Source organism: Impatiens glandulifera, chromosome 1, assembly GCF_907164915.1.
Source record: "Impatiens glandulifera chromosome 1, dImpGla2.1, whole genome shotgun sequence".
In the NCBI taxonomy this organism is placed as follows: domain Eukaryota; kingdom Viridiplantae; phylum Streptophyta; class Magnoliopsida; order Ericales; family Balsaminaceae; genus Impatiens; species Impatiens glandulifera.
This window is the reverse complement of record NC_061862.1, coordinates 125,204,232-125,492,589: the sequence shown is the minus strand read 5'-3', so window position 1 is coordinate 125,492,589 and position 288,358 is coordinate 125,204,232. Positions and strand designations below refer to the sequence as shown.

General features: G+C 32.0%; 19 protein-coding genes, 1 long non-coding RNA gene, 3 other non-coding genes and 1 pseudogene across 27 annotated transcripts in view; 15 read left to right on the top strand and 9 right to left on the bottom strand.

The window, feature by feature from the left end:
* Nucleotides 1–2,461, bottom strand: part of LOC124925662 (pre-rRNA-processing protein TSR1 homolog) — a 2,554-nt gene extending 93 nt beyond the window's left edge. Inside the window, exons 1-4 of the mRNA XM_047465735.1 lie at nt 1,566–2,461; nt 723–1,491; nt 678–685; nt 1–642 (exon numbers count right to left, since the gene is read on the bottom strand). The exon at nt 1–642 is cut by the window's left edge and continues 93 nt beyond it. Coding sequence (XP_047321691.1) covers nt 1–642; nt 678–685; nt 723–1,491; nt 1,566–2,453 — 2,307 coding nt within the window. The 5' untranslated portion in view covers nt 2,454–2,461. The remainder of the gene's footprint in view (nt 643–677; nt 686–722; nt 1,492–1,565) is intronic.
* Nucleotides 2,462–24,374: 21,913 nt separating this feature from the next.
* LOC124925592 (NADH dehydrogenase [ubiquinone] 1 alpha subcomplex subunit 6) lies at nt 24,375–27,137 on the top strand. Its single transcript, XM_047465640.1, has 2 exons — nt 24,375–24,656; nt 26,662–27,137. The coding sequence occupies exons 1-2, from the start codon at nt 24,444–24,446 to the stop codon at nt 26,845–26,847; spliced, it is 399 nt and encodes a 132-aa protein (XP_047321596.1). The 5' UTR covers nt 24,375–24,443; the 3' UTR covers nt 26,848–27,137.
* Nucleotides 27,138–29,129: 1,992 nt separating this feature from the next.
* LOC124919730 (peptidyl-prolyl cis-trans isomerase CYP22) lies at nt 29,130–35,437 on the bottom strand. The gene is made up of 7 exons (XM_047460053.1): nt 35,252–35,437; nt 34,652–34,675; nt 33,543–33,630; nt 31,566–31,658; nt 30,220–30,252; nt 29,863–29,919; nt 29,130–29,383 (listed from the first exon to the last, which is right to left on the bottom strand). Exons 1-7 carry the CDS (start codon nt 35,413–35,415, stop codon nt 29,273–29,275), a joined length of 570 nt encoding a protein of 189 aa, XP_047316009.1. The 5' UTR covers nt 35,416–35,437; the 3' UTR covers nt 29,130–29,272.
* A 27,705-nt stretch (nt 35,438–63,142) lies between these two features.
* Nucleotides 63,143–64,361, top strand: LOC124925554 (myosin-binding protein 7-like). Its single transcript, XM_047465592.1, has 2 exons — nt 63,143–63,213; nt 63,342–64,361. The coding sequence occupies exon 2, from the start codon at nt 63,394–63,396 to the stop codon at nt 64,222–64,224; it is 831 nt and encodes a 276-aa protein (XP_047321548.1). The 5' UTR covers nt 63,143–63,213; nt 63,342–63,393; the 3' UTR covers nt 64,225–64,361.
* Nucleotides 64,362–97,841: 33,480 nt separating this feature from the next.
* Nucleotides 97,842–123,105, bottom strand: LOC124919729 (protein unc-13 homolog). The gene is made up of 27 exons (XM_047460052.1): nt 122,807–123,105; nt 122,597–122,653; nt 122,335–122,510; nt 122,172–122,236; nt 121,548–121,899; nt 120,240–120,306; nt 119,349–119,499; nt 116,925–117,092; nt 116,595–116,705; nt 115,426–115,635; nt 115,138–115,239; nt 113,933–114,163; nt 112,513–112,590; nt 112,278–112,358; nt 111,926–112,111; nt 111,665–111,820; nt 109,203–109,295; nt 108,061–108,132; nt 107,062–107,179; nt 104,919–105,097; nt 102,098–102,179; nt 101,433–101,537; nt 101,245–101,351; nt 100,731–100,808; nt 100,547–100,642; nt 99,372–99,467; nt 97,842–98,294 (listed from the first exon to the last, which is right to left on the bottom strand). The coding sequence occupies exons 2-27, from the start codon at nt 122,602–122,604 to the stop codon at nt 98,121–98,123; spliced, it is 3,342 nt and encodes a 1,113-aa protein (XP_047316008.1). The 5' UTR covers nt 122,605–122,653; nt 122,807–123,105; the 3' UTR covers nt 97,842–98,120.
* A 3,351-nt stretch (nt 123,106–126,456) lies between these two features.
* On the top strand, nt 126,457–127,220 carry LOC124925504. Its single transcript, XR_007098313.1, has 3 exons — nt 126,457–126,478; nt 126,723–126,821; nt 126,929–127,220. It is a non-coding gene; the product is annotated as an uncharacterized LOC124925504 (long non-coding RNA).
* Nucleotides 127,221–134,878: 7,658 nt separating this feature from the next.
* On the top strand, nt 134,879–136,273 carry LOC124942358. The gene is made up of 4 exons (XM_047482848.1): nt 134,879–134,912; nt 135,020–135,093; nt 135,627–135,910; nt 136,030–136,273. The coding sequence occupies exons 1-4, from the start codon at nt 134,879–134,881 to the stop codon at nt 136,271–136,273; spliced, it is 636 nt and encodes a 211-aa protein (XP_047338804.1).
* A 2,954-nt stretch (nt 136,274–139,227) lies between these two features.
* On the bottom strand, nt 139,228–140,446 carry LOC124942356 (coiled-coil domain-containing protein 1-like). The gene is made up of 8 exons (XM_047482837.1): nt 140,369–140,446; nt 140,238–140,297; nt 140,006–140,092; nt 139,867–139,920; nt 139,770–139,832; nt 139,652–139,717; nt 139,495–139,599; nt 139,228–139,422 (listed from the first exon to the last, which is right to left on the bottom strand). Exons 1-8 carry the CDS (start codon nt 140,444–140,446, stop codon nt 139,228–139,230), a joined length of 708 nt encoding a protein of 235 aa, XP_047338793.1.
* A 4,533-nt stretch (nt 140,447–144,979) lies between these two features.
* On the top strand, nt 144,980–149,704 carry LOC124919727 (DNA polymerase epsilon subunit B). Its single transcript, XM_047460049.1, has 13 exons — nt 144,980–145,191; nt 145,270–145,459; nt 145,538–145,691; nt 145,776–145,907; nt 146,503–146,580; nt 147,383–147,487; nt 147,570–147,650; nt 147,735–147,865; nt 147,959–148,053; nt 148,140–148,239; nt 148,713–148,827; nt 148,919–149,029; nt 149,383–149,704. Exons 1-13 carry the CDS (start codon nt 145,026–145,028, stop codon nt 149,521–149,523), a joined length of 1,599 nt encoding a protein of 532 aa, XP_047316005.1. The 5' UTR covers nt 144,980–145,025; the 3' UTR covers nt 149,524–149,704.
* A 939-nt stretch (nt 149,705–150,643) lies between these two features.
* On the top strand, nt 150,644–155,650 carry LOC124925444. Its single transcript, XM_047465447.1, has 8 exons — nt 150,644–151,134; nt 151,222–151,309; nt 151,376–151,461; nt 151,569–151,647; nt 151,916–151,975; nt 154,357–154,478; nt 154,580–154,651; nt 155,240–155,650. Exons 1-8 carry the CDS (start codon nt 150,812–150,814, stop codon nt 155,340–155,342), a joined length of 933 nt encoding a protein of 310 aa, XP_047321403.1. The 5' UTR covers nt 150,644–150,811; the 3' UTR covers nt 155,343–155,650.
* Nucleotides 152,925–152,996, top strand: TRNAH-GUG. Its single transcript has one exon. It is a non-coding gene; the product is annotated as a tRNA-His (tRNA).
* Nucleotides 155,651–158,303: 2,653 nt separating the features above from the next.
* LOC124925434 (pathogenesis-related protein PR-4-like) lies at nt 158,304–159,154 on the bottom strand. Its single transcript, XM_047465435.1, has 2 exons — nt 158,830–159,154; nt 158,304–158,642 (listed from the first exon to the last, which is right to left on the bottom strand). The coding sequence occupies exons 1-2, from the start codon at nt 159,091–159,093 to the stop codon at nt 158,478–158,480; spliced, it is 429 nt and encodes a 142-aa protein (XP_047321391.1). The 5' UTR covers nt 159,094–159,154; the 3' UTR covers nt 158,304–158,477.
* Nucleotides 159,155–172,944: 13,790 nt separating this feature from the next.
* On the top strand, nt 172,945–173,017 carry TRNAA-UGC. Its single transcript has one exon. It is a non-coding gene; the product is annotated as a tRNA-Ala (tRNA).
* A 536-nt stretch (nt 173,018–173,553) lies between these two features.
* On the top strand, nt 173,554–173,626 carry TRNAA-UGC. The gene has a single exon. It is a non-coding gene; the product is annotated as a tRNA-Ala (tRNA).
* Nucleotides 173,627–186,185: 12,559 nt separating this feature from the next.
* On the top strand, nt 186,186–195,869 carry LOC124919726 (probable serine/threonine-protein kinase clkA). The gene is made up of 8 exons (XM_047460048.1): nt 186,186–186,491; nt 186,589–187,727; nt 189,551–190,631; nt 191,064–191,343; nt 192,562–192,669; nt 192,763–193,041; nt 193,675–193,818; nt 195,275–195,869. Exons 2-8 carry the CDS (start codon nt 186,647–186,649, stop codon nt 195,461–195,463), a joined length of 3,162 nt encoding a protein of 1,053 aa, XP_047316004.1. The 5' UTR covers nt 186,186–186,491; nt 186,589–186,646; the 3' UTR covers nt 195,464–195,869.
* A 15,883-nt stretch (nt 195,870–211,752) lies between these two features.
* Nucleotides 211,753–212,529, top strand: LOC124942347 (photosystem I subunit O-like). The gene is made up of 2 exons (XM_047482831.1): nt 211,753–211,832; nt 212,280–212,529. Exons 1-2 carry the CDS (start codon nt 211,753–211,755, stop codon nt 212,527–212,529), a joined length of 330 nt encoding a protein of 109 aa, XP_047338787.1.
* Nucleotides 212,530–213,821: 1,292 nt separating this feature from the next.
* LOC124942336 lies at nt 213,822–215,753 on the bottom strand (annotated as a pseudogene).
* A 6,142-nt stretch (nt 215,754–221,895) lies between these two features.
* LOC124942328 (extra-large guanine nucleotide-binding protein 3-like) lies at nt 221,896–222,841 on the top strand. Its single transcript, XM_047482811.1, has one exon. It carries the CDS (start codon nt 221,896–221,898, stop codon nt 222,766–222,768), a length of 873 nt encoding a protein of 290 aa, XP_047338767.1. The 3' UTR covers nt 222,769–222,841.
* A 1-nt stretch (nt 222,842) lies between these two features.
* On the top strand, nt 222,843–224,905 carry LOC124942317 (extra-large guanine nucleotide-binding protein 3-like). The gene is given in 6 exon segments (XM_047482799.1): nt 222,843–222,962; nt 223,068–223,172; nt 223,253–223,405; nt 223,578–223,743; nt 223,827–224,086; nt 224,177–224,905. Coding segments are annotated over 6 exon segments (1,533 nt in total).
* Nucleotides 224,876–225,658, bottom strand: LOC124925387. The gene is made up of 4 exons (XM_047465381.1): nt 225,453–225,658; nt 225,300–225,382; nt 225,173–225,228; nt 224,876–225,077 (listed from the first exon to the last, which is right to left on the bottom strand). The coding sequence occupies exons 1-4, from the start codon at nt 225,622–225,624 to the stop codon at nt 224,999–225,001; spliced, it is 390 nt and encodes a 129-aa protein (XP_047321337.1). The 5' UTR covers nt 225,625–225,658; the 3' UTR covers nt 224,876–224,998.
* Nucleotides 225,659–233,791: 8,133 nt separating this feature from the next.
* LOC124919725 (mitogen-activated protein kinase kinase 9-like) lies at nt 233,792–234,972 on the top strand. The gene has a single exon (XM_047460047.1). The coding sequence runs from the start codon at nt 233,817–233,819 to the stop codon at nt 234,750–234,752; it is 936 nt and encodes a 311-aa protein (XP_047316003.1). The 5' UTR covers nt 233,792–233,816; the 3' UTR covers nt 234,753–234,972.
* A 2,961-nt stretch (nt 234,973–237,933) lies between these two features.
* On the top strand, nt 237,934–242,238 carry LOC124919724. 2 transcript variants are annotated; one of them, XM_047460046.1, is made up of 4 exons: nt 237,934–238,000; nt 238,793–241,668; nt 241,807–241,882; nt 241,978–242,238. In XM_047460046.1, the coding sequence occupies exon 2, from the start codon at nt 238,817–238,819 to the stop codon at nt 241,526–241,528; it is 2,712 nt and encodes a 903-aa protein (XP_047316002.1). In that variant the 5' UTR covers nt 237,934–238,000; nt 238,793–238,816; the 3' UTR covers nt 241,529–241,668; nt 241,807–241,882; nt 241,978–242,238. The 2 variants fall into 2 exon arrangements, with proteins under 2 accessions (XP_047316002.1, XP_047316001.1); XM_047460045.1 differs by having other exon boundaries at nt 238,793–241,673.
* A 4,023-nt stretch (nt 242,239–246,261) lies between these two features.
* LOC124919722 (protein transport protein Sec24-like At4g32640) lies at nt 246,262–266,192 on the bottom strand. Of its 4 annotated transcripts, none has more exons than XM_047460042.1 (26): nt 266,052–266,192; nt 265,756–265,889; nt 264,712–265,626; nt 263,796–264,026; nt 263,460–263,534; nt 263,225–263,323; nt 262,710–262,821; nt 262,371–262,498; nt 261,340–261,459; nt 259,836–259,916; nt 259,304–259,381; nt 259,029–259,121; nt 257,495–257,549; nt 256,087–256,163; nt 253,014–253,085; nt 252,836–252,919; nt 251,906–252,025; nt 251,698–251,766; nt 250,441–250,518; nt 249,868–250,006; nt 249,367–249,531; nt 248,851–248,996; nt 248,587–248,766; nt 247,391–247,479; nt 247,256–247,287; nt 246,262–246,840 (listed from the first exon to the last, which is right to left on the bottom strand). In XM_047460042.1, the coding sequence occupies exons 3-26, from the start codon at nt 265,543–265,545 to the stop codon at nt 246,734–246,736; spliced, it is 3,264 nt and encodes a 1,087-aa protein (XP_047315998.1). In that variant the 5' UTR covers nt 265,546–265,626; nt 265,756–265,889; nt 266,052–266,192; the 3' UTR covers nt 246,262–246,733. The 4 variants fall into 4 exon arrangements, with proteins under 4 accessions (XP_047315998.1, XP_047315997.1, XP_047315999.1 ...); XM_047460041.1 differs by having other exon boundaries at nt 265,984–266,176; XM_047460043.1 differs by having other exon boundaries at nt 264,712–265,621; nt 265,984–266,176.
* A 15,142-nt stretch (nt 266,193–281,334) lies between these two features.
* Nucleotides 281,335–283,877, bottom strand: LOC124942307 (ATP synthase subunit a). Its single transcript, XM_047482787.1, has 3 exons — nt 283,870–283,877; nt 282,517–282,856; nt 281,335–282,455 (listed from the first exon to the last, which is right to left on the bottom strand). Exons 1-3 carry the CDS (start codon nt 283,875–283,877, stop codon nt 281,667–281,669), a joined length of 1,137 nt encoding a protein of 378 aa, XP_047338743.1. The 3' UTR covers nt 281,335–281,666.
* Between the last annotated feature and the right edge of the window lie 4,481 nt (nt 283,878–288,358).

Below are 288,358 nucleotides of genomic sequence, written 5' to 3'. Positions count from 1 at the left end.
AAGAACACCATTGAACACACATTTCATAGCACCATGTGTACCAACAGGCTCCTTCACCCGACCACGACGACCCTTTTTTGACCATACTTCAACAGGCTTGAACCATTTGACATCTTCTGGGTTGTGAAACATATATCTTATAGAGGATTTCAATTTGGAAACTCGCTGAGGATAACCAGTCAAAATAATTTTCTTCAAGATAACTTTGTCTGGATCAACACTTCTCAATGATCCAAATGCAGCTACAGTTAATGTGGAATCATCACCCCTTCTCTTCAATGCAACCAGTGGAAGAGAAGGAAACGAAAGTGGAGCATATATAGATGCTATAGAAAACTGTCCAGGATGAAGAAACCTCTCCATCTTGTTTTTGTCCCCAGTTATATTATCAACAGAAAATATTGGCCTACATACAACTTGGCGAAAACCAACATGAAATATCAATTCTTCTTTCGATTTTATAGGTGCCTCATAACTTTCATTCTTCTTTATGCTAAAATGGAGGATAGACATTTTAGACTCCTCTTCCATTAGGCCACTTGCTATTATGGGCATCTTATTTGAAAGATTGCACAACTTGTACGCAACAGTCTTTGCTACTTTACTGATATAAATCCTCAAATACGTGCCTGAGGGCACACACTCTCCACTGTTTTCTTTATCCATAGCAGGCACACACTCTCCACTGCTTTCTTTATCCATAGAAGGCACACATTCTCCACTGCTTTTTTTATCCATAGCCAAAGCCTTTGCAAGTGCATGTTTTTGTGTCCTTGCAAAATTTTCAATTTCAAATGCTCTGTAATAATCTGCAGGCTTGGTGTCCCATGAAGAGGTCCTAAAGGACTTGAGACCTCTATATTTGGCAAAGCGTTTACGGGCAGGAACATCAAATGGGGTATCTACTTCATCTGGAAACTCTTCATCTGCAGCTTGGGCTTCTTTAATTTTTTTAATCTCTTCCTCTATCTGTTCCCTTGTTAGATTTTCACCTTCCACCATGACAGTATCAACTTCAGTTTCTTCATCTGATTCTCTTGCAGTGAATTGCAGAGAAGCCTGGTCATCATCAAGTTCCAAATTTTTATTGTCCTCGTGCCCAGTTAAAGAAGCCGTGTATTCATCCAATACCATCCCATCACTATCTATAATTGAATCATCGGAATCAGAGTCATCCACTATCCACGCAGCCTGATAATCAGAGGTGCCCACTGGCAATTTCCTTTTTTTCCGCTTCTTCTCCCGATGGTTTCTGTCAGCTTCAGCCATTTCAGCTTCTGTTGGCCATGTTTGCTCTCCAACCGGGTGTTTAGGTTTATTTTCAACCGGCAGAGATTCTTTATGCTTTGCAATCAAGGTACTGATGACCTGAAAGTCAAATGCCTCCTCTGCATCCATGAGATCCCTTTCTATCCTTATATTCAAAGGGCATGGATCTTTTAGAACTTCAATTTTGCTTACCTGATAATCACCTGCACCTGATACATGGACCTGAAACAATGAACAGAATAAAAAAGTAAAGAAACAAATAAATGAAAGCAAATCATTAAATATCACTCGACTACCGGCTGATATAAGGAGAGACTGCGAGAACGCAAGTAACCACTAAGAAGTAGAGTGCATTCTTCTGTGCTGTTATCATCATCTACAATGTCAACCTTCTGTGCCATGAGATATGGCCGTTGGGTTCTCCAATGTGGTACAGTTAGCCTTTGATCCCTAAAGAGCCACATGAACTTGTGTAACTCATCTTTTGTATCAGCTGGATAAAATCTACAATCTTCTGGGAATTCAGAAACAAGGCTCGACGTGCATATCTTTTTTGCAGCATGTCTCTTTTTTGGATCATCAGGTAGATCACGAATCAATACTGTTGTGCTTGGAAGACCAATAGCTCTGAACACGGAAAGGAATTGAGATCCAAGATTATCAATATAAGATCCAGTGGAACCCTCTTTATGCGTGTGAGCGGAGACAACAAAAACAAGAAGATCTGCAACCTTGGCCATCTCCATGCATGACAATAAGTCTCCATGGGGTGCTTGCATCACCGTTGCTCTAAGCTTGTATTCCGAAGAAGCAACTGTTGTATTTGTATTTGTATTTGTATTTGCATTGGTTGCTTCATTCGTGGTTAACAAAGTGAGAAGATCCCTTTCAAGTGAATCTAAATCAACTGTTTGAGAAAGACCATAAAGAACAATGACACGGGGAGAGCTCGCTGATCCAGTGGAAAGAGCCCTTTTTTCCTTTAAAACAGCTGCACGTTTCTTCTCCATTGCCATCTTATTGCGTTGCAATCTAGCTTCACGAGCAGTACCTTTTCCAACATTGCGATCAGATTTAGCAGCCTTTCTCTTATCTTGAAGAGACACTTTGTGTACATTGCGGGTCGACTTCGAAGCAAAGCGGGTCTTATGAGGCTTATTGACCTGAACTTTTGCGCCGGCCATTGAAGAAACTTGAAGAAGATTATCGATCAAATTGAAGAAGATTATCGAAGAAGAAGGTGATAGCTTTTGTTAATAACTCAAAAACCCTAGGAAGCGTCTTTATGCATGTGGAGAGAAGGCGGCGGGCTAGGAAATTTATTATAAAATATATAATTTTTAATTTTAATATTTAGAATATAATTTATTTTCAAATAATATGGGTTTAATATATTATTAATTATCACAACATTAATTCCAAATAATGTAGAACATTTATTAAATTATTATTTTCCTTTTAAACCTTAATTAATTTATTATAATACTTAATCATAATTAATTATTTAGTTGAATTTTTGATGATAATTAATTATTTTAATTTTATTTATTTAAAAATAAATTAAAATAATTATTTTAATATATATAAATATAAAATAAAAATATTGAGTAAAAAGATACATAAGGGGGCGAATTAGACCGAATTAGACCGCGAAATTTATGTGAATAAAGGAGTCTAATCATAGAATATTCTTTCTAATGATCTCATTAATTAATTTGTCTCTTTTCTCTCACGGATTAATTTATAATTTATATTGATTAGTTTATTCTTTCGCCTAAATTTATCCACTATCTTTAGTATATATATATATATATATATTTTGAAAAAATATATATTTATATAAAATATATTTTATTATATTTAAATTTTTGTAAGTATATAATTATGAATAGGATTATATATATATAATATATATATATATATATATAATATATATATATAAATGTTATATATGGATAAATAAATGAGGAGAGAATATTAATTTAAATGTTATATTTTGAAAAAAAATTGAAAAGATAAATTATTTTTTAATAAATTTATATTATATATTGTGAAATAAATGATGATAAAGTTTTTTTAAATTAAGGTAAAGATATAATATTTTTATATATATAAATACATAATATTGTATAAAGTATCGTAATTATATATACAGTGTAATATATATAAATATATTTATATATATATATATATATGATATTATATAAATAATAATAAAATTTATATCTTTTTTCATATATATATATATATTATTTTATTTTTAGATTTTATAGATTTATATCTATGATAAGGGTTAATATTTATATATAAAAAATATATTATTAATGAATATATTTACAGTAATCAATAATTTCGGTTTCGATATCATAAGTTATCTTTATTAATTATCCCAACATTAATTCCAAATAATGTAGAACATTTATTAAAAAAAAAAATTCTTTTAACCCTGAATTAATTTATTATAATACCTAATTCTAATTAATTATTTAATTGAATTTTTTTAACGATAATTAATTGTTTTGATTTTATTTATTTAAAAATAAATTAAAATAATTATTTTAATATATATAAATATGAAATAAAAATATTGAGTAAAAAGATATATAAAGGGGACAAATTTGGAATTAAAAAATATTCGGTATAATCATAGAATATTCTCCTGATTATCTCATTAATTAATTTGTCTATTTTCTCTCACTGATTAATTTATAATTTATACTAATTGATTTATTTTTTTGCCTAAATTTATCCACTATCTTTATTATATATATATATATATATATATATATATATATATATATATATTTAAAAAAATATATATTTATATAAAATATATTTTATTATATTTAAATTTCTAGGTATATAATTATGAAGAGGATTATATATAATATATATATATATATATATATAAATAAATGTTATATATGAATAAATAAATGAGGAGAGAATATTAATTTAAATAATATATTTCGAAAAAAAAAAATTAAAAAGATAAATTATTTTTTAATAAATTTATATTATACATTTTGAAATAAATGGTGATAAAGTTTTTTTAAATTAAGGTAAAGATATAATATTTTTTTATATATAAATACATATTATTGTATAAAGTATCTAATTATATATACAGTGTAATATATATATATATATATATTTATTTATTTATGTGAAAAAGAATATAATTATGTAAAGATATAAATTTTATTATTATATATAATGTCATATATATATATATACATATTTATTTATTTTTAAATTTTATAGATATTTAATTATGATAAGAGTTAATATTTATATATAAAAAATATATTATTAAGGAATATATTTACCGTAATAATAATTTCGGTATCGGTATCATACCTTACCTTTTTTCTTTTTTCGGTATACCTTAAAAATTGATATTTTCGATATATCTTTAATATCTGTATTTTTTTTCGCTCTTATATTTAAAAAAATGTTTATGTATATAAATATAGAAAAAAAAATTAATTAAGGAATATAAAAAATTAATTATAATATATATATATATAATGAGAAAGAAAATATTAAAAAAAAAAAATAGATATTGGTATTTATAAAAAATTAGCCTTGAATCTGTTCAAATGCACGGATAAAAATATATATAAAATATTATTTATTTATAAATATTTTAGATAAAAAAAATAATATTATTCAAATTTAATTAATTTAAAATTAATTTTAATTTTTAAAAATATTATTGATCTATAAATATTTTAGATAAAATTAGTAAAATTAAGTTTAATCTTAAACTTAATAATAACATATATTTTATCCCATCGACACTCACTTAACCCCTTAATTGATTTATAATCCCTCAATTGACCTATAATTTTGTGACTCACACTTTTTCATATGCATTTAATCCTCGATAAACCCCTCACTAATCTTAGTCAACCTCTCTTTTACTCTCACTTCAATAAATCAACAACCAATCCTAATTGATCACAAACCTCTCGAATGTCAAACCAACCACTAACCACCACCCGACATTTATCTCGTGACCTCACACTTTCAAATGTTCGTTAAACCAACTATTAATTATAACCTCACACTCGAGAAATCACCACCACCCGACCTTCATTTTATAACCTCACACTTTCAAATGCATGGATAAGAATATAAATAAAATATTATTTATCTATAAATATTTTAGAAAAAATTAATATTATTCAAATTTAATTAATTTAAAATTAATTTTAGTTTTTAAAAATATTATTTATCTACAAATATTTTAGATAAAATTAATATTACAAAATCTAATTAATTTTAGTTTGTAAAAATTAAGTTTAATCTTAAACTTAATATTAACATATATTTTATCCCATCAAACACTCACTTAGCCCCTCAATTACCCATAATCATGTAACTCACACTTTTTTATATGAATACATTTTTTATTTCTTCGGCAGACTACCCACCAATCTTAGTTAATCTCAATTGATGACACACCTCTTATATTTCGTCAAACACAATCACTAACCCTTTAATTGACCCTCATCTTGTGACTCACACTTTTTCATATGTCTTTTTATCCCTCGGCAAACCACACATTGACCTTAATATTGTGACTCACGCTTTTTCATATGTATTTATCACTCGACAAACCACTCACTAATCTTAGTCAACCTCTCTTTTACTCTCACTTCAATAAATCAACAACCAATCCTAATTGATCACAGACCTCTTATTCAACGTCAAACCAACCACCACCCGACATTCATTTCGTGACCTCACACTTTCAAATGTTCGTCAAACCAACCATTAATTATAACCTCACACTCAATAAACCACCCAACACCCGACCTCCATCTCGAGATCTCACACTTTTAAATGCTCGCCAACCAATCACTAATTCCGACCTCACACTCGACAAACCACCCACCACCCGACCTCCATCATATGATCTCACACTTTCAAATGTTCGTCATACTAACCACTAATTTCGACCTCACACTCGACAAATCACCCACCACCCGACCTCCATCTCGTGACCTCACACTTTCAAATGCTCGTCAAACTAACCACTAATTTCGACCTCACACTTTTAGATGCCTATCATTTGTTTAAAAGTTGTCCCACCATATATTATAGTCAAAAATAGATTCTTGAAAATATAAATTTGCATGTTTGGAGATTAGAACCCTAGTCTTAATCATGAAATGTGAACACTTAAACATAAACATCTAGACCACTTATAATTGTTGAAATAATTTTATTATTTTATGTATGTATATATATTTTGTAATTAATATTTATTACTAATTATTTAATTTTTATATTAACATAAAAATTATTTATACTTATAAATAAAATATTATATATATATATATGAGAGAAAAAATGTATGATAAAAGATCAAATATATTTATATTATGGGTGAGAAAATTACCGATATTATAGGTATATAGAAAATATCTATAATACCAAAATAGTATTTATAAATTAAAATATATATAATATTTATAAGGAAATTATTAAATAGATTTGATATTAATTTAATTATAGAAATATAATTTTTGAATAATATCAAAATATAATTATACGGAAATATTATTCAATATTTGCAATCTCTCTCTTTATACTTATACTATATCGAAATTAAGTTATACCGAAATCAAGGTAAGGTAAATTAATGAATTTTTTGTATACCGAAATTAAGATATACCGAAATCAAGGTAAAGTAAATGTATGATTTTTTTGTATACAAAATTTTTCGGTAAGGTTTAAGGTATTGATAAAACATTAATGTATACTTTACAGATTCACCCTATTTATATAAAATTAATAATGAAAAATAATATAATATATATATATATATAATAATAAATAAATATAAAATTAGGTAGATGCATTTATAACAAAAAAAAATTATTTATATATATATATATAAAATAAATATAAAAATTATGTAAATGTATTTATAATAATAAAAAATTTGTTTATATATTGAATTAATATTAATACAGATAATTGTTTAGATGATATATTGTAATATATATATATATATATATATATATATATATAATATATATATGGAAACAAAATTAATTAAGAAAGAGAGAGTAGGAGAGTACAGAAATGAGAGAGAAGACGTTGATTATATACCTTGTGATTGTGACGTGGATTAATGTGGTGCTCATTAATTTTAAACATTATTATATATATGGCAAATTATTTGGGCGACTATCTAATTATTCCGATTTCTTACTTTTAGCCCTTAAATTCATTTTTAAAACAAATTGTCCCTTCAACTTTTAAAAATGTTGCCGATGACCATTCCATTAACTTTTTGGTTAAATATAACTATTAAAAGCTTAAAATATTATTTTTTATATATTATCTTTAAACATTATTTTTTTATATTTATATATAATTATTAAATCTCTTATATATATATATTTAATATTTATATACTATTATATACATTATTTTTAATTTTATTTTATATAGATAAAAATAAATAATATATACATTTTATCTATATATAAAAGAGATTTAAAAAATATAAAATATAAAAATAAATTTTAAAAAAATATATATATATAATATTATATAAATATATAAGAGATTTAATAATTATATATATATAAATATAAAAAAATAATGAAAGATAATATATATAAAATAATATTTTAAGTTTAAACTGTTATATTTAATCAAAGAGTTGATAGAATGGTCATTTGTGACATTTCTTAAAGTTGAAGGGACAATTTATTATAAAAATTATTTTAAGGATTAAAAATAAGCTATCGAAATAATTAGAGGGTCGCCTATGTAATTTGTCCATATATATAAAGAAATGATAGAGAGCGAAAAGGTATTACATTAATATGTAAGGAAATGATGTGTCATATTTTTTTGATTGAAAATGTAATAAGAGAGAGAATTTTAATTTTTTCAATCTAATTACAATCTTTTCCTTACATATTTATGTCAATACTTACCCGTAGGGATGTAAATGAGCTGAGCCGAACAGTATCATGCTCGAGCTCGGCTCGTCTAGTATATATTCGGGCTCGAGCTCGGCTCGAGCTCGTTTCGAACTTTTACAATCGAGCTCGAGCTCGGCACATATGGATTTATTTGAGCTCACGAGCCGCTCGTGCTCGGCTCGTTTAAAGCTCGTTTAGAAAGCTCGTTTAGAAAGCTCGTTAAAAACTCGTTTAAAGCTCGTTTAGAAAGCTCGTTAAGAAAAAATTCTATTTATTAACCCTAAGTTTAATTATAGCTTTATAGGTTATTATTATATTAATATAAATATAATAATGTAATAATATTAATTATTATAATATATATTTATATATTACTATTTTTTTAATAATTTATAAATTATATTTAAACAATATTATAATCGAACGTGTTCTTGAGCCTATAAACGATCTTGTTCCCGAGCTTATAAGCGAGCCTATAAATATGTTCGTGAGCTTACGAGCCGAATATTGAGAAATTCAAGCTTGACTCGTTTAAATTTTCGAACTTTTAAACGAGATTGAGCTCGGCTCGTTAAGACTAAAGAACGAGCTCGAACGAGCTTTTTGTCGAGCCGAGATTCGAATAGCTCGGGAGTAGCTCGGTTCATTTACATTCCTTCTTACCCGCTCTACCATTTCCCATATATATAGATATATATTTTAAAATAATTATTCATTTCTCTCTCCTAATTATGTTTTTATTATTTTTTTATTTTCTCTCTCCTATAATATATATAATAATATATTACTTTTTATATTTTATCTCTCATTATTTATATTTATATTTATATTTATATTTATATTTATATATATATAATTTTTATTTCTCTTAAATATATTTTATCTTTTAATAATAAAAGAGAATATATATAATGATATAAAAAAAATTAATTAAGAGATATAAAAAATTATATATATATATATAAAATGAAAGATAAAATATTTATATAAATTAAAAAAAAAATTATCATTATTAATTTTATAAGTGAAGTATATTTATAAAAACTTTATATATATATATATATATATATATATATATATATATATATATATATATATATATATAGTCTTATTATATTTATATATAAAAATAAATAAATATATAATATTATATATTTAAAGTTTTTATAAATGATAAATAATAATAACTAAATTCTATTTTTTAATTATTTACCTTCTTAGTGTAATTATATAAATTTATATAATTTTTTTATCACTAATTATATAAAAATATATATTTTTAAATTAATAATTTTTATATTTATATATATTACATATATATTTATATATATATATATATATATATATATATATATATATATATATATATATATAAAATAACACTATATAAAAAAAAATATAAAAAATATTCTTATAAATAATGAAATTACAATATATATATATATATATTATATTATTTTTCATCATTAATTTTATATAAATACATTTTATCTTGTATTATATATAGTATTTGATAAAAATATAAACATTGGTTAGTTAAAATAAAAATTAACTAATTAATAATTAATAATAAATATTAAATATATATATATATATATAATTATAAAATTATTTTTAAAATATCAAGGGGTATAGTGATTAAAATGTTCACATTTCATACTTAAAATTAAGGTTTGAATTCCAAAAAATGTGAATTTAAAAACGAGTATTATAAATATTTTAGAGATTGTGACACACTTTTTTAATAGTGGATAAGAGGTGAGTCACAAGATGAGGACCGATGGTTGGTTTGGCGAGGTGTGTGAGATCAGGAGATGAGATTCGATCGGGTGATTTATTAGTCGAGGGATAAAGAGACATATGAAAAAATGTGAGTAACAACATGGGGATTGGTGATTGGTTTGACGAGGTGTGTGAGATCAGGAATGAGATTCAATCTGGTGGTTTGTCGATCGAGGGATAAAAGACATATAAAAAATTGTGAGTCACAAGAGATCGACTAAGATTGGTAGGTGGTTTGCCAAGGGAATAAAAGAGGCATATAAAAATGTGTGAGTCACAATATGAGGATTGATGGCTGGTTTGATGAGCGATAAGAGGTGTGTGAGTGTGTGTGAGGTCATGAGATGAGATTCGATTGAGATGTAGTGTGGGTGGTTTGCCTCATGAAATGAGATTCGATTGAAATTTAGTGGGTGGTTTGCCAAAGTGAGAGTAAATATAAAAGATCTTTAACAAATTAGATAATAGTGGTTAAAAATATATGAATGAGATGTTGATTGACCGAGTATATGAATTAAATGTTAATCAGGAGATGATATTTGATCGGATGGTTTGTCAGTCGAGGGATAAAGAGACATAAAAAAAGTGAGTCACAATAGACCGACTAAGATTGATAGGTGGTTTGTCGATGGGATGAAAAAAGCATATGAAAACCTATGAGTCACAAGATGAGGATTGATGGTTGGTTTGATGAGAGATAAGTGTGTAAAAGTGTGTGAGGTCATGAGATGAGATTCAATTGAGATTTAGTGGGTGATTTGTAGAAGTGAGAGTAAATATAAAAGGTCTGTAACAAATTAGATATTATTGGTTAAAAATATATGAATGAGATGTTGATTGATCGAGTATATGAATTATATGTTGATTGACCGAGATTGTCGATTGAGATTGGTTGTTGATTTATTGAAGTAGGGTAAGAGGTCGACTAAGATTCATGAGTGGTTTGCTGACAAGATAAAGAGTCATATGAAAAAGTGTGAGTCACAAGATGTCTCAATAAGATTAGTGAGTGATTTCCCGAGGGATAAAAAAAACATATAAAAAAGTGTGAGTCACAAAAATATGGTCGATTGGGGGATTGGTGGTTGGTTTGATGGGATAAAACGTGTGTGATAATGTGTGATGTCACGAGATGAAATGTGATTGAGATTTGGTGGTTTGTTTGTCAAAGTGAGAGTAAATATAATAGTGTAAATTACATCTAGTATTACTTTAGATAAGAAAAAAAATGTATGACACAACTTTAATTAAAATCTCCGGATCGATTTATTGTAACTATACAGATAAATTGTGTAATTGGCTTGATTCTTACTCTTAGAAAAAAATTACACTTCTTTTAATTATTTTTCAATCTCATAAATTAATTTATAATTTTTTAGATATTTGTTAAATTTTAAAAAAAAATGTTAACATTAAAATTTTGAGTTAAACTTAATTTTTACAAATTAAATTTAATTTTAAATTAATTATATTTGAATAATATTAATTTTATTTAAAAAATTTATAAATAAATAATATTTTATTTATATTATTACTAGTATAAATGTGCATGATTAATGTTAGTTATTATCTATTATCCTAGTACCTATAATCACAATTTGATACAATTTATTTATTTATCGTACAAAATTATTAAAGTAAAATTATTATAACCTTATAATTTAAATTTAACATTACTTACTTCTCTGTCCAAACTAGTTTTAGTATTTGTTGTAACCACACCAAATTACTTATGTAATCTTACTATACTTTTATAAATAAGTGGAACAAGACTTTGAGGACATGATTTTTTACATTTTATGTCTGACTTATAAGTCTTCACCTAACATTAAAATTGTAATAATTTGTTTTTGTACAATACAAATAGTATATTATATTAAAATTAATTTATAAAATGAAAATTGAATCATCATTCAACTAATTAAAATTAGGGGTGTTCAATATTTGGTCTGAACCGAATATCCGACCGAATTCGAATTCACCGAATTCGAATAAACCGAATTCGAATTTCATTTTCGGTTTTCGAATCGAATTTTAAACCAATTCGAATTCAAATACGGTTTTCGAATTGGTTTTCGAGTTTAGGTTTCAACTCGAAAACTAAACCGAAAACCGAATTCAATTTTTATTATTTATTCTTTCAAACTTAACTTAAGAATAAGTTCAAAATAATCAAACTAGAATATTTTGAATTAAGATTTATAATAAAAGAAAAAAATAAAACAAAAACACTAGTGGTTTAGTGGTAGAATAGTACACTACCATGGTATAGATCTCGGGTTCAATTCTTGGTTGATACATTTTATTTTGAGTTTAAAATAAAAGAAAATTGAATTCGGTTTGAATTCGAATTATTCGAAGTTCAAACCGAATATAAAATTCGAATTCGGTTCGGTTTAATTAGAATTTATTCGAATTCGGTTCGGTTTTCGAATTGACGAAAAAAAACAAAAAATTCGAAGAAACCGAATTATGGAACTCGAATAACCCGAAACCGAACCGATGAACACCCCTAATTAAAATACTAATACAGTGAATTAGTAGGTAAGCATAAGAAAATATTTAAGAAAGGGAAAGGCCAAATATGTAAAATGATAGCAACAACAAGGGATAAAAACGTAATCTAACCCAGCATCAAATATACAATAAAGAGGCCTGGGCACATCCGTAAGGAATTAGGGTTAGGAAAGATTGAGGCTTTTAACAAAGGGATGGGGGAGTTTCTGAGGGTGGTTGCCTCCCTTTGCCGTTAACTTTCCGGTCATCGGAGCCGGTGATTTCTTTCACATCAACAGCCCTCTGCAATTGTGTGTGCGTGCGTCATTCTCTCTCTATCTCTATATTTCTGGGTATCATTTCGTCAAATTTCCCTATATACTGAATCAGCAATTGTATGATTCTTTCAGTTAAGAGCTTGTTTGATTTGGGTTTTTTATTTTGGCTGTGATGATGTTTTTCTCTAATCTGAGTTCTGGAGACAGAGAAGGGTAACACCCGTTTTCATGGAGAGGCAACTCGGAAGGTCGGCCCGCCGAGTGGACTCGGTATATCTGCTCGGCATGCAACCGCCGGTTGCAGCCATGTTTTGGGAAGGAAGACAAACCTTTCTCTCTTTTCCGACTCAAAACTCATATCTGAGCCTTTCCCAGATCTTCAATTTAAGATTGTATTTATGGCTGATAATCCAATTTTAAAATTGAGTGGTTTAGATTCTAGCAAATTTTTGACTAAAAGGAGTCTGTTTATAGATGTCATGAGAGTTTGTTTATTTTGTCACAAACCTGCTGCAATTTTCTTAGATTTGAAGATACTCTTTGTAAAGGAATTCAACTTGCAAAGAAATTTAGAGATGGTAATTTGAAGTTGTGTGCTAATTATTAGCTTAGACAAGTTGTTAATGGGTTTTCAATGACAATGGTGAATGATGAAAATCAAAAGTTTGAACATTTTGTAGTAAGTTATGTTTGTGTTTGATTATTGGAATTGCTTATATTCTTGGTAATTGATAAGATTTTATTTGGCAATGACAAGATACTTTGTTTGATATCTTTTATTTGGTTCTTAAAGATAATACAAATACTCTACATTTGTTATTATGTTTCTTACTATTATAGACCTCCCACTAGGTCTGGATATAACTTAAATTTGGTGAGTTAAATTATAATTTAAACATAGGAAATTGAAAATTGAAACGAAACTTACATTTTTTATTATGTTCAATTTCAGTTAACTGTTTCTCTTCTTTGATAACACTGTAATTAAACTCATAATGAACAAGAATGATATATTGGGAAAGATCACTAAAATTTCAGGAAACTTGATAATGGAAATATTTGGGCCTACTTGTTATCAAGGGTAAAAATGGGATTTGAGTAAAAATTGAAATGCTCAAAATTCAATTTCACAGTCAAATTGGTACATTTGCTGCAAAAGAAAACTAAAATTTCGATCAATCTCGAGCCGAACAAATAAAAAACGAGTCGAGTTGAGCCGAACTTGAGCTAGGTTTAGTTCGGGCTCGGATCGTTTACACCCTTAGCTTAGTTTAATGTGTAAAAATGTTGATTTTGTTTTGGAAATGTTTCTAATGTGAAATATGATTTTATTCTTTTTTTTAATTCTTTTTTAAATACCCCTAGTGTAAACTAAGATTTTATTTGTTTTTTTTTATTTCTTTTTGTTTTTGAAATGCTACTAGTGTATACTAGAATTGTTTTTCGTTTTTTTAATGGTTTAGAATAAGTTAGTTGTGATAGACAAATTATATTTTGTGTTCATTGCTTTTTTTTTGGTTTAAAGATGGCTTACAACTTATTATCGAGAATATACGTCTTACATCACATCTTTTCATTTATTTCTAATTTATATGACTTAGAATGCGTTATAGATGATAGATGTCTTACATTGCGTTGAATTAGAAGTAATTTGCATCTAAGAGACAATATTTTATTCTTGTTGTTCTTCTCTTTCAGGAGGGATGCATCTGAATATTTTGTATTTGTCAATCTAGTTTGTTGGGCAAATAATGTTATCTTTTAGTGTAATACTTGAGTAGTCTTAGACTCCTGCTAGGGTTTGAGAATTCTATATTGTGCTATCATGGATAGTGACTTACATTTCTTATTTTCTATGTTTTATTATTATTATCTTCTTTAGATATATTACAAAGCGCTATCGAGTTATGTCTTATATCGCATCAATATTTAGTTTTTATTTGGATGGTTTACAATGCTGTTTTATGCAATATCGTGCTTGAATAGTAAGATGACCACTCTCTTCTATTTTTGTCTTTATCGGTTTTGGAGGACTGCATCTGATGATTTTACATCTTCCAATTTAGTTGGTCGTGTTAATTTTGTCATCTCTTATTACAAGATAATTTTGTCATCTCTTATTACAAGATTTGGACTTGCAGTCCTTTTCACTTGGTTTTCCAAATCTAAGAATTTTTCAAAAATGTCTTGAACTAACGTTGTTGCTAAGTTAATGTCTTGAGTGTTGTCGCACCCTTTTGACTATTCGATTGCATTTAAACATAGTTGAAGCTAAAGAGCCTCTTGTAGGGGTGTAAATAAGTTGAGCCGCTCGTGAGTGGCTCGGTCAAAGTTTGATTAGAGTTCGGTCAAAATCGAATTTAAGTCGAGTTCGAGCCAGCTCGTTTAAAATTCAATTCGAATTCGAGCTTATGTAAGACTCGCTTGATGGCTGGTCGAGTTTTTTTTAGCCTAAATATATATATATTTTTATTATATATTACTTTTTAATCAAAATTTGAAATATACCCATAAAATTATCTATATACTTATTGCTTATGAGCCTTTATAAGGTAATAATAGATTTGATATTAATTTAATTATAAAAACATAAATTTTAGAAATTAAATCAAAATATAATTATATTGTAATATTATTTGATATATCCAATATCAATTTATTATATTTTATAAGATATAAAACTATTTTTATTTCACTATAAAATATTTATCAAGATATATTAAAATAATATTTATAAATTAAAAAATAAATATTTTATAAAATTTATAAGTTATAAGGAAATAAATAAATTTAATATTAATTTAATTATAAAAACATAATTTTTAAAAATCAAATTAAAATATAATTATACTGTAATATTATTTAATATATATAATCTCAATATTTTATATTTTATAATATATATATTTTTTTTCAATATAAAGTGTTTTATTTTTTAAAATAAACATAATAGAGTTTAATATATTTTCAAATTTATCTCAAATACAATACACGGCTTGAAAATATTTTTCTCAAACTTGTTGGAACATGAATAACTCTTTAAGATCTTCTACGTGTATTTAGGAGTGGGAAAAATTACTTTAAATGTATATCGAAAATATCGTACCGTAATATATCGAAAATATCGACTTTTAAGGTATACCGAAAAAAAGGTAAGGTATGATACCGATACTGTAATTATTGGTACGGTAAAGGTATGAGAGTTTTAAAATTTTGATATATCAAGATATACCGAAATACCGAAATAGTATTTATAAGTTAATATATATATATATATATATATATATATATATATATATAATACTTATAAGGAAATAATTAAATAGATTTGAAATTTATTTAATTATAGAAATATAATTTTTGAAAAATATCAAAATATAATTATACTGAAATATTATTCCATATATGCAATCTCTACCTTATCGATGGGATTATTTTTTTTTAAATTAATATATTTTTTAGGTATCAAAGGTATAATACCGATATCGTACCGAAAATAAGGTATACCGAAATTAAGGTAAGGTAAATATATGAATTTTTTTATACCAAAATTAAGGTATTTCGAAACAAGGTATACCGAAATCAATGTGAGGTAAATGTATGCATTTTTTGCATACTAAAATTTTAGGTAAGGTATAAGGTATGAATAAAATATTAAGGTATACCGTACCGACCATACCCTTACGTGTATTCTTACGCAAACTAATACGTCCATTCTAATGTGAACCAAGTCCTGGATAAGGTTACGGGGTGTAAAACAAAAAATTACGCGGAAGATTGTATGGTCCGATTAATTGACTCACAACTTCTATTATGCTTTTTAATATAAAAAATTAATATATAAATATATTTAAATTCGAGCTTTTCGAGCCTTTCGAGTTGAACTCGAGCCTATGATTATATGATTGAGCTGAGTTCGAACTTAATACTGAAAACTCTATCGAGCTCGAGTTAAGCCGAATTAATAAAAAACGAGTCGTGTCGAACGCGAGCCATGGTTAGTTTGGACTCAGCTCGTTAACACCCCTAGCCTCTTGTGAAAACTTCTTATTTGGAGAAAAAGATGAGAGCAATTTTTTTTTGTGTATAGAAACTTTCTGTATACGGACTATAAGTTATTTGTCCAATGAAAAATCTAAGGGGTGATTAAAATGTAAGAGAAGTTTTGATCTCAACCCAATGATGAATCTATGTAGAGGCTTGGGTGGGCTTAAGCCCACCCAAAAAAATAAAAGATTTTTTTTTACGGTAGAAATATGAAATTACCCTTAATTTCTTAAAAAATTTAATATAATTCATTGTTTTTTATCTAATTATTAAAAAATGGTAAAACTTTACTTTTATATACTTATTTTTTTCAAAATTTTATCGTTATTATTTTAAGCCACCATAAATTTTTTTCAAGCCTACCCCAGTTCGAAATTCTGGGTCCGTCCCTGTCTCAACCCAATCTTTCTTAGTTGTTGTCCTTTTTGTTTTTTATTTTAGGGAATAGATCTTTTATTAAAAATTTTCAAAACTACCCCAAGTTTTAACAGAATGATTTTTTTATGTTTAATTGTCTTCCTCCTTTCTCAACATTTTTTGATTTTGAAAAATATTTCGAAACCAAAGCATATTAAATTGAATTTGGTACAACACACAACCAATAATTTTATTAAACAAAAGAGAGTTTAATACAAAAAAAACATTACATACTTATTTTCCAACAATAACAAAGAAAGATAGCTTGAGATGTTACTCGTTTTTATTTTTTTTTTGCCAAGAGGTTGTGGATTTTGCAAGACCAAAAGTTCTCTTGATTCTTTCAGACCTTCGCTTTTATTCTGTCATTAGGGAGTTTCGCTTTTGTTCGGTCATTAGGGAGTCTTGGGTTGTATGGATGAACCTTACTTCTTCGACATTGGGATGTGATGCTTACAAATGATCTCGTACATCTTGGTTTTGAGCTTAAAACACCTACCAGTGAGATGTCCCCATATTTGATGATATTCGCAAAAATGATTCTCGTTTTTCTTAGGAACTGTTTATTATCCTTTCACGGTTCTAATTCTTTGATCAAACCCTTTTCCTTTAGTATGATCATCATGTAACTTAGGGGCATCCCAAACTTATCTCTTCTTTGTGGTCTGTGAATCTAGTCAACTAGTTCTCATGGTTTCCTTTTTTTCTCAAGTTTTTCATATTCATCCTAGCATCATTGTCCCTTTTAAATTTATCCTTATGGAATGTAGTGATAGTGGAGAATGTCATGAGTGTTTGATATTGAGGCTATCCAAGATTATGAAAATCCCAAGATCTTCCTTTAACGAATCATTTATGATCGAAACCAAACGAATTATAAAACACTGAAAGTTCTCTTCGGTTCCTTGTTTCAAGTTTTCAGCTCTTCACTCCCTGAACAATCATTGAGGAAGTAGTACACCGTTAAGGTGAGATTATCAACTTATTGTTGAAGTTGTAGAACCATCATATGTAATTCTGCCATTTCTAAGCGGATTGCCTCGTCACGTTAAGTGTTCTCATTAGCCATGTTTCAACAATGTTAACTTCTCTAACCAAGGTTCACAAGCTCTTAACTTGTACATACAAATGTTAGTGATAGAATGAAGGCCAATGTGAATGCGAATGGATACACATGTCTATGCGAGTGCAAATGTGAATGTGATCCTATGAAGGGTCACTAATTTATAAATTCTTCATTCATGGTAGTTTTGGATGTCCAATGGTAGCATAATTCAAGTATGTCAAACCACCTCCACTCATCTTGATGAGAGTTCATGACCTCTTTTGTATGTTTGACTTGTTTGACTTGAATGTCTAATAAGGTCTCTTTTCTTAGAGATCATTTTCTAATGCAAAGTTTAATTGAGATCTTGTTACTTGGAGTCATGATTCATGATCGAGTGGTCAAATCTCAAACTCGAATGTCAATGAATTGGGTACGTCGTTTAGGGATTTCAGGTTGTTTCCACTTTTTGTCTCATATTTGAGTGGCTATTGAGGTATCATCATTTGCTAATAGAGAACACGATTGAAGATTTTTGAGAAAATGACATAATATCATTAAATAAAAGACCCGAAAAGGGTAAATAATTACAAGAGTTCTGTATTCAGGCAGAATAAACATTTGCCAAAAAATGAATGAACCAACAAAATGAAAATAGAAAAAAAACTAGAATGAAAACAAAAGTGAAGGACACAAACAACGAATCTTAGAGCGCCTTGAAATCAAAAGTAAGAGTGACTTTCTCATATGTAATGCTCCATATTTGACAAATTAATTTTTTTTCACAAGTTAGAATTCGCCTCCACGTTCGAATGAGTGAGTTTCCATCAAAGATAATTTTATTTTAAACAAACTCCACATCATTTCGAACCCTTAAAAATATTTTTGCGTTCCTCTCAATCTAAATAAGATAAAACAATGTTTACAAAAAAGCACTTGAATAAATTTGAACTAAAGTCATTACCCTTTGTTTTGTTGATTGTCATTTCCTTGATATTAGTCCATTATTTTGGAAAGCTAATGAGACTCATTGATGTAGAGAACTTACCCCAAAGCAATGAAGAAAATGGGTGGTCTCCAAAGAGATGGTCAATGGTCTCCTCATTTCCCATACAAAAAATGCTGCTGGGATCTGGGATATTCATATACTTTTTAATTATATCGCGCGTGTTAAGTCTTTCACGGAATTCTAACCATAAAATGAATTAGTGTCTAGAAATAACTTTCGTGGACCACACTAAATGAGACCATGGAACCACCTCTCCTCTATCGCGAACAATATTCCATGTTAATTCCGAGTCAAACCTACCTTCATTTTTAACACTTCAAACTTGAGAATCCTCATAATTATTAAAGTGATAAGAAGACAAAGTATTGAGGATCCTTATACCTTCTCGAATTCCCCTCAGAAAGTTATTCCATCCATAATTTTGACTTGTTGGACAATAGCCAATTGATATTCTCTTTTATTCGAATAAGAGAGAAGCCGTTATTATAAATAATAAAGTGATCCTTGAACCAGTGATCATGCCAAAACAGAGTTTTATTCCCATTCCCAATCTGAAGTTTGATCATCTTATTCAAACTATCTTTGAGCTTCAATTTTTTTTAAGGGACCATGCCATTACTATCTTGATCTTGCACGTCTAGATATTGATTTCCTTTCTAATGAACCTCGAATGAATCCACCTGACCCATAACGAGTCTTATTTTCTCCAATGCCCAAAAATTCCGATAGGTGAGAGTTTTTTTTGGGGAAAAACAATTTAACATAATTTCATTAAAAACCCAAAAAGTGGTAGGGTCAAGAATCAAAACTAGACAAACCCTAACATTGATTATAAGATGACAAACAAACGACCCTAGAGTTTCTGAATGATATCAATAAAAAAATAGTACAAACAAAGATTATAATTAACATTCCCAATCTTTCATGTTATTTCCATATTCGACTTGTAGGCCTTGTTGCTTTCTTTCACGTCCCCTTCCTCGTTCTTACTTCACAAAAAGTGATTGAATTGGAATTAAAGACCACGTTACTTGGAATAAAACTCTCACCTATCAAACTTTTTAGTTGTCCTTCTTGTTCAGACAAATTACAAGATTCTTCAAGAGGACATGATAAGAACATTTCAAGTATTTGTTCAACACGTTGGTGTGTAAGGCTTTGAGGAAACATATTCATTCTCATCTACGTGTTCCTTCTAATCATGTCATGGGTCAATGATTGTTTTTATCTTGACGATGTGAATCTCGTAATCCCAAAGCAAAAAGAATAAATTGTCACGAATGCATATTCCGAGGTGACGACCCTTCAATGCCTAATACACAACTTGACATGAGTGATGCCCATCGGTTTAGCAAGATTGGAATCTTGTTTTTGGTTCGTCGCATGGGACTTAGAGAATCAATAAAGGGGTGAAGAAAGATATTATATGGATCAAATGACAAACCTTATTATCATTATGTACATATGTGTTCTTAAATATAATAAATGCTCATTTTCTGACTCGTCATTTTATCAGAAGACATGTAAAACAAACATCAAATACAAACAAACCTTGTAGATTTTTTTAAGAAAAATTGAGTGTATAAGTGAGCATTCATCTTAACTATAATGCATACACATAATACATACATATAGTATTCACAAAATGAACCGAAGGCTTCTAATGTGGTTTCATTGTTTGAGAACGATAAGTCAACATGGCTGGTAGAAATGGTGTATGGATTTTTGTTTTATTGCTTCCATGGAGTAAGATAGAGTTGTCCACCCACAAAAATAGTCCGAGGACTATCGATATAAGGAGGTTTCTTAATTAGGTGTACCTCTACCGCCAATCATAGATCCCTCATTTTCAAAGTAGGGGATCCATTGAATGGAAGCAATAGTTAACCCATGATTTTTCCTACGTTCATACTCATCAAACAAATCACACAAAATACCTCAAATATGAATGGAGATTGTCATTCCTCATCGAAAATCTTAGCACATAACAATAGATGTATAGACTTCGTCCAACGATGTAAACCTTATATTATCTTCACATTAGAGCCTTAAAACTAATGCATATTAGAAAAACAAAATCTTTTGTTGGAGAAGAACATTAATGTGTAAATATATTTCTAAAATTAGCCAAAATTGTGTTTCAAGTTAAGCATTAAATATCCTTAGTAGAGTCGTCATAAAACTGTACACGATAGTAACTGTTAAGTTTGAATCTAGATCTTACACCGTTTCAACTACTAATTTATTTATTTTTACACAGGGAATTTATTTTTTAAGTGATATAGAAAAAGTAAAGTAATGAAAACTATGTTTTATATTCAACTCCATAACTAACCCTTCCGTTGAATCTCATCTGAAATTAAGAATTTAATGAAAGTTAGATATATGTCTTCTTTTTAAAAAAAAAAATCGATTAAGAATAAACCTTACGACTATAGAGTCGCCACATAATTTTTAAATTAGGAAAATAATTTAACCGTATGCATGCCATAATTAGAGATTCTTTATGAATTCGGTGTTTATGAATTCAGTGATGAGTTATGTGTAGAAAATGGCTAAAAGTGATATGTCCCACAACACTTTGAATGTCTCCACTACAACAATTTTGGCCTTTTAAAAATTTGGTTTTACATTTTATAATTTAGTTTTATCATTTTTCTTGTTTAACCTAGTGCTAAGGGTTATTGACCACGTTTGTGTGGATCTTTTGATTTTTGTTCAAAAAAAAGTAATATAAGCATACATACAAATAATAAAATCAAAATTACACACACAACATACAAACAAATGGGAATAATTCGTTCGAGTTCTCGATTGGTGGGAAAATCTTTGTCGCATGCTTGCCTCCACGGTCGATCTCGATTGAAAGGTTCTAGCCAAAACACCAAAACACAATAAAAGACTTAAACTTTCTCTTAATCGAAATCTAATTGCATAGAAACATCCCCAAAAATAAATCAAGACCAAAAATTTATCATTTAATAAAAAACAATCAAATTATATATATAATGATGCTTAAAGTCAACGAACACCAAATTTATCCATATCATTATCAGATATAATTTACATCGTCATCAGGTATTGTTTCTCTTTTCTTTCATACTCTCTCTTTCTTACATAAATTATTTTTCTCTTATTCTCTCTATATTATATATATATTTCCTTACCATATTTCATCTAAAAAATTATCTATATTAATATTAATTTAAAATATAAACAATTTTTTATTATAATTATAAATAAATATACCTTCATAATTTTTATATTTATTTTATATATTATCTTATCAATAATTATATATATAATAACACTATATATATATATATATATATATAAAGTTATTATAAACGGTAAATAATAACTAACTTTTCTTTTCAAATTATTTTTTCTGTTATTAATTAATTAATTATATATATATTATATTATATTATATTATATTATATTATATTATAGATGTAGTTACCTCTTATATATATATATATATATATAATATTTTAATCATTAACTTTATATAAATATATTTTTTCTCTCATCAAATTTAAATATATATATATATATATATTCTTTATAAATATAAATAATTTTATAATTAATATAAAATTAACTAATTACTAATAAAATACAAAATATATACATATACAAAATAATAAAATTATTTCAAAAATCTCAAGTGCTCTAACAGTTAAAGTGTTCATATTTCATTTTTATCACCAAAGTTCGAATTTCAAAACATGCAAATTTTTAAGAATACATTCTTAACTATAAATATTTTTTATCTTATATTTTTGGGTTTAAGTGTTTACATTTCATGCTTAGGATCAGGGTTCAAATCCCAAAACATTCAAATTTATATTTTCAAAATGCATTCTTGACTATAATATATTAAAGTGTGAGGTCACGAGATTGTGTAAGGTCGGAATTAGTAGTTGGTTTGATGAGCATTTAAAAGTGTGAGGTCACGAGATTGAGGTCGGAATTAGTGGTTTGTATGACGAGCATTTGAAAGTGTGAGGTCACGAGATTGTGTAAGGTCGAAATTAGTAGTTCGTTTGAAGAACATTTGAAAGTGTGAGGTCACGAGATGGAGGTCGCGTGTGGTTTGTCGAGTGTGAGGTTGAAATTAATGGTTGGTTTGACGAGTATTTGAAAGTGTGAGGTCACAAGATGAATGTTGGGTGGTGGTTAATGGTTGGTTTGACATTGGATAAGAGGTCTGTGATCAATTTAGATTGGTTGTTGATTTGTTGAAGTGGAAGTAAAAGAAATGTTGACTAATATTGATGAGTGATTTGTCGAGGGATAAAGGAGCATATGAAAAAGTGTGAGCCACAAGATTAAGGTAAGTGGGTGGTTTGCCGAGGGATAAAGAGGCATATGAAAAAATATGAGTTATAAGATGAGGGTCATAAATTGGAGGATTAGTGATTGAGTTTGACGAAATATAAGAGGTGTGTCATCAATTGAGGTCGACTAAGATCTGTGGGTGACTTGCCAAGGGGATAAAAATGCATATGAAAAATTGTAAGTCACAAGATGAGGGTCAATTGAGAATTAAGTAGATGCAAAAGAATAAAATATATGTTAATATTAAGTTTAAAATTAAACTTAAATTTTACAAATTAAAACAAATTTTAAATTAATTAAATTTTGAATAATATTAATTTTATTTAAAATATTTATAAATAAATAATATTTTATATATACTTTTATTATTTGTACATAATTCATGCTATATAGAGGTGCAAAATCCATACTATATAGAGTTAATAGAATAAATAATTATAAAAACTTAAGAGTAACTAATTTACATTTTAAAATTATTTATTAAAAAAAATAAAAAAATATTTGATGCCAAAATAGAAAAAATAAAAAAATTGTTGCCAATTAAAAATATTTCACCTTTCTAATAACTCATAATCAATAACATTATTTATGAATAACTCAAATGTTAAGTACTTAAGTTTCTATTTATTAACAGAAACAATAACTAAAGGACTAATTATAACATTTCACTAAAGCTTAAGGATCAAAATACGGTTTCTGTCTAAACAAATTGCCCCCTTCTTCTTTCCCTTCTCAAGCTTCATTTTCATCCGTCCGAAACCTCCATTCTGTCTATAGAGAGAGAGAGAGAGAGAGAGAGAGCGATGGCGTTTACGCTGAGAGGACTAAAGGTGCCGCCGAACTCAGCAAGCCTGGAAGAGGCAAGAACTCGTGTGTTCGAATTCTTCAGGTCCGCCTGCAGATCGATCCCATCTGTAATGGAAATTTACAACCTTGAAGATGTCGCTTCCCCTTCCCATCTCCGATCTGCTATCGTTTCCGAAATTCGCAAGAACTCTCACATCAAGAACCCTAAGGTTTATCATCCCCTTCTTCTATTTTTTCATTAATTTTTGTTATTTATTTTTTAGGCTGAAACTTTTGTTATCGATTGTTGACCACATCTTAAACACGGGTTGAAATTAGCATCAGAATGATAACTGGTGATATGGGTTAAACTGGAAGCTGTTAAATTTGTAAATTTTGAATGCTTAACAATACTCTTTTAAGGCTTTACTACTTATCATAGCTAGGTTCAAGTTGGTTTAATTTCAGTTTTTGGTCCTAGAGTTATTGGGTACATTCAGTGTATTATAACAAATACCCATTTCAAAAAGTTGGTGATTTTGATGGAGACAAAATCTTTAATGTTTATCAGATTTTTGCCTTTGCAAAACAAAGTTGGTGATATTTGTGATTATTGGTGGTTCTCTAAGATTAATTAAACATCCAGAAAGGATTATTTTATGCCCCACCAAAAATCAGTACTTTTAACAGCCTATTATGGATGCAATAAAGTGAGTGAAGTTTGTACATTTCCATGAAAATATATGAGCTCCCAATTCATGGTTGTGTTTTGAAATCTCTAACCCATCTGGGGCCTGATCATGATGAATTAGTGCAGTTGTTGCTTTGCCCATTTCTTTATTATTTTGGTTTTCAAGAAAAGTTCCTTGACCTTAATGCGGCAATTAGTTTTATTTACTGCTTTCTTGCTTTGAGAAACAACTGTTTTTCAATTGGTAGTTTGTTTTCTATTTCATTCAGCATTGTCAAGTAAAAGAATGCTAGGCCATCAAGTTAGACATAGTCTGTTTCACTATGAGAATATGGTTTGCTCAACTTTTACTGGAAGACAATAAGACTGCACTAGTATGTAATGCCTTTTAACTATAGTTTCTTTTCACATTTACTTTCTTCAATACTCTATATTTTTAATGTTACCTTCTAAACAAAAAATATATCTGGAGAGAAAACATCCATTTTGCCTTAATTCTCCTCTATTTAAGCTCTCTTCAAAACTTAAAATGACATTTTTCTGGGGATTAATTTTGCTTGATTGGATCAGCAGGAAAATTTAGAAAAAAGGTCTTGTTTGTTTCAACTCACACTGTCAAATAAAAGAAGAGATGTTCCATCTTTTGACCTGTTACACTTAAACTTAAAAGTGTAGACCAGGTGCATTTTTTTTTTAAAACCTATGGGTTGTAGCTCGTAGAAAATATGCAAATTACCATAGTTAAACTATATTCTTGTTTAATCTTTTCTAGTTAAGCGGTGTTATATAACAACTTACCATTTAATCTGTAAAGTGCTTATTTGAAATAAGTCCATTCGCTAAGTGTTACTTAAAACCACTCATTCTTTAGATTCAGTTCAAATTAAGCTAGAAATTAGAGTACCTAGTTTAATTCGGTAAGTTATGAGTGATTTATCTCGGTAGTATAGTATCAGCATATAAAAGACAAGTTTAACCATTGAAAATTAATTAAATTAGTCACTATAAGTTTTATATAGTCTTTAAACACTTTTCAGACATTAGTTTCACATTTTATTCAACCAACTTGCATACCCAAGTACTTAAAATTCAGTTATTTTCATTTCGTTATTCTAACATTTATATTTGAGACACTTATCTAATTCTGCACTATCCAACATTCAACGCTTAATAATCTTTTTTTGTTTTTCTTGAATTAGTCCCTTGTCTCCCTGTTTATGAACACTTTTGTTTGTGGATCTAGAACTGACAGACTGCCAATGGATTTAAGAATTTGCATCAAACTGAGTTCATATACATCTCATTTTCCGAATGTGTTCCTATATGGATCCACATCAATGCGAAATCTAAATCACAAACAGTTTTTTTTTAATATAGGAAGCTAGCACTACCCCGAAGTAATGACCTCCACTTCAACTTAAGACATTCTAAGTGGGAATCTATTCCGAAATCTAAAACATAAAGAGTGTTTCCAGATTTATGCAATTTTTTCAATCAACAGTGGCATAATATACTTACCCAAACTGTAATTGGAAAATCTGCAGGTGATCGACATGTTGCTCTTCAATGCTATGGAAGAGCTGGGCAACATCACAGAGCACGCGAAGCAGAGACATCATCTCATTGGTCAATACGTGGTAGGTCATTCTGCACATGTTAAGGACTTAGGGGCCAAGGATACTGGTGGCTCTGAATTTCTTAAAAGTTTCTACAGCAGCAATTATTCTTGAAGATTTTAGGCTTCTTCTGCAACAACATACTGCCAGAATGAAGCTATCTTGTTTTATTTTATTTTTGGTAATAATAATGCCTGGGTATAACTGCACCATCTTTTCATGTGTTTAATTTTTATTGTTCCTAAGAACTTCTTGCTATTGCTTTGCAAAACATTTACAATCGCTAGTGGGTGCTTTTGATGAACCATCACTAGATTTTGTATTATTGTATGTGTTTGTTCAACAATTAAGTGGTATTATGCTTTGGGATAATCTGAAAATACATATTGAAGAATCTATTTAGGGGAGTTTTGTTTATGTTTTGTTTCATCCTATGTAGCACGGATATTCCAAATTTTTTCTTTTCGGAGTAACGGATACGATACGGGTATCGGATACGGCAAAAGAAGTGTCGTTGACTTTTTATGGAGTTGACCAATCTGATACGGCTTGAAGTAAAAATTTTAGGAGGACTGAAATATTTAAAACAAAACTAACTCTAAACTAACCTTTCCTCTTCTTGACTTAAGATTCACATCAAGTTATAACTAACTATTAATATTTTTTAATTTTTTTTATTATTATTTTATATATATAGTTTTTAATAATATGGTTAATTTGGATATATGTGAGAGTAAATGGATATTTGAGTCGGATTGTGGGTTGACCCGCCCATAAACTTAAAACGGTTAAAAATAAAATTAAAAATGTTATAGTTATGATTCGAACTTGCAACTTAACAAAACAAGTACAACCTTTTAACCAACTAGGCTAATAAAACTTTATATTTTAAATTCAACCTAAAATTTGATAAACGCGTGACATTTTAACAATATAAGTTCAACTTTTTAACTAACTAATCTATATATATATAATGATGCAGAGCTGTGGTTAATTTGGATATATGTGAGAGTAAATGAATACTTGGGTCGGATTGTGGGTTGACCCGTCCATAAAATTTTTACCGTAATATTTTTTCACGGTTTTTTATATTATTACTCGTGCAAATGCACGGGAAACATGTTAGTTTTTAATAATATGCGTATCCTAAACGTATCGTATCCTATATTTTCAAAATTTACTGTGTCGCTGTATCCGTATCGAATTTGATACGATACTCGTATCCGTATCCGTATCCGTGCAACATAGGTTTCATCATTTGTTTCTAATGCCCATATTGATTCTTGAATATTGCTACCATTTAATAGAGAGATTATTTCATTTTTTAATTTTTTCTTTGCAATCTTTTTCTTTCCAAAATAATTGGCCTTTGTTTTTATTTTTGAAACTTTTCAAAATGGTGAGCTTCACTAGCAGGGTCGAGCATTGCTCGCGATTCGACTGGAACTAAGGACCTGAATGGCCTAGTCTATATCCATAGCTGACGTGACTCCATACCGATGCCTTTCCCTTTGTAGACAGCTAAAACTTGCCTTGAGTTGGCTCCGTTCACTACTCCTCGAGGCCAAGGACGGGGTCGAACTGTCATTCAAAAAGATGAAGGGGAAACGCGCCGGATTTAGAATAGAATAAAAAAAGCTTCCCCAGTCTGGCCAAGACAAGCTATGCTAACGATCTCAACTATCCATAATCCTTGATCCGGGATAATAACATAATATGCGTTAACCAGAAGTAAACAAGATCTTATTTATTAACAGTCTTAACAATTTTAAGTTCATTCAAAAACAAGATTAATAGTCTCAAACGTTTAACAAAAACATAACTTTATTGACTCATTTGTTTGCACGCCTTCTCGGTTTTGTTTAGTTTGTAATGATTTTATTTATTTAACAGTCTTGACATTATTTATCTATATAATGTATTTTTTATCCCTTTTTTTATATGATGTTTATGTGAATTTGCTATTCATAAAAGAACTTCTGGAATGGCAAAAGATTAAAGCATAGAAAACAATTAGAGATTCAAAAACAAGATACACTTGTTTGATAAAATGGTTGTTAAGACCCTATAGAGAATGATTGTGAATCTATAAGATTAGGTTTTAGATCCGATTTATAATTTCCTTGAAAGATTTAAGAAAAACTTATAAATCTTGCTTCAAGATTTTGTGTCAAATTTGGAGTGTGAAGATAAAAAGTGAGAAATGCGTTATAATGAATCCAGATAGATTTCCAACCGTTTTAAACTGGTGAAAGTTGGTTTTAAAAGCTTTGTGAGGAGGGCGACATAGAGATAAACATGGAGACTAGGGTTCATAAAGCAGAGTAAATTCGTTCGATTTAACATCCACTTTAACTCCTTTTAACTAATCATAAACGAAGCAAGAACAAGTAACATTGAAAAATAAGGCTACTGCACACTCATTTTGATCAGAATGACAATTAGTTACCAAGTTAAAAACATTGGTCTATTTATAATGTTATTCATCCCAAGTTTACAAAACCCTTAAAAAGATTTTAACTAGCAGTTATTTTCCTCGTCACATTTCACCACACTCGGCGATAGTGCAGTTTAGTTTTGGCCGGTTATTGGGTCCAGTCCCCACATTCTCAATCTTCCTCAACACCAGTAGCCCATCTCCAATCACTCTCTGCCAAACAACAATTACAAAATAAATCAATGGTATTCAAATACGAAATCTTCATATACATATACAAAAATCAATTATGTCTTAGAAAATCAATCAATAATCTTCGATTTTATAATATTCAGGAGTTAAAGTTGTCTTTTGGACAACTTTATTAGATTAACTAGTTAAGCTAGATGAATCTAAATAATGAATTCATTTTAAATAATAATTATAAAAGAAATTAGTTAAACACTTAATTATTTAGAATAAGTTATAAATGTGTTATCAAACACAAACTAAATAAGAAATCGGCAAATCTATAGTTGTACTATAATTTTTTGTTTGCTAAAAAGTTGCAGTTGGACCCCAATTTTGTGAGAAACGGATATATTTTTGTTTGGTGAAAAAGTGTAATTGAATCTTAATTGAATCACAAACTGGATTTAGACTGCAAAATTATTGGACTTCACATTGATTTAAGAATAACAAGTAGTACATACCCCAAACACAACATGCTTATTGTCGAGCCAATCACACTTCGCACACGTGATGAAGAACTGCATATGGAGCATTTGTTTATATCAATCAGATACAGAAATCATAAATGAAATTAGGGTTATTTAGAAAAAAAATGCTTATAATGAGAAAGTGGATTATTTGGATAAAATGTCCAAAATATTCTTAAGAATTAATATTTTAAAATGTTCCAAAAAGAGTAAAGTAAATATATTTTGGTTGATGTGATTGGAGAAGTGATGGTCGATTGGCCAGGGAATTATTTAGAAATAATCCGAAATAACCCAGGCCATAATGTTAAAATCAGTGCTACAAAATGAGGCAAAGAGGAGTAATTTTACCTGACAACCATTGGTGTTTTGCCCACTATTGGCCTGCAGAATTGAGAAGGACAAATTAAAATAACAAATGATTAAAAATCAGAAAGATCTCACTTTTCACTTTCTTTATTTAGAGGTTTAGTGGTGGTTTAGAATCCATTGACATAAGCTAGTGAAACATAGGAGATAATGTATTTTATTATTTGGATGCAGGAATCGCATAGTTCTCTGAAAAAAGTTATGTTGGTTAAATAACAAGAATAAGAAATTGCACTAAAAATAGCCAATAAGTTGAAGACAATATGCTTTAGACACTCAGACAGAAGATAAGAATTTGCAGTAACATCTAAAGTAGATCCTCTGTTTTGAAAGACTCTTTGTTTATGATCTAGATGCAGATGAGAAATCGTGTCATGTGTACATCGAGGGTGTACGGGTAGAGCATAGACTAGCATGTAGACGATTATACCTTTAGGTTATTATATACTATATCAAGTCATAGTATCCTAGGGTAGTGGCATGATATGAATGAAACAGAAGAACGTTTGTATTCTCATCTTCCCTTCTCTAAGGTTTCACCTCCCTTTCTGTTATATCTCATCCACTTCTACAAGTGTAAACCCTAGTCTCTATTCTCCCATTAAAGTACAATATTACTAGTTACAAACAGCTAATAAAAAATTGAGGGGAAAGGGTCAGGGCTAATGCCCTATGGATGGAGTAGCGGTTAGTGGGAGTTACAAATAAAATGGTATAAATAAATTAGTAGCTGTTATGTTGTGATTAAGAAATGAATTAGTTGAAAACTCTTGTAGAGTTTCTATCTCTCATCTCCCAATTGTAATATCCCTAACATCTAGAATTATATCTTCCCCCATTAATTATTCTCTTCTCATCTCAATAAAATTCTTCTCTTTATTCAATGTATCGTTTCATCAATTATACTCTTCGATTCTAGATATTAAACCTAATTCTAGTTCAAGGTATATCACATTCATGAACCAAATTATAGTGTAATTATATGATGATGCAAATTATAAGGTAACTTTTTATTTCATTAGGTATAGAGACTTTTTTCTAGATCATGAAACAAGTTATTTTTAGCAAGCTCTAACCAAAGTAAGATAAACTTATGGATCGTGAAACAAATTGTTTCATGTGGTATTTGACTGGACGAACATGAAAAATTGGTAGACCAAAAGAACCATTGTGTAGCTCATTATGCTCATTGTTGTAATGCTTGCAAGCCCTTATCTAACCAGAGTAAGATAAACTTACGGATCTACATGAAGGACCTTTCTCATTACTAATCAGCTTTTATTCAATTCTAAAGATATCCAACAATCTATTGGGCAATAAGAATTTACCATTGACAGTAAACCTGGACCTGTGTGCTTGGCAATAAAATTTTCATCTTCAAATTTACTTCCATATATAGATACACACCCGCTTCCATCACCCTGTACAAAAGAAAATAATATTTATGGATATGGAACTTGATTGCAATAAGAAAATACATGTACTTTAGGTTCTATATAAATGAAGCATATAAAAAAGCATAAAACAAGTCAAATCCTCATTATAAAATCAATACCACAGTTTTAGACTATTATGTTATTGAGTCTGTAACGTTTTCTCTGAAATCCAAGTGAACATCTCAAACAACTAGGGCCAAATAACCCCTTACCCCATCATCATCAAAATATCAAATTGCCCTTATTTGATTTTTTATAACAATTTAAATAAAAAAATGAATTTAGGAAGTTAGTATGACCCTCACAGTCATGACCCTCACTTCAACTTAAGCTATTCTATGTGGGAATCGAACCTGTAACCTATGGTCTCTTAGACACTGACTCTTGCCACTTGAACAACCCTAGTGGGTTTACAACATTTGAAATATTAATACAAAAGATATTGTAGTCATTTAACCCAGACTATTTCCAACTTAACATTATGTCAAACAAGTTCCAGGGTTTACTACAAACATTGACATCCCTCGCAACAGGGGACAAATAAATGTAAAGACTGACAGATGGAAAATAAATGGAAGAAGCATCCATGAACATTGAAAATACACAACTTTGCCCGTGATTAACCATCATTGACTACAAATTCGTGTAAAACAAGGAAACTGGATTGAAGAAGATGCTGGTAAACAGCAACAGAAGTTGTACTAAGCCAACAAAACCGAAAGTAGGACAATTAGTAAGACAAACAAGTATCCCTTATATTAGACATAGGTCATACACAAAAAGGCTGCAAAGGAAGATAATTGTAACGAAAGCAGTTTCTTTAAGATTATGAAGCTCAAATTCTTCAAAATAATTGCAGAAAAATATGCAAAATAAAAACTTGAACTTCATCCAGGTATGAAGCGAAAAATATTGAACTCATTTTCAAATTAGTTATCAACCATATGGGTATTTCTATTTCTAATCAAACATGCAAGGAAAACTAGCTCAGAAATAATTTGGATTCTACATCCTATAAAAAACCAAAATAATACAATAGGAAAATGTCAGCCAGGTATATTTAAAGATTTTAGATATTTTAAGGAGAGAAAAGGGTATGAGGTGGCATCAAAGAACGGATCGTGTGAAGGATTCTGTAGTGGCGGCCCACATACACTAACACTAAGGGTAAATTGATTTTCAATAAACATCGGGGAAAAGGTTGTGTCATTTAATCTTTTTTATAACTTAGAAATAAGTTGCTAGAGGAGGTGCAGAAAGTTCCTTAAACAATGATCTACATAATCAAAGTGAAGATATGTGTATTGAAATTTGAATGTCTCCGACACTGCAAGATTATAACCATAATTCACATATTCCAAACTAAGGTTGCCTGGTTGTTCCTCCTTGGTATATCAAGCACTTGTTTGATATTACTATTTTCAAATAATCTATGTGCCATCAAACATCACCTTTCAATTCCATAGTTCAAATCATCAACTAAAATACCATTAATTTATTTTTTAAAATATTAAATACTAAGGATAATACGGTCATTTACTCAAACAATCCAAATAAACCACTTCTACATCAAACAAGTTTTTTTTTTTCCAAATAATGATAGATTAAACAAGCAGCAAGACCTATAGTTTCATATATGATTTTACACATCAGCAGAATACTATAGTACTCAACCAAATTTAATATGGGAATTCTTGGGGTTCTTGGGACTTTGACAAAGATCCCCCTTAATTGCAGTGAATTTCTTTCTCGTGAATGAGGGAAGTAAACCACCTCTGAGAATGAGCTGATTAGAAAGGTACAGGAAGCATAGACAAGTTGAAAACACCACCACCAAAATTGAAAAGACTATAGGCAGGGAACAACTACCTTCAGAAAATCACCAGCTTGAATCATGAAGTCTTTAATTACCCTATGGAACTGGCAGCCCTTGTAACCAATAGGTAAACCAGCTTTTCTATCATCCCAAAGAAAAAGGGGATAAACAAATAAGAGCTTGGTAGAGCAAATGGACATAAAATAGCCTTAAGAAAAAGTCAGAAATATATCATTCAATAATATCTAAGGGAAACAATGTAACAAAAGATAATGAAACCCTGTACAATGCTAAAAAAAAAAACATAAGAGGGAACAACCAGCTACCACTATGCAATATTCAGTGTAATTCCAAATAGTAAGGACTGGATACTTTTTTTCTTTTTAAATGTTAAACTTTGTATTAAAGACTGCATAATTTTTTATGTTTATTGAAGTCCATATACATTCAATTCCCTAAGTACACCACTGATGTAGTACAAAAAAAGGAAGGAAAATAATCAAGGAAATTTTGAAATACATTCTCGAGGAAGAAACTGTAAAAACCATTATGGGATTTTCTTTTCATTGTGTTGGATGTTACCTCATTGATTAATAAAAAAATCATTACTCAAGAGGGATGGGAGATGTCATAAGAAAGTCATATTACTAGAAACAATATGTTTAAATCAAGTTTTATACATAAAAGAAGATTATAAGAATGGGAACTGAAAAATCTTGACTAGACAAGAAGAAAGATTATCAGTACATTTGAAAATAAGTTAGTTATCAGTAAAAATGCTTTTTTTAACATATTAAATGGCATTCCTACCCCAACCATAAGCATGTTCACAGGAAAATCAAACCATAATTAGAAGCATTAAAATTTCACGCAAATATGCTTAGTCATGTTTTCGCATCCAAATAAATGGACTAGGAATTTCACCCATATAGGGTTGCATGTTTGAAGATTAACCATTCCAAAACTTTGAACTTAGTACCACTTTCATATGAACATCTTCATTAGTCTTCACCAATTGTAAACAAGATTTTGATGTATGCTCTAAATACAAAGTAGACTTATCAAAGGCAGCTAGAGGTGAAGCTCAAAAACATTTATTTTTTAAATATCATCTTTTAAACGCAAGTTAGGTGAAGCTCAAAACCTGAAAGTGGCAACTCACCTATATTCACCTGTGCAGAATTGCCTGAGAAATTCAAAAGAAAATAAAACCAAAGTTAGCAGCATTCCAGTTTGTAAAAGAAAATTATACTTACATATTTCTGTAAAGCATCAGAAGTATGCATACATCATATTTACAAATAACCTAATAATTCATATAGTAGGCTGACTAAGATGATGAACTCATCACTAGATCATTATATGCTTACAATGCATAGGTTGAGAAACTGATGTTTGCAGTTTGCCTCTACAAAATTCTAATATTTTTACTCTATGCTTAAAGTGTTTCATCTGCAAAGACAAATCCTATGCATTTAATGTAGAGAGCTTACAGTGATTGCATATTATAATTGTTCAGGGACTAAACATAGCAAGTCATCTTTCACCAAGTAAACAATTTATAGCTAATGATATCTGTCGTAAACAATAAAATAAAACACTATGATCTCGTCCTAGTTTGTTCATTAAATATAACTGAGAACCCTACATTGAAGTAGCAGTTCAGTAGCACTATAAAGACGACTCAGCAAAGCATCAGTATGAAAGTGGAAATCCTATCAAACCTACGCCACTTAAACTAATCAGAAGAGAACGGTCTCACCTGAAATTTTCTGCACTTTTGGGAGCGATGTCAGCGAAGAGCTCCATCTTGATTCTACCGGCAGGAATATTACCGATTGTGACATCGAAGAAGACAACAGGATTTTTAGGATTTGGTGGCCTCTGATGCCACTCTACTCCAGTATTTCCACCTCCGGAAGCCATTGTTGTAGAGCTCAATGGAGGCGTCAGATTACGGGCCGCGTTTGCAATAAGGGTTCGTTTCAAATTTTATTAATATATAAAAAAACTCAAAACTTATGTATAATAATCTCTAAGTTAAAATATCTATCGGCGAAGATTATTTATTGGGATTTAACTAGGGCTGCAAATGAGCCAAGCCGAGCTCAAACATGTTGAAGTTCGAGCTCGACTCAATTAAGTATTTATTAGCTCGACTCGAACTCAAACTCGAACGAGCTTATAAATTTGAGTTCGACTTGACTATATTACCTACAAGCTCGGCTCGACTCGAAAGTTTGAACAAAAATTTAATTTTTAAGCTCAAACTCGAGCTCGAATTCAAACTCGATTCGAGCTCGAACTCGAACCAAATTTATTTATAAAATTAAATATCAAACTTTCGTACATATTAATAATTTAAAACATGATATTTTAAAATTAAAATATGAAACAATCATAACTATTCAAAATTTTAAAACATAATAATCCGAAACATTAAATCACCATTACTAATCAAAATTCTAAAACATAAAATACAAAACTAAAAAAATTGTTTGAACATTCAATATGTTAATCTTTTTAACTCATGTTCTTCAATCATAACACACACGTACAACTACCTGCATTCAATAATATGAAATGTTTAATCTTAAAAATAATTAATATAAAAAATAAATATTAAAACAAATAACTAAAATTTAACTTACTTTAAGAGGTAGATACCGGCAACAAAATTTCTTGATATGTCTCCTCTTTTTGAAAAAGTGAAAAATTAATTAAATAGGTGATAAAATTCAATATATAACATAAGAATTATTTGGGTGCAAGTGTAACAAGATTCAAACATTATTAGGAAGAATCTAACTTATAACAACAATTTATTATTTTTTTTATATATTATTAATCTTATAAATTATTTTTTTTCTCTAAACATATTATATATAATATATATATCTTTTTTCTCTATATATTATATATAATAAATATATTAACTTTTTTTTCATTTTAAATATTATATTTATTATACTTTTATTATATAAAATATATTAACATTTTTTTATCTCTTTCAATATTATATATAATAAACATTTATTATATATAATATATTAACTATTTTTATCCGTAATATATTATATATTATAATATAATAATTATTATATCCATAATATTTATTTTTATTATATATAATATATTAGTCTTTTTTTTATCTCTTTTAAATATAAAGTATAATATACTTTTATTATAAATAAAATATTAACTATTTTTATTTCTTTTTATACTAAACTAATTATTATATGTTAATATTATTTTTATTATATATAATATATTAACCTTTTTTATCTCTTTCAATAACCTTTTTATTATATATAATAATCTAACTTTTTTTTATTTCGTCTTTTTTTATAACCATTCTTTTTTTATAACCAGTCAGTGTTATTCTATATATTCATCCAACCTATGTAATAGAATAATAGAAGTCTAAGTTTATCCTAATACATGAAAAAAAAGGATATATAAGCAAAAATTTCTTTTAATACATGAAAAAAAGATAGATGAACAAGACTTACCTTACCACTGAGCTCACAAATAAAATAGTTTTTTACTTTCTTTGTTGCTGGATTTCCTTGTAAAAAAAATCAAAGTTAAATAAAAAGCAAAAACAATATATATCATAAAAGTGAAAATAAATTTAATTACTTGTAAGTGAATGAGATCTACGTGAAGACAAAAAAAGAAAAGAAAATGAATAGATGAGATGAAGAGTGAAAAATAAAGAAGAAAATGAATAGATGAAGAGTGAAAAATATGTAAAGACTAATGAATAAGAGATTAAGAGCTAAAGAAATGGTGTAGAACGAATGAAGAAAAAAAATGGTTATGTTAAATGGAAGAGAAAATGAAGGAAGAATGAAAGAAGAGGCAATTAGATGAAGAAGAGAAAATGCAATTATGAAGAAGATTAAGTTAGATGAAGAGTCGTAGATATGTTAGAAAATAGGGTTTTACTTATGGATTGTGGGCTTTGATATGGGCTTTGAAAAGAAAGAGAGGAAAAAATATATTATTTGAGTTTTAATATTAAATAAATAAATATATATTATATATTTAGGCTCGAAAAAGCTCGACAAGCCATCGGGCAAGCATTATATGAGTTAGAGCTCGACTCGAATTTTAAACGAGCCGACTCGAGCTCGGTTAAAGTCAAGCTCAAGCCGAGCTTTGACCGAGCGGCTCGCGAGTGGCTCACGAGTAGCTTGACTCATTTGCAGCCCTAGATTTAACATCAAATAATTACAAAGGGTTAGATACAAAATTCAATCATAATTATTCGCATTTAAATTTAAATAACATATAAAAATAAGACAAATAATTTGGAGATGGAATGATGTGGTGTGATTAGCCAAAAAAATAACAAAATTTCTCTCTCTTTTCATAAATATATTTTTGAGGAGTGATAGGGAGAGAGAATTCGAGGGAAGGAATGATGTATCATTACAGTTAAAAAATGATAAAAGGTGAGGAGAGAGAAAAGAGAGAGAAATTTTGTTATTTTTTTGGCTAATCAAATTGCGCCACATCATTCTCCCTCAAATTCCCTCTCCCAATCATTTCTCTATATTTTTAATATATATTTACAACATGTCAATAAACATAAGTGATAGGTGGTCAATAATCCTTTATTTATTGATTTTAATTTAAAATAATGTAAGGTCTTGTTATACCTTTGCAATATAAGTTTATATATTTTTAAGAAGGTAAATATTATATATATATATATATAATTAATATAAAATAGGTCAATCTTAAATTATATATATATATAACAAATATTTTTAAAAATATATCAATTTTATACCAAAATTGTATTAGAATTCTTTTCGATTTGTCTAGACTAATTTTTGACTTTATGAGTCGTCACTCGATTTTATTCCGTGAGAAACCGGGAAAATATATTTTGCGTGTTAAAACACATTTTAGAGATTTTGTTTTGGTCTGGTGGTAGGTTATACGTGAGAAAATGCATGAACTCTAGGTCCATGTTGGGTTTGAACTAATGGTCAAGGTGCAATCAAGGGTTTAGACTAGGGTCCGTGTGGTTAAACTTAGGTTTGAGCAGGTTGTGGCTAGAGTTCGTGGTTTATGCAAGGGTTCGACTTGAGGAGTGAAGGGCTGCAACTAGGATCGAACTGGGGCTAACCTGCATGGGGTCGTCTTATTCGTTGTGTTCGTCTTCTTCATTGCGTCCATGGCCCGATTAGTAGTGAAGAAAGGAACCAGCCGACGAAATGACTTCTTCAAACAAGAACTCACGCTACATTACATCAAATCCCATGAATGACTACTAAAATCTTCACAACGAGTTGTCATTTGTTATTGATGGGGCTAGAAACCATCAGAAGTTCGATGAATGATGGAGGTTACAACTAGTTATAACTGAGACTTCAATTGGAGAGAAGTCTAGATACGATTCAACCTTGTGCACGTATGAGTTACCAAAATGACGGCATCGACATCAGCTTCAAGATAGAGGCAGCCATGAGCCGTCATTCAATGTCTGTCATCCCATAAACGCGTTGTAAGTCCAACTGCCCGCGAGTGCAACTACTATTCTTTCAACAGCCAAGAACTTGAGCTACGCTACACCGCGCAACACGAGCCACATACTAAAATCATCACACGAAGCATAGTTAGGCAATAGTGCCAACCGCTACTCGCCATTCACCGTGTTTGAGCCAAGCATTGCCGATTAGTAACAAATGTAACTTTCTGTTATCCCGGTCACGGATAATTCGAATCCCAAGAATTTGACGTGTTGGTCACAAATCTTTCATGGCAAACGACTTACTTAAATTCTCTTTTAGGTCACTGATTTTAGAAATATTTATTCTAACAATTAGCATATCATCTACATAGAGCAAAAGAATAATAAAATCATTAGTAGAGAATTTTCGCACAATGAACGATCTTGTTCATCTTGTACCCATGTTCAATCATAACTGAACTGAACTTTCAATACCATTGTCGTGGTGCTTGTTTCAAACCGTAAAGACTTTTCACTAACTTGCAAACATAGTCTTATTTCAGTTTGTCTTGAAAACCCTCTATTTGCTCCATATAAATCTCTTCTTCTAAATTTCCATGAAGAAAGATTGTTTTCACATCCATTTGTTAAACCTCTAGATTAAGACTAGCGACTAAACCAAGAACCACATGAATAGATTGCATTTTCACGAGCAAAGATCTCACCAAAGTCAATACATTTTCTTTGTGAGAAACCTTTTACAACCAACCGAGCCTTTTAGGATGTGAAGTATGCTCATTTTGCTTCAATCGATAAACCATTGATTTTTCTAAACCTTCTTACCCTTAGGCAGCTTTGTTAGCTCAAAAGTGTTATTCACACGAAGAGATTGCATCTCATCCTCCATGGCATCCATCCATTCATTTTTATTTTCATTTTTGAAAACTCTCGGGTTCTTCAGCATCAGTGAAAAATACATATTCATTTGTTTGGTATCTGACTGAAGAATGTCTCTATCGAGTAGACCGACTTGGTTCATCATAAGGTATGAAATCCTCAACATTTCCATTCCCTTGCTCATTTTTATTTCCAGTACTAGATTCACTGTTAGAGTCAACATCAACAATCATTAGTATTTAAAGGATTACTAGAATATAAAATTATACCTTGATTTTTAGTTTGATCGTTGTTGGTGTTTATCAAGTTATGAGCAAATGGAATTGGATTCATTTCAACCATCTCCTCATTTACTTGAGTGGGAACAACCTCGTCTACCTTGTCAATATTTTTAATGGTATAATCTTCCATAAATACATCATCGCCACTACGAATAAGCTTCTTATTAATCGGATCAAAGAACCGATATCCAAACTCATTCGGTCTATAGCCGACAAACACTCACTTCTTGGTTATGTCTTCCAACTTTGACCTCTCACCTTGGGAACATGTACATAAGCCATACACCTAAATACTCGAAGATGATCATAAAAGACATTTTTACCACTCCAAACATAGTTTGACACATCAAAGTTCAAAGGAACACATGGTGTGAGATTTAACACATGTATCCACTATACTCAATGCTTCACCTAAAAGTATTTTTGACAACTTTTCTTGTGAAAGAACACATCTCATCCTTTCCACAAGTGTCCTATTCATTCTTTCAGCCAACCCATTTAATTGTGGTGTTTTTGGAGACGATTTTTGGATAAATACCCTACTATCGACAATACTCATCAAAAGGTTCAATGTACTCTCCCTCGTTATTTGTTCGAATACATTTCACCTTTTTTCCAATTTCCCTCTCAATTGATGCTTGAAACACTTTTGACGTGTTTAGCACTTGATATTTCATTTTCAATATATAGGCCCAAACCTTTAAAGAAAGTCATCAATGAAGGTTAAAAAGTAGTATGCACCACCAAGTGATCTTGACTGCATTGGCCACATACATCAGAATGCATCAAGTCTAGTAATTTTGACTTTTTTTCGATTTAGATGATCTAAATGACACTCGTCTTTGTTTTCCAGTCAAACAATCTGAACATCTCTTCAAGTGCACACTTGAAACCCCACATAACACATTCTTCTTAGCCAATATAGTTAAGCCTTTCTCGCTAATATGAGCCAAACGTTTATGCCACAACTCAAAATAATAATCAGTTTCACAAGGGTTGATGTAATATTTAGATATTCTAAAACAAATAATATACAAATTCGAAAGTCTCTTACCTTTAGAAACAACCATTGATCCCCTTTTAAACTTTCATTCACCACTAGAAAAAGAATTATAAAAGTCTTCATCATCCAATCTTCCAGCCGATAAAAGATTGAAGCGAACATCAGAAATATGCTTAACATGTTTTAGAATAAGAGTATTGTCATTGTCCATCTCAACACAAACTTTACCAATTCCAATCATATGAGCAATACCAAAATCACCAGCCTCATATGTTGAGAAAAAATCTCATTGTGATGTAGCATAAGTAGAAGCACCACTATCCACAATTCAATCCATCTCATCACAAGACACATTAACATTCTCAACATCACTATAACAAATAGTAAGGAAATCATCAACAATAGCAACATCATCATGATTTTTACCTTCTCTATGGTTAGAAGTAGTGTTTGTTATGAGTTTTTTCTTCTTATTCTCATTCTTCAATTTAAAATATTTTTTCTTGATATGGCCCTTCAGGGCACAATGATGACACTTAGCATTTGCCCATTTATTAGAAGTTCTACAAGATTTACTACGATTACTTATATCTTGTCATTTACTTCTCTCTCTGGATTCTATAACCAATACTTCGGATTATAAAGAATAGTCTTGTGTCTTTTGTCTCGTCTCTTCATTCAACACACTACTTTTTACTAAATTTATTGAGAGAACACTATCTAGAACATAATTAGACATAATTGTTCTAAAAGTCTCCCATGAATTAGGTAGAGTACTAAGTAAACATAAGCTTTGTATCTTGTCATCAAAGTTGAGTTTCATCACCTCCAATTGATTAATAATTCCCACAAAAGTATTCAAGTGACCAGTCATCGGAGAACCAACTTGATACCTTAAGGACATCAATTGTTTTATCAAAAACAGTTTGTTATTACCTGTTTTTCTCTCATATAATTCTTCAAATTTAGTCCAAAGAGTATGAGCATCAGCAATCGAAATCACATGGTTCAGAATATTATCATCAACCCATTGACGAATATAACCACATACTTGTCTGTGCAAACATTCAATCATCTACAATTTTTTCTATAGGCTTAACTGAAGATAACATTAGCAAATAAAAACTTTTCACATATATCAAATCTTCCATTTTATCCTCCAGATATTATAATTAGAACCATTCAAGCTCACCATTCTGGATGTGTTAGTCGCCATCCTTATACTCAAATAAAACCAAACTCTAATACCACTTTGATGGGAAAGTATATATTCTTCAAAACTGAACGTTTTCCCAATTAACTGAGTATAAAAGATGAACAAAACAGAATAAAATCAAAATGACAATGCAAGACAAGTTTTAGCGTGGAAAATCTCAGACTTCAAATTGAGGGTAAAACCACGGGACCAGTCAGACTACTTAACAATTCACTATCATTAACAATGTTACAAACAAGGGTTCACTCTAGATATAAACTAGAGTTACTAATCAATTGCATCAAGATCACACAATAATTTTAGAAAATAACAACAAATATCAAAAAGAGTTAGATCAACCAATCTTATCAATTCTGTAATTTTGGTTTCACTTCAACTGACTTAGAAGACCTAGAAAACAGATCTTCACATTTAGAACGTAACCCTAAATATAACCAACAAGTTGTCAACGTTTGAAATCGATCAAACGGTGCAAACTCCGGCAAACAAATTTTTTTTCCAGCCGCTACCTTAAACCCTTGAATCTGTTTTTGTTCTGATATCTCTCATTGTTCTCAAAACTTAGTTATCTAAATGAAACACAATGTCACTTTACATTATATACTTTGGTCCTAAATAAAGCTCACATAAAGTTGAGTCTCTCTAACTAGGAGGATAAAACCCAACATAGAGTTGGTAAATTATATATTATAATATATATAGAGAGTGAGGATAGGGGGAGCGAAATATTTGTAGCGAAAGGATAACAAATGATTGATGTGGAGTACTAATTAGACTTATTAACTAAATATATATATTTATTTTTCTCTTCTATCTCAATTAATAATTTCTTTCTTTTTACTATATACATTTTCTCTCTATTAAGTACTCTAAAATAGGATGCATTTAATAATTTTTTTTACAATTTTTATTATTAAGAAACATTTAATAATTTCTCTTTAATTTTTTATTATTATAAATATTCATTTTTTAAACTATAAAGTCATTTTCATTATTTCTCTCTAAATAGTTTATTCTATTTTATTTATTAAAAAAAATCAATAGTGATGTTAGGATAAAATGACAACTCTACCAAAAGTTTGTTTTATATATTTTTTTATTTATTAATTTGTAACTATATATTTATATATTTGAATTAATTAATTAATTTGTATATTTTTAAGAGTAATAATTAAAAAAATTAATAAATTAATAAATATACATATAAGAGAGAATAAGAAGTTAAATATAAAAATTATTAAATAATAATAAGGAAAATGAATAAATGAAATTAATAATATATATATATATATATATATATATATATATATATTACTAAATTGTTATTTTTTTTAAGTTCTCCATCTTATTTATCTTTAAAAGTCTCTTATATTTTTATTATTTCAACTTCTTATAAAATTTATTAAAAATTTAATTCAACTAGCACATAATATTAGAACATGTATAATAGTAATTTGAGTTCTATTTGATTAATTTATAGTTTAAGTTAAATAATTTATCTTTAAATGATACGTATCCTATTTCTATGGTGATATGTGACACATCATTCATTGTTCAATTCGCTACAAAATTTTTACTCTCTATCATTACTCTCATATATATATATTCAAAATTTGCATTTAGTCAAATACATTAAATGGTTGATAGTCAAATACATTAAATGGTTGATTGGAGATTTCTTAATCACGTGATTTTATAATAATAGTGATAGATAATAATAGAAAATATAATAATGGAGTTTTAAATAATTTATTGAATTAGATTTTTCTCTAACGTAAAATTCTATCTTTCTAAAGCTAGAGCTATCTTTTATTAAATGTTGTTTAGAAAAAAAAAAATTCTTTTGATCTCATTTCATTCCTTTGATAAATAATCTGAATAATATGACGTCTATATTTTATTAAACGTTTTTAGAAAGTAATTTATAGTTTTATATAAGTACATCAACATTAAGAGACGTTAAAAACTAAATTGGTGAACTAGAATACAAAGGGTCATTTGAGTCTTGATCATCAAGTGTTAGTAGTATTCTTAAAAAAAAAAATCAAACACTTCTTAAGAAGATTATAAAAGAGTAAGGATTATGGTCTTTTTCGTAACCTTGAAAAGTTAACGAGGACGATAATCTATAAACACATGGATGTTATAAATAAGTTATGAGATAGACAGGAAAATTTGTTAGGATTAATATAAGCATAAATTATAATTTTCATACTATTATATATATATATATATATATATAAAATCTCAATAGGTGTAACTGAATTTGCTAACGGTGAAGTCTTTGTTTGTGCTAACGACAAATGGGCATATTGTGTTAGGGATAACGGCCTAGACGTTGTCTAGTGAAAACACGTATACAATGTCTCGATAAAAATGACGAGTGAAATCGATATAAACAAAGTTGAAAGTAAGGAAATATGAATGGAGTGGGTAGATACTAATTCTTTACCACCAATTCATAATATTTAAAAATCTTAAGTCTCAAAATTATTTACAAAAGACTTATTCCACGAGATTAATAATTAATTTAAAATCAAGGTTGTATCAATAGGGTATCCCAAATTAATTAATCACTTGTGGTAAGGTCCGAAAATTTCCTTTCCCGAAAAGTTAGGGTTTTATTTGTCTCAATTTCTGTGATGGAAATATTTTATTTAAAATATTTATAAAAAAAAGTATTTTGATATTTCAAAATTAATTATAGAAATAATTTATTTTTATGATTAAATTTAAAAAATCTTTAAGTTTAAAATAATCGAATTAAAATTTGATTAAGAGAAATATTTATTTTAAATTAATTAAAAATAATTAATTAAAAAAATTATTTATTTGAATAGAGTCGTCAATTGATTTTAATTTCAAAATCAATAACATATTTATATGTGTGTATAAACATATTTTATCAAAGATTCTATTAAGTTCGATTATTGATGACATTCGAAAAAGAGGTTTCGCACTATATCCAAGTGCCCGTTAAAGAACGATGTTTACTTCATAAAATTTTGGCTATTTCTTTAAAAATTTAATTTTATTATGTTTTATTTAAATAATTATTTTTCAAATTTTAGCTATGTATTGATTTTTCTTGTATTTAAAATTATAAAATAATATTTAATTAATAGTACTTGCGATTGATGTCGAGATTTAGAATTAAAAACAAAATTCAAACAGGCCTTTGTTAATATATTATTTTATGAAAATATGCTAAAATTAATTTAAAATCATTTTTTATTTTTTGAATTTTTTAAAGATAGTTTAGGGCTTCTAATGGTTAAAAGCAATTAAAATTAAAAGCCCCAAACAAACAAGCCTTTAGACATGTGTCTAGTCGCGAAGTGGGTCGGACGTGTGGGTTGGTCTGGATTTAGGGTTTAGAGTCAACGAGCTTGAGCGCTTGGTCAACACGGAGGTTGAATCATCGGTCATGCTCGAGAATCTTCGGATGAGAGTAGGATTCGTTAGTCGGATTCTAGGATTTCTCGATCGGACGCTAGATTTCTTGGTCGCTCATGATGTTCATCGATCGGATGCTAGAATTTTTCGGTCGAGGTCAAGATTTCTCGGTCAATAGTCCATTTTCTCGGTCAGACGCTAAGAACACTTGTCACAGGTTTTGAAATTTCTCCACACTCCTCCATTCTTCGATCCAAGGGCATGAGAATATTTGTTTCTTCATGTAGAACACAATTATCATCGTCTCGAAGCATCATTCGATTGGGAAAGGGTCGAATCGATATGAACAATTTTTGGGTAAAAAATTGGATTTTTTATTTTAAGGTTCTAATTCAATGTTATGAGCTTACCAATAGCTTCCTTATACATATTAGAATCAGATAATACCAAAACATGAATACTGACTATTGATTTTAACCAATTCAAAACTAAATTTTTGGAGATTTCGGTTTTTATATAAACATACTTCAAACTGTCTGGAATTGATCCATAACTATTCCTAACATTATTTAAAAGATGTTAGGAAGCTTTAAGATTGAATTCTTAGGTTATAACTCGGAAATATAAATTCAATTTTATGAAATTTCAAAATCAAATTTGGGTATTTTCGATTAAGCTTGATTCGTTTAAATTGATTTACGTAAAAAAATTTAAAATGATCTTAAGATCAAAATAAAATCAAGAAAACAGATAATCAAGAAATATGTTGGCAATCAATCACATCTTGTAGAATCGATCAATATTAAATTATTTGAAAATCCTCAATTTCAAATTCAAGAAAATATTTAAAATGAGGTTTGAATCTTTAGAGTGTTCTTTGTTTGAATTAGTCATAATTGATTAATATATACAGTAATAGAGTAATCTGGTTTAATGTTGTAAGCAAATAAAAATTTACACATTAATTTATAAAAATTAAAATAATTATTTTGATTTATTTTTGAATAAATAAAATCAAAATATTAACCACTTAACCCCATGGCCAAAAACCTAATTAAAACAATTAATTAGACAAATTATTATGATAATTAAAGCCTAATTAATTAAAGAAAATGGTCAAAATAAAGAATAAAATTAATTGGGATAAATGTTGTACTCATTTATCTTAAAAATAATTTTAGAAAAAAGTAAGGGATTAAAATAAATAATTTAGGAAGAAAGAGGTACCAATTTCATCCTCCAAAATTGTTTATTTATCCCTTAAATATGCAAAACAAATTAAAATAAATTGGCAAAATATTTGCCATACTTATTTTAATATTTTATGTATTTACAAAGATCAAAATTAAAGCTAAAAGGGTAAAATAAAAATTAATTTCAAACAATCCCTTAAGGTTTTACCTTATTTAAAGTCATTATGTGTAAAGGGTACATCACCCTCTTCTTACTTGTAAAGAATTACACGACTGGGATCAGTACAACTACACCTATGTGCAAAGATTATCAATAAAGAATGACAACTTGTTACAAATTGAATGATATTGCGAGAGGAAAAACTAGAATGCACGGGATCAACCCCACCCTTTAGAAATGAGTCGTCCGATAGGGCGTAGACATTATAGAGGTGGGATGGGGGGAAATTCCTTGGTTTATGGCGGCGATTTTACCCCCTCCACTGTTGGTGAATGATACTCTCTTATGATTCCCCTTAGAACAAAAAACCTGGTTACTATCACCAAGCTAATTATTTGTCGTGCATAGACAACCAAAACCTCGTCACTACAACCCTTTACGTGACTACTATATATGTATTATGTGTATGTATGTATAGTCTAAGTGAACACATAAAACATGTTCCTTCTTTTCAAAACAAACGCATGTTTGTAAATATTTTGAATTTCCAATCACAGACAATGTCCATGTTGACGGATGTCGCGCTGGTTCCATGGATTGATAACTTTCACGCAAATGAGTGGAACTATCGATCCTATGGTCTCATTCCAATCATGAGATTCATAAACTTTGAGGTAAAATCCATTTTCATGATGGAAATGCAACGAAGGTGGAACCTTATAAAACGAGCTTACTTCATGGAAGGAAGGTCTATGTGCCCAACCATAGAGGAGTTTCGAGCTATCCTTATGACAGACAACAAGAATGTTCTACATTTGAAGCCATTTGTAGAATCGATGTCCTTAAGGAAGCTCTTACAAAAGGAATACATATACTCTAAGGTAACATCCGATACTATCCTCCAAGGACATACATCGAAATCCAAACCTGGATGAATATGGAAATAAGGAATGGAGAAATTTATTTAAATCTAGGATCATCCATGATAACAATGACGATCCTACTAGATCGCTTCTAAAGGTGGCATACCATAAGAGAATGGGAAACAAAGACCCCTCAAGTGATATTCTAATAGAAACACTAATGGGTTTAAAAAACTCATGCCTATCTTCCACCATGAGCAAAAGGGGCTCACCCTTAATTCTCTACATATGGCTACTCGACAAACTCAAACGTTTGCCGCCAGTACTTCTTGATGTCATCGTGTCCCCTTCCCTTCAGTATCGAAGAATGAAGGAAGTTTTGCCTGGACCTCTTATACAAAGCAATGACAAAATTAGGGAAATATTACATTGGTACCCCATCAAGAAAATGACATTCATGATGGACGATAAGCCGATGATTATACTTCTTGGATTGGAATGGGATACTTATTATTACACCCATATAATGTTCATGAAATTCAGCTACAACTATATCAAATCCACCTTCTCTGTAGACCGGCCAATCGATCACATGACCTATGCAGGATACCTAAAAAAATGGCACGACGTCTTCCAAATAAATATCCTGCAAAGCGAAGGAAGTACCTGAATGTCATTCTCCAATAATATGAGCAGGTCTAGGAAATCGAAGAGGAATAAGTTGCTAGTGTGAAAACAAGCTACAACTTGACTTAAAGCCTATGACCTCCGTCAACACTTTTCCCTTAGTCTCTCTATAAAATATCAACAAGAGAGCTCTATCTGTAACAAACTAAGCGAATATATTTATATAACAAACTCTATGTTTTCTTATTGAATCACAAAGGAGTTGCTCACTCTCTAGGATTCATTTTATATGCATATGTATTGCATTTGTACTTTGTTACAACTACAAACTCTCACCTCTTTCTCTTCGCAACAATCCACGTTCGCGACAAGCCGACACACCTCCCAAAAAGAGAGACCCAAAACCCAGACATTTTATATGCCACCAGATGGATGAAGAACCCCCAATACCTGAAATGGTCTCTTTGACCAAATTCAAGGAAATGAAGGAATCTTTGCAACATGTAACGGAGCAACTCGCGTTGATAATAACTTCTTTAGCTAATCAACAAATTCCATCTATATCCTAAAACATACCTTCTTCTTCTCGATTACCTAAACAGGCTATCCCAGTTATGTTCACCCCCATAAACCCCGTTCTATTAGTCAATAAGCTCAAGAGGAAGTCTCTCTCTACGAAGACTCCGAAGAGGATATCGACTCAACCACACAGGTACAACATGAGGAGGTAATCAACCCCCTGGGATCACAGGTAAAACAAATTTTAGTGGCGGACCAACCACCGCTAACAGAATATGAACGCTAGATGGCTCAAGTTCAAGCCATGCATGAAGAAATGCAAGCCTAACTAAACAAGATATCTAAGGGAAAAGCACTAAGGAACACTATGACTGGAAAGACGCTATGAAAGTTGATGAACGAGTAGTTATACCTTTAGGTGTAAAACTTCCAGCTCTATCCAAGTACATCGAAAAAAGCGACCCGTCGGTCTTTTTCAAAATGTACACTTCCACAATGACCCCATTGCGACTTTAAGAACCGACTATTCTCCACTTATTTTCCTAGTACCTCGATGACGCTACTCTACACTAGTATCACCAGCAAAAGATAGTCTATCTATATAGTATAAAGGAAGTGGATGCAGCGTTCATAGAATACTTCTCAATGCATCTCAACCCGAACGACCAGAAAAGAGGTTGAAGAACATCAAACATGGAGAAAATGATAATTTCTTCATTTTTATCGAAAGATGGAAAGGTTTTTCTGAGGAAATCGATTCCTTCCCAAGCGAACAACATCAGATCAATATGATATTGGAGAGCATTAACGGACAATATTCTATTGGATTCATAGTTAAAACCTTCCAAAATATGAAGAAATTACTAAAAATTGACAATAATCTCGATGACAATATCGAGAAAGAAGAGAGAGGGAAAACTAGTCAAAGTTACCCCACCTCTAAGTCGTTTCTCGAGAAAGGAAAATATAGAAGTACACCAGGTAACCACTACTTGGCAGGATAAATCGCCTCAAAAGACAAGCCCAAGTAAGCCTCTACAGCCTAAGGTAGGTCAAATCACTCCTACCAAAACCATGCCTCCAAAGGTACTTAGACCTCCTAGAGTCTTTGACGACCTATGAATGCCTTTAAGTTAAGTGATGAAGCTTCTCTAGGAAAAGATTCTCATCAAACCCCTCTCCCTAAGAACATATAGGAAATTCTTCGGAAAATATGAGAATGATTAGTGTGACTACCACCAAGAAAAGTGCCACACTATTGATAGTTGTAGCGCTCTCAAACACCTGTTCCAGAACTTGATCGATCAACGTGATTGCCAAGCTGGAAATAGCAAAAAATTTGCTACCGGATCATCAAGTCAACATGCTCACAACTAACGAAGCATGCCTTGATACTAACACATTATTGAACCTAATTCATGACGCTAAACCATAGATCAACATGATTGATCCCTGGCCCAAAAATGAGTCTAAAACTTGTTCTGGTAAGACTTCTGAATGGTGGACGTCAAAACCGACTACTCACATCTATTCCCGGGTAGACATCACAATAACATGTGGAGGAATGAATTTTCAACCCAATTTCATGAAAACCACACCGGCCAATGTGTCATCCACCTCCCAACTTCCTATATGAATTAGAAGGGAAAATGAACCCAGAGCTCTTAACCCAAGAGACAGTCTCTTGAGTCAACTGAAAAGGACAAATACTAACATTTCCATTTTGGAAATTCTGATATACTCTATCGAGCACAATAAAGTAGTCATCAATGAGTTAAGTAAGACTAATTTCCCTGCTAACACCACACTTACAGAACTAGTAGGGATCATATCTACTAGTTCGCAACATAACATGATCGATTGTAAAGACAATGATCTTCCATCAGTCGAATCAAACTATGATAAAGCCCTCCATATTTCTGTACAAATGGAGGAAAAGACCATTCTAATGGTCTTAATAGACAATGGAACCACTCTCAACATATGTCCTTAGAGGACTCTTGAGAAGATTGGAGTATCCCGAGATAGTATCATATCGTCTAACCTGTGTGTTAGAGGTTTCAACAGCTCTCTTCGTGAGATAATGGGTTGCCTTAAGTGCACTGTCCAAGTTGATGACATACCCTTCCAAGTTGACTTTTGTGTCATCAACATGAAACCTTCTTATAACTTGATCTTAAAAAGACCATGGCTACATCAAGCCAAAGCTTTAGTCTCTACCCTACAACAAAAACTCAGGTTCATCGCCAACAGCCAAATTATCATAATCAACGGCACAACTAACACTGCATCAATCATTAAATTTACCCATATCGACACCTTTGAGGTTGAATTAAGCGGGTTCGAGATATGTCCAATCCTCTCAGAATGTATAGACTCATCCAAACACCCTGACTTCGGTATGTTTAGCCTCCCTTCCATCTGAATGATGCACATCATGGGATATTTTCATGGCATGGGTTTAGGCTCGAATGCTAATGTCATTCCTTCATTCCTGCAACCATGTTGCAACTTGATCGCCATGGTTTAGGATACATCCTTATAAGTAGGGATGGCAATGGGGCGGTTCGGGGCGGGGAATGCAATTACCATCCCCGCCTTGTTTTAATTTCAGGGATTTTTTAATACCATCCCTGCCCCGTTCAGTTTTTTTTCGGTTTTGGGGAATCCCGCGGGGCACCATTAATAATTTTTATTTAAAAAAATAAATATTATACAATAAAATTATATAAACCAATTTTTTAATATAATATATATTGTAATATATTAAAATTTTATATTATTATAAAGAAACAATTTTAATACTCTTATAAAATATAGTAAATAAATAAATATATTGGTGATTTAATATATTTAATTATGTTATGGTATTCGGGGCAAAATCGGGGTGAAAACGGGGTGAAATCGGGGTGGGTTGGGGCGGGGGACACAAATACCATCCCCGCCCCATCCTCGTTCGGTTTTGGGGAAAAACCGTCCCAAACGGGGCAATTCAGTTCGGTTTTCGCGGGGCGGTTTCAAATTTTCATCCTTACCTATAAGATTCAAAGAAATATGCAAGGAAAAGATGTCCAAACGATGCATAACTATTCCACCAACCTTGAATGGACAGTTAATTCGTAAGGGACAAAACACTCTATGCTTTAACTTCCCCCAACTAGCCCGTTAGGCAGCAAGTTCTGCGCCTGATTAAATGGTTAAGTGTGTTTGCGGGCTACATACTTAATTCGCTGTCTTATTTTTTAACTTCCCCGAATCCTTTACCAATCCAAATTTACGAAGACGTTTTCTAGGTCTCGAAATCTTTTTAGATTGTCCTCATAATTATAACCCTTCTATTTGCGTTATTAGAAAAAGAACAGAATATTGGCGCGACGCCCTGCAAAACTTGGCTCAGATTCCCAAGACAGCTGATCCAACTCAAGAATCTAGCCTTCTCAGTTCTCAAGAAACCAACTCCCTTTCATCCGACGATACCATGATCGACGAAAGTAGAACTATTTCTCCTCAAATGTGTGGAGAGATGTTAAATACGGTACACTATAAGAAATCTAAGAACAATGATCTTGTTAGATAATCTTTTCTTACATGTAATAAACTCCTTGATGTAACACAAGAAGTAGACTTTGAATCTATGAGTAAAAATGATCTTTTCTTTCACTCTAATTTAAATTTCGAAACCAAACACTTCTTAAAAACTGAGGATGAGATTGTCTCCACAGCGAAAAAGACAATAGAAATCAATTTAAACACGGCCAACGATCCTCAGATTGTACAAATCAGTCAATGTTTAAACCCACAAGTACGTCTAGAGATAGATAAGTTGTTGAAAGCCAACAAAGACGTCTTCGCCTGGTCATAAAGGACATGTCAGATATTGATCCAAATATCACATGCCATCATATTCCTATATATCTTGATGCTAAGCCAGTAAAGAAAAAGCTTAGACAAATGAAAGAGGAAGTTGTGAACAAAATCCAAGAAGAAGTCCGAAAGCAATTCCAAGATGGATTTCTCGAGGTAGTAAAATATCCTACCTGAATAACTAATGTAGTTCCTGTCTGAAGAAAGATGGGAAGTTATGTGTGTGCGTAGATTATCGGGATCTGAATATGGCCAGCCCTAAAGATCACTTCTAGCTATCATACATCAACATACTAGTCGACCATGCCGCATGTCATGAATTATTATCATTCATGGACGGATTTTTAGGATACAACCAAATCCTAATGACCCTGTAAGACAGAGAAAAAACCACATTTATAATAGAAGTAGGAACCTTCAGTTATAGGGTCATGCCTTTTAGTTTTAAGAACGCGAGAGCCACCTATTAAAGGACAAAAACCATGATCCTTCTTGACATGATCCACTAAGAGGTGGAATTATATGTTGACGACATGATTGTCAAATCGAAGGATCAAGAAGGACATGTCTTAAATCTCGAGAAATTCCTACAATGAATCAAGAAATATTAGCTACGACTCAACCCGAAGAAATGTACCTTCGTAGTCAAAAATAGTAAAATTCTAGGCTTCTTCATCACATAGAGGGGTATCGAAGCTGATTCATCTAAGATTGAAGCAAAAACGGCTATGCCGTTCCCTCGAAACGAAAGAGAGGTTTGCAAATTTTGGGTAAAATCCAATACATTAGCCGATTCATGAACAAGCTTACCATGATATGCAATCCGTTGTTTAAGCTACTGAAGAAAGACCAAACGTTTATATGGGTTGAAGACTATCAAAAAGCATTTGACCTAATCAAGGATTATCTAAAATCCCCTCTCATACTCAATGTCGCCCAAAGCCGACATTCCTCTCATTTTATACCTTAATGTAACAACACAACCATGGGAAGGAAACCGTTGGGATAAAAAAACAAGGACAAACTCTAAACGACTATGTACTACAATAGTAAAAGGATGACTAGGTGTGAACTTTACACTCCAGTTGAGAAAATCTGTTGGGCTTTGGAATGGGTCACCAAAAGGTTGAGACACTATATGCAAGTCGACCCCCATGAAGTTGGTATCAAGACTAGACCCGATCCATTTCTTGTTCCAATGAACTCTTCTATCAACAAGGCTACTAAGGGGATGATGATGTTATCCAAATACGATATACCTAGACGGTACAAAATTCTATCAAAGGAGGCGTTGTTGCAGACTTCCTTGCTGACCAACCCATAATTATTAAGTTAGAGGACGAACTCAAATTCCCCGACGAGGGAATTATGAGTATAACATCCGACACATGGAAACTGATGTTTGACGGAGCTTTCGGAAAGTAGGGATATGGAATTGGAATTTTGTTAGTTGAACCGAAAGGAACGTACAACCTATAATCGATAAAGCTCGAATATCTCGTCACCAATAACGAGGCCGAATACAAGACATGCCTCATGGGTCTCAAGTTGGCATATGAAAAAGGGGCAACTATGCTAGAAGTTATTGGAGACTGTAACTTGGTTATATCCAAAGCCAATGGCACATGGAAAATGAAAGGGGAAAACTTGAAACCCTGCCACACTCACTTGACCAAAATTATGAACAAATTCAATCAAGTATCATTTGTTCATGTTCCAAGAAGCCAAAACTACTTCGCGAATGTTTTAGCTACTTTGGAAACCATGACTAATATCCTTAGCGGAATCAAAGTCAAACCGTTGAAAATCCAACAAAAGCAACGACCTGCTTTTGAAATGGGAGAAATCACTTCCTGTGAGAATACTACTAAACCCTAGTACGATACTATTAGAAATACATTGAGTATGGAGAATATCCTTCTCATTTCTGAGCTAAGGAACAAAGGGCTTTACGCTAGTATTCCACCAACTACGTTTGGATTGTCAATAGACTTTATCGTCGATCTTTCGACGGTCAAAACATGCTCTAGATAGATAGTCCTGAATCCAAAAGAATCATGGAAGAAGTACATGCAGGGACATGCGGCCTACACATGAATGGAATGGCTTTAACTAAGAAAATACTCTGTTTGGGATATTATTGGCAAAATCTCGAACAAGAACGTGTAAACCATGTAAAGAACTCTCATTAGTGCCAAATCTATGGTAACATAAAGTATATGCCGACCTCACTCCTAAACAAGATGACATCCCTTTGGACCTTTTCCACATGGGGCATCAACGTTATCAGGAAAATCTATCCACACGCGTCAAATAGACACGAGTTCATACTCATCGCTATAGACTACTTCACTAGATGGGATGAAACAACCTCCTACTTCAATTGGCAATGTTCATCCGAACTAACATTATTTCCAGATATGGAATTCCTCATGCCCTGATTTCAGACAATGGTTAACACTTATAAGGAAAAGTGTTGTAATTGCTCGATGAGTTCAATATCAAGTAGCATAAGTCATCGCCATATATATCCTAAACCAATAATGCGGTCTAAGCAGAAAACAAAAACGTGATTAGGATTATCAAGAAGATGACCAACACGTATAAGGACTGACACGAGAAACTGCCATATGCCTTATGGAGATATCGTACGATCGCTCGAACTTCGACGACCGAAACTCCGTACTCTTTAGTTTACAGCATGGATGTTTTACAACCCATCGAAATCGATATTCTAACTAAAATCACGTCATAGAAGAAGACTAACTCAAATCTTGATATGACCAACTAACATTAATGGAGGATAAGAGGTTAAACGCTTTGTGTAAAACAAGCCTACCAAAAACGCAGAACAGATACCTTCAATAGGAAGGTATAACCTAGAAACCTCAAATGAAGTGATCTAGTCCTCAAACAAACCCGGGAACTCCTAGACTCTAGGGGCAAGTTTCGATCTCAATGGGAAGGACCCTTCCTACTTAAGAAAATTCTCGCTGGAGGAGTTATCTGCCTATCTAACATAGAAGGTGAAGAGTTCATTGCACCAAGAAATCTCGATGCACTTAAAAGATATTTTGTATAATATCAAACATGCGCAAAACAGTTTAAAGCTTGATCTTTAAAGAAGCTTATTTCAACAGAATCCAATCCTAATTTTTGTATAACTTGAAACATGGATAAAGAACTCATGTCTGAACTACATAGATCTTATTCTTTTCTGTGCAAAAAAATAAAGGAGAGAAGATACGTAGGCAACCTGCATGTTTATGGGCCCGGTCTCACTTACATAAACAAAACTCTTAGTTACTTCCTCAAGAGAGAAAGAAAATCTCTTGAAAAAGAAGAAAACCTTAATCTCATCCTAGAGCCAATGTGTTGGATTTTAGAAAACAAGTATGGGCAAAACTAAGAATATCACTTCCTTTTGAGTGATATTCTCAGAAAGAAAAACAAGGATTTCACAATGATCCCGATTTAAGAGATGACAATCATAAGGTCTTTTTTGTTTGTAGGCGATTATCCTGAGAGTAACCCTGCATCGAAGGTTTTTGAAGAAAAAAAACTAAATAAACCCCATAAAAGTAAGGCCCAAAACCCAAATTTAGAAATGACACCTCATCGTTACTTTTGTTCAAGAATAAGTGGTTTGAGACTCATGCTTAGAGAAGAAAAAAACAAAAAATGAAAATTCTAAAAAGAGAACCAGAATAAACCCCAAAATCTGTAAAAATAAAAATAAAAATGTTCCTGTGCGAGGTATTTAAATCACCATTTATGCTCACTCAGACTATAGTCATGATTGTTACATCAAGAGTAGAATGTACCGATTTTACCAGATATACCTCGGGAACAAAAAAAGAATACGACTCAAGTGGTTGAGGTATTGAAATCACCATCCACTACCTATCTAGACTCTAGTATTGATTGTTATGACAATGAAAATGATGTATCGATTCTATTAAATATACCCGCGAGCCAACAAAAGAAAAAAAAAATAGAAAATGGAAAAAGTAATAAAACCTCTCCAATTTTTTTTTGCATGAGTTGGAACTTCAAGAAATTTGGTTTAGGGCCGAGCAACCAAAAATAAGTTGCACTCTTTTTATCGAAATGTTAAAAGGTTGACCACCTTCCTTGAGGGTTATGATTATGGATAATCGATTATAAACGAGATCGAATTTATTGATGATATCTCGAAAGTTGGGAAAAAAGAAATCTTATTCTTTGATGAAAGAAAAATCATCACAATGGACGAAAAAGATATTCAAAACCTAAAACTTAATACGTTTCTGATCCAAAAATGTCATGATTCATTTAGAATGATCAAGGTTCATTCAAATCTCGAAAAAAGGAAGATAGGAACTAGGAACAAAAAAATGTTCTTTTGTCCAAAAATATAAGTCATCTGTCCATAAATAATGCTTGAAATCTCCAACTAACGAGTTTCAACTAGTTGCGAAGGACATTTTGGAAAAGAAAGGGAAACAAGGATTCTGTTGAAATATTTCCTTAAAAGGTAAAAGAAAATAAGTAAAATCGAGTCTTTAAACCCTATCTATTTATAGGTACGTGAGATTATTTGTACACGATCCCATCTAAACCCTAATTGTAATTAGGTTCCCAAAAATCTATTTGTTGATAGGTGCGATAAATCGTTTGTATACGATTCTAATAAAAACCCTAATTATAGTTAGGTATCTAAACCCTATCTATCGTTAGGTACGTGAGATCGTTCATACACGATCCCGTTTAAACCCTAATTGTTATTAGGTATCCAAAACCTTATCTATTGATAGATTGTTTATAGACAATTCCGCTAAAACCTTAATTGTAGTTATGTATCTAAACCCTATCTATCGATAATTACGTGAGATCGTTCGTACACAATCCTGTTTCAGCTCTAATTTTCATTAAGTATCCAAAACCCTATATGTTGATAGATGCATTAGATTGTTTGTATATAATTCCACTAAAAACCCTAATTGTAGTTAAATATCTAAATCCTATCTATTGATGGGTACGTGAGATCGTTCGTACACGATCCCATTTAAACCCTAATTATAATTAAGTTCCCAAAACTATATCTGTTGATTGGTGCGATAGATCGTTGGTATACGTTTCTGCTAAAAACTTAATTTAGTTAGGTATCTAAACTCTATATGTCGATAGGTACGTGAGATCGTTCGTACACGATCCCGTTTAAGCCATAATTGTAATTAGGTTCCCAAAAAATATTTGTTCATAGGTGTGATAGATCGTTTGTATACGATTTCGCTAAAAACCCTATTTGTTGATAGGTACGTGAGATTGTTCGTACACAATCCCGTTTAAATCCTAATTGTAATTAGGTTCCCAAAACCCTATCTATTAATGTGTGCGATAGAGCGTCTGTATACGATTTTGCTAAAAACCATAATTGTAATTAGGTTACTAAACTCTATTTGTCAATAAGTACGTGAGATCATTTGTACAAGATCCCATTTCAAACCCTAATCGTAGTTAGGTATCCCAAACCCTATTTATTGATAGATACACGAAATCATTTGTACATGATTCTATTGTAAGCCTTGTTTTTAACAAGCATAGAGATCAATTGTAAAATTATTTATTAGCTATTGTCTGTCAATAAGGACATGAGATCATATGTACATGATCCAGTAAAAATAGAGAAATGATTGGGGGAGTGAATTTGAGAGGGAATGACGTGGCGCAATCTGATTGGCTGAAAAAACAACAAATTTTCTCTCTCTTTTCTCTCTCCCCACCCTTTATACTTTTTCCAGCCAGTGATATGATAACACGTCATTCCCTCCCCCATTCTCTCTCCCAAATTCTCTCCCTTATCACTCCTCGTAAAAATATTATTTGTTAATAGGTCGAGACGTTGTTCGTACACGACCCCGTGACTAAATCATATTTGTTAAATAGATCGAGACGTCGTTCGTACATGACTTCATGACTAAATCATATTTGTTAATAGGTTGAGGCGTCGTTCGTACACGACTCCATGACTAAATCCTATTTGTTAATAGGTCGAGACGTCGGTTGTACACGACTCCGTGACTAAATCCTATTTGTTAATAGTTCGAGACGTCGTTCGTACTCGACTCCGTGACTAAATCATATTTGTTAATAGGTCGAGACATCGTTTGTATACGACTCCGGACTAAATCATATTTGTTAACATTGTTGGTTTCTTTGCCTAGAATATTCATTTTTGGGTGTTTGTCCCACATAGGAAGTGAGCAAGAAAAATGTCTTGACCTGGCCCTATAAATAAAAGGCTTGGGTGTTAGTTTTCTCTTGCACTATTGAGTATCTATAATCCGTGTTAACGATTATAGGGGAATATTTTTCAGTGGCTCTGCCTGTGGATTAGTCAGCACTTTTGCTGGATACCACGTTAAATCGGGTGTCGCTTTCATTCTGTCTTTTACTATTATTATTATTATCATTGTTCTCGCATCCGTTATAACAAATATGTCGAGACGTCATTCGTACACAGCTCCATGACTAAATCCTATTTTTTACTAGGTCGAGACATTGTTTGTACACAACTCCATGACAAAATCCTATTAAGGTCGAGACGTCGTTTGTACACGACTTTGTGACTAAATCCTATTTGTTAATAGGTCGAGACGTCATTCGTACACGACTCCGTGACTAAATCCTATCTGTTATTAGGTCAAGACGTCGTTCGTACACGACTCCGTGACTAAATCATATTTGTTAATAGGTCGAGACGTTGTTCGTACACAATTCTCTGACTAAATCATATTTGTTAGTAGGTCGAGACATTGTTTATATACGATTTCACTAAAACTCTATCTCTCGATAGGTATCACCTCTTGCAACATCACTACAACCAAATATCTCAAAACAAAAACTCTATCTCTTGATAGGTACTCCGGTCAGAATCATATTCATCAATAGGTATATTTCCCAATTCACAAAAATGTCAAGCCTTGTTTGTTAACAAGCACATTGATCATTCATACATAATCCGACCCAAAACCCTATCATTCAAACAGGTATATCAAAACTCTATCTCTTTATAGTATCAAAGCCTTGTTTGTCAACAAGTACAACGATCATTCATACATAATCCGACCTAAAACCTTGTCATTTGAACAGGTATTTCAAAATCCTATCTCTTGATAGTATTGAAGCCTTGTTTGTCAACAAGCACAACGATCGTTTGTATATGAACTTGCTCAGACCCTATCATCTGAATATGTAACCCCTATCATTCGAATAGGTATCAAAACCCTATCATTTGAATATGTATCTCAAAACTCTCTCCCTCAATAGGTATCCAAGCCTTGTTTGTCAACAAGCACAATGATCATTTGTACATTATCATGATAAAACTCTATCCCTCGATAGGTCCTTAAACAAAATCCTATCACTCAATAAATAACCAAACCATATCTCTTGATAAGGTACTCAAGAAAACCCTATCTCCTCTTGAGGTACTCTAATGAAATCATAAGTTTTCGATAGATCTTCTCTTATTAATCCACGTATACGTTCGGCTCATCTATAACTCTCTCCTCCGAGTCGGTGTTGCTTCCCCTTTGTCGAATACCGACTGTTATTTGCCTCGTATTCCCATCGATATGTTCGACACACATAAATGCAATAGAGGGGCTTGTAGACGATAGACTCTCTTCGCTCGATAAAGAAATACCAGGACCGACAATAATCGTGAACTCCATCTGTTGGGCATGGCACGTATGATTAGTCGGGCCTTCTACGTCCCATCAAAATTTACTTCTTTCCCTCCGATCGGGAAGATCCAAAGAACTCCATAATAAATAATATTAGAGGAGAGAAAGAGATTAGGATAATAGGAATAGGGTATATTTTTATTAAGTCTGTTTGATATTTTAGTAAGTAGTTGTTAGAAAACAAAAATAGCCACGTGATTGACAAAAACTTAACTCGACTTTGTTAATACCAATCATTTATAAAATATGAGATTTTTCAATGTTTAGCTGCTAGCATATGAGACCTCTTAGCATATAAACAACTCATTTTTATATCATGAATAAATTTGAGACTTAAAATTAACCTTATGTATAAATTTAGTATTTAATCTGTTTTAAATATATTAAATCTGGACATATAATTTTATAATTATTTTATCATATCAAAGTCAAAAGTAGAAAGCATAAACAAAAGTAGGTGCCCATTATGTCTATTAGGTCTTGTTTAGACTGTTTCTTTAATTGATAAGATTTTACATGATTCATTCAACAGGTGAAAACATTTTTATTAGTTGGAGAATAACACAAATATCTTAATTACTTCCCTTTTGAAACTTCAAAACCAACAAATAAAATAGTATCTTGAAACTTATTATATTATTTTAGAGTTATACATATCTTCTATAATTAGGCGACTAAACAACGATTTTTCATTTCATTAAAATCTCAAAAGTGGGAGAGTCATAAATTAAAGTTAGACAAAATCCTAGCTATAATTAAGAATAAGAATGACAATGAAAGACCTTAAAAAATCTGATGAGTAACATTTATATACTAGCATGTATTCCGTGCATTTGCACGAGTAATAATATAAAAAACCGTGAAAAAAAATATTACGGTAAAAATTTTATGAGCGGGTCAACACTTTAAAAATTAAGTATCGTTATATATATATATATATATATATATATATATATATATATATATATATATATATATATATATATATATATATATTAGTTAGTTAAAAAGTTGAACTTATATTGTTAAAATATCACACGTTTATCAAATTTTGGGTTGAATTTAAAATATAAAGTGTTATTAATTTAGTTGGTTAAAAGGTTGTACTTGTTTTGTTAGGTTGCAAGTTCGAATCATACCTATAACATTTTTAATTTTATTTTTAACCGTTTTAAGTTTATGGGCGGGTCAATCCACAATCCGACCCAAGTATCCATTTACTCTCACATATATCCAAATTAACCACAACTCTCGACCCGGCAATCCGGACACTTTAAAAATTAAGTATCATTATATATATATATAGATTCTAAAAAAAAAATGGTATTTCATATTACTATCTTTTTCCATATCTTTATAATTTTTGCAAACAAACACATCTTACCAAATAAAAATTGTTTTAAAGGCAATGGATAGCCGTTGGAATTCAATAACCTATTCAAAGGAATTTTTTGGGGTAATCTAATCATAACTTTTTCTTTTTCTAAAATCTAATCTTAATCTAATTTAAAGTCTATCCCTTTCTTGTAGCTAATTAAAATCAAGGGTTGAGACCCCACGTGTCATCATGACTTGTTATCTCATCATTCATTGAATACTTCTATTTCTCTTAATAAACAAACTAATAGATTAAAGTTGACACATCTTTCATTTTATCTTTTCAAGGAAAAGCTGATAAGTGACCATCACGAACAATTTGAATTTTTTTTCTTTAAAAAAACAACACTTTTTTAAATTAAGAATTAGTTTATTTGGATTATTATGTAAAATGATTTTAATATTTAGTTATTAATTATACAAAAGTTGACCATTAGATTAGTTTGGTTAGATTAGATCTATGGATTATTTGAATCAGTTATCAAATAACATTTTGGTTTCAAGTATAAAAATGGAATAGTTTGAGTGAAAAACATAATTAAAAATGTTTTAAAATTATTAAAATAAAATTTTCATTTAATTAATTATTTATAATATAAATTATTAATCCAAAATGAATATGACCAAAATAACTAACTTTAAACAAGTCCTAAAATAAATTCCAAAAAACAATAAAAAAAAAATCACAATTACTTAAAGCCAAAGATAAGTTTTTGTTTGAAAATTAATATTATCAAATCACAATCATAATTAATTTTTAAATATTGGTAAAGTAATAAATGATTGTAGATATAGTAATATTTAAAGTGTTATTATTATTAAATTTTTTTTAATATTATAAATTAATTAAAAAAATTATTATCAGCAGATTTTAAGTTGAATTTAAAACATAAAAATTTATAATTTAATCAAACATTGAATTGGATTGGTAATGGGAATCTATTTTCTATTCCATGCGTGAAAAGACAAAATAGAAAACCGTTTTAAATAATAAATAAATGCTTTGAATTAGTTATCAATCCATTCATCTAAAAGTTTTGTCATTTCTTCAGCCAAAACCTTGCTGGGTTTTTTCTTCGATCTCAAGCTTTCATCTGCCTTTTCGAGGAATTTTCTTCTGCCCCATTTCAGGTATTCATTTCTCATCACTTCCCACTTCATCATAACTTTTATTTCCCCCATATGGAGAAGAAAGATCAGATCTTGACTAGTTATTGTCTTATTGATACCTTCTCTTGATTGATCGATTTCCTGATCAGATATGGATGTAGAAATTTCTGTTTCTTATTGTTGAGAGACAGCAGTAGAACAATGGCAGAAATTAGCGTTAATTTATCAAGATCAGAAAGTGATTTAAGAGAAACACTCAATTCCCAACAAAATCTTCTCCAAAAGCTCTACAAAGAACTAGATGTGGAAAGAGAATCATCTGCTACTGCGGCGAGTGAGGCCCTGTCAATGATTCTTCGTTTACAGGGAGAAAAGGCTGCGGTGAAAATGGAAGCTGTTCAATACAAGAGATTAGCTGAAGAGAAAATGTGTCATACAGAGGAATCTCTTGCTAATTTTGAAGATCTTATTTATCAGAAGGAAATGGAGATTGTTTCATTGGAATATCAACTCCAAGCTTATCGTTACAAGCTTATAAGCATGGGTTGCAGCGATTTAGGCGTAAGTGAGACCAAGTTTCCTGAATATTTGCTGCAAAGAAATGAAAGTGTAACTTCTGTTGAGAATGGATTGAGAAGAAACTCCATGCCTTCGATTCCGTTTAAATTGTGCAATCAGAAGAAAGTACCGGATGATATGAGTTCTTATTTGGAACAGATAAGGAAACTAGATGAACGTTTGAAGGTAACAACAATAACAACTAATGGGGATGATGAAATAGAGAAAACCCTTGTTCTTGATGTGTTTGAAGTTCCAGAAAAAAGTGAAAATGAAAAGATGAAAGGTGAAGATAGAGGAATGAGTGTGGTGAAATCATGTCAAGATAAAGAGATGAATAAGATTTGGAAGGAGATGCAAGAAAAGCTAAACTCAATTGAGTTGGAGATAAGAAACATGAAAAAAGAAGCAGCAGCTGATGGATTCAATTGTTCATCTTTCTTGACTGGACTATTTAGTTTTAGAATGAATTGATGATGGTTATATTATTGCTGGTTTGATTTGGGGTTTGTTGTTGGTTTGGGTTTTATTTGGATGTCTTGTATAGGGAAAACATAGATGATTATTGATCGGTTGTTAATAATGCTTACCTTTGCAGCACATTGTTTGTTTGTTAAATTTGTGCCTTTCTAGGTTTGTTTTTTTGCCAAGTCTCAGTTATTTTGTTTCCCTCCTTAGCATTTTTGTTTGTGGGTTTTGTTCTTCTTCTTTTGCTAGATTTTTCTCTTTTGCAAACCATTTATTCTAAGAAGCAGAAGAACAAGCTTCAAGATCTATTGACAAAGATCATTATGGCTTTATGGATTTGGTATGATCTTAATTTCAACCAAATATATTATAATCTCGATAAGGCACAACAATTAAGGGCGGATCTATGTAGAGGTTGTACTGAACATAAACTAAATTTAAAAAAACTTAATACCTACTCAACATTTTTGTGTCTAATTCTTTTAAAACTTATAATGGAGTAGTAGTCTAACATATTAAGATAAAAGTGTAAATTCTACATTGAGTTTGATTCTCTAAATATACATTTAAAAAAAAAATTACATTAAGTTCAAATTACCTATACTTTTTCCTTACATTATTCAAACCTTTCTAATTCTAGCCGTCCCTACTCACAAGTCACAACAGTACAACTCAAACCATTTGCATGGCTCTTATAGGTTTGAACGAATGTATAAACATCAAAAATAATTTTGATAAATTCTCCTAAACAACCAAATTTTAAGCTGTCCACTGTTAGCATAGGGACACACCTGGTAACCCGACAAAGAACCGAGTCGAACAGGGCTTGTTCAACCCGGGGTCAACGCGATAAGGGTCAACAACTCCCAAGCCACGGTGAACCATCGTTGAGTTTCTGCATTTTTGTTCATATCTCATTTCATAACTCTTGCTAGTTTGATTGGATGATGTAGACATATTCCATATCATAGTTGCAATCTTTCTAACGATTTAAAAATCGCTTCATGCTTCATTCTTCTTAAATAAAATAATGCCTAAATCGGGTGAGAATATTCAAATGTTAAATCATTGGTCTTGAGCTTTAGTTCAAGAACAACTATTACCAAGCCTTCTATAAGTGTTTTAAAACTTGTCAAGACACCCATTAGATATTGAGACGGGTTTTAAAATATTTAACAAAAGTTCAAAAAAGATGTTCGGATTTTCATGCTCGCCTAGGGAGAGAATCACTTACCAAACTTGGAGATTTTTTTTTTATAAAATCTCTTATTTCTTAAAAGAAATTACAAGAGTTATTCTCTCTCAATTTTCTTATCTAATTGAGAGCAACATAAATTTTATTCATCATTAATGCAGATCTCCGTTTTCAACATTAATGCAGATATTCCGTTCATTTCTTTGTAACAGTTGTACCGGCCAGGAGTAATGCAACATTCCCCCTTAGTCCTGGCGTGGTTCGAGATCACGAACACCGATCAGGTGTCGCATCATCACCAGTTTTGATGCTGACAAAGCCTTCGTTAGTATGTCGGCCTTTTATTCATCCGTTCGAATAAACTCTAATTTGATTTTACTTCCTTCAACACATTCTCAAATGAAATGATATTTCGAGATGTTGTGTTTGCTACAACCATGAAAAACTTTTTTTTTCATGAGTACAAGTGCAAAATTGTTGTCGAAGTAGAGCTTCACTGCGTTAGGTTTCGAACCACTTAGTTCGAACAACAATGATTTCAACCAAAGTGATTGACACGTTGCCGCTGCTACAACCATGAACTCTGCTTCACATAAGGACAATGTCATTGTCTTCTATTTTTGAGAGTTCCATGAAACAAGACTATCATTAATGTAAAACGCCATGCCCCGTACTTTTTCGTTCATCTAAGTTGTCAGAGTAACCCACTATTTTCTCATCACCACCTCCTTTTCGAAATACTAGACCTAAGTGTATAGTGCCTTGAAGGTATTGAAGCACATGCTTCACTTCCTTGTGATGTATCTCAGTTGACATCTCCATGAATCTACTGACAACACCAACATCATAAGAAAAATCTTGTTTTATATGAAGGAGATAGCGCAACAACCAATGACTCTTCGATATTCAGTGACATCAATCGGTTGTCCTTCGGGATCCTTATAGAGTTGAGCTTTATGCTCCATTGGTGCCTTTGTTGAGTTACAATCAAGGCAATGAAGTAGGTGATTTGATACTTTCAAGACACTATACACTTAGGTTTAGTTTTTGAAAAGGAGGTGGTGACGAGGAAATACTGGGTTACTCTGACAGTGATCTCGCAGGTGACCTAAATGACTAGAAAAGTACGAGGGGCATGGCATTTTACATTAATGATAGTCTTATTTCGTGGAACTCCTAGGAGTAAAAGATAGTGACACTATCCTCATGAAGTAGAGTTCATGGCTGCAGCAGTAGCATTGTGTCAAACACTTTGGTTGAAATCATTGTTGTTCGAACTAAGTGGTTCGAAAACTAAGGCAATGAAGCTCTACGTCGACAACAAGTTCGCACAAAATAAGCACATCATGAACTTAGTTTTTCATGGTTGTAACAAGCACATCGACACAAAATATCATTTCATTCGAGAGTGTGTTGAAGGAAGTCAAATCAAAGTAGAGTTTGTTCGAACGGATGAACAGAAGGCCAGCATACTTACGAAGGCTTTGCCATCATCAAAAATAGTGATGATACGACACCTGATCGTTTTTCGTGATCTCGAACATGGTCAGGACTAGGGGGAGAATATTGCATTACTTCTGTCCATTACAACTGTTACAAAGAAATGAATGAAAGATATGAATTAATGTTGGAACTAAAGATCTGCATTAATGAGAAAAATGGAAGATTTGCAATAAATTTGATTAAATTAGAAAATTAAGAGTTTTTTCTTTGGAATATTTTCCATAGTTTTCATAAGTTCTACGACATACCCTAATTGATCGAAGATGTCCCTAGGGTTTTATTACGATCAAAATGAATGTGTTATTCACGCGAATTGAATCCTCGTTGTTTACTGAATCTTCGATTGACTGATGGAGAGAGAAATCCGCAATCACAGCACGTCGATATCGGCGAAGATCATTCGCTTATCCCGCCATGAACGATGCAGAAGAAATGTCAAATTTAGTTCTTTCAACGGTAATAGCTTCGCTCAGATACCAATTGTTGGACTAGGGAGAGAATCACTCACAAGAATTGAAGAAAATTTTCTATAAAATCTTTTATTTCTTATACACAATTACAAGAGTTACTCTCTCTCTGCTCTATTCTTATCTAATTGAGAGAAACATACATTTTATTTATACTAAATAGAAAAAACTTTTAATTTTCTAATTTAATCAAATTTATTGCAAATCTTTCGTTTTCCTCATTAATGCAATTCTTCTATTTCAACATTAATGCAGATTTTTCGTTCATTTCTTTGTAACAATTATAATGGCCATGAATAATGCAACATCGAATAGGAACTTTGAGTTTCTATATTTTGTTCATATGTCATTTCATACCTCTTGCTAGTTTTATTTGATGATGTAGACATATTCCATATCCTATTTGAAGGTTTTCTATCGGATTAAAATTGTTTCATTCTTCATAAGTAAAAATGCCTAAATCAGGTGAAAAAATTCAAATGTTAAATCGTTGTTCTTGAGCTCTTTTCTAATGAAGAATGAATCGCAGTCCTTCTGTTAGATAAAATAGTTAATCAATTCTTAGTATAAATAAGAACTAAATTATTCTAAATTAATATTGTACAGATTAAAGAAAATCGGAAAAGAAAGTTGTCCGGTAGTTGATCAAATCCGACATTTGATCAAACTTTAGTTTTATAAAAGAGGTGCTTCCGGTTTTATCTCCAAAATCGGTATTTTACAAACACGCGTCCGATAGTTTATCTTCGGTATTATATTGAAAGCACGCGTCCGGTATTTTATCTTCGGTATTATATTGAACGTAACCGGTAGTTTGTAAAATCGGTATTTTATAAACACGTATCTGGTAGTATATGCTTCTAGTAGTTTGTGAGTTCGACATTATATTGGAAGCACGCGTCCAGTATTTTATTTTCGGTATTATATTAGAAGCACGCATCTGGTATTTTATCTTTGGTATTATATTAGAAGCACGCGTCCGATTTTATAACTTCGGTATTATGTGAAAAGCGCGTCCGGTTTTACAATTTCGATTCTTTGCAAAGAAACACGTATCCGGTAGTTTACAATTTCGGTTTTATATTAAGGCGTATCCGGTATTATATGAAATCGGTATTTTGTGATTCCGATATTTTAAAGAGACGCGTCCAGTATTTTGTGAGCTTCCGGTAGTTTATCCAAATTGATTTTTAGATACTTTATCAATTCGGCATTATGTTAAACGTAACTGGTAATTCACCAATCCAGCCTTTTATTAAGCGTACCCGGCATGTTACTTTTTCGGTGATACAAGGCGCTTCCAAGTTTATCTTTCTGGATAAGCACATTATTGTTCCTAGTCAATCTTATTTCCCGACTAATCTTTCGTTATGCATAGTCTGACACCGAAGCAGAATCAGATTCATGCAAGACTACTATGAACCAAGTCAAGTCAAACCTTCTAAATTATACGTCTTCGTATATTGCAATCCCATTAATGAATTATTGGCTTACTATCATCCAAGTACAGACAAGATCAAAGAGGATCCTCTCCGATATACTCTCCTGGAATTCAACCAATCAAATAAGGATTGGCGTCATATGAAGCAATATATCCGTTATATGATCGTTGCAGTTTGACTATTTAAGAAGAAGGCAGAGGGCAAGTCTATATACGAGTTACATATATACACACAAGCTTTCACGTCTCTCTAAACGAACAACTGCTTTTACATTTCTATTCACAACTCTCTCAAGCTCTTAAAGTCCTAAAAGCTTTCAAGTTTGCTAGAGTGTTAAGATTGTATTACATACTGCATATTCTGTGTGAGTTAGTCAGCATTGTAAGTTGACAGAATTTGTTTCTGTTCAACAGAGTGAGTGTGCTAGGAGTTCGAAAACAGACATTAACTAAGTCCTGGTTGTTCGACTGGGTTTTTACAAGTGTTGTATTTAAACCAAATCTTCTAGTGAATATCCTTCTCAAGGTTGAGAAGAAGGGGTGACATATAAGCTTTTACTCCGAACATCCATAAAACTTCTTGCTCCGTGTGTTCCTTTCTTTCAATCTCATTCACGTATTACTTCAAGTCTAAACAAACTATTTTGCACTTGAACTTTGTTCAAGTGTTTGTGAAGGCTTGCGTAGAATAGAAACGAATATTAACTTCTAACAGAGTTACTATCAAACGAAGTGTGTGTAAGCGTTCTGTTGGGAAAAACCCTGACAGAAACACAAAAGAAGAAAACAAACTGAAAGAACACTAACAGAATTTGATAACGGAGTTCGGCCAAAATATTGCCTACGTCTCCGAGAACTAAGGCTATCAATTAATAAGGAATAAGAGATACAAATTTGGGTGCAATAAACCAAAGAGGGGAGAGTTTCTTTTATACACTAAGAAACTTCCTCAACTCCCATCATCTTCCGATGTGGGATTTATGCTAATTGTGAATATAGTTTCTTTTATATACTAAGAAACTTCTTTCACTCCCATTATCTTCCGATGTGGGATTCTAATTGTGCCAAAAAACAACAAATCTCCACCTTGGCACAATATCCAAATACTAATCTTCAATATTAAAAATAGTTTTTCAGTGCTTCCAATTGGCGCTCTTCAGCGCCGACTCAAATGCGGAAGATGTTTACCAAATCTAAACAATTAGATTTGGTTTTCCCCATGTCTTTCATCTCGAACTCTCTACCCAATTGAGCCTTCAATTTATTAACTTCATATTGGCTCTTTGATGCTATCAACATATCATCAACGTATAAGAGTAGATAGATGTAAGACTCATCTTGCCATTTGCGCAAATACACACATGAACTGAATCTGCTTCTGGTGTACTTGTGCTCCATCATAAACTTGTCAAGTCACTTGTACCATTGTCTCGACGATTGCTTCAACCTGTACAATGATATGTTCAACTTGCAAACCCAATTTTCTTTATCAGCAACTTTGAATCCATCTAGTTGATAAATGTAGATTTCCTCATTCAAATGACCGTGTATGTCTACGGTCTTCACATCTGGTTGAGCTAGCTCCAAATTCATCTGCGCTACCAAAGCCAACAAAATTCTAATGAAAGAGTGTTTAACAACAGAAGAAGTACCTCATTATAATCACCTCCTTCCTTCTGAGCGTAGTCTTTAACTACCAATTTTTCCTTGTAGCGAACATCAAATTTTTCAGGAAATCCTTCTTTCTTAGCAAAGATCCATTTACAACCAATAGCCTTCTTCTCTTTTCGTAGATGCTTCAACTTGCATGTCTCATTCTTCTGAATAGATTGCATTTCATCTTCCATAACACCTATCCTTTTTCCATTTTCAGTACTTCGACTGACATCTGAAAAAGTGGATGAAACATCATCTACGACTAGAAGTGCATAGGACGCCATGTCAACAAACCGACCTGGTTTTTGAATAACTCGTCTTGGCCTATTTACAGCAATTGATTCACGTTGTTCTGAAGGTTCTTGGGTCAGAACCTCTTCCTCATTTAACTCTTCGTCTGTCGTCGGAGAGTCACTTCTAGTTGGGCTTATCTTTATCTGCTCAAACTCCACCTGATGCGGAGTATAATCAATCTTGTCTGGTGTTACCTTATTCAACATTGAATAATCATCAAAAGTATCATCTCTTCTGATAATAGTTTTCTTTGTATCCAAACACCAGAGACGATATTCTTTAACTCTCGTATTAAATCCCATAAAAGAGCATTCTTTCCTCGTTGATCCAACATTGATTCAACTACATGATAATATGCAGTAGAACCAAAAATATGCAAAGAATCATAATCAGTTGCAGGTTTTCCAGACCATACCTCTAATAGAGTCTTGCCACCAAGTGCAGATGATGGTAGGCGATTTACCAAATGTTGAGCGTATGACACAGCTTCTGCCCAAAATTTCCTGTCTAACCCAGCATTAGACAACATACATCGAACTTTCTCCACCAATGTCTTGTTCATACGTTCCGATACTCCATTCTGCTGTGATGTTTTTCTGACTGTGAAGTGTCGAACTATGCCACACTCTTGGCATAACTTCTGGAATGGATCATTCTTGTATTCTCCACCGTTATCAGTTCGAAGAACTTTGATCTTTCTTCCTGTCTCGTCTTCAACTTGAGTTTTCCATTTAAGAAAAATCTCAAACACTTCATCTTTGTTCTTCATAGTAAACACCCAAACTCTTCTGGAAAAATCATCAATAAAAGTAACAAAATAATGTCTACCTCCAAGAGAAGGAGTCTTGGCAGGTCCCCAGACATCTGAGTGCACATAGTCAAAAATACCCTTGGTATTATGCATAGCAGTGCCAAATTTTACTCGCCTTTGTTTGCCCAGAATACAATGTTCACAAAAATCTAACTTACAAACATTTGTACCTTTCAACAATCCTTGCTTGACAAGAGTTTGCATAGATTTCTCACCAGCATGCCCCAATCGCATATGCCATAGCTTTGTTGCCTCTAACTCCTTACTGCTCCCGGAAGTTGATACACATGATGTCCCATTAACTGTACTACCTTGATAGTAATACAAATTATTACTCTTCCTGATAGCTTTCAACATCACTAGCGCTCCAGATATTACCCTAAGAACTCCATTTTTCAATTTCACATGTAGGCCTTTCGACTCCAAGGCCCCCAAAGAAATGAGATTCTTTTTCATATTCGGTATGTACCGAACATCTCTAATAATTATGGTGGATCCGTCATCATTCCTCAGCTTGATTGAACCTATCCCCTTTATTTTACATGTATTAGCATCTCCCATGTAAACAACTCCACCATCTAGCTCCTTAAAGTCAAAGAACCACTTTCGAACTGGTGTCATATGATAAGTGCAGACTGAGTCCAATATCCACGCATCAGGATGTGATGTTGTGTGTGACATCGATAAAGAGTATTCTGAATCTGCATCACCTTTGTTTTCTGCAACATTCGCATCTTCAGAATCTTTCTCTTTCTTCTTCAACTTTGGGCAGTTAATCTTCCAATGTCCTTTCTCACGACAGAAAGCACATTCATCTTTGGCAACTCTACTTTAAGATCTTCTTCCTTTCCTTTTTGATTTGCTCTGCTGACGGCCCATGACCATCAATGCTTCATCTGCTGTACCTACTTTGCTTATCATTTTATCCTGCTTTCTCAATTTATGACTATATAAAGCAGAACTTACAGCATCAAGAGAAACATTTCCCTTCCCATGAAGTAACGTTGTTTCTAAGTGTTCAAATTCATCAGGAAGGGACGATAGCAACATCAAAGCCAAATCTTCATCCTCAAACCTAACATCAAGGTTTAACAAATCCTCTACTAACTGATTAAACTTAGTTATATGCTCATTTATCGTAGTACCTGATTGATATTCAAACCGGAACAGTCGCTTCTTCAAAAGGAGCTTATTCTGACCACTCTTCTTCAGAAACTTGTCCTCCAATGCTTGCCACAGATTTTGTGCAGAAGTTTCATTCTTCACAGCATACTTCTGCTCTCTGGACAGGCACGACCGAATTGTTCTGCACGCCAACCGATTCATGATACTCCACTCTTTTTATTTTATACCATCTGGCTTTCCGATCTCAATAGCAACATCTAGACCCTGCTGAAAAAGACAATATATAACCTCACCTTGCCACATGCCAAAATGCCCAGTTCCATCAAAGATCTCCACTGCAAACTTCAAATTCGACATCGGTGTCCTCGTCCAGGATGACGAAGGAGTTGACGCCTCTTTTGAAGACTCCACCATGCCAAGGACGAACCTTCGGCTCTGATACCACTTATTGGGGAAAACTCTAACAGACACAAAAGAAGAAAACAAACTGAAAGAACACTAACAGAATTTGATAACGGAGTTCGGCCAAAATATTGCCTACGTCTCCGAGCACTAAGGCTATCAATTAATAAGGAAGAAGAGATACAAATTTGGGTGCAATAAACCAAAGAGGGGAGAGTTTCTTTTATACACTAAGAAACTTCCCCAACTCCCATCATCTTCCGATGTGGGATTTATGCTAATTGTGAATATAGTTTCTTTTATATACTAAGAAACTTCTTTCACTCCCATTATCTTTCGATGTGGGATTCTAATTGTCCCAAAAAACAACACGTTCAACATAGTCAGACCCTCATCTCTATCATTGTACCCGATCCTAACAAGTGGTATCAGAGCAGCCAGTTTCTATTCTCAAGAATTCAAATATCATCATGTCTTCATTCAACAAGCCCCCATGTTCCGAAGTGAAGATTTCATTGAATGGAAGCTACGTGTGCATGTGTGTCTGGCCTCGCTAGATGATGACATGTGGTATGTCATTACTGATGGTCCGATTAAGATTGAGAAGGAAATATGCGAGTGGACCAATAATGATAGAAGGAAAAACAACCTTGATAATTTGGCCAAAAATGTTATATACGGTACTCTAGATAAAAACACGTTTGTAAATATCAGAGCATGTACTACTGCCAAGGAAGTATGGGAGAAGATCATTCAACTCAATGAGGGCAACGAACAAACCAAAGAGAACAAAATCATGGTTGCTACTCAGAAGTTCGATAACATCAGAATTCGTCCCGGAGAAACGATGAACGAATTTGATAAACGTTTCACCAGCATTGTCAATGAACTTGCCATTTCGGGAAAGATCTATGGGTATAAAGAAATCATAGTCAAGGCGTTGGGGGCTCTTCCTAGTGCCTGGGAGGTTAAGACAACCGTGATGAGGGAGTCGAGAAACATCCACAAGATGCAACTGCATGACTTGTTCGATGATCTGAAAGTCTATGAGTTCGAGATGAATTCAAGGAATGAAGATGAACCATCATCCTCGAATGTAATTAGGGCGTTGGTGTCATCTGTGGAGCCAGCAGTCCCTGAACCCATCAAGTCAGCTGAGCAGTTCAGCGAAGATGCAATGACATTTCTTGTCAAGAAGCTTGGCAGATTCATGAGGAAGAATTAATCTAACTCATCTTTCCAAAACAACTACAACTCAAATGATTATAAGGCTAACATTCATTGTTTTAACTGTGACACTTTAGGTCATTACAAGTCGGAATGTCAGAAGCCAAGGAGAGACGACAAGAAGTCAACTAATTAGAAACAAAATGAGGATCATAAATCATCCAACTACAATAAGGATCAAAAAGCAATGGTGGCAAAAGAGAGAAAAAGCAAGTGGGCTCAAAGCGACTTTGACTCTAGTGATGATGAAGAAGTCAGATGCTTTATGGCCAATGATGAAGAGGTATTTGACTTTGCCTCTGAAGAGTTCACTCGAGACGACCTGGTTATTGCACTCAATGATATGGTCATTGAGTACAAAAAACTATCCGTCTTTGCTTCAACTTAACCAGATAACATGACTGGTAAAACAAATGAACTATCCTTTGAGAATGAGAAGCTCATGGAGACAGTTCAACTATTGACCAAGGAAAATGAGAGAACCTACTATGTGATTGCTGCATTGACTAAGTCTGGGGATGTAGTCAACCAGATAACGAGTCATCAAAGGCCTGCCAACTACAAGTTTGGACTAGGCTATGACAACAACAACCCAGACAAGTCATACAAGAGGTTGAAACCCAAGACAGACAAACTTCCTCAAATAATTTTTTTCAAGGGTACTTCAACTGACACTCAAGCAAATCCCAATGCAGATGAGTCAGTAACTAAAAAGGAACTAAAATATGTGGAGTCAACCGATAAGTCACGGTGGCTTAGTCTTGAGAGAAGGAAAGTCAGTCGGTCGGCTGGACATGAACATGACAAGCGTTCAAAGAGGTATTATCAAAACTCATCCTCAAAATATTATGACTCATCTGAAGACAGACAGAGAGATATCAAGCCTAATGTAAGCAGACTTATTAAGACTAACACGGGGAGATTCATCGAAATAACTCAAGTATGGATCCCCAAAGGACTGATCAACCGCGGACCCAATTAAATGTGGGTACCAAAAAGTGTAAATAGTTTTATTTTGTAGGGTAAACAGGTCAATTTCCTGGAGGATTCAGAATGATACTTAGATAGTGGATGCTCAAGGAATATGACCGGAAATAGCAAGCTTCTCACCAACATTGTGAAAGAATCTGGATCAAGAATTACATTCGGTGATATTTCCAAGGGTAAGACCGTGGGCAAGGTTAAGATTGTCCATGGTAACCTCGCCATAAACAATGTGCTACTTGTTGAAAATCTGTGTTATAACTTACTTAGTATAATTCAAATGTGCGATATAGGATATATTGTTGAATTTCATAAGCAAGCATGTTTAGTTAAGGATCCACAAGGAAGTACCTTATTGATAGGGCATAGAATAGGTAACATTTATAAAGTTAACTAGAAAAACAAGTCACCTAATCCTATTTGCATGATAGCTCAGAACGATCAAAAGTGGTTTTGGCACAAGAGACTTAACCATTTAAAACTTTAAGACTATTAACTCTATTTGTTCTAAAGAGATAGTTGAAGGTATTCCTAAATGAAAGTTTTCTAAAGACAAAGTTTGTTCTGTTTGCCAGATGGGAAAACAAATCAAGTCAACTTTCAAAAGTAAAGGTCACATTCAATCTGAAATATGCTTAAAGCTTTTGCATATGGATCTTTATGGTCTAATTAAAATAACCAGTTTAGGAGGCATGGAATATACCTTACTAATTATTAATGACTACTCTAGGTTTACTTGGGTTATCTTCTTAGCTTCTCAAGATCAAGCTACTCCTAATTTGATTAAAATGCTTAAAAAAGTGTAAAATGAGAAATCGGTAAGTGTTAATAAAATTAGAAGTGATAGGGGTACTGAGTTCACTAACAGAACTCTATCATGTTATCTTGAGGAATCTGGTATTAGACACGAGTTGTCTAGTGCTAGAACTCTACAAAAAACGGCTTAGCTGAAAGGAGAAACAGAACCCTTAAGGAAGCAGTCAGGTCTATGATAGTTGACTTTAGAGTGGTTCAAAAGCTTTGGGCAGAGGCTATCAACACAGCATGTCATACTCAAAATCGGTCAATGATTAATAAAAGATTTAACAAAATTCCCTATGAGTTCTGCAATTGACGTCACTCCTATATCTTCAAGAGGAAGGGGTCATGGACGTAACACCAGCGGTCGAGCTGGTAGCACTTTTATGGCCGGGCTACGAGAGGATATCGAAAAGAGAACTTTAAGGGAGGCCAACTGAGATACATCACAAGGAAGTGAAGCAGATGCTTTGATACCTTCAATGCACTATACATTTAGGTCTAGTGTTTCAAAAAAGAGGTGGTGATGAGGAAATAGTGAGTTATTCTGACAATGATCTCGAATGTGACCTAGATGCACTAGTAAAAAAAATTATTAAGGAGGGCAAAAACACTCGGAGAAAGGCCACATGCCTTCGGTGAAAGAATTCTCTGAGAGCGATTAATGATTTCGCAACGTCTCGATGAAAAAAAAGGTATTTGCGAGGGCATGTTAAGTTCTCGGAGATAAATTATAACCGAGAGCAATGAACGACTCTTGGCGATGGCTTTTAAATGTTACCAAGAGCGTTAGCACTGCTCTCAAAAATAATTATAAAATATTAACGAGAGCCTTTATGATGCTTTCTCCACAATCCTACAATCAGTCATTTGCTGTCTCAAACAAATAACACTCTTTCTTCTAATTAACTAGTTGAAGAAGCAGAAGAAGTCATCTTGCAACATCATATCATCGTTAAACATACAATTTTAACATGAAGATTTCAGTTCATAAAAAACAGATGATGATTATATATATATGGATTTTAGTTGAAGGCTGCTGTTGATTCAAAGATACAGGTTCTGAATTCTCGATTCTCGTATCTCCATTATAGAATAAAGCTATACAAAATATATATATATATATATATTGGTGAGAATGAAGGCGATTTACTTACACGTGAGATGAAGTGGAATCTAGGGCGGCGTCCATGCGGTTGTAAATATCAAAGAATCGTCCAGTTTTTAAAGGTCTTGGCTTTATAGCTTTATTCCGCAACCCAAAAATCTCTTGAACTAGAGGGACATGAACCAGTACAAGTTTCCAAACCAAATACCATCCTAAGAATAAAACCACATACCAGAATTAGACAGATTGATTATGTACAATGAATAGTAAAAGAAGAATTACCTAGAAGGATTAGTGAAAGAACAAATGAGATGGCAGATCTGTGGGCGGAATCAGATCTGTGGAGGAATCAGATCTGTGTGTGGAGGACGGGCGAAATCGGATCTATGTGCGGTGGACGGGCGTAATCGGATCTGGGGCGGAGGATAGACCAGAATCGGAGAAAGAAAGAAGAAAGAAAGAAAGAAAGAAAGAAAGAAAGAAAGAAAGAAAGGAAGCGTCTCGAGATAAATTAAAACTATTTCACCGAGGGCGTAATCGAGGGCCCTTGAAAATAATAAGTATCTACGAGGGAGAAGCGTTGCTCTCAATGGTTTAAGAAATATCAGCGAGGGAGGAGGGTTGCTCTCAGTGAGAGTCCTCGGTAATTATACATTTTCTACTAGTGATGACCGAAAAGTACGGGAACATGGCATTTTACATTAATGATAGTCTTGTTTCGTGAAACTCTCAGAAGTAGAAGACAATGTCACTGTCCTCAAGTGAAGTAGAGTTCATGGTTGCAACAACGGCATTGTGTCAAACACTTTGGTTGAAATCATTGTTGTTCGAACTAAGTGGTTCGAAAACTAAGACAGTGAAGTTTTACGTCGATAATAAGTCTGCACTTGCACTCAGTTTTTTCATGGTCGTAGAAAACACATCGACACGAAATAACATTTCATTCGAGAGTGTGTTGAAGGAAGTCAAATCAAAGTAGAGTTTGTTCGAACGGATGAACAGAAGGCGGACATACTTGTGAAGGCTTTGCCAGCATCAAAACTAGTGATGATACGACACCTGATTGGTGTTCGTGATCTCAAACCATGCCAGGAATAAGGAGTAGTATATTGCATTACTCCTGGCCGTTACAACTGTTACAAAGAAATGAATGGAAGATCTGCGTTAATGCTGGAAACAGAAGATCTCCATTAATTAGGAAAACCAAAGATTTGTAATAAATTTGATTAAATTAAAAAATTAAGAATTTTTTCTCTAGAATATTTTCCATAGTTTTCATAAGGTCTACGGCATACCCTAATAGGTCGAAGATGTCTTTAGGATTTTATTACGATAAAAATGAATGCGTGATTCATGCAAATTGAATCCTTGTTGTTTACTGAATCTTCGATTGACTGATGGAGAGAGAAATCTGCAATCGCAGCACGTCTTCGATTGACTGATGGAGAGAGAAATCTGCAATTGCAGCACGTCGATACCGGCGAAGATCCTTCGCCTATCCCGCCATGAACGATGCAGAAGAAATGTCAGATTTAGTTCTTCCAGTGGTAATAGCTTCGCTCTTATACAAATTGTTAGACTATGAGAGAATCACTCACAAAAACTTGAAAAAAAAAATCTATAAAATCTTTTATTTCTTAAAAGTAATTACAATAGTTACTTTCTCTCCTCTACTCTTATCTAATTGAGAGCAACATACATTTTATTTATACTGAAAAGGAAAAAAAAAATCGTGACTTAAGTCTCTTAATCCTTTAATATTTTGTCAAATTTAACATCTTCTAAAATTATTCTATATTATCTTTCAAAACTTGGTTATATTTACTAATTAATTTATTTTTAATATCAAATAACTGTACTATTTTTAGAATTTTTATCAAATGAAATAAAAATGTAATGTTTCCATTTTCTTTATCTACCTTCTTCCATTTCATTCTTCTTAAAGTCTTTAAGAGCCAAATCTGCTCTGAATCCATCTGCATTCACCATCAACATATTTCAAATCACTCAAATGACCTGATCCAAACAAGAAGCCAAACAATTTTTCATCCAAACAATAAGGCATAAATAAAGAAACATTTGAAAACACTTAATGATTAGAGTTGTTGACTCCCATCTCCATTTCCAACTCTAATAAATCAGTCAAAATTTTGGCAACAATCTTTACATTTATCATCATTATTTTAGTACTTTGCTGCATCCGAGCTAATTTCATGGTTTGGATCAGCCAGAGCATATATACCAGGATTACATAGTCAGATACTTTTTGGGTTGGTATGAAAAACTCCTCAAGTCCACCAGAAATGAGTTGCGAGGAAGGAACTTCAGCATATTTGATTTTTATTTAATCTTTGTTTGAAAGCTACAAATTCAAAACAAATATGTCTTATAAAAATTGATATTTAATTTTTTAATTAAAATATTATTTTAATAAACTATTATTTATGTATAATTTAAAAAATAAATAAAAACTATAAAATAGTATATCATTATAATGAATTGTAAATAAAAAAATGGTTTGCATATTTTTTTTATTTTCATAAATTTTATATACTCAATTTATTTTATTTATTAGACTAAATACTTTTTAAATTAAAATTTGTCATAATTTTATATCTACACAATATTTTATTTTGAAAAAAATGTGTATCAAAATTTTAATAATAATAATGGAAATAACAATATAAAAACGTACATATTTGTTAGAAAAATTAAGTAAGTTAATTTTAAACGGCCAGAGAACTAAATTAATCTCAACTTTCATGTGCAGAAACAGATCAAGCTACCGGCTAGAGACCGCATAAACCGGCTGGAGAATATACCAAAGTAATCCGGATCCAGATGATCAAGTCATGATCAAGAGGAACCAGCTTCAACATCTCAACCAGACCGGCTAGCAAGAAGGTTCTCAATCCCAGTCGGACCATATTACGAGAAGATCAACCGGAAATTTCAAAATACAAGATGACGTAATATGACGAAATAGATGCTTCGTGGGAAAATGCAAGAAGATAAGATCCGGATCAGAAGCATGCGATAAAAACAATGATGATCTTCTTATCCGAAGATCCGAATTAGACAGCCGGAATGTGTATGTTTGACATGTGTCCAAAACTGCAAGCCGCTCACGTCATCAATACCTGAACGGTATATGCATGCTTGCCAAGTTTCAGAAAGATGAAACGTGCACGCAACATCTCTGAACCGGCATGGCTTCAAACTGACCAATCTACGGAGAGAGAAGAAAATAACCGTTAGGACATTATTCACTATAAAAGGAAGACGAAGGGACTTCATTCAATACGGTTCTGAAACATTAAGAAAGAGAAAGAAATCTCACGCGCGATCCTAAATAATTGTTTCATTTACCGAAAGCATTGTTATCATATTGAGTTATTTGTATTACATTAAGAGTGAAGTGGTGTAACCGACGAGTAGCGAGTTAGGCTCATCCGGCAGTTGTGAGTGTTGTAACATTCAAATTTGTGGAGATCCTTCTCATAATCTGAGAAGAAGGGGTGACGTAGGAGAGTTTGCTCCGAACATGCATAAAAAATCTTATCTTGTGTCTTTTCTTTATTTCCTGCTTACCCACCCTAAAACCGAACTATTACTAACCGAAACATAATCCTTAATCAAAACCGGTTTATTCATATTCCTTAACCGATCCATTATAAACATCATCCAAACCGTTGGTTGTTGCTTCAAACTGAAATAGACATTTCCGCCCTTGAACCTGGTTCAAGAGTCTGTGACAATTTGCGTAGTGTTGAGAACGGTTGTAGTCTTTAACCGGACTATCACCAATCAGAGCGTGTGTTGTGTTGTGTAAGCAGTCATCCTAAAACCGGAACCCCGGTACCCCAAGAGCGACCCCAATCCTAACAAGAGAGAGAGAAAGATATTTCTGAATATGATTTTGCTGAAGAATGATGAAGTCCCTTTTATAGTGCATGCGGTTGGAATGCATTTAATGAGAATATTTTGAAAAATCAGACCGTTTATGTATGGTTATAAATGCTTATCAATTTTTAAGGGAATAATATGTTTGGGAATGATAGTCAGTAGGCTGTCTAGTCTATCCGGATTAGGCATGGTTTTTGGGAAGCGAATATTTCAGTTTTCAAGACTGATTTGATATTGTTTGATGTAGGACATTTAATGTTTTTATTTTCTCAAGATTTTTGACGGAAGAGGAAATAAAAGATTTTCATTAAGAAAAGTACCAAACCGGTAGTACAACAAACTTACCAGTTTGATAATAGAAAGATAAAGAAGAGTTTAGACATTGGATGATCCAGCGACTTGATTCTTCTTAGCTCTTGCCGCTTCCCACCGGTCGATCAGCTCCTGGATTCTCTCCTTCGTTAGCACATGCTTCGGGTGGAGAGTTACGAAGGGCCCGGAATGGATGTCTAGGCTTTCACAAAAACCGCTTATCTGAGGAGCGTAGCCGGTTTTGTTTGAGATGATCATCTTCTTCAGATTGCTGAAGATGATCCAAGACCAGTTTACCGGTGTCCCGACCGTGATGGCAATCATCATTTCGAAAATTCTCTGGGTATAGTAGTAGCTCTTTTCTCTATCCAGAACAGACTTTCCTAGAATCTTACTCAGAATATGGTACTTGTGAGAGAGTTGACTCTTAGCGCCCCATGGCTTAACCAGAATGTTGGAGTTTGAGAACCGATGACACAATTCTTCAATGGTCATTGGGGAGTAAGTGAGGTCGGTTACCCCATCAGTGGGTAAACCGCAATATTCAGCGAAATCCGTCTCGCTGAATAAGAATGATTGACCATAGACTCGTGCCACGATAATGTCTCGGTGCACTTCTTTTGCTGTTTCGAAGAACTCATCGACTACCAAGTAGTCGATGATAAATCTGTTCTTCAAAAACTTTCTTAGCCCACTTCTTTCAATGGCTAAGAAAATTTCTTTGATATCATGATCTTCATATTGATATATGGAGTTGAAATCAGCCAACAAGATCTTTTTAGCGAGTGGATCAGGGTTCATGTTCTTGTGATAGGTTTAGTTCAAGAGTTTTGTTAATAGTGAATTTGTGAAATGTTTTGAAGTATGAAGGGTTGTTTATATAGCCAGGGGTTCGGCTAAGTTAGTAGGTTAAGCATGCTTAGTGATGTTATCGGTTAATTAATAGGAGTTAACTTGTGTAAGTGTATAATGTTTATTTCCAATGCAAAAGTAATCATTGTTTATTAGGATCGGGGTCTCCCTTGGGGTACCGGGGTTCCGGTTTTAGGGTGACCGCTTACACAACACACGCTCTGATTGGTGATAGTCCGGTTAGAGACTACAACCGTTCTCAACACTACGCAAACTGTCACAGACTCTTGAACCGGGTTGAAGGGCGGAAATGTCTATTTCAGTTTGAAGCAACAAACAACGGTTTGGATGATGTTTATAATGGATCGGTTAAGGAATATGAATAGACCGGTTTTGATTAAGGATTATGTTTCGGTTAGTGATAGTTCAGTTTTAGGGTGGGTAAGTAGAAAATAAAGAAAAGAAACAAGATAAGATTTTTATGGATGTTCGGAGCAAACTCTCCTACGTCACATCTTCTTCTCAGATTATGAAAAGGATCTCCACTAATTTGAATGTTACAACACTCACAACTACCGGACGAGCCTAACTTGCTACTCGCCGGTTACACCACTTCACTCTTTATGTAATACAAATAACTCAATATGATAACAATGCTTTCGGTAAATGAAACAATTATTTAGGATCACGCGTGAGATTTCTTTCTCTCTCTTAATATTTCAGAACCGTATTGAATGAAGTCCCTTCGTCTTCCTTTTATAGTGAATAATTTCCTAACGGCCATTTTCTTCTCTCTCCGTAGATTGGTCAGTTTGAAGCCACGTCGGTTCAGAGATGTTGCATGCACGTTTCATCTTTCTGACACTTGGCAAGCATGCATATACTAGTCAGGTATTGATGACGTGAGCGGCTTGCAGTTTTGGACACATGTAAAACATGCACATTCTGGCTGTCTGATTCGGATCTTCGGATAAGTAGATCATCATTGTTTTTTCGCATTCTTCTGATCCGGATCTTATCTTCTTGTATTTTCCCAAGAAACATCTATTTCGTCATATTACGTCATCTTGTATTTTAAAATTTCCGGTTGATCTTCTCGTAATATGGTCCGGCTGGGATTGAGAACCTTCTTGCTAGCCGGTCTAGTTGAGATGTTGAAGTCGGTTCCTCTTGATCATGACTTGATCATCTGAAGCCGGATTATTTTGGTATATTCTCCAGTCGGTTTATGCGGTCTCCAGCCGGTAGCTTGATCTGTTTCTGCACATGAAAGTTGAGATTAATTTAGTTCTCTGGCCGTTTAAAATTAACTTACTTAATTTTTCTAACAATTTCTCCCTTTTTGATTATTTAGAAAAAATATTCAAAAATTTTAATGTGTGGCCGGTTTTGAAAAATGTGTTTAACAATAACAATTTGTCTCTTTTTGATGCTTTTCAAAGAAAAGTTTCAAAATAAGTTGGTTTTTCAAAAGATGTTTAGTATAACATAAATTTTGAGATCTTAAGAAAAATAACTGAGTTCTGAAACAAAACATTGATAGGTAACATAAATATGTTCATAAGAAAACAAGCTAAAGGTTGGATGATCCCCCCTTTTCCTTTTCCTTTTGCCTGGCCTCCTCTTCCCTCCATTCTCTTTCTCTTCTGTCCGCGTCTATGCACCATCCATTAAAAACACTTGATGTACCGGGATTGCGCTGGTTAAACTAGAAGACACCGCCCACTGGTCTAGGTGATCGGGATGATTGAGCAATTATCGGCCCATGGCTTGGTGATGCAATTGATGACTCAACTGCTTTCTTCTTCCTTCGGTTTAATTGTTCAACATCCTCCTCTTCTTCTTCATCAAGAGGTTCCTCGGACTGACCCACCGGTTGAAAGTCTTCAACGCCGCTTTGTTCCACCTGTTTCATCAAACTCGCAATTTTCTTTCGTTTGCCCCTTGTCCTTGTTACCATTGAGTGCGGAGCTTGTATTGGTGTGGATTCCAGTTGGGCTGCTTTTTCTTCCTTATCGATTTTCTTGGCCAACTTGAGGTAATTATCTTCTGTTTCCTTTCTTAGTCGTTCTCTGTCTTCCTCTTCGGTTTGGATTTGGCGAGCTGTTTCGGCATCCAATCAGATCTGTTCTTGTGTTCTAGTTGCTTGCAGCTTAGTCAGCTCCTCAATCTGGGCTGCCATAACTTGCATCGTCTCGAGTAGCGGGGCGGTTATCATTTCAACTGATCTTTCAACCGTTGTCTTCATGGATGTTTGAACCATTTCAACTATTTCAGCGTGTATGGATGCCCAAACTGTTTCGACTAGATCGGCTTGTGTGGATGAGATTCTGGCGTCCGTGGCTGTGCTAAATTCGTTAAGTGAGGAGGTGATGGTATCGGTAATGACTTCCTTAATCTGCTCAAGTCCCAAATTCTGAGCGGCCTGAGATGGAGATTTGTCCTGGGTATCCTCGTTTTCAATTTCTTGCGGCTGAGGTCCCTCTTTCCCGTTTTCTGCTGACTTGGAAGATTCACTAATTCTGAAGATCAGTCTACTTTGATATTCTTCGGGATGTATAAAAAGTGGTTTGCAAATTTCTTTCCAATCTGTCTCTAGTCGGTTAACATTTTTTATGAGGTCATCACGTACTTTTGGGAACCGCTTGATCATTATTGATTCCATTTGACTGAGTTCATGTCCATCTGCTTTCATCAATGCGTCGGATACCGCTCTTAACTTAGCGTATTCATCAATCAGCTCCGTTTTGAGGTATGTTGCTTGTATGAGTTCAGTGCCGGCAATTTGGAGAGCTTCCTGTTCTAATTTCAAAAGCTTCGGCCAATATTCATTTCCCGTGAAGTCGGGGATCATGTCGGAGAGCTTTGTTTCACTTCTGAGTCTGACCCATAGGTGGAACGGGCCGACTATTTCTTCGGCTTCCCCAAGCATATCACGGACGAACTGTTGGAACATTGCTTCTTCATCTTCCTTTGAAATAGGAACCTCAGCATCGAGTGTGATTTCAGGTGATCTGGGCCGATTATATTTCTTTGTAAGTCACTACCTCCTTGCGCCGGAGGGTCTTCGATCATTACCTCTTTTCCTTTTGAAACCTGAGATGGACCTTTAGGTGTGATAGATAGATTTGATGGCCCATCTTGGACCGTTTTAGAGTTTGATCCGGTTGGAACAGATTTGTCCTCAACCGAACCGGATGGTTGCCTTTCTTCGTTGTTTCCCTCCCGCGCCGGAGGGATGATGTTTTCAGAGTTGGCCGTTTCTTCGGCCGGTTTAACTGTAGTCTGACCGGTTGCTCCAACCTGATCAGTATTCAAGAGAAGACTTGTCACATCGTCTTCAGTTTTACGATTGACATTTTGGACCACGTTCTCTATTACCTCTGATGTTCTCAGTCCGATATCGTCGATTACATCGTCAATATTTTTAGTCGGAGACTTAGAGCTTTGAGAGTGAGTACGAACCTCTGTAGCCGGAGTCTCCTTTGACTTGGACAGTATGTCTTGGCTCCCCGAGGATTCGGTTTGCCTTGATGGAATTGGTCCGGCCAAGTTTGGATGAACTGTGTTTAGTGGGATTGGTTGAAGTAGCTGATCAGACGGCTTGGGTGATTTTCCCGAAGATAATGTTCTCTCGGAATCTTCCGGTTTCTTACTACTTTTCTTTACGGACTTCTTTACTCTCCCCTTTTTCTGCGGAACCTCGGTTTGTTTAGCCTTTCCCTTTGGATCGGCTTCTTTGGAGCTCTCACCAACCGGTGCAGCCGGTCCGGATTCCTTTGTTGTTTTAGCCCTTGTAGCTCTCGGCTTGGCCGGCTTAATCGTTCTCTTACTCATGTGTTCAGAAGTTAAAATGTTGGAGGAGGAAAGTGGTGCACCTTCGCCGATTTCGACGTGAAGTAAACGCAGAATCTTCCCAATCTGCATGGCATGGGATTGAACCCGACCGTTTGTTTTGGCCACCATCTCGCAAAATTGTTCGAACAGGACGCTTCCCCAGTCAATTTTGTCACCGCAGACAATTGCCATCAACATTTGCAGCTTCAACTTGGTCGGATTGTCAAAGTTTCCTCCTTTTCCTTGAAGAGGTCTGGATATGATGTCCACCAGCCATCTGAACTCTGGCTTGAACTTGTTCTTCTGACTGGAGTGAGATACAAGATCCGTGTCATCACTTGAGATAGCTAACCGGACTGCGTTAGATTCTTCTTCTGATAGACTTGTTTTGAAATCTTTCCCGGTGTTCGGCAAGCCGAGAGCTTCCGAAAATATTTCTTCAGTTATATCGACGACCTTGCCGCACACGGTGACGGGGATAGTTCTCTTCGTCAGAATCGCCGTTCTTAAGAACTCTTCAACTTCCGTCTGGTGGACGAAGAACGGACCAGAAATAAAGGTCTCCAGCCCAGAATCCTTCACGGATTGGAGCACTACTTTGTGTTCGTCTACAGCATATTCTTTGATATCGTTGAAATCGACCTGCAAGATTTATTTGAAGAGTGCTTTATCTGATTCCATGGTGAAATAATTTAATGAAGAAGATGAAGATCGTGAGGGGTTTGGGATACAGAAAACTGTATAGATTTTTAGAGAGAGAAAGCTTGAGTGAATTATGAGAGGATTCTGACGTATATAGGTGAGCGGTTTTTGACGGTTTAAGAAGTTGAACCGTCACTTCATTCTTTGTTTTGGCACCAATTTTCCCTCCAAAAGTTATTGTAGTAACTTTCGGCGGTAATTACGGAGATTAAATGTGGGCGGTAAAATTGGGCGGTAAACTGTGGGCGGTAAACCGTGAGCGGTAAACTTTGAATTTTCAGATGTGTTTTTGAGATTTATTTCCTTAACCGGAAATTTTGTTAACCGGATGCTTTGGTTAACCGGAAGTTTTTAATGTGACTAAGATAAGAACCAGAAGGAAATTTGTGTGATAAACTAGAAGATTAAAGATATGAAAATTTTTGTATTAAACCGAAAGATATAAGATCATAAATGGTTATCTGGTCGTACAACAAAATGACTAGAGTAACAGGAAACTACATTGATTTAAAGAAAATCAAACCACTCTCCCTCTCTCATCCTGTCAACCCATTCCTCCACGGTGTTGCCAGTCCGATTCTCAATTCTTCTTATTCATCTTTCTATCATGGATCGGGTCATGGTGTTGGCCAGTCCTACAGGAACCCCCAGTCCTACAGGAACCCCCGGTCCGAGATTGGGAAAGTGAGCTCGTAGGTATCGGCTGATCTAAGGAGCAATACCAATTCTTCCCCTTGGAGCTTGAATGAGTTTCTTCAAATTGTTGAAGAGATATGAGGCCTAGTTTATGGGAGAGGGTGTGACGATTGCGATCATGAGGTCGAAAGCCTCGCGGTTGTAGTTTTGGTTTGCCATTCGGCCCAGAATGGACTGCTGGATCAAGTCATGAAAGATTTGGTATTGAGGTGCGAGTTCATCTTTTTGACCGTAGTCATCAACCGGATGGATAGAGCCGGAGAAGATGAAAGCGTAGTGCTCTTTTGCTGGAAAGTGAGGTGTTGGGAAATCCGAAAATTCTTCGGATGGAAGTTGGAAAAAATTGGCAAATGACTCCTCGGTGAGCCGATGTAGTGAGTCGTCAATGATGGTCCTGATGCTTCCATCAGTGCTTACGTGCTCATTGTTGAAAAATTCATACACCTCCTCTTCGAGAATGGTGTTCGAACCCTCAAGAAATCCTTGCAGCCCAAATTCGACGATGGGTGAAAAGATGGTCTCTTCAAACCTAGAGTTTAACATTTCATAGAAGTCGACTATGACAGTGTTCCGGATTTCAGCATTCATTTTTCAAAAGATGGATTTAAAAAAGGATGAATAAGTTTTGAAGATTTAAGCTTAGAGAGAGAAAAATATTTCTGAAGTGTGATTTTGCTGAAGAAATATGAAGTCCTTTTTATAGTGCAGTCGGTTGGAGTGCATTTAATAAGAATATTTTGAAAAATCACACCGTTTATGTATGGTCATAAATGTTTATCAATTTTCAAGGGAATAATCTGTTTGGGAAGGATAGTCAGTAGGCTGTCTAGTCTATCCGGATTAGGCATGCTTTTTGGGAAGCGAATATTTCAGTTTTCAAGACTGATTTGATATTGTTTGATGTAGGACATTTAATGTTTTTATTTTCTCAAGATTTTTGACGGAAGAGGAAATAAAAGATTTTTATTAAGAAAAGTACCAAACCGGTAGTATAGTAAAATTACCGGTTTGATAATAGAAAGATAAAGAAGAGATTAGACATTGGATGATCCAGCGGTTTGATTCTTCTTAGCTCTTGGATTCTTTCCTTCGTTAGCACATGCTTCGGGTGGAGAGTTACGAAGGGGCCGGAATGGATGTCTAGGCTTTCACAAAAAACGCTTAGCTGAGGAGCGTAGCCGGTTTTGTTTGAGATGATCATCTTCTTTAGATTGCTGAAGATGATCTAGGACCAGTTTACCGGTGTCCCGATTGTGATGGAAATCATCATTTCGAAAATTCTCTGGGTATAATAGTAGCTCTTTTCTCTACCCAAAACAGACTTTCCCAGAATCTCACTTAGAATTTGGTACTTGTGAGAGAGTTGACTCTTAGCACCCTAGGGCTTAACCGGGATGTTGGAGTTTGAGAACCGATGACACATTTCTTCAATGGTCACTGGGGAATAAGTGAGGTCGGTTACCCTTTTAGTGGGTAAAGCGCAATATTCAGCGAAATTCGTCTCGCTGAATAGGAATGATTAACCATAGACTCGGGCCACGATAATGTCTCGGTGCACTTCTTTTGCTGTTTCGAAGAACTCATCGACTACCAAGTAGTCGATGATAAATCTGTTCTCCAAAAACTTTCTTAGCCCACTTCTTTCAATGGCTAAGAACATTTCTTTGATATCATGATCTTCATGTTGATATATGGAGTTGAAATCAGCCAACAAGATCTTTTTAGCGAGTGGATTAAAGTTCATGTTCTTGTGATAGGTTTAGTTCAAGAGTTTTGTGAATAGTGAATTTGTGAAATGTTTTGAAGTATGAAGGGTTGTTTATATAGCCAGGGGTTCGGCTAGGTTAGTAGGTTAAGCATGCTTAGTGATGTCATCGGTTAATTAATAGGAGTTAACTTGTGTAAGTGTATAATGTTTATTTCCCATGCAAAAGTAATCATTACTAAAGATTTTCATGATGATAATAAATATTTTGACAAGATGTTAGTCTCCCTCTCTTGATGATGGACATGTGTCGTCATCTCGATTGAGGTATACTATTTTATGATTCATAGGTTTCATTTCTCAAGGTGTGCATGAAAATGCGGTTAGCCATCCCAAGTTAACCGGAAAAGTTCAATTTACCAAAACCATGATGCATTGTTACTGATTGGTTTTCCATGACCGATTTTATTAAGATATCTTATTCCGATGTGAAGAAATATTGAATCATATCAACATTTGTTCAGCTTTGGACTAGGCTTATCCCTTTTACCAAGTCATTTGAGCTGCTTAGTATGTATACATGTGGTTTGATATTATGAATTTGTCAGGTATAACCGGAGACTTTCTCCCGGTTAGCATCCTTGAATATTTAATGTCCTATTAGGGTAAGGTTTGAGAAGTGAGAGCTTCTCCCTGAACACATACCCCGGTTTTTCATGATGATGTATTTTGAAAGCACGCATGGATAATTATGGCATAAGTTGCTTGATATCAGTAAGTCCTAAAATATTTCTGAAATGAGAGAACTTAGCTTCTTGTAGCGGTTTGGTGAAGATGTCAGCCACTTGCTTCTCAGTTAAGACGTATTCCAGTCGGATGTGTTTCTGTTGAACATGCTCCCGGATGAAATGATTTCTTATGTCAATGTGTTTTGTTCTTGAGTGCAACACCGGATTATATGTGATCGTTATTGCACTGGTGTTGTCACAAAATATTGGCGACTCTTCAGCAATCACGCCAAAATCCCTTAGTTGATGTTGGATCCAGAGGAGTTGTGCACAGCAGCTTCCAGCTGCTAGGTACTCTGCATCTGCGTTTGATGTTGCAACTGAAGTTTGCTTCTTGCTGTTCCATGAGACAAGCCGATCTCCCAGAAACTGGCATGTCCCACTTGTACTCTTTCGATCGATTTTACAGCCTGCATAGTCTGCGTCTGAGTAGCTGATGAGGTTGAAGCTTGAGTCTTTTGGGTATCAAAGTCCCACATCTTGAGTCCCTTTCAGATACTTTAATATCCTTTTAGCCACGGTATAATGTGATTGCTTTGGATTGACTTAAAATCTCCCACATACTCCGACCGTAAACAGGATGTCCGATCGACTAGTTGTTAGGTAAAGTAGTGACCCAATAATTCCTCGATATGCTGTGATGTCGACGGCTTGACCATCTTCATCTTTGTCTAGCTTTACGGAGGAACTCATAGGTGTAGCCGCTTCAACACATGTGTCCATTCCAAATTTGTTCTATAGTTCGGTTGTGTACTTTGGCTGGCTTATGAATGATCCGGTTTCGATCTGCTTAACCTGAAGCCCTAGGAAGAAGCTCAGTTCTCCCATCATACTCATTTGAAATTTGTCAGTCATCATTTTTGAGAATTTATCACATAGTTTTGGATCGATTGATCCGAAAATAATATCATCAACATAGATTTGAACAAGTAGTATGTGTTTCTTTTTCTCAAATTTTAAAAGAGTTTTATCGACTGAGCCTATTGTAAACTTGTGATCAAATAAGAATTGTGTTAATGTATCTTACCAGGCTCTCGGAGCCTGTTTTAAACTGTAAAGGGCTTTGTTTAGCCGGTAAACATGATTTTCGTGTTCTGGATTTTTGAAACCTGGAGGTTGATTAACATGCACCTCTTCATTTATTTTACCGTTTAGAAAAGCGCTTTTAACATCCATTTGAAAAACTTTGAAATTTTTGAAAGCTGCAAATGCTAGAAATATTCTAATGGCTTCAAGTCTACCTACAGGGGCAAATGATTCTTCAAAATCAATGCCTTCTTCCTGTTTATATCCTTGAGCCACTAATCGGGCCTTGTTCCTCGTATCTAAATCGTCTTCATTTAGTTTATTTCTGAATACCCATCGTGTTCTTATAACCGGTTTATTTTTCGGTCTAAGAACTAAGTACCCGACTTTATTTCTCTCAAACTCGTTTAGTTCCTCTTGCGTTGCTAATATCCAATCAGGATCTGACAACGCTTCATCCACCTTTTTCGGGTCAATTTGTGATATGAAAGCTGAGTTTTCATAGTGTTCCAAATTTTGTTGCCTAGTTCGGACGGGTGATGAGATGTTACCTATTACTAGTTCAAGAGGATGATTTTTATTCCTTCTGAGATTTATCCGAGACGTGTCTTCCAAGCGTTCGGTTGGCTGATCAAGGTTAGATTGATCAGTAGGCTGAACAGAGTCAGACCAACCGATTTCTTCAGTTGAGACTGAAGAGTCAACTTTCTGCGGTAAAGCAGCTTGATCAGGCTGAGGTTCAGCATCAACCGCTTGATCATTAATAAATCGTTTATAAACCGGAACCTCATCTTCATCATCAGAATATATATTGAAGTTTTCCATTCTCTTGTGAAGATCGAAAGGTAATGCAGTATTTCGTTCAACCGATTCATCAAAAACAACGTGAGATATTTTCTTCAACTGTTAAAGTTCTAGTGTTATAGATTCTATACGCTTTACTTACAGCTGAATATCCCAACATTATTCCTTCATCGGATTTAGCATCAAATGCGGTCAAGTAATTTTTGTCGTTGATGTGAACATAGCATTTACTACCAAAAATTCTAAAATACTGTATGTTTGGAATTCTGTCATAGTATTATCTCAAAAGGGGTTTTAGAAAATCGTTTAGTTACTAAAGACCGGTTTTGAGTATAACATGCGGTATTGATAGCCTCAGCCCAAAATTTTTGAGCAACACCCGAATCGGCTATCATTGACCTTGCGGCTTCCTTGAGAGTTCAATTTCTTCTCTCAGCTAGGCCGTTTTGTTGAGGAGTTCTGGCACTAGACAACTCGTGCCTAATACCGGAATCATCAAGAAAAGTAGTTAAATTGCTGTTTGTAAATTCGGTTCCTCTATCACTTCTGATTTTGTTTACCCGAATAGATTTTTCGTTTTGTATTCTCAAAATCAGTTTAATCAGGTTTGGTGTTGGTAGATTTTTGGAAGCTAAAAATGTTACCCACGTAAATTTAGAATAGTCATCAACAACTACCATAGTATATTGCATGCCTCCTATGCTTGTTACCATAACCGGACCAAATAGATCCATACGCAGGAGTTCTAAACATCGTTCGGATTGATGATTTCCTTTACTTTTAAAAGAGGACTTTATTTATTTACCCATTTGACATGCAGCACATACTTTATCTTTTGAAAACTTGACATTTGGAAAACCGTAAACTAATTCCCTAGAACATATAAAGTTTATTGTTTTGAAGTTCAAATGGTTTAGACGTTTGTGCCAGAGCCAGTTTGGATCATTTCCAGCTATCATGCTTACAGGGTTTTCAATCTTAGTTTTCCAATCAACTTTGTAAACGTTCCCTATCCGGTTTTCCGGTTAGTAAAATGTCATTTTGATGATATTTAACTAAGCATGCATTTTTATGAAACTCAACCTTGTATCTTACATCGCACATTTGACTAATGCTTAACAAGTTGAAATGCAAGTTTTCTACCAATAATACATTATTTATAGATAGGTTACCATGGACAATCTTACCCTTGCCCACAGTTCTACCTTTTGAGTTGTCACCAAATGTGATTACTGCTCCGGTTTCATAAGTAATGTCGGCTAGTAGTCCACGCGCGATCCTAAATAATTATTTCATTTACCGAAAGTATTGTTATCATATTGAGTTATTTGTATTACATCAATAGTGAAGTGGTGTAGCCGGCGAGTAGCGAGTTAGACTCGTCCAGCAGTTGTGAGTGTTGTAACATTCAAATTAGTGGAGATCCTTCTCATGATTTGAGAAGAAGGGTGACGTAGGAGAGTTTGCTCCGAACATTCATAAAAAATCTTGTCTTTTGTCTTTTTTTTATTTCCTGCTTACCCACCCTAAAACTGAACTATCACTAACCGAAACATAATCCTTAATCAAAACCGGTCTATTCATATTCCTTAACCGATCCAATATAAACATCATTCAAACCGTTGTTTGTTGCTTCAAAATGAAATAGACAGTTTCGCCCTTGAACCCGGTTCAAGAGTTTGTGACAGTTTGCGTAGTGTTGAGAACGGTTGTAGTCTCTAACCGGACTATCACCAATCAGAGCGTGTGTTGTGTTTTGTAAGCGGTCACCCTAAAACCGGAACCCCGGTACCCCAAGGGCGACCCCGATCCTAACAATATTAATATGACAAAAAGAATGTAGGTCTTTATTTAGTCGGGTTAAAATTAGTACAACTATTTTTATTTTGTTATGGGTATACACCTATTTTTATTTTGTTATGGGTATATTTTATTATTTTTTAGAACGTTGGTTTCATCTCTTATCTAGTGCTATTAATTATGCGGGTTAAGCACATTGTCCGTAAACACACTTAACCATTTGACCAGGCACATTCATGAAAATTTAACGAAATAACCATAATAATTACACTTTTTTGAAATATGACCAGTGCCTGATAAACTTTTGCAAAAATGACCATTTCAGACTCATTCGCGGCCCGCGAAGTTTTGTAGTGTCCGCGAAGGGATGTCCTTAATAATATATAAAAAAAAATTCATCATTTTTTTCCATTTTTTTCATTCTCGTTCTTTCTCTTCTCAGTATTCTCCCCTTCTCTTTAAATCTTAAGCGACGAGCGAACGGCGAACAACAACACACAACGACGAACACGACGGTGAACAAAACGACTTTGTACGAGAAGAAAAATTTCCCATATCTGGTGAGCTTCAACATGATATCATCGCGAAGCGTGGAAGACGAAGAGGTGGCAGCACGGTCGTAGCACAATCGCAGTACACGAAACGTGGAAGGCGAAGAGGCGACAGCACGATCGCTGCATACGAACGTAGATAGCGAAGAGCCAGCACAGTCGCGTCACGCGGCCGCGTAGAAGGCGAATAAGCGGCACGGTCGCGTCACGTGACCGTGTGAAGGCGAAGAGGCGGCACAGTCGCGTCACGCGACCGCATGGAAGGAGAAGATGCGACACGATCGCGTCACGCGACCGCGTGGAAGACAAAGAGGCGACGCGTGGAAGACGAAGAACGCGACCGCGTGGAAGACGAAGAGGCGGCACAGTGGTGTCACGCAGGAGTTTGTATTTTGTTCATGTGTACTTTGCTCATGTGTATTTTGTAAATATCTCTAAGTTTTTTTTATATGAGTGCAATAATATCTGGAAACTGAGATTATTTTATTTTGTAAACAACCTTTAAATTTCTTCATTATTTTGTACTTTTTTGTTTTGTTAAATCTTGAATTTTCAACTTTTTATTGTTGAATCTCTCTATATGAAGCTAGTCTCTCAAATTATGTTGTGCCAACATTTCTCACCTTTCCACACATAACATTCTTTTGTAAGAATAATGTATAACAATTACCAACATAGGCATTGATCTTGAAGCTGATATGATTATGAGACTGTCAATTATAGTGAACAATATTTCTATGAGTAGACAATAGTTATAGAAAGAGTTATATTTAAAATAGAGTGTGTACAAGTTGTTTGAAAAAAATTTGTATTGCATTTTATATAATCTTCAGTATGTTTCCAAAAAGATCAACAAAACTAATTATTCAATAGAAATTAACTGTAAACATATTCAAGGGAAATTACAAGAAAATTAAGAAACTAGCATATCTTAGTCGTGGTGGTGCCGCCTCTTCGCCTTCCACGCGGTCGCGTAACCGCGAGCGTGCCGTCTCTTCACCTTTCACGCGACCACCGTGCCGTCTCTTCGCCTTTCACGCGGTCGCGTAACGCGAGTGTGCATTTTCGCCTTCACGCGGTCGTGTAACGCGACTGTGCCGCATCTTTGTCTTCACGCGGTTGCGTGACACGATCGCGTGACGCGATCGTACCGCCTCTTCGCCTTCCACGCGGTCGCGCGACACGACTGTGCCGCATCTTTGCCTCTACGCGGTCGCGTGACGCGACGGTTCCACCTCTTTTCCTTCACGCGGTCGAGTGATGCGACCGTGCCGCCTCTTTGTCTTCACGCGGTTGGGTGACGCGATCGTGTCGCCTCTTCGCCTTCACGCGTGGTCGTGTGACGTGACCGCGTGCCACAATCGTGCCGCATTTTCACCTTCCACGCATTGCGAGACGCGACCAACCATCCCAACAACATACTATCACGCAACCGCATCCAACTTCTCTGCCTTTGAATCCATCCGCATACAATCTCATCATCATCATCTGCATTCAACACCAAATCCATCCGCATCTAATCTCGAATATGTTCAATTAAACACAAAAAAAATAAAACAAATATAATGTTCGTCGTTCGCCGTTGTGTTCTTCCGCCATTCGCAGTTGTGTTCATTGTTGGCCGTTTAGAGGTTTAGAGAGAATGCGGAAAAGACCGAGAAGAGAGAGAACGAGGAAGAAAATTTGGAATTTATAATAAATTCTGTCACGTCTCGCAAGGCTGCGTCGGGTGACGCGAAGGGGTAATTTCGTCTTTATACAAGCTGAAAGGGTCATTTTGTAGAGTTTATCAAGCACTAGTCATTTCGTCAAATTTCTCCATAACTTGTCGTCTGTCGGGCTCGAACCCAAAACTAAGGGAAGCTGATGATATTCACATATTGTTGTCGCTCGCTTAGGTATATTAAATAATAATAATAATAATAATAATAATAATAATAATAATAAACCATCACTTAAAAATAATAATATATATATATTTAAATTGAAATTTTATGTTTAAAAATATCTCTATTTCATCCAATTACACTTTTAATATCAAACTTTATCAAAAAAAAAAAAAAAATATTTAGAAATTATTTTTTAGTTTCTCAACAAACTCAAACCCAACTTCAAACTCAGATTTCTCACTAAACGTACATAATTACTCCATATAATTTTAAAAGTGTGAAAGCTTTTCAAACTAATTTCACACAAGCAAACATTTTTTTAATGGTTATTAAAATTATGATTTAGAGTGAAAATCAATGCCGTCAAAATCGAGAATTTGTGCAGAATCGTTAGTCATTTATAAACTCGTAAAATCTAGAGTTTACAGGAAATCGTAAGAGTTTAATTTGAAAAAAATGATAGTTATATATATTATATATAGTTATATATATATATATATATATATATATATATATATATATATATAAGTATTTTATACCTATCTAATTTTAAGAAATTATATATTTTAATATAAAATTAATTAAATATTAATAATGAGTAAATAACACTATAAAAAAAATTCTTATAAAATTAATTATATTAATTAATTTAAATAAATAATAACTTTATTTTTTAATTTTTAAATATAAATTTGTTTTTTAAAAGTAAAATAGTTTAGAATCGTAAAATCAAAATTATTTATAAAATCGTAATATCTTATTATCGTAAATTTAAAATCGTAAGAGTTTACATATTTAAGATTTTACTTAAAATTAGACTCGTTAACTTAATGTAAAACCGTAAAATCGTAAAATTTTATGAGTTAACTCGAGATTTTAAGTGAAAACACTTAATAAGTTTAAGGTGTTTGATAAAATTGACAATTAAAATCCAAATACTAAAGTTTAAGTATACTTACAATATTTGAATATATATAAAAAAAAATTAATTAACTAACATAAACAAGACCACATCTTATATAAGACTTGTTGAGCAATAAAAGATAAACTTTTTAGGACTTATGGTTTGTATACCAAAACCAAGGCTGTCAAAATCGAGAGTTTACGTAGAATCGTTAGCCGGTTGTAAACTCGTAAAATCTAGAGTTTACGTGAAATCGTAAGAGTTTAATTTGAAAAAATAATAGTTATATATTATTATTATTTTTATATATAATTAAATATTTTATACTTAACCAATTTTAAAAAATTATATACTTTCATATAAAATTAAATAAATAATAATAATAAATAAATAACACTATAAAAAATTATAATTACAAAATTAATTATATTAATTAATTAATTTAAATAACCAATAACTTTATTTTTTATTTTTTAAATATAAATTTGATTTTTTAAAGTAAAATCGTATAGAATAGTAAAATCGAAATTATTTATAAACTCGTAAACTCGTAAAATCTTATTATCGTAAATTTAAAATCGTAAGAGTTTACCTATTTAAGAGTTTACTTAAAATCAGACTCGTTAACCTAATGTGAAATCGTAAAATCGTAAGATTTTAAGAGTTAACTCGAGATTTTAACAGCCTTGACCATTTTTTCTTTGTTTGTTTTATCTGAAGAGCGAAAATACAGACTTTGGATGAGTATGAATCAAATAAGGCAAGGTTTCCGCTTCTGGAAGAGTATGTTCTGGCTTTGGTAAATTAGAAAATATGTTTATAAACAATAGATGATTTAGGTCAAAGATATTTGCATGCACACGAATTAATATTTAAAAGGGAAGATATCAATTTGTAGAATAAAAGAATTGAAATCAGATCTCCAAAACATAATACATATATGTTACATTACAAAATGAACAAAGAAAAAAATACAGATATACCCATCGAAATGCGAGTGTTCGAAAAATCCAATCAAGTCTCAACAACAGTGGAAAAGCAACAGTACTTTCAGCATCAACAACTGGAAATTAGTCACTCTTCAATGTGTTCTTATAGTCTTCTTAGCTCTTTATTGCACTAGGCAATGGATTTTGGAATCTTATATTGTTTCTTTAGAAACTGAGAAGCTTCTGAATCATTTCTATGACACAGTATTCTCAATAAGGTCTTGACATCTGCACCCAATCTGCTTTTACCACCATGCATTTCTAAACTGCTTCCAGATTTTAGATCATCAATCAGTTCCCTTGTCTGCAAATATAAGGAATTTAAATTTAATTAAATAAAAAAAAAAGGAAAGAAGTTGATAGCATATTAGATATACATTCTAGAATACATTGTTTGTATTATTAGAAATCGATTTATGACAACCATATTAATACACTTTAACTTAAAAAAATGACTAAATTGGCATTCACTAGATAGTTGAGATACAATGAATATATGCTAAAGAATTGGCTTTCACTGTAAAAAGTGTGGATTTGAACAATGCTATTACCCATACGAGTAGATGATTTCATGTTCACGTTCCATGTTCCTGTTTTCCTGGTTTGACTTTTGATTGGTAGCAAGCTAGACCATTTCAATGTCCTAGAATTGGCGATTGTTTATGTTTGAAAGGTTAAACACTATATCTTAGAGTAATCGGCATTCTACTTTTGATTAGGACAGTTTATAGATTTTTCTACTTTTTCTAGACCATGAGTGATTTTCTCTGGAGTAGACTAGCACAACATTCTAACCTTCCACACTTCAATCAAGGCGCTTCTTTCAGTGAGAAACGAGCATGACCATCACCTCTTAATGGGCAATATATGATTTGTACTACCCTTTAGTTTATTTTCGTTGAATCTCCTTTCATGTTGGGTGCTTTGTTGTAATTGCCACTAGACTCCATTTTTTCATTTTAAGGAACACATTGTGGTTTTAAAAAAAAAGAATTTATGTTAATGCTATCATGGGTAAAAGTATTTTTGCAAATATCATGGCCATTTGACATATCAAAAAGTGCATTATGTCATTATGAAGTTTTGAATGATGGATGTTCTAATTTTACAAGATTATTCCATGATCCATGCTTTTAATGCATGTTCTATTGTGCGAAGGTTAGGCTAAGAAGTGAGTAAAGTTTATGTGACCAGAAATATATTGGTTGGAATATAAGATATTGATGATAATTGCATCTACAACACATAAAAAGTGTGGGAATTCCTTTATCATATGCTGAACAACATTATTATAGTCAATAACCTTATTCCTTGATTTTTATATTTAAATGCAAGAAAATATAGTATTATCATCCCTATACTTATTTATTTCCATACTAACCTGGAGGCCGTGCAGATTGATTACTTGTCTAACACGTGCCACCTGATTTTCAACCACTCCACGGGGAAGACCATCACCCCCAGAAATGAAGAACTCCTGTGAGGCAACCCAAAATCATTTAAATTACAAACCACCTTATTTGAAGAGCTTCTCTTAAGCATTTAACTAAGAAAATAAGAAGCACAAATTCACAATAATTTTTAATAACTACAATATTAGATGTCTCCTTTACATGTTTAATATTCAAGTTGCAAATCTAGCAGTCAAAGTCATCATCTAAGTAGTATCATTATTTGGGAATTTCAAAGTTGAACTCCTGGTCTTCACTCTCAAATCCACTTGAAACAACACTACAATTTTCCATCCTACTACCCATTACTATGCGCTACCCTAAACCAAATTAGATTTTTTTTTCTTTCATGATCAGTGTGACCAAGCCAGCTTGAGCGTATCTTAACTAATTCCCAAGAAAGATTAGCACAATAACCCACAATCATATACCAAAAAAGTCTTAGGTTCAATTTCCACTAAGAATTTATGCTTTGTTGGAAGTGGGAGGCCATAGTTATAAGGTTCGGACTAGCTTCCTCCAAGGAATAAACCTTGCTTTTTTTCAAAACAAACAAAAAAGAGGAAAAAAGCAACTCACGGCCATAACCCCCTACTTTACTCTAGATATGAGAATGAACATCAAAGTTCAAGGTAGGATGCATTTGATAAAATTGAAAATTGAGTATTTGAATACTGAATTTTATGTGCAAAATTTGTTAAGATTTAATGAATAGCTGAATAAACCAAATAAAAATATCCAAGTTTTAAGTAAATGATATCCAAGGTTAATTTGATAAAATGTAGAACTAATGTCTGGAAATCATTAAATACTATTTTACCCTTATAATGATGTGATTTGATTAATTTTAAGAGTTAATGTTGTCTTTTTGACATTCTTTCCATTTACCGAGTTAATTCATCCATAGTTTACCGCATTAATAAGCCTGATTTTTAACTTAAATATAAGTTGAATCTAAAAAATTAAGTGATTTTAACTAATAATTATCAAATGAACATATTTCAAATAAACATTTAACCACTTAAGCATTTTGCCACTATGCTAGTGGGATGACCAAATAACACTATATTAACTAGAAGACTAGTGAGATAAGTGACATTTAAACCTTAAGTACTTCAAGATCTTCTTCCATGAGCCTTGCATCAGCTGGAGCAAAAACCCGCGATGAGCCTCCATCCAGTATGACTCTAAGTAAACCGTCCTGATAAAATGTTAAATTTGAAATTTCCTTAGATAAGTTTTGCTCTAACAAGAAATACCACTTCTGATGGATAAAGTTCTGAACTCACCAGTGATGCTTGAAGAAGAGCAGTTACAACACGATCCCTGAGTGGGTCCATAATAATATCACATAGTTGACTCAATGCCTGTACCAATAGCAACAAATCCTAGTCTCAGAATAATTCAACAGAAGTTTGAAAAGTAAATCCATTATCATCAAACAAAAGTGATTCCAGTATTTGATATTCTTCAAAGTGCCGCTCTACAAATTCACATACTACTCTCTACAATATCTTATCTAATCATGATTATGAAGAAATAAATATTAGCATGTTGTAAAGAAAATTAGATACTCCAACTTGAGCATGGAAGTGGCCCCATTTGAAAACACTTTTTCCGTTAGATCTCATTTGGATGTGGATTTATATGAGATCATGTTGTGAAACGGTACTTAGTAACACTTCAAAAATTATAGATGATATCTCATCTAGGTCTGGATCCGGATCCAGAAACATAAAATGTTTAAAAATGGATATTAACCAGAATTTACAGAGCACTACTTGTAAGTGAAGAGAACAATACCATATCTAATGGCTCTATAAGAGCTTCCATCCTAAATTGTGAAACATTGGGCCTGTAAAGGCTGTCAATAAATTGTTCTCTCAGATCCCAAAAGACAATCTTAGTGCCTGTACAGAAACATTAGAGGAATAAATAATTATGGGAACTGTGCATGATTAATGAATGATGCAGTGAAAGAAATTTCTGACCTGTAAACTCGCATATCCTATCAATGGCAGCGTTAATATCTTTTCTGCTACCATCAAATGTGTCTTTATGAAGGGAGCTTCTTGAGTTCTCCACCAAAGACCTCCCTGCAAAAGAGGTGATGAAAGAAATTAGAAGTTATTGTAAGTCCAAAGAAAGCTAGCCGTTGAGCATGTATATCTCCATGTCAATTTATAATAATCCTTTCGAAGATTGCCATATTTCAATTTATGCATGTTCTATAGGTCATATAAGCACTTTATTAATATAAAATAACAATTTTATCCATGGAAAATAATTATTGTATCCACATTATTATTACTCATTTTATAATTCAATTCAAGGGAAAATTAAAACATAAAAGTAAAGAACTCACATAAACTAAAAATGAAAGGAGTATACCACAGTAACAATAGAGCTTTAGAAGTTGGAAAACCCAAGATACATAAACTGTGAGTACAGGCAAATGCATCATATCATCATATGGCAAGGTTTGTAATCACACACTTTCTACATTGCAGCCCTAGGTCAAACATATGAAAAAAAAAACATCATCTAACATGGAGATTGATTTCAAATCATGACAAATTTATTCATGTAATTTGCTTTTGACTGAAATGAGTTAAAACTAGTATGAGAGTGAATGGAAAATAGTCAAGGAACATACTAGCTGGCTTATCATCTGGATTTTTCCTTGTCCACCGTTCCCAAATGCTGTCTTCCAACTTATTCAGTTGACTAATGGCATACTATCAGTAACAAGAAGATTCATGTCAGAAACAAATCATAGCACACCTCACAACATATCTGAGGAACACTTATATTCCCAAATAATAACATATTAATTATGCTATGAAGACATCAGTTGAGTAGCAACCACTTCAGGAACAGGATTCTCCCCAAAGCTAAAGATGATGGGAACATTTTATAATGGTGATAAGCATCTCCATGACACATGATCATATTGATGAAATACAAAGAAGGTTTATGGAGTGATCATAGTCTAAATTATTACCCCAAAATGAATGAGTTCCACACAAAAAATGGTTTCAAATTGATATAGGTTTTGATGCCAAGCGTAAGTTGAGAGAATATTAAAAAAGCATCATAAATGTTAATTTTAAAGTACATATTACATTCTGATAATAAGCTACTATGGACTAGGCTACATAACAACTACCTGCTAAATAGGTAGTCTAGTATCTACCTATAAAAAATATAACTAGAGATATACAACCAATTGTGTCCTTCTAAATATATGTTGAAGGCTTGGAGCTACTTCTACAATAATCAAAGTGATTGGGTTCGTTAATTCTCATCTCTTTCTCTTTGGATCTCAAACTCTAGATTAGGATTTATTATAAGAGAATAGCTAGGGTTAGGGTTACTAACTCTATAGTAAATGAGAAGTTGTGTAACAGAACTACTGAATCTCCAACAAGTAACTAGTGGGCCAGTGTAACCATTGGCAGGAAAAATAATAAGGCAATTGGAAGATATATAAGGAAAAACAGAAGGTAGGTCAGTTATGCCATAATTAAGAATTACTTGAATCTTAACAGGTTCTCTCTCTATCTCACCTCTCCAAATTATCTCTATCCTCACCTCTACAGTTCTAACCCCATCTTATCTGCACTTGTAGGATCATCTACTAATGTTGCTCTTATTCGTCCCCATCCCAATACTTTAGTTCTACTACGATACATTTCACGGCCTAATCAAGGTATTAATTGGTTGATCGAGCTAGGTTTTGCTCTATTTTAGTTAGTACTGTGAATTTGAAAATGAAAACATTTCTACCGTCCTGAAGTTGATTTAAAAATGAATTTTTCCAGGTTTGTTGGCAAATACGACGAAGATGTCGACTATTGGATTTACGAAGTAGAAAGGTTTTTTTTCGGATTCACGACGCGTTCGAAGAAGACGAGGTGCATCTTGCGACAACTCACCGGAGGGACAAGACACTACGATGGCTCAAGGAACACGTGGTAATGAAAATTCTAAGCAAAGAAGTGACGTGAGAGCTGAAACAACTATTGCGATGCGAGTTAGGATCATGTGCAATGGATGATCCACGACATAAACAAAAGAAAGTGAAGCCAGAATCATGGTGAATCGTTGATAAAATAAAAAGGCAGAAACCGAAGGTCGAAGCGAAATAACAGGGAAGGAATGTAAGGTCAGTTATCAAACTTGGACATTGAAATCCGATGACTTATTGGAAGTTGATGAACAACAACATTGTTGAAGATGTGGAACAAGCGGCACCTTTCCCATTGACACATTCGGCTCCAAACAAAGACAAAACCTCTTTTGACGACGGTTGTTCTAAAGTGGAAGACGAGCCTCTTGTCGACGACTTTTGTTACGAAGAAGTGGAGACTCCATGGACTCATGAGACAAAACACGACAATCTCAGTCTCAATGAAGAAATCTATGATAATTCAAGTTCTACAGTTATTCATTTGCAGGTCTCCTTAGTGTACACAATGACCCAGAGAATGTGAAGGCAATCTACGTTGACAAGGATGATCATTATCGGGTTGTCCCAGGAGGAGCCGAATTTGCAAGGATATTTGAAGATTTTGGGGGCTTTGAAGATAGAATCTTGGCATTTGATCCCATTTATCAAGCATACTTAGCACCAAATTCAAATGACGGTCAGTTTTTGTCGTTCGATGAACTATTAAAATGGTGGATCTTGCTAGCAAAATAATTATGGCATAAAACATGAGATGCAAGTACTAATTAAGGTTCAAAGAACTACCTGATGCGGAGTTTCATAGTTGTTTCTTATGGACTACACTGGGATATTTATTGGACTGTTTTTGTGGTTTGAAGAACCATCTAATAGTCTAAAGAAGTGATTCAGGAGATTCATATGGTTTGAGGAGCGCCACTGGAAGCTAAAGAGTTCCCGTTGAACCTTCGACCGATATCATTTGCGGTCAAACGAAGTGAAGAAGAGGGTACTGCTAGAAGAGAATAACTAGGGTTATGGCTACTAACCCTAGAATAAGATAGCGGATAATTCAGTTGGGCCAGCAAGTATTGGTGGGAAAAACAATAAGGCAGTTGGGAGGATATATAAGGAAAAACAGAAGGCGAATCAGTTATGCCACAATTGAGAATCACTTAAATCTTAACAGGTTCTTTCACTATCTCACCTCTCCATCTCATCTCTTACAATTCAATTTATCATCCCCTCTACAATTTTAACCCAATCCCATCTCATCTGCAATTGTAGGATCATCTACTATTGCCGGTCTTATTCTTCTACATCCTATACTCTAGTTATTCTACAATAAATTCCACGGCATAATCAAGGAATTAATTGGTTGATCGAGCTAGGTTTTGCTCTTATTCTAGTTAGTACTGTATCAGGATTCCCACATATTGTTTTTCCTGATCCACGTTGCAAACAAAGAAAATCCTAGCAATGGTTTTTTAAAATAATAAGAATTGAAGGTTGAAAGGATCAAGCTTACATGAAGTGTGTTTAACTGAATGCATAGAGTTGGTGTTGTCAGAACACTGATATCAGAGGACATTCTCACTTCAGGCGTCCTGGGATCAAGTATCTCCTTCTTTACAAAAGCCTTGATTCCAGTTTCTCTCTTGTATCGTGTAAGGATTGGTGCAGGTGGTATAAGATCATCCTTAGTAGCTGTATCACCACACATATATCAAAATTTGGCAAAAAATGCATTGTATCAGGACATTGTTTAAAACATGCTTTGAGGTAACAATATGCACATATATCATGTTCACACATATTAAAATAAAAGATTAAGGATACTCCTTATGCTCCATCTTATAGAATAACTTCTATTAATATTAGGGGTCAAAAGTCATGGTCCTAGACACTCAGCCTTACCTGTTAACACAAGCAGTTCAATAAAATATTGATTTTTCATGGATAAACAAAACTTACATAACACAATCCAGTTATAAAATAAAGGTCATAAACTTCAACAAGAGGTCAATATCTTATTTATTTATTAAGTGCAATTAGAATTCTGGAATGTTCAACCAACACTATTCATACAACCATATAACTGGTTAGATATAAAGTTTTAACATTAGTGTACTTGTTTCCTTGGTCAATCTAAGAAGAAATTCATATTTGTAACTAGAAAACCGAACTAAATGAGAGATGAATTCTCTTCAGCATATCATCAAACTCTATGGTATTATTCTTGAAGAGAAAGCCAACTAGCATTCTCAGAAAAGGAGGGGGGGAGGGATTCTACTTGATTTTCTCTTCAAGAGAGTATTCAATCTTACTAATGAGGATTGGGGATAACTTTTTACTGACAAAAATTAGTGACATTATTATGGAAAAGTGGAACGAGTTATTGAGTTCTCATGTGGGTAGAAAGTTTCTTCACATAAGTAGGACCTTCATTCAGATTCTTCACGGTTTCTACACAAAGTTATTGTTTGGCAGACCACGCATCACCGTTGATGACAAGAGATAATCTGAGGATGTCATGAATAACAACATCCTTTGTGTCCTTTAAGAAGATGTGAAATCATTCACATTTTTTTTGTTGCATCTCTAAAGCAAATTGGGATAAAGTACAAGGTGTGATGATTAAGCGAACCCCATCACGTTGGAATAATCTAAAAGATTGAATTATTCATATAACTGAGAAGGGGAACCAAATTTGTAAAGTGTGTGTTTGTTGCCTGATATACAAAGTGTAGCATACGAGAAACAATAAAGTGTTTTGAAACAATACAAGAGATGATGGCAAGTGTGGAAAATAATCGAGGTTGTGTTGTATTTCTAAGAGTCTATAAACAATTACTAACACTAACTCTTATGTAAGGAGTAGGGATTGGGTGTGAAGTTGTTCTTCTCAAGCAAAGCAAGGATGATGTCTTTTCAGTATTTTAAGGTTGATGTCTTTGGTTGGCCCGGGATTGTGGTTTGTTGTCGTGGTGATTGGTTGGACGGAGTTTGAGAATATATTGATTACAATGATTACGGATGGGGCGCACACTTCAGTTTGAGTTGGAAGTTTGAAAGTATCTTTTAGTACCTTAATTTGGCCTATTATGGTTGGTGCGTTTTTTGGCTTTTGAGTAGTAAGTATCGTTTTGTGATGCACCTCTTTTGATGCTGGGTGCATTGTTTGAAGTGTTATTGGGAAATTATATTATTTTAACTGGCTTCCAAAAAATTAGTAGAATCCCTCACATTCCACTAAGATTAAAAGGTGCATGCAGAAAAAGAAAAATTGGAAACAAGATTTCATTGTTTAACATGGTATAATCTAAAATAGCTGGATAGCACATTACTAAGTTATTGTCTGACCTGATCACAGTTATAATTTTTCATTTTCCAAAATCACTTTTACGAATAATTTGACATGATAATTGACTATCTAAAATCATCTCTTATCCAGATACTTGACTTTTTTCTAGTTTATTTTAATATTATATAATTACCTCAAGATCACCAAATCACTTAATATTATCCAAAATAAACAACCTCTATAAAAATTGAGAAAAGCAGAGAAGGCAAGGATGTTTCTTAGGTTCACACTAAAGTAAACATTATCATAGTGAGTATTCCAGTTCTTCTGGGGCAATAGAATTCATGTCAATTACATGATAATATACCTAAATTGTCAACAATACGGCTTGCATACATCTGAAAAGCGTTGTCAATGCCACGGAATAGACTATTTAACTCTGTCATCCTCATTGGAACTTTAAGATCAAAGAATTGATCAACTGTCTGCAGCAACAAACAAATATTACCATGTATTAGTATGGTTCCTATCATTGATATTATAATGCAATTTCAGAGTATTCTAAAAAAAGATGGAAATGTGTTGGAGATAACAAATGCAGCATTAGTATAACTGCCACAAAGGAAGAGCCAACACAACTTCAGAGTTCATGACTCATTGCTGACAATGGAAGTGAATGAAAAAATGTTTCCCCCTAAAATGATAAAAACACATCTAGGTCCCAGCAGATGTATGCCCCCAAACATCAAAACCCTGATTTATACCCTTGAAGTTTTGAGAATCTAATATTTTGACGGCTGTATGAACGATTATTTTCATTAAACCCTTTGCCATATGTAAGCCACATCATTATAATATGATGAACATCTTATTTTCAATTTTCTTGTTAAATTAGAAAACACCCTTAAAAATACTTTACCACCTGATTTGGGTTTTGTATGAATAGGGTAAAGTCTTTTATTATAAAATTTTGATCCAAGTCTTTCATGACTTTCTTAGGCTGCAAGAAATGTTGACACCAATAATTCTCAATACCAAAATTTACATTGGTGGCTAATTGAATTCTATGAGCACACTTACAAGCTTACATATGTTGGAACAGTTCAATTGATCACCAATGTCTTAATTTGGCATTATAACTATTCAGATCCTAACAGAAAAAATTACAACTATTTAGGTAGCAGCATTTTTTTTGTCTAAGGAAAGGACTTTGATCAAAATGTTAGAAATTTTGTGTTTAAAGTTACTTTTTATAAATCTTGCATTTCGTTAGACATTGTGCCTTCTATAACCAAGTTCAATTGGGGAGAGAGAGCCTAAAACATAGAAAATATAGCAATTATGAATATTTATAATAAGGTTGTACCTCTTCCACAATCCTATAAACTTCAACAATAGAACTTCCGTGCCGCTGCTGAAGTGATACTGGCTCCCAGTGCTGTACGAGCAATTTACCGATGAAAATTAATTATGAACCAATGAATGATTTGTAAAAGGAAATCCCATAATACCATTAACATTAAGGCTATAAGAAGAAAAAATCTAGCCATTGCACACATAGATTTAAGAAAGATGGAGCAATTTCAGCAATAGTATCAAGAAAAAATAATCAAACAAGTTAACAGTCAGTAAATAACATCGTAGAGTATAAATTTGTGAAGCAATTTACCCAATTGAAAGGAAACATGAATACAAAAAGAAACTCAATTCCAGTCCAAAACAGAATAAAAATGTGAAATGTAAGAAGAAACTGAAGTCGTATAAAAGCCCCATCTATTGCATTAAAATCTATGAAGGTAATAATAGTGTCTATTCGGACAAAATCCTGATGGAGCTCACCCTTTTTCCGGAAGAATGGGAGGTTGTGAGTGAGGGTCTCATCAAGGGTGTCAAGGAATTTTTCAAAATGGGAAAGATACTTAAACGATGGATTACAATGTTCTTTGCTTTCTAAGGTGAATAGACAGGAGACTATCAAGGACTTGACAGTTGACACCTATCTCTTCTAGCAACATGGTCTACAAAACTATTACAAAGATTATATCTATAAGTCTCGAAGAAGTGCTTCGTGAAATTAATTATTCACAGTCAAACTGCTTTTAATAATACTTTTCCTGTTGATAGCATTTAATTCATGTTGTAATCTTTCCATGTAGGTAGTGTGTATAAGCACACTAAATCTTAAAACTGCTTGTGATTGTGAGTAACAACATACCTGTCAGCATTTTCAAGATTTACATACACTAGTGAAGATGAGGTAGGTGTCAACAAGAATGTAAATTGAGATGTTTATAAATACATAGAACACAAGTTTTCCACTAGTAAATGAAAAGTTACATTTGGACATAAAGTTTTCTTCCTAATTTATTTCCCTTTACTATTAGGGAAAAGAACGTCATAAGAGAGATGCATAGGAAAGAAAAATACTACTAATGAACACTATAAAAGGAAGCAAATTCCAAAATATGAGGACATAGTCAAAAACAATATCCAGAACTAGTAAATCACCTCTTGAAGGATAGCTCGCTCAGCCCAGTTCATTATTCTTCCGAGCTGAGAATTCACCCAGCGCAAAACCAATGTTCCAGATACAGTTTCCACCTAAAAGGATGGAGGGAGGTATTTATGAAATTAATGACATGTGAAACCTACTCAAATGAATTCAACAACATCCAGGGGAAGAAGTTCAGTGCTGGAGTGTCCAGATAACCAAGAATAAACACATAACATCCCTCTGTGTATACATTGCATCTATGTAACCTCGTAAATAAGCCGGCTATTATATGTTTGAAAACAAAATATACTTGAATGATTAAGCAGCAAGGATACATTCAAGTAAAATAAAGGCTTTGTAGCTTTGTTATTGATTAAAAATAATTGTTTACATTTTATGATAAATGAACTGGAGAACAAGCATCTCAGACTTGAAGGTGCCATCAATACACATGTCTTTTAGATTTAACTAAAATTATAGAAATAAAGTTCAATTATGAAATTACAGACCAAGAGGAGAAAATACTCAATCTTGCAACTAAAGTACTAACATAAAGCAAGAGGTAAATTCACATTCAAATGGGAATAAGGGTGTATATGATTCTCCAAGTGAACATGAAGAGCCGAGGGAAGAATCTGGGTTGAATTTGGTGGTTTTCCAGGAATCATCATGTAAAGTTAAGTATGCTGCCTGGTTTGAAGACTTTGTTGCTAGTGATCCTGATGTTGCTTTAGAAGAAGAAAGAAATTGAAGAGGAAGAGTTCCTCTTTGAATGGAATAAAGAAATCCAAGAGCAAGCAAATCAAAATGAGGCCAAGATCATTGAAGATGCTACTGAGTTTGCCAATGTTCTTAAATAACTTCAAAACAAGGTAAACTGGTTTCATTTTGAGGAAATTGTTTCTTTCTTAGAAGGTTCAATATTTGAAAGCCAAGAAGATGCTGTCAAAATGTGTTGGATATGCTTCACAATAGCTCTGGAGACACAATTGAACGAGGGAAGGTCAAGAAATACCAAGGCTATTGAAGGTACTTTGATGGTCATAAGTTACCGTAGATGTCTTTAGGGTTCTTGGATGTAAATGTATAAACTTTCTATTGGGTGCATAAATAGATGGGATAGGCTTACATTCACATTACTCTCTTGGGATAGGGGTCATTGGACTCTTGGAGAGTTATACTATGTTAGGGCCATTTAGACTTAGAGAAGTCTCGGCTGTGAGATGTTCTTGGACAAGTCCCCTGTGTAGATAGTTTCCTTGTTGTTTGTGTGGAATAGGCATCTCTTGGGAGCACATTCTTGTAACACCTATGATTATTGGAAATTTATAGTTTAAACAATGGAAAAGTGGACGTAGGATATGTTGGATCCAAACCACTATAAATATTGGCATCATGTGTTCTTGTTCCTAGTTACTTTCATGCTTGATATAGAATTGTGAATTTATTTTGATTTCCACTTGTTTGTGCATTCGGTCGTAACAAAATGTGTAAGAATATCAAGAAACAAAAGGAGAAAAAAACTAAGATGGACACTGTAGTTAAGAAACTTGAATGTATTGTTGACTATGAGAGAAACATGAAAAAAGAAGAAGTAAAAGGAGAACTGAGATGCAAGAGAATTGAGATGCAAAAAATTGCTGATGAAGATAAATGTTGTGATTTATTGATTGAGAGTTTAGTAAGAGATTATCATGAAAGTTGGGAGAAAATTGGAAGCACAACATTCAAGATTTGATGGAGGTTTTTAATGACTCAAATGAAGTGGAGAAAAGATTTGAAGTACTTTGAGGTGATGGTGTCCATGCAAGGATTGATATGTGTTCAGTATTCGAAGAACAAAGGTGTTTAGTAGACATTGTGTCTCTCACAGAATTGAGAGATGCTTTGAGTTCCCATTTACTACTTTGGGTCACTTTCTTGATCAAGTTAGGGTTGTGGCCTCTTGAATTTAGGAAAAATGACAACGAATTATTTTGCAGATATGTGTTTTGGTTCAGAAATGTCTCATTGGAGCAACTGGAGTTTATGATGGAGATGAACCAACAAAGCGTGGAGATCAAGATGCAATTCAAAGGAATTATCTCAGTTTTCTTGATCTTAGTTCAATTGAGAATATTCCACTTCAATATTCATAATCAAACAATTGCACAATCAAAGGGAACCAAACAGTGTAGAACTTTGGAGTTTTATTAGTTTAACAGGCAGATGCCGAAGTTCGTGTACCTTGTCACAGGGAAAAGCTTATAGATTTTTTGCTACTAGCAGGTTTCATAGTTTTTCAGGGATATGCAGAATTGGTTGGGATGGATATCATACTGCAGAAATACAAGTGCCAAAATATGACTTAAATTTGTAATGTAAAACAAATACTGGGTTTTCTTTCTAGCTCTTTTCTTTCTCTCCAGCCTTTACACTGTCTGTAAGAAATTATAAGATAAATATATGATCCCAAGATATGAAATAGTCCCCCTACCTTATATGGGTTTAATTTTTTAATGTAGATCTCTCCAACTTGTTCTTCACAGCCAGACTTAATAACCTCCATTACATATTGCTCAAAGCTATCAGCCAATGGCAATACAGCCACAGCATCCTCAGTTAGATGTTCAATGCCTTCAGTGAAAGGTTTCTGAAACAATGAGGGTCAATGAAGATTCATGTTCAAAATCCAGTGAGCCTTATCAGAAATCAGGTAAAGCAACGTATCAAAGCAAACCAACAAGACAAAGCTTACCAACTTATAACCATAAAGTTTATGGAGAAGAGAAGCCGAAACAACAATGGCCTGTGGATGCCTCTTGGATAAGATATGTATGAACATGGTAGCATCTTTCTTCAAAAGTTTTTTTGCATGTTCTGCAAGCAATGCCAAGGGATGTTCATTTGTTGCATCAGCAAGTGTCTCGACTTCCAGCAAAGTCTGCATATGAAAATAACAACTCTTTTAGCTACATTCCTCAAGATCCTGATAGAAAGATAAATATATTACACTATGTCCGATATATGTAAAATCCTGATATAAAATAGGATTTCATAAAATTAACCTGCATGAGGAAGGAAAATAGAGGACTAGGAATATGACTCACCCTAGCAAATGCACACTTGATCGACAATGAGATGTATGATTCTATCTGATCTCTATCTGTGACAGATGAGGATTCCATCGCCTGCAGAGAAATAGATTAAGGATGATCTTCAGTCTAATACTGTAGGCAATTAGATTTATATTGTCATCAGAATAAAGATGTTTGGGATACACAAAAAAATGTGGTGTTGCGATAATTTCTCAGGATACATCTGGAAACCTAAATGTCGGCATACCATTTCATGTTCTTCTTCCAGAAGAAGCCTCCTAGAAAGCATTGCCACAGCCACTATATCTTCCATTAATAATAAGGCCTGCAAATAATTAATTGTTATTGCAACAATAAGAAGAATTTAACTCATAGAAGTAAGATCAAACTGAAGGTGCTGAACATGGATATACAATAACATCCTTTTTCATAGATTATAGTAACAATAATGAATAGAAATGAAGTATATATTTTCAGCAAAAATGCATGTATTTTCTGGAATTCTGATCTGAGAGTAAGTATTGTTTTGGAAGGTGGGGAGCAAGCAATAACATTAGTGACGATTGAAAGTCTATACCCCTCATCATGTGGTGGACAATTTGGAAAGAAAGGAATAGAACATTCCAAAAGAAAAGTTTTGAAGCTGAAAGAATCAAAGGCTTTATGCTCCATGTGTTTGCTTCTATTCGAAAAAGGGGATTTTGTACGTGTTGAATTTTTTTTTATCTTAATGCATTTAGCCTTCTTTTACTCCTTCTGTTCTTTTGTTTTTGTTTCTCTTCTCCCTTCCATCAGTAATTCTTTAACGCATCTTGCGTTTTCTTTTTAATGAAAAGTTTACATTTTTCAAAAAAAAACGATCAACCCTAAGATTCAGGATTATTTCTTTCTCAAGGTATCCCCCATCTTTCGGACAAGTTTTATCTATCACTCATCCTTAAAGGGTACTCCCTCAAGGTACCCCTTGAAAGAAGTGTGGAATTCCAAGACTCCCTCGAAGAAATCCTTTGCGTGGGAGTTCATAAACGGGGAAGTCCATAAATCTGGAAAAGGAAAAGTTTCAATCTGGCTAGGATGTTGCCTTGGCAAATGTAAGGAGGAGTCGAACAACCACATTCTGATCCATTTGTCACTTGACATTTAGTTCTTCTCCAAAGTATTCTCAACTTCCATCAGGGCAATTCCTTGATCTGTTGCCAACTTCTGGGATCAATGGATTGATTGGTGCTCAGAGAAGACCATCAATCCCAATTGGAAATGTGCCTTGCTTATCATGTAGTAGGAGAGGAATAAGAAGGACGTTTCAAGGGAAACCACTGCGAAAGAGAGCATATATTCTTCCTCCACATGTTTGCCTCCATCAGGAAACAGGGAATTTGCACGGGATGGGACTTCTTTCATTTGATAGGAATCTAACCCATGTATATTGTTTTCTCATGTTTGTCTGTCTTTTCTTGCCCCTCTCTTGTAAAAAAATTATGAACGCTCCTCGTAATCACTTTCGTTTCTAATAAAATGTTGATCCTCTTTCAAAATATAAAAGATATTAAACCACATAACTCAGAGGACATAAATTGGATAAAAAGTGATGCAAAAATATATACTGAAGCATAGTATTCACAAACAATTAATTAAAAGAAAAATTGGTGTAAAGAATAAAATGTAACCTCGTTGAAATGGAGATGATAGTCAGATAATCTCTTATCAGCCCATTTTTGAATAGGTGAGAGGAATGATTGTAAGAAAGTAGACTCTCCAACTCCCCCATCCTTTTCAAGTTTAGAAAGCAAACTCTTTAAGTGTAACCTCTCTTGTGGTCCCCTTTGCTCCTTCAATGGAATCTTCTTCAGCTGCTCAATGGCATGCCGCAACATCCCTCGCTCTCTTGTGATAACAAACTGCTCGTATAAAAATAGGAGAAAATACAAGGAGCAATTGAGTATTATCAAGAAATTTAAGCAAAAGTGTATTTAATTAAATGTGAACCAATGAACTAAGAAGAGAAAAAAAAATTATAAATCAAATTAGCACCAATCTCGCATAAAGAGATAATATAAACTTTTAGGAGAAAGATCCGTTCCCAGTATGGAAAATGAGATTGATCAAATTGCTCCTAGGGTACAACATAAACTTTTATGACGTTCTAAATGCCTTCAACACAAAATAGAACTTAAATCTTTCTACACTTTTATTCCTTTGAAAATTTGATCTTCCATTTATGTATGGCTGGCTATAACTTGAAATAGCTTATAGATAAACTGTTATATGCCCTCCATACATTTCAAACAAAAAAGCCTGGAAATATTCAGAATTTATACATGAGAAAATAATAGAATTCGAGCAATTGATTTACAAGTTAACTTCTAAGTCATAAACATATGAAAAGGAAACAAAATTAAGGAGAAGGGGTAGAACAGGATGCATATTAAATCTAAGAATAAAATCTTAAAATGTGACAGATTGGTAGCAGTTACAAATAGAAACAGTTTGTTAAACAAGGGAATAAAACTAATGATAAAAACTGATTGAAGTAAAGTAGAGATGAACTAAACTAGGCAAGCCTTCAAGTTGATTGTATCCTTTTCTATTTTAAACTCACTCCTATAGTTTTGGCACAACAGTTGAAATCCATACCTACATCTTTCTAAGATAAGTTGATCACATGGAATTTCCATCAATAAGAAATTTCTTAGGGACAAGGATCTACATCATACATAACCCACAATAAAGGAAAATTAAGTCATGCACTTCAAACGTAGACTTTGTATATACTGCATTAACTCATGTTTTCGATCACCATGCTAGAGATGTATATAACCAAGAAATGGCTCCAGTGTGACAAAGACTGCTTCAGCTACTCGAGTGTAATCACCTGATGAAATAACACCCATGCATAGCAGGCATAGTGGATGGTCTCTGTTATTCCCAAAATGCGCCAAGTTGATTTCAATAGCTCCAGAATTTCTTCCACTTCCTACACAAGAGAAGACCTTTAAGAGGTATTTTATTTAGCTCACGGTATCATTGATACGCAATGCAGATGAGGAGTTCATCTTCTGTTAACTATTTTATCGTCGGCTAAGACTATGAAGAACAAGAATGTAGAAAGCACATATGCATGAAAATGAATGACCATGCTGGGAATACTACAGTCACTAACCTCTGTCAATGTACCCTCATCAAGGACATCAAACACACTTAACAGTAATTTCTCATACAGTCTGACATTCAAGTGATACCCATCAGCCCAATGGCATACTTCACCAGTTAAGTCACCACGAGCTGGCCTCTCTGCAAGTGGAATAGCAGTCTCTTTTAGTGATCTCAAACATTCTGTGCGCTGGACTTCCCCTGTAGATGATGGAAGGGACTGATGGAAAAAGAAAATGTAAAGACATTCAGAAAAGGGGACTAAATGAAAGCACAAAGTGTCCCAGTAAATGATAAATACCCAAGTAAAGGTATGCTAGATATCTAGTATATCATGATAATAATTACTCAGCAGATAATAGATAGTTTTAATTAAATTTACCAAGAAAGGAACCATAATGTTGTTCTCCTTTCACTTGAAAGAAAATGGAGTTTCTGGAAACTAGAGGATAAAAGTATTGTGATATGATCTCAAGAACTAGGGTTAAGGTTTGATAGTCTTGATGAGAAGAGAGAATTGGGATGAAATTTCCAAGACTTATAACTTGGTCACATTCAAATTCTTCACTCACTCAGCATATCATATTCTTTCACTAACTCCTTCAAAGATACTGTCAAAGAAAGCACAAATAAAGAACCCTCGTATGGTTTCACTAACTCCTTCATTTTCCTGTCAAGTTCATCCTCCGGATGTGCCACTAGTCTTTTTCCTACTAGGTTCTTTTATCATCTAGATATCATCTCCTTATTCTTGTACAATTTGCCTTTCCTTTCTAAGTTGTTGGATGAGCTATTACTGCTCAATTGCCCTTCTATGCTACCATTTTTTCCATGCAAGAAATTATAACAAACCAAATCTACATCCATATCAGGGAGAGGAAAAGGAAAAACAAACACACAAAAACAAAATGGAGTATAAAGAGGGCATCATTCTATGAACCCATGAACATCCTCTACCACCTTTAGCTGGTGCAAAAAGACTAACATTGCATAACATCTGGAGAAGAAACATATAGAATAATCCATAAATTAAGGAGAAACAACATACACCCATGAACCTTATTCCTTAAGTAGAGAGAGGTATAACTTAGTACTTTGAACCCAAAAAAGGGGCAGAATCAGCTTAATGCTTGTCAACTATTATCTAAAAAAGTAAAACTATCCTTGAACTGAAAGTACCTCCGATTCCTCTATTTTTGCAAGCAGATTCCTCAATTCACCTGCCTTACGTCCAGATTCACCAAACCCCACAGCTGGATGGTTTATAAGCCCCTCCTCCAGCATGTTTAACTGAACTGACACAAGATCATACAATTGTTATGGCACTAACATAAAAAAAAGGCTCAGGTTTAAACTGCGTTGGCATATTAATATTACTCATGCTAAACTAAGCACACATGGAAACCATTCAACATAAAGTTAAACAAGATCAGTGACTAAGGAAAAGATGAGAAATAAAAAGATAGAATATCAAGACAACAGATAGAACAAATGAGGAGGAAAAGTTACTTGTCTCTTTTGCCACCGTATGTAGGCTTTCTTGTCAGGAAATTCATTTCGTGAAATGCAGCATAGTAATTCCAGAGGAACTAAAAGAGTGTCCATTCTTTTGCCTATTTTCCCAGCCATTGCATTAAGCAGTCCTTGCCTTGTCCTAATGTCCATTCCTTCTGAAATCTGGAGTGGAACAAAGCATATCAATCAGGCATTATGAACACCCTGAAATGAACTCGTCGAATACCACCATATGGCCATCTTCATCCAGATCATAGAAACTAAGATACATTAACTAATATTATGGTACATTGACCTCAAAAACTCTGATAAATTGTACTATTGAATAGATTCACAAACACCAAGTATGCCTGTAAAGCATGGGAAATATAGTTCAATCAAGTTGATGGTGTATTAAAAGCACGAGTTTTCACTGGAAAAGCAACCAATATATAGAAGTATAGGTATGGAGATGTACATTTCAGTTTTCCAAGACACAAACAAAAGCCCACATGAATTGAAGGGAAAAGCTGGTCTGAGCAGCAACCAGGGAAAAGGAAAATGAGAAATGTGAAGAGTTCCCATCAAGAATTATATTATACTACTTTATAAACAAATCTTGTTTCTTTATCAATGTGTCAAGCATACTGTATCCACCACATATGCTGCTTTTAGAGATGTTATAGAAGAGTCCTAATCATTTTTCTTTTCAGAACAAAATGCCCATCTAGACATATGAGACTTACAAAATAACTACAGAAAAGTCTAAAGAATTCATCTTTCATGGCTTTAAAATCTCATTTAGACAAAGAGCCTTTTTTATTTTTGAAAAAGACAGCCTATTTTAAAATGTTGTTTTTAATAAACTTGTAGATGTGGTTGGATCACCATGAAACTGCAATTTTAGTTAAAGGAATGGGTGTACTTTCATCTGGTATAAGAGTGTGGTGGTTATGTGGTTGTTGAGGTGATTTGATGGGGTTACACCAGCATAACAAATGAAAAAAAAATGAAGCTAGAAACATATCCAGCTCATAAATCAGTATACTACAGCTCACTGTCTTAAATATGTTTAGCATGTTGTTATGTACAAAAGCACACTATAGGGTCTAAGGAGAGAGAGCGGGATGCAAGGAGGAGAAGGGACATGAGAGAGAACTGAGTTTTCATTAAATTCCAGCCTATCATACAAGTCTCAATACATCTATTTATATGCCTCACTTCTTAATTAAAAAAATTCCATTTACAAATATGTCACTAACTGTATCCCTAACAGTCTCCTATGCATGATCAAATAATTACAAACCCATACAAAAGCATCAGCAACAAACAGCACACCAGATTTGTTCTTTAAACTTTAATACTTTTGTTCGATATATTTGATTTATACATCCAGATCAACAATAGAAGATTATTAATCAGGTACCAACAAGGAAGCGCCCAAAATCGCAGGTAGCAGAGAAATACATTTTTTAGCATAATAAGAAAGGAGCTTTTAGGGATCGTGCCTCATCATCTAGAATCTAGCCACTTCGTATTACTATTAGCTTTAAGTACGTAACATCTAAAAGTTGGGGACTGTAGCTAGACAACATCAAGCAAACAGAATGTAAAAATATAGAGAAAATATGAAATGATAGCTAGTATACAAGATTGTATGGATGTTACGGGGGGAGATTGTATGAAACTCTAACAATATCCCCAAACACTAGTCCTTGAGCATCTTATATCTTATTGTAGGTTCTCAACGGTTATCTAGAGAGATATGAAGAAGTGCCTAAGGTGCCAAGGGTTCCTAGTACATGGAATGGTATTACGAGTGGATGGGACATGAAGCATTAGGAGATAATTTATTCTCAAGTATCCTTAGGTATTCATTTTTAATGGTGTATGAGGTATAAACAACAAAACTTTTGGAATCATTAAAAGGGAAGAAAATCAAATATTGACTAATTTGATCCTCTACAATAAGATTAAAAGTAAAAGTTGGGGTAAATTCACATACAATTACCTTGAAAGAACTTTGTACAGAATGAAATTTGGATGGTGGCTTAATTCTTGCTACATTTTAGGTTGGGACTTCGTGTATTTCAAAGTAACTTGAAAGTGATTTTGCACACATTTCGGGTTCTTTGTTTCTAGCTATTTTGTTACTCCAGTTTTGCATGTCCAGTGTATAGGTCATTTTGCATGCAGTTGCCTTTTGCAATGTATTTTTGCTCCTTGTAAGTGTTATTTGGTGATTTTATTAACATTGGATATTGTACCTTTCCAAAATAAATGATAACAACAAAATTCACATTCAGATTATAGCTTAGAAATAACATTATGGTATTACAATTTTTTATTACTCCCTATTTGTTATACATGGAAGAGCTATATGAAATAAACTTGGCCCTCTCAAAACCAATTAAATACAAAGGCAAAATAGTTGTATACCTCCATGTGAACACGAATTGTCTCCAATAAACGAACTAATCCAGTACCGGGATGTGATTGGCTCACTTGATCACTTTTACTCAGTCCAAGCTTCTTTATAAATCTAGACCGTCTTTCTTTCTTTTTCTCTTTCACTGGTATGATGAGACCCCTGAACAATATAGATAACTCTGTCAGAAACAAAGGTTCAAAAGCTGCAGAATATAATAAAATAAACTACTTATGAATGCAAGCTGCTCAACTCACCAAAACTTCTTGCAGATTAATAATTTATATACACGATAATCAGAGTTTACTTGGATGTAGAAGTGTAGAAATAATATCAATAAGAAAGTAAGCCTACACTGGTTTTCAAGAAACAAAATAGTACACTTAAACTAGAACCCCTAGCTATCTGTCACGCCTTAACTATAAGAGTACTAGAAAACCACAGTATTTGGTTGGAGAGTATTTCTTTTATAAATGTTTTCATTCCAAAAGGTCAGCTGGCCACTGTCTGCTTTTCCTTTAATTTCTCTTTTATTTGTCTCTGGGATAAATTTTGTGGGGACGTTATAAGCCTTTCATTCAAAAAGTTAATCACTTATTCAAATTGGGGAAGAAACAAAAGAAACAATTGTATGACTCCGTTCATTTTGAGAAAGTAGTAGAATAAATTTCTAACATAGAGAGAAATTCAGTTGACATGTGATATTAGGGAGCAGTTGACTCCTTTTTAAGTTTGTTTTTCCTGAAAGAGGACAACTTTTCATTAAAAAAATGGAACGCAAGGAGCGTTCAAGCATTACAAAAAGGGGGGACTGGGGAGGGAAAATCAGAAAACAGAATTACTCATTTTTAAGTTGACATAATGGGAACACAAAACATAAGTCAGTGGATAAGGTACTCTACCCTGCAGCCCCAGCAGCAGACAAGAGAATTTCATAGGCAGTTTCGCGGAGGTCATCATCAGTAATACCTGGAGAACAAGGAACCAAGTTCAAATCGGCAAAACCCATTCATCAACATGATACTGACATTTTGATACAATTCATAAAGGAAAAGGAAAAGGAAAAAGGAAACAGATATACATTATATTTTTGGAAACTATGTTATGTTATCACAATACTTTTGATATGCCAGTTTTTTTTTATTCATCGCACTAACTGTTAGTTCTAAGTACTTAAAATTATATATGTCTGTCTAAATACTCTTACTACTTGGATAGGATGAAAACATTAGAAGTCCTCTTGTGTATATTTGTGACTTTGCTACAAGCACCATTTGATCTGATATGTTTGTTAAGTTGTTTTTTAGAAATATCAGAAAATGTCATTGTCACTCGTGCATGCATGCAAGTTGCAATACAAGGGATTGTAAACATTAGAATGGGAAGATAGTATTAGATGTCTATGTCAGTGCTATAGGTAAGGAGATTCATATTTAATTGGGGTATAAGCTACACAAAAATTATATAGTTGGAAATGCAGGACATTCTCACAGGGGCATAGTAGCATCTCTAAAGTTGGGACATTAGTAAGGAACCAGGAAGAAGCTTGCAACTTATTAAAAAAACAAAGAAAAAAACTGAGCAAGTTTTGATTACCTACACAAGAACTAAGGGTTGTTTGGTAAGAGTAAGAGGAGGTGGTGAATTGTGTCGATATAAAGTGGTTTTGTTATGTTAAACTATAAAACAATATAAGAAAAAATAAGTATATGACAATACAAAATTTGGAATAACAATTGAGTTGATATTATTCCATGGATAGTACAAGTTTACATGAGTTTCCTAGATAACTCTAAGCCTTGTATACATTCTAATAATTAGGCAATTGAGTTGATCTATACCTCTTTGCTATTTAAAATTAACTATATATCATTTCTAATAGTTAGGATATCATTTTAAAGATCAGTATCTATCTAATTATTGAGAATATTCTCTATAGTTACCAAATATGAGTATTCTAATAAAAGGAAAAATGTGTCCACAAAACAACTAGCATATATTTCTTCCCATCTATGAGCATAAATAACATTAAGCAACAAATTTTATATAGACAAGAAACGAAATAGACACATTATCCACAGGCATGTTATCCACATCAGAAATAAAATGTCAATGTGTATGGGTATGATTGGTAATGCAAATAATTTAAGATATTTATTACCAATCTCATACTAAATCGCATATATTAATATCATAAGAAAATTCAATACCAGTTGCAAATGGGGGCAATCCCAACACGAGATCAAAAGCGTCAGATGAAACGCGTCTAGATGCTCTACGGCTTTGAACTTCCTCCAAATCATCCTCATCCTCAAAATCATCTATATCATCCACTGTTAATTCCCGTTCCTTCTTCGGTATAAATTCTTGGGTGTGTGTGAGATCAGGGGACTCTTCAAGATCTCCCACATCATTGGAGTTAAAAGAAACTGATTTTGAGAGAGAAGTTATAATGGGTACTGGTGTAAATGATGGAACAGTTGGGGGTGGCCGTTTGGGTGGTGAGCCTGATAATTCAGGTCTGGTCACCAAAAAAAACTCATCCATAGCACCTGAATTGTTCTGAAAAAATGCAAAGATGAAAAAAAGATGGCCTACATGACAAGAAATAATATTGTGCTTAGATTCAAATGAAATTTTATAGACTTATGAGATCACATTTCGGAGCATGCAAAGGAAAATAGATGAATGTCTTCAAAACGCACTCAAATTAAGACTACACAACTAGTATAACATGCAAGATGAATTAAGCAAGCAATAAGGAAGTTTGTAACTTCTAAAGATAGTGATAAGTTGCGGAACATGAAAGGTAAGCAAATCAAATGTAAACATACCATATTCGGGAACATACTGTTATCATGGTAGTCTCTAATAGCTTCAGAGAGTTCAAGCATTCCACCTATATCAACAACAGTACGTATTGAGCATAAGGATTTGCGCAGAATCACAAAAAACTAAAGACACGTGTCAATATTTGCAACTATCTCAAGAAATTACCTTTCTTTGCACAACTGAGCACATAGTCCACACTCACTTCATTCAGATCCACATCGTCCAATGAAACTGCACCAGGAGGCATTACTACTTTCTTGATTAAGCTTCCAGAAAGTATAAAATCAAGCAGTATACGCCTGTCCCGTCTGTATCGTTGTAGAAGCTCAACCCCATCTTCCCTAAATTCATAAGAAATTAGTTAAACAATAGGAGAATCATTAGGTATCGAGATTGAAATGAAAATGTGAGCCTCAGATATACATACTCTTCCATGGAAATCAAAGTCTATAGAGAACAGTAAGAGTTAGTCCTTCTTGACTTCCTGAAACAAGGGTCATCCCCAGTTTTATCAATTGCTCAAAACAGACATGAAAAATTGAAAAGACGACATGAATTCAAGACAAATTTGTCATTTCATCAAATATATAAACACGAAAAAGAATTGAATGTACATCAAATTCAATAATTTACATACGGAAGCTACTGAAAATTTGGGTGAAATGCGATCGGAATCCAAATCGAATCTGAACAGTCCGATTAGGGTACAACACCACCACCGGTATGATTGATCGCAGTCTTCGCAGAGCTAGAGAGAGAAGCACAGAATCGTTGAAGCATAGGAAATGAGTAACTGGGGAAATCGAACTAGACCGATATCTTGAAACCAGTTGAATTGAAGCAAATGGGTGTGAAATCTTGAACCAGATTTTGTTGATGCGGAAGCAAGTTCTTAGTCTACTCTGTGCGTTAGAGAGAGAGAGGGGACTGGTTTCTCACTGTTTTTTTTTTCTTTAATAAATTTATTAATATGTTTATACTAATATTAGATTTATTTCTAATAAATTCATTTTTGTTAGATTTTTTATTTCAGACCATCACTCTTACAAAAAAAAAAAAAAAAAATGTAGTTTAAATTGGTCGGTTCATATTTAAATTCAAATACTCTTAAATTTGCTTTTCTAGCTATAGTTAATTTTAAAAAATTAAAAGCTCAAAAGATAGAAGAGATGAAATATCAACATTAGCTGAATGTACTGAAATTTGATCATGTTTAGATTAAATAAAATTGTGAATAGTATATTTATGGGTTCGATTTTCGGGTTATTTGAATTTAATGGTTCGGATTTTTTGAAAAAAAATAGTTCGAAATGAATTCAATTTATTTTCGGTTTGAACCAAATTCAATTTTTTTTAATAAATTATATTTAATTATATGTAATAAATTATATAATATATAATTAAAATAAATAATAATAAATTAATTTAATTTTCGGTTTGGTTTCAAGAAATCTCAACTTAAATATCAAATCAAAAACATATTTAAATTCGAACTCGATTCAAAAACCGAAAATAAAATTCAAATTTGATTGGATATTCAATTTACACTAAATATTGAGTCAATGCTAAAATAAGTTAGCATACGGAAATAGAGGTTCTAATTAGTCTACCATTAAATCTAAGAAGGTCTCAGTTAATGAATGTTTGGAAATCATGAAGTAAATTTGTGGGTTTTGAAATATGATGAGAAAATTGTAATATTATCGATATATCAAAAATATCGTATTGCAAAATATTAAAAATATTAACTTTTTAATATTTTAAAAAAAATGTAAGATATAGTAAAAATTCTAAAATTATTGGTAATATAAAATTTTCAAAATTTCGAAATTTTGGTTATATTTATAAATTATTTGAAATTCACGTAGGCATTAAATTTTAGCAATATCAAACATTATTAACGAATTAAACTTAAATTTATTTTAAAACATAATTTTTGAAATCAATTCAAAATATAATTATATTTTAATATTATTTAATATATATAATTCTTAGGCATTTTTATCAACTTATTAATGAGTCTCTTTTATTTAGGTAAAATATGGCTGAAAATGAATAGAAAAGTTCAGTCAACGCTCGACTCGAACTCGGTCAAGCTCAAGTTCGAGCATGCTCGAGCTCGTTTTGTTATATAATCGAGTCAAGTTGGAGTAGTTATATAACTCACTCGAGTACACGTATTGATATAACGATCGAGCTCGATTATATAACGAGTCGAGCTCGAGCATGTTCGAATTTGACCGAGTTCGAGTCGAGCATTGACCGAGCTACTCTATTCATTTTTAGCCTTAGTTTTGAAGTTGCGTCACGTTTGAGGGCTTTAAGCCAAAATCGACTTGAGAAATTTTGTAGAGCACTCTTCTAACTTTTTTAAAACATCCAAGATCATCCAAATCCATCTAGAATTGAGGTCTGGACAAAATGAATTTTCTTATAGTTGAGAGTTACGAAATTAAGAACATTTTAATGAGTTTATTCAAATTTAACGAAATTAAGAACATTTTGTCAAATAGTAGTATTATACCCAAAATTAATGATTTTTCGAACCGATCAATCTGAAGGTATCGGTTTCATCCAAATTTTGAGTATTTACAAAAATTGGCATTTGGACCAAGTTTAAAAGGGCAACATGGGTTAGTTTCAAAATGGTTTTCATGTTTTTCCAGTAACCAAGTTTGATCATCATACTAGACCGAACATATTTATTTTAATTGTTGGAGTGTAAAAAGGAGTGTTTACAATAATCTAAAACTTACTCTCACCCACTTGTCTCGCCATACGATCATGAGATGCTTTTGGGAGGATTCCAACTTCATTCGCCATCTCAATTTGTAACGTTGCAGAATAAGATATTTTCCTATATGATCTAAGGACTTTTGAGATAATGATCATGCTCTCTCATAAATTATATCACACATAAGAATCATCATTTTATCTTGGCAATCAAACCGTGTTTTAGCGCGTTTGTTTTTTCACATAAATATCATAGACATTTATTTTTCCTTTTCCTTGCGCACTACAACATAACATTCTATCCAACATTTTACCTTATTTATTAAAATGACATTTTGAATTTTCTTATACCAAATCTAACCATTTCTCGCATATGTTAAATAAATTTGATAGTCATCTTTTCAACTTTCAAATTCCTGACCTATACATGGTAGTAAGTCTTCTGTTATAGGTGCAACAATTTTCTTCAAATGTTTATAAAATTAATAAAATAATATAGTCAAATGCAACTCAACAATGCTAAAATATTATAAAAAATAATTTAAAATAATATAATTTTAATCTCCATATTCTAACACTCATCAATAACTTCCACGTCGTCATCCCGATAGTCTTCATTTGTTTCAAAATTCAACCGATCGGCGACAACTCGTAAATTCACCCTCAATTTGGAAAGAATACAAAATTTTAATTAATTTTTCAAATTGGCCTATAAAAGACACAATTGTGAATCTAACCATTATTAGCCCGTTTTTACTCTAAATAATCTAAAATAGTGCCGAGTATGATCAGATGGTGTTGGTAGAGGTATATTTTAATTTCTTTTTCTAACCACGTTATTCAGAGATAGATAAAGTGTTTTCTAGTCTTTTAGGTCGTAAAAGAATAAAATCTATAATCATAGGTGGACAAAAAACTAATCGACGAAGACGATGTTGAGGTGTTCCTTGCCATTGTGGGCGGGTTTTAAATTCCGGGTAAACGGGTCAGGGTTTTCTGTTATGAAAATGGGTTAAAGTATAAATACTTTTCTTTTAGTATTTTTCTCATAACATAGTAAGGTTGAGAGAGAGTGAACAAATCTAGGGTTTTTTACTTTTCTTCTTATTCTTTGGCTGATCCAAAGAGAAAGATTGAGAGAGTTTTTGATTGTGGAGTATTTCACTCATTCTTAGTGTAATCACTTCTCTCATTTGAGAGCTCGTCGTGTTTGATTTCTAAAAAGATCCGTAGTTTTCCCCCATTGAAATTAGATTTGACACGCTTTGCTGTTGCAAAACCCAACAAACAAATGTTGAAGAAAACACCTTAGCCTTTCAGGTTGAGAAAGTAGAAACGTAAAGAAAATGATTTTGTAGACGAAGATAACGATGGTTGAGATTTTTCAAAACCCTAACTTGGAGCTTCGCTTCTAGTGTAAATGTATTCTTTTGTTCAAGGAATTTTGTGGAATTATTTTAGATGGAGATAAAGAGAGAGGGTAGAGCAACAATAATCTTTTTATTTTTATAAAATAAGCTTATTAAATGTCCTCGTTTAAAACAACCTAGATTTAGGAGATGTTCAATTTTTGCAGGTCTACTTGCTTATATATCAACTTCCAATCTACCTACCAAATTTGCAAGGCAAGTAGGATGTATGATGAATCAATTGTTAAGTTAGTCAAAAGAAATGATTGATTAAACTCTATTTTGGATCAGATTCTTCTATATAAGCTAGGATGATTTAGTTAAATGTGTTAATAATTGGGTTGATAAGTTAGGTTTTTGTAGTGCACATTTAATTTCTCTAGTTTCTCTTACTGTTTGTTCTTTTTACAGGAAGCACTGTAGAGATTGGGTTTTTATTCAAGTGAAGAAGATGTAGAATAATACTCAAACTTCTCAAGTGGGACAGAACTTGCAGTTAAAACTTGGCAAGTATGTTTTGGATTTCCTTACCATGTGGAGGATAAATATATATTATCGATATCAAGAACTAAAACTTTTTGCTGGCTTATTGTTCTCAATACAAATTTGGCTTGTAGGCTTCAGTTGGTATCCCTGAAGAGGGAATTATGACTTCTAAGCTTCAAGAGAGACTATTTGCACCACAACAAGTAGAAACAGATCTAAAAATGAATAATTTAATCCCTTGAAGAAGGTTTGTGCAGTTGTTCTTCTAGATAGTAAATGTTTCCTGTCAATGTCCCCTTTCTACACTAATATTGCTATCTATCTGATTCTGAAGCCATTTGACTTGTTCCGATTTCCAAACTGTAGCCAATCTCATCTGGCTTGTCCCGCCTATTCATATACTGGAACACTCCCAAAAGTGAGTTAAGGTTATTCCCACTAAAATATGTTTATCATGATGCTGTCTTTAAGTGTTTTCTTGAGCTTCTCACTAATAATTAATTTCTTTGAGTTAGCGTCCTCACTAGTAGATAAATATTCTAATTACAAAAGTTTCTCTTCATTCTTGAGTTCTATCGATTGCTTGTTTATCTTAGGTTATTTGTTTATTTCCAAATAATTTTTCATCACATCACATATAATTCAACAATTAAATCACTCATTTTATCAATTAAAAATTTAAAATAACAAAATACTAAATAATATAAACATATAATGAATAGATTTTTCAAAAAGCTCACACAAACAACATTAGCTAGTCAAGGTGAAACATTTTAGCTTGACCTTATCATGTGTTAGAACCTCATTACAAAACCTTGTCATTTGATGACTCCATAAATATGTGCCACTAGGTAGTAACAAAGAAAGGAATTTGTAATGGATACACTCTTGGTTCTGTAACATAATATTTACTTTTCTTAGGTTCTATAGTCAAGGATTATCCTCTATTACAGCCTCCACAACAACTATGATGATGGAAGAAATTTAATAATCAAAACAAAATAAATGAAAGAAAGATTTTACATGGATAGAGATAACTAACCCATTTAGAACTAGTTTTTTTCCAGAAAATTTGGAGTTGTATCTCAATCCTAATTAGAAATGCCAAATTTCTAGCTATATTGAATTTTCTTCTTTACTTGGCAAAGAAAGGTAGTTGTACTAGAACATGATCTCAAGTTTTGAGAAGCACATACTTCTGTTTGGTAAAAGAAGTGTAGTGAATCACAAGTTTAATTTTAGGCTGGCTGGAAAACAAAATTTGAGTAGAATGGGATCAAATATAAAAAATGGGCAATAAAACCTGCCTCCATTTGAAAACACTTTATATTTATGTTTCTCTTTAGATACAGATACCCTTTAAAACTAAACTAAGTATATTCTTTAATATCTTTGTACCCAAAATAACCAACATTTCAATAACTTACATCAAACAGGATTATTTTGAAATAACCTACTAGTTATTTAAAATACTCAGGATTAAACAAACAAGGTCCATATAATTTACCAAACAATAACTTAGATAATCTATTAGTGAATCTGGATCACTTTGAAAACTATTAAAAGAATCACAATGATCTAATTTTTCCTCTTAACTTGTTACTTTCTAATATTTCTTATTGCATCATGACAAGTTTCCTACTCAAATTGTCAAATTTCATTATTATTTTTTAGAGTTCCTTTGGTTTGATTTCTTAATTATTTTATGCAAATACAGTTTTTTCAGTGTGTACTCTGTATTGACATTGTAGTGAAGCCTCTTCTTCCAGCAATGTCGTACTATGATTCTCGTAACCTATGCTTCTTCACCCGAATCTTCACTCAATTCTTCGGTAACCTTCTTTCTCTCTTTCTCTGTTCTGGCTAGTTTTTACAATTAAACCTGAACTAGATTAGATTAGCGATAGTGATTTACTGACACTAGGTTTGAAGACCCCTTTTTTAGTAATTTTCTGACACTAGGTTTGGCTGTGAGCCTGTGACTAACCTTCTTGTTGGGCTTGTATGGCTGTCTATCTAACCTAAAACAATATCAATGTGAGCCGTCAATTATAAAAATTGAATTCTCTCAACTGATCTAGGTCATTTAGGATCTCATTTTTGTAAAACTTTGAATGATATGTTTCAGGTTTATCCCGAAGGTATGGTTTGCCAAATGATAAGTAATCATTTTCCTCTTCTTGTTGTTTCAGAGCTATTATGGTATGTCTTCTATTTTTTTTTTTAATTTACTGTGTTATTTTTCCAACTCAAAAAATTGATCCAATGAGTTATTATGGTGGCCTTGGAGTGTTTTTTTTTTTTTTTTGTAGAAATGAGCTTATTGATAGTTTGATATAGATAAAGTTTCAAAGTATGTATGTTTACTTTTATGAATTTTGGGGTTTTATATAACTCTTAGGGACTAAAGGTACTATAATTTTCCTTGGTTGGACATAAAACATAGACAAGACTAGACTAGATAGTTATTTTCCAATTTGATCTTGAAGAAGGGAAGGTGAAACATTTTAAGGATGCTATTGAGAGTAGCTTTTGGTTTGAATTCTTAATAGGTAAGTTGTATTCTAGACTTTACAGGCTTCTCCTTCTCTATTAATCAATATCATGAAGCTGAAAAGAGCTAAGCAAACAGAAAATTAACGAAACAAGAGGTTGACTTGGTTTTCTTCTCCATTACACTAATGGGAGAGGATCTAAAAATATCAACTATCTTTCAATTCTAAGCCAAGTAGGTGCATTCATCCATTTTTTTTCTTTGAAGTAAACTCACTTTGATTCACAGAAACACAGGAACACAAACTCTTACCTTTCTACATAATTCCAAATTAGAGTTGATCTTTATGTGTCAATTCTTGTTTTTATTTCATACAGTTTTGATTCGATCGTTTAACATGATTTTACAGTAGAAGATATTCATGTTCTAGGTTCATACTCATAGGATTTGTGTATATGTCTGATACAAGATTTATACAGGGGTCATGTTATAATTAGTTCATTATGGTGAATGGATTAGATTGTCACATTAGGTGGTAAGACTAAGATATTCGTCGTTCATACATTGAAGGGAGAATTTGAGGATAAGTTGAGTTTAAGTCTAAAAAAAGAAGTGAGAGGTACCAATTTTGTTTCAAAATTCATATTCGACTCTAGTGACCATCTCCTTCAACAAACATGTTGGTCACAAACCGAACGAACATGACCTTGCCTAATATATTATTCTTTGCGTCTTGAACAAATATGAAACAATTATCTTTGTCACGGAGTAATGACAAAATCTTCTTTTTCTTGGAGTAATGGTTGGTTATATCTTTTATGGAGTTTATTTTAGTATAAAAATTTGTCTTTTGTTTTAATTAATTTTTAAATCATTTGAATTATTAAAAGTTTGTAATATATTAGTTAATGTTGATTTTATGAAATAATATTGTTAAGAGTATTTATGTTTCTATAATAATAATAATAATTATTATTATTAATTAAAATCAATAATGAGTAGAAAATGATTCTAAATGTCTTTCTTAATGATGAGTTAAATAAAAAAAATTAAGAAATTGTAAAAGAAAAATTAAAAAATATATAAAAAACAATTTTTTTAAAAATTAAAAAGACTTTTGGCGATGCTTAAATCAAATTTACCGGCGCTTAAATAAGCTCCGTTGAAACTTGCGCCGACCCTGCTTCTGGCGATGCTTAGATAAGGGTCGGTAATATTTTTAGCGACGCTTTTAAGGGTGACAGAAGTTATTTTAAGCGTCGCTGAATGTCTTTTTTGTCGTAGTGGAACAACCTATCCAGTCCTGTAATGTCTAGCCAATAATGATTTTATTTGTAATGTCTAGCCAATAATGATTTTATTTTCGTTTGTATGTTTCTTATGGTGTGCCCATTTTTAAGACGATTTTGTGTAGACATATGTAGATTGCATATGAAACATTTTTTATTTATAAGAAATTACTTCTTATTTAATTCAATTGGGAATTACATAAATAATTAATTAGTTGGAAGCGAGGTTTACAAAATAAAATCTACAAAATCAATACAAATAATTAATGATCTAGATATTAAATTATATGAACAATTTACAAAATTAAAATTGTCAATAAAAAAAATCAAATAATCTTATTGTTTACAACTTGTTAATGGTCACTTCATTGACGAACTCATTTAAGTGCTTAAATGATGAGTGTTCAAGTAGAGTAAGTCGATCAAACTAATAAAACAGTGTCGAATTTTTTTTACCAAATATTATAAACGACAGCTGAAATTATCTTTAGTCGAGAATTGGTAAGTAACGTCAGAAAATATTGTCAAATATTAATTAATCATTTATATATATGGCCAAAATAGTAAAAAAGAACACGTATAAATTATGGGATGATACATTTAAGAGGGTCTACATATGAAAGATCAAATCAAATAACTCATTATTTTGAAAATATGAAAAATAAATTGTGATCCGATAATTTCTTCTATTTTACTTCTAAGAAGGGACAAAGACACGGACTCTAAAAATGATCGAGTATGAACAACAAACAATCCGCCGACGGTTTGAAGTATTATTCGGATCACAAAAGTGATAGAATGTTTATCATTATCCTAATCATGAATATAGACTATAATTATAACGCAGCGGAAGCGTATCTAAAGATGATCCCATTGTAGATCCGGATTGATCTGTTCTTGAAAGGAACGACTAGGTCTTCCAAGACTAAGTATTATCCGTTCTTCTCTGATATTGACGGGGGAAATCAAATGACAAGAAAACGGAGGAGAGTTGAGAGAGAGAAGGCGTGAGAGTTATTCTTTGAATCTCCCTCTCCTGTTTCTTAAATAATACTGGTCTCAGGGACCTAACCCTAGTTGAAGCCCATATATTGTTAAAGCCCACAATATAAGAAGGCCCACCATATTATTAATACTTGTTTTTGTCACGTCACCAAATAAACAAATACTAAACGGGTATCTACAATTATTCATTTCATAATCATTAAGCCCATCACTTTAATATAATAATATGTTCTACATATATATTTAAATTCAAAATCCAAAGAAGAAATGTCTTTCTAATTTTTTAAAAACTTTTTTAGAATCAGAAAATGGAAGAAATTAAATGGTTTTTTAGATTAGTTTTTGGCACAAATATAGATATTTGTGCTTTTTAATTTTGTTTCTTGGATATAAAGATTACATAACTAAGCTAGTTTTGTCTTCACCAAGTTATCTTATTAATATTGTTTATATATAAATTTGTAAATAAAAAAAATACTTAGTGATTACTATTAATATTTAATTAAATATAAAATTTATGTAAACAATAATAATAAACAAATGACATTCAAAAGAGGTATGATGAAAAATTAATTATATAAGTTTATTTATTTAACCTAAACCAATCAATTATAATATGCATTGTTTAAGTAAGTGACAAATATCTTTAATAAAAAACAAAATCATAATTTTCTTTACATCTCTTTATCTATCCTAAATTAGAGTTTAATTAAAAAAATTGAAATAAATATTTCATCTTCCCTCTTCTTCTCCAAAGTTTTTTTTTATAAATCTAACGGTTAAGAATGAAGAAAATGTAATACTTCGACAATTCAAAATAAATATTGAAAAGTATTTGTTTGTCATTTAAAAATTAATTTGAAGATTTTGTACATCTCTACTGAAAATTTTTCGTCCCAATCAAAGCGGGAAATTGACATATAATAAAAATCTTAGTTACATGGATCACATTTGTTTAAAAAAATATTATTTATTATTATTATGATTATGATTTTAAGTTAACAATCAATCATTCTCATATAGGGGCTACACAAATGAGTAAATGAGTAAATCAGAGCTCAAGTCAGCTTGAGATCGAGCTCGACTCGACTAATTACCTACAAGCTCGAGAGAAATTTGACGAAATGGCCCTGATAATGGGTGTAATTCCAAAAATGGACTACGCCTGATAAACCTTCCAAAAAAGGACTTTTCGCCCTGCAAAATATCCGTATTGTCCCTCTCGCACCCACTTATCTCTCATTAACGCGAATTACCACTATCGCATTTTCATCTAAAACGTGTTTATGAACTCACGCGTTTTAGATGAAACGCGATAGTGGTAAATTGCGTATTCTCATTAACGTGAATTATCACTATTGCGTTTTCATCTAAAACGCGTTTATGAACTCACGCGTTTTAGATGAAACGTGATAGTGGTAAATTGTGTATTTTCATTAACGCGATTTCTACTATCGCGTTTCATCTAAAACGTGTTTATGAACTCACGCGTTTTAGATGAAACACGATAGTGATAAATCGTGTCTTTCATCGTATATAAACTTAATTGCCTTAATTTAAAAAAAAAACTTTTCATTCACGACTTTTGACTCTCTCTACACAATCCACGACGACTCTACTCTCAAACCCACGAACCTTATTCCTTCCTCCCTCCCACTCCCTTTGACACGACCACGACCACGACCTCTCTGTTTGAAGACCCACGACTCTTCGTTCTCAAATGAGTATGTTTATTTTATGTTATTTGATTTGATGATTTCTTAGTTAGTGATTATGAACACTAGGTTGGTTATAGTATATCTATGTTATATTTTTAGTTATTGATTCGATAACTCCTAAATGTGAATGAATACTATGTTATATGAACAAAGACAGACGTGACTCATGCGTATTTTCCTCACTCACACGTATTGTTTCTCATTCATGTGTAATACTCACTAAGGACGAGTTTGCTACTAAGTTTCATGGAAATACAATGTGCCAAGAATTACCCACAAGTTTGCTTCAATGGACCTATTGAATAGGGGGATCATATCCATTAGATCAATTGCAACAAACTTCTGGGAAAGTTGTTGTATTGGATTTCCATGAAACTCTAGCAGCAAACTCCTCCTCGGTTATAGTTCACGCCATCTTCAAAAAGAAACAACCAAAGTAAGTAAAAATCGTAAGTGAAGCAACAACAAAACATTACATTACGCGTATATTTATTGTTGAACTATTTTCAATTGCAGCTCAAGTAATTCTTTACTTTGATGGAGAGTGGAAAATTACTGATGGTGTTACTCATTTTGTTCCAAAGTCAAACAGATGTTTGAATGTTCCTCGAAATTTTACATATGCCCAATTAGTTGATATAATTTATTCTGTTACTAATATTGATAAATCTAGATATGATTTATTGCTTCAAACCAAGTATAATACTCTAGGCATGGATGTCAAAATTTTCTTATATAACTATTATCAAACAAGATGTGATGTGGACTTCTTTTTACATGAAGCAATGTTAGTCCACAATCGCACTCCACTGTGTGTACCTTTAATAGAGAATTCACTACCTAGAAACCCAACAAACCCAACTCAAGAAAGTGTAGTGGTTCTAGAAATTGTTGATCTTGACGTATTCCCGATGTTTCAGCAGTAGGAGGTTGTCTTTGAAACTCAAAATGACATTGAAGAAGAACCATGTTTGCGTCTAAATGAGGGGGTTGATGATTGAGTTCTTATTACCCAACCAAGTAGTGTTTGGGTTGTTAGTACCAATCCAAGCAGTGATTGGGTTTCTAGTACCAATCTGTTTCCTAGGACCTGACCAAGCTGCAATGATTGGGTTACTAGTAACATACCAAGTAGTGAAAATCCGATATTTGAGGCATTAACTTACAAAATCGAAGTCAGTTCGTTGTTTGAGAATAAAAAAGAACTTCAACTAAGGTTACATACATATGCGACGACTGATCATTTTGAATTCAAAGTGGAGAAGTCAAAAACACATATTTGGTATGTGAAATGTTTAGATCAGAATTGTTAGTGCAGATTGTGTGCTGTGAAAGGAAAATCCTCAGAAATGTTTGAGATTCATAAATTTGTAAAAGATCATAAATGTTCAATTGTGACGAGGCAAGAGAATAAAAGACAAGCACTATCATGGGTTATTGAGGAATGAATGAAGAGCAAGTACATGGACCATCAACATGACCACATGCCTAAGAAAATAATCGAAGACATATAGAGAAGTTATGGAATAAAGATGAGTTATAAAAAGGCTTGGAGGTCTAAGGAAAAAGGCCCCAATGGCGGTGCGAGAAACTGTAGAAGATTTATATGGTAAATTGTCATCATACATGTATATGATGGAGATGAATAATTTGGGTACCATAACAGACATCCAGACGGATGAGCACAACTATTTTAGATATATGTTCATGTCTTAGGCCTCTCAATTAGGGGTTTTAGAACCGGTTACCGTTTTGTATTGTGCGTCGATGCCAGTTTTCTTAAGCACAAGGTTGGAGGTTAATTACTGGTGGATATTGTATTAGATGCAAATGAACAACTATATCCTGTTGTTTTTGGCGTCGTTGATTTAAAGAATAATAACTCTTAGACATATTTCATGCAACAACTAAGAGTGACAATTAGACCAGTCCCGGATCTCATCTTCGTATCCAATAGACATCCAAGTATTGTCAATGCATTGTGCTCAGTTTTTCTAGAAGAATATCGCGATGCATGCACATACCACATCAAGATGAATATTATGGTCAAATTTAAAACTGATCACTTTCACGCAGAGTTTGAATTGGCTTCTCGTGCATACACCGTCTCAATTTTTAATCGGTATTTTGACAAGATCAAGATTAAAGACCCTCTATCTATTTGGAAGATATTGGGATGAAGAGATGGAGTCGTGCCTTTTTCTCAGGTAAACGATACAATCAAATGACAAGCAATTATGTCGAGAGCTTTAATAGTTAGATCATGGAAGCTAGAAAGTATCCCATAACAACCTTAACTGACTATTTAAGATTCACAATACAGGAATGGTTTCATAATACAAGAGAAAAAGCAGACAATCACAAAGTACGTTTATCTCAATATTATGAAAAGTTTTTACGTGAGCAAATTGAGAAGACGAGACTGTATAACGTCAATCCACTTAACCGATTCGAGTTTTATGTGCATAACGGTGAATCTCATTTTAAAGTTAACTTACACGGAATGACTTGTAGTTGTAGGTTATTTGATGTATCTGGTCTTCTTTGTACCCATGCCCTAGTTGTTGCCCGTACCCGAAAATTGGATCCCTATGACTTCTGCTCAAGGTAACAATTGCTCACATGTTTAATCATTATCTTTAATCTATCTAGCCAATTGTTCACATGTTTAATCGTTATATTTTTCAAGTATTACTCAATTGAAATGTGATTGAATGCATATGTAGAGACATGTTATCCAGTTTGTCATCAAAACGATTGGATATTCCTGAAAATATCAAGCAACGAGTGTGCCTAAAACCACCTGTTAAGGTGAAGAAAAGACGGCCAACAACAAATTGTAGGTCATCCCAAGATGAGCCTCATAAGGTCCAAAGACGATGCAGCTCATGTGGTGGTCAAGGTCATAACAAAGCAACATGCAAATCAGTTATGCCTGCACCATCTACTGCAAGAGCATCATCTCAGTAGTAGCATCAACCATCATCTCAACAGCATGTTGAATAATTCTATTTTCATGTGTGGAATTTCCCTAAGAAAATGTTGTATGAATAATTGTATTGTATGAAACATAATGTTCTAAGTTTACTCTTAGTTTGGTGAAAGCCTTTCCGTGGATGATAAGCATATTACAGTGTTCTTATTTTTATTGGTAAAGAGATCATCTTTTCTTGATAAAAAGTGACTCACGAATATTGTAATATCCGTGAGTTATGTTGTAATATGTGTATCTACAACTCACGCATATTACAACAAAACTCACGAATATTGTAATATTCGTGAGTTATGTTGTAAATTGTGTATCATCAACTCATCATATTACAACATAACTCACGAATATTGTAATATTCATGAGTTATGTTGTAATATCATCAACTCAGCATATTACAACTTAACTCACGAATATTGTAATATTTGTTAGTTATGTTGTAAATTGTGTATCAACAACTTAACATATTACAACTTAATTCACGAATATTATAATATTCGTGAGTTAAGTTGTAATATGTGTATCACCTAAGACTGCTAAAATCGAGAGTTTACGTAAAATCGTTAGATGTTTGTAAACTTATTAATCAAAATCGAATCGTAAAATCTTAAGATTTTACTCTAAAAATATATTAATTATTAAATTATTTATATATTAAAAAAAGTAATTTGAAAAAAAAGCAACATATAATAATATAATAATATTATATATTTATATTAATACAAAATAAAATATAACTAACTAACTTATTTTCTAATATATATATATATAACTTTCTATTCCTAATTACAATATTATTTAATATAAATATATAATATAAATACTAAGAAACCATAACTAATACTCACATTCCCCATCTTCATCCGCGGCCGCATCTTCTCTTTCTACTTCTCTCTAAATCTCTATTTCCCTTCTTTTCTCTCAATCTTCTATCCATTTTAATCTATTATTGAAGAAAAAAAAATGTTAAACAAAGAGAGAGAAGGGACAACGGTAGAAAAATAACTCAGCTTCCTTCCCTTCATCAGCACGGTATGATTTTTCCGATTTCAGTCGATTTTAGTGAGTGAATCGATTCAACACGCAAGTGAATACCAATTTTACACTCTAACGAGTTATTACAACTCGTGACTCGTTTTCTTTGAGTTGAATTGTAAACTCGAACGAGTTGACTCAAGAGTTTGACAACATTGGTATCACTAACTCACGAATATTACAATTTAATTCACGAATATTATAATATTCGTGAGTTATGTGTATCATCAACTCACGAATATTACAACATAGCTCACGAATATTGTAATATTCGTGAGTTATGTTGTAAATTGTGTATCATCAACTCACGAATATTACAACTTAATTCACGAATATTGTAATATGTGTATCATCAACTCACGAATATTATAACATAACTCACGAATATTGTAATATTCGTGAGTTATGTTGTAAATTATGTATCATCAACTCACGAATATTACAACATAACTCACGAATATTGTAATATTCGTGAGTTATGTTGTAAATTATGTATCATCAACTCACAAATATTGTTCTTATTTTTATTGGTAAAGAGATATAGTGTTCAACATATTACAACATATTACAACAATAATGATAAAAGTCTTAATGATAAAAGTCTTATAGATGTGAATATAGTGTTCAACGTATTACAACAATAATTTGAATATACTGTTTCAACATATTATAATAATATTACAACTATCACATACAAGAATAAAACTTCATGGCTCTAAAATTTGGTGAAACAACATGACTTCCCACTTTTATCTAAAAAAAAATCATGTTATCAGATAAAAATTTTTCTATACTAAGTTTAGCAGTCAGGTACTCTATATACAGTAATACAAAAACGCCACAGTTTCCACTTGTTTTTTTTTTGGTACTTTTGAGTGTGGGATTCTGCGAAATGTTAAAGTGTCCCTTGTCATCTTAGGATACTTGGAAATTTTAACTTTAGAAATTGCTTTATGAAGAAAGTGCGGCATCATTTCACACATGGGTATCATGAATTATGCAAAAAAATTGTCCTTGAAAATTGATTGATCGCAATCATAAACATCAATTATCCAATCTTTAAGTTGCATAACACACAGTATCTAGTGTAGAACTTCGAGGTTGAGGGGCACGTAAATATCATCAACTGTGCTCCACATCAGCATATGTCTTTCCTCCTTATCCTAGTAGTACTCAAAAAAGGAATAATAAAAAAACAAATACTTTTGGAACATCAACATCAGCAACAACAAATTTTTCATAGTGTGATGAAAACAAAGGGGCGAGATGACAATTTGCGATTGTGAAATCCTCCGTGTAAGTCTTAGGGTGCGTGATTATTCTTTTTCTTAGCATAACACATCCGACATTGATCTCCTGCACAATACTCATGAATTATACAATAAGCATGATGCCACAATACACGTAAATTATACAAAATGCGTGAATTGTAAGAATACCTCATCAGTGAGCCACTTGGCTGTCCTCAACATTGTATCGAAGAATTTATAGCCTGCAGAGCTAGTACTGAGCTCTAACTTTTTACATTTACTTTTTTTCCCAACTCTTTCATTAACTCTTTCAATAGTTCCAGATCAAAATTCACCATAGGATTGACCTTGATTGGATCTTTGACCTTTATTTTTTTCAGTAGGGTTCCAACAGGGTCGGTGTAGGGACTAAGAAGTATTCTCGACCTCGACCTTTTTCTCTTAAATTAGAAATGGATTGGATCGTTCATTTCCACCACGTCCTCCTCCACCCTCTACTTATCCTTCTTCTCCACAAATACATCATCATTCACATTCTTCTTCTACACCACCACATCCACCTTATTCTTCTTCACATTATCTTCCTTCTTCTCCACATACACATCATCCTCCACCTTTTTCTTTTGCACTACCACATCCACCTTCTTCTTTTACACCTTGTCTTCATTCTTCTTCATAAACACATCATCCTCCACCTTCTTCTTCTGCACCTTGTCTTCCTTATTCTCCACAAACACATCATCCTCCACCTTCTTCTTCTCCACCTTGTCTTCCTTCTTGTCAACCTTCTTCACAAACACATCATCCTCCACCTTCTGCTTCTCTTCCTTCTTCTCCTCCACCTTCTACAAATTCTGTATAAACACATCATCCTCCACCTTCTGCTTGTCTTCCTTGTCTTTATCATTCACACCCACCTTCTCATTCACCACATCTTCTTTGTCTTTATCATTCACACCCACCTTCTCATTCACCACATCTTCCTTGTCTTTATCATTCACATCCAACTTCTCATTCACATCCTTGAATTAGACCAAATGCTTAAATTAGACCAAATGCTTGAATTATACATACCTCATTCTTCTGCACCATATCCTCCTCCACCACATCATTTAACTTCTCCACATCATCAATCTCATCCTTGAATTAGACCAAATGCTTAAATTATACAAAATGCTTGAATTATGCATACCTCATTCTTCTGCACATCTTCATCCACCACATCATTTAACTTCTCCACATCATTAATCTCATCCTTGAATTATACAAAATGCTTGAATTATACATACCTCATTCTTTTGTTTGTCTTCCTTCTTCTCTACCACATCCTCATTCACATTCACCTTCTCATTCACATCATTGAATTAAATAAAATGCTTGAATTAGATCAAATGTTTGAATTATACAAAATGCTTGAATTATACATACCTCATTCTTCTGTATATCCTCCTCCACCACATCCTCCACCACATCCTCCACCACATCATTTAACTTCTCCACGTCATCAATTTCATACTTGAATTAGACCAAATGCTTGAATTATACAAAATGCTTGAATTATACCTACCTCATTCTTCTAATTGTCTTCCTTCTTCTCCACCACATCTTCATTCACATACACCTTCTCATTCACATCCTTAACATAATACTTGAATTATACCTCATTCTTCAGCTCCACAAGCTCATCTTTGTCTTTATCATTCAACTTATCCACCACATCCTAAAAAAAAGACAAAATGCATGAATTAGATATAATGCTTGAATTAGACAAAATGCTTGAATTGTACATGCCTCAATATTCTCACCATTCATCACATCTTGCTTCTCCACCATCTCATTCACCAGATCCTCAATCAACACATTCACCATCTCCAAATCTTACTCATTCACCTTCTTTTTCTCCTCCACATTCTCATCATTGTCTTCCTCATTCACCTTCTTTTTCTCTACAAGCACATCCACATATTCCTCCTTCAATCCTCTCCTACTATGTTCCTCCCTTAGTGTGGCTGATAATATGCCAAACTGTTCTTGTAGTTGGTTTAATATCTCTTTTATGAGATTTATTTCAGTTCTCATTTCAGTTTTTAGTTCATTTAGCTCCTTCGTTAGTTGATCCAATCTACATTCATCATGAGGAGTTGTTGTTGTTGGAGTCATTTGAGGGCCATCATCATTATGGGGATCTATTGATGCTGGAGTCATTTAAGAGGCATCACCATCTTCTTGGGTGGAGCTCTTGATCGAATAAGAGCTGATAGGGATGCGAGTTCCTCTCCTTGTAGAAGGTTTAGCAAGAATAGAATGAGAGGTTCTGGGGTGAGTAATTTGTCTTTTCTTCCTTATGTCAGGTTTAGGAGGAACTACATCTTGAATATCTCCAAATTTCCTCCTCCCTAAATCAAGTTCAAATAAACAATCATACAAATTACCTCCTATATCTTCAAACTACTCCCTAGTATATAAGATCTTCTCCTCTTCAAACAATTCCATCTTCTTTACAATATTGCTTTATAAGGCAATGTGAAGATCAGAGGTGGTTCTCTTCCTACTGGATTTGTACTGTATTATCCTTGGGCAGACAAGCTCATGCGCTTGAAGCATCGTATTCCTAGCAAGTTTAGGGACAAACGTTTTGATAACATCATAGGTCCACACTTGTAAGGCTAGTGCGTCCCATATACAGAGAAACATTGACATTCATGTCTTTGTTCTTCTTCCCCGTGACTTTCTACTTGTCTATATATATCGACCTGAAGTGTTCCAGGTCCCTATTCAAACCCTTCAGGGTTGCTCTAAAGGACACTTTTCCCCATGGAAATTGGAGGAAAGTGTCGATGTTCTCGACGATACTGAGGAGTTTGATATTTATTATCCTCATTGGGTCAAGGGCGAAGAGATAATGACAAACCAGGTATATCAGCCCCAACTTACATGCATCTTCCTTATCAGAGCAGGACACAATTCTTGAGTGAAGGTCTCATGTTCTAACAATCATATTACTTTGAAAATATTTAACAATTAAATGTGGACATTCTTAAACTTCATTGAAAATGGTTTACACCGCAGGGAATCTCCCAAAATTGAGGTCAGTGACCAAGGCAAGCTCCTTCATCCCGAAGCACAACTCTTCTCCATTCACGAGGAACTTCATCTACATATAATTTGAGTTGTTCTTCTTCAGGAGCATTTGATGTATTATCGTTTCCGAGAACCGCAGTAACGTGGATCCTTTGAATAAAAATCGGAATTTGGTTTGCTCTACCCTTTCAATTAGATTTAGTGCAGCGAACTTGGTGACAATGTTTGAGATATTGGTTTTCCATGAGACCCTACAAAAAAAGGAACATTTGAGTAAGCATAACAGCTCAATCTCTTTTAAAGAAAGAACATTATAATTACTTAAACTATAGAACATTATAAAACCCTAAACTATAAAACATTATAATTACCTAAACTATAGAACATTATAATTACCTAAACTATAGAACATAACAACTCAAGTTAGCAACATCAAAGAATACGAGAAAATTGGATAAAACATTAACAAACAATTCAAATAAAGTACAAACGTACAATACATATAGGTACAGTGCTCATGAAATAGCAATACACGGTTATTATAAACCCTAAACCATGCATGCATGCAAAATAAGAACATTACAATATACCAATATAATACTCGTGAGTGAAGAACATTGGATAAACAACATTGTTAGGATCGGTTACGACAACAGAAGGGGGGGATGAATGTTGTTGAGTTAAACTTGACTTTCAATTCGGTTTTAATCCTATTAGGGACTTAAAACTTGTTTCTATTCTACACAAATTTTCATAATCACTTGAACGGTTTCAAGGGAAGAAATGCTTGCTAGATTTGAAGCTACAGATGTAAGAAAGGAAGATGCGGAAAGTAAATGACACGAGAGTTATGGATGTTCAGAGATAAAACTCCTATGTCACCCATTCTTCTATTTCCATAAGGATTCCACTAGAAGACTTTGGTTTATATAGAGCCTATACAAACCCAGTCAGAAACCCATGACTTAATAAATGTTTGTTCTGAACTCCTAGCATTTAATTTGTTGAACATACAACTTCTGTTCAACTTACAATATAGAATATACTCTCAACCTATACAATGTATATTTTTTTACAATTAGAAAGAGAGTACGAGAATGAAGAACTTTCAGAGTTTCTTGAACTTGTGTAAATCAATGTGTGAACCAAGGTGTGTCGCCGTTGTACTCTAAATCTCTTTTATAGAGAAGTGTAGCAACGATCGACTTCTGAATCTTGGATTGTGAAATAATCGTGAAAGATTCGTCGTACCTCAAATCCGAAAATTCGGGGATCCGCCGTACTGGAAATACAAGGGTCTGCCGTTCATAAGTTCAGGGATTTGACGTTGTACTTTGATGTTGAGATGTAGGCAATGGTCGACTCTGATTCGTAGATACGTGTTGACCTTCTAATGGTTGAGCACTTGATGCTAGTTGTAATAAGCTAACTAGACAGTCTGCTTATAACCAACTCTACTGTCCACGGTGCTGGTGAGCTATGCAGATAAGCAGAGCACTTCTTCAGACGACTGTAGAAGCAATGCGTCTGCTCGCGCTTCTTCAGACTGCTGTTGAAGCAAGGCGCCTGCTCGCGCTTCTTCAGACTACTGCTGAAGCAAGGCGCCTGCTCGCGCTTCTTCAGACTACTGCTGAAGCAAGGCGTTTGCTCACGCTTCTTTAGACTACACCGTATGTTGAAGAAAGACGTTTACTCACGTTTCTTTAGACCACACCGTCTGTTGAAGCGAGACGTCTACTCGCACGTTTTTTGGACCACACCGTCTGTTGAAGCGAGACATCTACTCGTTCTGAAACGTCTACTTGCGCCATGAGCTGTACATGCGCATAGACGTTTGCACAACTTAGTTTTATTCACTTATTCATTATCAAAACTATGTCGTATAATATTAAACTTAGCTTTAAGTTTATTTTAATTAATTAAAAACATTTAATCTTAATTAATTCTTTATTTAATTAATTCTTTCTTTTTCTTCATTTAAGAATGATAATCTTTATCCTAAAAGCTAAAATTACACATTACATCTAAACCTTAAACTCACCTGAATATAGGAACGAAGAGACGGAGAACGAACACGGATGAGAATTGATCGATGATGATGTTGAACTGATTTGAACGAAGTTAGAAGTTGGAGAGTCGTGGGTTGTAGAGAGAGTCGAGAGTCGTGAAATGTTTTTTTTAAAGAGGGGTAAATTAAGTTTTTACACGATGAAAGACGTGATTTACCACTATCGCGTTTTCTTGTAAAACGCTAGAGTTCATAAACACATTTTATATAAAACACGATAGTTGTAAATCTGGTATTTTCATTATCGCGATTTACCACAATTGCGTTTTCTTATAAAACGCTAGAGTTCATAAATGCGTGTTATATAAAAACACGATAGTTGTAAATCTCGTATTTTAATTATCGTGATTTACCACTATCGCGTTTCATCTAAAATGCGTGAGTTCATAAACGCGTTTTAAATGAAAACGCAACAATGATAAATCACGTTAATGAGCAGTAAATGATCGCGAGAGGAGTAAGACGAACATTTCGCAGGGTGAAAATGCCCTTTTTACAAGATTTATCAGGCGTATGTCTTTTTTAGAATTACACCCATTATTAAGGCCATTTTATCGAATTTTCCAAGCTCAACTTGATTTGAAAAACTTGAATAAAATTAAAATTTTAAATATTTGTGTAAAAAAAATATTTATTTTAAATTTTAAGTTTAATATTAAAATAAAAAAATTTATATGAACTCGAATATTAAACTAACAAAGCTCTCCACTCGAATTTGAATTTTGACTAAGCCCTATAAACTTGGACTCATTTCCAGCCTTATTCTTATCATCAATCAAATTTGCATTAAAAAAACACAATCTAAGCTTTCCTAAATTCAAATACAAATTTTCAAAGCCAACTCAAAAACATTATTTTCATCCTCTATTATCTTTAAGTATGATATTTTATGTTCATGAAATTCATAGTATCACACTTTTCATCATCATTAGTATTCTATACTTAATCAATGTCACCAATATAATGTAAGAACACAGTCTTCTCAATCAGGAATTTTGACCTAATTTCCTTTTTTCTGCCGGCGTGAGAGAAGAAAGTGGAGCAGTAGCCGTTGAGTTTTTTTCATTTTTCCAAGGTTCTCTCTCCCTCCGACAGTGAATCAGCCGTGGAGATCAATAGGGCTCCGATTTCATTACTCCTCTCTGCTTGGTTAGTATTCTCTCTATTTCGTGCAAGTGTTTGAACCCTAATAACATACTTACTAATATATCACTCTATTTACTTAACCCTAAACCATTCTTCTTCTAGAATCATTTATGCTATTGTTCATCACAATCTCTGACTTTGAGTGAGACCAAGATGAGTAGTGCAATGATCCGAAAGAAGATACAGAGGAAGTTCAAGATGGGTGGATACACCCTTAAAGTGGAAGCCTTGAACGAGGTTCTTGCATTTTTGAGCCGCTTCCAGGACGCTGAAGACGAAGCCATTGACCTTCTTCTCGACGAACTTCAAAATGAATCCTGTATGCATTTTTGTTTTTCTCTTCTCTTTATAGATTATTACTATGTGAAATTCCAACCTTGAATGTTGATAATAACAGTGAAATCGTCTATTTTGGACAAAGAGGCTGTGCAAAGAGTAGTGAATCTTCTTCTTGAAGCGGAGGCAGCTGTTGAGGAAAATCCAAGCTGCAGCAGCTCTGTTGCCGGTAGTAAATCAGCTCTAAGGATTGTTGACGCCTTCCTGATCCCCAAATTCCACTATGATTCCGTCAAAAAGACATTCTACGAGTATGTTAATTCAAGATTCCTCTTGCTGTTCCAACAGCTCTCCCGTTAAAAGCTGTAACTTAGTTTGTGAACTTTTAGGCACACAGGAAAGCTTCCAATTCATGGCAATGCTCCTGCAAAAGCCAGTTTATACAGGGAGAGATTCTTCTTGCTGTCCCAACAGCTCTCCCGTAATCCACTTTTTACAAAACCTGCATTTGATATGGAAAGTTCCAAGTTTGGAAGTTGTGAGGTAAGTTTTTCTCGGTCCTTCTCATTTCTTTGTCATGGAAGCTAATTGTGCAAGGAAAAACTGATGTACTCGTGTCTTTGGCAGATATCCCCAATCCAGTGTCTTATTGGACAAACAGGCAAAAGATGGATCATGGGATTAATATCACAATTAGAGGATGGCCACTTCTACTTAGAAGATCTAACTGCAGCAGTTGAAATCAATTTGTCAAATGCTATATCCTTGCACGTCCCTGTTTGTTCAAGATGGATTATCTTAAAAGTTTGGTTGGATCGCTTTATGATTTTCCAGGCTAAGATACTATAATCTTGCAAATAGATAATACCTTTCATTTCTCAACACATCAAATTATTTAAATATTTATGATATCATCGCTTTATGTATGGTAATGCTTCTGTTATATATTGCTTTGCTGATTGACATCTTCCCTTCTGTTTTTCCTTGGAATTTGCTTCATCATATATACAGTTTGTCCCACTCAATTCCATATCATTGCACTTGCCTGATTTATATGAATATTAGCCCATATTGAACTTTGACACGCCTTATCCCTAATCTGAGCTATAAGCTGCCTTACACCCTTAGTTGCATATGTAAATCTATTCCCAGGACACTCTTTTGTTTTCCTCTAGCCTATGAAAATTCTACGATATGGAGCATAGATCATGAACATGCTCACAGCTCATTTCCATTGCTTATCCTGCAAATTCATTTTCAACACTATGCAACATTATTTTTATGAAGCAATTGCATATGTATTTCCTTTGGAATTTTAAAGGAAAATATATTGTTCTCCTTAACTTGCACTTACAAAATAACTACAGGATTTTTCTCTGAAAATACTATTGTCTTAGCTGAAGGTGAGATGCTTGTGGAAGGTATCTTTCAGGCAAGTATTTATTTTTCTGTTAAGTCTTATTTTGTATTATTATTATTATTATATATTTTTTTCTAGACTACCTTGATTATCTGTTGGTTTTGTAGTTTTGTGTTGCAATATTGTTTTCATGGTTTTGGTATATGATATATGATAAAGAATCTCAATCACAAATCTAATAGAGTACTGCTTTTGAATAGATTTTCTTAGTCAATTTCTAACCAATACAATTATTGGGATTATCCCATGTTCTTCTACCTCTTAAGTGGTTTCTTTTGTAGTCTTTGTCATGGAATCTTCCTTCATAATGTGGATCCACAATCATTATAATCTGGTTAAAACTGTAGTTCTTGGAAAACCACTTTGTAACTGTTTATATCTAGCTTCCTTTCTCTACTAACACTAGTTATAACTTATAATACTTACCTTAAAACTATAAACTACTATATCCCTATAGTATACCCTGATACATAACAAGGTGTCATGTTACCCATCCATAGTAGCTCAAGTGGACAGAGTTTTGAACTTGAGAGGTGAGGTCTCATGTTCGATTCTCATTGAAAGTACAATGATTGGAGTGGGAGGGTCATGATGGTGGGCTATTGTGTTCGCCTCTACCGTGGAATAATGTCATTTTCCACTGAAGAGGAAAAACAATGTGTCATTTGTTTTTTCATTCAGAGTTAGTATATCACATACTCATTTTATATTTGCTATTAATCAATGTAGGCTTGTACCTTTCAGTTTTTATTCTATTTTAGATGCATACACATGTTGAAATACCAGCTTACCTTGACCTTTTTCTTTTGCACAGGTGAAAACATGTGGATTTCCTCCTTTGGAAGACAGAGATAAGGCACAAGCAATGTTTTCTGGACTTGACTTTTTTGGTGCTGGAATGCTGACAAAAGAAGAAACTGTATGTATCTATTTTAGTCAGAGTTTATCTATATTTAGTTGTAGCCATAATCTGAAAGGTTCTTGTCAATATTTTGCGACAGTTGAGACTCAGAGATATGGAAATGAAAGCAACTAATGACATGATCGTTATACTTTCTGATATTTGGCTAGACAATGCGGAGGTAGTATGCCCTTATTCCATCTGCATATTTCTTTGTTCCATTTCTTCCGTTTGACTTATGGTGTTTATTCTTCTTCCCTTAAAGACCATGAAAAATCTTGCAACTATGTTGGATGGTTATGAAAACTTGGAGGTGGTTCCTTGTTTATTTGTTTTCATGGGAAACTTCTGTTCACGACCATGTAATCTATCATTCAGTTCTTACTCAAGTCTGAGGTAAGTAAAGGCTTTCAGTTTATGCTGCCTTTTTGTCAAGATGTTTTCTGTAGGATAGTTAAAAACTAAAAAATACACAACTGTGGGATGCAGATCACAATTTGGAAGATTCGGACAGTTGATTGAATCCCATCCACGTCTTAAAGAGCAAAGTAGATTCCTTTTCATTCCAGGTCCTGATGATGTGGGTATGTTAATTTTAATGATGCAAGCTTATAAATTTCATGTTGGGTATAAAATTATTTTGCTCTTATATAGTAATTTGTGTATTCAGGACCTTCAAATGTTCTACCCAGATGTGGTTTGCCAAATTCTATAACTGAAGAGTTCCAAAAATATGTTCCCAATTCGGTGTTTTCCAGCAATCCTTGCAGGTAATCAACACAAACCCAAGAGCTTGTTTGATGTATTTTTCTTTGGAAAAAACCCTTGAAAAGTGGAATTACTTAGGTTAAATGACTAAATTATTTCTGTATTTAATATTTTTAAATTTTCTAAAAGATAAAGTAAGGTATCTTAGTATTTTAGTTGTTGATTTGATTAATGATGCAAAAAAAAAACAAAAATAAAAGGCATTTACTTAGGCCTTGTTTGAAATAACCCTTCATCGAACAAGGACTAATTAATTGTCTATTTTTGTTTTGTTTCCTTTTTACATTTTAGGATTTCTTTTTCTGAATATTATTTTTGTATTAATAAAGTTTGCGCGGATGCAACTTCTAACAATACATACAATCAATGCCTACAACAACTCAATCAATGTTGAATATGTGTTTTTATAGGAATTTCTCCTTTGATAAAGGTTTCTTGTTAATGTTTGACTTTTTTGGTGTATGTTGGCATTCAGGATTAAGTATTACACGCAAGAAATTGTATTTTTCCGGCAGGATATGCTTTATAGGATGCGGAGGTCATGTTTGGTTCCCCCTTCAACAGAAGAGAGTAGCGAACCATTTGAGCATGTAAGAAATTTATCGGCACTTCAAAACTGCGATAAATAGCTCTTGAACCGAAGCTATGCTAACTTAATTTGATTTTCAATATCTATTGCAGCTAGTTGCTACCATAGCACACCAAAGCCATCTTTGCCCATTGCCGCTAAGTGTACTACCGGTTATCTGGAATTATGATCATTGCCTTCATCTTTATCCTGTGCCACATACGGTACTCTTTTTATTTTGTCATTGAAACACAAATTAAGTTTATATTATTTTATTTTTAGATATATTAGAATTAATTATTAAGGTATTTGATTAAATATGCATATAACTTAACTTATTATGAGAAGAAAAAGAACCCTTCAAAAGTCTCCACCAAGCCTCCTAACATGAGTCATTTATGCCTTATTTTGTTAATTGGGCACATTCTGAACAAGCCAAATTTGAGTCTCAATTTGGATCGAAATCAACAGGCAAATCAGTTTTAGACGGAATTATTAACAATTGAAAGTGCAAAAACTACGACTTCGCCCCTTTTCAACACATCTTTTTAATTTTTGTTTGACCTTATTAATGCAGGTAGTGTTGGGGGACAAAAGTGAGCAAAAGGAATTCAGTTATGCTGGGACCAAATACTTCAATCCTGGCTCATTCTCAAATGATAGCACTTTTGTAGCATATCGACCTTGTAGTAATGAAGTCGATTTATGTTCCTTGTAGTAATGAGGTCGAGTTTCGCTTCATTAGGACTAAACATTTATTTAGTTTTTAGTAATCGGTTGCTTGCTTGATTGATGTAGTTAGCAGTTACTTAATGTCTTGTATTTTACTCATGAATGATAATATGTTAAAATTGTAAGTTTATATTTGCTGCAGTTGTGCTTACAAAGCCTTTAACATTTTACAATAATCCAATAATTGAATCAATAGTATGTTCATTTTAAGATCTTGAATTGATAAACCATTTTTAAAGAAAAAGTTAAATAATAAAATATTCTTCAAGGTGAAAAGAGTTTGTGAGTCCTGAAAGTTTTATTTTTATTTTTTTTATTTTTAGTACTTTTGACAAGGGTTAAAGACTAATAAATTAAAAGTTATTGTTTTAAGAAGTTTAAGATTTTAAATTGATTGATTGTTCAAGGCCAAATGAATTACTTGAGTAGAGAGTTTGTGACACACGTGCGTTAAATCTTAGTTTATATTTGAATGGATTTAAAGTGAAATTAAGAATATATGACTTTTAATAAATTTTTATAAAAAGAGACTTAACTTAAAAGGATTATTTGAACAATTATTTAATTAAATTTTTATAGAACCTTTTTCAATTTCAATGAGACACCAACCAAAGTTGTAGACTTATGGGTAAAAAGAGTCTAGTAAACTCTACTAACAAAATTGTAAACGATTTTAAATTAATTTCTCTCGTTATGTGGTGGAAAATCTGAAAAAAAAAATAAATAGAAGAGTTTTAGAAAAAAAAAGTTATGAATACGAAAGTTTCAAATAATTTATGTTGTACGCATTCATTCCAATCTAAAAAAAGTATAGTACATGATAATTTTATTTTATTTTATTAATATTTAAAATTTTTACATTATTTTTTTCCTTTTAGAATGTTTAATCGCATTTGGTACCATTTTTATAAAATTTATTCAATCATTTTCTTAATATGTATAAAAATGACTCAAGGTTAAATTTCATCGAATAACATAAAATCGATGTCGTTTATAAATGAGATCGAACCCGTGATATTTTGATATTGTAATTCGGTATCTTTAATAATTAGTTAAGAAAAAAAAAGAATGGAACTCTCAATTTCTAACCCTTTCTTTTATCCCCTTTCCATTCACAAAGTAGTAGTAGAGAGCATAAGAGACTCTTTCTCACCTCACCACTGGCCCCTGTAAAGGACCGACGACAACGATTCAGGTCCGACGGCGACGGCGACTCTGTTCTTGGGGATAGCAGTGCTAATCAATTTCATTGTTCCATAGAGAGATAGAGAGAGATGCATTGTTCTAGCTATTATACTCGGCCACATTTCACTTTCCATCAATCTCACTCTTCATCAAATTCATATTCATCTTCTTTATTATCAACGGAGCTTCTTAAACAATCATCCAGACTATGTTTCTCAACTCACGCAAAAATCAGTGCCTGCCAACGGAGAATTCATAACGACGATTTCCTGGTTGACACAGATATACTGACTGGCAAAGCCGCCGCAAAAGGTTCCGGGACGACGGCAAGAGGTCGAAGATTGCTGAAGATTAGGGAGGACAAGAGGAAGCGTGACTATGACCGCCTTCACAATTATCCTGCTTGGGCCAAGTTTCTCTCCTTCTTTTCTCATTCGACCTGAGGCAATAGATGGAATTGCTTTTCGTTATAACCGGTTTGTTTTGTATGAATGGACAGGGTGCTGGAAGATGCTTGTAAAAATGATGAAGAGCTCCGAGCTGTTCTTGGGGATAGCATTGGGAATCCTGAGCTAATGAGGAAAAAGGTATATCATTTTCTCTTCATTGGCTGAACTTTTGATATCTTTGATCCTTGTTTTATCTTCTTTTAGGTTGAAGAAAGGGTAAGAACGAGAGGTCCCAATTTTAACAAGTCTAAAACTGGTTCAGTGTTGTCTTTCAAAGTTAGCTTCAGAGAGTAATCCACTCCTCTTTATCATCTTCCCCATTGATTATCAACTCAATAGCATGGTTGGTTCTGATATTTTATAAAATATTGTTGGATGTTTTATTGTCTATTTACAGCTTCAATCTTATCGATTCTTACATATGGTTTGAGTTGTATGGATCACCATCTGATCGGGAGGTTGACCTTATTGGTAGTGTATGTAGAGCTATCTATCCTTTCTTTATCTTTCGAGTATCATCTCAGGGCTTGTTTGATGAAGTTCCAAATAACCCTTTTATCCCATCATCAACTAAAATGTAAAGTATATTTAGTCATTTAACCAAATAATCCACGTTTTCAACCAACAAGATTTTTTTTTTCAAAAAAACTATACATCAAACAAGCTCTTAGTTTCATGCCAAGTGCTATCCAGGACATGAATTATTGATGATCCTTTTTCCTTTGTCTTGATCATGTCTACCAGGTTATTCAGTCATGGTATGTCATGGGTCGCTTGGGTGCGTTCAATTCATCTAATCTACAGGTTCGGATTAATTTATTGTTTTTCCAGTAATTGCTCTCCAAATATCTGATTAATGTCAAAAAACTCATTTATATGCCTAGTTATGTTCCACTAATTTGAAATTGCTTATGTATGTCTTATGGTCCTTTTACTTCTTTGTTTAAATACATGTAAAAATTTGCCTGGAACCTGAATCATTCTGTTTGGATTTATGAAACTTTATGTATGTGTTATCTGCATATATGATAAAACACAATGAGAACCGTCACTTTCTTCCAAATTGCCTCTTGGGCCAGGGGATGCAAAGAAGAATCATAAGAACTTTACAGAGAATGTTATTTATACAATTCCTCTTGCAAGGCTTGACAATAAAAAGAAGAGTCTGTTGGGTTAGTCTGTTGTGGCCACGAGGGTGTTATCATGGGGGACTCATGAGAGAACATAGTTCGGGATTATTGCAAAATTTATAGTTTAAAACTTAAAGTCTGAGAAGATGATAGAATTATCGGCCCCTGTCATGAAATAACTATTGTCTAAGTTCTATTTGTCTAAGAATGTTCAAATGTGTGCAAGTGTCATGAGATTGGAATGATTAGTAACTAACTATTATCCAAATATTAGGAGCTTGTCTGATCTTGTTTTTTTTACAGATTATGAGTAAGAAATCCTGTTTGATTTAAAAACTGAAAACACTTTATTTGACTAAAATACCCTTCACTTTAATGACTTGTATAGTATAGACATAGAGAAAAAAGAAAAATATTTGGATATTTTAATTTATTATTATATTGAATAGTTGATAGTTGATAGGATGATGATTTCTTTGGATTAAATCCAGATAAAGCCCTAGATGTATGAGGGATGGCAAGTACTAGCTATACATGTCACATGAAATAAGGGGTTTATTATTGTTTCATGTTCGATTTTCTAAAGTAGCTCAAAACAAAAATTATTTTGGTAATTAACAAAAGTGGCTGTAGTTTAGTGGTAAGAATTCCACGTTGTGGCCGTGGAGACCTGGGCTCGAATCCCAGCAGCCACACTTTCTTTTTCCTCTCATTTTTATTAATTTTTAAGTAAACTTCAGAACCTACCCCACTTCCAAGTAAGTTTTGAGAAGTAATGATAAGTTGATAACACTAAAAAGGGTTAATATGTACCACACTTTCTTTTTCCTCTCATTTTTATTAATTTTTAAGTAAAGTTCAGAACCTACCCCACTTCCAAGTAAGTTTTGAGAAGTATTGATAACACTAAAAAGGGTTAATATGTACAGGTCAATATATTCCTAAATTCATATCAGATCTAAGAAATGATCAACTTCCATAATAATTGTGGATGCCAGCAATGCAGAAGAACAAGAAATAAAACAAGACAAAATAAAGAGATAAAATGAAATTGAAAGCCTTATAAATATAGAAACTTAAAAAGTATTTAAGCATTTCCATTTTATCTTTTTGAAAAAAATCCATTTTGTAATTGTTGCGTCGTGTCGCTGGAAAACGACACAGAGAACCAAGAAAGTAAAAATCGAAGAGGAAAGGAATAAAACAGAGGAGAAGTTTGCTTAAAAATACAAGGAGAAATTGTTTTCTTTTAACCTATGTTATATTTTGATTTTTTTTTTCATGTAATTCATGCTAAAAGTACAATACAATCTTGCTTTTATATGAGTTTTTTGTAACTATTATGTCTTTAATTCCTTTCTCTTTTTTTTTGCAAAAAAAAGAACACTGTAATCAGGCTAGGGTAACCCAATCCTCGGGGCTGGCCTTATGTGTAAGCTTCCCCCAACCACTTCGGTTATAAAGAAAATAAGAAAGTAATAGCAACAATCTATTAACAATTTGAAAGAAAAGCAAAAACTCTACTAATTGACAAGATTTACTATGATGTTTCATCTCCTTGTTTGACCTCCACATTGTACTTCACTTTTTTTTTTTAAAATATGATTATTATTGACAAAAGCTCTCATGTGCTTAAGTATCTAAACCAAAAGCTTAAACGAAATGTTGGAATTTATTGAGATTAAAATACCTAGTTTGAATTTCACAGGAAAACTTAACCAATTGGTGTATGAAGTGTGCATGGGTTCTATGTTCTACTTTTTTACAAATGTGTCTCCTACATATTCTCTTTCTTCTCTCTTGTTTGTTTCAGGCCTTAAAAGCATTTTGTCTTTGAGAACTTCACATTCTACTTAGACATAGAAAATAACAGTTATGTTTGGTACTTGTAGCCAAAAAAACTTAAAACCGAAATTTCTTCGCAATGGTCGTTTTTCATTTTCAGTTTCGTTGGACTTCAAAATACTTTTCTCACATGGATTTTAGTTATAGTAGGTAAACAACCAACTCGTATGTTTCTTCATACAATAAGAAATGCTATTATTGTTATGGCAGTTGGGAAATACATCTATGGAGTATGATCCTTTATATGACGAGGAGAAGGGCTTCAAAGTGATGCCATCATCATTTCATGACATCGGTGACGTCGAGTTCCAGGACAATTGGGGCCGAGTTTGGTAAAAAAAATGCTTTCAATTCGTTTGGTTATGGAACTAAACATTCATAGCATATAGATTTAATCATTTAAAATGCTGATGTGAATGGATGTTTGCTGCAGGGTGGATCTTGGAACGTCTGATTTCTTTGCTATCGATGTACTTCTTAATTGCCTTACAGTGCTTAGCTCAGAGTAAGCATTTTTTTCCTTTGCAAATAAGAAAATATACCCAAAATGCTGAATATCGCAAGAAAAATCTTTAAAGTTAACTTTTATGATTGTTTGATGTAGGATTATTTGGAAATAAGATGATTTTCTTAGAGAAAAATAAAACTTATTTGATGTAAAAGAATAGTTTATTTAGGTAAAATGACCAAATTATCCAACTAGTATTTAATATTTTAAAATGTTACAAAGTATAAAAGAATAGTAATTTGGTATTTTAGCTGATCATTTGAATATCAATATATCATGGAACCCTTCATCAAGAACCACTCAACCAAGTCATTCTCTGAGTATCTATATCTCATTCTTTGTATACAAATAGTATGATTATTTGTGTATTTTCTTCATAATGTTGTTATTGTGATTGGATTAGACAATTGTTCCATGACTGCACTCTTAAAATTAGTTGTGATTATTAGTGACAAAATCTGTTCAAGGATGTTTTTTTTTCAAGATCGCCATTAGCAAAAAAAAACACAAAGAATTAGAATTTAGTTTTGAATTTTATCCAAATTAAATTGCATTTTACTTATATATTTTTCTTGGTCATGGCAGATATCTGGGGATACAACAAATAGTATTTGGAGGTAGTAAGTTGGGTGACTGGGAAGAAGGTATGACGAGTCCTGATTATGGTTACAAGTACTTCAAGATCTGAGATTTGGTCCTGAAACCAATAGTTTCAAATAAATAGATGACAGAAAACGATCTCCCAATCCAATGGTACTTCGAGTTTGTTTGATGTAGGATTATTTGAAAAAAAAACAATCTTCTTTGATGAAAAAGTGGATTTATATGGAGGTTATTTGGGTTAAATTAATAAAGATATTATTTGTATTTAGTATTTACAATGTTAAAAGAAAATGAAGTAGAATAATTTAGTATTCACAAAATGGTTTTGCATATTCAAATTTATGTGGCTCTTGGTGTCATATGTTTTGTTTTGACATCTATGTTTTGTTTTTTTTATGTTGTTTTATTACTAGTTGTTATTGTAGACCAGACAAGGCATGTCAAAATTTTGGATCCGTTTGAAACACGGTACCCGACCGATTAATTACTAGGGACTGATTTTTTTTAAGGAACTGATTATTTTTTAACCTTTTTTCTTTTATAAATTTGAACTGAATTCTTAAAAGACATGTTTGTTTGATCAATTAATATTTATTTTACAAACATTAGATTGTTTTATAAATTAACTTTTTTAAATGAGATTATAATTATTATTTCTGTCAATATTATTAAGTCAATTCACTAATTTATTAGAGCTAATTTCTTGGAGCTCGATTGAAAGAAAAATATTTATAAAAATTAAAATAATATTAAAATTTTAACTTTTTATCTCATAAACTAACAAAAATAAATAAATAAATAATGTGTCTCATTCAACCTGAATTTGACTCAAAATTTTTGGTTCCTCATTTATTTCATCCAGGCGGGCCAGGTAATACGTGGTGAAAATGATAATGATGTTAAAAATGATAATGATGTTGTTTATTTTATTTGATTAACTTAACTACAAATTTATTTCTAATTTATATATATAAATATATATAATAATGCTTAATTTTAAAAATTTTAAGATTATCAAATTAAAACTGTGGTTAATTTGAATATACATGTAAGAGTAAATGAATATTTATGTCGAATTGTGGGTTGACATGCCCATAAACTTACAACGATTAAAAATAAAATTAAAAAATGCTATAGATATGTTTCGAACTTGTAACCTAACAAAAACAAGTACAACAATTTAACCAACTAAATTAATAAAGCTTTATATTTTAAATTTAACACCAAATTTGATGAACACGAGATATTTTAACAATATAAGTTTAACTTTCTAACTAATATATATATATATATATATATATATATATATATATATATATATATATATATATAATGATATTAATTTTTAAAGTGTCCGGATTGTCGAGTGAAGAGCTGTGGTTAATTTGGATATATACGTGAAAGTAAATTGATACTTGGGTCGGATTGTGGGTTGACCTGCCCATAAACTTAAAAATGTTAAAAATAAAATAAAAAATGTTATATGTATGTTTCGAACTTGCAACCTAATAAAACACATACAACATTTTAACCAACTAAGCTAATAAAATTTTTTATTTTAAATTTAACACCAAATTTGATGAACGCTAGATATTTTCACAATATAAATTAAGTTTTTAACTAATATATATATATATATATATATATATATATATATATATATATATATAATGCTTAATTTTCAAAGTGTACGGATTGTCGGGTCGAGAGCTGTGGTTAATTTAGATTTATATGTGAGAGTAAATGGATATCCCATAAATTTAAAACGGTTAAAAATAAAATATAAAATGTTATATGTATGTTTCGAACTTGCAATCTAACAAAACAAATATAACACTTTAACCAACTAGACTAATAAGACTTCATATTTTAAATTAACACCAAATTGGATGAACGCATGATATTTTAACAATATAAGTTCAACATAATGATGCTTAATTTTTAAAGTGTCCAAAGTACTATGGTTAATTTGGATATATAGGCGAGAGTAAATAAATAATTGGGTCGGATTGTGAGTTGAACCGCCCATAAAATTAAAACGGTTAAAAATAAAATAAAAAATGTTATATGTATGTTTCGAACTTCCAACCTAACAAAACAAGTACAATTCTTTAACCAAGTGTGATTGAGATGTGATTTGTCGAGGAATAATAGACTGATATCAATTGAAAGTGGTTAAAAAATATGAATCAAATATTTGATTGACCAAAGTTACGATGTTAAATGTTAAAAATATGAATCAAATATTTGATTGACCAAAGTTAAAGTGTAAGGTCACGAGATGAAATGTTTATTCGGAAAAAATATGTGATGAGATAAATATTTTACCAAAATGAATAAAATATGGAATGAGAATGTTCTATTTTTTATTTTAAATTTTCAAAGTTTTTGAATTGTCGGGTAGAGAGCTGTGATTAATTTGGATATATATATATATATATATATCTATATCTATATATGTGAGAGTAAATTGATACTTAGGTCGGATTGTGGGTTGACCCGCCCATAAATTTAAAATGGTTAAAAATAAAATTAAAAATGCTATAGGTATGTTTCGAACTCCCAACCTAACAAAACAAGTACAATCATTTAACCAAGTGTGATTAGGATGTGGTTTCCCGATGGATAATAGACCAATATCAATTGAAAGTGGTTAAAAAATATGAATCAAATATTTGATTGACCAAAGTGTGAGGTGACAATGTTAAATCTTAAAAATATGAATCAAATATTTGATTGAGCAAAATTAAAATGTAAGGTTACGAGCTGAGAGGTTTATTCAAAATAAAATATCTGATGAGAAAAATTGTTTTACCGAAATGAATAAAATGTGAAATGAGAGTGTTCTATTTTTTATTTTAATATATTATTCGTGATTTATTAAAAAATTTCAACATTGAATACATATTATTACTATTTTTTTAATTTAATTTAATTTATTTATATTTTTATTTGTGTGATATCTCGTTACTCTAATTTTTCATGTAAATTGACTTTAAACATTAAATAAGGAACAAATGAACCATTTCTAACTTTTAATAAATATATATATTTATATATTACTAACAAGCTCTTATATCTTGATTTTACATTACAGCAATTTAACTATTTCAAAGCCTTCTTTATTTATTCCACCTGACACATCATGATACATGAACAACATTATTTTTATTATATTAATTAAGCTTAGATTGTCGCATCAAATTGTTGAAGTTGTTCCTTAACAATTCACGAACTCGTAATTCACAATGAGATGGCCACGAAAGTTTCCCTGTCCATTAGTATCGAGTTGTTGGAAGACATTCACGTCTAGATCTAGACCACCGTTGGCACATTGGTCGACGATTCTCACTGTAGCTTGAGTTTTCGTGTCTGTGTTTGTGACCTATAAATGTACATGCAAGATCATATTATTACAATTTAATTTATATACAATTTAAAAAAAAAACAAATACTTGTGAAGACTCATGACTTAGTGATTGATCACAATAATTTATGCACTCAAAGTCACGAGTTTAGGTCAATACACTCGTATTATCTACAGAAAAAGAAAAAAAAAAACAAATACTTACTCTAAGGCATCGACCACAAGAGTCTTGACCGCGAGGACCTACAGGACCACAAAAGGCGGTCCAACCGTATTGTTGTCGCCAAGCCAAGGGCTTATTGGCATCCCAAGTGGCGCAGTACACACTAGCAGTATTTAGGTCCCATCCGATCTGTTGTGGGTTATACAAGTGATAAGTTGCCCTAACATTCGATGCACTCTGACCAACAGCCATTTCCACGAGTAACAACAACACAATACCAACTACCACACCCGAACCCTTGGCCATTTAGTCTTGTTTTTCTTTTCGTTTCACTCTTGCAAAAGAACTCAACTATGGTAATAGAGATGTGATCTTATTGTGTCAATTGGAATTGAATAAATTACCCCCTTAAATGGAAGTCGGGTGATAGAGTCTTGGTCAAATTTGGCTAGCAAGATGACATAATTATGAAGTATCTAGAAGGGATTGAATTGTCACTAATTTTAACTCTCTTAAGAAATTTAGGACTCTCCATTAATTGCAATTCAAATAGAATTGATTTTTGATTTTGTAAATATTTCTTAGAATTATATTTATAAAGGAGTATTAATTTTTTAACAATAAAATTATAATTAAGTTGCATCATCAAATTAATGTTTGTGTTTAATCATTAATTCATGTGAAATGAAAATGATATGAATTTTGAGTCATTCTTTTGAGATTTGTTTAGTCAATATATGCAGAATAAGCAATGTAATTTTAATGTTAGGCAACTCAATTTTATTTGACTATTTAACATCACATTTCTTTTATATTCTTTTTAACTCAAATAATTTCTTAGAATATCATAAACTTTTTAGAAATTAAAATTATATTTGCATTGTTGTTAAATAAAATTTTTAATTATTAATTTATTAATAGATAAGTAAAACATATAAAAATTATATTATATCATTATTATTTTTTTCAATATTAGATTTATTTATAAGACCACGGTGTTACTTAAGTAACCTAACTAGTAACAAAAAAAAGTTGTGATAGTACAATAAATATGTTAGTAAGTGATAAGAGAGGATTACATGTTTTTTGGAACAAAAGATAATATTTTTGACAAATTCAAGAGCTTACGTAGAAAAAGAAAAAATTAAATAAATAAAAAATAAGTCGATAAAGATGAAAGATAAAAAAAACTAATGGGACAATAAAAAATATTTTGAGAATCAAAATAAATTTAAAATAATAGGTATTGGTTGAATCGATTATATATTCAAATTTAGGATTAAATTAATTTAAGATTGATTAAAAGTAGTTATATAAAATGATTTAAAAAGTTTAGGAAAAATAAATTTAAAAATAAAAAGGGAGAAGGATATATACTCCGCCAATTCATTTAGTAAAAAAGATATAAATATACAAAATTTTAATAGAAGAATTTTAAATATAGATAAATTAGGAAAGTGTTATATTTGAAAAAAAATTATTTTAAGAAAATGTTCAATTTAATATTAATCTTATTTTAAAATTTATTTATTTTTAAATTTAAATGACATATTTTAAAATTAATAAGTTATATAAATGAGCGGTAATGGTATTTATTGAATTAAGGTGAAATATGACAAAATTATCCCAATAAGATGTCGAATTTGAAAAATAACAGAGTCGATAATATTTGCAAAAATGACATTTTAAGTCTGAAATGTTCTTTTGGTTCTTCATCGTCACAAACCTATTTGTAGTTCGTGGCGATTAGAAGTTCGTGACGATCTTGTAAATTCATGACGATTTGATGTAGGTTCGCGACGATTTGATATTGTACGACGATTCAGATTCTAATTAAAATTTCATTTCTCTCACTTTTCATCTCTCATCGTCTCCGTCTCTCTCTAGTTGCTCATCTTCACTGTGCCCTCGACTCATCCATCAAAGCTCGTCTTGTCGTTTATTCAAACCTCGATTATGAGTGTGGTGGTGGTAGAGAATGCTGCGAATGGTTCAACGACATTGTTTTCCGACACATTATGCTTGTTTCTAGATCTCAAATCTTCCCTCTTTACTTCTCTAGGATTTGTTTCTATCCTCCTCATTGTTCTATTTGTTTTTCAGGTAGGGTTAGGGTTCATCTTTGCATTATTAAGAAAAATAAGAAGGTAGTGGAGAGAAGAAGAATGAAGCTTTCTTGTTTGTGAGAAGAGTAATGATAGGGGAAACGAAAATTTTATAGCGAATGATGTGGCAGTGCACATGTCACCTTACAAATATGACTTTTATTAATTTCTCTCTCTTAAATTTTTTATTTTACATTCACTAAAGAGAAATTTGATGAAATGGCCCCCATAACAGGCTAAAATTCAAAAATGCACTGCGCCTGCTAATGTTGGCAAAAAGGGCCCTTTTGCCCTGCGAAATGTCAGAAATACCCCTCGGGCGTCAGATTTTACGCTCATTGACGCGAATTACCATTCACGCGATTTAATCTAAATCGCGTGATTTCATTAACGCGTTTTAGATGAAACGCGTGAATGGCAATTCGTGTTTTTCAATTAACGTGAATTCCCATCCACGCGTTTCATCTAAATCGCGTTGATCAACTCACGCGATTTAGATTAAATCACGTGAATTGCAATTCTCGTCTTTAGTCTTATATATAACTTTTTGGCCCTAATTTAAAACAAAACCTCCCCGATTCTCCCTCTCACCCCGACTGCCGACTTTCCATTCCGACTTCCTTCAACATCGATCAAGATCATCGTTCCTCAACATCATCGTTCCTCAACATCATCGAGATTCTTCCAACATCATCGGGATCTTTCCAACATCATCGTTCTTCAACATCATCGGGATCCTTCCAACATCATCGTTCTTCAACATCATTAGGTCAGTTTAGGTTTTAAGGTTTAAGTTTAGGTTTCGATTTATATTATACCGTTTATATTCATGGATATGGATGTATTTCGGTTTAGGGTTTGGTTTTGATCTATATTATGCCGTTTCCTATATATATTGATGTATTTAGGTTTAGGTTAAGGTTTTGATGTATATTATACCGTTTATATTCATGGATATTGGTGTATTTAGGGTTTAAGGTTTGGTTTTGATGTATATTATGTTGTTTCCTATATATATTGATGTATTTAGGTTTATGGTTTGGTTTCGATGTATATTCTGCCATTTATATTCATGGATATTGGTGTATTTAGGGTTTAAGGTTTGGTTTTGATGTATATTATGTCGTTTCCTATATATATTGATGTATTTAGGTTTATGGTTAGGTTTTGATGTATATTCTGCCATTTATATTGATGGATATTATAGTATGGTTAGCTTTTGATGTATATTCTGGTGTTTATATTTATGGATATTGTAGTATTTAGATCAGGAGCTGCCACGACCGCCACCACAACCGGGTTTCTCAGTTCGTTCAACAAAATGGTACGTACAATAAAATCCTAGTTAGGAAACCACAAACCTTAAACCCTAGTTCGTTCAATAAAATGGTTGTTATATTGAATTGAAATGTTCATATTTATGTATTTAATAACAAAACTCATTTTTTATAATATGCAGGCAACAAACACTGTTATGACCTTATGTCCCAATCAATTATCACCTAAAGATAATGTATGTTCTATTCTCTCTACTATGTCCATATTATCTAGTTTTGAATGTAATAGCCATTATATTGCTGTTTTACACAGTTGTTGATAGTTGAATTTGCTCGCACTTTTGGTGCAAGGGTGTCTTCGAAGTGGAGAGAAGATGTAACCCATGTTATTGCTTACACTGATCCTAATGGTGCATGCGGCCGAACTAAAAAAGTATTGAAGGCAATTCTGAATGGGAAATGGGTCCTTACTATTGATTGTGAGTCTCTGTTAACACGATTTGTTTCATACATATGTCTGTTAAATTAAAATAAAAATTGTTTTGTGTAGGGATAAAATCATCATTGAAAACCCAAAACTGTGTTGATGAGGAACCTTATGAGGTTAAACATGATAATCATGGAGCCCAAGGTGGTCCTAGAAATGGAAGACTTCGGTTGTTGAATAATGTGAGTTTGGTCTTATTCCTCCTATCTGTACTTTTATTATTTTGCTTGATAACTGAAATTATTTTGTTTGTTTGTTTTTCAGCGTTCGAAACTGTTCGACGGTTACATTTTTATATTTGTAGGGAATTTATTCCCACTTTACAAACAGGATCTCATTGAGTTAATAGTTGATGGAGGTGGTAGTATTAAAGAATTGGATAATCCAGATTATCCATTTGCTGAGCCAAGGGATGAAAAAACTATAATAGTATATTTCGAGATAGACAGCAGAAATCGACCAATGGAAAAGGATTTTGAAGTTTTTCCCGACAATTGGCTTTTTGAGACAGTGGCCGCTATGTCATCAATATTGGATGAACATGTTGTTCCTCATACAAGGTTGCTTCAATTTGTTGCTGCTTGTGATTTGCAGCATTTGCTTACTCAATTTGGAGTTGTTTAGACTTTTGTTAACAATACTTATTTGTTCTTCTATTTATGGTGGTTTATCATCATTAATGTATTACTGAATATTCTTCTATTTATGGTTTATTACTTTTGTTAACAATATGGTTTGTTGATTTATTACAATATGCCTTAGTTATCATTGTTGGCTTTCTTATAATTTAGGTGAGTTAATCGATTTGATGATACACCATACTACAAACTCACGTATAATGCTTGAATGTAGTATCATAACTTATGCTTATTAAGAACAATCCAATATAACTCGCGTGTATTGTGTATTGTGTATTGTGTATAATCACGCATATTCTCTTTCTTGGTTTACAACATAACTCAAACAACAAGGAACAATGTTGTTATTCACGCGTTTCGTCTAAAACGCGTTAATAAACTCACGCATTTTAGATGAAATGCGTGAATGACAATCCTCGTCTTTCAATTAACGTGAAATGACATTCACGCATTTCATCTAAAATGCGTGAGTTCATTGACGCGTTTTAGATGAAATCGCGTGAATTGCAATTCTCGTCTTTCATCGTATATAATATTTTGTGCCCTAATTTATAAGAAAACCACGAATCACTAATTTCCCCTTTTCTTTTCTCTCGCTTTTGCCACTCCGACTCGACCCTCAAACCGTACTCCCCTGAAGAACTCGACCACGAGCAGCAGCTGACGACTACGACGACACCACAAGACCTCTCCGTTTGAATTCGTGACCCACTACTCTTCGTTCTCAAAATGGGTATGTTTATTTTATGGTTTTTAGTGATTATGAACACTAGGTTAGTTAAATTATAGTTTAGCTAGGTTGTATTAGAATGAATGTGAATCAATACTATGTTGTTATTCTAGTATTAAGGTTTAGGGTTTGCTGGCATAGTGTAGCTGACTCACGCGTATTTCACTCACGCGAATTAAGCATTGAGGAAAAGTTTGCTGGTATGTTTCGTAGAGATACAATGTGCCAAGAATTAACCACAAGTTTGCTTCAATGGACCTATTGGATAGGGAGCTCTTATCCCATTAGATTCATTGAAGCAAACTTATGAAAAAAATTGCTGCATTGGATTTCCTAAAACTCTACCAGCAAACTCTCCTCGGTTATGGTAATGTTGTTGAACTTTTTCAATTATTGTGATGTTGTTGAACTGTTTTCAATTGCAGCTCAAGTACCTGTACTTCTTTATTTTGATGGAGAGTGGAAAACTACGGATGATCTTACTCATTTTTCTGCAAATTCAAACAGCGGTATGATTGTTTTCCAAAATTCTACTTATGCCCGATATTGACAAATCTAGATATGATTTATTGCTTCAAGCCAAGTATAATGCTCCTGGCATGATTGCCAAATTTTCTTATATAACTGATATAAAAAAAGATGTGGATGTGGAGTTCTTTTTACATGAAGCAGTTTCAGTCCACAACCGCACTCCATTGTGTGTATCCTTAGTAGAGAAGTCACTACCAACTCAAGAAAGTGTAGCTGTTCTAGAAATTGATGACCCTGACGTCTTCCCGAAGCAGCGTGAGGTTTTCTTCGAAAATGACATTAAAGATGAACATTTGTGTCTGAATGTGGGGGATGATGCTGATGATGATTGGGTTTCTATTACCCAACCTAGTAGTTCTGATTGGGTTCCTAGTACCAATCCAAATCCAAGTAGTGCTTGAGTTCCTAGTACACAACAAAACAATGTTGTTGTTCGTACTCAACCAAGCTGTAGTGAATGGGTTGTTAGTAACATACCAAGTAGTGAAAATCCTATACATGAGGCAGTAAGTACTGGAATCGGATTGGAAGTCAGTTTTTGTTTGAGAATAAAAAAGAACTTCAACTGAGGTTATATAAATATGCGATGACTAATCATTTTGAATTCAAAGTGGTGAAGTCAGAAAAAGAATTTTGGGTTGTGAAATGTTTGGATAAGAATTGCAAGTGGAGACTGCGTGTTGTCAGAGTAAATTCCTCGGAAATGTTTGAGATTCGTAAAAGATCATATGTGTTCAATTGTGACGAGGCAAGAGAATCAAAGGCAAGCACCAACATGGGTGTTTGGGGAATGCATGAAGAGCAAGTACATGGACCATCACCATGACCACATGCTCAAGAAAATAATGGAAGACATACAAACTACTTATGGAATAAAGTTGTCTTATAATAAGGCTTGGTGGTCTAGAGAAAAGGCCCTAATGGCGGTGCGAGGAACTGTAGAATATTCTTATGGTAAATTGCCATCATACCTGTACATGTTGGAGAAGAACAATCCGGGTACCATAACATACATCCAGACGGATGAGCACGGTCATTTCAGGTATATGTTCATGTCCTTAGGCTGCTCAATTAGGGGTTTCAAAAACTGTTTTCGTCCAGTATTGTGCGTCGATGCCAGTTTTCTTAAGCACAAGGTTGGAGGTCAACTATTGGTGGCGATAACATTAGATGCGAATGAAAAACTCTATCTTGTTGCATTCGGCGTTGTTGATTCAGAGAATAACAACTCCTGGACTTATTTCATGCAAAAACTTAGAGATGCAATTGGATTGGTTGATGATCTCGTGTTCGTATCCGATAGACACCCAAGCATCGTCAATGCCTTGTGTTCTGTTTTTCCAGAAGCTGACCACGGTGCGTGCACATATCACATCAAGATGAATATTATGGCCAAATTCAAAACCGATCACTGCCACGCCGAGTTTGGTTTGGCTTCTCAAGCATACACAATCTTGAAGTTTAATCAGAATTTTGACAAGATCAATGCTAAGGACCCTCGTATTGCCATGTATTTGGCAGATATTGGGTTTGAGAGATGGAGTCGTGCCTTTTTTCTTGGTAAACGATACAATCAAATGACAAGCAATTACGCTGAGAGCTTCAATAGTCAAAGTAGGGAAGCTAGAAAGTATCCCATATCAATCTTAGCTGATTATTTAAGATTCACATTACAAGATTGGTTTAATAGTAGAAGAGAAAAAGCGTCCAATCACAATGAACGTTTATCTTCTTATTATGAAAAGTTCTTACTTGATCAAGCTGAGAAGGCCATATTATATAACGTTCATCCACTTAACCGATTCGAGTTTTATGTCTATGACGGTGAATCTGATTATAAAGTTGACTTGAAAAGAATGAGTTGTAGTTGTAGGGTATTTGATGTATCTGGTCTTCCTTGCACTCATTCCCTGGCTACTTCCCGTACCCATAGATTGGATGCCTATGAGTTCTGCTCAAGGTTACTTTACTTTACTTTATTTGCTATTGAATCTATCTAACTAACTTTATTTCTCACATGTTCAATTGTTATCTTTCAGGTATTACTCAAGTGAATTTTGGATCAATGCATATGCGGAAACAATATATCCAGTTTGTCATGAAGAGTATTGGGATATTCCAGAACATATCAAGCAACGAGTGTGCTTTAAACCACCTGTTAAGGTTAAGAAAGGGCGACCTCAAACAAATAGTAGGTCATCCTAAGGTGAAATTCGTAAGGTACCGAGAAGATGTAGCTCATGTGGTGGTCAAGGTCATAACAAGGCAACATGCAAATCAGTAATGCCTGCACCCTCTACTGCAAGAGCTGCAAGAGCATCATCATCTCAGCCGCCATCATCTCAGTCACAAACATGAATATTGTCTCTGGTTTTTCAGTTGAAAGTTGTATACTGATTGCTTGAATATTGTCTTTAATTTTTTATTTGAAAGTTGTATACAGATTGTTGGTTTTCAATTACATGAATATTGTCTCTGTTTTTTTATTTGTAAGTTGTATACAGATTGTATAATACATCCAGGTTGGCCATATTAATGACATACCGTGACTCACGCATCATTGTAATACGCGTGAGTCATAACTGATGGGTATTACAATTCATGTGAGTCATATTGTAATACGCGTGAGTTATGACTCACAGGTATTACAATTCACGTGAGTCATATTGTAATACGCATGATTTATGACTCACGGGTATTACAATTCACGTGAGTCATATTGTAATACGCGTGATTTATGACTCACGAGTATTACAATTCACGTGAGTCATATTGTAATATGCGTGAGTTATGACTCACAGGTATTACAATTCACGTGAGTCATATTGAGTTATTTTTATGATACCTATTATAACATTCATGGCTATAATGATGATGATAAACAATAATTCAGTATTACACAACATGTTACAACAATAATTCAGTATTTACACAGCATGTTTCAACAATAATTCAGTATTTACACAACATGTTACAACAATAATTCAGTATTTACACAACATGTTACAACAATAATTCAGTGTTTACAACTTCATGGCTCTAAAATCTGGTGGTACAACCTGACTGCCCACTTTTCTCTATATATTTTCATATTGTTTGATATGCAATTTTCTAGACCAAGTTTAGCAGTCAGGTACTCTAAATACATTAATACAAAAACGCTAGAGTCCCCACTCCATTCTGCTTTTGGTACTTCAGGATGTGGGATTCTCTGAAATCTAAAAGTCTCATTTCTCATGTTAGGATACCTGGCCATTTCAAGTTCAGACATTGCTTTATGAAGGAAGGGCAGCAACATCTCACAAATGGCTATCATGAATTCTCCAAAATCGTTGTCATTGAAAATTGTCTGATTGCAATCATAAACATCAATTCTCCATTCTTGCAATCGAATAACACACAGTACCCAGTGTAGGTTCTTGAGGTTGAGGGGGAAGTAAACATCATCAACACTGCTCCAACAGGGTATATGTTTATCTTCTCTACCCCAGTAGTAGTGGTAAATGGTTTTAGAGAAAATATGGTCAGCTGGTTTTTCTGGATCAACCGAGTCAGCAACAAAATCGTCATAGAATGATTTAAGTAAAGGGGCAAACTAGCAATCTAAGATGTTGAAATCCATCGGGTACGCCTTAGGGTAGGCGAATGCTCTTGCTCTTAGCAGAGAAATTGCGGAATTCATCTCCACATCAGTTAGCCACCTATTTAACCTCAGAATTGTAGTGAATAACTTAAGGTCTCCAGTGCAATCAGAGAGTTGGATGTTCTCAAATTTAGCCCCTTTCGCAAATTCTTTCTTGAACTCTGTCCTCGGTTTCTGATTATAATTCGACATAGGATCGACAACAATCGTCTTCTTTCTTGGACGAGGGACGATGTAGGGACTAAGTACAGCTTTCGACGCCGTCCTCTTTCTCTTAAATTGGATGTGGGATGCATCTTCCAGTTCCACCACATCCTTATCTATCTGCTTGTCCTCCTTCTTCTCTTCCTTCTTCTGCACAACGAAATGATCGTCCACCTTCTTCTGCACCACCTTCCTACCCCTCTGCACAACGAAATCATCGTCCACCTACAAAGAAATCATTGAATTAGGCCCCTCCGCGACTCGAGAAATAGGCCAAATGCAAGAAATGCAAGAAATGCATACCTCATCTTCATTATCTTCCACCTTCTCTTCCACCTTCTCCTCCACAGCTTCCTCAACATTCCCAACATCGGATTTCCCATCAACCACATCAGCCTCCTCAACATTCCCAAGGTCTTTCTCTAACAAAAGCACATCCTACAAAAAACAGAAAAGTCTTCAATTAGTCCAAATGCAAGAAATAGGCAAACTACGAGAAATGCAAGAAATGCATACCTCATCTTCATTATCTTCCACCTTCTCCTCCACAACTTCCTCAACATTCCCAACATCGGATTTTCCATCAACCACATCAGCCTCCTCAACATTCCCAGGGTCTATCTCCAACAAAAGCCCATCCTACAAAAAACAGAAAAGTCTTCAATTAGTCAAAATACAAGAAATAGGCAAAGTGCGAGAAATGCACCAAATGCAAGAAATGCATCAAATGCAGGAAATAGGCAAAGTGCGAGAAATGCAACAAATGCAAGAAATGCATACCTCGATATTCAATTCACCATCTTCATCTGTCTTCTCCTCCACAGGCCCAACATTGTCTATCTCCAACAACGGCCCATCCTACAAAAAACAGAAAAGCCTTCAATTAGTCTAAATGCAAGAAATATGCAAAGTGCGAGAAATGCACCAAATGCAAGAAATGCATACCTCGATATTCAATTCACCATCTTTATCTGTCTTCTCCTCTACAGGCCCAACATTGTCTATCTCCAACAACGGCCTATCCTACAAAAAACAGAAAAGCCTTCAATTAGTCCAAATGCAAAAATACGCAAAGTGCGAGAAATGCACCAAATGCAAGAAATGCATACCTCGATATTCAATTCACCATCTTCATCTGTCTTCTCCTCCACATGCCCAACATTGTCTTTCTCCAAAATCAGCACAACATTGTCTTCCTGCCCATCCTACAAAAAACAAAAAATCCTTTAATTAGACCAAATGCAAGAAGTGCACCAAATGCAAGAAATGCCAAATGCAAGAAATTTATCATCATTCAAACTCATACCTCAGTGTTCACCTCAAAATCTTCCTCGTCCTTTTCTTCATCATTCTCCTTCTTTTTCTCTGTTAAATCTTCCACATTAAATCGTCTCCTTCTCTGTTCCTCCCCTAGTGTGGCTGATAATATGCCAAACTCTTGTTGTAGTTGTTTTAACATCTGTTTAATGAGAATTAATTCAGTTCTCATTTCAGTTTTGAATTCATTTAGCTCCTTCGAAAGTTCATCCAATCTACATCTATCCTGGGGAGTTGTTGCTGTTGGAGTCGGGGGAGAGGATTCTTCGTCTTCGTCTTTGTCTTTTCTACTCGTGGCACTCTCGACAGAATAAGAGCTGTTGGTGCTGGTGCTGGTGTTGGGGGTAGGGTTGCAGGTTATTCTTCTCGTGGAAGGTTTGACTTTGGCTGGAGTAATTTGTCTTTTCTTCCTCATGACAGTTTTTTTATGAGGAACTCCATCGTCAATATCTCCAAATTTCCTCTTTCTGCAGTCAAGATAAAAAAAGACATCATAAACATTACCTCCCATATCTTCAAAGTTATCCCCAGCATATAAGATCTTCTATTCTTCAGACAATTCCATTTTCTTAACAATCTTGCCTTGCAGGGCAGTGTGAAGATCAGAGGCGGTGCTCTTCCTCTTTGATTTATACTGTATTATCCTTGGGCAGACAGACTCTTCCGTTTGAAGCGTCGTTTTAATTGCAAGATTGGGGACAAACGTTTGGATTACCTCATAGGTCCACACTTGTAAGGCTAGTGCGAACCCATATACGGTATAAGAAACATCGACATTTTTGTCTTTGTCTTTGTTCTTCTTCCATGAGGCGGCATTCTTCTTCTGCAGATATAGCGTCCTGTAGCGATTAAGTTCCTTGGTCAAACCCTTCATGGTTGCTCTAAAGGACACCTTTCCCCATGGAAAATTGAGGAAGGTGTCGATGTCATCGACCATACTGAAGAGTTTCATATTTATTATCCTCTTCGGGTCAAGGGCAAAGAGATAATGGGAAACAAGGTATACCAGCCCCAATTTCCATGCATCTTCCCTATTAGAGCAGGACAGGAATTTTGAATGAAAGTCTGCTATTCTAATAAGTGGAATACTTTTAAAATATTTAAGAACCAAAGTTGGAGATTCTTCAACCTGATAGAAAAATCGTTTGCTCCGTAGGGAATCTCCCAAAATTAAGACCTGTAACCAATGCAAACTCCCTCATCCCGAAGCACAGCTCTTCTCCATTCACAAAGAACTTCATCTCCATAGAATTTGAGATAGACTTCCTGAGGAGCATGTGGTGTATAATCGTTACTGAGAACCGCAGTAACGGGTGCCATTTGAATAAGAATCTGAATTGGGTTTCCTCTACCCTTTCAGTTAGATTCATTTTCGCAAACTTGGCCGCAATATTTCCCATATTGGTTTTCCAAGATACCCTCCCAGAAAACTCGAGTATTATAGTGGACTCCATCTACAAAACAAGGAACAACATGGGAGTAAGCAAATCGAATTAACCATTGAGAAATACATTAAGGTGCAGTAATACATTAAGGTGCAGGCATATGATGTGTCATTTCTTAATATAACAACTCATCCTGCCTCATTGGCATTCTATTAAGGTGCAGTAAAGCAGCAAAAGTTAAAGCTTAAGCCTACACAGTCAAAGAAAACACAAAAATACCATTTCTTCACAAGAACATAACAAACACGAAAATGTCATTTCTTAAACGAGAAATGAATGAATAACCGTGAAATACATGCATGTAGAATAAGAACACTGATATAATACTCGTCATATACCCTAAAAGCATTTACACACATAAACGAAACTAGAACCAAACCCTAAACCCTAAATACATCAATATCAATCAATATAAACGGCATAATACACATCAAAACCTAACCCTAACCCTTCAGCCATAAACTCACCGGAATATGTCGAAGAGACAGTGGAAAGACGATGATGTCGAATAGACGATGGAAAGTCGATGATGTTGGACGAGGAACGATGTTGAGGAACGATGATCTTGATCGATGTTGAAGGAAGTCGACATTTGAGAAGACGTGGTTTTGGAAGTCGGGGTGGTAGGGAGAATCGGGGAGGTTTTGTTTTAAATTAGGGCCAAAAAGTTATATATAAGACTAAAGACGAGAATTGCAATTCACGTGATTTAATCTAAATCGCGTGAGTTGATCAACGCGATTTAGATGAAACGCGTGGATGGGAATTCACGTTAATTGAAAAACGCGAATTGCCATTCACGCGTTTCATCTAAAACACGTTAATGAAATCACGCGATTTAGATTAAATCGCGTGAATGGTAATTCGCGTAAAATCTGGCGCCCGAGGGGTATTTCTGACATTTCGCAGGGCAAAAGGGCCCTTTTTGCCAACATTAGCAGGCGCGGTTTATTTTTGGATTTTAGCCTTATGGGGGCCATTTCATCAAATTTCCCTCACTAAAAGTATTTAATAATTTCTCTCTCTTTAACTTTTTATTATTTAAAAAAAATTATTTAATAATTTTTCTCTCCTTATCTTTTATTATAAATATTTATTTCATTTAAAATTGAATTATCATAAGATAAATTTTTAATTACTTAAATAATTTAACTTAGACTATAAACTACTAATATTCAAAATAAATATAACTCAAATTACTAATATTCAATCGAGAGATAAAAAATAGTACAGTATAAAAGAGAAGTTTTAATATATGTACAAGTTGAATTGAATTTTTAATTCAATTTATATAAAAATGAAATATAAAAAAATAGTTTTTAAGAAGAAATAAAATTAATATATATATATATATATTTATATATTAATATATATATTTTTTAAATATATATTTATATATTTTATTCTTTTAATTTATTCTTTCTTATTATTATTTTAAAAACACATAAAATAATTAATTATATTAAAAATCAATTAATAATTTTTATATTTAACTTCCTATTATATTTCTTTGTATATATGTAATATATATTTATTAATTTATTAATTTTTTAAGTTATTATTCTTAAAATATAGAAATATAATTTAAAAGATAAAAAATATAGAAGAGGAGAGGAGAGGAGAGGAGAGGAGAGGAGAGAAGAGAAGAGAGAAAATATTAATAAAAAGAAGATAAATAAATATTTAGAATTAGGCCAAGTCATGAATCCTAATCACCTCTCCACATCATTCGTCTGTGACAATAATCATTTGTTTCATTTTGCGACATTATTCATGTAATGGGGATGTAGCTCAAATGGTAGAGCGCTCGCTTTGCATGCGAGAGGCACGGGGTTCGATCCCCCGCATCTCCAACTTTTTTTAAATGTTGTCTTTAGTTGAGACAATTGTGGATTGTGTGTAGTTCGTCACGATAATCGTTTGTTTCATTTTGCGACCTTCTTCAGGTAATGGGGATGTAGCTCAAATGGTAGAGCGCTCGCTTTGCATGCGAAAGGCACGGGGTGAAAACAAGAACATTTCATCAAACTTTTGAAGCAAAAAATAACAAAATTATCTAGGGAATGAGAAAAAGAAAGGATGAAAGCAACAAGGATTGTGTGTAGTTCGTCACGATAATCGTTTGTTTCATTTTGCGACATTTTTCAAGTAATGGAGATGTAGCTCAAATGGTAGAGCGCTCGCTTTGCATGGGGTTCGATCCCCCGCATCTCCACACTTTTATTGAACAATAATAGCAAATAATATATTGATTGAAAATAAGAACATTCCATCAAACTTTTGAAGCAAAAAATAGGAAATGAGAAAAAGAAAGGATGAAAGCAACAAGGATTGTGTGTAGTTCGTCACGATAATCGTTTGTTTCATTTTGTGACCTTCTTCAAGTAATGGGGATGTAGCTCAAATGGTAGAGCGCTCGCTTTGCATGCGAGAGGCACGGGGTTCGATCCCCCGCATCTCCACAATTTTATTGAATAATAATAGCATATGATATATTGATTGAGAACAAGAACATTCTATCAAACTTTTGAAGCAAAAAATAACAAAATTATCTAGGGAATGAGAAAAAGAAGGATGAAAGCAACAAGGATTATGTGTAGCTCATCACGATAATCGTTTGTTTGCGACCTTCTTCAAGTAATGGGGATGTAGCTCAAATGGTAGAGCTCGTTTTGCATGCGAGAGGCACGGGGTTCGATCGTTTCATTTTGCGACATTCTTCAAGAATGGGGATGTAGCTCAAATGGTAGAGCGCTCACTTTGCATGCGTGAGGCACGGAGTTCGATCCCCGCATCTCCACACTTTTATTGAATAATAATAGCAAATGATATATTGATTGAGAACAAGAACATTCTATCAAACTTTTGAAGCAAAAAATAATAAATTATCTAGGGAATGAGAAAAAGTAAGGATGAAAGCAACAAGGATTGTGTGTAGCTCATCACGATAATCGTTTGTTTGCGACCTTCTTCAAGTAATGGGGATGTAGCTCAAATGGTAGAGCGCCCGCTTTGCATGCGAGAGGCATGAGGTTCGATCCCCCGGGAATGAGAAAAAGAAAGGATGAAGAGATGATTTCAGTTCAAACAAACAATAAAAAGGTCAAGCATACATAATTAAAAGGAGTTGTAGAGCCTTCATTTTACAATAATATCCATTACTAACAAAAGAGTTTGCTAATAAACAAACCACATATTTAAATGAAATCTGGGGATGGGATGTGATGATGGTGTACAAGTTCTTGTTTCAGGACCACTAAGAAGAATATGGTATCTTTAGGGCCATTCTCTAGGCTAGCCAAGGTACATCAGAATTTGAGTTGATGAAAGACAACATAGGATTTGAGTTGTGGAGCCTTCATTTTACAATAACATCCTTGACTAACAACAGAGTTTGATGATAAACAAACCACATATTTAAATAAAATATGGGGATGTGATGATGGTGTACAAGTTCTCGTTACAGGACCACTAAGCAGAATAAGGTATCTTTAGGGCCATTCTCTAGGCTAGCCAAGGTACATCAGGATTTGAGTTGATGAAAGACAACATAGAAAAATGATCTGCTTCTTTATCAATCAGTTATCTACACCCTGTCACCCTGTCTGATGGACAACAACCCGCCTCATAACACTTGATTCCATTTAGATAAATATTCATTCAATATTCCTATCAATAAAAAAATGATGTTGCCCAAAACTCTTCTTTTACATGTACTCTTAAAAACAAGAAGTTCTCTCATTCTCACTTTTACCCCCAATTATTCCATCCATGAGCTTTAATATACAGATCAATATATGTAAATGCAAAAACCACCCTTCCAAATAGTTCGATGGCCGTCCAAATATGAAGTCTACACTTCCTTCTATGTAACAATCTTTCAAGTATTTTTTCCATAATGCAAATACAAAGTGTCCTGCAAACTCATCATCATCATTACAAGCTATGTATGTATAACAATGAAACACTATTTGATTAGTTAAAATGATAACTTGCCTCCCTATCGTGAATGTACGGTTGCCATAGACAAACTCATTGAACACAATCACTTCATAAATTACCCTAAGTTATGGAAAGATGTAGTCAAGATGGGCATCCCGAAAGACATAAAGGATTATCTCGACCAGATCATGGATGAGTACCGACGTCAGCAAAGAGAAGAGGAGAGTAAAAGTTCTATTACCTCTACTTGTTGTATCAGGACTCACTTCCCTTAAATAAAAAAAACTCTAGCTTTAACATTGTTGTGTAGCAGTAGTATAATCAACTAGCAAACAATAAACTCCGAAATTTTGAACAATGTAAAATCGGAAGCTCTTTAGAAAGTATATAAAGCGCTTATGAGATGTTTACTCTAAGTCATATTATTTGAATATACATCTTCTCTTGTTTTTACAATTGATATACTCCCTCTTCTATTATCGATGTCATCAACAATGTCCATGCTGACGGATGTCGAACTGGTCTCATGGATTGATAAATTTCACGCCAACGAAAGTAATTATTAATCTTATGGCATCATCCCCATTATGAGGTTCATAAAATTTAAATTGAATTCCACCTTCATGATGGAAATGCAACAAAGATGGAATCCTGTCAAACAAACTTACTTCCTCGGTGAAAAGTCTATATGCCCAACCATAGAAGAATTTCGGGCTATTTTAATGACGGATAACAAAAATGTTTTACATTTAAGATCATTTATAGACTTAATACCCATAGGAAAGCTCTTATAGGAAGAGTACAAATACTCCAAGGCTACATCTGATAGTATTATCACAAGAACATATGTCGATTTCTAGACTTGGACCAAGATGAAGATAACAAATGGAGAAATCGCTCTGAAGTAGGGATCATCTATGATAATGATTTCACTCCTACTAGCTCCTTTCTTTATGATCCAAGCAAATGATAAGCCCTCCTCAAGTATGGAGGTAGCACACAAAATGCGAAGAGGTAACAAATATCCCTCTAGTATTATTTTAGCAGAAACACTAATGAGCCTGAACAACTCATGTAGGTTTTCTACCATGAGTAAAAAGGCGTTCCCCTTTAATCCTCTATATCTGGCTTCTTGATAAGCTCAAGCGCCTACCGCCAATTCTGTCCGATGGCATCATGTCCAATTTCATTCAATATCGGAGAATAAAGCAAACCGTGTATGAACTCCCAGTATAAAGCAACGATGAAATTTGGGACATTCTCCCATGATATCCCATCAAAAAAATGACTTTCATGATGAATGACAAACCGCTAATCATGCTTATGAGTTTGGAATGAGTTACTTACTACTACACACATAGCTTGTTCAAGTATTTCGGCTACAACTTTATTGAAGCTGCGTTCACTATGGATAAACCCATCGATCGAAGGACCCATGTATGATATCTTGAAAAATGGCATAACACCTTTTAAATGAATATTCTGTCAAAACAAATTAAATGCCTGTAGCGTATCCTCGACTAGTACGAGAAAATTTAGAAAACTGAAGTGAAAGAGGATGCTAGTGATGGAACAGACTACGTCTTGACTTACAACTTTTATTTTCCGTCAAACACTTTATCCCTTTTAGACTCTTTGTAAAATATTAACAAAAGAGTCTTGTTTGTAACAAACTTTGCAAGTACGTTTATATACAACTCTATGTCTGTTTTAATCGAATCACAAAAAGAGATCCTCATTCTCTATGATTCATATCTTATGCATTTACATTTATACTTTTGTTACATCTGCAAACCCTTATCTCGCTCTCTTCATAATCGTAGTCTACTACAACAAACTAGTACAACCCCACAAAGAAGAGACCTAAAAACTAGGCGTTTTATTCACCAAGAAATGGCCAAAGAAACTCCAAAAACTGATAAGGATATGGTATTACAACTGAGTTTGCTGAAGTGAAGGCTACTCTTCAACAAGTAACAGAATAATTGGCAAGATTAACAAGTTTGATGACCAAACCTACTATTTTTGTTCATGATCAGCCATCCTCGTCACGACAACCACAACAAATGGTCCCACCTATCGCCACACCAATTAGGATTAACCTTAAAACTCGTCGTAATATGGAGGAAGCCTTTCTATGAAGAGACAGAAGATGTTGATAATAGGTTAACTAGAACCCAACCAGAAGTTGCTGATGACCCCAACGCCCAAGAAGGCTAAACCCTACGATTATTCCTCCTACGGAATACGAGGTCCAAATCGTTTAGTTAAATTCCAACCAAGCCAAGTTCTAAGATCAACTAAATTAGTTAATGAAAGGTAGAATTGATGAACACCGTGATTGGAAAAATGCTACGAAGACTACCGAATCAGCGACTGTCATAAAACATAATCTTGGGATGACCTTGGTTGCATCAGGCTAAGGCTCTGGCCAACACCCTACATAAAAAAATATGGTTCATGACTAACGATAAACTCATTACCATAGTAGGCGAGAAGTACGTCACAACCATCATTGATTCAACTCATTCCGATAACCCAGATGTTGAGTTAAGTGGATTCGATATCTGTCATATATTTAGGCAAGGCTAAGATTTATCTCACATTTCTGACTTTACACCATATAGTTTCATGATCATGCATCTTATGTTAAAAATGAGATATTTCCCAAGAATGGGTCTAGGACCAAATGCTACTAGCATGGCTTCTTTTTCTTGGTTTTATTATGACTTAGATAACTACGGTATCAGATATAATCCGACAAGTTATGAGGTTTCTAAAAAAGCTAAAATATTTAAGCAATATATACATATCCCTCCAACTCTAAATTTATAGTTTGTGCGAGAAGGAGAAACCACATTGTGTTTCGATTTCTCCGAGCCATTTTTCAATCAAGTTTCACAAACACGCTCTATATATTTTGATTTTTTTAGATTGTTCTTTTAATCCTATTTCATTTGTTAATATGATTAAGAAAATGACTGTTTATGGGCACGAAACTCTAGAAAAGCTAGTCAGATGCAATCCCTATGTAACAGAGGAAGGCTCGGATGATGAAAGTTCTTTTAAGATAGAATCCTCAAACCTACCAGCATCTGTTTAAACTCTTGTAACCCTAAACCCTAAACCCAACACATAGTTGTCAATAGCGTATAGCGCTAAATAACATTTTTTTGGTGGTATTGACGAGTTTACCGATGAAGAAATTGACGCCAACCGCTTTCCACGAGATGAATTAGGATGTGAATCCATATCATTTATTTGCTCTTGTATCTCAACATCATCATCAAAATGAGGTATGGATTCCATTATAATCTTTTGAGATAACTTTTCCTCAAAATGATCTTTTAATGTTTGTTTGACACATGCGGGAACTTTTGGACAAACTCTTGTGTTTTTGTATCCACCAACAAGATGTTGTTTAAGTCTTGTTATCCCACCTTTTGTAACTTTTTGACAAAAGTTACAAAATATTCCATCACTAATCTTGTCTAAGTTAACCATTCTCCCATAATTCCATCCTATATCTTTTTTTCCGGATTCTTCTATGTTTTCCATTCAATACTAAAACAAAACAAAATAAATAAATAAATATAAAACTATTACTAAAACTTATATAAATGATAAATCTAAACTATAAAATGAAAAACTTACAAGCAAGTTGACGATTTGGCTGTAGAAGATGGCTGTAGAAGACAAAACGGCTAGAAAATAGGAAAGAAGATAATAGAAAGAGAAAAGAAGAGAAAAGAAGAGAAAAGAAAAGAAGAGAAAGAGAAGAATTGGAAAAGAAAAGAAGAGAAAGAGAAGAATTTGAAAAGTCTTGAGAGAAAAAAGAACAAGAGAATAAAATAAAATAAAATAACTGTGAGAAGATAAAGTGTCATAAAAAAATAAGGAAAAAATAATAAAATAAAGAAATAAAATAAGATAATTTGGGAAATTTAAAAAAGTCAAATAAATAATATATAAATATTTATTTTTTTTAAAAAGCGCACTATAAGGGGGCTATAGCTATTGGCGCTATAGCTAGAAAGGCGGCGCTATTTGAAAGTGCGTAGCCTATAGCGCCTTATAGCTACAAGGGGGCGCTACTCTACGCTATTCTCTATAGCTAGCGCTACGGGCGCTATTGACAACTATGACCCAGCATTAGACAACATACATCGAACTTTCTCCACCAATGTCATGTTCATACGTTTTGATACTCCATTCTGTTGTGGTGTTTTTCTGACTGTGAAGTGTCGAACTATGCCACACTCTTGGCATAACTTCTGGAATTGATCATTCTTGTAATCTCCACCGTTATCAGTCCGGAGAATTTTGATCTTTCTTCCTGTCTCGTCTTCAACTTGAGTTTTCCATTTAAGAAAAATCCCAAACACTTCACCTTTATTCTTCATAGTAAACACTCATACTCTTCTGGAAAAATCATCAATAAAAGTAACAAAATAATGTCTACCTCCAAGAGAAGGAGTCTTGGCAGATCCTCAGACATCTGAGTGCACATAATCTAAAATACCCTTGGTGTTATGGATAGTAGTGCCAAATTTTACTCGCCTTTGTTTTTCCAGAATACAATGTTCACAAAAATCTAACTTACAAACTTTTGTACCTTTCAACAATCCTTTCTTGACAAGAGTTTGCATAGATTTCTCACCAGCATGCCCCAATCGCATATGCCATAGCTTTGTTACCTCTAACTCCTTACTGCTCCCGGAAGTTGATACAACTATTGTCCCATTAACTGTACTACCTTGATAATAATACAAATTATTACTTTTCCTTATAGATTTCAACATCACTAGCGCTCCAGAGATTACCTTAAGAATTTCCTTTTTTAATTTCACATGTAGGCCTTTTGACTCCAAGGCCCCCAAAGAAATGAAATTCTTTTTCATATTTGGTATGTACCGAACATCTCTGATAATTCTGGTGGATCCGTCATCATTTCTCAGCTTGATTGAACCTATCCCTTTTATTTTACATGGACTAGCATCTCCCATGTAAACTACTCCACCATCTAGTTCCTTAAAGTCAAAGAACCACTTTCGAACTAGTGTCATATGATAAGTACAGGCTGAGTTTAATATCCACGCATCAGGATATGATATTGTGTGTGACATCGATAAAGAGTATTCTGAATCTGCATCACCTTTGTTTTCTGCAACATTCGCATCTTCAGAATCTTTCTCTTTCTTCTTCAACTTTGGGCAGTTAGTCTTCCAATGTCCTTTCTCACGACAGAAAGAACATTAATCTTTGGCAACTCTACTTTCAGATCTTCTTCCTTTTATCTTGCTTTCTCAATTCATGACTATATAAAGCAGAACTTACAACATCAAGAGAAACATTTCTCTTCCCATGAAGTAACGTTGTTTAAGTGTTCAAATTCATCAGGAAGGGACGATAGCAACATCAACGCAAGATCTTAATCCTCAAACTTAACGTCAAGGTTTAACAGATCTGCTAATAATTCATTAAACTTAGTAATATGTTCATTCATAGTAGTACCTGATTGGTAATCAAACCGGAACAACCGCTTCTTCATAAGGAGCTTATTCTTACCACTCTTCTTCAGAAATTTATCCTCCAATGCTTGCCACAGTTTCTGTGCAGAAGTTTTATTCTTCACAATATACTTCTGCTCTCTAGACAGGCACGACCGAATTGTTCCGCACGCCAACCGATTCATGATACTCCACTCTTTTTCTTCTATACCATCTGACTTTCCGACTTCAATAGCAATATCTAAACCCTGCTAAAAAAGACAATCTAGAACCTCACCTTGCCACATGCCGAAATGCCCATTTTCATCAAAGATCTCCACCGCAAACTTCAAATTCGACATCGATGTCCTCGTCTAGGATGACGAAGGAGTTGACGCCCCTTTTGAAGACTCCACCATGCCAAGGATGAACCTTCGACTCTGATACCACTTTTGGGGGAAAAACCTTGACAAAAACACAAAAGAAGAAAACAAACTAAAAGAACACTAACAGAATTTGATAACGGAGTTCGGCCAAAATATTGCCTACGTCTCCGAGCACTAAGGCTATCAATTAATAAGGAAGAAGAGATACAAATATTGGGTGCAATAAACCAAAGAGAGGAGAGTTTCTTTTATACACTAAGAAACTTCCCCAACTCCCATCATCTTCCAATGTGGGATTTATTCTAATTGTGAATATAGTTTCTTTTATATACTAAGAAACTTCTTTCACTCCCATCATCTTCCGATGTGGGATTCTAATTGTGCCAAAAACAACAGTACCTCATACCATTATTTAAGATAATGGGAGACACTTTCAGGGAAAGGTTTTATCCTTGCTTAAAGAGTTCAAAATTGAGCATCACAAATTATCGCCCTATCAACCCCAAAATAACGACGCGGTCGAAGTGACTAACAAAAATGTGATTAGAATCATCAAAAAATGACCAGCACATACAAAGATTGGTATGAGAAGGTATCATTTGCCTTGTGGGGATATCGTACGACTACTCGAGCATCGATAGACGAAACTCCATATTATCTAGTATACGGTGTGGATGTCGTACAACCCATTGAGATTGAAATTCCTACATTGAGAGTCCTTTTGGAATCCCAAGTCATTGAAGAAGACTAGATAAAATCTCGATATGACCAATTGACGTTATGGAAGATCACAAGTTGGATGCGTTGTGCAAATCTCATGTTTACCAGAAACGAATGGCTAATACCTTTAATAGAAAGGTCAAGCCTAGGAACATAAAACAAGGTGACTTGGTGCTCAAACGAACCCAAGAATTGTTAGAACCCTAGGGGCAAGTTCCGACCATGAATGGAATGACCCTTTCTAATTGAGAAAATTCTCTATAGAGATGTAGTTAGTCTATCTACAGTTGAAGGTGAAGAGTTTATTTCTCTAAGCAATCTAGACGCACTGAAATGTTATTATGTATTATATCAACCCGTGTGAATTTTGGCTCACGTTCTAGCCTTACCAGGATTAAACCGAATTTAGTCCCCAACCTCGAATGGACTAATTAACCTCTAGTTTTGTAATATCTACGTCATTAAAAAATGGAAGAACTACGTGAGACCTGATTCTTCCCAAAGAAATAAAAGAAAATATGTCAAATACAAAAGCAAGATACGTAGGAAGACTATATATAGGTCCGGTCTTAATAATAAATAAAATAAATAACAATTCATAGTTCTGTCTCACATAAAGTCAAAAGACAGTAGGAACTTTGGTTCTTTCCACCATCCGGTGACAAGGATTTTAGGAAATAATACGGGAAAAAGTCAAGAGAAACTTTGTTAATCAAATAGTGATTAATCTCCTAAATATGACCTTGAGTTTTCAGAAAACGTTAATCAATGGATATCCTTTATAAGCTCATTTTCGTGCTACGCAATTATTCAGAAAATTAACCCTCTATTGAAGTCTTTTGAAAAAATAACTGGAATAAACCCCTAAAAGCTAAGCCAAAGTTGCAATTTGAGAAAGGACGCCTCATTCCCCTTTGCACAAGAGAATAGAGAGAACTAGACTCAAGTCTTCAAAAATCTCTATACATATCTGTATAATTAACGCTCCCGTGTAGGTTGTGGTGAAATTATCGTTTATGCCCACTCGAGCGACTATCCCAATGGCTATCACAATAGAAAAACGTATCGTTCCCCTTAGATATACTTCTGTGTAGGTTTAGGTGTTGAAATAATCGTTTATGCTCACTCGGGTGGATGTCCCAATGATCATCACAATATCAAAAGATATTGATTCCTCCAGATATACCCCGAAAGTCCAAAAAAAAAAGAAGAAAAAATTCCAAATGACAGAAAGTTGAAACTCTCTCTATGACTATACCAGGAATAATCAAACTTTCAAAGGATTGCGGCCCATGGCAAAAACAACCAAAAATATAGCTGAATGAGACCTCATGTCTCAGTCACCTTCCTTGTGAGTTAAGAGTTTGGATAATCATCTGCACGATTGAATTTATCATCTACATCTTAACATAAAGAAAAAGGTACTCCGACTTTTTAAGTGAGATAATCTCTACCAATTGTAGGAATACTCATAGCTTAGTCCCGAATACATTTCGAATCCAAGTTTCCATGATTCGTGGATATAATCGAGGTTTATTCTATTTTCAAACATTATTTGAAACAAAATTGGAAATAGTTCTTTCCCAATTAGCTTTTTTCAAAACTCCCATCAACACAACGGTCGGTGTTTCACTCAGTTGTGAAGGTCACTTCCATAAAACAAAAGGGAAAATATTTTGTTGAAATATTCCCTAAGTAATAGAAGTTCCTTGGATGTCAACGTTTTAATCTAGTTGCGAAGGACACTTTGTTAAGAATAGAAAGAGATAAGATTTCAATTAGAGTAGCTTCTCTCACCAACAATCCCCAACTAAATCACGATTATTCAACCAACTATGAATGTCACTTTGCAAAGGACCTCTCCAAAGTCCTATCTGTTTACAAACACAATAGATCATTTTTATGATTCATAAGCCCTATTTTAATTGACCTCAACATAGATCATTGTTATAACATATTTCCTTAGAGTGATTGTTATCACCATTCCCAAAGAGTGAGCTTTATTATGATCAATCTCCAACGACAAATTTCATCTCTTGATAGACACATCGTGATTATTATCACTATTCTCCAAGAGAGTCCTATTTCAGCATACCACGTCTAATTCAGCATAGTCTTATGCACCCGCACAAAACAAATAGACAACTTAGCTTCATTCTCAACTAAATTTTAATCACATATCATCAAAATAAAGTTGGCATAGAATACACTTATTCTCTTAATTATTTTAATCAAAATAATTTGACCTACCCTGCGATCCCTCGTATTGCCACGTGTCCATGATACATGCTAAGCTACCGACCAAGGGAACTTCCTAGGGGTTACAAATTGCTCGTTTGATAATTCATGCATAACCCATATATGAATTTCAAAATGACAATAAGTATGGGATTTATTAAAATGATAAGTTATAAAATTGGAGAGTGAAAATGAGTGTCTACAATGTGAACGATATTTGTTGTTAAAAGTGAGGATAAAAATAGTCTATAGTGAAAGGTCAATTGAGGAATAAAAGATAATTTTGGTTAAATGTGTGAATTAGATTGTTAGTTGACGGAAGTGTGTAAAAAAATTTCTATAATTGATGAGTTGGTTGAATGTAAAATGCTCAAATTTAGGTCACAATATTAATAATTAGGGGTCAATTGATATGTTGTGGTTAAATATGTTATTGAAGGATTGGTTGAAAAAAAAATGGTAAAAGATTGGTAATTATAAAATGGTTAACAGGGAAATCGACTTCTCATTTGTTTATATCATTGACGTATGGTAATTTTATTAAAGAGTTAAGTATAAAAGTTTGTAGAAGTGATAAGCAAAGCAATTGACTAGTTTATTATTTATTTTGAAATATATATATTTTATAATATAAATATATAAATACATATATAAAAATTTTAAAAAAAGTTTTAAAATTTACATTTAAATGTGAATGGCCCTACATGAAGAGCTATCTCTTTTTTTTTCTCTAAAAACTAAAGAGATATTGGAAAATGTTTTCTTATGGCATTTTTTATTATTTTTAGTTGGAGGATGTCTTGTTTCTCTTTTAATTATTTATATTTAAGACTGTGTTGTCGGTGGTGTTTTGTTCGGTCAACATCCTTATTAATTGGATCATATTTTTTTTATCGTTGGTGATTCATTTATTCCTGGTAACTTCTCATTGTGTCGGTCATTATCTCTCGAATTTGTGTACGTCCCCTTCTTAGTAGCAATTAAACAAAATTATCGAATCTTATTTTTCATTTTTTTAATAAAGAGTTATTGAAATTAATATTTTAAATGAAGAAGACTCTCTTATTGTCTTACAAGTATTCTTCATAAATCTGTATAAGTTTCTCAGTATTTCGATAATATATGTAGATGGTCAATTATCATGGGTATTAAGGACAAATCTATTTATTACATTTTTGGTGAGCTAAATAAAACTAGAGTGATATGAAAGAAAATAAATAAAAAATTATGGATGAATGAGGAAATGAATTTGAGTTTTTCTTTTTTTTTTAGAATAAGAGAAATAAATAGTGAAATATATATTTTTTTAAATAATTAGGGTACATGTCACATTTCTATCATATTATAATCTTTTTATAAAATTTTATATTTAAATCATTATTTTGATTTTGTAGATACAATTTTATTATTTATTAATTTATTTATTATATATAATTCTAAAATGAATTGAATGTTAATTAATTTCTTTAAAATAAATTCATTTAATTTTTCAATACATTCCTATTCTCTTTCCTTAATTAATAATTTATTTTAAGTTGGGAAAGTTATATTAACATGAGATAGTTTATAATAAAAATAAATAATTTTTTATCTATTAAGATAACTAAAGTAATAAAAGTAATTTTTAAGAGATTAAAAATCACAAATTTCACTTCAATATATTAAATAAAAGTATAAATCATGGCCGGGGTGTTACATTAATTTTAACAACTTTTGTATCTTGTTTTATTATATTAATAGCAATAAAATTTCTCTCTATATATATATCATATAAGAGGTATATTAAATACACACCAAACATTAATTTAAACAATTTTTCAAATGACCTCAATTTATAAAAGACCCTTATAATTAGAAAGTGTCCTTTTTAGCCACAAAGCCAATTTAGGATATGTCCCTTTATTCGATCATCTATCTTGTTCTTTAATAAAATATGTATCTTTAAGTCTTTGAGAAGATTGCAAATTGTGTATTTAAATGAACTATCTTTCTAGTTCTTTGCATAACCATTAAGATTAACACAATTTTATTAAACTTTAATTTAATATATAATAACTAAGAATATTAATAGTAATAAAAATGATATATAAATAAAATTAAAATAATAATATAGTCTTACTACATATTTTTTTATTCCTAACATAATAACTTATATTTTAATTTTCTTACAACATTGTACTTTTAGATCTCACTCCTTCTATGATATTTTATAAAAAAAAATTAAAATTTGCAGGTGAGGAGAGAGAGAGTGTGTGTGTGATAGTGTGTGAGAGAGATTGAAGAGAGAGTGACGAGATTTGAAGCTCAGGGCTAAGTAATAGAAAGAAAATTACTGCAATAGAAGAAAAGCTGAAGACTTTACAAGTTGATTTTCTCGCTGTTTGCACATTACGAATCCCTATTATATAATCTCGAAGAAGACGGAGAAGTATCAAAAGAAGAGTTCTCATTGAGGAGTTCAATTCATTATGTCGCTTCTTCGGCATTTTGCTACTTTGTAGTTGGATTCAAGACATATATATTACGATCATTTTTAGGGTTTTCCCTTGGAGGTTTGTTTTGTAGATTCTTGTATTTGATTTTTACCTTCTGGGTTCTCTTTCTATGAATTTAGTTCCTCCGCATTGATGATTATCTTGGTAATTTCAGGTCTTATGGAATTTCTTTTCTAGCACCTGTTTGTTTGCTTGCCTGTGGCAGTAAGTAAATGATGGATGACTTGAGCTCTGTTGACGCCATTTTGAAGTTTTTAAGAAGAAACAACTTTACAAGGGCAGAGGCAGCTTTGCTTAATGAGCTGAAAAGCTGTAACAGTAATAATGTAAATGGGTATCTTGATAGACTTACAGTTGACCGGAAGGACCCGTGTACAGAGCTAGAAGAACGGAACAGGGGCACAAAACATGCTGGAAACCAGGGGAAAAGTGGTGACATTTCCAAGGAGATGAGGCACGTGATTGGGAGGAATGAGTCTGATCGGGATAAGAGAACTACTGATATCTCTGTTGGACAAGTAAGTAAACCCTATGAAATCTCTGAAACCTTGGAGGATATCAAGCTGGATCTGTGTTCATGGAAATTCACTCCTCCAAATGGTCAGATTGAACATTGTCAGAATGATGGTAATATCTATGGGGATAGTTTCTTTGAATTTAAGGTCCCCAGCAATCAAAAAAATTGTCAGGCTGAATTTGATTCAGCTGATGTCAATGCAATATCAGGAAAAGCCTTATGTGTTTCCAACGAGAAAACAACAACATGGTCTGAGAGTTCCAGCAAACCTAAAAACCTGCTGGTTGGTGATAAAACGAAAGGCTACAAGTGTAAGGATGGTTTTGTTGTTATGGATAGTCTGTGTTCAAAAAAAGCAGAACCTGCTGATGGAACACTAGATTTGAGGAAAGATTGTTCTGTCAAAACTGTCTTTCCATTGCCCACAATGGGGGTGTTAAATACCAATGCTTCTCATACTTCAGGGAGAGAGGAGGTATACAAAAAATCTGAAACTGTTGATGCTGAAAAGGCTCTCAGCATTGGTAGCAGTCATGACTTCTTTGAAAGAAACGATATGAACAACATTGGGTTTCTGCCTGCATTCCAGCATCAAAAGGAAGAGCTACCTAGATTGCCTCCAGTGAGACTCAAGGCAGATGAGAAGGCTGTAACTCACACTTATGAAGAGCAGTTTAATAATGTTGGTTATGGTTCAAAAATTACAAATGCCGACAACGGTCCCATTATAGGCTCATATCTCAATGTTCCGTTTGGACAAGAAATAAATCTTGGAGGTCAGCTAATATTAACATTCTTGTTCATGTATGAAATCTTCTGTACGTCTAGAGTTAAGCTAGATGTGAAACTGGGAATTGGTTTTTATTTTTGAGGTTGAGTTTGGAACTGGTTGGAGTGATTACTGTTAGGTGTCTTATTTAATTGGTCTGGCATGTCAAGATTTGCTGCTTTATCTATAACTTAAGCTTTATCTAACTGAACTATCATATATTCATTTCCTTTGAAATATTAGTTGCTAATAAGTAGTTTGATTTGAAGGTCTGAATTGTTTATAAAGCTTGTTTTTTCCATGCTCATCTGAGTGCATATGTCGGAGTCATTAGCTTCTTAGTTGACATCATTATTTGTTTGCATTGATTGTTTGGGACCAATGAGCTGCATAGAATTTCTAGTGTAGTCAACATAATTTACACAAAGTCTTAATATTCCTTATCTATGAGTTGCATAACTCGAGGCCTTAATTGTACCATTTCTTTCTTTTCTTGATGTCATGTTTTTTAAGACCTTATGCCCTACCCCTTTCAGTTTCTATAATATGTATTGTCAGTCATGCTAAATACCACTGCAGTACATATATCACACAGGTCAACGAAAGAGCTTTGTCTCTGTTTGAACTTATTCACTTCAATTAGGGGGACCTATTATGTCAAATTCAAGCTTATTTTGTTTTTTATATATATTTTGTTACCAACTATTCTCCAATGACATGGTTATAATTGTGGAAAACTCACTTTGAGTTGTTTTCTATATTTTGTGCATTTTGTGTTGAAATTAAGACATAACACTACTATGTGATTCACATCTTAAGTGATATTGTCAAAGTATCTTTTGCCTCATGCTGTGAGTATATGCATCATCAAGGAATATGTAAAGAATAGGGTGTGTTAGGGTGATCATGGAGGTTGGAATGGACTTGATCCTACAGTTGGGAAGGGGATGGCTAGAGCACGTGGAAAAGCAGGAAAACTTCTAGGCATTCTTGTGTTACTAGTTAAAGTGCCTCCTACAATCCGAGCGAAAAAAAGTATTCCCTAGAAAGTTAGTGTAATTGAGAATAGAAGTTAGTAAGGGGTTATCTTTGGAATTGTTAATTAGTAAATTGTGTGTTTAGTTTGATTAAATAATTAAGTACTCTTGGCCTTCTAATCTCCTCTCTCTATTTCTCATATTTAATTCTACATTTCTCTCATTCTACTCTCAAATCCCTAACCTATGTTCCGAGAACAGAATTTAATAATTCATCAGTCCTTGTCAATTATCATCCCACAAAAGAATGACATCGCATAACGAAGAACACTGTCATTGGTTGGAGGTAGCTAGAACACTATATTTTTTACCAAATGAATGTGATTATGCAGATGTTTTATTTGCTCTTGAGGCAGAAGTAGAAAAATTAAGGGATAAATATCCAAACTCAGGAGACCTATGAGAATAATTTTTGGAGAAAATGCAAGGAGATGTTAGGTCTTTTTGGCTTGAATGTATTTGTTGTACAAGAAGCCAAGGAATTACTTGTCCTTTTCACAGTATTTATAATTATTGAGCCAAATGGTGTCGTTAGTATATCAATCTAGATAATATAACACCTGGTGTTCTAGTAGTGTCTTCAATCATGTGTTGCCTATTTCCATTCAGTAGTCAATTCCAAATTTCCATAAAGAAAATTCCTGATTTTTTTTCATTTTAAATGCAATTCAAAATTTGATTACTGCATTGATAGAAAAAATCTTAGGTGTATCACTGATTCAGCTAAAATTTTACTTTTAAACTTCTTCCCTTCTTGAGTAATTTGGTTATTGGTTTTTAAATGATTGTTAAGGCATGAAAAGGGGTGGAGGTGGCAGTTGGCTGTCTGTAAGTCATGGAATTACAGAGGATAATTCCGACCTTATGTCTGGTTTCGCTGCTATAAGAGATGGCTTAAGTGAATCTATCGATTATACCAATGAATATTGGGACTCTGATGAATATGATGATGATGACGATATTGGTTACATGAGACAGCCTATCGAAGATGAGGCCTGGTTTTTGGCTCATGAAATTGATTATCCAAGCGACAACGAAAAAGGAACAGGGCATGGTAGTGTACCTGATGCGCAAGAGTCAGGTCCAAGCAAGGAAGATGATAACCAATCATTTGCAGATGAGGATTCCTACTTCTCTGGGGAGAAATATTTAAAACCTGAAAATGTTGGTTCGGCTATAGTCACGGGTGATTCTATAGTTCTGCAGGCGAATGACATTTATGAGAGGACATATGAAAATGGTCTTGTACCTAGGTTTGATGATGATTGCTTGGAAAACAATCACCATGATTCAGTTAGATCTATAGGTGTGGGAATCAACAGTGATGGCATCAATGAGGGTTTCGGAAGGGTCTCAGATCATGAATGTGATGTTGGCTTTGATGGCTCAAATTGGAAGTATGATAATAAAAGGAATGATGGAAAGAGACCAAATAGGCAGAAGAGTGGTACTCTTGCTGATGGGACATTTTCATTTCCCTCTGGAAAATCTTTGTGGTCAAACAACTGCAGTGATATTAACAATGAAGCGGACGATGATTTAAATAGTCATGTAGAGGTGAATAATATGCTATCCCAGTGGATGAAGAAAGCCAATGATTCATCACCCGTCAAGAGCTCTAGGGATGAGAACAATGCTAGTGGCTTAGGAGCAGACAGTTCCCAACTACTAATGCTCTGTAATTATGGTTATACTGAAAAAGAGCTTGTAAAAAATGTAGATGATGAGAAGGCTATGGCTGCAGGGGAAGAAGACAGGGGGGCGTTCTTAGAGGACGATGAAGCAGCTGTTGTGCAAGAGCAGGTAAGACAGATAAAGGCACAGGAAGAAGAGTTTGAAACCTTTAATCTGAGAGTAGTCCATCGGAAGGACAGGTAACTTAGTTAAATTTGGAATTCAAATACTAAGTATTTCCTTTTGTACAGGTTTGAATTTTGTTATATAATATTTGGATTTCCTGGAACTTTAGTTATTAAATGGAGGGTCATTACTCATTAGAGAGGTGATTGAACTTGTGGCATAAACCGTAAATATTACCTTCTTGTTTCTTGTAGATTTTAGGAAACACTCTACACAAGTTGCTCTTATTTACAGTATAACTTTATTTTTATTTATTTATTAACTATATCAAGTTGCATGTTCTTTCCACAGTTGTAAAAACTAATAAGGGCACCTGCTCTTTGCTTTTTAAATTTTATATTCTCCAATGTTTCTTCCATGAGTTTTATGTTGCTTCCTTTTACTGCCATTATTTTCCCTCTGATTTAGGAAACTGATCTGGTTTTACTATTGACTTCTATAATCAGGACTGGTTTTGAGGAAGACAAGAATTTTCAAGTTGTTCTGAATTCTGTCATAGCTGGCCGATATCATGTCACTGAATACCTTGGATCTGCTGCATTCAGCAAAGCAATCCAAGCCCATGACCTTCATACTGGCATGGATGTTTGTATTAAAATTATAAAGAACAACAAAGATTTTTTTGATCAGAGCCTTGACGAGATAAAGTTGCTCAAGTTTATCAATAAGGGTGATCCTTCTGACAAATACCACGTTCTTCGATTGTACGACTATTTCTATTATCGAGTGAGTACTTTTCTGATTCCTGCATCCTTTCATTACTTACTTGTGCAATGTATTAGTTTCTTTAATAAGTCAGATAGATACCATTATTGCAGCAAGAAGCTGCTTCCTCTTAACAATACAGTACCCAAATCAAGGAGCTTTTCGTTTAAAAAAACAATAATCATTTTGTATGGATAACATCTATCAAGTCTCAACAAATTACTCAAAAATCCGGGTGATGTAAATTCTCTAGGAAAGGCTTGAAGAATCTATACGTGATATACCAGGCATATACTACTCAGAGTCAAGAAATTAACTAACCTATTTTCATTTTTAAGATGGTATAACATTCTTTCTAAAATAGACTAACTATATTTTACTCATGTCTATCTTTATTTGAGTCCACACAATGCTGAGATACTATCCCAATTTATGCAAGAGAAAGAAGTACATATATTCCCATTTGGAAACTAATATTGTCACAATCTGTCTTAAACACCGTTTCATTGAAAAAAATCACCCAATTAAAATTCAAAAGTCATTTTTTTCGTTTCGTATGACATTGTTTTTTTGGATCATAATCATATCTTAGTTAGCAAATTATAGTATGATTTTTGTTGCTTCATTTCGTATACAAGTTATTTTCTAGATGCTGATTCAAAATTATAGTTTAACTTTTCGCTTCATTAGGTATAGAGATTTTTATCTTGATGATGAGATTATTGTTTGGATAATGATGAAATTAATTTTTAGATCATTGTGATTTTTGAAACATAATGTAGCAACTTGAAGAGAAAGGGGATTTCATATATTTTGGATTGAGGAACTATTACAGAGGATGCTACAATTTATAGGAAAAAATAGAAGACACTAATTAATGAAAAAACAACTACCTAAATAAATATAAGCTTTTGTTGGAAAAACACAATGCCAACCACTTGCAGTTAATGTCTCTTGAAAAGGCAAATGTGTTATTTAGAATGAGCCTAGTTGATATTGTCACACATAAATGATGTAGATTTTTCCGTATCATGATCAACATGAAAATATTAATAACAAAACAGCCGGTTGTCCTCGTTCTTTAGTTTCCATACCTAATTGGCTTGACCACCAAACAACATTGCGAAAATCAGTTGTTTATACACCTACTTCCTTTATATTGATTTATTTTGCTTGTTTTCCAACTTCACTATGATTATCACAAGATCTTGAGTAATTAACTATTTTCTGTCTGTGCAGGAGCACTTGTTGATTGTTTGTGAGCTTCTTAAGGCAAATTTATATGAGTTTCAGAAGTTCAACAGAGAATCAGGTGGAGAGGTTTACTTCACTATGCCCAGGTTGCAGGTTTGTACAAGTTATTTCTCCTAGGTCTTCTTTATAACAATTTTATAATAATCTCTGGTAATAATCTCTATTATATTGAATTGAGTTCTGCAGTCAATTACTATTCAGTGCTTGGAGGCACTTCAATTCTTACATGGTCTTGGTCTGATACACTGTGACCTGAAACCAGAGAACATCTTGGTGAAGAGCTACAGTAGATGTGAGGTGAAAGTAATTGACCTCGGAAGCAGTTGTTTTGAGACAGATCATCTGTGCTCATATGTGCAATCCCGATCATATCGAGCACCAGAGGTCATCTTGGGACTCCCATATAACAAGAAGATTGATATATGGTCTCTTGGTTGCATCTTAGCTGAGCTTTGTACTGGCAATGTGAGTTCCATCTTTCAGAATTTTGATCAATCGTTGATTTTTTTTTAAGTATTTCATTAACCTGCAAACAGTTACGAGCAAGTGTTTATGTAAGATACGGTTGTGTTCATAATGAATTGGCCCCATCTGGAAACACTTGGGCCTGTTTGATCTTGGGTTATTTGATTAACCAAGTAGTTATTTTCAAATAACCATGTTTAGTGTAGGTTAAAAAAACATGTTCCACTATGAATGCTTCATGACTGTGGGGTCATGCTAGCCACCCCGAGTATAAGCCCGGGTAAGAAAAATACATGTTATTTGAGTAAAAAGGCATTAAGGGTATAAATATATATGATGAATAAATAATTTTTGAAAGATGGGGAGTATTTTATTATTTTGGTTTATGATTTGAATTATGTGATGATAGATTAGATAGTGGGTTATTTGGAAATAATCCCAAATAACTGACATCAAACAAGTCCTATGGATGCTCATCATTTTATTTACATCCTTATTTGCATCCTCTAGAATAATGGAATTGATATAATTAGAATAATGGTTACCCTTGTAAAAAAATTGGCTTTTATTGTCACTGTATCTTATTTTTCTATACTTGTATATTAAATATATGCTGTTTTTTTGGTGATTTAGGTTCTCTTTCAAAATGATTCGCCTGCCACATTACTTGCTCGGGTGATTGGTATAGTAGGTCTAATTGACCAAGAAATGCTAGCGAAAGGACGTGACACCCACAAATATTTCACCAAAAGTCACATGCTTTATGAACGAAATCAGGTACTATAATTCTTGCTTTATTTTCTATTCTTCAAACTGCCTATATATATTATGAGATTCAGATTCAAGTTGCTTAGTTAAATTTATCTCCAAAAATCAGAATTATCTCCTTCAAGATTTTAGAAGGCCAGATGCTGATTTAGTAAAGAGATTCCTCATGTATCAAGCTTAAAAATGATAATTTGTTTGATCATGATATGGCTGGCTTAGCATTTCTCATTTCTTTTGTTCTATTGTGTTGTACCCTTGGTCTTTATACATATATTGCCTACATATGGAAACTTCTATATTGTCACAATCTCATTGAAAAAACACCTAAGTTAAAATTGAAAGTTTTTTTTTTGGTATCCGATTTTTTGTGCATCATTCCAGATTCCCATATTATAATGTAATTCTTTGTTTCATTTGGTATAGAAATATTTTTTTTCTGGATGATGAAACAAATTTCTACACCCATGTGGAGTTTTTGGCAAGCATAGCAAATGTAGATTTTTTCGGATCATTACAACCAAAACATCCCAATTGTCTACCTAATTGACGTTGGACTATATAGGTTTTGCTTAGCATTCCTTCCCTTTTTAACGAATTAGGTGAAATACATTTGGGTGAAAATTAAACAAGATGTCGAGCGTATTTGGAAACTAATATTTGTTCACAATCACGATATCATTGAAAAGTCGCTAAAGTTAACTGAAAATTATTTTTTTCCGTTGTGGCATAAGATTTTATTTGGATCATGATCATATTTTTTTTATTATGACTCATATTATAGTGTAAATTTTGTTACCTCATTTGATCATTTTTTTTTTTTGTAAATTATCTAAATTATAGTGTAATGTTTTTCTTAATAGAGATTTTTTTTCTCAATCATGATCCAGAAAATGATCTGATTAGTTTTTACATCACTGTAGATTTTGTCCAACATAATAAATGTAGATTTTTCAGATCATGATCAACCTAAAAAAAGTGATGCAACAAAACAGGCATTTACTTATGGAGAATGGGCATGGATTCACTCTAGCTTGTGACAGTAGTTTTTACACACATCTTCCTTTAATCCAATGAAGCAACACAAACTTGGGTCATAAAGAGCAGCTTAGAGATCTAAATATATAAACACGATTGTAAATGAGACTAAGAATAGCCTAAAGCTTTTAGAGAAGATAAACTAGATTCAAGCTATTTCATTCATTACCTAATTAATACATACTTTCTTACTATAAGCGCTTACCTACAAATCAATAAATCAATGTACCGTCATTTTTGTGTCTCTAGTTGATCGTCAGATCTTTGTTTTTGTTTTCGTTTTTTCCGTAAGTTGTTCTTTTCCCTTTTCACACTCGTGGACTTTTTTCAAAAATAAAAAACTGACCTATTGCTTTACTAATTATAATACTATCCCTATACTACTAACTGCTTTAAAATTTCACTAATCAGTTTTCCTGAATATTTTCAGGAGATAAATCGATTGGAATACTTAATCCCAAAAAAGTCGTCAATGAGGCACCGGTTATCAATGGCAGACCAAGGGTTCATTGACTTTGTTGTTCATCTACTTGAGATAAATCCAAAGAAGCGCCCTTCTGCATCTGAGGCCCTAAAGCATCCGTGGTTATCATATCCATACGAACCCATATCTCCATGAATATTCTCAAGTCTTTCCTTATAGCTGAATATATAGCCTCCTTAGGCTAAGAACCTGAAATGCAAATTGATATTTTGCACGAAAAACCGTTCATGCATATACATTGGATTCCAAATGTAGTCAGATACAAGAATGTTATCATTTTATTTTATTTTTTGCAGTTTTGTTCCAATTTTTCTGGTGGTGTTGTACAGAAATGTGAATGATTCTTTAATAGATGAACCCTGTGAACTGCATTTGAGTGCTTGTTCCCATTAAGATGTAATCTCTTGATTTTGGGCTGTTATCAACTGCTTAGTTATGAACTTATGATGAAGTCTCTGAATTGATAAGCTGGCTATACATTTGATGCTGGATGTAATATTACTGCTATTTTATTACAATCAGAGACATTGTTTTTTGGATAGTTCATATTTTGCTTTGAATAAAATGCTAGTTTTGCTTCCTCAATTTAGTGTAGGCCTGTTGGGTTCATTTTACTTTCCTTAGTTTTGAAAAAGCCTTAAAATTACTTTCTGCTGATATTTTTGATAAATCTTGTTAAGTTCTTAAATACTTCTACAAAATTATTGGTCTAATATGCAAAAATACATTTTAGGTCTGAAATTTGATCTTAATGAGAAATTTTAATAAATAAAATTTTATTTTGATCTAGAAGAGCTATTTGATAAAAAAAAATGTGATTCTAAAATAATTATTTACTATTTAGATTTGGATTCAATCCATTTTGAAATGTGCTAGTAATATATATCCATCAACAAGATGGAGATAAAATTCTTCTTATCAAGATCGATTTAGCTTACATGTAAATTTTTTCCGGTAAAACTAGTACAAGAATAGGGGTTAGACATTCCAAGATATTGTGTTTTTCAATAAAGTAGACTGTATAAATGGAGAATACTTGTACTAAATTGATTAAATGCAATTGTAGTCCTAATATGTAATATCTTTGAGCTTGTTATATTACCATTTATAAGGATGTCACAATCAAATATATGTTTCACGTTCAATCTAGTGGTTTTGTTAGCTGAAATAGGTACATAAGAAGACTATATATAGAAGAATGTACGTCCATTGACAAAATATGTTAATGGTTATAAATAAAGACGTAAACTCGTCTTCTTGGGAAACTATGCGATAATGGGATCTAGATAATTTCACTGTTGAAAATATTTTGTATAATAAGGTCAACCTTGACCTAACTAAGTTATGTTAGGCAAGATTGTAAGAGTCTCATATACATATTAATAAAAAAAATAAAAAAAAATTTGTTGAGGTGAGATTCTGACTATTGTTAGATGTATGCACGAGGATATAATCATTACTAGTGGTATATTTATAAGGAGGTGAATATAGCCTCACACTTCTTTTGCATTGTCATGTTAAGGGACTAAAAGAGTCAGACTAAAAAGATGGGTCTATATCATATTATTTTCTAGTAGAAGAAACCAGAAAATATTTAAATGTAATAACCAAAACAAGTCATGTGTTGATGAGAAATATTGATGATGTTAGAGGTTAGATCTATAAATTTGATATAACTTATTTGAGACATTATTGATGTTATAAATTAGATTACAAATAACTTACTAAATATAATTCAAAAGTTTATTTCTCTTTTGTTTCACCTAATAATTTTTCTTTCGCTCTTCATTAATAATTCATTTCTTTACATATTAATTTGTAAATAAATATTTATTTATTTTATGCGTTAACTTATTTATTTATTTATTTATATATATATATATTAAATAATAGCATGGAATTATAAATAAATCAAATAACAAAATATAATATATATACATTTATTAAAACATTATTAAATCAATTTATTGAGTAGTATTTTTATTATAAGTTATATTTTATTTTTAATTTGCATGTCAATGTGTTAGACTATGGAAAACTCTTTAAAAAAAAAAAAGAATGTACTCATAAAATTATATATGAGGTGATAATTAAAAACAATTTACCGATTTGTTTGATTTTGTCATAGATATTAGATAATACAATTTTAAATAACATTTTGAATATATATTTATATGGTATGTATATTTCTTTCGTACTATTTAATTATATCGTTTAATCTATTGTTCTAAAATGGTAAATTAATGAGGAGAGATTTTAATTAATTATAAGTATAATTAATTATTATTTATTTTAACTAGGGTGTATTTCGTGCATTTGCACGGGTAATAATATAAAAAAACGTGAAAAAAATATTACGGTAAAAATGTGATAACATCTTTAATTTTATTTTTAACCATTTTAAGTATATGGGCGAGTCAACCCACAATCCGACTCAAATATCTATTTACTCTCACATTGCAGAACGATTTCTAAAACAATTGATACAGTTTGATTTCTCAACTCATTTAGTTTGACCCCTAGAGTCCATTTCTTCTCCATACTACGAGTGAAAGGAAAAATGTAAAGACTACCATTAAAGTAGCATAGATGAGACTTACTATATTCATATTAATTATGTCCCCTATCTCTATAAATATGACAGAATTCATCCATTATTACTCACTAATAATAGTGAAATCTATAGTGCGGAGTCAAACTACGACGATTAAAAACTATTGATGAACCATCGCTTTCATCAAATTTGGTGTTGAATTAAAAATGTAAAGTGTTATTAGTCTAGTTGGTTAAAGTGTTAACTTATTTTGTTAGGTTGCAAGTTCAAACCATATCTATAGCATTTTTAATTTTATTTTTAACCGTTTTAAGTTTATGGGCGGGTCAACCCACAATCCGACAAAGTATATATTTACTCTCACATATATATCCAAATTAACCATAGCTCTCGACCCGACAATTCGGACATTTTAAAAATTAAGCATCATTATATATATATATAGATTAGTTAATTAAAAATTTGAACTTATATTGTTAAAATATCCCGCGTTTATCAAATTTAATGTTGAATTTAAAATATAAAGTTTTATTAATCTAGTTGGTTAAAAAGTTATACTTGTTTTTCCATATACCTCAGACTATGTTGTAGATATTGTTCGAAACATACATATAGCATTTTTAATTTTATTTTTAACCGTTATAATTTATGGACGGGTCAACTCACCATCCGACCCAAATATTTATTTACTCTCACATATATATCCAAATTAACCACAACACTCGACTCGGCAATCCGAACAATTTAAAATCAAGCATCATTATATTTATATAGATTTAATCAATTTATTATTAAAAAATATATTTTTTATTTTTTAATAGATAAAAGAAAAACAATTAACCCAACAAGAAATAAATAATTAAAAAAATTATTTTTTTCCTTTTCTTTATATATATATTAAATTTAAAAAAATGTACATATTCTTTTATAGTTTTAGAAAAAAGTTATATATATAAATATCAAACTTAATATATATAATAATAATAATAAATTTATATATATGTAACAAATATATATATTTTAAAAACATATTAATAGATTAATAATTTTAAAAAATATTTATAATAATTTAATAATAATAAATTAAAGAAATACCGGTCCTATCATTTAATTGCCTATATATATATATAATTAACTTATTATTAACATCATATTTATAAATAAATAAAAAAATTATATCACAAATTTAATTATCAATTTTTAATTAAATAAGAGTTTTAATTACTAAATTTAAGTAGTTAAATCAGTAACATTAATATTTATTTATTTATAAATATTATTTAAATAATAAATTAATTGTGTTTAAAAACTCAATTTATATTATTTTAATAATAAAAAGTTATAATTAAATATGAAAAGATAAAAAATTAAATTAACAAAAAAATATTTAAAATTTAAGTATTCATAATCTTTTAATTAATATAATATCTAAAATTAATATATGAACAAATACATTAAAATATATATAATTTAATATATTAAATAAAAAATAATTAAAATAAATATTATATTTAATTAACAATATATTAAATTATAATTTGTTAACTTAATAAATATATTTAATTAACACTATATTAATAAATATATATATATATAAATATAAATATAAATATAAATATAAAGAGACTAACGAGAATATATATATATATATATATTTGTGAAGAAAGTTTGTTTATTTATAATGAAAAAAAATGAAAAAATAATACGATTTTATATTTAAATATAACAATTAATATTATAGATAATGATATTTATATTTCTCTTATTTTTATTTTATAATTAATTTAGATATAATCATATTTTTATTTAATAAAGTTTGAAAATAATTTTAAAAAATAATTAAATAAATTATGATCAAATAAAAGAATAAATTTATTATATTTTTTTAATTACATAAGAACTAACATGTTCTTATGACATTCCAAATTCATAACTTCTTATTTAAATAATAATAATAATATGAATTTATATATAGCATTGAACACGAGTTAATAATATATATATATATATATATATATATATATATATATATATATATATATATATATATATATATATATATATATATATATATATATATATATATATATCGTTTTTATTTAATAATTAGTTTAGATATAAACATATTTTTATTTTATAAAAATTTGAAAATAATCCTGTCTAAAAATAATTAGATGAATTATCATAAAAAAAAAAAAAGAAATAGAAAAATATTTTGACTTATATATAACAGAAATTTTATAAAATTTAAAATGATAAAGTGATTTTTTATATTTTTTTTAAAGTAACGCATTCTGCTTTTTTTATTTTAAAAATAAAATTCATATTTTAATTTATTGTTTTTAACCTGTTTTTACTTAAATTATAAACGTAAATAAGTCATTAATATAGTCAGTTAATTGATAAATCAAGTTAAAATAATTCTACTAATTAATTTAATTTAAGTACATGAATTTTTTAAGCAATTTTTTTTTATATTTTACTTGCTAATAGTAATATTTGTGGAATTTCGTAATAAAAATATGAAGCTTTTTAAGTGTACACAGTTTCATGTGTTGATTTTGCTTAATGATATGTTGCTTGGTATATTATTATTTGTGAAGTTTATATAATTACTCATTTAATTAATTTTAATATTTTATAAATGTATTTATATCATACAAATAAATTTGATTATATTTGAAACACTATAATTATAATAAATTTATTATGAATCACGCTAGAGGTAGCGACTCCCCCAACTACCCTCACTTGACAGCCAAGTGAAAAAAATAACCCATATTAGAAGAAAAAAATTAATTATATAAAAATTTAAGAAAAGAAAATTATAAATATAAAAAATTATAGAGGGAAGAAAAACAAAAATTAATCATATAAAAAATTAGAGAGAAAAAATTAAAAATATAAAAAATTAAAGAGAAAAATGTTTTATCCCGATCATGGCTATGTTTGAGAGCATTCTATCAATAACATGATCATGTTCGGAAGCATTATGTTAAGAACATGACCATGTTCGGGAGTATTCTGTCAAAAACATGGCCATGTTCGAAAGCATTATGTCAAGAACATGGTCATGTTTAGGAGCATTAATTTTACATGACTTTCTTTATAACTTTTTCACTCTAACTTTTTACATGATCATTTTGTTTTTCACCCTGACTTATTTTTTCCACGTGGCTACCAAGTGGGCATCGTTGGGGAGTCGCTGCCAAGTGGGGATTGTTGGGGAGTCGTTGGGAGTGTCGCTCTCTATCATTACTCTTTTATTAAATAACGACGCTAAAAAATGTCCACATAAAACACTCTATGGAGAATGTTGTTAGATATTTTGTCTTGAATAACATAAACTATATAAAATATAATGTTATAAAGAAATGAAATAAAATAAAATATACGAAGCACGAAATCACCAATGTTGATTTGAAGCAAGTATTAGACACATTTTCTTTAAAACAATTCAACCGTCTCCCGTTTATGTTGGAACTTATCATAGATGACTGTCTCCCATGGTATATCGAATCTAGTAATGATTTTGCACTAGAATCACTACGTGTCGAACATGAGAAAGATACATGAATCCAATAACTGAGTTTCAACAGATATAGTCGAGCCAAGAACTCGAAAAACACTCACAAAAATAAAGAAATGACTTTTAGAATTCTAGAGTGAGAAATGATAAAATGATGTAGTGTAATGAATCGGAGTGAAGTGATATATATTGTTAAAAATTAAATCATATACCATTCATCAATACTTTAATTCAACAGTCACTAATCCATCCATCCAATGATTAGCCTTATTTGCCTCTTCATTACATTAACATTTCTTCTTCATTATGAGAATACAAGTTACATAGGTTCAATATGCTAACACTTAATAATGATTAACATCAATAAGTATTTTGTAGTTACAATATCAATTAACATCATTTGTTAATCGCCTCATTCAAGACATTAATGTTAATTGTAACAATTAACAAATTCATTTTCATTTGGATTAAATTTCATCTTATCACATTTGAATTTGTTGTGGATTTTTTTTAGATTAAATTTCATCATTAGTTTACATTTGAATTTAGTGTCAATTTTATTTTCCCAAATTCTAATGTCCATTTAATTAATGGAATTAGTTTAATTTCAACAATCCTCCACATTAATGAAAATTTAAAGATTAACTTAGTGAAATGTTTAATAATTGAGTTTTTCTTCATACAAATTTATAGTAGGCTCATGTCTCAAAAGACTTCAAACTAACTCTCTATTCAATAGTTTGGTTAGTGGATCCACAATGTTAAACATGACTAATATAGTCAAATGTGATAACTCTATCTATTAGAGAGTATAGTTTAATGACATTATATCTAAGACGTGTATGTCAAGACTTGTCATTGATTCTAAGATTGTACAATTTCAAATTACTATCACAATAATTAGAATTTTATTTTTAGACAATCTTGAAATATTTTCTACTAAGCATGATCATTCATACATACTTATCATTTAAACATTCTTTTGTGAAAAATATTGTTTTTTTGGCTAACTAGTAGACAAAATATTTGTGAACTATTATGTCTCGTATAAACAATTACATATTTCAAAAAAAAAAAAATTGACACATGTCAAAAAGTTATGAATATATATTATATCATTTAATTTATCAATCATAATTTTGTTAGAAGATTTTCACCCATATAGTTGCACTTTCAATTGTAAATATATTCACTTGTAGACGTAATCTTTCATGATACATTGTTTAGTGCAACTCACATCTTTAGTGAATTTAATCATTTTTATCGTAATTTTTAACTATAAAAATATTATATAAAGAAATAACGACTTTCATTGTCTTCATGATATACCAATTGTCACGTTCATTGACTTTTCAATTAAAATTAAAATATGATCAAATTTCTTATACCATTATTGTAGAACTTGTTATAAGTCATACAAAAATTTTACAAGTCAATTTTTCATATTGATTTTTTTTTCATAAAATTTATTTTGAAAATATTTATTTTTCAGATTTGTATGAAAATAATGTCATGGAAAGATATTAAAATACTTAAATTTGAAAGTTCGATTTGAACTCCAACTAAACAAATATAAACAAGACATTATTTTTTTTTTTTTTGTTAAGTTGCGTACATATTTATCTACGAATTCAATTGTGAAAGGTGCTCTCAAGCCCACCCTAAAATAAATAAATAAATATATATATATATATATATAAATATATATTTCTTAATTAAAAAGCTTGGTGATGGCCATGGCCTCAAGATGATTACAGGCTGTTATAGAGAAAGAAGAGAGAAGAAATTAACTTTGTATTGCTAATTAGTTCTCATGTACACCTCTCTCTCACTCTCAAATATAATTTACTATTTTTGTTAGTTTACTCTTGCTTTCTTTTTTTTACTTATTTATCTATATAAATTTCTTCCTGAAATTAAAGTATATCTCAAGTGGAAAGTTAAGAATTTATTCAAATAAAATATGAAGTAATTGAGATTTTTTTTTAAATTGGTTAAGATGATATTTATAGATAAATAGTGTGAATAATTTTTATTTTTATATAAATATTCTAAATGGTAATGAAGAGGTAAATAATTTTATTTTTATAAAATTTTTATATGTTTGAGACAAAAAAAGTAATTATTTATTACCTTTATAAAATATTTAGCCTACTTATTTATAAATTTAAAAGTGTTAAGGTTTATTTTATAATGTATAAGTTTGTTCTATGCTAACTTTGTTTATGTGATGTGTACTTTAGATATTATCAAAACTTCTGTTTGTATATCAAATATTTGATTAAGAAATGTCGAATATTGAATTTACCATTTTAGACCGCAACAATATTTTGATAGAAACATATTATAGTTGTTGTCATTCAATCAATGCATATTACACGATAGGTTTAATAATTTTGATTTATTTAATCTTTTCTTATTAAAAAATATTAATTTGGACGTAATCATTAGGTGGGCAGAAAACTAAACTTTAGAAAATATATATACTTTAAGAATTTATTTAAAATTGTTAATTTAATCAAAATGTTGTTTAAACGAGTTTTTGTGTATAATTTACATTTTTTAAGAATAATTTTATCACATTATACTAATATATGCTCTAGATCAGCAAGTTTTTTCCCTTCTTAAACTCATGAAAATATCTATTACTAAGTGTGAAAGACTCTCATTAATTGTTTTACACTTTGTTTTGGTTTAATTAAAATTTTAAATTATTTGAATTTTATAATATATAGCCCACATCAAATTTAATTTTTGAATTCGTCCTGTATTTATCTAACAATAGATTATCTTTTTATTTATCATAATATACAAAATAAGTTTTGTGTTATTATAAATCAAATTTTTTTTGCCCACATTCTTGTCGGTACTCGTTTAAATTACACACCTTTGTGAATTAAATCTAGGATTTTCTAATTAAGAGATTGCCACACAATTATTTTTTCATACCTATCATTAAATTAATATAATAATTATTATTGTGAATATTTAATTGAATAAATCATTCATATATAATTTATATATAAAAGATTGGAATATTTATTCATATATAAACCATTTTTCACATCATCTCTACATAAAAAAAAACTATAATGTTGAATCAATTAAAGTATTCATTTCAACCTATTATTTCTACAAAAAAAAAAACTATAATATTTAATCAAATAAATATTCTTTTATCATGTCACATAATTTCTATAAAATAAATCATAATGTTTCAACACCTTTGACCGAAGTTGCTTGAGCATTTGTTTTTTGTCGCGTGTTTGCATCTGATGATGTCGCACGTTTGCCACATTTTTTTTGACAAATGACTTACGTCATTAATTAAAAAGAACCAAAAAGGGTAAAAGGAGTACAAAAGCTGAAATTGAGCTTACAACAATTTGCTCAAAGTCAATACACGATGGCCATGAAGAATTCACATTTGGCCTAAGAAACGCACATGGATATTAAATCAAAGTACAAAAGTGAATAAGGAATGAAACTAGCAATCAATCGACTGAAACAAGATGATAGGGATTGATTTCCTCTGACTCGTCTCTATTGCCTTTATCCTTGTTATTTTTTTCCTTCTTTCTTGTCACCCTTAGGTCTTTTTGTGATATATTTCCGGATAAAGTTCTGGCTTCTTCGTCTTCTCTAGCTTCTCTTGTCACTATTTTTCTTTTGGGCTTGATTTTGGAGTTGAGAATATGAGTTTTTTCCCTTAAAGTGGTTTCTTTGACAACGTTGCGTCTTTCTTTGGTTTCGAAAATCATGGTTTTCGAGATGATTTGGCTTTCTCTATCATCCACGTTGACGTCGGGCTTTTCGATCCTAATTAGTGGGATCAAGATCGGTTTGATTCTCGTTCATGTGTTCGTTGTGACTTTCATTTGCTTTGAGGATTTCGATATAGGATTTCTTGACCACCTTGATATTCTCTTGTTTAGGAGCGGCCACTGGCTTTTTTTGCTTTTTCTCGTCCTCTTTTCCCACCTGCTCGTACATGACCTCAATGGTGGCCATATTTCCATTCTGGCATCTTAACTCGATTTTTTTCGGTTTTGTACTTGCTGAGTTGATCTTAATACAAACGCGGGCAAACGTGACCCGTTCAAACGAGTCAAAGTCGGGATCGAGCTTAAGCGGTTTTCTAATGAGTCCATTGAGGTAGGCAAGTACTTTGGCATTACAAAGGTGTGGTGGGATGTTTCTCAGTCTTACCCACACTTTGTTCGGATTGTGGCAGTTTGCTATTGATGTCCATTTATTCATTCCATTTGACGAGCTTGAAACATAAGCTGAACATGAAGATGAAATCTGAGTCAGCAATGGCTTGGACTTCAGGCTCCGTGCCAAAAGTGAGGAAGAAATAGCCAAAGTCGTAGACTTTGCCACATCTTTGATCAAATTAAACACGACTTTATGACCTTTTAATTTCAAACAAACAAAATCTCTATCATACATAATTAATTTATTTCATAATATGCTAATTAGCAATTGGTCTGGCTAGGATTAAATAATGCCAATATTTTCTTTGGACAATATGTTGTATTCCTCTTTAAATCCTCCATATTAATTGTAGTTAAAGCTTGATTCAATATGTTTCATCTGGAAACTCTCCAAATTAGCTGATTTCATACTAGAAGCATAGTGGACAACAATTCATATTTTTCATGATTCTAACCTAAAGAATTAAAGAAATCAAGCAACTACTAACATGTATTCATGGATAATTATATTAAGCATATATATATGCATATGTAATTAACTATCACATGATTAAATTAAAATTAAAACTATTTATTTTAGTCATAATTAATTAAATTACTATACAAATTAATTATAAAAAATGACTATTAATTTTTTAGAAATCAAAATCTTATTTTTTTTTTTTGTTTATTTTCTATAAATTAGTCCTTTTATTAATTATATGTATATATTATCTTTAGCAATATATATAAAGGAGATACGAATGATATGTCATTTTTCATCATTAACGTTATTCAACAATAACTATTGACAACTCCTTTTGAAAAATTCAGAATCAGCTTCATCCTTTAAACAACATTCATCAACTCTTGTGTAACATTTCAACTCGTATTTATGAAACATCAAATATAAAGATTTTCGATGGCGCAAACTCTTAAATAGCTTAGCACAGAGAACATGTTTTAAGATTGTTAGATATTTTGTCTTGAATAATTTAAAATACAATGTTACAAAGAAATAAAATAAAATATACGAAAAACGAAATCGCCGAATTGAAATGTTGATCTGAAGCATGTGTTTGACATATTTCTCTTAAAACAATTACATCGTCTCTTGTTTGTGTTGGAGTTTATCGCAGATGATTGTCTCCTATGGTACATCGAATATAACAAAGATACTTGAATCCAATCACAGAGTTTCAACAGATATAGTCGAGTAATAACTCGAAAAACACTCACAAAAAAAAACAACTCTTAGAATTCTAGAGTAAGAAATGATATGATGATGTGGTGTAATTAGAGTGAAGGGATATATATAGTTTGAAATGAAACCCTAAATCATTCTGTAAGCACTAAAAATATACACCCCAATTTATAATATTACAATAATTATTTTGATTTACTTTTAAATATATAAAATTAAAATAATTAACCCCACGACAAAAAATCTATTTAAAACAATTAATTAGGATTAATTATTGTAATAGTTAATCAAATTAATTAAGAGTTAAGGCCAGAATAAAAAACAATTTTTTTGGGATAAATGTTGTATCCATATTATCTCAAAATAATTTTAGAAAAATTAAAGGATAAAAATAAATAGTTTTGATGAATTATTGTATCCATTTCATATAAAAGAATTATTTATTTAAATCCTAAAAATATATAATAAAAAAATTTTGGTAAAATATTTGCCATATTTATTTCAATATTTTATGTATTTAAAAAGATCAAACTTAAAGCCAAAAAGGTGAAAGAAAAATCAATTTCAAATAAACCCTTAAAGATTTAATTAAAAATATGGTCGAAACTAAAGGAATTAGATAACGCACACACCAGGATCATCGGATCAACGCTGGATTTTCATCCAGCGCCCAGGAGACATGCACCCGGGTTGCAGCAGATTAGGAGACGACCGTTAGCTGGAACGCTAACGAACTGCCATGACGCCATCAAAACGACGTCGTTTTGACCTCTTATCACCTTCTTCATCGTGACGTCGTCAGGATAAGCATGAAGAACCGTATTAATTTTGGGTTTTGGGAAATCAGCCATTGGTCAATCAAATGATCACCCGATGGTGATCATTCTCCTTACAAGAGTAGGCCTCGTCACTACCTATTTTGGCGACTACAAGCCAAGAACAATCAAAAGTTATTAATGGCATTTGACTGATTCGGTCCACTTGACTTCTCCAACCGACTTAGAGATACTATAAATAGCTCATTCAAATCATTCTAAAGCTAAGTAAATAACTCATACCTTCAAATCGAAGTAAATCAAAATTCCACCATTAAAGCTTGAAGCTTTTGAATTTTTTGAATTTTATGTTTGAAACCTTAAAGTTTGAATCTGAACATTCAAAAAGTTTCCCTAAGGGACAAAAAGTGTTCTCCAATCATTGGTAAGTTCCAATCAACCTCTAATTCATATTACAGTTTGATTTGAATTTTTTTATATTTCAAATTATATAAGCTTGTATGTTTATTGTTTATTGTATTTTATGTTTGAAAATTCATCCCTAGATGATTTATAAACTATTTGGATAGGATAGAACCGATCAATCCATCTAAATAATAAAAACTCAAATTTGAATTTCAAACAAAAAATGGATTTGCTGTTCTTGGGTTAATTCGGTGAATCACATCCTAGAAAGTTTCCCAATATGATTGTAAACATGTTGGGAAACTGTTTGGATCATGCATGTTTTATCCATCCCAATTATGTTTGATCAAAATTTTCAAAATAAATTAATATTTTGAGTTCTTGATTTGGTCAAAACGAACCGCCAATGTTTTTGTGTTGATACCAATCAAGTATATATAGTATAATAAAACTATTTGATAGCTCCTTACACTTTAAAACAGCCTTAAAATCAAAAACTCGATTTTTTATCATAAACTATTTTAAACAAATTGATCATCATTCAGTCGATTGATACCTTGAGATGATGATCAACATGTTCCTAGGAGCTTTATAAAGCTACCCAAGCCCTTCGATCAAAATAATCATAGCTAAAAAATGAATTTTAAAAACAGGATCCTTGTGTTCTTGAGGATCAAGACTTGTTGGCCTATGACCGAGAGATCCGACCGAGGATCCTCGGTCTAGACCGAGACCAAGGACCGACAAAAATAAGCTAGGACCGAGACCTAGGACCGGTGTTTTTGAGTTAGGACCGAGACCTAGGATTGATGTTTTTGAGTTAGGACCGGTGTTCTTGAGCTATGACCGAGAAATCCGTTCGAGGATTCTCACTTAGGACCGAAAAAATTCGAACCTAGGACCGAGCTCTCGAGACCTTGGGACCGATAATCCCAGACCTGGGACCAAGAGCTCCCAAGTATAGGACTGGGGAACTTAGCCTAGAGCTAGTCCTGAACCGAGAAGTTTATACATCTCAACCGAGAAACTTAGCCTCAGACTAGTCTAAGACCGACAAGTTTCTACACCTAGACCGGTAAATCCCAGCCAAGGACCGAGTCCTTAGCACCCTGACCTAGGAACTCTGATACTTAGACTGAGGGTTCCCGAGCCTAGATTGAGGGTCTCCGGACCCTGACCGATAAAATTAGACCCGAACTTTAGGACTCCGGTACCTAAGGCTTGTTTAGTTCCACTTTTCAAAATTCAAAATTATTTTTATAATTTGGGGACTCCAAATTATTTTCTAAAATTCCCGAAAATTTAGAAATAGAATTTTAAATATTTTGGGATATTTCCACAAAAATATTTCAACAAGAGCTTGTTTGGTGTTTATTTATAAACCCTAATGTCGTTAAAAATGACTAATATTCTTCAGGTATTTCCTCCCTAGTTATCATCCACAATAGGTACCAGCATTTAAATATTGATATTTCAATATTTTATATTACACTAAACGTAGAAGCATGACTAAGATCAGAAGAATAAACGGTTAAAACTCAGACGTTATACAACCGATTTTTAAATAAGCCGAGTTTATAAAGTAGATATCGTTCTTGAACGGGTACGGAGGACATAAAGCGAAAGTCTTTTCCCGAGTATCACCAAACTTCGAACCAAATGAAACTTTAGTGTAAAATACGTTTGTACACGTACACCATCTTTTTATTGATTTTCTTAAAATCAACTAGCGACTATGTCTTTCAAATAAATAATCTTTCTTAAATTAATAATGTTTAATTTATTTAAACCGGATTTCATAATCGTCATCTGATTATAAACAAATCCCCGGATTATTAAAATTTGAACAAAATTAATTATTTTTACATAATTAATTTTAAAAGCGGTCATGTGCTATCAAAATCTTTTAAAATAATATTTTATTTTAAAATGATGTCTAACACGCAAACCAAAGTTGAAATCATCGAACCTCGAGCCACTCTGGGCCTGCATGCGCACGTGCCTTAACGAAAGCACGCAATGTTTGTTGCGGGAATCACGGGGATTAAACATTCATCAATACTTTAATCCACCGACCACTAATTCATCCATACAATGATTAGCCTTGCTTGTCTCTTCATTATTTTGACATTTCCTTTTCAGTAGGAGAATGCAAGTTACATAGGTTCAATATGCTATCACTTAATAACAATTGATATTAATAAATATCTTGTAGTTACAATAGCAATTAACATTATTTGTTAATGGACTCATTCAAAGTATTAATGTTAACTGTAACAATTAATAAATTCATTTTTATTTGGATTAAATTTCACCTTAATTTAATTCACATTTAAATTTGATGTGAATTTTATTTGGATTAAATTTTATCATTAATTCACGTTTAAATTTGATGTAAATTAAATCTCATTTATCTAAATTCTCATTTGCATTTAATTAATAGAATTAGACCTTCTCCAACCCAGCACCAAATGCAAACCAAAAACACATTTTTTTCTCCCACCCAGCACCAAACGCAAACCTATTAGGAGTATTCCATCAAATTATCTCTCCTCAATACTCAAATTTGCGTTTACACTATGCCTCATACTCAAAAGTTTTATATTTGTATAAATCAATACTTATACTTAAATTATGTATATTTTGTATATTAAACTTATTTATATAATTTATTTATATAATTTATTTATATTTTAATTTGTTTATATAATTTATTTATATTTTAATTTATTTAAATTTTAATTTTTTATATAATTTATTTATATTTTAATTCATTTATTTTAAACTTTTTTATGTGAATAAATTATTGATTTATAATTAATTTTATAAATAAAAAATTATAACTGAACGAGAATTTAAAAGTTAATAAGTTATTGTAAAGTTATTGGGTTTAATTTGTAATGTTAGATAAATATATATGTTTTATTGAAAAAGTTAAAAATTGGTGTAAAAATGAATATTCTAAGAATATTTTTTTAAGTTTGAAAATAAATTTTTGAGTTGGAGCTTGATGTGATATTTTTTTTTTTTTAACTTTTGAGTTTGAAAATAAATTTTTAAATTTGAAAATAACTTTAGTTTAATTCCAACAACTGTAAAAGTAGTTAATATTTTTATACAAACTTTTTTTATTCAAAATACCAACCACCTTATGAAATAAAGCCGTTTTTACTAAAAACAACCTAAAATAATATAAAGAGAAGAAATATATATAATAATTTTTTTTATTAAATTTCCACTAAAAGACAAAAACTTATAATAAACAAAGACATTATTAGTGATGTCTAAGAGGGAAATTTGACGAAATAGGCACGAAAATTGACTTATTTGATCTGGTGGCAAGATATAATTTTTATTGCGTTCGTGGTCTTTTTATTTATTTTTTTACGAAATTGCCCTTGTAGCGAAACGCTAAGTGACTTAGTGTTTCGCTAAGTGGATTAGGTTTAGTATAAATACTCTAATTTTTCCATTTCTTTCATTTTCTTTCTCTCTCTTCTTTTGTTCTCTCTTTCACGGCGGCGACGGAGGCGGCGGTCCATATACAGATACAGATTTACAGATTTACGTTCTTATTTACCTAATCTTTATTTCACCCTAACCTAAATTGATTTTTGTTTTTATTATACAATCTTCATTTTTTTCAAACCCTAACCCTAAACCTATTGTTATATAAAATAACTTGTTCTTATTTGGTTCATATTGGTTTATATTTGGTATTTGGTTCATATTTGTGATTCATATTGGTTCATATACGTCGATGATAATATTTGCAGATAATCTCGGATCATATGGGTTCCGTTTCAGGGAAGTTTCTCCAAGAACTTACTGTTTCGCTAAGTGCTTACCGTTTCGCTAAGGACTTTTAGTTTGGTGAATTGTGATACACTATTTGATATTCAATTATGTTAAAACTACATACATAAACATGAGTTGTCTTAGCTCAGTTGGTAGAGTGCGTTTCTTTTAAGTATGTGGTCGTGGATTCGATTCCCACAGACGGCGTTTTTATGTTTTTTTTTACTTTTGCATAAATCAAATTCTCATTTGTAGAGAAATGGTTATATTTATCCAAGGACTTACCGTTTCTCTAAGTGCTCAGCGTTTCGCTAAGTACTCAACGTTTCGCTAAGGTGAGACTGAGCTCAGGATTCCTAAAGGCTCCAGTTAAAGCCATAAACCCTTTGATGATTGCAAAAGTCTCAAGTGGAAAGTTTACATGTTATATATCATGTATGTATGTAATGTAAGAATATAATTGAAATTTGTTTGTTTGATTGATTGTAGTTTCGAGAGGGATTGGAAAGATCTGAACGTGATTGGGTTTGGGTTGATCGGATGGTTAGCACCTTCTAGTATTCCGGCGATCAACGACAACAGTTTGACCGGACTCTTCTTTTCCAGCATTGGGACTGAGCTTGCTCACTTCCCAACTGGCCCTGCTCTCACTTGGCACATGAGATTGTTCTTGGCATTGACTTTTGGACAAATTGGATTCAAGAGTAGGACTGAAGATTACTTCAATAAAATAAATTAATTCTAATTAAGAAAATAATAATATGTAAAAAGTGAACTACTTTCTTTGGATATTTGTTAATGAATGTTTAATTTGCTTTTGTTTCATTTCTTTTAATACTATTTCATTTATGCAAAAGTAAAAAAAAAAACATAAAAATGTCGGGAATCAAACCCACGACCACAGGTTAAAAGACACACGCTCTACCAACTGAGCTAAAACAACTCATGTTTATGTATTTAGTTTTAACATAATTGAATATCAAATAGTGTATCACAATTCACCAAACGAAAAGTCCTTAGCGAAACGGTAAACACTTAGCGAAACGGTAAGCACTTAGCGAAACGGTAAGCATTTAGCGAAACGGTAAGCACTTAGCGAAACGGTAAGTTCTTGGAGAAACTTCCCTGAAACGGAACTCATATTATGATCCGAGATTATCTACAAATATCATCATCGACATATATGAACCAGTATGAACCACAAATATGAACCAAATACCAAATATAAACCAATATGAACCAAATAAGAACAAGTTATTTTATATAACAATAGGTTTAAGGTTAGGGTTTGAAAAAATGAAAATCGTATAATAAAAAAAATCGATTTAGGTTAGGGTGAAATAAAGATTAGATAAATAAGAACGTAAATCTGTATCTGCATAAGCACCGTCGCCTTCGTCGCCGCCGCCGTGAAAGAGAGAACAAAAGAAGAGAGAGAAAGAAAATGAAAGAAATGAAAAATTAAAGTATTTATACTAAACCTAATCCACTTAGCGAAACGCTAAGTCACTTAACGTTTCGCTACAAGGGCAATTTCGTCAAAAAAAAAATAAAAAGACCACGAACGCAATAAAAATTATATCTTGCCACCAGGTCAAATAAGTCAATCTTCGTGCCTATTTCGTCAAATTTCCCGTCTGAGAGCCTTGAATGAATAGAAATTGAGGAGCTATAATACTTATTTGACTATATAGTCTATTAAACAAAATCATTTAGGCCGACTATTAGGCTGGTCAAGATGGGCCACCGCCTAGTACCCTAAAATTAAGAAGACCAAAAAATTTTTATACAGTACTATAAAAAAAATAGGCTTTATGTTTATTTTTACTCCTCTTTCTCTAAAAATTTTTATGCAGTACTATAAAAAAAATTAAATTTTATGTTTTTTCTACTCGGCCATCTCTCTATAAAATTTAGGCCCCAAATCTTAAATCGCTCGAAGTCCCAAAAATGAACGAAACAGCCTGACTAGATTGAGCTACCTCATAAGGCTATAAAAAAAAATGCCTTCTTTTTTTTTTTTTTTATTCACTAGCTAGATAGTTTGGTTGCATAACTGCTAGAATCATTAGCTGATATTTTGGGATATCTTTTCAGTGTCTTAAAATCAACATAAGTAATACCAAATCTTGAGGTGTAACGAGTGCCCACTCAAAATTATCGGGCAATGACCAAGCAAAATAACCTCCAACTTTTGCACCATTATCGATAACCTTCTTTAATTCGCCTATATATGCATTATAGTACTCAATCATTGTCGTATCATTTAGGTCATAAGCAATATCTACACTAACTGGCTCATCCATTCCTACAAAACCCACATACAATAGAAACATATGGATCGAGAAAATACTAATTGGCACAATAATTGTTTTTGATAAATTTAAACATATACAAAAATTATAAATATGAAGGTTACCATTTTCAGCTAGAATCATTGTACGATTTCCATAATGTTCCTTGATGTATGACACGGCATTGTAAAGTCCCCACGGAACAATGTATAACCAATCAGAATGTTCCTTTGAAATAATTGAATTAAATAAGTGGGACTGTAGCATGATATATATAGGTAAAAATTAATTAAAACTTTATTTATTTTTTACCTTTGGACCAATCGGAATTCCATTCTTCTCATCTGCATTTTATAACCAAGAGAATAAATTATAAATATTCAAATTTATTATTAACTTGTTTTATTCTTATAGAAATATATGGAAGATTCTTACAAGCAAAGGAAGCATGCCAATCCATATTATAGGCCAAAACTTTTGGATTATTTTGACTAGGATCATGATATATATAATATGTTGTGTATTGGTTAATTCCAACATAATCAATCGATCCCTTAACCATTTGAATCTCTTCTTTAGTGAACTTTGGCAATCGATTGCCAACAATATTTTGCATAGTCTTTGGATACTCTCCGTAAGTTATAGGATTTATAAACCTATACACCAATCATCGACGATTGTAAACATTATTATAAATGAATCAAAATATAAATTTAAAATTGTTTGAAAATTTTTACCATTCAAGATGAAAATCTCTAGCTTTTGAGCGGCATATTTGTTAGCTTTCCCTCTAGTAAGAGATTCATACCAGACAAAATATAGTAGAATACCAATACATCCTTTTTGTTTATCCTATAATGATATAATGTGAGAAGTGATATATTTATAGAAAGTGACTTATACAAACATACAGAAATGAGTGCTCACTTGATATTTTTCTCTATATCTTTGAACTGCAGTTGCATTAGATAAAAGCAAGTTATGGGCTACAATGTAAGGTTCGGTTGTAGAATCACCTTCAGTACAATTTCCATAAGGTTTAGAGCATCTTCCGGGTGCATGTGTTCCGTCATCATATTCAAGTGCTGCAATAACTCTTGGCTCGTTAAAAGTCATCCAATTTTTAACTCTATCTCCGTATGTTTTTAAAACAAAATTCTGCATAATCTGCATAATCCTTCCTGTATAATTAGAATATAAAATAGATTTATTATAAGAAAACGTATAATACTATTCAAAAATCTAACAATTTTTTCAATTTGTCACAATAGAAAAATATAATCCACGATGAAACTTGCCCAACTTGACAATCCGACCATCCTAGATACTTTATCTTGAAGTCCTTGAGGTAGATCATAATGGTATAAATTGGCATATGGAGTAATTCCTGGTCGTGTGAACATTGTTATTATCTTAACTATAAACTTATACTCTTTTCATAATTTAGGTTTAAAATTATACCTTTATGAATCATGTAATCAATTAACCTATTGTAATAGTCAACTCCCTCTTGATTAATAGCTCCACTTCCATCTATATAACATATAACAAGATATCAATTTAAAGTTGGTAAATGATTACCAATTATAATAGTTTAATAATTAATATCATTACTTGGGAAAATCCTAAACCACGAAATTGAAAAACGATATGCATCAAAGTTGAGATTTTTTTAGCAAATCTTTATCCTCTTGCAAAAAAATCATCATTAAATATATTAATTTAATAATTTGTATAATTAAATTTGATTTTTATATGGTAGAACAATGAAATCTTTGATTTAAAGATGTTATTTGAAATAAACTAATGATTCAAAAGTCAACAACAAAACGTATTTGTTATGAAGGTTAAACAATTAATTAATTTAGTTCATACATAATTTGAAATACAACTATACTTTATATCGATGATATTGATCGTAACAGATGCATTAGCTCCAGAAGCAATTCCAGCACAAAGACAAACAACAAAATGCATTATATGAATGAATTTTAAAATATAAAAAAAAATATTCTCACCATGAACTTTGATAAAAGTGTCTCATATACAAGGTCCACGTCCTGCTTTATCGGTCATACCCTCGGCTTGGTACGCTGACGTGGTTGTTCCAAAAATGAATCCTTCTGGAAAACTTTTTTAAATGAATCTTTCTGGAAAACTTTTTTAATTGAGACCGCTAGTATTAAACCTTTCAAATTGAAGAGTGGGGTGCATGTTCAATTCTCGTGCACATGTCCTTTGCAATACAAATTGAATAACCATACATAGTAGAGATAATTTAAAAAAATTATCCATCATTTAATAATTAAAAATGAAGAAAGGATAATGTAAGTTAAGTAAACTAGTTTGGGTTGTGCTTTTTATAGTCCAATATGGATAATGAGTCCAATGAACGGTTAAGTTTATTTTTAGAGTATTTGATTAAATCTTGGAAAGACTATTTCTATATTGTCTAATAATAGAGGGAGAAAAAGTAAGTTTGTGGCGATTGAATAGAAAATGAGTTGGAATACTATCCATATGATTTATTAAAAGACTTAATGAAATATTTATCACTTTTCTTTCTCCTACTAATTTTAAAATATATATATATATATATATATATATATATATATATATATATATATAAAAAGAATATTATACATAAAATTATAAATATTAAGTTTGTTTGATTTCGTAGTAAGAGATATTTAAGTGATATATTTTTGGAGAACATTTGAATTTATAATTTATTGATATTGAAAAACTTTTTTATTTTTATAAGATTGAATTGTCAAATTTTGACTTTTTTTAATCATCTTAGATTCGAGACTCTTTATTAAAATTATAAAAAAAACAATGTTTTATTTTGTGCGATTTCTAACGTCGTTAACTACGTTCTATTATTTGTAAAATAAATATATATATGCACGCTAAGAAGAAAACAAATACAGAGGTTAATTTTGGTATTGGTTAACTTTGTCACGGTTTGACCGAGTCGGGTCATATTGAACCGTGTTCACACTTGGACCGGCAAAGCTGGTCTAACTCGACTTTGTTTGTTTTTAATTTTTAGAATTTAAGCCATTTTTTATCTAAAGGCTTCTTAAACATTTTAAAAAAAAATTAAAAAATTTACACAAATTTAAAAATATATAAAATGATCTATAATATTTTTTACATTTTAATGAAACTCAGAAATTCTAATTATAATGAATCATTTTGTCTAACTTACTGTTTCCATAAAAAAATATGAGAATTTTTTTTATTATGGTTCTTAATTAAATTATTTTTGATGAAACATTTAATGTACTAACGTTACTTTTTTTTTACACATCGCACAAAACTAAATTATTTATTGGTTTTCGGTCTATGTTTTGTCACATAAGTTATATGTACTTTTGCTAAACCTAAATAAATATTTTAGGTATCGAATATCATAGTCTAGATGCATTTTAAGAATGGAAAGAGCATATCTCCTTTAGATCATAAGTTTGAATAAAATAAATAAAAAAGGCAAATTTGTTTCGTAATAGAGACTGTCCATTTGGACGGGCATGTGCGACATAGCATCAAATGTCATTTCTCACACGTAACCAAGCACCGAGCTCAAAAGAATTTCTAAAAAACTTATTTCTTTGTTTCTCTCGTAGCAAATTAAGTGACGACTCTTATAAAGAGTCAAAAGTATGTCTAACTATTGCTAAGTTCTATTTCTATTAATTGTCTCAATTTAAGACGAGGTGATTCTTGAGAGAGTCGGTTTCTCGTTTAGTTTTACGAGATTCGAGAGAAATGTAAGCCACTGAAAATAGTAAAGTAATCGACTAAAAAACATTTTTTTACAAAATGCACGAGTCGAGCTTACCATTTTGGTTTATCGTCCACCCTTACCGATATCGAGAGGAATGTAAGGTATGGGGCCAACCAATTTCAGATTTCACGGAATGTTCTTAAAGACGAAGTTAAAAAAGCATACACTATGATTAAATAATTTTATTTAATTATTATATTAACTTTTTTATTTAATTTTAATTTAATTTATTGAAACAATATCCAAAGTGTTCACTTGAGAATAAGAAGAATCAAAGCTACAAGTTCTTCAAGTCAAAGGGTTTCTATAAATTGTATTAAGGTGTTAAAACCAACAATAATGGTAAAGTTGAATTCACTAGTAGTAATGCAACTTCAATTAAAAAAATTAAATAACCCAGTTTTTTATTAGTACTTATTAAACACACAGTTATTTAATTAACTCAATGAATTATTTAAATAACTTCATTCCAAACAAAGACACCGAAATTTTGTAGAAATGATACTAACATTTTTCTCACGTGAAATGCTTGAAAGAATGGATAATAGTTTTATTGAATTGGATGACAAACAAATTTTAAAATTTACAAATGAATGAATTATTTCAAGTATTTAATCAAACATTTATTTTATTTTATTTTTGTTAAGTTGCTTATATCTTGTTCAGCGTACCCATATTAGTTTTCTTTACATGTATTTGAGTTTAATTTTATCATTTCATTAAACATTATTTTTAAAGCTATAAATATCTATTATATTTTCAATTTCATCATTTGTGGTTGTTAATTTCCTTAACATGTGTCCTGTATTAGAAAACTTGAATGTAGATGAGTATATTTTGTGACTTTCTAATTATATTAATATGATTTTATATATTTATAATATTTTAATGAATTTCTACTTGAAAAAATATTATACGAAGAATAATAAGAGAGAGAGAGCGACGCTATGACAGCATATATTTTAATCCATTACATATACCCAAATAAAGATGTCGCAGACTAATAAGGTTTTTCGTATTTCAACTTTCAAGCTTAGAACACTCGTTGAGTTTCAAAGTCTGTAAGTTTAAGAGATCACAAATAAAGATGTCGCGGACTATTAAGGTCTTTCGTATTTCAATTTTCAAGTTTAAAACACATATTGAATTTCAAAGTTGTAAGTTTAAGAGATCACAAATACTATCAGGTAATGTTGTTATCTGATCATCACTAGAAATGTCTAAGTATGTAAGATGTTTTAATGCTCTTGATATTTTTTCGATTCATTCATGAAGTTGAATATCTCACTTTTGAAGTATTCACGAAGATTTATTTTTGATACACGAAAAAAAAAGTCACTGTGAGAAAGAAAAAAAAAAGAAAAAAGCATACACTATGCTTAAATAATTTTTATTTAATTATTATATTAACTTTGTAATTTAATTTAATTTATTGAAACAATCTCCAAAGTGTTCACTTGAAATAAAGAAGAATCAAAGCTACAAGTTCTTCAAGTCAAAGGGTTTCTATAAATTGTATTAAGGTGATAAAACCAACAAACCCAATTTTTTATTAGTACATATTAAACACATGGATATTTATAAATTATTTAAATAACTTCAATCCAAACAAAATACGGAAATTAGGTAGAATTGATACTAACATTTTTCTCATGTGAAATGCTTGAAAGAATGGATAGTTTTATTGAATTGGATGACAGCATTAAAATTTACAAATGAATGAATTATTTCTAAGTATTTAATCTTAAACATTTATTTTATTTTATTTTTGTTTAAGTTTATTATATCTTGTTCAGTGTACCCATAATAGTTTTCTTTACATGTATTTGAGTTTAATTTTATCATTTTATCAAACATTATTTTTAAAGATATAAATTTCTATTATATTTTAAATTTCATCATTTGTGGTTGTCATGTATTAAAAAAACTTGAATGTTGATGAGTATATTTGGTGACTTTCCAATTATATTAATATGATTTTATATATTTATAATATTTTATATTTATAATATTTTAATGAATTTCTACTCTGAAGAAATATTATATGAAAAATAATAACAGAGAGCAATGCTGACAATATATATTATAATCCATTATATTTCTCCAAATAAAGATGTCACAGACTAATAAATTTTTTTGTATTTCAACTTTCAAGCTTAGAACACTCAACTCATTGAGTTTTAAAGTTTGTAAGTTTAAGAGATCACAAATACTATCAGGTAATGTTGTTATCTGATCTTTATCGGAAATGTCTAAGTACATGGATGTTTTAGACATTCCATGTAAAGCTCTTGATACTTTTTCGATTCACTTTTAAAATATTCACTGAAGATTTGTTTTTGATATTTAGTGACAAATATAAGTTACTGTGAAAAAAAATTATGGGAAGAATGTCAATTTTACACACCAACTTGTAAAAATGTGTCAAATTTAGTTATTAAGTATTAAAATTCTATTTATATATACTAACTTGTCAAAAAGTGTCAATTTTATTTAAAATAACAGAAATATTTAACACCGTCAATTTTTTGCCACATGTAATATCCATTTTTTTAAAATTAACATTACTTTAATTATTTTTCAATTTAAACAAAACATTAAATATTTCTTTATCCATTTTTTCTCTCTCTTTATCTCATATCATCCATTTTCTTCTAACTTTTCTCTCTCCATCTCCATCTCCATTTTCATCTTCATCTCCATCTCCATCTCCATCTCCATCTCCATCTCTAATATGCATAAGGATTGTATAGATAGATCACTTCCTAAAATGAAACTAATTAATGAAACTGAGGCCTTATCCTTGTACTAATTAATGAAATTGAGGCTTTATCCTTGTAGACAGTTTATTCGACCTCTATCCCTCTTTACACATCATATTATTGTATATCATTTTATCCCTACTTTTAATTCAAATGGAAAGAGAGATAAACACAATCTATTTATATTATAAACAAAAAATAAATTATATTAAATTGAGTCTTTATAAATAACCAAATAGATTAACTTCAAAACAACTCAAAAAAATTATAAAATTAAGAATTGAACTACAACAGGATATTACATGATTCAAAATTAATAGATTATATTAAATTCACAGTAAATTTTTGTCACACATAATTCATTTTGAATCATATAATGTCATTTTAGTGGAACTTGTTATAATTCAATTCTTAATTGTACAGTTTTTTGGATAGTTATAATGACTCAATTTAATATAAATTATTTTTGATTTATAATATAAAGAGATTGTGTTTATCTTGGATAGTTATAATGACTCAATTTAATATAAATTATTTTTGATTTATAATATAAAGAGATTGTGTTTATCAGTCAATTTGAATTAAAAATAAAGATAAAGGTTGAATGAACTGATTACAAAGATAATGTCTTAATTTCATTTTTAGGAAGGGAGGAGATGAAGAGGGAAAAGTTAAGAAGAAAAATGGATTGTTGTGGAATAAAGAGAGAGAATGAATAAGGACAATTTTTAATGTTATGTTTAAATGAAAAAATAATTAAAGTAATGACAATATAAAAATTAATAAATTTTTTGACGGTGTTTAACATTTCTGTTATTTCAAATAAATTTGACACTTTTTTAAGTTAATAGGTATAAATAGAATTTTGATACTTAATAAGTAAATTTGACACCTAACTTGAGGTGTAAAATTGGCATTCTTCCCAAAAAATTATCATGTCAAAAGTTAGAGAGAGAGTCATGTTCGGAAAAAAATGCTAATTTAGAGATGTGATTTTGATAACCATGTTCGAAAACATTTTGTCCCGAATATTGTTTTCTCGAAATGTTGCTCTTTCTGTTATATGAAATAATGAAAATTAAAAGTGGAGTGAAAGATTCTCTAAAAAAGTGTTTTCTAAATAGATTCAAAAGCTAACCAGAGTCAGTTAATTCCCGCCCTCTGCCGTTTGTTTACTTTCCAGCCAGCTGATTCTCTCACCAAAACAAGATTTCAAACTTTCAATCTAAGTTTTAGATTTCCCTCTCTTGTTCTTCATGGATGCACGGGAAATTGAAAGCGATGACAAATGGAACGAGATTCTCAGTAGAATGTTGCCGGCCGGATCTCCTCTTCCGGACCAAGACCATCTTGATTACTCTATCGCCATTGAGTACCACGGCCCTCCGGTTCCTTACGCCGTCCCTCGCATCAAACCTCTCAAATTCGAATCAGCCTCCACCTCACATTATCCGCCGAATGTTTCTTGGTCCGGCCGAAACCCTGCCACATCTTCAGTGTCAAGAACTCTATTGGAAATTCTCTATTCAACAGACCGAGACGAAGAAGAGCATGCATCAAGTTCGCAGATCCCGATGATATGTGATACGGAAATGGATTACGATGGTGATGTTTCCTCGTCACGGTCAAGTTTAAACAACTCTGAATCATCTCCAATTCCAGTTAAGAAGAGAGATACATGGTTTCTATGGAGGACTGGAATCTGCAGCAGGTGTGGGATTCGAAGCAGGTTAAGGGAAAGGGAAGTGTGCATTGTATGTGAAGTTAGGTATTGCAGAAACTGTTTGATTAGAGCCATGGGATCCATGCCAGAAGGGAGGAAGTGCCTTGTCTGTATTGGACATCGAATAGATGAATCGAATCGTTCTAGTTTGGGGAAAAGCTCGAGGATGTTGAGAAATGTATGTAGTTCTTTGCAGGTTAGACAGATCATGAAAGCCGAAAAGGAATGCCCTGTAAATCAGCTCACTCCTGAGCAACTCTTTGTGAATGGAAAGAAGCTTTTAGAGAAGGAATTGGCGGAAATATTGAACTGTCCAAATCCGCCTCAAGATCTGAAACCTGGGAAGTATTGGTATGACAAATATTCTGGATATTGGGGAAAGGTGAAATTTGTTGATAATTGCTGATGTTCTTAGTTTTTCTTTCTCAATTATCATTCATCGATTTTCAATCTTGTTTTCAGGATGGAGAGAAACCTAACATGATTATAACTCCAAAGTTAAATGTTAGAGGTAAATTGCAAACTAATGCAAGCAATGGCAATACAAAAGTCTACATAAATCTCCGTGAAATCACAACAAATGAGTTAAGATTTCTTAAGGTATCCTCCATAAATCTTTGATGCTAATTAGTTAGGGTTCATTCCAAATTATGTTGCATTGGTGATGACTGATGAGTACTCATCTTTTTAATTTATATATGTCAGTTGACAAAGGTACCATGCTCTAAGAATACACAGATTTGGTTGAATGATGATGGATCTTATGAGGAAGAAGGTCAAAACAACATAAAAGGAAACATATGGGGGAAGGTTCTATCACTATCCTCACTACATTTCATATTCATGTCAACAATAGTTTAAGAAACTTTTACTTGGTTTTTGCTAGGCAGACATCTACTCGGTTCTTTTGTTCATTATTATCTTTGCCTGTTCCATCTGCAAATCCAGTTTTGCCAAAAGAAGATCATTTGGACCATGGAAAACCTTGTAAAGTTCTACTTATTGGATTAGAGGGATCTGGGACAAGCACAATCTTCAAGCAGGTAAATCTCATATATATGATGTTAGAAAATCTTGTTTGATTTTGGTGATTTTGGTGATTTTGCGTGATTTTGGGTGATTTGGATTTTGATTGTTCAAGTTATAATTTTGCATTATGGGGAATAAATTTTATCGATGAAAAAATGGGTTTGATTACATCTTTCCCTGGAACAGGTCAAGTTTATGTATGATAAAAGGTTCACCTCTGAAGAGTTGCATAACATTAAGCTTATGATCCAAAGTAACATGTACAGATACTTAAGTGTTATCCTTGAAGGGCGAGAGCGATTTGAAGAAGAGGCGTTGTCAAAACAACAAAAAGCAACAACTGAAAATTCTGGTAATCTTGTATATTAATTAACTTCATTGCTTGAAAACATTGGTCAAAATTATCGGAAAATGAAAAGAAGAGTTTTCGATCAGGTGGAATAAGTTGGAGAAGAAGTGAGTCGTCGTCGTCATCATCATGTGTTTATTCCATAAACCCGAGGTTGAAACATTACTCTGACTGGTTACTTGGTATAATGGCAAAGAGGGATATGGATATGTTCTTCCTTGCAGCTACACGTGAATATGCTCCAGTTATTGATGAAATCTGGAAGGATAAAGCTATTCAGGAAACATATAAGAGAAGACACGAGCTTCGTAACCTTCCAGATGTTGCTAAATACTTCTTGAATCGCGTAAGTAAAGCAAAGTCAAAGCCAATGTTCATTTCGTAACACTCTATTATAAGATTAAGGATGACTATTAGCTTCGTTGGGTTACAACAGGCTGTTGAAATATCGAACAATGAATATGAACCTTCAGAGATGGACATGTTTTATGCGGAAGGAGTCACTCCCAGCCACGGGCTTTCCTCTTTTGAATTCTCATTTGATGACAAAAACATTGAAAGGTAACACAATTACTAAGTCTAACAACCGCTCCTCAAGGGTTTTTGTTTCATAAAATCTTTAATAGTTTTACTGCCTAGGTATCAGTTAATTCGCCTACACTCTAAAGGACTAGTAACAAAGGGCTGCAAACGGTTACAAATGTTGGAAGATGTTGGAATTATTGTCTTTTGCGTTTCCCTCAGCGATTACGAATACGAAGATGACGATTCGGGTTGTCTCCAAAATAAAATGATGGCTAGCCGAGACTTGTTCATCAGTCTGGTAAAACAGTCTTGTTTCGCCAACACTCCCTTCGTGGTGTTGCTGAACAAATACGACGTTTTCGAGGAGAAAGTTAACAGGATTCCTATAACAGTTTGCGAGTGGTTCAAGGATTTCAACCCTTTGAAGTCGGGTAACAAAAATAATTGTAATATTCAGACAGCAAATCAAGCTTATTATCACGTTGCTGTGAAATTCAAGAAGCTGTTTAGTTATCTGAGTGGCGGTGGGAAGCTTTTCGTTTGGAGGTGTCGAGGTCGCGAGAGTAAATCGGTTGACGAGGCGTTTATGTTTGTAAGGGAAGTCGTGAAATGGGATCAAGACAAGATTAGATTAGATTAGATTGAATGAGACAAGTTTATAGGAGAATGAAATGAAATGAAAGTGAAATTTGAAAGTATTGATAAGAATGTGACCAGCTAGCTAAGTAAGTAACTACTCTTCCTTAATTCTCTTCTCTGCTTCCTCCAAATTATGAATCTCCTTGTTGTACATACAGATGCGGTAGATACACCTATCAATCAATCAATCAATCAATCATATGAAAAGAAATCAAACGAGTTTGTAAAATAATCAAACTCTGAAAGAAACAAAAAAGAGGAATCGTACCAGTAGAGGAGACAGGCTGAAGAACAGAGGATCATGTTCCTTTGAGACTTGAATATCTTTGAAGATGAATAAGAATGAGATTTAATGAATTGAAATAGGAAATTGGATTGGATTGGATTGGATTTACCGATTTGTCGTAGCGATCTCTTTCAGATGCGGTGCAGTTGTCGCCGGTGCAGATTGATCGGTTCTCATACTTCCAGTAGATATCTATGAGGAGGAGAGATTAAGTATGGAATTAGAGAGAGAGATTGAGGAATGGATTGAATTGAGAAAATACCTAGAATCTGGAAAGCGGCGAAAGGGACGATGAAGATGGCGGGTTGAAGGATGAGCGAAACAATGGAGACGAGACGAGATTTGATGAGATTAGGCGATGGAAGAGTTAGGAGAATCGCTATGGCTGCCTCTGCTGCTACAACGTAACCGACGATCATCCATTGAAGACCCATAATCAGATTTGTGCTTTCCTTCTTTAACAATCAAGATTTATCAGCTTTCTATTTTCTAACTTAGCTACCTATATATATATATATATATATATATATATATATATATATATAATCCTATTTTTTATTTAGAATAAAGCACTTTTTATTTTTATTTTTATTTTTATTTTTATTTTTATTTTTATTTTTCTGAAAAAAATACATTAATTATTTTGTAATGTATTAGTTAATTCTAATTCTAAATACGGGAAATTTGACTGGATGACACTAAAGATGTTCATATTCAGCTTTTGATCGGTGCATAAAATTAAACGCGCTGGTGATTTTTTTATTTTTTTTGGACGAAAATATCCCTGTTGCGAGACGCAACCGGTAATCGTGAGACGAAAAAAAATTTAAAAAAAAATTGTCTCGCGAATGCCGATTGTGTCTCGCGAATGTGGACGTTTCGCGACAAGGACAAAATCGTCCAAAAAAAATGTATCGCCAGCGCATTTAATTTTATGCGCTGGTCAAAAAAGTCAAATAAATCTATTTTTAAGGCCATTTCGTCAAATTTCCCTTAAATACATATGCATGAATTTATTTATTTAAATCGAAAAAGAATTAAAAAAAAAACTAGAATTGACATGATTTAGTGTCTTTACCAGTCATCTTTCTTATCAGTCAGTAGTTTTAAATATTAGTTGTTGCACAAGTTTTTAATAGTCAGTTAACTTTTACATAAGATTGTTTAAAAATTCATATTTCTTTCTTTCATAATCGCTAACCACATTTTCACAATAGGTTACAAGTATGAAATTAGATAAAATTTGTCTTTTCAATTTTCTCGTTTAATCACAAATAGTTCCTCACGATGAAAATTTTGGTCCGAAATACTTTCATTTATAATCTAAAAGTAATTATATTCCAAACAAATTATATTTTATCAATCAAAATATCTCTAACTGTTTATGTCAGTTTACATATAAATAGACATCATATTCAACTTCTTTGTGATACAAGGGACATGATGGAGATTTTGTCGATTTTCTATTATACAAATTTTCCTTCTAACCTAGCAGCAACACGAAGTCGATATTCCTAGTCTCCTTGAGATTTTGGATTTGACTCGTCAAATGTCAAGTTCTGCACCTAATTAAATGGTTAAGTGTGTTTGTGGATTAGGTGTTCAACCCACATTAATTAATTGCACTCCAAATGATAAGCGAAACTCATCCTTCTCAAAAAAATCACTTTATAAAAGAAAATTATGATAAGTTTTTCAAATAAATATCTTAATTTTTTATAAACATAGTATTTGTTTAATATTTTTCAAAACTTTTCAAAACTTAATAAGAGATAGAAACATCATTTATTGAGGAATCTTGACGATTCACATGGTAGGCTGATTTAATGGTAACGGTCATATTAATTCATCGTTTTGATCTAGGAAATTGATTTTAGTTTGTAAAATTTCTCTATAATTTGTTTCAATGAACATCTCACCATCAACGTCTTCATTTCAAGAATTAAATGTTGATGTCATAAGATCATGAACCCTTATTTTCTCCGTTAAGACTAGTAGGTTAAGAGTCATATCGGTAGCCACTCATTTTTTCTCATAATTGCGATATATTTTCATAATCAATTAATTATTTACCATTATTAATTAACTAAATATTTTCTGATTAGACTACGTCAACACCAAGAACTTTATTAATGCATTTCTGCCTTTAAAGAACTAGGTATTTCTCAAATAAACCGTCTTCAAAATTTTGACCCAAAAGGAATCAAGTTCATAAATAAGTCGTTTGTTTGCACTATTAAGCTAGATTTAAAGATTGAAAATTTCTAAAACTTAAACCTCCAAGATTTTTTATTTAGCTTGTCCATTTGCACTAATGAATTTTCTTGTTAGTAGTTGAGCCCCACAAAATTTTAGCAACCGTTCAATTAAGAGATGAAATAGTTTCTCTTGAAAACTTTAAAATGGACATAGTAAGGTTAAGAATGACTTGAAGAACACCTTTAATCAAAACATTTTTCTAATTTAAGTAATGTTGCTTTCAAATTATAAGTTTTTTCCTTCAATTTTCATTCAACCACTTAAGTGTTTTGGATTTTGATCTTACCTAATCAATCAAGAGGTATCCTAAGATATGGACCAACATTATCTGTCTTCATTTTGATTTTAAAATATATATATTTCAATATAACTAAGTTATTTTTCTTAATATTACAACATTAAAATAAACATATAAATGTTTAATAAATAAATAAATAATTCAAAACAATATTGATATTTTGTTACACTCTTAGAGCTTGTTTGATATTTTTTTAGGTTTTATTTGGGTTAGAATAAAAAATTGTTTGACTTAATTATTTTTAAAATTAGTTTTTTATTTATTTAATAATTATTTTATTTTTAAATAGATAAGATAGAAAGATAAGAGAAAATATATTAAATAATAATATTTTGATATTTAAATTGATAATAAAAGAGTAATAGAATAATTGAAGTGAAAGAAAAAATAATTATATTTTTGGTAAAATCTCGACCAATTCAATATAAAACAAATTCATAATATTCTTTCATTTCTCAAATTTAAATTAGAGTTTGCTGTTTATTTAAATAAATTTGTTTAAATAATATTGTTTGGGGTAATTTTGAGGAGGTTAATTTTTTTTATAAAAATATTTATAGATTATTAATATATAATGATAATAAAAATATTTTAAAAAATAGAAAATAATTTTATATTTTAGTTAATTAATAAGAGATAAATAATAAAAAATAACTAATTTATTATTTTTGTTTATTTGAATTAGTTGTTAATATTTTATTATATATATATGAAAGGGAAAATTTTAAAGAATGAGAGATAATAACATGGTGCATTTATTAAACCTTCTCTCTAAGCAAGCACCAAACTTAAACCTATAATGAGCATTCATCAAAAAAAAAAAATCATCAATACTCAAATTTACGTTTTCATTATTATTCATACTTAAAAGTTTTTTATTTGTATGAATCAGTCCTTACACTTAAATTATGTATGTTTTGTATATTGAATTTGTTTATATAATTTATTATTTTAATTTATTTATATAATATATTTATATTTAAATTTATTTATATTTTATTTTTTGTTTTTATCCTATATTTTATATTAATATTTTTTACTTATCATAAATTTATAATAATTAACAACATTTTTAGAATTGATAAATCATCTATTTTAGGTATTAAGTACTTTTTTAATAATGTTTATTTTGATGTATTTTTTTTACAAGTTAATAAGTTATTGTAAAGTTATGAGATTTAATATGTAAAGTTAGATAAATATATATGTATTATTAAAAAAGTTAAAAAATTGATGTGAAAAGGAATATTTTAATTTTATTCTTTTGAGTTTGAAAATGAATTTTTAGGTTAGAGGTGAATTATTATTTGATATGACATTTTTTGAATTTTGAGTTTAAAAATAGGTTTATGAGTTGGAGATGGCCTAACTATTGGAAAAATAAAATAATTCTCTATTGTTTTCCCAATTTTTTTTTCAACCGATAGCTTCCCTCTTTATTAAACTTTTTTTTGTCTACCCATCTTTCAAACAATTTTTCTCATTATACCCACCCACGTTTTTATTCTCATTATCAAAATATTCATATTCTCTATTAATTAACCATTAATTACACATTTTCCACATTAAACTAATAAATTATTTTATTTTATAAATATATATATAAATATAAATATATACAATTAAAATTAATAATACATATATTATATAAATATTAAAATAAAATATATTACATAAATATTAAAATAACACATATATTTTATTTTTACTTAATTTTATAAATATAATATATATAATTAAAATTAAACATTGTAAATTAAATAATTCAAATAAATATTATAAACTAAAATAAAATACATTACATAAACTTTTAATTAATATTATATATTAAAACAAAATATATTAAATTATATAAATATTAAAATAGTATATATTACGTAAATATTAAAATAACGCATAATATTACATAGTATTTTACCTAAATCAATTAGAAATTATAAATTATAAATAAAACAGGTTTATTGCAAGCGAATGTCATGTTCAACGCGATATAATGCCATGTTCAGCGCGATATAATGCCATGTTCAGCGCGTTATAAGACAATATCTAGCGTTGTATAAGGTTATATTCAACATTATATAAGGTCATATTCAACACTGAACTGAGCCAGCGCATTATAAGACAATATCTAGCGTATAAGGTTATATTAAACGTTATATAAGGTTATATTCAACATTGAACTGAGCCATAACTAGCACGGTATAAGACCATATTCAGCGTGGTATAAGGTCATGTCCAACACTAAACTAAGTCATATACAACGTTGTATAAGCCATAAGGCCATATCCAACACTGAACTTATAAAGACATGTTAAGATTTCCGGACTAACTTAGAATGACCTTCTCGCAACAAAATTCTCAATGTTAGAATGACCTTTTTCCTCCAAAGAACTTCATGAATTCTATAAATCATATGCCCAATCAACTGGATTCGACATTTGCAAAGTATAGACCAAAAATAATGAAGATGGTAAGCAAAAATACTTTATCATAACTTGTGCCAAAAGTAGTATGAAAACATCGAGGTCCAAAAATATTTTTCGACCTAGACCTACAACTAAGATAAATTGTCAAACTAAGATTATAAAAAAAAATTGTGATAACAAGTATATGTGTTGAGCATAACTATAAATTAAGTCCTGACAAGACGCCACATATTATATCCTATAAATTATAAATTATAAATTATAAATTATAAATTAGTAATAGACTCAAATGCACATAGTTACATATCTATGTGGAAAAATTAATCAATAGAAAAATATTTTAATTAATAAGGTCTAAATAATTGAGATAATAAAATAACTGATTTATTAATTTTCTTGTTTATTTGAATTAGGATGTGGTTGGAATTAATACTTTCTTTCTTATATAAAAAAATTGAAAACAAAATCCTATCCAAAATTAATTATTTAGTAGTTGTGTGACGCAAGCAAGTCTCATATTGCATTTGCCAACGTCACTAAAGCATTAATAAAGGATAAGAAGTTTCATAGAAGTTTGGATATTTTCTCTCACTCTAGCAACGTGGTTCTTCTTTTTCACCTTCTTTGGAAATTTGTTTTTTTTTTATTTCTTATAAGGTTTTTTAAATAATATATCAGTTATTTAAATAATTTTAAAGATGGATAATTTTAAAAAAAGAAAATAGTATTTACATTCATATATAATGATAATATATATATATATATATATTTATTTTTGATAAAAAAATAAAATATATTCTTATATTTTAATTAATTAATTAATTAAATAATTTGATTTATAAAAGAATGAATAATATAATATTTGATTATATTAAAAAAAATCTAAATCAACTTAGAATTTTAAAGTCATTATAATTTAACATGCTTTAATAACATGGTATTTTTTTAATTTATTCATAATTAAATAATATTTTATTAATAAATAATATATTTAAATTCACTAATTAAAATATAAAAATGTTATCTATTCAAAAAATATTTTTTATAATTGTATATTAATATATTTTAAGTTTTTTTTATTAAAAAACACTCATTTTCTAAAAACATAATAATAATCAACATTTTTTAATCTATGTCTCAAAATCAAAACAATTATATATATATATATATATATATATATATATATATATATATATATATATATATATATATATAATAATAAAAAAAAAAAAGACACTTTTGACGCAATAAAATAATATATATTTTTAATTAAGAAATAATATAATGTCAAATTTATTTATTTATATATATAACTTAAATATTTCTTAATGTTTATCTTTTTTATAATTCTATGTTTTTGTTTACCCTTTCCTTTATATGTCTTATTCTTTTGCTTATATTTTTGTCATTTTGTTAGCACGTTTTATACGAAGAATCAGGTATACATTAATTTTATTTATTTATTTTTAATTTATAAAACTAACACAAATATTTTTACCTTAACTTAATAGATTTTATTGAGAATATAATTTGAGACTTGTGTTATCTTAAACAAGAGTTTTATCATATAAACTATTATAATATGTCACATGAATATTTTGACATAAAATAAAAATAGTTTTAGGGATGACTTATTCTATCAGCTGACAATTAAATGTGATTAAATTTCATAAAATAAAATCTGGAGTAAAAGCATATATCTTGTAATTATTCCCCTCCTATAATTAAAAAAATCCACAAAACAATTAGTATTCTGAATTTATAGATCATTTCCATAGTAACCTAGCTATCTTTTAATTAGTTATTCCTTTATTGTCTATTTCTTTTTATTATCTCAATATAATGGTGGTATTTCTTTTAGTAGGAAAATTATCTTTAATTTACTATCATTTTTACATTTGCTTACAAAATCAATCTCATAATTAAAAACCATACTCAATTCATGTCATTTTTTGAATTAATGTGCACCAAGGTTTATTAACTGGTTTTAATTTAAAATATTTTTATAACTCATTTTTATTCTTTATATGTTACAAGGGAAGCAATCAAAAAATTATTTGTTACTTTTTGTAGATTCTTGATATTTTGCTGCAAGCTGTTATATTTAATAAGTTGATCCCTCCCCAAATAGGAATTATCATTACCCAATAGAATCCTAAATTTGAAATATGAAATGATAGACAAAGAATGAGGATTAAATAATAATTAGTTGATTAATTATGTTAAGATTTGATACTTTTATATTTGAAAATTTTTGAAGGTTGGGTTGATTTGCTTATTATTTTTTAAAGTATTTTATTTTATTTATTTTACTAACAAATAAATCTTAAATAAATGATTTATTAACTTTAAAAGTTGATACAATTAATTAAATATATTTTTCATTTTTTTCATTTAAATATTTTTACTGTTTTATTTTTATTGAACTTTTTTTATTTAAAAATTAATGATATATATGTGTTGTTTTTTAACCAGAACTGAAAATTTTCTACCTCTAATTAAAAATGTTTATAATTGTGTTATTGTATTCTAGTCTTAGTATAGATAATGGTGCTTTTATAATTATAATATAAATACATTTCTTGACTTTGCAACACTATCCTATCTGGATATTTTAAACGGATTTATTTCAATATATTTATTATATATATAATTATATTGTTAAAAAAATATATAAAAAAATTAATAAAATATAATTGATTAACTTAATTCTAAAAGAAGGGTTAGAACTTAGATGACCCTACTATGAGTGGCCTAATTCCTCTCACAATTCTTAAATTGAGTTTGTTTTTGATCCACATTTATTTTTCTGTTAAATGAGATCTTTGTAATTAAATTTGTTGAACTGGATTTTTTTTATAAATTAAATTATAATAAGGAATAAATCCAGAATTTAGAATTTGAGTGAGTTTTAAAAAAAAGTTTAAAGTGAACTTAAAAAAAATAACCATAAAATTTTAAATAAAACTAATAGATAAATATAAGTTTTACAATTATATAAATAAACATTGAATTATATTAAAAAGTTAAAAGAAATTAAAGATAATGTCATTTTTTTTGTAGCCTTCGATCCACTCTAGCCCCTACATAGATCCGCCACTAAATTCATAATCAAACACAATTTCACTTTTTTTCATCAATTATATCACCCAATTGCATCAATAAAATAACTGAATTACTAAATTATTTTTATTTAAAAAAAATAAATTAAAATAAAATTTTATTTTATATATTAATACTTTTAAGTCTATACATACCTTCTTAAATTCATCACCGCTCAACGATTTTTAAATAAACCAAATTTATTTAGATAAACTCAAACCGAACCAACTCCAAGTTCGATATAATAATATAATGAGTTGATTTTAATAATTTATATAAAAAAATTTACAAAATTTTATTTTGGTGGAATATACAATTTACCCATCATCATGAGTGATGGCTATAAACAAATAAATAAATAAAACCACTTGTTGTATGTCATTATCAAGTAGCTTTTATATAGCACATGTAACAATTTAATTAAAAATAATCATAAATAGGACCCATCTCCAAATTCCTCCCCCCTTCCTCAATTCATCACTCATATATATATAAATCCCCCATCCATCTCTCTCAATAAACCCTTCCTCTTCTTTCTTCAATGGCCATTGTTCAAGGTCGCCGCAAGCTTAATCTCAAGCTTCCATTACCAGAAACCCTAGATCGCCGCCCCAAATTCCATCCAATTCCAATTCCAAATCCAATTACGTCCGACTTCGAAAAACTCCAAGTCCTCGGCCACGGCAACGGCGGAACCGTCTACAAAGTTCGTCACAAAAGAACATCCGCCATCCACGCACTCAAATTCGTCAACGGAGATTCCGATCCGATTATCCGCCGTCAGATCTTCCGTGAAAAAGAGATCCTCCGTCGAATTGATTCCCCTTTCATAGTCAAATGCCACGACGTATTCGAAAACGGCGGCGGTGATATCGCGATCTTGATGGAGTATATGGACGGAGGTAATCTAGAAAATAAACTTCGTATCTCAGGGAATTTTTCTGAGTCGGATTTATCAACTGTTGCGCGGGAAGTACTTAACGGATTGAGTTATTTACATGCGCATAAGATTATTCATCGGGATATTAAACCGGCGAATTTACTTTTGAATAAGAAAATGGAAGTTAAGATTGCTGATTTTGGAGTTAGTAAGATGATGTTTCGAACGTTGGATTCTTGTAATTCTTACGTTGGTACGAGTGCTTATATGAGTCCTGAAAGGTTTGATCAGGATACTTATGGTTCGGTTTATAATGGATATGCTGCTGATATTTGGAGTTTAGGGTTAACTTTGATGGAACTTTATATGGGTCATTTTCCGTTTTTACCTAAGGGTCAGAGACCTGATTGGGCTACTTTGATGTGTGCTATATGCTTTGGTGAACCGCCGAGTTTGCCGGAGAGTTCGTCGGAGGAGTTTAGGAGTTTTATTGGATGTTGTTTGCAGAAACAGTCGGATAAGAGGTCTACGGCGGATGAGCTTCTGAAACATCCGTTTGTTTTGGGTCTTTCGACTTCCATTAGGGGTGGGGTTTAAACGAGTCGAGTCGAGATTTGAGCTCGAATCTCGACTCGAACTTGGTTTACTCGAGTTTGAGTAGCTCGAGTTTGTAATAGTGTCGAGTTCGGTGCCCTCCAAGTTTTGTACATAGGAAATGGGGAGCTCTTAATTTTTTTATTTTTAGTTTTTATTTGTACGATCTAAATTGTCGCAAAGATGATTTCTAATAATACAAATAATATTCGTACAATTTTTTTTTTTATAATTTCTTAAAAAACATGTTATTCTATAATAACTTATATTTAGGAATGTGAAAAAAACTAAAAAAATCAATAACCCAACTAAACAGTTTGGTTTTAATGGTTTATTGATTAATCGGTTTTAACGGTTCGATAAACCAGTTTTTTATCGGTTAAATGGTCCGATTTTCAGTTTGTCTATTTTTCTAATGGTAAATCAGTAATAATTTAATTATATATTTTTATATTTTATAATTTGTATTAGTTATTTTATAAATAATAGATATATTATAAATAATATTTAATAATTTATAAAAAAAAATATTTTTAAATTTTAGATTATAATTTTATAAAATTATTTTAAAAAAACATTATAATTTATATAAAATTTTACAAAAATAAATTAAACACAAACTAAAATAATTTATTTAGATAATCATTATTTTATTGTAACTTACCGATTCAACTACCCGTTTTATCAGTTTTATAAAATATAATATATCATAATAGAGACAAAAAAGATGGAGAATAGTATAATAGAAAAGTGCAAACAATAATTTGAAAAAAAATCATTTCATAAATTTATTAATTAATTTAAAAAATTGAATTATCGACCAGTTAAACTCGGTTAACCGATCGGAACCGACCAAAACTGGTAAAACTGATACCATTAACGGCCGGTTAACCGGTTTATAAAATAAAAATCAAAACCGGTCTTAACCGAAACCGTTTAACCAGTTAACCGTCCGGTTGAACACCCCTGACTTATACCTCAAAAATATTATATTACTTTTCATTTTTTTCTATCAAATAGTTTAATTTATTACTTAAAATATTATATATATTTTTTATAATTTTAAATTATAATTTTGTATTTTATCATTATATATTAATATTTTGTATTTTTAAATATAATGTTTCAAAATTATGAATAATTATTTAAATAAGTTGCCCGAATCTTACCTCTATAAATCGGTCTTAGGTGAAAATCATCGATCGAATTTTTCGGTCCTAATTCAAGAACATCGGCCAGACATCTCGGTCTTAGCTCAAGAACATCGGTCGGAACTCTTGATCCTATTGAAATTCAAGGTCCTAGGTTCAAATTTCTCTGTCCTAGGTTTTGATCCGGACCGAAGATCATCGGTCGAATTTCTCGGTTATAAGCTAAACAAGCCTCGGTCCTTAAGAACATTAAAAGTTTATTTTTTTAATTCATTTTTTTATCTTGGATTCTTTGATCCAAGAGTTTGGGTAGTTTTACAAAGCTCTCAAGAACATGTTGATCATCATCTCAAGGTATCAACCGACTTGAATGATGATCAATTTGTTCAAAACAGTTTGTGATAAAAAAAATTATTATTTTTTTATTTTAAAGTTGTTTTGAAGTGTAAGAAGTTCTCAGTAATTTTCTTAAAGTACATATTCTTGATTGGTATCAAAACAAGAACATTGATGGTTCGTTTTGACCAATTCAAGAACTCCAATTTTTTTATTTTTTTTTTTATTTTGATCAAAATGATCGGGATGAATCAAACATGATCCAAACAGTTGCCCAACATTATTACAATCATGTTGGGAAGATTTTTGGGCTGTGATTCAACATAATAACCCAAAAAATAGCAACCCGTTTTTTTGATTTTAAAAATTCAAATTTGGGTTTTTGTTATTTAGAACGATTGATCGATTCTACCATATTTAGATAGTTTCTAAATAATCCTAAGATCATTATCCAACCATAAAATACCATGAACCCCAAGCATACAAGCTTATACAATTTAAAATATAAAAAATTTAAATTCAAACTGTAAATATGAATTAAAGGGTGATTGAATCCTTACAAAGGATTTGAGAACACTCTTTAGACTTTAGGAAAACTGTTAGAATGCACAAATCCGAGTTTTAAGACCTCAAACAAAAAAAATAAAAAATCCGAAACTTTAAACTTTAATAGCGAATTTTTGATTTTCTTTAATTTGAAGGGAGAAAGTTAATTTATTGCCTTCGGAATAACTTAAGAGGGTTTATTTATAGCTAGTGACGGACCCATGATTCGGTGGTGGGATGGGCTTGAATAAATAACAAGAAAATTTTGGATAAAATAAGTAAATAAATGTAAGTTTTACTATTTTTTTAATAATTAAATAAACAAAATAGTAAAATATATTTTACTGTTATAATATATATAAAGCATTTTACATCTAAACTGACCAGAAATTTGAAAACTTATTAGTAAACATTCATGTGATGATAATAGACAAAGAATAACTTGCCTTGGCAAAACTTGAAGTAGTAGGTGGAGTTGTTCTTCGAGGGATTCGTTATAAAGCTCCCAAGCTTTCTTATAAGATCTGAATTGGCGGTTTGTTCCAGGTTCAAAATATAACTGCATACATCATATTATCTATTAAATATAATAAAGAAATTAAATTTTAAATTTTAATTAACATTATTAATTATTAGATTTAATTATGTAAAATTAACACTTTTATATTTTTATACTTAAAATAATATAATTTTTTCACTTAGATAAAAGAAATATATATATAAAAGAAAATTAAATAATTAAATAAAAATCTGTAATTACATATTTATTATTATTATTATTTAAACTAAAAAATTAAATACAGTTAAATATAAATATATTTTTTTGTTATAGTTTATTATTATATTTTAAAATATAATAAATAAATTAAAATTTTATAAATGTAAAAAGTAAAAGAAAAATATTATATATTTTTTTTTAAATTTATACATTTTTTTTTAATATGAGTAACTATTAAAATATTATTGTAAATATAAATATGAATTAACCTAATAAATATTTTAATTTATGGTAGGTAAATTATATTATATCTAAAATTTAGTATATTAGTTTCCATCGGCGTTTCCATCTTTGACCTAAAAGTTGGGTATTTTTTTCTCACTCTCCGGTGAGACCTCCGTTAACACAGCCACTGCAATTCTCTCTCTTCATCTGCGCTCGGTATCGGAGGATTCGTAGATCGTCTCTTCAAAATTTCCAATATCCACTTCTCTTGATTACAACTTGTAACGTATTAATTTCTCACTTAATTATACTTGATGATTTTGATGACATTTGTTACTTGCATTATCTAATCGACAGCTTCATGTAAAATGTTGCATTAAATGCCTTGTTGCTATATGAATCAATGAGATAAGAGAATACAATTAGAATCTGGAGACAAATACTTGGAGTCCAGTTGATTTGAGATGACAGAACCTAAGTAAACTACTTGCTCTGTTAAAAGAAGTGGTATTATATTAGTTCAATCTATTTATGCTCTGTATCAATTTTGATTTTGCAAATTGATATGAATGTTGATTTATTTTTAGCATGTTTAGAAACATTGTGATTGATTTGCAAATTTTGGTGAGATACTGCTACTATAGTAAGTATCTTTTATTCTATTTTCGATCAAAGTGTATATTTTGGTTGTGAAATGTGATAGGAAGTTAACCTGTATTTCAATTTTGCATGCTCGTAGACAGTTTGGACTTGAATAGAATTTGAATATTAGGAATAATCCTGGTAGTATGTTTGTAAAAATTGAGGAGAGAAGTTTATCAGTCTTTATTTTGATCTTTAATCTTTTTTATTCCTTTCCATGCTCTGTCATCTGTGTACATGTTCATCGCTATTTCTATGCTGTTTCTTGTAGGAGGGTCCAAGAACAATGGTTGGTGTTGCTACATTTTGATTCAACTATTCATTTTTACAATGCCTTTAGTTTTGTGTTGCTTGATTACTATTTGAGATGTTCTTGTATAACAGAAATATAATTGTTGTTAAGAGTAACTCTGTGTACTGTTTTGCAGCCAACTTTCGCTTGAAAGACGATGGATTTATCAGAGGAATGGAAGAGTGTGTGGCCCATCTCATCTGTCTTCTCTGCTCCTCTTCTTCTAAATAATGATAGCGGAGGCGGAGGCCACCCTTTAGGACCTCTCATATTCAACCCAAATATGGACACTCGATCTCTTCTCTTGTCATCCTCATTTCTTTCTTCTTTCGTGCCTCCCTCTTTTCCTCATCTCTCCCTCTCTAGATTCCTCAGCACCACTCCCTCTCCCAATAACCCATCTTCACTTCTCCCTTCCATTGCATCGTCCATCGCTTGTGAATTTGGCCCCCACCAATCTGTGTCTCCTGAAATTTCCACCTTAGGCTATAACTGCCTACAGTTTCTCCGTTGCCCTTTATCCAGTTCTCTTCTAGTCTTGTTTCCCACGGGGGATAACTCTGATCAGGTTGGCTACGCTCTATTGTCAGTGAAGGACGGAAAACTGAGTGTCCAATGCAATGGTAATGATGGGATCTTCAAATCAAAAAATAAATTCAATCATCGGATTCTCAGATTATTGGTTAACTCGAGTAATGGGTTTCCTTGCAGTTCTGGTAAATCATCAATTCATCCTCTTGGTTACGTAATGGCTTGTACAATGTATTCTGTTCATTGGTTTACTGCTAGTATTATGGGTATTGGTTCAAATGAAGAGAGACCTTTTCTACATTTTGTGGGTAGTAAGTTGTTTAAGAGTAATTCTGTAGCCCATGCTTGTTGGAATCCACATTTGCCTCATGAGAGCGTGGTGCTTCTTAGTCATGGAAGATTGTTTCTATTTGATTTGGAATCTTATGCTGGAAAAGAAAGCTTAGACGGGGCAATTCTTGGGAAAAAACTGCATGTTCCATGGGACGACGAGTTCAACAGTATGCGGCATGGTAGATGGTTGAGTTGTGAATTTAGTTGGCATCCTAGAATCTTGATTGTTGCTCATTCTTATGCCATATTTCTTGTTGATTTGAGATCTGATAGTTGCAAGAAGAGTTGTTTGCTGAAGATTCAGTCTTTGGCAATGACAATGGGTGTTATGAATGACAGGTTCACAACCTTTAGTAAAGTTAGCTCTGATGGCTTCTATTTTGTTGTGGCAACTAATCGTTTACTTCTTCTTTGTGATATTCGGAAGCCAATGATGCCATTGCTACAATGGGCTCATGATCTTCCCACACCATCCTATATTTCTGTTTACCCATTGTCTGAGATGAGGTCTCACTCCAAAGATCAATATAAGTGGGCTTCTGATTCGGGGTATTGCATTATTGTGGGGTCCTTTTGGAACTGCCAGTTTAGTATCTTTTGCTATGGGCCACCTCCTAAAGGAACAGTCTCCTCAAAAATTTCTAAATTCAGCAAACAGTTTTATGCTTGGGGACTCCCTTCACAACTCCCGTGTCCTGTTGGCGAATGTCATTGTGGAAGTTGTCTTGTTCGAGATGAGTTTGAGAAAGACGCTCTTCCAGAATGGGTTGATTGGCGACAAAAGAAAGAAATAGTTATAGGGTTTGGCATTCTCGATAAGGACCTTCATAATCAATTGCATGCACCAGAAATGCAAGACAGCTTTACACTAATTCGGCTGATGTCATCTGGGAAGCTTGAATCACTAAGGTATCAAGCTTCGTGGGAATTCATGGGATCATCAGAGAAGATCCATAAAGACTCAGTTAGAGGGTGTGAGGATTCTCTTATGTGTTCTTCAAATGATGGGGAATATAGATTTCCCAAGAAATTTAAGTACCTAAAACTTGACTACCTTGTAAGTTACATTAGTGGTGATCTTGATAGCATTGCATTGAGGAAAACTATAAAGTCTAATAAAAGGCATCATAAGAAAGGCTCCTCTAGTGAATATTTCAATCAATATATATGTGAGAAGGTCAACCATTATGGTTTAGATAAAAATGCGTTCAAAGAAATTCCACTTCCAATGAGCATTTATGAGGTTGCTTCGAGGATTATCTGGTCAAGTTTACCCACAAATATCCTACAACAGGCATTTTCTTGCTATTCTGAAGTAATTGAGGTTCTATTGGATAATAAAGAAGTGTCGCTGGAATTCTTGGATGTTCCAGAACAACCACAATTACCTCCATTTTTCTTTCGAGCACCTTCTTGTCGAAGCAACAAATGGTCAGGAACCACGAAGCCTGGTAGTTCTCTAGTTGGTCCCATTCTTCCTCTTCCAGTTCTAATTAGTTTATCCAAGGCGGAAGATAAAGGGGAAAACTTTGATAACACTGCAATGGAACTTACTCGGAGGTGTAATGATGTTCTAAAAGTGGCCAAGGAAATCGTAACAGGCTCTAGTTCTTTATCTCAAAATGATGATGCAGTTTCTCTTGCAGATGCCATGGATGAAGTTCCTTCTGAAACCAAGAAAAAGGAAGGTTCCCTTGTGTTGCTCGTGCCATCTGCATTTTCTCATACGCAATCTGACATTGATATTGAAGAAGAGAGATTCACTATGTTTGCTTTGGAAAAACGTGTGAAAGGTATCTCCAGGAATGATTATACTGATACAGTTGGGTCAGACTTATTCGATGATATGTGCCCTACAGAATTGAAGTATATTGATAATAGCTTTGTTAATAGAAACTTTGGGCCAAAAGAAATGAAAGCATATAGATTATTGAAGAAACAACACAACAGATTTTTGGGAAGTTTTGACATGTATCAAGAGTTCTCTAAGAGTAAAACTTCCTAAAATTTCACACTTCTATAGCTCAAATGAGACCTCCTCCAACTATGACGTAAACTATAACATCATCAACCGGTGATATGCAGTCAGTTACCCCATTTCTCCAGTTTCTGCTTTTGGTTCTTATCCAAGGACAATGTCTTCTTGTCAGGTGAGCTTCTATAAATCTTATATATATATAGAATAGATTTAATTGAAACTTTTTATAGGATTTATCTTCATGATACTTGTCATAATTTATGTTCTTTTGACCCTCTTATGGTTTGTGTGGATTTAATTTCTAGATGGAGACAATCGTTGAACTGCGGAAGAAGATTGGTGGGAAATTTCACAAACAAGGAACGCTGTTTGAGCTTTCGGGTATGTCTTTTGACCCTCTTATGGTTTGTGTGGATTTGATTAATTTTTCCAAGTTTCACTTATACTTGTCATTATTTATGTTCTTATATTGTCAGATATAGAAATAAAGGAATGTTGTGATTTTTGAGAATCAAGTTGTTTGATTGGCTCATGAACATCCTTTTTGTTCTTAATTGTAAATCCGCAAGCAATTGTTGATGTTTTTTGTTGTTAAAAATTAGGCACTGATTGTAGTTAAAGTTAATTTTAATGTGACAGGAAATTAAAGTCTTCCCTTGAAATTAAATACTAATTCCACAACAGTTTAGTATATTATTTATAAAGTTGACATATGATATATAAATTAAAGCCCTAATTCTTTCTTTAATTTTGGGGTTCATGGTTATATTGCTTTGGAGGTTTACTTTGATACTAAGCCAATGTCATGTTTGGGACCGAATCACAATTCAAGATATTTATAATTTCTTGAAAATTATTTTATGTCATTTTTATCATTCCAGTTTTGGAATTACAATTTTATAAGTTTTCAATGTATTAGAATTGAATTGGAAATTCTATTTATGCACAAGTGCATTTATTTCTATAAGAATGAGGGTTTTGACTTTTAAATAACATGATATTTTCATTTTTTTAATTTGAAAATGTAATATGAATGAGGCAAATAAAAGAACTTATTTGACTAAATAGTGTTAATTTCTCCCTTTTAGAACAAATCAGATTTTCTGCTATTGAATTACAGGCTGAGAAAGAAGATATATATCTGGAACCCAAATTTATATCCGGGTCAATGAACAGTGCAAAGAAGGGAAGTTTCTTTCGCTTCACTTTGTTTTACATTACCGGAGCGATAGTACATAATTCTGTTTTTACATAGATTTTACAATATAAAACTGAATGATTTTTACATGGGTTTTACAACGTAAATACTTAATATGAAGTTAGTTTCATTTGACTCCGTAAATAAAATCTATTAATTATTTTATATTATATATAACTATATATTAAATATAATTAATATATAAAAACATATTTATTATTTTATTTAGAATGTATTTAAATTAATTTGTATTAATTATGTCATATTATATATATATATATATTATATATATATATATATATATATATATATATATATATATAAAATATATATATATATAAAATATACATAATTACTTTGTCACATCTTTTATTTAATTGGTATGAATTATTAATTATTTATAATCTATATATTTTATAAATTTAGTTATGATATATTTAAATTAATTTTTACAAATTTATTAATAATATATATATATATATATATATAATATAAACATATTTTTTAATGTTATTTGATAGATATTTTAATGAGTTTGTTTTAATTATTTTATAATTTATATAATTATATATTAAATATATATATATAATATATTAAAAAATTTCTGATCAAGATATTTAAATGAATTTTAAAATAAAATATTTTAAAATTTATTTACAAGATATTTAAATGAATTTATTTTAATTATTTTATATAATTATATATTAAATATATATAAACGTTCATGTAAAATCACTAACACTCATGTGAAAATATTTATACGTTTATGTAAAAGTATTTATACCTTCATGTAAACCCTGCAAGAGAATAAAAAAAAGATGAAACAAACGCTACCGGGTGATGGTTGCTTCACAAGGTATTTACATCGTTCAAATAAGTGAAACAAACGCTACCTGATGAGATTTGCTTCACTAGATATTTATATTTTAGATAATTATATATTAAATATATATAAATGTTCATGTAAAATCACTAACACATTAATGTGAAAACATTTATACGTTCATGTAAAAGTATTTATACCTTCATGTAAACCCTACAAGAGAATACAAAAAAAAATATGAAACAAACGCTACCTAGTTAGGGTTGTCACATTATTTTTCAAATCAATTAAGATTTTTTTAAGACCAAAGTAAACAAAGTCTTGAAATCCGAAACCAATTAGGACCTAAGTCTATTTCTGTAAACAAACATAAAAATAAAAAAAAGAACAACATTGTTCTTCCTCTAAATCAAACATATAAAGAAGGATGCACTTTAAAAAAATTATTTATCTTTACAATTAATTTGATTTTTAATGCTTATAAGTGGTTTTAATTGCAAAATAAAACTCACAAAATAACAAAATAAACTTTTAGCTTATAATTCATTGCATTAAGTGAATTCAATTATTTTAATGAATTTAGCATTATAAGGACAATAAAGAACATTATTATATTTTTTATTCATTTTGTTATGTTTTTCCAGTGTGGGACATGTCTACTACTCTAATTTTATTTTTTGATATACCCATTATTTTGTATTCACTTTTTCAATAATATAATGGAAGTGATCTATATGTTATGAATTCCAAACATTTTTTTTCCGATGTTGATCCATTGATGAAATTGATGCAGCTAGATGAGTCTGAAATGAGGAACATGTGTCTAGGCTTTTGTCCTAGTGATGTTAAAATTTCAATTCCCATCATTATTGCATTGGCTTCTAGAACATCACCAAAGCATACTTTCTATGATTTTGTAATTGTGTTCATGATTTTTCCTTTGTCTTTACAAACTATTAATGTAGATGTTGAATTACAGTTTTTGAAATCTATCAACAATAAGAAAAATAGAACCATTAAAGTCTTTGTTAAAAGAAATAATCCATGAAATAAGTGTTGGCCAAAGTGATGGGAACCCATTTTCATTTTCTTTGCAATGAATTTTCCAAGTCTCTGAGTTTTATGAATCTTAGTAATAGTTTTGTTTAGTTTCTTGAAAACAAGCTTCATTCATGCATAACAATGTGAAGAATATAGTTGTTTGAAATAAAGATAAATTACTTATCTTTAATATCATAACTAATGCGAGTTTAATTCATATTTAAAACATTTTAAATTTAAGGCATTCAAAATTAATAAAAGTCTCAATTGTGAACATCAAAATTATATTGCCTTCAAACCTATTATATGGTGTGACAATATCTATATATATAATATATATAATGATGCTTAATTTTTAAAGTGTCCGGGTGGAGAGCTATGGATAATTTGGATATATATATGTGAGAGTAAATGGATACTTGGGTCGAATTGTGAGTTGACCCGTTCATAAATTAAAACGGTTAAAAATAAAAATAAAAATGTTATATGTATGTTTTGAACTTGTAACCTAACAAAAACAAGTACAACCTTTTAACCAACTAGGTTAACAACACTTTAATATCACCTCTTTCTCTATATATAATGATGCTTAATTCTTTAAAGTATTCGGATTGCCATATGTGAGAGTAAATGAATACTTGAGTCGGATTGTGAGTTGACCCACCCATAAACTTAAAACGGTTAAAAATTAAAATTAAAATTGCTCTATGTATGTTTTGAACTTGCAATCTAACAAAACAAGTACAACCCTTTAACCAAATAGACTAACAACACTTTATATTCTAAATTTAACACCAATGAACACAGAACATTTTAACAATATAAATTTCAACTTTTTAACTAACTAATATATATATATATATATATATATATATATATATATATATATAATTATGCTTAATTTTTAAAGTATCCGGATTGCCGGGAAAACTGTGGTTAATTTGAATATATATGTAAGAGTAAATAGATACCTGAGTCGGATTGTGGATTGACTCGCTCATAAACTTAAAACGATTAAAAATAAAATTAAAAATGATATACATATGTTTTGAATTTGCAACCTAACAAAAAAGTACGACCTTTTAATAAGTTTGATTGAGATGTGGTTTACCGATGAATAATAGACCGGTATCAATTAAAAGTGATTAAACAAATATGAATCAAATATTTGATTGACCAAAGTGTGAGATTAAAATGCTAAATATTAAATATTTGATTTAAAAAATGAAAATGTAAAGTCACAAGATTAGAAAATTATTCGAAAAAAATGTAATGAAATATGTGAGAAAATAAATTATTTTACCGAAATGAATAAAATATAAAATAAAGACGTTCTATTTTTTATCTTAATATATTATTCGTGATTTATTAAGAATGATAAACATTAAACATATTATTATAATTTTTTTTAAATTTATTTTGTTTTTATTTAATCCGTATGCATCGCACAAAAATTTTCCTAATTGATTTAAAAACGATGATTCGTTTATTTTTTAAATTTAATTATAAATAAAATAAATCAATTATGAAGTTAATAAAATATCAACTATGAAAGACATCAATACTCTGTTTTGACTTCATCAAATTTCTTACTTGTTATCCTTTAATTCAATCACTAACTTAAAAACTCAAATAATACCACTAAAAAAAAAAGAAAAATACTACCACATTACAACGAAAATAAAATAGTTGCTGATATAAACCAAATCAAACATATCCACCTTCATATCAATCAATGAGGACAAAGCTAGTAATATAATCTTTATATCCAACAAAGAAAAATGAGTTCAACACAACAAATCCGGTTTAAATAGTCGACTATTAATGTCTATATCTGAGCCAAAAACCGTTCTACAAACATGGAGTTTCCTTCGCAATCAACAAACATGTCTACACAAATTATCGTCTACAGAAGGGGGGCAAACCATAGGAAACAAAACAAACAAATGGGTGTATAAATAATAAAAACCATGAAATGAAATAAAATAAAATACCCATTATTAGCTTGACACTACTACCACTGTAAGTAAGACCTGTTTGCCTCAAAACTGTTCTTGGCTAAGATTTTGCTCTCGGGCTGCTGCCACCACCCAAGCAAAACTCATTGTATTTTAATTTGAGCTTTTTCTCCCACAAAGAGTCCTCTAAGAAATACAAGGTATATGGGGATTTATGTAATTTTATTCTGAATTTGTCGATGAATATGCACCAAAAACTCAACATAGGAGAGACCACTTGGGCTTTTATCTTCCACCATGCACGAGAAGAACAACATTCCTGAAAATCACAATGAAATTAAACTTATTCAAAACATGATGTACGGTCGACCCTTTCTTTTCTCAACTATTTGGAAACACTTCATTTTTTTTAAGATATTTCATCTGGATATGGATCCAGAAATCACATTTCCAAACAGAACTACACACATGCAGAGATATATTGACAGCTTCCCCAGATGAGGTAATTGGAAAACAAAACTTAGTCCCCGCCATTCAGAAATTTATTTACGGGTTCTCATTTTGATTTGGATTCAGATCCAAAAACACTTGTAAAATATGTTTTGTATCTGGATTAAAACATTAAACAACAAATAAATTTTCTAATTTGTCTCACTAAGTTTAGTTTCCAAACATAATCTCGTCCAAATACGTTTTAGATCCAAAAGATTTGTATCAAGGTCAACATTGTTTACCTGATGGATCCCCTTTCTTGCATAACTTCATGCTGCAGAAGGAAAATAAATGGAGATCAGTCAAATGCATGTTGAATAATAGGACAGTAAGAATATAAAAAAGTTTGTTCAACTTCAATGAAAAGTAGTACATACCGTAGATATGAACATCTTTGACGCCTTATTTCATTGACAACATCATTTAATTTCTTGGACAATGGATTGCTATATTGCTGCAGTACAAACTGTGGAAGAAGAAAACAATAAACATATATGACCATATAAACAAGCAAGATGGATCTACTTTGCTATGGTACTTTATCCAGTATAAAGCAATGAGAATAATTTCATCACTCAAAAGAAGAAGAAAAAGTGTTGAACAAAGTGGGTTAAAGATTTTAATGGCAACATCATTTTACACACTTTTTGTACCTGCATACTTAGCTAAGAGAGGGAGATGGAGCGGTTACTAACTAGGCCATTTATTATAGTTTTTTTTCTGGGGAAGAGGCTCAAAGTAAACAGTTCTTTTATTTTGTTGACAAGGGCATTGTTTCACTGTAGGAAGCTAACAAACATTCCTAAAGTATTTTCAGTGAAAATCAAATCTGAGACCTCACTCTTTTAGTTCAAGACTCTTACCACTTGGCTACCTGAATGGAAATATAAAGTATTTAAATATAAAATTGGTTATCCATGCAATTAAAGTTGTGGAATAGTTCCATCCACAATGAAATTTATCAATGGAGTATGCATACAAGTAAATACATTGTTTGTATTTGGTCCTCATTTTAAGTCAAACCTGCCTCTCATATACACATTGCGGGTATACCTTTATCATATTTGTTTATGCACACTAGATAGCATATGTAGAAACAGTTAAGGTACAATGTGGTTTAACTCTAGTGCCAAACATCAAAACGTTTTTTTTTTTTGAAAACTAGGGTTTATTCCCTGGAGGAAACTAGCACATTCCTTCACAGCCATGACCCTCCACTTCCAACAATGCATTCTTAGTGGGACCAAACATCCAAACTTCTAATAAGCATTATTCAACATATGCACGCAATCATTAGTGCAGGGTGTTCTTACCTGATATTTTTATTTTTTATTTTCTTTCTGATGTTTCATTTTAGGTTGTTATGTTCTATTTGGATTTAGCTTATGACAACTTATGTCATAAATTGCTCTTTAACTGGCTTATTTTGATGTTCTTTATGTTGTTCTGCCTTTCTTATGTCTTTTTTTTTCGTGGACGAATGAAAAGGTTCTGGATATTACAAATCCATATGCATGCATGAAATACAAGCTCATTGGAAATATATGTTGACAAAAATAAAATGTAAAACTACCTGAGTTGGGATTTCATCGGGTGAAGAAATACCAAACAATTGCCGCGTGATATCGGGATTCACAGAGTTTCCAATGTAAATCAAACAATCAATACCATTTTCAAGAAGGTATATTCCATCATCTTGTACATGTTCACTTGAAAGGGGGATAACAGGAGGTACAAGTGATCCATCCATTTCCTGCCACCAATTTATTGGTAAGATAAGGGCCACATGATAAAGAAAAAAAATGCAATATCATATTACAGTATAAAAACTGCATACCTTGGAGTCAAGGTCATGAATTGCCATCATTCTAGGGTACACAAATGGGATAGCTAAAGGAGTAGAAAGTGAGGAAACGTAGTTGATCCAAAATGACCTATCCTCTATTCTCCCATCTGTTTTCAATCCTGTACTCTTCACCAAAGCTGAAAAGGACATGATAAAAAATGTAAACTCTTGACCAAATCTAAAAAAAGAACATGAGAAGAAATATCTAAGTTCCTTATATGATTAGTTTCGTTAAAGAACTAAAGTTGGCCAGCATGATATAAGAACATGCCATCTGATTGTCAATCCTATATTATCATGGCCATTGGCTAGCATGCTATAAGACAATGATGGAATTATTTTTTAAGATCATTGTTATTTTTCACAAACTGAACAAAAGTAGATTTTTCACATCATGATCAACCGCAACAAAAATTGATAACAAAACAGCCCAATATCAGAGTTAAATAATGAAGGTAACAAATATGCAAAATAAGAATAACAGTACATCAAGATTAAGAAATATACCAAGTGTATACAGAGGCAGCAGTTTAAGCGCTTCTGGAAGTATAAGTTGTCCCGAGGATGTCACGGTAGCACAGAATTTACGATACGAGTGAAGGATATTGATGCAGAGTTCCATGACTTTTTCCCTCACTTGAATGAGTGGACTGGAAGGAATTTCATTAGCAGCTACATGCAAAGAAAGCAAAAAAATGCATAGTTAGCACTCTTCACGGTAGAAACCCATTAGGAGTAAATATGCTTTGAAGTTGTTTTTTATTATACTTTTACTTCGAAACGTGTCAACCCCAATTCAGGAATGTCAGAAAGGAGATTGACATGTTTCATGTGAGCTTTTCTTTATTTACCTCTTGTACGTGTTTCAGATACTTTCTACTGTTAACACTTTCTACGGTTAACGCCATTTTTGTGTTAGTAGAGAAACTTAATGAAAGTTGTTTAAATTTTTTTATTAGTGAAAGCCATTTACAGAACACCACAGCATATTATTGGGAGTATACGAACCTTGCTTCAAGAAACAAGTAAATTGGGTGTCAAGATCAGCTGCCCGGAATAGATTACTCAGTAGACTGCTGCATGGTAGAGATAATGTAGAAACTCGGATTCTTCTTTGGCCATAAACAGTTGTATATAGAAGAGCACACTGAACAAGAAAAAACCATAATTCATTGTTATCGCTATAATCAACTATAGAAAGCTAGCATATTAATTAATTCCACTGCTTTCTTACCATAATGTTTTTAAAGGATGAAACCACTTCAATCTTACAATAATGTCATCTAAATAACCCCTTATCCCTTACTTTATTTTTTTTATAACATTTTAAATATTAAATATAAAGGATGTTTTTAGTCACTTAACTCAAATAACTCCAAATAATCCATTTTTCATCAAACAATGTTTTCTTTCAAAAAATTGGATTATTTAAAAATAAAAACCTATACCAAAGAAGTTCTAAGCTTTTACAGGAAGCGATGTATAATAAAGAAGGCGCATTCAAGTTTTCAAATAAGAGCCCCCTCCCTACTGAAATAAAAGAAAAGGGAAAATCACATGAAAATGAACAATATAGGGTACCTGAAAAGCACATTCTGATCCATCCTGAAGTTTGTCATCATGTTTCATTGTAACCATTATTGTCTTGTCACAGTCAATCTGCATGATACATAGCCTAAATCAATTTTAAGCAGTTATAACAAAGAAGGGGAAGACAAGAGAACAGGATAAAGATAAAGCCACAATCAACATTACACTAATTGCTTAGTTTCCTCTTGTTTATTAAATTCAAGAAAAGTGGTTTGCTCTATTAATGAATTTCTATCCTACATATATACACAAGCTTTAATGAAATGGCATTAAGCCGTTTTCCCATATATACACATGCTATTCCTTTAAACTAGGAATAGAATACATACATCTTATTAACTGCATATATTCCAGTTACAATCAAATGATTCAACTACAAATCAATACTAGAAATGCAACCAATTAGAAATAGAATCAAAGCTTGTATTTGCTCAATATACTACTGCATATTAAGTCAGCCCTAATTATGGGCTGACTAGATATGATTGGATTTGTAATTGATTGGTAACTCGAATAGAGCAACAAGTGTATAAATAAGATGGCATATTTGTACACATTTCATTCAGAATATACAAGATTACAAAGATCGGAGGTATGCAGTAACTCATGGATTTGTTGAAGGAAACATGGATGCTTGGTAGATGATTTGCCGATAGATCCGTGGATTTAAACAAACAAACAAAAAATAGGTGCAACTTGAGAAATCACTCTCGTGGACATGGGGAGAAAGCAATCAATTATGTTTATATACATTTTGGTAGTATTATGAAGATTGATATAATACCTAATTTATCGTATTGTTTCTCACATCTTACTTTGGGTATTTGGAATATTGTCCCTCTCAAGAGTATTTCTTAGTCTACGTGTTGACTATGAAAGATGCTTATAAGATATACATGTCATTGTCATATTAGGGTTGTGAGGACTTGGTTGTTAGTCTAAAGAACTTATAACTCACTTTAAAGCATGTAAGGTGAAGAGCCATTTGTGGCATCTTAGCAATCCTCAAGAATTTGAAAATAGTCAAGTAGACAAACCTTGAGAACCTTTGAGAGATTTCCATGAAAGGTGCACACAATGTACATGTTATGGCATATTAGCAAACTAGCGGTCCTCAAGAATTTGAAAATAATCAAGTAGACAAAACTTGAGAACCTTTGAGAAATTCCCATGAAAGATACACTCAATGTACATGCAACACTAATAATGAGCAGCTTGCAAACATAATGTATGAGAAAATACACTAACCGTAGGTAGGTCAACATCTGTTGGAATGCGCCTACAGAAATTTCCCATGTATTCTTGAACTTGAATTCCCTGTAACCAGTGATTATGCAAGTTTACATTCAAATGAAATACATGATGCAGTATGCCAGTATGTGACCAAGAAAAAGCTACAAACACTTTCAAGAATAAAACTGATGGAAAATCATTTTTAGTTAATAAAATAACCCACCTGGCTACATCTTACACGCATCACTGCCTCAAATCCTTGTGGCCTTGTAACATTCCATCGAAGATCATTGTACAGCTTGGCAGGGTCTGACACTGCTGAAAATGGATGGTAGTAGTATACCTAATAGGAATGAAAAATCTTAGATTCTAAAAGGAAATCTATGAGGAAAGCGAATCGACTGAAAACAGAACAGCCTACAGTTTCATATCATCTCATGGTTAAGTAAATAATGGTGTCTTAGGGTGCATTTGATAAACCTGAAAATTAAGTGCTAAATGTTGAATAGTTAATTCTAAGTACCAAATGAGTAGGCTCAAAAATAAATGGAGAATAAACTAAATGAAAATATTTTAATTTTAAGTACATAAGTTGATTTGATAAAATGTGAAACAAAAAATACAGTTTCTGCTGTTTTCTCTCTCTCTCTCTCTCTAGTTACTAGCTTAATTACAATTTCTTCACTATTACTAGGAGTCTAGGAGTGAAAAAAACAACAGTTGATTGCTCCCTCAACACAATATTCATTCAAGAAGTAGTATACATATCTTTTGATTTATTATATGCTGGACATGCAGCACTGGGACAAATACAGATAACTAGGGCACTGTAAATAGCAAACAGATTATGAAATATCTATTTCTCTCTCAAAAAAAAAAAAAGAGGCAAGGGTTATCCCATTATCAATGTTTAAATTGGGATCTTAAACAAACATTTTTGTTTTCCTAAATGTAACATAATATCAAACTATAAAATTCGATGATTGAGCAGAATGTTCTCAGAGACATTTAGCATGTTACTTGGGTCACTAAAAGCATTATGTACTTATCAAAGATCTACCCCATATGAAGTAAGTCTAAGAGGAAAAAGTCATATATATCATGGATATAAAAATCTTTGTAGGTAATGAAGGTAAAGGTCATAAATAAATACCTGGCCTCCTGTAGTCCTTGGGATAACTGAGACAGAGGCAATATCAATGTAACTTTGGGTGGTAATGAACACATCAACACAGACCTGAAAATTTGGAATAAAATAAGTTGTAGTTCTCCAATTTGAGACTTATCCATTTCTTTCAGTAATAAAACAACAGTAAGCAGTCAAAGCTTACCTGGTATTCTGCTAGTTCAACAGCAATAGACTTCAGAGATTTATCTGATGGCTGGAGCAATTTATGGGCCTCCTAAAATTAATAATAAATAGAAAAGCCTCAATTAATAAATTGTCAATCTCTTTGTAAGATATACATTAGGAATGATCACCTTTTAATAAAATCAGCAGATAACATGGCATTAAAAGAGTTTATATTATTCGCCACATGGGCCACTATTAGTTTTGTTTTGAGAAAAATGATGTTGAAGTTGATTCCAAGTTATGCTAGTTTAGTGCCTGCCCTCCATCAATGTTCCAGTATGTTATTTAATTAATATTGATTCCAATTTTTCCATCATATTAGAGTATTGACATTGCAAATATAACATTATGACAATAAGAGTGACAGCTGGATTTAATGAATTTGAGAGACAAAGAAATGCCATCAACCACGAAGTTGGATTTCCTTTTTTAAAACAATGCCTCGGGGAGGAAACATAATTCTAGAAATGACAAAATTGGTAGGAACCAGGAGAAACTAATAAAAATCATGAAAAGTTCCATGAAAACTGAAAAACGGATCTAAAATCAATTTGTAGCGTTCTAGAAGCTCATTTATTTTAATAATGCAAACTTCGGCCATTTTGAAACGTCAATTAGCAGTCTCAGATCCTTTCATTTCAAGGTCAACAAATTTTTGTAGCTCGTAGAAGTGTTAAAAAATGAGTAACATGAGGGGTTACATCTCATCTCCTCCATTGATATGCTCCTATAGCTCCCCACACCATCTTGAATTATTGGGTTTATTTGGTTCAAATGACTCATGCTACATACAACTGGCTCTTACAAATTTAGGTCTCTCGTCCTACCATTTGTCACTCCACCTCCTTTATTTGAGACATATTATCAGCTTTGCATTCTTGTTTCTTGTTCCACATCTCACATGATGGCTATTCAACACTTTGTCCTTATCATATAATATCCAACCAATTACTATTGCTAATGAGCAATAATCTCATGAGTTTGGTACTAGAGGCATTTTTCTTTTCATAAAATATTGGAGACAAATTAGGAAAAGAGAGTTTGACAAAACTGATATTTTTATATTGTTCAAAGTTGGAAACAGTCTAGTATTTAAACTAGAAGTACATAGGAAGAAGCACATTAAATGCAAATGGAGTCCTAATGAGGGAAAATGGATTACTGCCTAGGGATACCAACACATATTTCTACACTCCCCCCCCCTCAAGTTGGGCAGAGATGACATGGATATCAGATTTTCCACACGGCCCGAATGATTTGATTCAACACTGAAAAAGTCTCTTTTGAAAAAAAAGCCGAATTGAGGGTGATGTCAAAACTCCGCATAGTGGAGTCATGGAAAGTCTACAGTCGGCGGCTGTTGGATTTCTAAGTCTGTGTTGAGTGCTAAAGGCACGGCACAAAATGTATGCGAAGGTGATGCCAACAAATCAGTTGTTAAAACTTAGGCCACAAACGACACTAAACAAGAAAGAACAAACTGGATATATATGTTTTTATAACTGAAAATCGGAAAACATACAGGGCCTTGATAATAATCCAAAAAGAGGCCAAGAAACAAACAGCCTACTAATGCCTAGGAGACATCAACACTGGAGCAGAAGATGACGTTGATAGAGGAAAATGATGTGGAGGTTCATGCCTTCGGAACACCGACTTTATCAGTGCAAGATTGGAGATCAAAGATTGAAGACGACTAAAAATGAATAATGGGACTCTGAGCCATCCACCAATGGCTACACCACCATCGACGGAGGAAGTGGAAGACTTTCAATAGAGACCTAAAGTTCTGATAGCATGATGAAATATTGGAGACAGATTAGGAAAAGAGAGATTGACAAAACTGATCATTTTTATATTGTTCCATGCTAGTAATGGGGTAGTATTTAAAGTGAAATTGCATAGGAAGATGCACAAAATATTAAATGCAAATGGAGTCGTAATGAGGGAAAATGGGCTGGTGCCTAGGAGAAACCAAGCACCACACCTAGGGAAACCAACACATTTGAATAAAGAGAGACATATTTCTACAGCTTTCATTATTTCTTCTCTTGAAATGTCCTTTATTTTCCTATTTTTCCTGTTAGACTTTTGTCTATTAGCCAACTTACTAAATCCACTTATTGTACCATGCATCTTGGAGTAAGAGAGACACTTCTTTCAGCTATAAAATCTCCACTACTACATGGCTTCACATCTACATACAGTCTCACAACAAAATATTTAGGTTTGTTTTCTGTTCAACTTTAGACTGAGTCATGTGAAGTGCAAAACATCCTTGCATGCCTTTCCTTTGTCATATCAAGGGAGAAACCAACAAATAATGCTGGCAAATACAACTGAAAACTACACCATGTGTCATATGTCAACAAAATTTAAAATATGGAAAGGTTTAGCATCTTGCAGAATAGTAATGAATAGAGATTTGGTGTGTAGAATCTTCAAAAAAGCTTTGATCTCATCTTCCAAGGAATCATTTTGATATAACAAATATGTGTATGAACTTATCATACCAGAGCTATACATTTCCAATAATGTTTCTTCTCAATAAATGACAAAGCAATTAACCACAAAATGGGCCAAGGCCAAATGTCCCAAACTTTAAACACTTGGATGGTGGAAGAGAAACCGTATGATATTTCTTGAACCAGTGTGCCTTTGATTCTCTAAAAAAATATACTCCAAGAGTACCGAGAAGAAATATCTCACTGTACTCTACATCATAGGAGAAAAAAAGCAAAGGAAATGGAACATCTAGTGTTTTATGTGTGTAGTTTACCTAAGAGACCAAACCATGTCTTTTTATTGGTTAGAACTCAAGCATTTGCAAGGTTTGAGAACCTATTAAAAACATATAAGTGATAATTGCAATACAGAAGATGGACAATTTCACAGTGCTGAAGATGACTTATATTACCTGAAAAATCACAAGAACTTTGCAGCCTATCCATATCTAAAGATTCAGCTCTACTTTTTTTATATTCAAAACATGATTGAATATGTAACTGTATCACGCACAAAACATTAGCAAGAAAAAGACATATGTATACCTTTTCCCCTGCAGTGATATTTGTTCTTCCTTCAGCTTCTCTAGCTGAGAGCGCTCCCATACCAACAGAGGGCAAAACTGCACAATGCGAAGCATAATAAGAAATATATACATAACATATCTTCAAAATGAATGACATATGTATAGATACTACTCCTTAGATCCCATTTATATGTTCTTTGTCAGCTTCATATATTTCAAGTTGAAAACTATATATTAGATCAGAATACTATTTACACAAATTTCGAAAAGGGGGTCTGATGTTATATATAAGTGAAAATAAGATCAAAATAAATGGACAATACAGTACCTGAAATCAATCTTAAAATAAATTACCACAAATAATGGCACAAGAGATAATAAAGGAATATATATACAAAAAATTGGACAGAGAATTTTATTTTAAAAGAACGCAAAAGATAGTTCATTGACTCAATTGCAATTGTGTTTCATATAATGCCCTTAAATCTATTTTATCTATTCCGCATTGTGCAGCACTCATTCATTCAAATTATTAACCACAATGATTACTTAGGTATTGCACCTTCGCTCAAACAACTTCAAGGTCAAACTTAATGGAAGAAATTAAACATTCAGAAACTGTCTCTTCTCCAAAAAAAGTAGTGGAGAAATTGAATGTCCTCAACTGTTTTGACAAGGGAACACAAATAGTTATCATAATTTCTTGGAGGGAGAGATTTCTAATTTTCATGCATGTACACGACCAATTAAAAACATTGCATACATGTAATGTTTGCATAATTTATAGAAAATGAAAAAATGAACATATAAAAGTGAATATCGGAGGGGCACATTTCTTATTCAGGCTGCATGCATGTACACCTTAGTGTTATTGCAGCTGTTGAGTAAACATCTCCACTAACTCCCTCTCATATGCATTATTATATGTATGCCTGTCGAATGCTATCATATTCTGTTCTTACAATCCCATCACCTAAACCTTCTCTACATTTGCAAAATGCAACCAAATCTGCAATCACATGTACATCCCTCCAACTTTATCTAAGTGGTATATACAATTTAGTGATCTATACTGTTTCCTGATTCTGTTTTTATTATTCAAAATCCCGTTTGAGATTAAAGCTATTGTCCAGGAAGTAGGCAGTATTAGGAGTCCTCACATAGGAGTCTTGTTGAGGTCCATTAAAAATCTGCACCAGTCTGGATCCTTGGGGATTACATATTTGGATCAGTTGTCTAACTCATACCCAACTCAAGGTGATAATAAAGTAATATCCTTACATTATCAAGGTGATAATGAATTATGAAACAAACATAGAGAAATGTAAACACCACATACAAAATAGTAGTTACAAAAAGGAGAGAAGGCAATTCCCCTTGACTAGATATACCCGAATGATATGTAACTGATAAGTCAACGAACTTACCTGATTGAAATACTAGAAGTTTTCCTCCAGTAGGTTTCATTGCCAGGAATGCAGCCTATCATAAAGAAGACACATAATATCATCAATAAAGTTAGTCAAATAGATGCTCAAGTTTGTCACTAACAGATAAAACTGACTGCAGCTTCATCAAAGATCAGTAGTAAAGGAAATAACACCTCTGGGTTACAACTACTTTTTAATGAAAAGTTGACCTTAAAAATTAAATAAAACCGCTGGTTACAAATAAACAATAGAAAGTGACTTGGAGAGAGATACATGATGCCATAACAGAAGCAAAAAGCAATCTAGAAAATTCACAATGCTATTATTGTCAATCAATGATTAAAGTTTCTTTGTTCAAACACAGTCAAGCAAAACATTCTCTCAAAATTAGATTATATTCTTTTTTGCAACTCCTAGGAATGATCCTATCAGTAAAAATGTTTTAATATGCAAATAAATGAACAATAATCTGGAAAGCACAAAGGTCTAGTGTGGCTGGCACAAGAAATGCACTTGAAAAAGAGTCTCTCGTCAACGAACAGTACAATAAATCTTCAGGAAATAATTTCCACCACCCGAAACAATCTTAACATCTTCCTGAGGCAGACCATACTAAGGTCTTCTACACCAGAAATTTAAAATGAAGAACTATTAATGTTATTAAAAGAGTGAAATCTTTTACTCGAATTGAAGTTCTGAAGATAGAGGATTCACTTTATAGTTTATATGCAAAACTGGGCCCTGTGAATAAATGAGTCAAGTCATTCATGGGCATGACCCAAAAGCACGAGCATTCTCTTAGGTGTTGATTCTTAGGTTCAGAGAGAGATGGGAGTTCAAGGGAAGGGAATAGACTATTTATTAATCAATGAATGCTGAAAACCCTCCATATGATATTACCTATAGGCTATATCTATAAGCCTATTAAAGATAATTATGAATCCTAACTAATTGGATAAGTACTGATATAAAACCTATTTAATAATTAATATTTATCTAATACTAATTCCTATCTAATTATTAATTCTCCTTCTTCACATTGGTTGAATCTTATCTAGCTTTCCCTTGATCCTTTCATATTAGCCCTTGATTGTTACTTATCCTTGTGGTTCAATCTCAGCTAAACCCTAATCTCAGATTGTCCCGCGTAACACATTCCTATATAGGGAAACTATACTAAGGCAACACATCTATGTCTATTACAGTCTACTAAACAAACAACAAGCTTCTAACTCCATGAGAAGGACAAATTAGTAACGCCAACAAAACAGAGGTAGTTATTTAAGGAAACTTTCAGTACACATCAACTATTAAACCAAGCCCTTTCCGTTTATAGGTGCAATACACTAGCCATCTTTGATCAAAAAAATTTAGCAACCACAGCATGTTTAATTCCATTGGAAAATGCAAAATACAGATCCAGCATTAAGCTTTGCATGTTCTGCAAAACTCCATGCATTTCAGCAATATCATTTCTTTCCAGCAATCTGTGGTAATTTTACAGTAGCAAAAAGCCATAAAGGATGCTTACCTTTATTGCTGCTCCAAAAGCTGAGTCTGCAGTTTTATTATTCTGGAACATGGTGGGGATGCTTTCAAGCAACAACTCCAAGTGTTGACGACACTGAATATCCCAAAGAATGCAATGGAGAAACACAGATTAGCTTAAAATAAATCATCAGTTTCTTGCGAACTAAAGCCAAAAAGAGATTTTAACTACCTGATCCAGTCATCTAAAAGTGGTATAACTAACAAAGAAAGAAAACAGTAACAAACTACAGAAAATTGAACAGCTAGGTAACTGACCTCAGAAAGTTGAACAACAACATCTGTTTCCAGAGGAGTATAAACATCTTGTATGTCTGGAACTATGAGCATTAGGGGCTGCAGATACAGATTTAAGTATAAATTGATAGCCAAACGTAAAGCACAAAAGTTTGTGGGTTGATTTCATGCTAGATCCAATAGAAGATTGCCACACATTTTATAATGAGAACTATTAATCCTAAGCTAGAATGAGACAACATATAGCATTACTTTATTCAGATCACTAGAAGTCCAACTAATAATAATTAATGTTATTTAGTTATAGTTGTGATACATATTCCTCCCAGTGCACCTTGTAAATATTGTTGTAGCCTTGTAAGACCAATCCACTAAATGACTTTTATTTTTAAAAGAACCAATCCACTGAATTACTAAACCAGATATGAATCACAAATTTATATCCAATTTAGGAGGTTTTTTTTTTCTGAACTGCAGAAACAATGGATACAAGAACATCTCAAATAGTAATCAAGTAACAAAAAACTAAAGCCTTTTACAAAACAATACTGACCTGCTGCAGAGCTCGTTTCAGATTGTAAAAATGAATAGTTGAATCAAATGTAGCAACACCAACCATTGTCCTTGGACCCTCCTACAAGAAACAAATTAAAATAAAATAAAATAAATCTATAAAATTTTTCAGCAATAAGTGAACATATACTCATATTATACAGAGGAAAATGTACAAGGCAGATCCAAAAAACATCACCCAGGAAGCATGTACCATCCTCAATTTCAAAAGAAGGATTTGACAGAAAAGTATATTGGCCCATCATTGCAGAATACAAAAGTTAAAAAATGGAGATTTGTTACTGAGCGGATGCAAAGTAAACTTCAAAGCAGGAAGTCGAAAATGCTATTTTCTAAGCAGGATCAGACATTGTCAAGCATTTTCTACGAGTGGTATGAGGACTCCCCTCTTCCCAAAGAATATTTGCAAGAAGATTGATGCAACTTGCCTAAATTTATGGTGGGGCTTCACTCAATCAAAGAGGAAGCAGTTTACACCTGGGATCAAATTTGTCTCCATAATGATCAAGGAGGTATGGGATTTAAAAGAGATAAGGATCTCAATTATTGTCTAGTATTGTCACTGGTGGCAAAAGTTGCCTCTATAGATACTTTTGGGTAAAAAATGTTGCTTCCAAAGTAAGTCGAAGAAAATATTTCCTTCATATAAGAATTCAAACTCCCCTTCATGAAAGTGTTTCTAACCTAGCTAGTGCAAAATTTTTAATATTATAAGATTAAGTTGTTACACTTCTAACATTATTGATGTCATTATTTTGGTTACACTTTTGACATGCAATATGACTAAAAATTATACTTGTGTTAAGTTTCTATATTTATTTTCTTAATTACTCTCTAGATATATTTCATTTCCATCAATATTTTAAGTAGATACAATTTATCCTTCTCCATGCAATAATATTTCGACAATGATGAACCACATCATTTTATACTTTTCAATTAATTTATTTAAATATGTCAAACAGATTACGAGATCACATGCTTTATGCAACATATCTAATCCTTGACAAGTTAATAAACTACATACACCTTCAATAACCAACTACTTGAGAACTAGAGGTTTCTTAAATGCCTGTGCAAAGATTCATGCATTTGCAAGGTGACAAATCCATAGTTCCAACTTCTAACGTGCCATCTCATGGAAAAAAGCACAAGATCCATCCAAATAAGGGATCTTATGAATAAAAAGATGACCAAAGTAGAACAGAAAGCTCCATTTCATGGTTTGAGAAAGCAAGAATCATCTAATGAAAGGTTGTTATCCAATACCACACAGCAAAATTACAATGGAACTTTCAAAATATTTAAATCACATCAATCAGATTGTTCAATCTGCCCAAAATGCATGAATACATCTTTTTATTAAAACGACAGCCTACTGCCATCTTAAACTTCCTAAAAACATAATAAAAAATACACAATGTTCATTAATTGCCTTCAATATTCCTGGATTATTCTCCACAAAATGAAACAGTAATGCTTACCGGAAGATCAGCAATCACTTGGCTGATTGCACTACATGCTGCAGCAGTTGCACCAGTTTGTACAGCATTCATCGACACATCAATAAGGAAGAAGAACACAGCCGGCATAGGGTCACGCACCTGATAACATGTTACAATAGGTACATTAATGGAAATATGGCACACTAAAGTTCAAGAAGCAATAAGTGTACTAGAAGAAGATCACCCAAACAAATCAGCAAAAATACACCCCAAAATAAAAAACAGGCAGCTGACATCAGAGTCCAGCACTCAGATCCAATCATCTTCAACAAGCAAGTCATTTTAACTCAAATTAGTAGCAAAATATCTGGTTGATTGACAGAACATAATTCCATTTTAATCTGTGGAAACTGTAGTTACAAACCCTTTTGTTTGGTTTGAAAGCCTCTTTACTCTACTAGGGCACTGATATATTGGGGATTCCCCTCCGCTTCTGATGCCACTAAACGTCTTCTAACTGAAACTGTAGCTTCTTGTCTAAAGGGTGCAGTCTCCTCTGGGGTCCCACATTTAGAAAGTAAATATGAAAGAGTTATAGGATCTCCAACCCAGTAAACTCCCTTGCTACAAGTGGAAGGTTTAAGGTGACTTCCATGCCATACAGGAATAGAGGTTCATTTTCCAGAAAGGTATTAGAGAAATACAGAATTCCAGTTTATTAGTACGGTTTTCCTTTGACAACCATCATTGTTTATCTTTCCTTTCTCTATAGATCTGTGACGTGAGATCTCTTAAACTGAACCTCACATCTAAAACGCTGGCTTATTAGCAGAGATGAAATGAAATTTTATAACCATCGACCAATGTATAATGGCCGATGTAAGTGTTTTAATTCCAACATTCACAGTTTGACAGTTGAATAGTATATGGAATGAATTTCTTTCCATGATTTGTACCCAATAGTGTGGTCCATCAAAGAGTTTTCATTTATGGTTAAAGCATCCTAAAATATTGTGTTCCATCTCAAAATTATAAATAATGGAATCTCAGATATGGTTACTAGATCTAACCATGTATTCCTTTGTAGCAACAAATTCAACTGTTCCCCTACACAACTCTGGCCTTTCATCTGCATCTCTGCGCCTTCCATCTGGACCTAAATTGCAGTGATAGTCACGAGGTGTTTCGTCTGTAAAACCTGTAAAATAGAAAATATGCATATAAAACAGATTCAGAACTAAGTAAAAATGAAGAGAAAGTAGATTGATATATTTTTTGATGATGTTGTGTTTTTTTGTTGTGATTGTAATATGAACAAGGTGAATGCATTAAGTACAGAGTAACAAACAGGTTTAGAGGATAAAATATTTCATACAAGGCTTTCTAGCAGCAGAATGATATCAACTCACCACACAAGTTACAAATAAACCTTCTTCCCTGATCAATGAATTTCATGAAAGGGTTTATGTAGCCTTTGCAACGGGAACATCGAACAGGACCACTTTCACCAAAATCAACAACCTATAAAAGAGATTCAAAATAAAGATATTATGCCAGCTAATTTCAAATGATAGGTCATCAGAAATAGACCATTTTCATACACTGTGCCATTACATGGGCATCAATCTAATGATTATTCTATATTGATAGTATTTGATTACAGTGTCCATGCATGTAGAAAAAGTAGCATATATTAAAAATCAAACACCTACCTAATAGGCATAAGATAATTCTATTTAGTTCTTGTTTTAGAAAGAAAAAGATAATTCTGTTTAGCTAGTAACCATCATTAAGGAATCCATCGAAGGACTAAGATAGACCTTTATTAGCTAATTAGATTATCCTAGCACAACGTTTTGTTCAATAAAAAAACAAGGAAAATCTGCTGCAAATAGAAAAGATCACACAACAAATAGCAACATACTTGGATGGGCTCCTCTGATGGATGAGGGAGAGCAAGTGGTTGGACCATCAGAGCAAGTTGCATCCCAGATGTATTCAGAAGATCAACTGTGCAAGGTATCTTATATAAGGAAAATACAATGTTAAGTCAGTAACCAAATGTCCTACAGTAAACAAGCATTAAACCAAAGGAAAGAATGGCCAAATGAATGACTAGAATTGCAAATAAAATGTGATGCACTACTTTTAGGTATTACCTGATTGATGGTACACCTCATGTATCGCGGACTGCAATTGCCAGTGTCCTGGACAATATATTCACTCGAAGCAGGCTAAGGGAAAATAGGCAAGAAGATCTCAGAAAATAAACAAGTAAAAAAGAACACAGAGTATGGCATACATGCACAATCATTTCACATTAGTGATATCCTGTCAAAGTAATGAATGAATAATAACTACTGGATGATAAATGATTAGGTGAGAATTAACCAAGAAAGAGTGTTGCAAAGAAAATTAACTGATCAAGGGAAATTAACCCTAACTGTACCAATTAGTTAGACATGTTGTTTAATGTCAAAACTAAAGTAACATACCGGTGGGGGATTAGCTTGATTGCTCTGACGAGTCTCATGCAGAGTAACTGAGGCGTTAGGAGTGGGACGTGGGATCTGATTGGGATCAATCTTTTGTGGGGTTCCCATAGATGTCCCCATGTGACCCACTTCAGGTGAAAACGCAGCCATAGATTGATTTGGCGGCTGTTGTGGCATACCAAACATTCTGGGTGGCTGTACCGAACCATGAAATTGGGGAGGCGGGATCCCCTATACAAATTAAGGATTAAAGGATCCAGATTAACTCAGAAACTGGACATTTACATAAAGAATGGGAGTTTCAAGCATCCCTGATGAAAATAATACACTGAACAAATTTCTTGCCTTCTACAAGATAAATGATTATGAAAATCAAAATTGTGCAGAACTAGAGGGCTCAATTTCATCACTTTAAACTCTTCAGCACTAGTTTTGCAAACAACAGTAAACATTCAATGCTACATATAACTGGTTTTGACTATGCATTTAAAAAACATTCTCTGTGCATTATGAAGAGGACATTATCCATATCATCAACGTAGAAAGGGACCGCTCCGACATACAAATAAGCAACCACATAAAAAGCTAAAACATCTGAGCTCTTATAAACTCAAAAACAGCCTTCTCCAATTAATGAGGGTCACTTGTATGTTTATAGCCATAAACCAAAGTAAAGGAAGTCAGATGGCTTCATGAAGTTACCATGAACATAAATTCTATCAAAAGTTTCAGCCCTCAATAGTCCAATAATACTAGAAGTTTCGTTATATCTATTCTACAAAATTTTCAGCTGGACATGAATATAACAAGAAATGAGTAATGATACTTAATCCAGTTAAGTAACATTTTATTTGTATAAGACGTTCGCGTGCAGATAGATAGATAGATAGATAGATAAAGTTTTATGGAAGATCACCTGATGAGATAACATTGTACCGGGCGGAGCACCAAAAGCAGAAACTGGAGGAGGCATGCCTTGAGGTAATGCAGAGAATGGTGATGGTACTGAAAAGGGAGCACCTGGTTGTTGAGCAGAAAATGGGGTAACTGACTGCATAGAACCTGCTGATGATGCTATAGGTGGACTTCCAGGAAAAGAATGTGTCTGAGTGGGTGGGGGCACACCAGTTGACATAATAGTTTGAGGAGGTCTCATTGGGGCTTGAAAGCGAGGTGCACCTGGCAATGAACTTGGCCCATTAACAAATGAATCTGCTGTTACAAAAGGAGGAGCAACCGGTCCTGTTGCCATAGGCGAAGAGGCAAAAGGACTCATTCGAGGTCCAGATACAGGGAAAGACCCAGGCAATGCACCAGGAGGGGGATGAGCACTTGAACTGCTAACAGGACGGGAAAAGGATCCAGAAGAAGGATTTCTTGACCCAAAAGGTGAGGGATTTTGAGCAACAGGAGGACCAGAAGGTCTGTTGTTAAAAGCCATATTCTGTGGAGGAGGACCCCCAAGAGGCATTGAAGACCTAGGAAGAACTCCAGGTGGAGGTGGACCAGGTCTAGACATTGGTGTTCCTCCAGAGTAAGAGGGAATAGCTGCTGCACTAGAAGCCGGAAAAGGAGGTGGTGGTTGTTGTTGTCCAAAATTGGGTGGAGGCCTAGGGCCACCTTGATTACCCATAACTGAGGGTGGTCCAGAAGGCCTATTAATTTGCATATTCTGCATACCATCAGCTAGATAATTAGGATTGTTATAAGGCGGATTACCACCTGGTCTTGGACCCCCTTGAGTGGCCATTGGTAATCAAAACTCCAACAGTATATCTTCAACAGTCACAGCTGATACAAATTCAATCCAATTCCTGTGATAGAACCTACACTACATTCCAAATTAGAAACATCAACGATTAAAGTTAGCCAATTTCTATCTACACAAAGCTAATTAACTTCTTTCACCTTCAAGGCTTCAACACAAAACAAAATTAAGAAGATTTTTCAGCTCAAGTACCTATTTCACTCCAGCAACTTTCGTCCAGGTGGTGAAATTTTGTAGAATTCTGTTCCTTAATCTAATCAGACGATGATATCCCAGTAAAGTTCGCTCTGTTGCCGCCAATTTAGAATGATCCAGATGGAATTGACCTGAAAGGACTACAGGTTAGATCGGTGAGCTAAAATCGCCAGAACATATAGAATTAGAAGATCTGGCAGATGTGCATGAGAGAAGGAAATATACGATATCAGACTCGGTCAGAACAAAACCGATCAAGAAACCTCGAAAACTCTTTAACCCTTTTGATCTACCTGTATATCAACCGATCCCAGTGAGAAAAATTCTAGGGCTTCAGACAAAAACAGCTAACTGTGCTCAAAGATACACAGGTAAGCTACCGCACCGGAGGTTTGAGGGGAGAACGTAGATCCTTTGGCTGTGTAATGGAAGGGTATATGTTTGTAATTTATTCCATTTCTTGATTGTATAAAAACGCATCTCAAACAGGCTGAATTTTGTTTTTTATTTCACACTATAAATTAATATTTTAATATTTATTGGGGTGAATAAAAATGTAAAATAACCTTTTCAATTTTTTTTTTTAATATAGGAGATTAGTCAGTGTGAATCGAAACCGTGACTTTTAGTTTCTCAGTAATCACTTTTGTCGTTTGAGTTACCTTAGTGAGTTCCCTTCGATTATTTTTTTAATAAGAAGTTTCTCATTTCCTTTCATTACTAAGACTTGAGTTGGTGGTATGTTTTTTCGGTGCGACATTTTGTTTATTCGAAACGACGTCTTACACTATTAGTCGTTAGTGAATGGTTTATTGTTCATCCTCTCTGATTGAATTGGTAATTCTTTCTCGAGTCTTTATTTATTATCTTTTTACCAGCAAAAATGATGTGCAGTTGTTTTTTATATTTTTAATAAAATAATTATTAAATTATTTTTTTTAAATGGGAATCCTATATATATATATATATACTTTCATTATTTGTCTTGATTTCTTACTATTTCGGTTAGATATGTAAATGGTTATTGTAGTACCCAAAAATTTATTGTCTCGGAAAAGTTTAAGGTTCGAGAAATTTCAACATCGATTTTTGTGTTAAAAATCTTTTAATAAAATATTATTTAAAAGATGTATTTTAATATTTTAAAATTAATTATAACAATAATTAATTTTTATGATTAATTTTAAATAATTTTTTAGATTTAAAATAATTAAATTATAATTTGATTATAAGAATTTTGTATCTTAAATTTTAAAAATAGTTAATTTAAAAGATTATTTATTTAATGAAAAGAGTCGTCAAATAATTTAATTTAAAATTAATAAAACATTTTGTATACGTATATAAACGTATATTTGATTAGATATTATTTTGAGTTTGTTGTTTGATGATACTAAAAAAAAGTTTTCGTAATAAATCTTTGTACCCGTTAAAAAACGGTCTCTAATTCATAAAAAGTTGGTTAATTATTTGAAAGTTTGTTTTTTATTATATTTTATTTAATCAATTATTTTTCAAGTTTTAGACATGTATGAGTTTTTCTTACATTTAAAATTATGAAATAATATTTAAATGTTAGTACATGCGATTGATGTCGAGAATTATTGAGAAAAACATCTGAAAAATATCACTGTAAGGTATTAAAATTTAAAAATAAATTCAAATAGAGCTTTATCTAAATATTTTTTTATAAAAATATCCTTAAAATATTTTGAAATTGATTTATATTTAAAAAAAAAGTTTAGGGTCTCAAATTGTTAAAAGCCAATTAGAAATTAAAAGCCCCAAACAAACAAGATTATTAGGTAGGTGTTCAGGTCGCGAATCGGGTCAAAATGCGGGGGTCTGGGTTGATTTTAACCCCGAAGTCAGTGGGTTTGAGCTCCCGGTCAACACAGAGGCTAAGCTTCAGTCGCGCGCGTTAATCCTTTGTAGGATGCAGAATTCTTCAATCAAGGTCGAGATTTCTCGCTCGGATGTGAGATTTCTCGGTCGGGTGTAGGGGAAGGCTGATATTCTTGGTCAAAAACTAAACCCAGGCAAAATCTTTAGTCGGATGCCTGGATTCCTTGGTCGGACGTCAAGAACACCGACTCTAGGTTTTTAGATTTTGATTGGAGCTTTCATCCTTCGATCGAAAGGCATGTGAAGCTTCATCTAATCCTAAAAATCATTTTTAACATCATTCCGGTGTATCAATCGATCTGGAAGACGTTTCATTTAATCCGAATAGTTTTGGGGGGAAAATGTGATTTTAGTTTTTAAGATTCAATTGGGTATAAAGAGTTTACCTATAGTTTTCTTATACATATTATGATCAAATAGAACCAAAACATAACATTGATTATTCATTTTGAATAATTTTAACTACATCTCAAAATATTTAATAGATTTTTTCAGTACTGTTTCACTAGTCGTTCGCTCGTTCACTTTGCTTTATTTTAACACTCATTGTTTAGGAACTCAAATAATTTACTATTTATATGGGTTTAATTTATATCATTTAAAAATTAATTTTGTATATATAACTTCAATATAATTAAATGACAATTAATTTATTATAAAAAAGTATTATAGAGTTAATAATTATACTATCTATTTATATTTATCATATATATATATATATATATATATATATATATATAATTCTTATTAATTTAAATAAGAGTAACCAATACAAAATTAAAATAACTAAAATAAGAAATTAGATATTAAAAAATACGATAAATTTGTAAAATTTTAAATTCTAATAATTAAGTAATTTTGTAAAATGACTTGAAAGATAAACTCGTTTGAATTACATAACAATGAGCGATAACAATTGAATGGTGTCAGAATAATCTTTATAACATATTTAGGAGGCAACAAACTGTGTAGTGATTAATAACCTCGAAAAATGTCATATCAATATTAAGTGATAACTCATAATTATTAAAAAAAAAAAAAAACACAATAGTGTTCTTTAATTTTTGAATAAATCTCATTTAGATGTGTATTACTAGCTCATTTAAATGTATGAATTAAAAAAAATTATATAAACATATATATTATTAAAAATTTGCTCAATTAACCTCTCACATCTTTACCGTTTAATTTATATATATATATATATATATATATATATATATATATATATATATATATATATATATATATATATATATATATATATATATATTAATATTTATCTTTAATAAATATTTTTTCTCACTTATTTTAATACTATGTCATAATTCTATTCAATTATTTATTTATGTATTTTATCAAACTAAATTTATAATAATTTTTTATTTTTTAATATAAACAAAGCTTGTCTTACCCAAAATTATTTAAATTTAAATATATTTGTATTTCAAATATTATTTTATTCAATATTTTTTTAAAAAATAAATTAATATACACTCAATTTTAATTTAAATAAAATTTAAAATATATTCAAAAATTATTTATAATATATATATATATATATATATATATATATATATATAAATGAATTGATTTACAAATACATAAGTCTAAATGATTTTTCTTCTTCAAAAAATATTTATTATTTATATAATTTTTTAAGTTTAAATATATTTACTCTATCTCAATTTTTAATATTATATATATATATATAATTTTTAGGTTTATTTAGATTTAAATTAAGTGGGTAGCAATCGAGGAAGAAGATCAGGCAGTTGCAATCGGGATCCTCGAACTGGAAAAAAACCAGACCGCGGTGGTGGTCGAGGTGGAGGTGGTCAAGGAGGAAGTCGACTACATCAAATTATGTTCGACGATCAATGTTAAAAGGGGAATCTTAAACCTTGTATTTTCTTTATGTATTTCATATTTATATAAAAATGTCTTATTCAATTTCTTGTCCTTAACTTAGTTTTAACATCATAAAAAATGAGGAAATTATTAGATTAAATTATATAAAAAAGAAATTAATTAAAGAGAAATAGTTAATTAAGGAAAAATATTTTAATTCACTAAAATGAACTTAGGTGAATTAAGTTTAATACGACATAGTTTTAATGATGTGTTTGTGAAAAAAACTAAGTTGTGTAAATTATATATGCGTAGGTACAACTCAAGAGACGCATGCCTTCATCAGAAGTGTTGTTTGAGCAAGCATGAGTAGACGTTTGTCACGTTTCGCTTCTACGGACGTGTTAGTCTGAAGAAGTGTGCGAGCAGACGTTTAGCTTCTACAGATGGGTTAGTCTAAAGAAGTGCGAAAGCAAACATCTAGCTTCTACAGACATGTTAGTCTGAAGAAGTGCGCGAACAGATGTCTTGCTTCATCAGACGTCTAGCTTCTACAGACGTGTTAGTCTAAAGAAATGCGCGAGCAAGCGTCTAGCTTCTGTAGACGAGTTAGTCTGAAGAAGTGCGCGAGCAGACGTCTAGTTTCTATAAACGTGTTAGTCTGAAGGAATGCGTGAGCAGACGACTTGCTTTAGTAGTCGTCTGAAGATGCGTTCGTCTATCTGCACAGCTCATTAGCATAACGACCTGTTGTGCTCGCTATCAGTCGTCTGTCAAGTCAACTTATCACGCTATAAATGCTTAAGTGCCATGTACTCTAATATTCCTCTAGTTAGCTGTACCTTCAAGTACACCACGTTCCAGCAAATATTCTACAGTACAATCCAGTACGCCACGATTCAACCAATATATTCTTATGTACGATCCCGTACACCTGACGTACGTCTAACGGATAGCTAACACGTATCCAAGTGGAAGATTCGACCGTTGCCCGACTTCAATATAAAAAGCGATCAGAGTACAACGACGAATCCTCTCTAGCTCTTTTGTGCAATCATTCGCTTCCGAATTTCTGTAATTACAAATTAAGAATTACCAAGCGCTGTGATTACTCTTGCTCTAAGTCTATTCTGTAATTCACCTACGGTTCTTTTTGAGTGAAATTTTAGCACTGTAAGTCGAACAAAAGTTGTTTATTTAATAGAGTGTTAGATAGAAGTTCAGATACAAGCAGTTGTTAAGTCCTATGATTCTGACCGAGTTTGTGTAGTTGCTATTTAAATCAAAGTCTTCTAGTGAAAACCTTTTAAAAACAGAAGAAGGGGTGACGTATAAGTTTTATCTCCAAATATCCATAAAACTCCGTGTGTTATTTCTTTTCTGCAATCTTCTGTTTTGTATTTGTCGCTTCAAATCGAGCAAGTATTTCCGCACTTGAATCCGTTCAAAAGCTTGCGAAGATTTATGAAGAATAGAAACAAATTTTCATCTCTAACAAAATTAAAATCAAATTGAAAGTGTTTTATTGAGTTCAACAATATTCAACCCCCTGCTATTGTTGTACCCGATTTTAACAGTCAACTATTTACTTTTTAAAATATTTTATAATACTGAATAAAATAATATTTGAAATACAAATTTATTTAAATTTAAATGAGAAATTTTGTGTTTATATTAACATTTTTATAAATTTATTTTAATAAAATAAATAAATAAATAATTGAATAGATTTATGACAAGTATTGAAAGAAGGGTGAAAAAAAATGTATTAAAGGTAAATATTAATATATATATATATATATATATATATATATTAATAAATTAACATGATAATAAGTAATAAAGGATAAATTTGTAAGATAAGTATAAGATTTAAATGAGATTTATTCTTTAATTTTTTTTACATACTTGTTATAGGCCTATAAGCATACCAACCGAACTGTTGGGAACCGACCGAACCGGAACTCATCGAACCACATCCAAATCAAACTGGTCAAATCGAGAAATTGACCTTCCGAAATAGCATGAAATGAACCCATTCGGTTCGGTGCATCAGTTCTTTGGTTGTAGAATTTTGCCGCTGACCGATTGTATTTAAGCTTAAATGTAGCTCTATAGATCCTTCATTCACTCCCCTTACGTTTCTTCAATTTCGACACTACAAATCGGGAGATTAACCTAGTAAATGAAGATGTCTCTTTATATTCGACTTCCTTCATCTATCGTGTCATTATTAATTGTTGCTTCATTCCATCTAATTTATAGAATTTGAGAGATTGAATTTCAATGTATTTTAGGGATTGAAGATTTAGGGCTTGAAGAAGAAGTTTTACATTAGCGCTCGAAGAGGAAGTTTTACTAAGAGAGAAACGATTCTTCTATTATAACATTATTATGTATATTGGAGGATTTGTAACCATCTTCAAGCTTTGGAGCAGTATGATCATATTTGAGTGCCTCATTTGAGATGTTTGGGATTTTGTTTTACGGTCTTTTTGATGTTTATTATTATTTGTTGTAGATTCTTTTAGTTTTTGTAGAATAATAAATTATGTTCATTTTTTATGATTTTAAATTAGATTAATAAAGTTAAATTTTAAAAGTTCTTAGTTTTTTTAAGACATATTTCTAAAACCGAATAAACCAAACCGACTATCAAACCGATCAAACCAAACCGACTAGTATACAGAAACGACTGCAAGCACTAAAAATCTACATCCCAATTTATAATATTAAATAATCTTTTTTATTATTTTTAAATAAATAAGATCTAAATAATTAACCCATGGCCGAAAACCTATTTAAAATAATTAATTATGATTAATTATTGTGCTAATTAATCAAATTAATTAAGGTTTAGGGCCAAAATAAAAAAAGTAAACTTATTTAGGATAAATGTTGTACCCATATTATCTCAAAATAGTTTTAAAAAAGTTAAAGGACAAAAGTAAATAATTTTAATGAATATTTGTATCCATTTCATCTAAAAAGAATTATTTATTTAAATCCTAAAAATATAAAAAAAAATTGGTAAAATATTTGTCATATTTATTTTAATATTTTGTCTATTTAAAAATATCAAAATTAAAGCCAAAATGGTAAACAAAAAATCAATTTCAAATAAATCCTTAAAGATTTAATAAAAATATATATATGTGATCCCGTGTGGCCGAAATTAAAGAAATTAGTTGCAACGCACGCCACTACCATCGGATAAGCGCTAGATTTTCATCTAACGCCCAAGAGAGAGCTGTGTAGCTGGTTGTAGCCAAAGCAACGCGCGCCCGAGCCACAACGGAACGGCTAACGCCCCAGTTAGCCAGGACTCTGACGGATTGTCCAAACGTAACTACGCCTGGATGAAACATAAACGGAACGCTCCAACGCGCTTAAAACGATGTTGTTTTGAGCGTCAGCTTCTTCTTCATCGCGACGCCGTCTGGATAAGGATGAAGAACTATGGACAATTTCTTCTTTTTGGAACGTCCTCCACTATCAACCATTCCGGCTCATTTAAAGCCCATAATGGTCACCCTACAATGGTGATCATTTATACCTATCAAAATAGGGATGAATCATCCATATTTCAATGACTTTGGCCAAGAATAGCCAAAAGTCATTAATGGCTTTTGGTCGATTCAGGCCACTACAAGTCTCCAACCGACTTAGATCAGCTATAAATAGACTTATGGATCATTCTGAAGCCAATGAACCAACTCATACCCTTCAAATCAAAGAAAATGTAAAAACCACAATTAAAGCTTGAAGCTTTAGGATTTTTCGAAGTTAATGTTTGAGGCCTTAAAGCTTGGATTTGAGCATCCAGAAAGCTTCTATAAGGATCAAGGAGTGTTCTTCAATCCTTGGTAAAGTTCCAATCACCCTCTAATTCATATTTACATTTTGAATTTGAAATTTTTATATTTCAAATTGCATAAGCTTATATGTTTGCAGTTTATGATGTTTTATGGTTGAAAATTCATCTCTAGACGATTTATAAACTATCTCGATAGGATAGAACCAATCAATCGATCTAAATAACAAAAACCTAAATTTAAAATTTCAAAATAAAAAACGGGTTTGTTGTTCTTGGGTTAATTTTGTTGAATCACAGCCCAAAAAGCTTTCTAACATGATTGTAATAATATTGGACAACTGTTTGGATCATGTTTAATCCATCTCAATCATGTTTGATCAAAATCAAAATTTTCAAAATAAAATGAAAATTTTGAATTCTTAAATTGGTCAAAACAAACAATTAGTGTTTTTATTTTGATACCAATCAAGTATATGTAGTATAACATATTTAATTCGTTGTCCCATATTTTTATTCCCCAAAATATATATATATATATATATATATATATATATATATATATATATATATAGTATAATGAAGCTATTAGATAACTCCTTACACTTCAAAACAACTTTAAACCAAAAACCCGATTTTTTATCACAAACTATTTTAAACAAATTGATCATTATCCAGGTCGATTGGTACCTTGAGATGATGATCAACATGTTCCTGGGAGCTTTGTGAGGCTACTCAAGCTCTTAGATCAAAGAATCAGAGCTAAACAAATGAATAACTCCTTGCACTTGGTGTTCTTGAAGATCGAGGCTTGTTAGCCTAGGATTGAGGATCCTCGGTTCGGACCGAAACCTAGGGCTGAGAAAATCGACATAGGACCGAGAGGTTCGACCGATGTTCTTGAACTAGGACCGTGAAATCCGACCAAGGATTTTTCATCTAGGACCAAGAGATCCAACCTAGGACCGAGAGGTCCAACCTTGGGACTAAGAATCCCTAACCCTATGACCAAGAGTCCTAACCTTGGGACCGAGACTCCCTTACCTTAGGGCCGAGATTCCTAACTCTATGATCAAGTGTTCTAACATTGGGACCGAGAATCCCACGCTTGGGATCGAGAGCTCCCGAACTCAGGATTGAGGGACATAGCCTAGAGCTAGCCCACAACTAAGAGATTTATACACCTCAATCGAAAAACTTAGCCCTATGCTAACTCAGGACCAACATGTTTTTACACCTAAACTAGTAACATTAGCCAAGGACCGAGAGTCCTTAACATCTCGACCGAGGGACTTTGGTCCTTAGACCGAATATCCCAAATCTCGACCGAGAGGTTCCTCAACCCGGACCGAGGGTCTTTTGACCTCGACTGACAAAAACGAACCCTATGCCTAGGACTCCGGTCCTAAGGCCCTTTTCAAAATCCAAAGTTATTTTATAATTTTGGGACTCAAATCATTTTCTAAAAATCCCAAAAAATTAGAAAATACATTTTAAATATTTTTGTGATATTTCCACAAAATATTTTAACAAAGGCTTGTTTGGTGTTTATTTATAAACCCTAATGCCTTTAAAAATAACTAATGTTCTTCTGATATTTCCTCCCTAGTTATCATCCGCAATAGGTACCAATATTTAAATATTGATGTTTCAATATTTTAAATAACGCTAAACCTAGAAGCATGCCTAAGACTAGAAGAATAAACAGTTAAAACTCAAACGTTATACAACCGATTTTTAAAAGCCAACTTTATAAGTAGAGACTGTTTTTAAAAACGGGTACAAGGGATGAAGCGCGAAAGCCCTTTCCCGGATATCACCAAACTACGAACTAAAAAAAACTCTAGTCAATATGTTTGTATACGTATGCCAATTTATATTGATTTGTAAAAATCAATTGGCGACTCTATTTCAAAATAAATAATGTTTTAAATTAATTACGTTTAATTAATTTAAACTAAAATATTTTCTAAACAATCATTATGATTTGATTATCATAAATTCCCGGATTATTTAAAATTGAAACCCAAAATTAATTATTTTAATTAGTTTGAAAATTTTGTTAGGAATCAGCGACATCATTTAAAAATAATGTTTTATTTTAATAGAAAGTTTCCGACACGCAAATTGAGGTTGAAATTCTCAAACTTCGAGTTTTTTCCGGATTGGAAATGAAGGGGGTTTTTCGGAAAATGAAGGGGTTTTTTTCGGAGGTTACGCCGACGATTTGTGATTTAGGCAAATCGACGTCAACAATTTGGTTGTACATTTCGGTCTATCAACCGACCGAACCGAATCGCTTACCTGCCTACTTTACCCTTGAAGAATGTTTGGTACGGGATATAATTAATGGATAGTAAATTAATTATTTTATACACCAAATTCATTCAATCCACTCTATTTTGAAAAGAAATAAAGCTTTATGCATTCTCCTATGGACTCTTTTATCCATACCTCTTTTACATCTCTTCAAGCAGAAAAAGAGCAACAATCTTGAGTTTTCTATTTCCGGTGAGACTTTAAACAAATGAGACTAGGTTCTCTCTATCTATCTTTGATTAGATTATTAATTTGTTAGATCCATTAATGATTATAGAAATATTATGTGGTCTGGTCTTGTTTGTGTAGTATAGTTCTCATATACTATTTTCTTAATTTTTCAGTTTTTCTTTATTGCATGCCCGATTCATTTACACAAATACATTTGTTTTGTGATATTTTGTCACAAGTAACTCTGTTTGCATTTGATATATAAAGTGTGATTGAACTTTTTTTAATGTAAAATGTGTAAAAATTGTAAATTTTTTAGATTGTACTGCAAGTTCTTTTTAGATCTCACACATTTTATTATTATGTTAGGTTTCAGAAAGTGACTATGATGTAGTTCACACAACATACTTGGCTAATTGCCCATTTTGGATATATTTTTCTCCCCTTTATTCTTGAAGATACTGTATTTGTACTCCTTTAAAATGTATATTTTGATTGTTCAAGTTAACTTTGGCAACTTCCAATTTCTAAACCTGATGTATGCTTAAAGTCCATTAAGTATTTAATATATGTGGGCGGATAGAGGATGAGAATGAGAATGAGAATGAAAGAATGACGTGTCATTACCTTATTGGATGGAAAAAGAAAAAAATGTGAGGAGAAAGAAAAAATATATAAATTATTTTATATTTTTAGTTGCACGCACGTTTCTCATTCCCTTTTCCAAATTTCTTTCCCTAATCATTTTTCTTAATATATAATAAGATAAATCATCTATATGGATTTAGTCAGACCAATTTAATTAAAGACTCACCCACAAACATTTAAATGGATGATGTTTGTTTTATAAGGAAAATTGACCGATGTTAAACTCGTAAGTCAACTTGTAAAATCGTCTAAGTTTGCAATTCAAGATAAGAAAATGGAGTCACTAGTGATAAAAAAAAATCTCAGTAGTTGACCCGGCCAACTCGTTAAAATCGTTGAAATTGATTAAACCTAAAATTTTGTTTATTTCTAAAAAAAATATCGAAATTTAAGCCAATTACTCAACTTCTGTAAAATTATTTCATATTCATTATTTGAAAATATAGGAAATTTGCACACTTTATAACTTTTTGGACGATATTTTTAATTGAAAAATAGAAAAACTTACATTCACTCTATAACTCTCCAATATATGAATATAATAGTGTTTTTGCAGTTTTTATTTCAGATCTTTTAATTTTATTAATAATAAAATATAATTTATTTATATACTACTGTTAACCTATTAACTATTATAACTAATATTAAGACGAATATTTCAAATATATAATTGTTAGTATATAGGATTTAAATTATAATTAATAATAAATTTTACAGTTATAATTAATATTAATTTGGTTTAAATTAAATTATTTATATATATTTTATATATTAATTGAAATATTAAATAAATTATAAATATGTTTAGAATGATTATTATATATTTTGAATGATTTTTATTTATAAAGTTTAAAATATTTTGAAGATTTATTATTTTATAGTTAAATATTATTTGTAAGGTAAACTCTTATGAGTTAATATTTGAGTTTACAATAGTCTGACAATTTTAATTAAACTTTTCATTTTTAAAGTCTTGTTTGACTCTCTCTATTATATGTTTCTTTTCTCCATTAAGAAAGAATAGTAAATTAATATTCTCAAGCCATAAACCCATTAAAGTATTTGTGAATTAGTTTTTAATTAAAGAACCCATAACAATAATGGACCAACCCATATAAATGATTTATCTTATTATATATTAAACACTTAATGTGTTTTAGGTTTACATTCTCCTACTACTCATAAGTAATTAATATAATTTTATTGTGCACATAATATAAGATAAATTCATCATAATGTCATAATTAAACAAAGAAACTAATACAAATCATAACGGTTGAAGGACATAATCCCTTCTATCACATACGAGCTCTACACATAATCGAACTTATCATGAAAGAAGGCATAAATAAAGTTCAACAATAATGCCTTTCTCATAGACAATAAATCCGGTTTAATTCACATAATTCATTATATATATATATATATATACAATAATGTTATGATTTTTTTTTTTAATTAAAGAATGACTCACACATACTTTAATGAATAGTGTTTCTTTTACTATATAAGAAAGGTTGACCCTATCTTTAAAATATGTTTCTTTCTCTCCATTAAGAAAGAACAATAAGCAAATCTTCTTAATAAAGGAACAAAAATAGGTAGAGGCACAACCTTCGGACTAATAGCATAAAGATCGGGTTATGAGTCGATTTATGTATTATTGTTTTATGATCGGTAAAAATCATATAGTTAAAAAATTCTTAACAATAATGATTTTAAACTTAAGTTTCACATTTTCTAAGTATCGGACCATTAGTTTAAGAACATGATTTTTCAAAAATATGATTTCATATATATAAATATGAATTCGGTAAGTTTCTTTAATATAAGCGTTCATGGCAGCCAAGCTACATAAAGAGGAAGGAGATGGAATATTAATAATAATTAAATAATATATATTATTATTAAGTTAAAGATTGAGTCAAAATTATCATTAAAATATTAATATATTATATATAATTTATTAATATGTAAATATTTGGCTTCATCCTTAATAAATAAAAATACAGAAGATATAGTTATTGTTTCTTTTAATTATGAATTGATGGGCTGTAAGTATTAATATATTAGTATAAATATTAATATATTATTATAAATAATATATTAATATATAAGTATATTGCTACATCCTTTGAAAGAAATATTGAAGTTTTTGGCCGCTTATGAAAATAAATTAATTATATTTAAACAATAAGGATTTGTTTGATGATGATAGATAAAAGGTAATATTTCTTCTATTATTATTATTATTATTATTATTATTATTATTATTATTATTATTATTATTATTATTATTATTATTATTATTAAGGGTCTATTTGAAAAAACTAAAATTTATAACATTTAAATTTTAATGAATATAATTAATGTGATTTGTTAATCACTATAGTGATTTGACTGGAAAATTTATTTACATTTTAAATTATGTTATTGATTAATATGATAAATATATTATGAATAATTTGTTAGTCACTAAATGACTAAATTAAAAGATTTATAAATATCAAATTAATCATAAAAATAAAAAGAAAGAAGATTACGTCTCTTCTTTATTTTCAAATAGTAAACCCTTATTTAAAAAATTTATAAAAAGTTTAAATATTTTAATAAATATAATTAATGTGGTTTGTTAATATTAAAATGATCTGACCGTAAGATTTATATATTCATGGTAAATAATGGTATTATTTTAATTTTGATATCAGTAATATGAATAATCGGTTAGTCACCAAAGTGACCGAATTAAAAAGTGTATAGATATCAAATTAAAATAAAGTCAATTACTCATGTTTGTTTTTGAAAATACTGGGTTCCGCAATTCTTTCGGAGTGCGACTAATCTCCGTGGGTGAACACATAGTCGCAAATCTACTCAACTAATTACTCATTTTATGTGATGTCAATAATAAAATGACATTAAAATTTGTCATGAGCACATCGACATTCATATATAAAATATTATGGTCAATCAAGGTTGATAAATTATTTTATAACTATGAAGATTATGGTGATGAATTAATATAACTTTATTTGATATACTTAATATATCTCAAGATGATAAGTATATTTTTTTAAAGTATTTTAATTATCAATTATGTGAAATTATATTGGGCATCATTTATGATGTTATATTGATGTATCACCCAAAAGGAGAACATCAATATACACATCTGAATCTAAATTAAAGTTAAGTTACTCAAAGTTAATGTCTGAGTATAAATTTTGCAGCATCTGTTCCTATTTCTCTTCATTCGCAGGCAATGTCTATTATTAAGTTTAATGAACTAAATTTCTCAAAATAATGTAAACAAGTCCAATTTCATCTTGGGATTTTAAATATTGATTTGTCACTTTTAGGTGAGAAATCAATTGTTTTAACTAATATAAATAGTGCTTAATATATATCTTTATATAAAGCTTGGGAGAGATCTAATCGACTCAGCTTAAGCTTAATGTTTATGCAAATGAGTGTGAAAAATAACATCAAGTCCACAATAGGATCGAGAATTCGTCGCATCCCGACTGAGAGCTCCTCGCACCCCAACCGGGGATCCTTAGCTTAGAACTGAGAACCTATCACACCCGACCAAGAGCCTCCTCTTGCTCCTCGACCGAGGGATCTCGGCCCAGGATCGAGGAAAACAACACCCTACACCGAAAGGACCGGTCTTAGGCCCTGTTTTGTTGGGATTTTAAATTTCAAAATTTTTTATTTTTATTTTGGAACAACAAACCATTTTCTAAAAATATAAAATCAATTATTTTGATAAGGGCCTATTTGAGATTTATTTTTAGATTCTAACACCTTAAACTAATATTTCTCAGGTATTTTCCTCAACAACTATCGACATCAATCTTAAATATCAGCATTTAAATATTATTCAATAATTTTAAAATATGTGCATTTCTAGGACTTGAAAAATAATTTATTACATAAAATGTAATAAACTAATTTTCAAAAGTCAATATTTTATAAAGTAGAGACCGTTAATTAACGGGTACAGAGGATATAGTGCAAAAGTCATTTTCCGAGTATCACTAAACACAGAACTTAAAAGAATCTCTAGTCAAATATACGTTTATAGACGTATATTCTTTTTATTGATTTTCTAAAAATTAATTGCCGACTCATCGAATAAATAATCTTTTAAATTATTTATTTTTAATTAATTTAAAATACAGATTTCTTTAATAAATTTATAAATTGATTATTTCAAATTTAAAATATTATTTAAATTTGATCAAAAATTCATTATGATTATAATTAATTTCAAAATATCGGGACATATTTATATAAATCTTTTAAGCTAATATTTTATTAAAAAATTCAATCTCGAGCTTTTTTTGAAAAGAGATTTTGGGATTACAGTTACAAACAATTTTGTCTATATTTTTGTGTGAGTGTATTTAGGATTTTCTGAATAATCATTTTGAGATTTAAATAATTACTAACATTTTTCTATATAATTGTTTAATTTATTTAAGTCCTATATTTTAATTATTTTGGGATCATGAATACAATATTTTTCTTAAATAATTATTTAAGTCATTTTCATTTTCTTAATAAGTTTATAATTTGTAGAAAAATATTTTAATGAATTGAGATTATTTGAATTCTTTTTTTATAAATTAGGTAAATTAAATTTTAGTTTTATAATTTAAATGTTGATTTACAATCTATATACATCAGTATCTATTTATGGATATACCTTGTATGATATATATGTCTCATTTAATTTTGTAATCCATGTCTGTATGAATTAATAATGATTTGTTTGAATATTATATCTAGCATTCTTGATGATATTTTTTGACGATGACCGAGAAGAAAGAAGGTTGAATCGGCTCCAAGCCCCTAAAAATAAATGAAAAGAGTTCGTTTCTGCCTCAATAATTGTAAATGGATCGTCCAACTGGAAATGATAACAGAATGCATAGGTCATTAGAAGGAGTTCCGGCGGATAAATAGAGTATACCACCTTACTTATTATTTCCTCTATGAGGGAGAAATTAAATGGAAGAACCCGAAGATATGTGCAAAACTCTCATTTTGGTTAGCCAAGGAAAATGACTCGTGGTAAAGACAAGATAGACTTTGACCAGACGTGCTCGGAATCTTTTTTATTTTTTTCTTTCGATCCGGGGGAAGTTCTCGCTCCTGAACTTCGTAAACTCAGTAAAGCTAAAGCTCCTCGCTTTTATTCAATTATAAAAAAATAACCACTTTGATGGAGATTTGTAGCATCATTCAAGTAAATACAGATTGAGATCGTAGAAACATGAGCTTGTAATATAGCTACACCTAATTCCAGACCGGTTAATGCAAGAACTATAAAAAAAGGACCAAGATCCGCTATGAAATATAAAAGATCATTCATACATAGCATAGTCCAAGCGAACCCACTTAAAATCTTTACTGAACTATGACCGGCCATCATATTAGCAAATAAACGTATTCCTGAGCTTAATGCGCGAAAACAATGAGGGATTAGCTCAAGGAGTACTAAAAAAGGTGCTAACGGCAGTGGGACTCCTGCGGGTAATAAAAAGCTTAAAAAATGAAGCCCATTTCTTTGAAATCCCACTATAGTAATGCCAATAAAAAGAGAAAATGAGAGACCCAAAGTAATGAGAAAATGACTTGTAACTGTGAAGCTATAAGGTATCATACCCTGGGGATTACGAAATAACGAAAAAGTAAAAGTGACCAAGATGCGAGGGAAAAACTTTTGTTTAACATTTCCTCCAAGACCACCTATTTGTTCGTTTACCAGGTTTAGCACGAAAGAATAAATAAGCTCTACCAAGGATTGCCAAGCATTTGGTACTGAGTTTCCTCCTCCGTTTTTAGTAACAAAATGAACCAGAAGTAGGACCAAACTGAGAGTTAGCAGCATAAACAAAGATGGATTTGTGAATGAGAAATACAAGTTTCCTATATGAATAGGAAGAAATGGGAGAATAGCAAAGGGGAAACATCCAATATACTCTCAAGTTCCGGGTCGCTCAACATACTTTGGAACAGTAGATCCTGTAAGCGAACTTTACTTGAGAGTATTTGGAGTTCGAAGAACTCATTGGAGAGTTGTTCCGGTAATGATTTAGATTAATGGAGTTATCTAAATTTTCCCGTACTATGCTTTCATACTCTCCAGGGTTGAGTTGTGGCGGTACTCCATGAGCTAGTTGGGACTCCAGGGCCCGTATACGCGCAAAGAGCTCCGCCTCCACATCGGAGTTTTGCGCTCGCAAATCTGAAAGGGGTGTTTGTGCCCCCGCCGAAGATTCCAGCAGCACATCGATCTCGAAGGAACTTTCAGTCCAGCTGGAGCTTGATTCCAACGACTCGAAAGCGAAACAGAGCCAACCCAGTGGCTCTATGTGCCAGCTGGTAAATAATTTGTGCCATATTAATAAATAGACAAAAGAGACAATAAGCCGGACTAAGGGTCGTAAAAGAGCTGACAACATAAAGTCCAAAATTCGTTTTATTACTCTCCCCGGTCCAATATTTGTGATCGAGCACCAGTGATTTCGTAGCAGCATAAACAAAGATGGATTTGTGAACATATTGATTGATTAAATTGAATTCCCTCCAGACAGCTTTACTCCGCTGTAGTAGTAGTGAAGTTAGTTACTTTTTTGTTGGTTGTTGACCAACTACAAGCTTGGGAGTCTTTGGGCGGTCCGACTTAAGTCAAGACTGGTTTACCTAGCAAGAAAACTCCTGCGGCGCAACGGCTTTCGCGCTAGCGCGCTCAATCCGTTGCTTGTTCTCTCGCTGCACACTTTATATATTCATTTTCGACTGCATGCTATCTCCGATAGAGCAATGGGAGGTTCACCACGCACCGCACTCAATTCAATGATCAAGCAAATAAGCAAGACGAATCGATTTTATTTCTATACTCAATTACGTAAGAAGGGCTCAAGCACATATATATAGAGGTGCAAAGGACAGATACGCCAGTGAGAATTACTAAAATCTGCCTGCGGTATTCCACTCTTTCAATCAAATACCGCTACGAAAAACTTTATTGAATTAGATGGCTCTCCTCTAATTCCATGAATATATTCAATCCATTATATTTTATAATTTAGATTCCACAAATACATGGAAATTAAATTTAAAATTAAAGTTAGCATAGTAGGACAAATTTAACAAAAGTTTAAAATCAAATAAAATGTAAAATGTAAAAATATATTCTAAAAGACCAAAATTATAGTCTCTAACTAGACGGGTGTGTGGAGCGTGGACATAACACCTTTTTTTCACGTATAACCAAGCACTAAACTCAATAATAAAATTTCTAAATTTTTTTTTGCCTTACACAAAAAAATATTTTTCTTAAAATTTACCATTTATTTTTAATCTTGATTGAGATTCGAAAAAAAAAAAACCTTTCCATTTATTTTCAAAAGAACAAATTCTTTAAACGATGCCATCCAAGTTGAGCAGTTATGTGTACAGTAATCACCTCGAAATATGATCTTACAAGACATGTAAGATCTAAATTTAAATAAAATATTTTTTATTCAAAGTTAACTTAAATATAATTTAAATTTAGATATATAGTGTTATTATATTATTAATATAGTTAAATATAAATTTGTTTTTTTAAAAGCTTTTAAATTATATATATATATATATATATATATTAATATATTTTTTTAATTAACTTTAAGATAGTTTAAGTGATAAAATGGTTCCTTAAATATAAATTTATTATTTTTAAAATCTTTAAACTATATATATATATATTATTTAAATTATTTATATTAATATATATTTAATTATATATAATTGTTATATAAAATTATAATTATCAATATGTTAGGTCATTAAATTGATAATTGGATATTGCAATTAATGAAAGATTTTCAAATAACAATGAAAAAAAAGGCATTTCCTCGTCGTAAAATTTATAACTGCTTAAACAATATAATACAATCCAAGGTAGTAATTTTACATTAGATATCAACAAAATAATATAAAGATTAAAAGCAAAATATTTATAGTAAAAGTAATATGATTAAGTAATAAATCATCATTTCTATCATATAATAAATCAAATATTGTTTTTGGACTATTAATTTTTTATTTTTACCATTTATAATTTAATATATATTTATCAAATATATTATAATTAACTAACTTGACAAAATGACCCTAATAGTTGATCTATTTGCATCCGTGGTCGTCCGATAATTTAAATTGATCTGGTGACCAGTTTATTTTTTTTGGACGAAAATACCTTTTCGTGTAACGCGAAGAGAATTCGCGTTTCGCGAAATGATTTTTTTTATATAAATACTCATTTTTTTTTTCATTTTTTTATTTTCTTTCTCCCTCTTTTCTCTCTTCTCTCTCTTCTATCGACGGCGGCGGCGAAACCCTAACCCTAAACGAACACATTATATAGATCGATGATGAAAACTCGTTCTAATATCAGGTGATTGGATCGATTTATGTTATTATTTCCATTATATTAATCTTTAAACCCTAAACCATTAGGTTTTCTTATTGTACATCTTATTTTTCATCTTGGTTGTTGATGATAATGTTTGCAGTTGATGATACTCTGATTTGGTTTCGTTTCAGGGAAGATTTATTTGATTCTCATGACTGGTATTCCCGTTACGCGAAGGACTTCTAATTATCTCAACATTCTACTAATAGAAATTATCTCGTTAATTGGATGGATGAACCCAGTTGTGGTTTGTTTATTTGAAAGAGATTGATTAGATTGTTTGTTCAATAAGTATTAATCCATTGATGAAATTTGTCTTAGTTGATATGATATGAGTTAGTCTACTACGGTGGTTATATTAAATGGTCTTGATACAGGTTGGGTGAACCAGTTTACGAATGCTGAAGATACTACTGTAGAAATTGCAGAAACCACTGTATATAGAGTAAGATAGATAATATTAATAGCTTGTTTGCTTGTTGGCTGCATATGGTCATTTTTTGTTGCCTTTTCAGTTCAGGCAGACTAAAACGGAGATTGTCTCAGCTAGAAAATTTGCTTATTGGTTCCTTGTTAATGTTGCTGCTCCAAACTCACCAACAACTTCATCGGATTCACCGGGCAATTCAAATAGAGGAAGCCCTAGATTTCAAGGTACCTGGTTCAAGAACCTTATTTCCTCCCCTACTAAACCCACAGATAATAATAATAGCTCGGGGCTTGAACAACAAGAGAAAGTTCTTCTGCGAGAGAGAGACCCGCATGTGTCAATTCATCATTCGCCGAATTTGAACACATAATAATTACATCTCTTGTATTCTCGTCATGTGTCCATACTGCATCATTTCTTTTGTTTGTGTGTTGGTCATTTTTTAGAACAACCATGTTATCCTCAACTACCAAAATCTAATTTGTTATGTACAAGAGTTTCTTTTAGTCCTGAAATGCATCGGTTACCTATTTGTCCCATTTTTTTAATGTAATAGCATATAGTTAACTTCTATTTCTCAACAACATTAAAATGAACATTCTGGGAATTGTTAGAACATTATGTAATAGGAACACAAAGAGTTTGTTTACATTGACAACCAAAAGTAGCATTTTCCCCCCCCAAAATAAACAATGTCAAGAAAGAAACATGTAAACAACCTCTATGTACACATCTTTTAACAGTAATTTGCCACAAAACAATGAGCAAAGAGAATGACAAATGTAGAGAACCGGTTCATCTTAACCATGAAACACTCTGTTGAAGAAATAACTATCGACATGAACATCTTCCGTAAGATGGAGTGAAGCAACCGCTTGTGAAGCAATGAGTCCGTCAAATATTTATGCTCATTCCAAATCTCTTCTCCTCCTCCCATCAACATATACTGGATATTGATGATTCTCCAATAATAGGTTGAGGATGATTCTCCTTCAAACAAACAAACCACAACTGGGTTCATACATCCAATTAACGAGATAATTGCTATTAGTAGAATGTTGAGATAATTGGAAGCTCTTCGCGTAACGGGAAGACCAATCGTGAGAATCAAATAAATCTTCCCTGAAACGAAACCAAATCAGAGCATCATCAACTGCAAACATCATCATCGACAATATGAACAACCAAGATGAACAATAAGATATACAATAAGAAACCTAATGGTTTATGGTTTAAAGATGAACATAATGAAAATAATAACATAAATCGATCCAATCACCTGATATTAGAACGAGTTTTTGTCATCGATCTATATAATGTGTTCGTTTAGGGTTAGGGTTTCGCCGTCATGCCGTCGCGAGAAGAGAGAGAAAGAAAATAACGAAATGAAAAAATTTAAGTATTTATATAAAAAAAATTCACTTCGCGTAAATATCACCAGATAATTTAAATTATCGGATACAAATATATCAACTATGAGAGTCATTTCGTTAAATTTCCCAACTAGGATGGTATAGTGGAAAGTCTACCTACAAAACAAAATTACAAAGTCATAAATTTAATTTTTGATTTTTGGAAAATCTTTCAATGAGAGCAGAATGTAATTTTAGTTCTTCATATATATATATATTAAAAATTTTGGAATAGGAAATTATACCGTGTAATCTTATTGAAAAAATAATAAAATTTTTCTCTATTTTTTTTCTCGCCTTTAATATTTTTTCAGTTGACATATCACTTTCCTAACTTTATATAATTAAAGATTAATTAATTTAATATATTATTTATTTCAAAAATACAAAATAAAAACCTCATTGTAGAGAAATAAAAATAAAAACCATTAAAATAAAGAATAAGAAGAGAAAACTAATTAGTAAACTCAATCAAACAAACAAGCTTAATTATCCGTTTGGAAAGGCACCGACAAACCGCAACGTGGTTACCGTGTAAACAAACCAGATGGAATCATCACATGATGCCTTGAAAAATGTGAAAATTAAACATTTTGTGAAGCTGGTAGAGTTAATAGGATTTCAGAAAAAACAATATATTAAAAATAGATATATAAAGACAAATGGCTTGGGAAAATGAAAAAGTTAATTAATTCTGAATAATCCATATCTTTTTGGGAAACTACTAGGTATAAATAGGTCTTATCATCATAGATTTTTTTTTTAAATATATTTGAGTAAATAATTTTGATGAAGAATAAGGCCTTGTTCGGTTTGGGGTTATTATTTTTTTGAAAAACAGCTTAGTGCCATTCATTAAAAAAACCCAAAAGATGAAAAAAAAAATATAAAAATTTAAGATCAGATCTAGACAATTTCTAAATTTGACAATGAAATAATAATTGAATTACAGACTGTTGAAATTGAGTTGATGGTTCAGGCCCAATTAAATAGGCCCAATTAACTAAAGTGTCAAAAGCTTAAGTTTGTTAAGTTAGTTAGGACAAGTTGTTTATATATATATATATGAGTAATTCACACAAGAGGGTAAGAGATTTAAAAGGTGTGATTGATATATATGAGAACGAGGTGTAACTGAAACATTTAATTGTGATAGTGGAATCGAGTTCGTAACAGAGCTCGACGGAGACGTAGACCATCTTTTTTGGGTCGAACTCCGATATCAAATCTTGTGTTGTTTTATTGGTTTCTTGCTGCTATATTTCTTAAGTTCTTTGATTGATTAGGAGAGAAATTCCCTACAGTGGTATCAGAGCTCGGTTTGGGCAAGATTAGAATCAATCTTGAAGAATCTTGAAGAATCTTGGAAAGGTCTTTAATGCTGGCTAGTGATACGGATAAGGAAGATTCCGGCTCAGGCGCAGAAAGAGACAAAGTGGACAAGGTTCAATATTATACAAGAAAGAGATCAACACAGAAAACGGCACCTTGGGAATTCCAGTGGCAGTCCATCTCAAGCATGAAGACTGACATTGACAAGTTCGATGGCAATGGAGATTTTCGCATTTGGCAGCGGA

What these genes read in the sequence shown, in the direction of transcription:
- LOC124919727 (XM_047460049.1), top strand. Translation starts at nt 145,026, where the DNA reads ATGAGTAGTGCAATGATCCGAAAGAAGATACAGAGGAAGTTCAAGATG. An exon ending in CGAACTTCAAAATGAATCCT is followed by an intron (nt 145,192 to 145,269) that starts GTATGCATTTTT and finishes TGATAATAACAG; the next exon opens with TGAAATCGTCTATTTTGGAC. An exon ending in TTTATCCTGTGCCACATACG is followed by an intron (nt 149,030 to 149,382) that starts GTACTCTTTTTA and finishes TTATTAATGCAG; the next exon opens with GTAGTGTTGGGGGACAAAAG.
- LOC124919722 (XM_047460042.1), bottom strand. Translation starts at nt 265,545, where the DNA reads ATGGCCACTCAAGGGGGTCCAAGACCAGGTGGTAATCCGCCTTATAAC. An exon ending in AAGTGATTGCTGATCTTCCG is followed by an intron (nt 259,917 to 261,339) that starts GTAAGCATTACT and finishes TGTTTCTTGTAG; the next exon opens with GAGGGTCCAAGGACAATGGT. An exon ending in TACTTGTTTCTTGAAGCAAG is followed by an intron (nt 249,532 to 249,867) that starts GTTCGTATACTC and finishes CTTTGCATGTAG; the next exon opens with CTGCTAATGAAATTCCTTCC.
- LOC124925434 (XM_047465435.1), bottom strand. Translation starts at nt 159,093, where the DNA reads ATGGCCAAGGGTTCGGGTGTGGTAGTTGGTATTGTGTTGTTGTTACTC. An exon ending in CTTGTGGTCGATGCCTTAGA is followed by an intron (nt 158,643 to 158,829) that starts GTAAGTATTTGT and finishes GTACATTTATAG; the next exon opens with GTCACAAACACAGACACGAA.
- LOC124925592 (XM_047465640.1), top strand. Translation starts at nt 24,444, where the DNA reads ATGGCGTTTACGCTGAGAGGACTAAAGGTGCCGCCGAACTCAGCAAGC. An exon ending in CTCACATCAAGAACCCTAAG is followed by an intron (nt 24,657 to 26,661) that starts GTTTATCATCCC and finishes GAAAATCTGCAG; the next exon opens with GTGATCGACATGTTGCTCTT.
- LOC124925387 (XM_047465381.1), bottom strand. Translation starts at nt 225,624, where the DNA reads ATGGGTCTTCAATGGATGATCGTCGGTTACGTTGTAGCAGCAGAGGCA. An exon ending in CGCCGCTTTCCAGATTCTAG is followed by an intron (nt 225,383 to 225,452) that starts GTATTTTCTCAA and finishes TCCTCCTCATAG; the next exon opens with ATATCTACTGGAAGTATGAG. An exon ending in TCAGCCTGTCTCCTCTACTG is followed by an intron (nt 225,078 to 225,172) that starts GTACGATTCCTC and finishes ATTGATTGATAG; the next exon opens with GTGTATCTACCGCATCTGTA.
- LOC124919730 (XM_047460053.1), bottom strand. Translation starts at nt 35,415, where the DNA reads ATGGCTTCCGGAGGTGGAAATACTGGAGTAGAGTGGCATCAGAGGCCA. An exon ending in GTCCAGGTTTACTGTCAATG is followed by an intron (nt 30,253 to 31,565) that starts GTAAATTCTTAT and finishes TCAATTCTGCAG; the next exon opens with GCCAATAGTGGGCAAAACAC. An exon ending in ATAAGCATGTTGTGTTTGGG is followed by an intron (nt 29,384 to 29,862) that starts GTATGTACTACT and finishes GTTGTTTGGCAG; the next exon opens with AGAGTGATTGGAGATGGGCT.
- LOC124925444 (XM_047465447.1), top strand. Translation starts at nt 150,812, where the DNA reads ATGCATTGTTCTAGCTATTATACTCGGCCACATTTCACTTTCCATCAA. An exon ending in CTGAGCTAATGAGGAAAAAG is followed by an intron (nt 151,310 to 151,375) that starts GTATATCATTTT and finishes ATCTTCTTTTAG; the next exon opens with GTTGAAGAAAGGGTAAGAAC. An exon ending in TTCAAAGTTAGCTTCAGAGA is followed by an intron (nt 151,462 to 151,568) that starts GTAATCCACTCC and finishes GTCTATTTACAG; the next exon opens with CTTCAATCTTATCGATTCTT.
- LOC124925554 (XM_047465592.1), top strand. Translation starts at nt 63,394, where the DNA reads ATGGCAGAAATTAGCGTTAATTTATCAAGATCAGAAAGTGATTTAAGA.
- LOC124942356 (XM_047482837.1), bottom strand. Translation starts at nt 140,446, where the DNA reads ATGGTGAATGTGTTGATTGAGGATCTGGTGAATGAGATGGTGGAGAAG. An exon ending in ATATGGTGCAGAAGAATGAG is followed by an intron (nt 139,600 to 139,651) that starts GTATGTATAATT and finishes GTCTAATTCAAG; the next exon opens with GATGTGAATGAGAAGTTGGA. An exon ending in AAGATGTGGTGAATGAGAAG is followed by an intron (nt 139,423 to 139,494) that starts GTGGGTGTGAAT and finishes CAGAATTTGTAG; the next exon opens with AAGGTGGAGGAGAAGAAGGA.
- LOC124942328 (XM_047482811.1), top strand. Translation starts at nt 221,896, where the DNA reads ATGGATGCACGGGAAATTGAAAGCGATGACAAATGGAACGAGATTCTC.
- LOC124942347 (XM_047482831.1), top strand. Translation starts at nt 211,753, where the DNA reads ATGATAATATTTGCAGATAATCTCGGATCATATGGGTTCCGTTTCAGG. An exon ending in AGAACTTACTGTTTCGCTAA is followed by an intron (nt 211,833 to 212,279) that starts GTGCTTACCGTT and finishes GATTGATTGTAG; the next exon opens with TTTCGAGAGGGATTGGAAAG.
- LOC124942307 (XM_047482787.1), bottom strand. An exon ending in CGAACTCCAAATACTCTCAA is followed by an intron (nt 282,456 to 282,516) that starts GTAAAGTTCGCT and finishes GGAACTTGAGAG; the next exon opens with TATATTGGATGTTTCCCCTT.
- LOC124942358 (XM_047482848.1), top strand. Translation starts at nt 134,879, where the DNA reads ATGGCGGTGCGAGAAACTGTAGAAGATTTATATG. An exon ending in CCAGTTTTCTTAAGCACAAG is followed by an intron (nt 135,094 to 135,626) that starts GTTGGAGGTTAA and finishes TTCACAATACAG; the next exon opens with GAATGGTTTCATAATACAAG. An exon ending in CCCTATGACTTCTGCTCAAG is followed by an intron (nt 135,911 to 136,029) that starts GTAACAATTGCT and finishes ATGCATATGTAG; the next exon opens with AGACATGTTATCCAGTTTGT.
- LOC124919729 (XM_047460052.1), bottom strand. An exon ending in AAAAATTAAACCCATATAAG is followed by an intron (nt 109,296 to 111,664) that starts GTAGGGGGACTA and finishes CCATCCTTTTAG; the next exon opens with GTGGAAACTGTATCTGGAAC. An exon ending in TTATAGAGCCATTAGATATG is followed by an intron (nt 100,809 to 101,244) that starts GTATTGTTCTCT and finishes CTATTGGTACAG; the next exon opens with GCATTGAGTCAACTATGTGA.
- LOC124919726 (XM_047460048.1), top strand. Translation starts at nt 186,647, where the DNA reads ATGATGGATGACTTGAGCTCTGTTGACGCCATTTTGAAGTTTTTAAGA. An exon ending in GTAGTCCATCGGAAGGACAG is followed by an intron (nt 190,632 to 191,063) that starts GTAACTTAGTTA and finishes TTCTATAATCAG; the next exon opens with GACTGGTTTTGAGGAAGACA. An exon ending in TGCTTTATGAACGAAATCAG is followed by an intron (nt 193,819 to 195,274) that starts GTACTATAATTC and finishes GAATATTTTCAG; the next exon opens with GAGATAAATCGATTGGAATA.
- LOC124919724 (XM_047460046.1), top strand. Translation starts at nt 238,817, where the DNA reads ATGGATTTATCAGAGGAATGGAAGAGTGTGTGGCCCATCTCATCTGTC.
- LOC124919725 (XM_047460047.1), top strand. Translation starts at nt 233,817, where the DNA reads ATGGCCATTGTTCAAGGTCGCCGCAAGCTTAATCTCAAGCTTCCATTA.